We start from the raw sequence: 288,358 nt of genomic DNA, 5'->3' as shown, positions 1-288,358 counted from the left end.
ACCTCTCTTCGTAATCCAACCCCTTCAGCTCTGGGATTAACCTAGTGAATCTCCTCTGCACACCCTCCAGTGCCAGTACGTCCTTTCTCAAGTAAGGAGACCAAAACGGAACACAATACTCCAGGTGTGGCCTCACTAACACCTTATACAATTGCAGCATAAGCTCCCTAGTCTTAAAACTCCATCCCTCTAGCAATGAAGGACAAAATTCCATTTGCCTTCTTAATCACCTGTTGCACCTGTAAACCAACTTTTTGACTCATGCACTAGCACACCCAGGTCTCTCTGCACAGCAGCATGTTTTAATATTTTATCATTTAAATAATAATCTCTTTTCCTGTTATTCCTACCAAAATGGATAATCTCACATTTGTCAACATTGTATTCCATCTGCCAAACCCTAGCCCATTCACTAGCCTATCCAAATCCCTCTGCAGACTTCCAGTATACTCTGCACTTTTTGCTTTACCACTTATCTTAGTGTCGTCTGCAAACTTGGACACATTGCCCTTGGTCCCCAACTCCAAATCATCTATGTAAATTGTGAACAGTTGTGGGCCCAACACTGATCCCTGAGGGACACCACTAGCTACTGATTGCCAACCAGAGAAACACCCATTAATCCCCACTCTTTGCTTTCTATTAATTAACCAATCCTCTATCCATGCTACTACTTTCCCCTTAATGCCATGCATCTTTATCTTATGCAGTAACCTTTTGTGTGGCACCTTGTCAAAGGCTTTCTGGAAATCCAGATATACCACATCCATTGGCTCCCCGTTATCTACCGCACTGTTAATGTCCTCAAAAAATTCCACTAAATTAGTGAGGCACGACCTGCCCTTTATGAACCCATGCTGCGTCTGCCCAATGGGACAATTTCCATCCAGATGCCTCGCTATTTCTTCCTTGATGATAGGGTCCAGCATCTTCCCTACTACCGAAGATAAGCTCACTGGCCTATAATTACGCGCTTTCTGCCTATCTCCTTTTTTAAACAGTGGTGTCACGTTTGCTAATTTCCAATCCGCCGGGACCACCCCAGAGTCTAGTGAATTTTGGTAAATTATCACTAGTGCATTTGCAATTTCCCTAGCCATCTCTTTTAGCACTCTGGGATGCATTCCATCAGGTCCAAGAGACTTGTCTACCTTTAGCCCCATTAGCTTGCCCATCACTACCTCCTTGGTGATAACAATCCTCTCAAGGTCTTCACCTGTCATAGCCTCATTTCCATCAGTCACTGGCATGTTATTTGTGTCTTCCACTGTGAAGACCGACCCAAAAAACCTGTTCAGTTCCTCAGCCATTTCCTCATCTCCCATTATTAAATCTCCCTTCTCATCCTCTAAAGGACCAATATTTACCTTAGCCACTCTTTTTAGTTTTATATATTTGTAGAAACTTTTACTATCTGTTTTTATATTCTGAGCAAGTTTACTCTCATAATCTATCTTACTCTTCTTTATAGCTTTTTTAGTAGCTTTCTGTTGCCCCCTAAAGATTTCCCAGTCCTCTAGTCTCTCACTGATCTTTGCTACTTTGTATGTTTTTTCCTTCAATTTGATACTCTCCCTTATTTCCTTAGGTATCCACGGTCGATTTTCCCTCTTTTTATCATCCTTCCTTTTTGTTGGTATAAACCTTTGCTGAGCACTGTGAAAAATCACTTGGAAGGTTCTCCACTGGTCCTCAACTGTTTCACCATCAAGTCTTTGCTCCCAGTCTACCTTAGGTAGTTCTTCTCTCATCCCATTGTAATCTCCTTTGTTTAAGCACAAAACACTAGTGCTTGATTTTACCTTCTCACCCTCCATCTGTATTTTAAATTCCACCATATTGTGATCGCTCCTTCCGAGCGGATCCCTAACTATGAGATCCTGAATCAATCCTGTCTCATTACACAGGACCAGATCTAGGACCGCTTGTTCCCTCGTAGGTTCAATTACGTACTGTTCTAGGAAACTATCGCGGATACATTCTATAAACTCCTCCTCAAGGCTGCCTTGACCGACCTGGTTAAACCAATCGACATGTAGATTAAAATCCCCCATGATAACTGCTGTACCATTTCTACATGCATCAGTTATTTCTTTGTTTACTGCCTGCCCCACCATAATGTTACTATTTGGTGGCCTATAGACTACTCCTATCAGTGACTTTTTCGCCTTACTATTCCTGATTTCCACCCAAATGGATTCAACCTTATCCTCCATAGCACCGATGTCATCCCTTACTGTTGCCCGGATGTCATCCTTAAATAACAGAGCTACACCACCTCCCTTACCATCCACTCTGTCCTTCCGAATAATTTGATACCCTCGGATATTTAACTCCCAGTCGTGACATCCTTTAACCATGTTTCAGTTATGGCCACTAAATCATAGTCATTCACGATGATTTACGGCATCAACTCATTTACTTTATTCTGAATACTACGAGCATTCAGGTAAAGTACACTTATGTTGGCTTTTTTTACCTCTGTTCTGAATCTTAACACCTCGATCAGTAACCGCTCCTAAGTTATATTTCCTCTTAACCTTTCTCCTAATTTTCCTTGTCGTTGAACCCATGTCTTCATGTAACAACCTGCTGCGTCGCTTACCATTAATGTTTTCACTTCCCGTTTTATTCCTTTTAGTATTCCTGGTCCTATTCACTGAGCTCCCCTCAGTCACTGTACCTTGTACTGTTGCCCTTTTTGATTTTTGACTATGGCTTCTCTGCCTTACACTTTCCCCCTTACTGCCTTTTGTTTCTGTCCCTGTTTTACTACCTTCCATCTTCCTGCATCGGTTCCCATCACCCTGCCACATTAGTTTAAACTCTCCCCAACAGCTCTAGCAACCCCCCCCCCCCCCTAGGACATCGGTTCCAGTCCTGCCCAGGTGCAGACCGTCCGGTTTGTACTGGTCCCACCTCCCCCAGAACCGGTTCCAATGTCCCAGGAATTTGAATCCCTCCCTCTTGCACCATCTCTCGAGCCGCGCATTCATCCTATCTATCCTGACATTCCTACTCTGACTAGCCCATGGCACTGGTAGCAATCCTGAGATTACTACCTTTGAGGTCCTACTTTTTAGTTTAACTCCTAACTCCCTAAATTCAGCTTGTGGGACCTCGTCCCGTTTTTTTACCTATATCGTTGGTGCCTATGTGCACCACGACAGCTGGCTGTTCACTCTCCACCCCCAGAATGTCCTGCAACCGCTCCGAGACATCCTTGACCCTTGCACCATGGAGGCAACATACCATCCTGGAGTCTCGATTGTATCCGCAGAACCACCTGTCTATTCCCCTTACGAATGAGTCCCCTATCACTATAACCCTGCCATTCTTCTTCCTGCCCAGCTGCGCAGCAGAACCAGCCACGGTGCCATGAACCTGGCTGCTGCTGCCTTCCCCTGGTGAGCCATCTCCCTCAACAGTATCCAAAGCGGTATATCTGTTTTGCAGGGAGATGACCGCAGAGGACACCTGCACTGCCTTCAAGATATCGCAGAAGAGAACCATTTAAAAAGGAACAGAGCTCAGGGAAAGGTGAGGGGGAAACCATACAAAACACATGCATACACATATGAAAAGTAATAGAATATGGGAATAGCTGAGGAGGTGGGAGATGAAGCAGTTAAAATTGGAAACACAAAGAATTGGCAAAGTAAAATTGCTGATCCCAGGAATCTGAGGGAAGTGTAAAGCAGATCAGCACCAAGGTGTACCGGAGGTGTCAGGCTCTTTGCTGCCATGGAGAGCCTGTGAAATAACTATATTACATTGTTCAGGGAGGGCCCGCCAAAATACAATTCAATCAGGCATTAAGCAGGCCATCAGCAGGCCTTCCACGTAACCAAAGACCCCGAGGCCAGTAAGTCCCACCGGTGAGCGCTGCTGGTCAATCAGAAGCTTTTTGCTTAGCAGTGGGCAGGCGGTGGCTGCTTCTGGAATGACTTCAACTGGGGGCCTAAGATCACAGAGCAACCCAGACCAGAGTTAGGTGATGGCGGGAAGGGTTTTGTCGAATGGGAGTCATGGAAGAGAAGGGTGTAGAGGTTAGCAGTAAAACCAAGGGGTGACTCTCAGTGGGCTCCCCTTTTTGTTGCTTCGCAGCGCCAGGGACCCGGGTTCAATTCCTGGCTTGGTCACTGTCTGTGCGGAGTCTGCACGTTCTCCCCATGTCTTCGTGGGTTACCTCCGGCTGCTCCGGTTTCCTCCCACAGTCCAAAGATGTGCATGTTAGGTGGATTGGCTATGCTAAATTGCCCTTCATGTCCCAAAACGTTAGGTGGTGTTACTGGGTTACGGGGATAGGGTGGAAGTGTGGGCTTAAGTAGAGTGGTCTGTCCAAGGGCCGGTGCAGACTCGATGGGCCGAATGGCCTCCTTCTGCACTGTAAATTCTATGATCCTTGTGACACTAATAAAGATTATTATTATTATTTCCTGCTGCTGGGTCCCCTGATAAGGCATTGAGGGAATTTGAATGAGGGTCCTGCCCCCCAAAGACCATAAGCAACCCTGACAGATTTGTTTGTCATGCTCCCCGTGAGGTGAGACCCACCCGCTGCTGGGTTAATACCACTGGAGGTGGGACGTGACCCTTAAATGGGCAATAATTGTAAAGTCATCCACAGGCCTTCCCATAGTGGCCTTAATCGAGTGGAGGCAGGAAGTTGGCGGGGTCGCACCGCCATCCTTCCGCCTCATTGAATGTCCCCATGAACCTCCAAATACGTCAAGAGGAAGGGAATAAAATACGAGCTCAAGTGTGAAAAACATGCTATTGCCAGAGTGTTATGATGGAGGTATCTCACTCCAAGCATCAGCCTCTAAGCCCGTGAACATAAATACACCAATCCCACATTGCCAGCACTTCCTGGAAAAAGCAAGTGGGTGGAATAGTTAAGGCCTAATGCTATTATAGCAGAGGCTTACAAAATACTTTTAAAATTCATTCATGTGATCACTGACGAGGCCAATATTCATTGAATGCCCCTAATTGCCTTTGAGAAACTGATGGTGAGATGACTTCTTTAATCGCTGCAGTTCATGTGGTGAGGGAACTCCCACAATGTTGTAGGCAGTTCCAGCATTTTGACCCAGTGATGATGAAAGAATAATACATTTCCAAGTAAGGGTGGTTTATGACTTGGAGAGGAACTTGTGGTTGTGTTCCCATATGTCTGTTTCCCTTGCCCTTCGAGAGCCCTCCTTTACAACTTTCAAATCTGTGTTTGGCCTTCTGTACAGGTCCAATGAAGGTCAACACGCAAGCTCAGAAAACATTGCTTTATCTTTTTATCAGGCAGTCTGCACTTCTTTGGTCTCAAAATTGAATTTAATAACCTCAAACTTGAACAATATCTTCCACTTTCTCTTCAGCAACTTGTACTGAAGCAGAGGAGCTCAATGCCATCCTGGAATATGCCTCCACAGCCAGATTGACTCACAAGAAAATGAATTGTGAATCATCGGCAGCAGCCCTCTGTTAAGTTCCAGGAAAGAGGCTGCATCGGGTGGAGGGGGTTATTATCAGGTCACTGGCAGTAGGAGGAGCAAGTAGTTTCTGGTCATGGGGCAAGTAAGATGCCTGCTGTAGCACAACAATTACTCACGAGTTGAGAAGTGATGAAGTCAATCGAGGCTTTATTAAGCAAGACTAGTTCCCCAGCAGCTCAGTTACAGAATGCGGCTGCTGGGAGAACCCGGGCTCTTATACACCGCCTTGCTGGGTGGAGCCAGCAGGCGGCAGATCCAACCAGGACCCAGTGTCTGTCTACCAATAGCCTCTCGGCGTCACAGGTACCGTACTACCCCTAATACCTACCACCACACCTGCCCAATTCACTGGGAGTAAATTTTGTCGACAGGTCCTTCAACAGCAGCTGGACCTCTCATTAATGTTTAAATGCCCGAAAGGCTGTTTCAGGCAACGGAAAAATGGTCCATATGAATTTACTACTGGAACTTTACACCAATTTTAAACCCAAAAATGAATGCAGCACATTTTAATTTCTTCCCCATTAAATTTAAATTGACCACGGTGCAAGAAATATTTTTTTGAGAACTTTGAAGAAGCGTGCATGAGCACATTGTTCTTTAACCTCTCAGCCCTGGGTTCAAAGAGATTGAATGAAAAGACTGGTATTTGTGGTACCGGTAGGGTTCCCACCTCAGAGGCTGAAAGTCAGGCGCCGACTAGCTGGGGCAAAGCGGGTGGATGAAATGGCTTCAAAGGTCACCAGGACTCGGGACTGCATCTTGTCAGTTGCAGCTAGCCAATTAACGATGGCCACCCATACCAACGAGCTGCCGACCAATCAGAGGGAGGGGCATTCAGCAGCTCCACCCGGAGCAATGATCGCCATTAGTGCTGCACCCGTAAGATGAGGGCACATCAACGACTGGTACTCAGGTAAGTGGGTCGGGGGGGTGCCAGGACCAGTCAGCCCTGCTGAGAATTGGGAGGAGGTTGTTGTTGAGGCCAGTCAGCGTCATTGCCACAGGGTTAGCCATTGCCATCAGGAGGGCCAATCCTTGTGGCTGAAAGGGAGGAATTTTCTACCGATGGTAAAATGTCAGTGGAGGCAGGAAAGGCCCTTAATTGGTTGCCCAAGTGCCTGAGTTGGACTCCAGGTGGGTGGGCTCTCTGCCACTTTTCTTACTGGTGGATGAAAGACACCGCCCGCCACCTGCCTGTGCCATTTTGCCATCCTTCCTGCCTCTCACCCTGCCCCAAAAGGGTAAAGACGCCAGTCTTTGATAGCGGTGGGCTTCCTAAATTAAATGGATTTTTGAAAATTCATTGTAGCGTGCTTAAAACTACGTATAATTTGGACACATTTTGGTAATTGTTCTCTGAAAGACTGCACTGTTGGCCCATGTGGATAATGGAAAACATCACACTACACCAGTGTGGGGTACTTGAATAGAATCATAGAATCACTACAGAGCAGAAGGGGGCCATTTGGCTCATCGAGTCTGCACCAACCCTCCGAGAGAGCACCTTACCTAGGCCCACGCCCCCACGCTATCCTTACAACCCAGTAGCCCCACCTAAGGGGGGGAAACGAAGGGGTAATTTAGCATGGCCAATCCACCTAACCTGTACATCTTTGGACTGTGGGAGGAAACCGGAGCACCCGGAGGAAACCCACGCACACACGGAGAGAAAGTGCAAACTTCACAGTCACCCAAGGCAGGAATTGAACCCGGGCCTCTGGAACTGTGAGGCAGCAGTGCTAACTACTGTGACACTGTGTCTCCCACCTGAGATTAGGGTTAAGTTACATTGTCGGAGCACCATCGGGATGCTTTTCACTGTCCTGTGCTCTGCTACTGGGAACAAAAAGGAGAGATGGTGATCTATTCCCTGATGAAGATAATTAAATAAAACAAATGTGCAAGTTTAATTTGTGGAAGTTTTGTTTTCTGTTTACTTGAAATACTTTGATTTTAATAATATGATAACCTGAGAATTTACATTTGATTGCTTACTCTGTACTTCATTTAAACGTATTGCACAATTGTCTGCAGCCACTGTTTCCCCTACAAGGGTTTGCAAGATCTTAGTTTTTCTCAGTTTTCAGGACAGTGTTAGAGTAATAGGAAGTCCAATACCTCTTACTTGTCTCTTGCTCATTTGACACTGAACAGGGAGTGAGAGTCAAATGACATAAACCACAGGAAATTCGGTCATTACTGACTGAATCTCGAGTGGGGAAACAGGACGGTGATGTGAGAAAGTTTGGAAAGTACCCATGAAAAAACACCAAAAGAACAATAAGAAACTGAATCACAATTATGACAATGAAGAATTTAAGAAGATAAGAACTTCAGAGATCACTCAGAGAAATAAACAAACATAAATTTAAAGTATTGTTCAATTCTCTCTCAGTTTAATTAAAATGAAACTAAGAGTGAAGATAAGCATGTTTCGATTGGAGCAGCAGTTGGATACACTTAGGAGCATGCAGGTGGCAGAAAGCGTCATAGATAGCAGTTATATGAATGTGGTCGCACCCAAGGTGCAGGCAGAGAAATGGGTGACCACCAGAAGGGGCAGGCAGTCAGTGCAGGAATCAGCAGGAACAACAGTGGTTGTCCCCCTCTCGAACAGGTATACCCCTTTGGATACTGTTGGGGAGAATAGCCTATCAGGAGAAAACAGCAGCAGCCAGAGCAGTGGCACCACGGCTGGCTCTGATGTTCAGCAGGGAGGGTCAAAGCGCAGAAGAGAAATAGTCATAAGGGACTCTATAGTCAGGGGCACAAATAGGTGCTTCTGTGGATGTGAAAGAGACTCCAGGATGGTATGTTGCCTCTCTGGTGCCAGGGTCCAGGATGTCTCAGGACGGGTGGTGGGCATCCTGAAGAACCTAGATTGGGGGTGGATGTTTGAGGGTAAATCAACATCTGACATGTGGGAGGGCAAACAGGCAGAGGTCGTTGTACATATTGGTACTAACGACATAGGCAGGAAGGGGCATGAGGTCCTGCAGCAGGAGTTCAGGGAGCTAGGCAGAAAGTTAAAAGACAGGACCTCTAGAGTTGTAATCTCGGGATTACTCCCTGTGCCATGTGCCAGTGAGGCTAGAAATAGTAAGATAGAGCAGACAAACACGTGGCTAAACAGCTGGTGTAGGAGGGAGGGTTTCCGTTATCTGGACCACTGAGAGCTCTTCCGGGGCAGGAGTGACCTGTATAAGAAGGACGGGTTGCATCTAAACTGGAGGCATAAATATCCTGGCCGCGGGGTTTGCTAGTGTCACACGGGAGGGTTTAAACTAGTGTGGCAGGGGGGTGGGTACCGGAGCAATAGGTCAGAAGGTGAAAGCATTGAGGGAGAACTAGGGAATAGGGCCAGTATGGCTCTGAGGAAGAGCAGACAGGGAGACGTTGCAGAAAACAGCGGGTTTGATGGCCTGAAGTGCATATGTTTTAATGCAAGAAGTATTACGGGTAAGGCAGATGAACTTAGAGCTTGGATTAGTACTTGGAACTATGATGTCGTTGCCATTACAGAGACCTGGTTGAGGGAAGGACAGGATTGGCAGCTAAACATTCTAGGATTAGATGTTTCAGGCGGGATAGAGGGGAATGTAAAAGGGGTGGCGGAGTTGCGCTATTGGTTAGGGAGAATATCACAGCTGTACTATGGGAGGACACCTCAGAGGGCAGCGAGGCTATATGGGTAGAGATCAGGAATAAGAAGGGTGCAGTCACAATGTTGGGGGTTTACTACAGGCCTCCCAACAGCCAGTGGGAGATAGAGGAGCAGATAGGTAGACAGATTTTGGAAACAAGTAAAAACAACAGGGTTGTTGTGATGGGAGACTTCAACTTCCCCAATATTGACTGGGACTCAGTTAGTGCTAGGGGCTTAGACAGGGCAGAGTTTGTAAGGAGCATCCAGGAGGGCTTCTTAAAACAATATGTAGATAGTCCAACTAGGGAAGGGGCTGTACTGGACCTGGTATTGGGGAATGAGCCCGGCCAGGTGGTAGAAGTTTCAGTAGGGGAGCATTTCGGGAACAGTGACCACAATTCAGTAAGTTTTAAAGTGCTGGTGGACAAGGATAAGAGTGGTCCTAGGGTGAATGTGATAAATTGGGGGAAGGCTAATTGTAACAACATTAGGCGGGAACTAAAGAACCTAGATTGGGGGTGGATGTTTGAGGGTAAATCAACATCTGACATGTGGGATACTTTCAAATGTCAGTTGAAAGGAATTCAGGACCGGCATGTACGGAAGAAGGATAAATATGGCTAATTTCGGGAACCTTGGATAACGAGAGATATTGTAGGCCTCATCAAAAAGAAAAAGGAGGCATTTGTCAGGGCTAGAAGGCTGGGAACAGACAAAGCCTGTGTGGAATATCAGGAAAGTAGAAAGGAACTTAAGCAAGGAGTCAGGAGGGCTAGAAGGGGTCACAAAAAGTCATTGGCAAATAGGGTTAAGGAAAATCCCAAGGCTTTCTACACGTACATAAAAAGGAAGAGGGTAGCCAGGGAAAGGATTGGCCCACTGAAGGACAGGGGAGGGAATCTATGTGTGGAGCCAGAGGAAATGGGCGAGGTACTAAATGAATACTTTGGTATTCACCAAAGAGAAGGAATTGGTGGATGTTGAGTCTGGAGAAGGGTATGTAGATAGCCTGGGTCACATTGAGATCCAAAAAGACGAGGTGTTGGGCGTCTTGAAAAATATTAAGGTAGATAAGTCCCCAGAGCCTGATGGGATCTACCCAGTATACTGAAGGAGGCTAGAGAGGAAATTGCTGAGGCCTTGACACAAATCTTTGGATCCTCACTGTCCTCGGGTGATGTCCCGGAGGACTGGAGAATAGCAATGTTGTTCCTTTGTTTAAGGGTAGCAAGCATGATCCAGGGAACTACAGGCCGGTTAGCCTTACGTCAGTGGTAGGGAAATTACTGGAGAGAATTCTTCGAGACAGGATCTACTCCCATTTGGAAGCAAATGGACGTTTTAGCGAGAGGCAGCATGGTTTTGTGAAGGGGAGGTCGTGTCTCACTAACTTGATAGAGTTTTTCGAAGAGGTCACAAAGATGATTGATGCATGCAAGTAGGGCTGTGGATGTTGTCTATATGGACTTCAGTAAGGCCTTTGACAAGGTCCCTCATGGTAGACTGGCACAAAAGGTGAAGTCACACGGGATCAGGGGTAAGCTGGCAAGATGGATACAGAACTGGCTAGGTCATAGATGGCAGAGAGTAGCAATGGAAGCTTTTCTAATTGGAGGACTGTGACTAGTGGTGTTCCGCAGGGATCAGTGCTGGGACCTTTGCTGTTTGCAGTATAAAATGATTTGGAGGAAAATGTAACTGGTCTGATTAGTAAGTTTGCAGACGACACAAGGGTTGGTGGAATTGCGGATAGCGATGAGGACTGTCAGAGGATTTAGATTATTTGGAGACTTGGGCGGAGAGATGGCAGATGGAGTTTAATCCGGACAAATGTGAGGTCATGCATTTTGGAAGGTCTAATGCAGGTAGGGAATATACAGTGAATGGTAGAACCCTCATAAGTATTGAAAGTCAGAGAGATCTAGGTGTACAGGTCCACAGGTCACTGAAAGGGGCAACACAGGTGGAGAAGGTAGTCAAGAAGGCATACAGCATGCTTGCCTTCATTGGCCGGGGCATTGAGTATAAGAATTGGCAAGTCATGTTGCAGCTGTGTAGAACCTTAGTTAGGCCACACTTGGAGTATAGTGTTCAATTCTGGTTGCCACACTACCAGAAGGATGTGGAGGCTTTAGAGAGGGTGCAGAAGAGATTTACCAGGATGCTGCCTGGTATGGAGGGCAATAGCTAGGAGGAGCGGTTGAATAAACTCGGTTTGTTCTCACTGGAACGACGGAGGTTGAGGGGCGACCTGATAGAGGTCTACAGAATTATGAGGGGCATAGACAGAGTGGATAGTCAGAGGCTTTTTCCCAGTGTAGAGGGGTCAATTACTAGGGGGCATAGGTTCAAGGTGCGAGGGGCAAGATTTAGAGGAGATGTACGAGGCAAGTTTTTTACACAGAGGGTAGTGGGTGCCTGGAACTCGCTACCGGAGGAGGTGGTGGAAGCAGGGACAATAGTGACATGTAAGGGGCATCTTGACAAATACATGAATAGGATGGGAATAGATGGATACGGACCCAGGAAGTGTAGAAGATTGTAGTTTAGACTGGCAGCATGGGCGACACAGGCTTGGCGGGCCGAAGGGCCTGTTCCTGTGCTGTACTTTTCTTTGTTCTTTGTTCTTTGTTCTAACCTAGAAATTCTGCTGGGCAGGGAGTCCTGATGAAAGTGAAGCTGGAATGGAATAATAATGGACTGGGTTTTACGCTCCTCAATTGGCAGGTGTGGAGGACGGGGATATGTAAAGTACAGGGAGTGGCCTTCCTGCTATCTACCCCTGCCTTCCCACTCCTGCCTGTCTGAAATTTTACTGGGAGGTTGGGGCCTGCCAGCCTTGGGTCACTTAAGGGCCTCATCTGTCCACTGCCTGTATTTTACCCAGCCCATGCCATGCGGGAAATGCATAAGCTTTAGCTGCATGTCCTGGTAATAGGCAAGAGAGGTGGGGTAAGGCAAATCTCCTTTGTGGGGTCCCTGGGTCATTTGAAAACACCCAACCCTTTTAATTGTTCCCCCGTCCTCTTGAACCCGGCCCCCCACATCACTCGCCAATGTGGCGATATGCCTGTAGATAATATTACATGTATTCAGCATTGAAATGACTTTTGTTTTGGCCAAATCCAAGGGCAGGCTGAGTTTCTTGTTTGCAGAATTGAAGAGATTGACTGGCTTGCAAATTTGGGGCAGAGTGGGCAACAACACTGTCGATCGTATATATCTATGGTGGTCTGTTTAATTTTGGCAAGGAAGCAACTGAGTTTTATATCTAGGTGCGATTTAATATTCACACCAGAGGACAGTTTGAGGTGAGTAGCCACTGTCAGATAGATTGTAAATAGTATGGGGACTATCACGCAACCTTGCTTGACTCCAGTCTGGATCTTGAAGGCAATTGTTTCAGATCTTCCACTCAAGATATTTGCAGTCATATCATCATGGAACAATTGTAGCATTGCACTGCATTTACTTGGACATGTAAATCAGGGAGGGCAGCACCTCAGTAAATGCCCCATTCCTTCTGGAGCTTTTTGAAACTATCCACAATGTTTTCATAGAAGGCAAGAAGGTTGATGCAGCAAAGTCCTTGTGCAAAACTCCCACTCCTGACAGCATGCAGAATGTTGTGAGTTCCTTAAATCACCAACATCAAGGACCTCCAACAAAGGTAGTTTATTCCAAAGTGCAACAGCTATAAATAGCACTTGTGCTCTGTCCTCACTCCCGAAGATCACTCCTCTGCTCCCGCAAGTGAACTCCTTTCTCGCCATGTCATTACGTTCTCACATGGCCACTCAGTCTACCTCTTCCCCGTTTAATTGGGACAGTTGGTGGCATGAGATGTAACAGTGGGCGCAATAGGAAATTATGTACAGAGCATTCTGCCACAGAATAATAAGGCCAAGAAAAAGACTTTCAAAGACTCAGAAGGTAAGTAATGTGTTGTCAGATACTGTTGTCAGCATATTCAACAGCAGTGATTTCTAACCAAAAGATTCTGGTGAGATGTCTCAAGACTTCACCATGGCTTCAACTTCACCTACACACTGATGGCTCACAAGTGTGGTGTTGTAGAACATGATCATCTTTTGAGGGGAAGGTGTTATGAATGTGAAGTTTTAGAAGAGGTTTGTGTTTTGAGACTGTCTATGTAATTCAAGGTAAAATGAAGAAAGTCATGTGAGTTCTGCTCAACAACAGGACTGAGTGGTTTGGTTACTGTGGAACAGAGAGGCCCAGGTTGAGGTTTACAGGAAGCAAAGTGTAAAATGGTCACACCTGAAAACAAAGGCAAGCGTAGTCACGTTGACTGTAGATAGATGTTCAGTATTTTGGACAAAAATGGAGAGGGAGATCTCGGAGAGACAGGAGACAACAGTTGCAGCAGGCGTTGTCAGCAGACAGGATAGGTCTTTGAGTTCTCTGTGAGCTACCAAACGGAAATGCATGAAGGAAGACGGTCTCTGATTAAAGGGATGTATCCCGTGGCTACTATTGCCTTCTTTACTGCCTGCTGTATCTGCGCACTTATTTTCAGCGACTGATGCACAAGGACACCAAGATCTCGCTGAGTATCCACCTCCCTCGATTTACACCCATTCAAATAATAATCTGCTTTCCTATTTTTGCTACCGAAGCGGATATCCTCACATTTATCCACATTATATTGCATCTGTCCACTTACTCAGCCTGTCCAAATCCCGCTGAAGCATCTCTGCATCCTCCTCACAGCTCACCCTTCCACCCAACTTTGTATCATCTGCAAATTTGGAGATAATACATTTAATTCCCTTGTCCAAATCATTAATATTTTATGTGAACAGTTGGGTCTTAGCACAGATCCCTGTGGTACCCCATAGTCACTGCCTGCCAGTCGAAAAAGACCCATTTATTCCAACTTTTTGCTTCCTGTCTGCTATCCAGCTTTCTATCTATCTCAAGACACTACGCGTAATTCCATTCACTTTAACTTTACATATTAATCTGCTATGTGAGATCTTGTCGAAAGCCTTTGAAAAGTCTAAATAAACCACACCCACCCATTCTCCCTGGTCAACTCTGGTAATTACATATTCAAAGAATTCTAGTAGATTAGTCAAGCATGATTTTCCTTTCATAAATTCATGCCGACTTTGTCTGATTATACCACTGCTTTCCAAATGCTGTGCTATGAAATCCTTGACAATGGACTCTAGCAACTTCCCTATTATTGACGTCAGGCTCACTGGTCTATAGTTCCCTATTTTCTCTCTACCTCCCTTTTTGAATATCAGGGTTACATTCGCTATCTTCCAATCTGTAGGACCATTCCAGAATCCAAAGAAGTTTGGAAAATGACCACCAATGGATCTACTATTTCTCGGGCCACTTCCTTAAGTACTCTGTGATGACGATTATCCAGGCCCGGGAGGTTTGTCCCCCTTCAATCCCATTAATTGCCCCAAAACCATTTCTTTACTAATACTAATTTCCTTCAGCTCCTCACTAAAACGTGTGTTTCTCAGAACTTCTGGTACATTATTCAGAAGACAGAAGCAAAGTACGAATTGAGTTCCTGTATAGTACAAGTATAGTGTTGCGTTTTTGGTTGTGTTGAAAAGTTTTTTGGGGTTTTTTGAAACATATTTTATGGAGGCATTTATATTATAAATTTTAACAATAAACAACCACACACCAAGAAAAACAAAACACAGCCAACAGGGCCAACAACAATTCCCCACCAACCTACCACCACCTTACCCAATTCCACCTGCCTCCCCTTTTTAACACCCCCCTCCCTACCACCGCTGACAGCTTAGTTCTTTCCAAAGAAGTCGATAAATGGCTGCCTTCTCCGGGAAAACCCTAGCATCGAGCCCCTCAGAGTGAACTTGATCTTCTCAAGCCTGAGAAACCCAACCATGTCACTGATCCACACACCCAACTTCAGGGATTCCAAGTCCCTCCATGCTAACAAGATCCTTCTCGGGGCTACCAGGGAGGCAAAGGCCAAGACATCTGCCTCTCTCGCCCCCCTGGACTACTGGGTCTTCTGACACACCAAAAATCACGACCTCTGGACTCGGGACCACCCTCACTTTCAGAATCTCCGACATATGACGTCGGAAAACCCCTGCCAGAATCCCCCAAGCTTCGGACAAGCCCAAAACATATGGACATGATTCGCAGGCCCACCCACACACCGCCCACACCTATCCTCCACCCCTTCAAAAAACCTGCTCATCTGGGCCACCGTCATATGTGCCCTGTGGACCACCTTAAATTGTATCAGGCTGAGCCTGGCGCACAACGAGGTTGCATTGACTCTCCTCAGGGCATCCTCCCATAACTCAACCTCCAGCTCCCAACCCAACTCTTCCTCCCACTTCTGCTTCACCTCCCCTATTGGGGCTCCCTCCCAGTCCATCAGCTCCTTATAGATTTCCGATACCTTCCACTCCCCCACTCCCGTTTTCGACACTACCTTATCCTGTAGCGGCAGGTGCGAGAAGGTCGATGCTTGCCTCCGCACAAAGTCCCTCACCTGCAAGTAATGTAACCCATTCCCATCGGGCAGCTCAAACTCCTCCTTCAACCCTTCCAAGCACGGAAAGCCCCCGTCTATAAAAAAAATCCCCAAACCGCTCATTCCCCGCCGGCTGCCACCCCCGAAACCCCTCATCCAGCCCCCCTTGAGCAAACCGGTGGTTGCCACACCGATGCCCCCTCCACCCCCATGTGCTGTCGCCACTGTCCCCACACCCTCAGGGCCGCCACCACTACTGGGCTTGTAGAGTACCTGGCCTGCGAGAACAGCAGAGGCCCCATTAAAAGTGCCCCCAAACTCGTGTCCTTACATGAGGCTGCCTCCAACCGCTCCCATACTGACCCCTCCCCCACTACTCATTTCCTGACCATCGCTTTATGTGTTGAAAAGTTAAAGAAGGGATATCTTTTCTATAGTTCAGAGTACTAGTTGCTGACTAAATAGTATATTGTCACAGTTTCTTTTAGTTTGTTTGTTATAGTAAAAGTCTTAAAACTTGAAATGTGCTGTGTAATTATTTTATGTTGGTCACTAGGAATTCTGTATATCTTAGTCTCTACAGGGCTTGCGATACTAGATATGACTCCAACCTGTGCAGAATATTCTCCCTGATTCCATTAACTACATTTTTTCTAGGATTCCTTGATGCTATACTTGGCACAATGTTGCTTTGTTATCAAGGGCAGTGACTATCATCTCACCTCCGGAATTCAGCTCCCTTGTCCGTGTTTGAAACAGGTCTGTAATAAAGTTTGGAGCTGAATGGACCTGACGGAACCCAAACTGAAGATAGGTGAGCAGGTTGTGGTTGACTAAATGCTGCTTGATTGCGCTATTAATGGCACCAGCCATGACTTTGCTGATGACTTGGGGTAGACTGATGGAACAATAATTGGCTGGAGTGGATTTGTCCTGCTTTTCATGGACAGATATATCTGGGCAATTTTCCATATTGTTGGATAGATGCCATTGTTGTAGCTGTACAGGAACAGCTTAGCTAAGGGCATGGCTAATTCTCAAACACAAGCCCAGAGCTGGGATACTGTCAGAACCAATAGACTTTGTTGCATCCAGTAGCTACTTCTTGACATCATGTGGAATGAACTGTTTTGTCTGAAAACAAGTCCCTTTAATGATAGGGACCTCTGGAGAACATTGAGTTGGGCCATTCATTCAGCATTTCTGGCTGAAGGTGGTTGCAAATGCTTCAGCCTTGTTATTTGCATTGACCATAGTGGGCATTTTCATAGGTATACAGCATGACTTGGAGAATTAAAAGGGGTCATGCAGAGCAGGACCAGCTTCTGGAAGAGGGATGAAAAGGAAAGGGAAAAATAACTCTCTGAAACATGCCATATACACCCAGGGTGTTAAGGGAGTGGGAAACAATGTATGGAATGTGGGACCTTTAGTAAAGAAGTCCTTACTGAAAACTGCCACCTGCTTCAGCCATAACTGCAACCTCAGAGTGGAGCAATGACCGCATTGCCAGTGGCTATGAAGGGAACTGTGGAGGTGCACTTTTATGTGTCTGGTTCTCTCTATTCTTGCACTCAGCACTTTGTAATTTGTAGTCCACTGGTGCATAAGGGAGGCCAAACAAAAGGCTGATGATTCTGGTGTGCAGCACATTCACACATGCATAGTACTCATAAAACAAAATCTTCTGACTGGGCACATTACAGCCTTCCGGCTTAACATTGAGTTCAACAACTTCAAACTGTGAACTCCTCCATTTTTATTTCTGTCAATTAATTTTCATTTCTTCCATTGATCTTCCCTCACCATTGTCAATGTCACATCTTTGTCAATGTCCACCTGGCCGCCTATCCAGCCCCACCATTGTTGCCAAGTGGATGCTGTAATGGTGTCAGTGACAAAGGAAAAGTAAGGTGTGGAACTGGTAATGAAGAAGGACAGCCGGGCTTTACATGAAAAACCAATTTGAGTGCGATGGCATTAACCACTGGCCCCATTTCCAGTTCTCTCTAGCTTTGACAAAGAGTCATCGAGACTCAAAACCTTAGCTCCCTTCTCTCACCTTCTACAAGTTGTCACCTGCGCTGCCGCTGTCCCCTGGCCTGGCTGTAGTTTTGCATTGTGTGGTGTTTCACCAGGTGTAGATCCTGCCTCTAAGATACGCACAATGTCGGTATCTCAGTTGGTGGCTGTGAGTAGAAAAGCAAGTAACAGTCTTCATTATCACTCTCTGCTTTTTGTCCCCCTATTGCCTGACCAGGTTGGACCACTTGTGTATCTGAAAGATAAAAGGCAAAAGGTGAGTTTGTAGTGAAGGGAAAGGAGGATAGGAAGAGCCTACACCAGCTTGTAAATCAGATGAGTGTAGGATGAAGGCGGTGTGGGACGTGGGAAAGGAGGATCTGGTATGAGGACACATCATCTTAAAGGGTTTCTGCCCCATCACTGTCGATAGCCTCAGGCAAGGATATCCAAATGATGACAAGCATCGTCTGCTTCATGGGGTTAGGTTAAATGAATCTGTTGACCTCCAGTTAATTCCGGTTCCCTCTGATATTGTGCTACCTTGTCCACAAGAGAGAGGGAATTATGTCAATGTTATGCAATATGTTTAGGTGATGTAGTATGGTTGAATAGCTAACAGTGTGTTCAAACTGTAAAATGTGGGTAGGAGGTTTGCAGTAGCAAGTAATTGAAGGTGAGGAGAAGGACGAGAATATTAGGGCCTCGATCTAGCGGCTGAATTAGCCGTGGCGCAAACCCCGTAATGACCGCCAAATCCCATGAGCGGCCAAAAACAGGATTTGCACCGGCAAGATCTCAATTTGAGATCATACCCTGTCCCTGCCAGTGAGAAAATCAAGGTCACACCCAACAAGAGTGTGACCCTGATTTCCATAAATTTAACTACATTTTAATCTAATTATTGGGCCTGACACATTAACATCCGCCCACACTGTTTCTACCCACCGCCTGGTGACATGGCGTCATACTAGCACGAATCACTACTAGTATTCAAAAAAGAAACTCGGTCATGATGACCATACTGGGGATGTGAAGGTGCCTGTAGGCCTCTGGGGATGAGAGACATGCCTGGGCATTGCCCCCTGACATCCCAGCAATGTCACCTGGCAATACTCCCAGGGGTACAGACAGGGGGCACTGGCATAGAGCACTGCCAAGGGAATACATGCAGGGGGCATGTGCAGGGGGCACCAGCAGGGAGAACTGGCAGGGGCACATGCAGGGGTATTACCCTCCGCTATTGGGGGGGGGCGGGGGGGGGGAGGGGGTTTTCATGTGTGGGGGATTCCCCTTGTCCACGTGCGGGCGGGTTGCATGGAGATGGGGGGAACATGGGAGTGAGGGGAGAGTCATGGAGGAGGAACAACATGGAGATAGGTACCCTCTCCCGTGTGTGTGGGTTGAGGGCTGTTCCGCTTGTCCCCCGGGGGTCCCAGTGTCTGTGGGGTGGGGGGTGGGGGGGGGGGAGTATGTCTGTGGGAGGGGTACCAAAGTCTGTGGCAGTGTGGATTGGGGGGGGGGGGGGGAGGTCTGTGGGAGGTGGGATCAATTTAACTTTGAGATAGGGGAGCCCTTAATCTTCCCGATGTTGCCTCCTGAATATGTGTCTGGAAGGCCTCCTGCAGATACACAATATCTTTCCCGCCTTCCACCTTCACCCTCAAAGTGCAGTGACAGCACGTCTTGGAGCTGGCCCTCTCCCAGGTTGTGCTATTATTCAATGTTCCCAGATCAAATTCACTTCCCACAATACTGCCAGTACTTGCTCCAGCTACAATGCATTTTCCCTGTATAGCTGCAGGCTAGCTTAATACAGTGCTCGGAAATTACAACTTTTCGACACACGCAGCTGATAAACAGTTCATACATACAAAAATCATTCAAATAAGTGGTCAGTACAAACTTAGAATGGCACCTGCATTACAGTGAATGGATGTGAGTTAATCTTATATTGTGATCCCATCAGCTCTTTTTGGGGATATCCAATTTATCCCCCAAAATGTAATTTGCATGCTTTTTGCCTGCAAAGTCTTCTAAACCAGACCCAACTGTCTTTGTTTTCCTGGTGCTTATCAGCTTAGATTGCAACAGAAAACACGCTAAACAAAATAATGCAAATATGTGCATCTCTAAACGTTTAATGCCAATAAATACTGTTCAGGACAACTATTTGGCAAATCACTGGAAACGTCAGTCACACTCACCCTTTTTAACTGTTCTAATATGCTGTCCCAATGCTACAACTGTAATCGGAAAACATATTCGTGACCTTACTGCTCAGTGGTTGAAACAAGTATTTGCATAATCCTTGGAGAATTCAGTAGAATTATTAACATATGAACCAACATTTTTGTTTCAGGCCAGATGCAATCTTTATGAAAGGCTCTGCATGTGTTATGATCTTAGAACCATGGCATGATAGAAAAGTTACGGTGCCGTGTTAGGAAAACATATGCAATTTAAAGGAATTTATGTTCGTACTGATGAACATTAGAAATAAGGTACGATTTAAGGTGTATTTAATTTAATGTTTCTGATGCACAATCAATAACCTCAGAAACGAGATTGGAGACAATTGAAGGCTTTAATACACTAGATGTTTCCCCCAGCAGCGCAGGTACAGAAGAAAGCTGCTGGGGCGCCATGGGCTCTTATACCCTGCCTTGCAGGGCGGAGCTAACATGCAAGCTTAGCCAATGGGAACATGTACATTTTCCACCAATGGTATTCCGGCATTACTAGGTACCGTAATCCTCCTAACACAGCCTATCACATTCACCCCCTGCTAAAAAATAGTCCGGCGGGGGTGGTGGCTTCGTATTACAATGTGGTAAAAGTCGTAGAAGTTATAGTTATGAAGGTACCGTAATGCCTCCGTACAGCGTTTTGCCTCATTACAACTTTTAACTATTTACAACAGTAATGGACATTTAAAAAGGAAGCAATTAGTCGATCGGGGGCCCTGGTCATCCTCTGCGATCGCCGTAGCTTTGGTGGTGATGTCGGTGGAGGTTTGGGCATCTATGACTCCGGGACCGTGATTTCGGCTTCTGTGGCAGCTTCATCACCCCTAGACGTGGCTGGTGGAAGGGCCGACTGACCTGGGAAGGGGGCGGCTGTGGGGTGTGCCGGTGGGAGGGAGGGTGGGACTGGTGGCGGGGGGGTGGGGGGGGGATCCAGCGGGCGCCAGGTCCCGTAGGGAGACCGTATCCTGTCGGCCGTCGGGGTACGCCATGTAGGCGTACTGAGGGTTAACGTGGAGGAGATGGACCCTCTCGACCAATGGGTCCGATTTGTGCGCCCGCACGTGTTTTCATAGAACAGAATTTTATAGAATTTACAGTGCAGAAGGAGGCCATTCGGCCCATCGAGTCTGCACCGGCTCTTGGAACGAGCACCCTACCCAAGGTCCCACCCAACACTAAGGGCAAATTTGGAAACTATGGGCAATTTAGCATGGCCAATCCACCTTACCCGCACATCTTTGGACTGTGGGAGGAAACCGGAGGCACCTGGAGGAAACCCACGCACACACGGGGAGAATGTGCAGACTCCACACAGACAGTGATCCAAGCCAGGAATCGAACCTGGGACCCTGGAGCTGTGAAGCAATTGTGCTATCCACAATGCTACCGTGCTGCCCCAAAGCAGGAGCAGGACGGGTCCGGGAGCTGCCAGCCAGGTCAGGAGCGAGGTCCCAGAGGAGGACTTCCTGGGGAAGACAAGGAGACGTTCGTGAGGTGTCTGGTTGGTGGTCGTACAAAGCAGTGACCGGATGGAGTGGAGATCATCCGGGAGGACTTCCTGCCAGCGGGAGACTGGGAGGTGCCTGGACCGCAGGGCCAGTAGGATGGTCTTCCAGACCGTTCCATTCTCCCTCTCTGCCTGTCCGTTTCCCTGGGGGTTGTAACTGATCGTCCTGCTCGAGGCAATGCCCTTGCAGAGCAGGAAATGACGCAGTTCGTCGCTCATAAAGGAGGACCCCCTATCACTATGTATGTAGGTGGGGACACCGAACAGTGTAAAGATACTATGGAGTGCTTTTATGATGGTGGTTGCAGTCATGTCAGGCAGGGGATGGCGAATGGGAACCGGGAGTACTCGTCAATCACGTTCAGGAAGTACGTGTTGCGGTCGGTGGAGGGGAGGGGGCCTTTGAAATCCATACTGAGGCGTTCAAAGGGACGGGAAGCCTTTATCAGGTGCGCCCTCTCTGGTCGGTAGAAGTGCGGCTTGCACTCCGCGCAGATTTGGCAGGCCCTGGTGGCTGTCCTGGCCTCCTCGATGGAGTAGGGCAGGTTGCGCGTCTTGATGAAGTGGAAAAATCGAGTGTCCCCCAGGTGGCAGAGGTCCTCGTGGAGGGCTCGAAGGCGGTCCACTTGTGTGTTGGCACATGTGCCATGGGAAAGGGCATCAGGAGGCTCGTTTAGCTTCCCGGGACGATACAAGATCTCATCGTTGTAGGTGGAGAGTTTGATCCTCCACCGTAAGATCTTGTCATTTTTTATCTTGCCCCGCTGTGCATTATCGAACATGAAGGCAACCGACCGTTGGTCAGTGAGGAGAGTGAATCTCCTGCCGGCCAGGTAATGCCTCCAATGTCGCACAGCTTCTACTATGGCCTGGACCTCCTTTTCGACTGAGGAATGGCGGATTTCGGAGGCGTGGAGGGTGCGTGAGAAAAAGGCCACGGGTCTGCCCGCTTGGTTGAGGGTGGCCACCAGATCTACGTCGGACGCGTCGTTCTCGACCTGGAAGGAGAGGGACTCGTCGATGGTGTGTATCGTGGCCTTTGCAATGTCTGCTTTGATGTGGCTGAAGGCCTGGCGGGCCTCTATCGACAGGCACCTTCACATCCCCAGTATGGTCATCATTTCCGGTTTTCATTTCCAGGCAGAGAAACTGTGGTAGTCGGTGTTAGGAGGATTACGGTACCTAGTAATGCCGGATTACCATTGGTGGAGAATGTACTTGTTCCCATTGGATAAGCTTGCATGTTAGCTCCGCCCTGCAAGGCGGGGTATAAGAGCCCGTGCCGCCCCAGCAGCTTTCTTCTGTACCTGCGCTGCTGGGGGAAACATCCAGCGTATTAAAGCCTTCAATTGTCTCCAATCTCGTTTCTGAGGTGATTGATTGTGCATCAATTTAATACGCTAGATTTAAAAGAATGGAACTCCGAATCAAGCCGAGTGATTGCACAATGTTCAGAACCATTCTTCAGATACTAAAGCCACCCGTGACCATATGCAGCAAGACTTAGACAACTTTCAAACTTGGACTGATAAATGGCATGTAACAATGTTCTATGTTCTATAGGAACACCCCAAGGCACCAGCCAGGAGTGTGATGAAATACTCCCTGCTCTTACTCCAAGAACACTCAAAAGTGACACTATTCAGGATAGAACAGTCCACCTGATTGGCACCCCATTCACCACCTTAAACATTTACTCCATCCACCAATGGCACACCATGGCTACATTGCTATCATCTACAAGATGCAGAGCAATAATTCCAAAGCTAAGACCTCGACCACATGGAAGGATAAGGGAAGCAGGCACTGGGAACCATCACCTGCATGTTCCCATCCAGGTCACACACCATTCCGACTTGGAAATGCATCACCATAACTTCACTGTCATTGGCTCAAAATCCTGGAAGTCCCTCCTGAACAGCATTGAGAGTCACCCTTTATCACATGGACTGCGGCAGCACAAGAATGTGGCTAACCATTGCATTCTTGACAGCAATTAGGGATTGGACAATAAATGTTGGCCTTGTCAGAGACACCCATGTCCTTTGAATGGATAAATTAAAACTTACCTTCTCAAAACATTGCTCGATCCTTTCTCTTTAGAATCATACTTTTTAACAAATAAATTTAGAGTACCCAATTATTTTTTCCTAATTAATGGGCAATTTAGCATGGCCAATCCACCTAACCTGCACATCTTTAGGTTGTGGGGGTGAGAACCACGCAGACACGGGGAGAATGTGCAAACTCTACGCAGACATTGACCCAGAGCTGGAATGGAACCCGGGTCCTTGGCCCGTGGGGCAGAAGTGCTAACCACTGCGCCACGGTGCTGCCGTTAGAAACATACCTGGTTGTCTTTTGAACCTGATTATTTGGCTATTTCAGTGCCTTTCGATATAATTATGCCATATAATGTGAAAACTGTTTCTATCCTGTTTAACCTTTGTGGCTATTTTTCAAACTATGTCAGCAACACTGAATGGAAATAACTGTCACAATACAAAAGATAAGTCCTCACTCTTTGTAGATGTAGTTAGAAAATAAATAATAATCTAAGTAATCTTTTTTAAAACTACAATACTAATTCACAACATTTTCGAATAAATTGCAACCTTTGATATCATAGGCACATTCTTCATTGCGCCTTCAAGAATGAAATAGCTGTGAAATATTTCTGCCACTATCACACACCTCTGTGCAACTAACATTTGTACATACTCTACCCCAGCATCACTCAAAAAGCAGTGCTCAGTAGCTAATCTGTAAAATTTTACAGTAGATGCACAACAATATTGCGGTGTGCCGTTCATTTGTTTTGCTTTTCTTATCAGATTTTTCTGTTCTGTTAGACACAAGATGCATTTGGTGTCCTGCGAACAGTAGTTCATAAAGTAAATTTCGTAAGACTTTTCAATCTATAAAAGTAAAATGACTCAGTATCTTGGGGAAGCTATGTGCGAGAAATATCAACCACAAAGGAAAGAACCTAAATAAACGTTTGTCTAGTCTCACATCAATTTATAGGATGCAACGCACAGACTTTTCAATAGGTAGTCTCTCCTGCATGGTATTTTCTTAAATTAAAATCCCGCCACTAATCTAATCCATGATATTTGATATGATCTCCACGTGGGGTTTGTGGAATATGAGTTCCCCTATTGAGCAGGTGGAGGCTCACCCAATAGGAACTATTCAGTAGGAGTTTAAAACCTGCAACCCAGACCAGCATTCCCCGATGGACCCGGGCTGGGATGCAAGTATTATACACCACAGCTGCGGTTACTTTCGTTGTCCAAATAAACTAGAGTTTGTATAACTTGGCGGAGTTATTACACTGGCGATGAGGAGTAAAACCAAGTTTCCTGAGCAAGCTTCAGAGTGAAACAAACAACTCTCTAGGAAGCAATGCAAAATGCCTTGTTTCAGTAAACTCGAGCCTTATGATATTAACGGAGAAGATTGGGCCCAGGATGCAGAGCGCTTGTGTTATTTCTTTTGGGTAAATAACATTATGGGAGAGGAGAAGCAGAAGGTAGTCCTCCTGAAAGCGTGCAGGGCCCCAACATTCAGCAAAATAAAAAGCCTAACCTACCCAGAGGCCCCAACTGAAAAACATTTGACGAGCTTGTAGACTTAATGCGGATTCACTATGACTCAAAGCCATCAATCATTTTAAAAGATATTGGGCAGGATTCTCCGTCCAGCGACGCCGGAATCGCGAAGCACGATCAAGCAGAGAATCGCGTATCAGCGGAAAATTAAGGCCTGGCGCCGGGCGCCGCACGGAATGCCATGCTCCATTGCCTCGACAGCGGCGGGTATGCATTCTATGCCATATGTCAGTGTGGGCATGCAAATCATACAGTAAGCACTGTTGGCATTTCATTAACAGGCCCACCCAGGCATTCTCTGGGTCTCCAGCGAGGCTCCGCCTCCACCAGGAGGAATTAAGAACAGCGAGGTTCACTTGTGATATTTAAAATTGGGAAACAGGTGCCATGGCTGCACAGGGAGAAAGGGGAGGTAAGACATGTTCCCAAAGTGCAACCGTGGGCTGCCAGCCTGCTGCTGGCCGGGGCAGTGGTGCGACTGCCAAGGCTGGGGCAAAGGCTGCAGTGCAGGACAGGGCCACCGTGTAGCCCATTGAACCTTGTTGGGCATGCTAACATGTCTGCCATTCACCCCCTACAGAAAATGGATTTTGGTATCCAACCGGGAGTGGTTGGCATCTGCCTGGCCGCCGTAGCCCTGGTGGTCGCCATAAGGCTGTACGACCAAGAGCTGCTCAGGGAGGATCCAGCAGAACAGGAGCCTGTCCCAGAGGAACAGGGGCCAGCCAGTGAGGATGGAGACCCGGCCATCGAACAGGCCGAGGAAGTGGGATGGCGGTACCGCATCAGGTACTCGTGTGTACTGGCAGCGGGTGTCATTCGAGGATCTGCCGGACTGAGCATTTGTCAAAGACTCCGCTGAGCAGGGGGACTGTGCGACCCCTCTGCCGCAAGATGGCGCAGCTGGAACTGCGGGGGTATGTGCACCGGCTCCCAGTAGCTGTCAAATTGACGGTCATCCTGAACTTTCACGTGACAGGGTTCTTCCAGGGGCTGAGTGGGGACTTGTTTCAGATCTCACAGACCTTCATGCACACGTGCGTCCACGCCATTACGGGATTGCCTGGACTGCGCAATATATCAACCTGAATATGGACCGAGCCCACCAGGGTGGCCCCAGGTCCAAGGGGTGACTAATAGGGACGTATATTCCCCTACGAGCGCCACTAAATGAGTGGTTAGCCTTCCCAAACTGGAAGGGGTTCCACTCGATGAACGTGCCATTGGTATGTGACCACCAACTGCTCATCATGCACATCTGTGCCCGATATCCAGGCAGCGTACAAGACACCTTAATCCTGGCACACTGGATGGTACCTGACACCTTCAAGGCGCAGAGGTTATCGGCTGCTTTCGTGGCTGATGACGCCCATCCAGAAGCCTCAGACTGACGCGGAGAACCGCTACAACGGTGCCCATGCTCTGACGAGGAGGATGAGGAAGAAGGGCAGGATGGGCAGGGTATGGGGCCCAGGCAATCACTGGCGGCCGCACAAAATATGCGCCTGGGCCATCACGCATGGGGCGCTCGCATCAACCCCAGGTTCACCAACTGCAGGCCTGGTCATCGGCAGCTCGATCGTCCCGTCCCACCCTCGCACATCCACTGCTCCCCCCCAGCTATTCGCCCCCGCCCCTATGCACCCTCCCTGCACTCACCCACCCAACCCCACCCCAGCTCCTGCGCGACAGGATGCGGGCCCTGGATTCACAGTATCAGTGGATCTTGTCCATTGGACGGAGGATGATGACGACCCACTCCAAGATAGCTCTGGTGCTCAACATCGTTGGATGCAGTCTGACACTTGCCCTCGGTAGCACTCTCCACCGTCCGCCCGCGTGATCCCTGCATGCATGCTGGCCATTCTACCGCACAGTACATCGAACCCCTGGGGTGGCGGGGGTGGGGACGGGGTCGGTGTGGGAAGGATGGGGCTGGGTAACGGGGCGGTGTGCTGTGGCCTCCATGGGGGCCCTGACTGTCTCTGGAGCGACTGGGCCTCAATAGGCCTGGCTGTCTTCCGGGTGTCACAGGTGGTGAGGTGCCAACCCTATTCTGCCCACTACCCATTGGATGCACCAGGGACAGGTTGGGGGGGGGTGGGTTCCGAGAGATGGTGAGGTTTCCCAGCACCTCCCTTGCCACTGGCATGAGCCCCATTACCTTCTCTTCCCTCCGGGTGCCTAATGGACCCTGGGCTACTCTTTGAGACTGCGGTGCTGCTGGAGCGAGCTCCGGGGGTTCCGCCATCACCTGGCGCTGCCAGTCCTGGAGGCCCTCTCTCATATCTACTAGGGTCTCCATGCTCATGACCTTGGAGCACAGGGTCTGTGCCACGAGGTGGTGGAAGCAGGGACGATAGTGACATTTAAGGGGCATCTTGACAAATACATGAATAGGATGGGAATAGAGGGATACGGACCCAGGAAGTGTAGAAGATTGTAGTTTAGTCGGGCAGCATGGTTGGCACGGGCTTGGAGGGCTGAAGGGCCTGTTCCTGTGCTGTACATTTCTTTGTTCTTTGTTCTTTGTCCTCAGAGACCACGCCACGTCACTCATGCCAGGCCCTTCCGTATCTGGCTCAGTTCAGTCAGCGCAAGGCCAATGCCTTCGACGCCCACAGCCATGGCCCATTGTGATTGGGCCAAGCTCTGGAGCATCGCTAAAATGTCCATGTGGTCCTGGTCCATGGCTGCCTGTGACATGGCCACTCTGTCCTGACCAATGGCCGATACCGTCACACCCAAGGCCTCCACTCAGGCACCATCCGTACAGTATTGGTCTAGGTGGCACGCATGGCTGGCACAGTCCCCTGCTGCACAAGCGGTTGGATTCATCCACTGCACCTGCAGGCAGTGGATGGCTGCTGACACCCCCTTCAATATTCCCCGGCTCTGCGACTGCTTCTCCAACATTAATGGGACCGCTTTTTCCAGACCCGTTTGGATGGCAGCTAGTCCCTGGGGTCGGGCCGCCCTCCGACTGTCCGCCCCCTCAGGGATTCCTATCTCCGCCTGATATACTGCAGCACATGTGTGGTGCACACCAGATAGTTCCCCAGGAGCCTCTTCACTAAAGTGCCCAATCGAGGTGAGCATCTCTGGGGTGGTGGAGGGTGCCAGTGACAGCAGTGCCGAGAAGTTGGTGTCATCCCCAGACGTGTGGTGATATGCCTGTAAATAATATTGTAGATAGTTGGTGGTGCGACCTCCAACCAGCAGGTGGCGGTACAGACCCACCATGCAGTCTCAAGGCAGTGGTCATGTTTGTCTTCTATGTGATAGTCAGTTAGTTATCCAATTGGCCAAATTTCCCTCTATCCCACACCTCCTTACTTTCTTCATGAGCCGACCATGGGGAACCTTATCAAACGCCTTACTAAAATTCAGGTATACAACATCAACTGGTCTACCTTCATCTACACACTTAGTTACCTCCTCAAAGAAGTCAATCAAATTTGTGAGGCAAGACCTACCCTTCACAAATCCGTGTTGACTATCCCGGATTAAGCTGCAGATTAAGTTCCAGTGAGAACAAACCGAGTTTATTCAGCATCGTAGAAGTAAGATCATAATTCATTCTCGCCATGGATATTGTTTGGTTAAGTTTGGGCTATTAGACTTTTGTTTATATAAATAGGATTCCTGGGGAGTTAGAGACATTGGGTGGGATTCTCCATCGGCTGACGTCGGAATCACGAAACGTGGTTGGGCAGAGAATCGGTTTTGATGCTGAAATCGTTGCCAGTGCAGGGTTCACAACAAATCGCAATTCTCCAATGCCTCAATAGTGGCGTCAATGAGTTCCACTCCGCACATACAGTAAACGCCATTTGCATATCATTAGTGGGCTTGACCCAATACTTTCCGGGGCCTCCGCGATGCTCCACCTCGACTGGGGGGGGATTTCTGGTGGCGAAGTTCACTTGTGCTTTCACAAACCATGAAACAAGTGCTGTGGCTGATGAGGGGGAGAGGGAGGGCCGGAAAGTGTCGAACATCACCATAGTGTGTTGACAGTTGTTCTCCCCCCATAGTCAATACCGAAGAAGAACCAATGTCGGTGACCGTTAGGCGCTCCCTGCAAAAGCGAAGATCACTGATCCGCTTTACACCTCCCGATCTGGCTCTGCCTGCCACAGCCTCAAGGCCGCGTGGGAGGAGGCAGAGGAAACCTCCTCGCCGTGGAAGCACCAAGGGTGAAGCAGTCTAGAGGAGGGAGGGAAGTTATGACGACCACAAATGCCACGGGGGATTATTGATAGATCTCCATGTGGGGTTTGTGGATTTTGAGTTCCCCTATTGAGCGGGAAGAGGCTAGCCCAATAGGAAGTATTCGGCGGGAGTTTAAAACCTGCAGCCCAGACCCTGACCGGCCTTCCCGATGGTCCCCGGGCTGAGATGCAAGCATTGTAACACCATGGCTACGACTATTTTTGTTGTCCAAATAAACCAGAGTTTGTATGCAGCCTTGCCTTGGCGGCGTTAGTACAATATTCACGGCATTTAATGAGAAAAGATGCAAAAGATAAGTTAGCTTGCAGACATTCAAATTATGGAGTGCTCACAAACCCCTCATAATGTTTAAGCCAATAAGGAAGAAATGTATCACATGGCCATCTGATTTGTGCCTGAGAAATGAATGGCCAGAAGTTGAAAATGAGTGGAGGACATGGGGATGCGGGAGGTGGGGGTGGGCGGTGGGGAGTGATGGTGTTTGGAACACCTCAATCACTGGCGCCCAAGTCCAGTTTGATGCCAAATTTGAGTTGTAAGTAGGTGAAATGCCTGCCCATCTGAAACATCACAGTAAAGAACACGTTTAATTAGTTCTGAAACCGTCACTATTGACTGACACTTGCTTTTATGAGAATGGAACAATTCTGTTTTGGGAATACCAATTAAACCTACAATTTGAATAGTTGGGACAAAAACCTGGTTAACATAATTGAGCTATGTGTGAGAACATGTAACTGTAGGCTTCCAGAGGACCACCTAATCTGAGACAGAACAGATATTGTCACGCAGCACTGTGGTGTTTAGGTTGCACTTTGACAGAAGTAAAACTGACACTGAACGCCTGCATTGACAAACTAATGGCAATGCAGATAAAATAAATAAATACCAAGTAAGGTGTGCAGTATTTAACAAAGAGGAAACAACTGCACATACAAAGCCAAACAAGGTTTCAAAAGTCACTGAAATAGACTGTAAATTCAGTGGATAATTCCACATCAGAGAGAAAGCAGCATTTAGCCTGGGGTTCGAAATGTAACCAATATGGAGAACAGAATTTCTCAACAAGTGTCTGAAGTCATAAGATGAGGACACAAATAAACAGCAGCCCCACACTACAACGGAAGCTACTGGTGACTGAGCGGTTAGTTTTTGGCAGAACAATATACCAACGACCAATATAGCAACTTGCTCATAAAGATCAAACAGAACAGTTTTCAGCAGTGCTGCTTCAGTGTTTGTTGTGACCCGTTGAACTGAACATGAACAACTAGAGACCTGAAACTTTCTGCAATTTGGCAATCCAATTAGCTGAAAGATTGAGGGTTATAATTGCTTGTGTTGAGCAAAATAAAAGATAAACCATTAGGGAAACAAACCGTGTTATGGTTTTGGCCTGATTACCTAAGGAAGGATATACTTGCCACAGGGGAAGCGCAATGGGAGCTCACTGGGCTGATTCAGGGGCTAGTGGGATTGCCAAGCATTAAGAGATTTTGGAGACTGCACCTGTATTCTCTAGAATTTAGAATTTAGAAGAATGAGAGCAATGTCATTGAAGACTACAAAATTCTTACATGGCTCGACAGGATAGATGCAGGAAGGATGTTTCCCCTTATCGTGTTAGGTACACTGGTCAAACACTGGCTGCAACTGGATGCAGCTTAGATCAGAAAGATACTCCAGACCTTGAAGTTACTTCAATCAGGTTTATTGAACTAATAGCACAGTTACGCAGTTCTCTCTGAGTTCGACTCTCTGCTAACTTAAGTGTGGTTACTCGGTTTGACTGAACCAGACTAGCTCTTAGCCACATGGTGGAGGTGTGAGATTGTAACAACACCCTTGACTGACTCTCTAGATGTTCACCAGTGGAAAGAGGCGGAGTGTGAGAGCCTCGTGTCTTTTATAGTCAGATCCCACCCCTGAGTGTCCTGCCTGCTTATTGGTCATGTCCTGTTCTCTGTGTCCATTAGCTGCTTTTCTGTATATCATTATGTGTGTGTCTGCATATCATGACACCCCTGTCTGGGAACCAGGAGAAAGAGTCTCAGAAAGATAGACAATTTAGGACCTTTGGAATTCCGTACCCCAAAGGGCTATGAAAGCTCAGTTATGGAGTAGATTCAAGACGGAAATCGCACAATTTCTGGAGAGTGAAGACATCCTGGGAAATGGGGATAGTGCAGGAAATTGGTATTGGGGTAGATCGGCCTTCACGTAGTTGATTGGCAGAGCACCATCTGCTCCTATTTTCTATATTTCTACAGTATCAGGTTTGGATAATTGGATGTATATCTATTTGAAGTGTGAGGTCAACAATGAATCACAGGAACATTATGACAGAAGACGTTTTATTCAACTTCATAAAACAAATCTCAGTAGTCACATGGCATCAAACTTAAAAGAATAGGGGGATTTCAAAGGCACTCTGCAACTTCTAGTTGACCCCAATGAAATATTTACAAAGTAGATGCCCAAGAAACTGCCACTAGCCATAAAGAAAAACCCAAACCAATAAGTAAGAATTGATATTAAAGTAAAATAGAAAGTGTCTCAGTCAAGCCGGATAGGATGCTCGCTATCGCACATCTGTAGAAGTTTGTGAGAGTCGATGCATTCAGGCCAAATTTCTTTAGCTTTCTCTCCCCTTGTGGAAGCCTCATTTCTGGGAAGGTAGATCACCTGGCAACAGTCAACCTCCTCTCTGAAGAAACATTCCCTCAGACCTTTGATTATGGAGTCTGGACACACATAAAACCCTAACTTTTATTTTATTGTGGTTGGGCCCTGAATTTCCTTCCTTTTCCTTATCCCCCATTATATTGTGCGAGTGCAAAAGGGGCCAACATTGCGAAACCTTTCTCTGCGCTTTGTGCGTGTGAAATATGCCAACCCCTTTTATTTTATCCAACCTCAAGTTTGCTGTACAAGTTATTCTTAAAAGATTGGAACACTCCAAATTTAAGGGGTGGGGACAACATGCCTCCATTTATAAAGGGGGAAATCAAAATCAAAACATCTTTCTCTTTAAGGATGGGTAGTGAGAAGAGAAATCAGGGCTGTTTATATGATTCCCCCTCCTGTCCGCAACAAATGTTGTGGAAATGCCCAGCAAGTTAGGCAGCATCTGTGGAGTGAAAAACAGAGTTTGTATTCTGTTCGATGACGTTTCATCAGAACTGGAGGAAATCGAAGATTTAACAGTTTGTCATCGTGTTCAAAAGCAGGAACATTACCAGAACTCCTGTCAGGAAAATAGGTGCAGTGTTTATGATATGAAGTTGTTGAAATCAATATTGAATCTGGAAAGTTGCAAAGTGCCGAATTGAAAGATGACAATCTGTTCCTCATGCTTATATTGAACTTCACTGGAACAGTGTAGGGAGCAATGGACTGATTTGTCAGAGTGAGAATGAGAATGAGAATTAAAATAGCAAGTGAGCGGAAGCTCAAGGCCACACTTGTGGACTGAATGGCAGTGTTCTGCAAAATGGTCACCTGTCTGAATTGAGTTTCTCCAATGTAGGGGAGACCACATTGTGACCAGCAAATACAGGATGACAAACTGAAAGAGAAGTACAAGCAAATTGATATTTCACCTGTGTAGCGCACAAAGACTCCGAGAGACGAATAGAGTGAAGTCGATGAGGCTTTATTAAGGGTGACTGTTCCCCCGCAGTTCAGTAGTAGACTGCCTGCGGGGGAGGACTCCAGGTACTTATACTCCGCCTTCAGGGCGGAGCTAGAGGTCAACGTCCAACCAGGACCCGGGATCTGTCAGCCAATGACATCACGGCTTCACAGTCCCACATGACCCCTAATGCATACTACCACATTCACCCCTTGTTAAAATGAACCCGGCGGGGTGATGCTTCGCATGGTGGTAAGGGTTTACAAGGCTGGTCCTGGGAGGAAAACTTTCGCATGTTATTACAGTATGTACAAGGTTTTTTTTTTTGTTTCAAACTATTTACAGTAATCGTCAGGAAAAGACAAAATGTTCTCGTTAAAAGTCCACATATTGTACTGTTAGATTGACGCCACGAGTCGGTCGGGCGGTCTGGTCGTCCGTGTCGATCGCCTCGGCCCCGGTGGTGGTGGTGGTGCTTGTTCCGGTGTTGTCGTCTCCGGGAGCCTTACGGTTTCAGCTTGGGCTTCATTCCTGGTCGGGCCTGGGAGGAGGACCGATCCTCCTGGAAAGGGGGCGGTCGCGGGGTGCGGCGGTGGCAGGAAGGGGGGGGGGGGTTGGGTGATTGGTGTCGGAGGGGTGTGTGTGTTGCCGGCGGGCGCCAGATCTCGCAGGGAGACCGTGTCCTGTCGGCCGTCGGGGTACGTAAGCGTACTGCGGGTTCGCGTGAAGGAGGTGAACCCTTTCGACCAACGGGTCCGACTTGTGCGCCCGCACATGTTTTCGGAGCAAGATGGGTCCTGGGGCCGCCACCCAGGTCGGCAGCGACGTTCCAGAGGAGGACTTCCTGGGGAAGACAAGGAGGCGCTCATGAGGCGTTTGGTTAGTGCTAGTACCCAGTAGTGACCGGATGGAGTGGAGGGCGTCCGGGAGGACCTCCTGCCACCGTGAAACTGGGAGGTCCCTGGACCGTAGGGCCAGTAGGACGGTCTTCCAGACTGTGCCGTTCTCCCTCTCTACTTGCCCGTTCCCCCTGTGGTTGTAGCTGGTCGTCCTACTCGAGGCTATACCGTTGCTGAGCAGGAACTGGCGCAGCTCGTCACTCATGAAGGAGGACCCCCTGTCGCTGTGGACGTATGCGGGGCAACCGAACAGTGTGAATATGGTGTTCAGGGCTTTAATGACTGTGGCCGCGGTCATGTCAGAGCAGGGGATGGCGAATGGGAAGCGGGAGTACTCGTCCACCACATTAAGGAAGTATATGTTGCGGTCGGTGGAGGGGAGGGGTCCTTTGAAATCCAGACTAAGGCGTTCAAAGGGGCGGGAAGCCTTAATCAGGTGCGCACCATCCGGCCTGAAAAATTGCGGTTTGCACTCTGCGCAGATGTGGCAGTTCCTTGTGACTGTACGGACCTCCTCTAAAGAGTATGGGAGGTTGCGGGACTTAATAAAGTGGTAAAACCGAGTGACCCCCGGGTGGCAGAGGTCCTCATGGAGGGTTTGGAGGCGGTTAATTTGTGCGTTGGCACATGTGCCGCGGGATAGGGCATCGGACGGCTCGTTCAGCTTTCCAGGACGATACAAGATCTCGTAGTTGAAGGTGGAGAGCTCGATTCTCCACCTTAAGATCTTGTCGTTTTTGATTTTGCCCCGCTGTGCATTATCGAACATGAAGGCTACCGACTGTTGGTCCGTGAGGAGAGTGAATCTCCTGCCGGCCAGGTAATGCCTCCAATGTCGCACAGCTTCCACTATGGCTTGGGCTTCCTTTTCCACTGAGGAGTGGCGGATTTCTGAAGCGTGGAGGGTTTGGGAGAAAAAGGCCATGGGTCTGCCCGCTTGGTTAAGGGTGGCCGCTAGAGCTACATCGGAGGCGTCACTCTCGACCTGGAAGGGGAGGGACTCGTCGATGGCGCGCATCGTGGCCTTTGCGATATCCGCTTTGATGCGGCTGAAGGCCTGGCAAGCCTCTGTCGACAGAGGGAAGGTCGTGGTCTGTATTAGGGGGCGGGCCTTGTCTGCGTACTGGGGGACCCACTGGGCGTCGTATGAAAAGTACCCCAGGCAGCGTTTTAGGGCTTTTGAGCAGTGCGGGAGGGGAAATTCCATGAGGGCGCGCATACGTTCGGGGTCGGGGCCTATTATCCCATTGCGCACTACGTAGCCCAGGATGGCTAGCCGGTTTGTGCTAAAGACGCACTTGTCCTCGTTGTACGTGAGGTTCAAGGCTTTAGCGGTCTGGAGGAATTTTTGGAGGTTGGCGTCGTGGTCCTGCTGATCGTGGCCGCAGATGGTTACATTGTCGAGATACGGGAACGTGGCCCGTAACCCGTGTTGATCAACCATTCGGTCCATCTCTCGTTGGAAGACCGAGACCCCGTTTGTGACGCCAAATGGGACACTTAGGAAATGGTATAATCGCCCGTCTGCCTCGAAGGCTGTGTACTTGCGGTCACTTGGGCGGATGGGGAGCTGATGGTAGGCGGACTTGAGGTCCACGGTGGAGAAGACCTTATATTGGGCAATCCGATTGACCATGTCGGATATGCGGGGGAGAGGGTACGCGTCTAGTTGTGTGTACCTGTTGATGGTCTGGCTATAGTCTATGACCATCCTTTGCTTCTCCCCTGTCTTTACTACTACCACCTGTGCTCTCCAGGGACTATTGCTGGCCTGGATTATGCCTTCCTTTAGTAGCCGCTGGACTTCGGACCGAATGAAGGTCCGGTCCTGGGCGCTGTACCGTCTGCTCCTAGTGGCGACGGGTTTGCAATCCGGGGTGAGGTTTGCAAACAAGGATGGGGGTTGCACCTTGAGGGTTGTGAGGCCGCAGATAGTGAGTGGGGGTATTGGGCCGCCGAATTTGAAGGTTAGGCTCTGTAGATTGCACTGGAAGTCTAATCCCAGTAATGTGGGGGCGCAGAGTTGGGGAAGGACGTAGAGCCTGTAGTTTTTGAACTCCCTCCCTTGCACCGTTAGGGTAACTATGCAGAAGCCTTTGATCTGTACGGAGTGGGATCCTGCAGCTAGGGAAATCTTTTGTGCGCTGGATTGGATGGTCAAAGAACAGCGTCTTACCGTGTCGGGGTGGATAAAGCTCTCCGTGCTCCCGGAGTCGACTAGGCATGGTGTCTCGTGCCCGTTTATCAGCACCGTTGTCGTCGTCGTCTGGAGCGTCTGGGGCCGCGCTTGGTCCAGCGTCATTGAAGCCAGACGTGGTTGTAGTGGTTGAGCGTCTTCTTCGAACCCCGTCGACACTGGGGTCCGTTGTTGCCGTCCAAGATGGCGTCGGGGGTGAACAAGATGGCTGCCCCCATGCATCGCACATGGCTGGGGGGGTCACAAGATGGCGGCGGGGGTGGACAAAATGGCTGCCCCATGCGTCGCACAGGTCTGGGGTGGTCCAAGATGGCGGCGCCCTTCCTCCCCTCGTGGTGGCCGGGACCCAAAATGGCGGCATCTGCGGGTCGCACATGGGGCGCTGGGGGGGGGTTGGGGAGCGTTGGGAACACGCAGGACTCCCTCTTCTCTGGGGACAGTGGTGGCCGGGACCCAAAGTGGTAGCGCCGGCGGGTCATACATGGGGCGCGGGGGGGGGGGTGGTTGGGAGCGTAAACGGCGTGCAGGGCTCCCTGTTTTCCGGGGAGAGCGGTGGTCGGGACCCAGAGTGGCTGCGCCTGCGGGTCGTACATGGGGCACTGGGGGGGTTGGGGAGCGTAAACGGCGTGCAGGGCTCCCTGTTCTCCCGGGACAGCGGCGACCTCGCGGGACCGGCACACAGCCGCGAAATGGCCCTTTTTCCCGCAGCTCTTACAGATCGCTGCGCGGGCCGGGCAGCGTGCCGGGGGTGTTTCGCCTGGCCGCAGAAATAGCAGCGGGCACCACCGGTGCGACTTGGCGTTTGGACCGCGCAAGCCTGTGGGGTGTCCGGGGTGGGGGTGGGTTTGTCGCGACGGGTATGTACGGAGCCCAATGGGCTGCTCTGCGGTCGGGGCCGTAGGCGCAGGTATTTCACGCGGCCACGTCTAGGGAGGCTGCTAGGGCCCGTGCCTCTGAGAGTCCTAGCGACTCTTTTTCTAGAAGTCTTTGGCGGATTTGGGAGGAGTTCATACCTGCCACAAAAGCATCGCGCATTAACATGTCCGTGTGTTCATTTGCGTTCACCGGCGGGCAGCTGCAGGCTCGTCCCAAAATTAGTAGCGCGGCGTAGAATTCATCTATCGATTCTCCGGGACTTTGCCGTCTCGTTGCGAGTTGATAGCGAGCGTAGATCTGGTTTACTGGGCGGACATAGAGACTTTTTAGTGCTGCGAACGCCGTCTGGAAATCCTCTGCGTCTTCGATGAGAGAGAAAATCTCCGTGCTTAACCTTGAGTGCAGGACCTGTAGTTTTTGGTCTTCTGTGACCCGGCCGGTGGCCGTTCTGAGGTAGGCCTCGAAACAAGTCTGCCAGTGCTTGAAAGCTGCTGCCGCGTTCACTGCGTGGGGGCTGATCCTCAGGCATTCCGGGATGATCCTGAGCTCCATAGTCCTTTAGTCACGCTTAATAAATTGTAGCGCACAAAGACTCCGAGAGACGAATAGAGTGAAGTCGATGAGGCTTTATTAAACGTGACTGTTCCCCCGCAGTTCAGTAGTAGACTGCCTGCGGGGGAGGACTCCAGGTACTTATACTCCGCCTTCAGGGTGGAGCTAGAGGTCAACGTCCAACCGGGACCTGTCAGCCAATGACATCACGGCTTCACAGTCCCACATGACCCCTAATGCATACTACCACAACCTGGAAGTAGGATATTTTGGACTAGGACAGTGAGAAAGAAGGAGGTAAAAGGGCATTTTGTAATACGCAGTAAACTGTAGCAACTTACTATTAAGCTATTTTGCTGGTAGGGACAACTGGTTTTCAAACAGTTGTGCCAGATTGGCTTCAGCAGTCACAGGATGTGGAATTTTACACTCGTTGAAGAGACCGGGGAGGTCACTCTCAATCTTGCTATCGTGATATCTTTAAACTAATGAGGAAAAATATCACAGACTGGCTACAACAAGAAGGAGGTCACTTGGCTGAAAATGACTACGTTGGCTTTCTGCAAGAGCAATTCACTTAGTGCCACTCCCCTGCCCTTACCCTGTAGCTCTGCAATGTTTTTTCTCTTCAGGTAATTATCCAATTGCCTTTTGAAAGCCATGATTGTACCTGCCTCCACCACACTATCAGGCAGTTCATTCCAGATCCTAACCACCTGCTGTGTGAAAAAGAATTTCCTCATGCTGCCAATAAACTTTTGTCAATAAACTTAAATCAGTGTTCTCTGGTTCTCAATAATTTCATCAATGGTAATCATTTCTCCCTATCTCCTCCTGAATACCTCTACCAAATCTCCCCTCAACCTTCTTTCTGCCAAGGAGAACAGCCCAACTTTTACAATCTATCTATGTAACTGAAGTTACAAATCCCTCCTGAATTCTCCTGAATCTTTTCTGCACCGTCTCTAATGTCTTCACATGCTTCATAAAGTGTGGTCCTGGACTGGAGATAATACTGCAACTGAGGCCAAATTGTTTTGTATAGTTTATAAAGTCCAGGATCCCATATGTTTTATTAATCACTCTCTCAATCTGCCCTGCCATCTTCAATGATTTGTGCGCATATACCTCCAGCTGCCTCTGTTCCTGAACCTCCTTTAGAATTTACCCTTTATTTTATATTGCCTCTCCACATTCTTCCAACCAAAATGAATCACATCACACTTCTCTGCATTAAAAATCATCTGCCACTTGTCTGACCATTCCACCAACCTGCCTAAGACATTTTGAAGTTGAACACTACCCTCATAATAATTCCGAATTTTGTCATTCATTTGACGAAGAAATCTATGATGGATAGACCACAAGAATCATTGTGCCTGACTAATCATTTGGAAGCTTCTATTAACTCAGGTAGCAATGAACAACAGTCTTTACTGTAATAGAGAAACAGGGATAAGAATTGACCTCAGTTGTGAATTGATTTCAATGTTTGGGCCTCATTTATATTAATTAAGCCAGGACTTCAGGGGAAACCCCTTATGCCCCAAGAGCTAACCCGTCATTCTGGGGTGGTCCTCGAAGACGCCGGGGATCTCCGAATGTCCCAGGATGTAGCTGTCATGCACACTCCCGGGATGCGTGCCCACACATGATCCGGAGATGGTGGTCGCACACGAGTTGAACATTCAGGGAGTGTTATGACGGGCACTCCCCGATGCCTCGGTTCGGGCAAGGCAACATACGTGCAGTCATAGAATCATAGAATTTACAGTACAGAAGGAGGCCATTCAAAGAGCAACCCACTCAAGCACACGTATCTACCCTATCCCCGTAACCCCCACTTAACCTTTTTGGACACGAAGGGCAATTTAGCATGGCCAATCCACCTAACCCACACATCTTTGGACTGTGGGAGGAAACCGGAGCACCCGGAGGAAACCCACGCACACACGGGGAGAACGTGCAGACTCCGCACAGACAGTCACCCAATCCGGGAATCGAACCTGGGACCCTGGAGCTGTGAAGCAATTGCGCTAACCACTGTACTACTGTGCAGCCCCAATCAATTACCCCCTGGACCTGGGGTATCCCAGTGATTTTTTATTTAATGTAATTTATTCCAAACATATTCAAAAGTACAAAAACATAAAATAATCTGGGGAACATTCTCCCCAACTCACAATTTTACAGTTTGTACACGTTTTCCCCCCTTTTCACCCTTCCCCCTCCCCTCTCTCTCCCTCTCCCCCCCGCAATGAACAATTCCTCAACATGGTCGTGAACAATCTCCACCATGTCTCAAAGCCCTCCGCTGATCCCTTCAATTCAAACTTGATCTTCCCAGCTGGAGGAAGGTGTACAGGTCCCCCAGCCAGGCCGCCACCCCGGCGGCATTGTTGACCACCATTCCAGCAAAATTCTTCGGCGGGCAACCAGAGAGGCGAAGGCCACCACACTGGCCTTCCTTCCCTCCATGAGCTCTGCATTTCCGATAGCTTAAAGTTGCCACCATAGGGTCTGGCCCGGTCTCTATCCCCACAATCTTTGCTAGTGTCCCGAACACCCCCTCCCAGTATCTCTCCAACTTCTCACAGCCCCAGAACATATCCGTGCGGTTTGCTGATCCCCACCCACATTCATCTGCCATCCCTGGAAGAACCCACTCATCCTCACCTGAGTCATGTGCACCCTGTGTACCACCTTGAACTGTATCAAACTCATCCTCACACACGAGGAGGTCAAATTCATCCTGCGTATCGCCTCACTCCACACTCCCCATCCTCTTACTCCACAGTCCGCATCCTAACTCCCCCCCCCAACTCCTCCTCCCATTTCTCCTTAATCCACACCACCTATACTCTCCCCTGCTTCCCCAGCCACCTGTATATATCCCCAATCCTACCCTTCACTTCCACACCCGGATGGGAATAGAGGTACCGCCACTCCATCCAGTCGAAAGCCTTCTCCGTGTCCATAGAGACCACCACCTCCAGTACCCGTCCCTTCGATGGGGTCATTGCCACATTGAATAACTGCCTAATATTACTGGAAACTTGCCTACCCTTCATGAAGCCCGTTTGGTTTTCTGCAACCAACCCTGGAATGCATCCTTCCATCCTTCCACGCCACTAACTTAGCCAACACTTTCACATCTGTATTCAATAGTGAGATGGGCCTATGTGACCCACACTCCAGTGGGTCCTTCCCTTTCTTCGGAATTAGCATGATCGTCGCCTGTGTCATTGTCTCCGGCAGTTTCCCTTTCTCCAGCGCCTCGCTAAACGCCCCAGTAGATGTGGTGCCAGCTCCGTCGCAAACTCCTTATAGAACTCTGCCGGTTAACTGTCTGGCCCCAGGGCCTTCCCCGACTTCATCCCCTTTAGGTTTACCACCACCTTCCTCAACCCTAATGGCTCCTCCAGTGCCTGCTTCCTTTCCTCATCCAGCCCCGGGAATTTCAGCCCGCCCAAAAATCGCCCCATATCCCCTTCCTCACCCACGGATCGACCCTATACAATTCTTCATAGCACTCCCTGAAAACGGATTTATCCTCTCCGGCTCTGACACTCCCTCCCGTTTCCCCGTCTGCGCTCTCAAGATTTCTCGAGACGCGGCCTGCCTCCATAGCTGATGGGCTAGCATGCGGCTCACCTTCTCTCCATATTCGTACTGCACCCCCTCGCCCTCCAGATCTGCCCCACAGCCTTTCCCATCGCCAGCCTGTCGAACTGCCTCTGTAACTTCTTTCTCTTCACAAATCCCTCCTCGGTGGGGGTCCCTCGAATATTCCCTGTCCAACTCCTTTCTTCTCCTTCTATCTCTGCATGCCTTGAACGAGATAATCTTCCCCTGAACCATTGCCTTCAATGCCTCCCTGATTGTGGCCGCCAATACCTCCCCATTTTGGTTCAGCTCCACATAGTCCTTAATCACCGGCCACAGCTTGTCACAGAAAAATATAATTAAATAGTATACGAGGATTGGATTTAATCTGACACAAAAACATCTTTCTAAAGTTTAATTTCAAAGGTATAGTTTAAAGGAATAAATCATGGCAGGACAGCTCCAAGGCAGGGTTTGCTCCTCTTGCTCCATGTGGCAGGCTGGGGTCAGTTCCAGTCCCCAGGATCAGCATGTGTGCAGGAAGTGTCTCCAGTTACAGCTCCTGGAAGCTCGAGTTTCAGAGCTGGAGCGGTGGCTGGAGACACTGTGGAGCATCCGCGAGTCGGAGAGCATCGTGGATAGCACGTATAGAGAGGTGGTCACACCGCAGGCTCAGACTCCACAGGCAGGAAGGGAATGGGTGACCACCAGACAGAGCAAGAGAGCGAGGCAGGTAGTGCAGGAGTCTCCTGTGTCCATTCCCCTGCAGGACAGATATACCGTTTTGGATACTGTTGAGGGGGATGGCCCCTCAGGGGAAAACAGCAACAGCCAAACCCGTGGCACCATGCTTGGTTCTGCTGCAGAGGGGAGGAGCAATAAGTGTGACAGTGCAATAGTTATAGGGGATTCAATTGTAAGGGGAATAGACAGGCGTTTCTGTGGCCGCAAACGAGACTCCAGGATGGTATGTTGCCTCCCTGGTGCCAGGGTCAAGGATGTCTCGGAGCAGGTACAGGACATTCTGGAGGGGGAGGGTGAACAGTCAGTGGTCGTGGAACACATCGGTACAAACGACATAGGTAAAAAAAGGGATGAGGTCCTAAAGGCAGAATACAGGGAGCTAGGAAGGAAGTTAAGAAATCGAACTTCAAAAGGAGTGATCTCAGGATTACTACCGGTGCCACGTGCTAGTCAGAGTAGAAATGACAGAATATATAGGATGAATACGTGGCTGAAGGGATGGTGTCAGGGGGAGGGTTTCAGATTCCTGGGGCATTGGGACCAGTTCTGGGGGAAGTAGGACCTGAACAAACTGGATGGGTTACACCTGGGCAGGACTGGAACTGATGTCCTAGTGGGGCTATTTGCTAGAGCGGTTGGGGAGGGTTTAAACTAAAATGCCAGGGGGATGGGAACCTATGCAAGGAGTCAGAGAAAGAGGGAGCAAAGACAAAAGCAGAAGGTAGAAAAGTGAATAAGAAAAGTGATAGGTGCAGAAACCAAGGACAAAATTCAAACAGGGCAGGGGAGAAATATTGGGAGCAAGACAAGCATTGTGAAAAAGACAAACTTAAAGGCTCATAGGACATAGAACATAGAAAAATACAGCACAGAACAGGCCCTTCGGCCCACGATGTTGTGCTGAACCTTTGTCCCAGATTAATCATAGATTGTCATAGAATTTACAGTGCAGAAGGAGGCCATTCGGCCCATCGAGTCTGCACCGGCTCTTGGAAAGAGCACCCTACCCAAGGTCAACACCTCCACCATATCACCATAACCCAGTAACCCCACCCAACACAAAGGGCAATTTTGGAAACTAAGGGCAATTTATCATGACCAATCCACCTAACCTGCACATCTTTGGACTGTGGGAGGAAACCGGAGCACCCGGAGGAAACCCACGTACACATGGGGAGGATGTGCAGACTCCGCACAGACAGTGACCCAAGCCGGAATCGAACCTGGGACCCTGGAGCTGTGAAGCAATTGTGCTATCCACAATACTACCGTGCTGCCCTTAAGAACAAACTAATCTACACTATAGCATTCTACCGTAATCCATGTACCTATCCAATAGCTGCTTGAAGGTCCCTAATGTTTCCGACTCAACTACTTCCACAGGCAGTGTATTCCATGCCCCCACTACACTCTGGGTAAAGAACCTACCTCTGACATCCCCCCTATATCTTCCACCATTCACCTTAAATTTATGTCCCCTTGTAATGGTTTGTTCCACCCGGGGAAAAAATCTCTGACTGTCTACTCTATCTATTCCCCTGATCATCTTATAAACCTCTATCAAGTCGCCACTCATCCTTCTCCGTTCTAATGATAAAAGGCCTAGCACCCTCAACCTTTCCTCGCAAGACCTACTCTCCATTCCAGGCAACATCCTGGTAAATCTCCTTTGCTCCTTTTCCAAAGCTTCCACATCCTTCCTAAAATGAGGCGACTAGAACTGTACACAATACTCCAAATGTGGCCTTACCGAAGTTTTGTACAGCTGCATCATCACCTCGCGGCTCTTAAATTCAATCCCTCTGTTAATGAACGCTAGCACACCATAGGCCTTCTTCACAGCTCTATCCACTTGAGTGGCAACTTTCAAAGATGAATGAACATAGACCCCAAGATCTCTCTGCTCCTCCATATTGCCCAGAACTCTACCGTTAACCCTGTATTCCGCATTCATATTTGTCCTTCCAAAATGGACAACCTCACACTTTTCAGGGTTAAACTCCATCTGCCACTTCTCAGCCGAGCTCTGCATCCTATCTATGTCTCTTTGCAGCCGACAACAGCCTTCCTCACTATCCATAACTCCACCAATCTTCGTATCGTCTGCAAATTTACTGACCAACCCTTCAACTCCCTCATCCAAGTCATTAATGAAAATTACAAACAGCAGACGACCCAGAACTGATCCCTGCGGTACGCCACTGGTAACTGGGATCCAGGCTGAATATTTGCCATCCACCACCACTCTCTGACTTCTATCGGTTAGCCAGTTCGTTATCCAACTGGCCAAATTTCCCACTATCCCATGCCTCCTTACTTTCTGCAGAAGCCTACCATGGGGAACCTTATCAAATGCCTTACTAAAATCCATGTACACTTCACCCACTGCTTTACCTTCATCCACATGCTTGGTCACCTCCTCAAAGAATTTAATAAGATTTGTAAGGCAAGACCTACATATCCGTGCTGACTATTCCTAATCAAGCAGTGTCTTTCCAGATGCTCAGAAATCCTCTCCTTCAGTATCCTTTCCATTACTTTGCCTATCACCGAAGTAAGACTAACTGGTCTGTAATTCCCAGGGTTATCCCCAGTCCCTTTTTTGAACAGGGGCACGACATTCGCCACTCTCCAATCCCCTGGTACCACCCCTGTTGACAGTGAGGACGAAAAGATCATTGCCAACGGCTCTGCAATTTCATCTCGTGCTTCCCATAGAATCCTTGGATATATCCCGTCAGGCCCGGGGGACTTGTCTATCCTCAAGTTTTTCAAAATGCCCAACACATCTTCCTTCCTAACAAGTATTTCCTCAAGCTTACCAGTCTGTTTCACACTGTCCTCTCCAACAATATGGCCCCTTTCATTTGTAAATACAGAAGAAAAGTACTTGTTCAAGACCTCTCCTATCTCTTCAGACTCAATACTCAATCTCCCGCTACTGGCCTTGATCGTATCTACCCTTGCTCTAGTCATTCTCATATTTTTCACATATGTGTAAAAGGCCTTGGGGTTTTCCTTGATCCTTCCCGCCAAAGATTGTTCATGCCCTCTCTTAGCTCTCCTAATCCCTTTCTTCAGTTCCCTCCTGGCTAGCTTGTATCCCTCCAGCGCCCTGTCTAAACCTTGTTTCCTCAGCCTTACATAAGTCTCCTTCTTCATATTAACAAGACATTCAACCTCTCTTGTCAACCATGGTTCTGTTGTAGGGAAAAATCCCTTGTACCAGTACAGTCAAGAGGCCGAGTCTCAAGGCAAGGTTCAAAGCGTTGTTCTTTATTGTACAATTACTGAAGCCTTCAGGGAGACCCACGCAGCCAGCTCAAACAGTGGCTTGGTCCACGCTGATCTCAACAATTACACATTCGCTCTGGATTTTTATAGGAATCCAAATTCGAGTGGGAACATTTGCTCATACATAATAGTTAAGGGGTAGTTTTGATTTAGATCTCTCAGACAGGTTTAAACAGAGAATATGCATCTTTGTCAATTTGCATCTGTATGGTGTGTGTCCGTGTGGATGAGATTATCTGTGCTCGCTCCGGTGTCCCTCCCTTGTCAATTTGCATCTGTATGGTGTGTGTCCATGTTGATGAGATTATCTGTGCTCGCTCCAGTGTCCCTCCCTTGTCAATTTGCATCTGTATGGAGTGTGTTCGTGTTGATGAGATTATCTGTGCTTGCTCCGAGTGTCCTTCCCTTCTTTAATGTGTTTCCCATTATCTCCCTGATGTGTCTCCTTAACTAAATCGACCTCCGATGTCTGTGGCTGTGCTATGCTTTTGTTTCTGTGTTTGCTAGATGAGGTGTTAATGTCATCTTTGTCCTGCTGTGTGTGTGGGGGACGCTAATCTAATCTATACATTTCTTTTATTCCTTCTATTCTGGTTTCTTTGCTTGCCTTGGCCATTTTATTAATATATTATTTCATTCTTTCATAAGTCTTTGCAATACAGTTGTGCCATATATCCCACTGCCAGGGTCTTGACTCGCAGATATCCCGATATCCTGGCCATGGGGCCATTTTAAAATGCAGCTTCGTCTATTGCTGGGCAGAACAAGTGTCTTCCATCAGTGCAGAAGGGGATTTAAACGAATGTCCATCCGGGTGTCCCCTCCTGCATTGTGGGCACATTATATTATAAACGGTGCCAATCAGTCCAATAAAACAGTCCAATAAATGTTAAACGGTGCCAATCAGTCCAATAAAACAGCTTCATAAATGAAGAATGTTTGATGAGATGAGATAAAAATATGGTCTTGGAAAATGGCCTACTTCAGTTCCCTCACTCGACCATCTCTTCCCTGCCTGACAGGGACATACATATCAAGGACACGTAGTACCTGTTCCTTGAACAAGTTCCACATTTCACTGTCCTTCCCTGACAGCCTTTGTTCCCAACTTATGCACTTCAATTCTTGTCTGACAACATCGTATTTATCCTTCCCCAAATTGTAAACCTTGCCCTGTTGCACGCACCTATCCCTCTCCATTATTAAAGTGAAAGTCACAGAATTGTGGTCACTATCTCCAAAATGCTCCCCCACTAACAAATCTATCACTTGCCCTGGTTCATTACCAAGTACCAAATCCAATATGGCCTCCCCTCTGGTCGGACAATCTACATACTGTGTTAGAAAAGCTTCCTGGACACACTGCATAAACACCACCCCATCCAAATTATTTGATCTAAAGAGTTTCCACTCAATGTTTGGGAAGTTGAAGTCACCCATGACGACTACCCTGTGACTTCTGCGCCTTTCCAAAATCTGTTTCCCAATCTGTTCCTCCACATCTCTGCTACTATTGGGGGGCCTATAGAAAACTCCTAACAAGGTGACTGCTCCTTTCCTATTTCTGATTTCAACCCATACTACCTCAGTAGGCAGATACTTCTCGAACTGCCTTTCTGCAGCTGTTATACTATCTCTAATTAACAATGCCACCCCCCCTCCCCCACCTCTTTTACCACCCTCACTAATCTTATTGAAAAATTTATAACCAGGGACCTCCAACAACCATTTCTGCCCCTCTTCTATCCAAGTTTCCGTGATGGCCACCACTTCGTAGTCCCAAGTACCGATCCATACCTTAAGTTCACCCACCTTATTCCTGATGCTTCTCGCATTGAAGTATACACACTTCAACCCATCTCCATGCCTGCAAGTACTCTCCTTTGTCAGTGTTCCCTTCCCCACTGCCTCACTACACACTTTGGCGTCCTGAATATCGACTACCTTAGTTGCTGGACTACAAATCCGGTTCCCATTCCCCTGCCAAATTAGTTTAAACCCTCCAGAAGAGTACTAGAAAACCTCCCTCCCAGGATATTGGTGCCCCTCTGGTTCAGATGCAACCCGTCCTGCTTGTACAGGTCCCACCTTCCCCAGAATGCGCTCCAATTATCCAAATACCTGAAGCCCTCCCTCCTACACCATTCCTGCAGCCACGTGTTCAACTGCACTCTCTCCCTATTCCTAGCCTCGCTAACATGTGGCACCGGCAACAAACCAGAGATGACAACTCTGTCTGTCCTGGCTTTTAACTTCCAGCCTAACTCCCTAAACTCGTTATTACCTCCACACCCCTTTTCCTACCTACGTCGTTGGTACCAATGTGCACCACGACTTCTGGCTGCTCCCCCTTAAGGATCCTGAAGACACGATCCGAGACATCCCTGGCCCTGGCACCTGGGAGGCAACATACCTTTCGGGAGTCTCGCTCGCGACCACAGAATCTCCTATCTATTCCCCTAACCATTGAATCTCCTACGAATTTTGCTTTTCTATTCTCCCCCTTCCCTTCTGAGCCCCAGAGCCAGACTCAGTGCCAGAGACCTGGCCGCTAGGGCCTTCCCCCGGTAGGTCATCCCCCCCCAACAGCATCCAAAACAGTATACTTGTTTTGAAGGGGGACGGCCACGAGGGATCCCTGCACTGTCTGCCTGTTTGTTTTATTTCCCCTGACTGTAACCCAGTCACTCTTGTCCTGTACCTTGGGTGTGGTTACCTCCCTGTAACTCTTCTCTATCACCCCCTCTGCCTCCCGGATGATCCGAAGTTCATCCAGCTCCAGCTCCAGTTCCCTAACACAGTCTTTGAGGAGCTGGAGTTGGATGCACTTCCCGCAGGTATAGTCAACAGGGACACCGGTGGTATCCCTCACCACACACATCCTACAGGAGGAGCATGCAACTGGCCTAGCCCCCATCCTCTCTTACCTTACAGAATATAGCTGCCCTGTGGACCAACTGGACCTCCGCTCTCCAACTCTGCTCCCAGTCAGCTGCACTCTCTGTAAACCCCTGGCTCCCTTCTTGCTCTTTGCGGAAATGTCGGAAACAAAATGAAAGGAGCACCTTACTCCCTCCTCACCTAACTCCCTCAGTCACCAATCTCTCACTATAGCACTCAAATGCACCAAATTCAGCACTCCTTCAGTCACCAAACTCTCACTATAGCACTCAAATGCACCAAATTCAGCACTCCCTCAGTCATCAAACTCTCACTATAGCACTCAAATGCACCAAATTCAGCACTCAGTGCAAACAAAGTCTGCACTGTAGGGGGATCACTTTTATACTATGAATCTAGCCTCTGAAAACTGACCTAATCCAATTAACTAATTAACAAGCTCCAGCTGCAAATACCTACAAGTAGAACCTGTCTAAAGCTGATTGAAAATTCACCTTCTTCTAAACCAAACAGCAACTTTTAAGTTAATTAACTAAATAAAAGAAAGACTAGACTTTAGATAAAAATGAAGCCTTTATATCCCTCAGTCACCAATCTCTCACGATAGCACTCAAATGCACCAAATTCAGCACTCAATGCAAACAAAGTCTGCACTGTAGGGGGATCACCCCTAAGGCTCTGTGCGCACGGAGCATTTGCAATAATGTGGATGAACTAAACGCACAGACAGTTATAAATAGGTATGATATAATTGGGATTACGGAGACATGGCTGCAGGGTGAACAGGGATGGGAACTGAATGTCCCAGGGTTCTCAGTATTTAGGAAGGACAGGCATAAATGAAAAGGTGGTGGCGTGGCACTGCTGGTTAAAGAGGAAATTAACACAATAGTGAGAAGGGATATTAGCTCTGACAATGTGGAATCTGTATGGGTAGAGTTGAGAAATATCAAGGGGCAAAAAACATTAGTGGGTGTCATATATCGATCCCCAAACTGTACTGGTGAGGTTGGGAGTGGCATTAAACAAGAAATTAGTAATGCATGTAATAAGGGAATATCGGTGATCATGGGTGATTTTAATCTTCACACAGATTGGGCAAATCAAATTAGCCACAATGCCGTAGAAGAGGAATTCTTGAAGTGTATATGGGATGGTTTTCTTGACCAATATGTGGAGGAACCAACTAGAGAGCAGGCCATCTTAGACTGGGTACTGTGTAATGAGAAGGGAATTATTGCCAATCTGGCTGTACGAGACCCCTTGGGGATGAGCGACCATAACATGATAGAATTTTTTATCAAGATGGAAAGTGAAGTAGTTGATTCAGAGACTAGGGTGCTGAATCTTAATAAAGGGAACTATGAGGATATGAGGCGTGAGTTGGCTTGATAGATTGGGGAGAGTTACTTAAAGGGATGACAGTGGATAGACAATGGCAAATATTCAAGGAACGCATGGAGGAATTACAGCAACTGTTCATTCCTGTCTGGCACAAAAGCAAAGGGGGTAAGAGGGCCAACCCATGGCTTACAAAGGAAATTAGAAATAGTATCCGATCCAAGGAAGAAACATACAGATTGGCCAAGAAAAATAATAGGTCTGAGGATTGGGAGCAGTTTAGAATTCAGCAAGGAAGGATGAAGGGATTGATTAAGAAGGGGAAAGTGCAGCATGAAAGGAAGTTTGCAGGGAACATAAAGACTGACACTAAGAGTTTCTACAGACATGTGAAGAGAAAGAGATTGGTGAAGAGAAATATAGGCCCACTGCAGACAGAAACAGGGGAATGCATAATAAGGGACAAAGAAATGGCTGAGCAATTAAATACATACTTTGGTTCTGTCTTCACAAATGAGGACACAAATCAGATCCCAGAAATGTTGGAGGATGAAAGGTTTAGTGACAGGGAAGAACTGAGGGAGATCAACATTAGTAGAGAAATGGTGCTGGGAAAACTGATGGGATTGAAGGCGGATAAATCCCCAGGGCCTGAGAATCAGCGTCCCAATGTGCTTAAGGAGGTGGCTCTGGAAATAGTGGATGCATTGATGGTCATCTTCCGGGATTCTATAGACTCTGGAACTGTCCCTGCAGATTGAGGCTCACGTCACTCCGATATTTAAAAAGGGTGGTAGAGAGAAAGCAGGGAATTATAGACAAGTAAACCTAACATCGGTAGTGGGGAAAATGCTTGAATCCATTATCAAGGATTTTATAGCGGAACAGTTAGAAAGCAGTGGCAGGATTAGTCAGAGTCAGCATGGATTTATGAAGGGAAAATCTTGCTTGACAAATCTGTTGGAATTCTTTGAAGAGGTAACCAATACAGTCGACAAGGGGGAGCCAGTCGATGTGGTATATTTGGACTTTCAGAAGGCGTTTGACAAAGTCCCGCATAAGAGATTATTGTGCAAAATTGAAGCGCATGGGATTGGGGGAAATGTATTGAGGTGGATAGAAAACTGGTTGGCAGAGAGGAGACAAAGAGTAGGGATTAATGGGTCCTTTTCAAATTGGCAGGCAGTAACCAGTGGGGTACTAGAGGGATTGGTGCTGGGACCCCAGCTATTCACAATATATATTAATGATTTGGATGAGGGAACAAAATGTAACATCTCAAAGTTTGCAGATGATATCAAATTAGGTGGGAGGGTGAATTGTGATGAGGATGCAGGGATCCTACAGCAAGATCTGGACAGGTTGGGCGAGTGGGAAAACCAATGGCAGATGCAGTATAATTTGGATAAGTGTGACGTTATTCATTTTGGAAGCAAAAACAGGAAGGCAGATTACTAGCTGAATGGTTGTAAATTGGGAGAGGGGAGTGTGCAGCGGGACCTGGGTGGCCTTGTGCACCAGTCGCTGAAGGTAAGCATGCAGGTGCAGCAGGCGGTAAAGAAGGCTGATGGTATGTTGGCCTTCACTGCAAGAGGTTTTGAGTATAGAAGCAGGGATGTGTTGCTGCAAGTGTACAGTGCCTTGGTGAGGCCACACTTGGAGTACTGTGTGCAGTATTGGTCTCCTTCTCTGAGAAAGGATGTTCTTGCTCTCGAGAGAGTGCAGCGAAGGTTTACCAGATTGATTCCAGGGATGGCGGGACTGTTATATGAGGAGAGATTGACTTGGTTGGGATTGTCTAACCTCCAGCCAGTGTAGTGCATGGTCAGAGATCACGATTCCTGCGATCTCCGCCCCCATCGCCCCCACCTACACCTCTCGGTTCACCTATAAAAAAAATCAATTCTGGAGTATACTTTGTACACGTGCGAGAAGAAGGAGTACTCCCTCTTTCCGGGTTTCTAAACCTCCACGGATCCACCATACCCATTGTTTCCATGAACCATTCCAGCTCTTTCATCATCCACAGCCTTCCCAGTGACTTGGGGCTCGACCTGTCCACCCTCGGCTCCAGCACTCAATTAAAGTCCCCTCCCATAATCAACTGGTGCGTGGTCAAGTCTGCAATCTCTCCCAGCAACTCCCTCACAAACTCCACGTCATCCCAATTCGGCGCTTATACATTCACTCGCATCACCGGCGTCCCCTCCAGCACCCTCATCCTCCAAACTCCGTTGTTACAACTCCTCTGTCTCCCATCAAAGTTCAGTTCTCCCCAGTTTATGATCTCTAATAAAGTCATTGGCCTCCTCTGGGATTTCAAAATAATAGTCCCGGCCTTCAAAAGTCACCCACAGTTTCGCCGGGTACAGCAGCCCGAACCTGGGGTGAAATTCTCCTACCCGCCCCGCAACATTTCTGCCCCGACCGGACGGCGGGAGTCTCCGTAACACCAGCCGGTCAATGGGGTTTCCCATTGTGGGGCAGCCCCACGCCGTCGGGAAACCCCCGGGCGCCGGCAAAACGGAGACTCCCGCCGGCGGAGAATGACTCCCCAGATCTGCCATCGATAGAGAGCCGCCTTTCCCTGTTAAACCCAGCACGCCTTTTCGCCAGGTCTGCTCCAAAGTCCTGGTATATTCGGACCTTGTTCCCCTCCCATACGCAATTCTGCTTCTCCCTGGCACACTGCAGGATCTTGGGCAGGATTCTCTGATCCTGAGGCTAAGTGTTGACGCCGTCATCAACGCCTTCGCGTTTCTCGACGGCGTCAACGTGGCCTCCGGAGCAGCGATTCTGACCCCTACAGGGTCAGCACGGCACTGGAGCGACCCACACTGCTCCAGCGTCAGATGGGCGCATCCGCAGTGGGACCGGTGCGATTGGCACGCGTGCGCAGTGGCTCCCTTCTCCACGCCGGCCCCGACGCAATATGGCGTAGGGCTACAGGGGCCGGCGCGGAACAAAAGAGCCCCCCAGCCAGAGAGTCTGACCTACCTATCAGTAGGTCCCGATTGCGGACCAGGCCACAGCGGAGACTCCCCCGGGTCGGACCCCCCCCCCCATCAGGCCGCCCCCGGATGGATCCACGCCGAGGTCCCGCCGGGTAAGAACAAATGTGAATGGCGCCGGCGGGACTCAGCTTTTTTTGGGTGGCCGCTCAGCCCATACCGGGCGGTAAATCGTAGAGTGGCCCCCGACTGGCGGCGCGCCAACTGCACCGGTGCCAATGGCGGCGATTCTCCGCTCTCTGGAGAATCAGCGGACCGGCGTGGGACGGCATGGCGCAATTTGCGCCCGTCCCGGCGATTCTCCAGCCCGGCCCCAGGTGAAAGAATTCCACCCACTGTCTTTTTTCACAAACCTGTGGAGCCTCACAGTCACTGCCCATGGCAGTTCCCACACTCTTGGCTTCTGCCTTAGAGACGTGTGCATTCTATCCACCTCTGGGGCCTTGTCCAATATCCCCTCTGCCACCAGCATCCTCGAGACATATCTCGTAGCACTCGTGCCTTCCACACCTTCAGGCAGGCCCCAGAAAAGCAGGTCTGCCTACATGATCTGTTCTCCTGCTCCTCTACCTTTGCTCTTAGTGACTTACAAAGGTCCCCCAGGGGCCCCACCTCCGCCTCCAATGCTACCATCCTATCACTGTGTTGGACAGCAGCCTGTCCATCTCCAGGATCTGTGACCCCTGTGTTTCCAAGCACTTCTCAATTCTCTGCATCAGCCTTTCAAGGGCGTACCGCTCCCTCAACTGCTCCATCTGGGGTTTTCTAGCCTGCGACAACCCTTCCCCCTCCGCCATCTTCCCAATTGTTGCTGCACCACAGGTCTCTTCCAGTTCCTTGACTAAGTCTTTCACCTTCTTCTGCCGGGTCTGATAACCAGCAGACATGCCACTCTGGAGAGAACTTCTCCTCCACACATTCAACTATACTTTCCGTTGGGTAGCACGGTGGTGCAGTGGTTAGCACTGCTGCCTCACGGCACCCAGGTTCGATCCCGGCTCTGGGTCACTGTCCATGTGGAGTTTGCACATTCTCCCCATGTTGCCGTGGGTTTTGCCCCCACAATCCAAAGATGTGCAGGGTAGGTGGATTGGCCACACTAAATTGTCCCTTAATTGGAAAAAAATGAATTGGGTACTCTAGATTTATAAAAGAAACTATACTTTCCTGTCAAAATTCCCCCGTTTTGGGGTAAAAAGAACTCAAATTCACGCCTTCGAACCGGAGCTGCCCTGTATGGGACCACTCATTCCATGGCTGCCACCGGAGGTCAGGGTATCCCAGTGATGACAGAGAATCCTGCAGCCTGGGCATCTTGGTAGGCTTGGTCCAGATCAACGTTGATATAGTCAGCTACCCGGGCATAAAAGGCATCCATGACCTCACAAATGAACTTGTGGAAGGTAGCTTGGGAAATGCCGCACATGTCCCTCCCTCGTGCCCTGGAATGAACCCGTTGCATTGAGGTTCAGGGCCGCGGTGGCCTTCATGCCACCGGGAGCAGGTGTCCCCCTCCTCCACGGGGTGCCAAATCCGCGAGGACGTGGCACAGATGTGGCACTGTCTCCTTACTGAGACGGAGTCTCTTGCAGCACATGCTGTCCATCATCTCCTCAAAAGACCAACGACGTCTGTACACCTTGGGCTGTTGCCGGTGTGTTAAGACCATAAGACCATAAGACATAGGAGCGGAAGTAAGGCCATTCGGCCCATCGAGTCCACTCCACCATTCAATCATGGCTGATTTCAACTCCATTTACCCGCTCTCTCTCCATAGCCCTTAATTCCTCGAGAAATCAAGAATTTATCAACTTCTGTCTTAAAGACACTCAACGTCCCGGCCTCCACCGCCCTCTGTGGCAATGAATTCCACAGACCCACCACTCTCTGGCTGAAGAAATTTCTCCTCATCTCTGTTCTAAAGTGACTCTCTTTTATTCTAAGGCTGTGCCCCCGGGTCCTAGTCTCCCTTGCTAATGGAAACAACTTCCCTACATCCACCCTAACTAAGCCATTCATTATCTTGTAAGTTTCTATTAGATCTCCCCTCAACCTCCTAAACTCTAATGAATATAATCCCAGGATCCTCAGACGTTCATCGTATGTTAGGCCGACCATTCCTGGGATCATCCGTGTGAATCTCCGCTGCACCCGCTCCAGCGCCAGTATGTCCTTCCTGAGGTGTGGGGCCCAAAATTGCTCACAGTATTCTAAATGGGGCCTAACTAATGCTTTATATAACTTCAGAAGTACATCCCTGCTTTTATATTCCAAGCCTCTTGAGATAAATGACAACATTGCATTTGCTTTCTTAATTACGGACTCAACCTGCAAGTTTACCTTTAGAGAATCCTGGACTAGGACTCCCAATTCCCTTTGCACTTCAGCATTATGAATTTTGTCACCGTTTAGAAAATAGTCCATGCCTCCATTCTTTTTTCCAAAGTGCAAGACCTCGCACTTGCCCACGTTGAATTTCATCAGCCATTTCTTGGACCACTCTCCTAAACTGTCTAAATCTTTCTGCAGCCTCCCCACCTCCTCCATACTACCTGCCCCTCCACCTATCTTTGTATCATCGGCAAACTTAGCCAGAATGCCCCCAGTCCCGTCATCTAGACCGTTAATATATAAAGAGCACAGCTGTGGCCCCAACACTGAACCCTGCGGGACACCACTCGTCACCAGTTGCCATTCCGAAAAAGAACCTTTTATCCCAACTCTCTGCCTTCTGCCTGACAGCCAGTCGTCAATCCATGTTAGTACCTTGCCTCGAATACCATGGGCCCTTATTTTACTCAGCAGTCTCTCGTGAGGCACCTTATCAAAGGCCTTTTGGAAGTCAAGATAGATAACATCCATTGGCTCTCCTTGGTCTAACCTATTTGTTATCCCTTCAAAGAACTCTAACAGGTTTGTCAGGCACGACCTCCCCTTACTAAATCTATGCTGAATTGTCCTAATCCGGCCCTGCACTTCCAAGAATTTAGAAATCTCATCCTTAACAATGGATTCTAGAATCTTGCCAACAACCGAGGTTAGGCTAATTGGCCTATAATTTCCCATCTTTTTCCTTGTTCCCTTCTTGAACAGGGGGGTTACAACAGCAATTTTCCAATCCTCTGGGACTTTCCCTGACTCCAGTGACTTTTGAAAGATCATAACTAACGCCTCCACTATTTCTTCAGCTATCTCCTTTAGAACGCTAGGATGTAGCCCATCTGGGCCCGGAGATTTATCAATTTTTAGACCTCTTAGTTTCTCTAGCACTTTCTCCTCTGTGATGGCTACCATATTCAACTCTGCCCCCTGACTCTTCTGAATTGTTGGGATATTACTCATGTCTTCTACTGTGAAGACTGACGCAAAGTACTTATTTAGTTTGACGTAGGCTGGAGGTGGCACCTTATGTGCAGGGAGCTGCCGCACCCCCAGAAGACCCGGCCTCCCATCAAGTCAAGTGTTGCCGGTGTCCCTCTCTGGGTTCCTCTTGACTTGATGGGAGGCCGGGTCTCCAGGGGGGGGCGGCAGCTCCCTGCACATGAGGTGCCACCTCCAGCCTACGTCGACTCTGCTGCCTTCTCTGGTGCCTGCCACCAGCATCGCGAGGGCATGCTCTGTGGGATCGATACCATCATCAATTTTGGTAACTGTAAGGAATTGGAGAAGGATAGAGACTGACAATCAGTTAGGGCTTCCACCCCGGACCCTCAAATCCCCCATGCCTCCTCCACCCTTACGCATCCCGCCTTCTCTGAGAGTGCCATCCACCAAATCAGTTGTGCTGGGAAACCTCGCTCTGCATACTCACCCCCAGCCACAGTGGGAGCCCCCAAACCCCAGACTGCTGCCGGGAACATTAGAGAGACAGTGCTCAGGTGCTCTCCCCTGATCCACACACACACCCTTTGGTCATGAGGTTATCCCCAGTGCTGAAGCCCAGCTCGAGTGTTTGATTGTTGGCTGCTGCCTTGATGGTGCTGATGCTTCTAGAGGTCAGGCAAAATGTTCAGGCTTGATTGAATTGTGGTGCAATAGTGATTGTTTGCCAAATGGCACATGTAGCCATGAGAGTGTAATTGAGTAATATTTTATTGGCAAAAATGGTCAACAGTTATAAGGATTTGAAAATCAACTACGTAACATTCCACATAGCACACTAACCATTAACCAACAAGGAAACGTCACTATTCCATATTAGTACCAATACAGAGGTAGATCAGCTCATATGCACAATAAACAAACAAACACACATTTCGTAGGTTCCTCAACAGAGATGGTGGATAAACTGAGAATGTGTTATCATGTCCAGATCTTTGTCGTACAAATGAACAGTTAATTAATTCATCTCCAGTTTCACACATCAGTGCCATTCTCCATCCATAAGCCATAGCTGTGCAGGCCCTCCGACACAGTCCAGTCTCATCGGAAGCAAATCCTAGCATCCACATATTTCACTGGTGCTCAACATCCTTGACTTCCAGCGTGTTTCATCTGCGGTGATGTGTCAGTTACACTCACCGCACCAGCAACAAAAGCATCAGCAATTTGTGAAAGCATTTCTTCAATATCAGGTGGCTCATTTGGATCAATGTCGAACACCAGCTACTCCTTGGCATCTTCTTGCTTCAAACCTGATTCCATTCTGGGCTCATAGGTCATCCTGAGCCCAGTGATCCAGGTATCTTAGAAAAAAATGTCCTTCTTTCAGGTTGCAGAAAACGAAGAAAACAGCAACCGTAGCCTCCTGGCATTTTGTAGCTAAAAGCAGCAGCAAGCAGCAAACACGACCTGCACCACCACTTGAGAATATTTTGTTTATTAAACGGTCAACAGTACCGTCATACAAAAAGATGAAAACAAACAACTTATCAGTCCTTACATCACACTAACCATTAACCAACAGAGAAAAGGCACCAGGTCATACTCACACAAGTACCTTTTCGCTACAGAACATCCGTACAAACACAAAAATACAGCAGTTTGTATAAACATTAAGTAATCAACAGTAGAATAAAGTCACCAGCATTTCGGAAAGCATTTCTTCAACACCTTCATCAAGTTGCTCATTCAGAGCTGGCTGTTTGAGGGATAGAGGATACTTGTGAATAGTGTGGGAATGGTCCGACGAATAATGTGCACATGTTCTGGGCCTGCCCGAAGTTGGAGAAATTTTGGGGTCACTTTTCAGCACCATGGCGGCGATCCTGCATGTGGTTCTGAAGGAAGGCCCTCTGGGGGTCATATTCGGGGTGTCAGGCCTGCCGGAGTTGCAGACGGTAGCGGGGGCAGATGTTTTAGCCTTGCCTTGTTGATCACTCGCAGGCAGGTTCTGTTGGAGTGGCGGTCAGCTTCTCCACCCTCTGCTTCGGTGTAGCTGGGGGATCTAATGGAGTTCTTACATCTTGAGAATGTGAAATTTGCTCTAAGGGGGAGGAAACGAGGGGTTCCACAAGAGATGGGGTTTGTTTTTTTTGCCTTTCAGAGAGCTAGATACCATCAACTGTTGAGGGGGAAGGGGTTGTGGTGGTTGGTGCAGGTTTTATTTGGGAGTGTGAAGCTAGAGGCTGCTTACAGTCAAAGGAAGTTAACTGACGTTCAGCAGAGAACCAAGAACAGGGCTCTGTCCTGGAAGTGTTTGGTAGGACAAACAGACAGCAATAGTAGTTGCTCCTGTCATGATGAGTATCCACAATATTTAGAGATAGCTTGAAGGCCTCACAGGCGAGAAGACCACTGAATCCCGTCAACCCTGGATGACCCCTGACCTGGAATGCTTCAGCACCCCGACCCAGCCCAACCCCCCTGAGCAACCCCCCCCCCACAACAGCACTGGATACTCACCTCCTCCTCAGATCCCCTCAGCAGCCATTGTGCCAGCTTTACGATTTTAAAAACGACGCCTGCGTGATTTCTCATTGGGAGTTGGTTAATTCCCAGGAGGCAGTTATATTCGACTTCACTCTCGCTAATGAGATGGAAATTAGTGCTAATTGGAGTCAATAATATGCACGCCATATTTGGGCATGATCCGGCCCTCGCCATCAGGAGCGGGCCGGTTAGATGGCAAGCTGATTCGCGCCTGGAGCAAATCTCGATTTTGGCCTTTCCAGCTATTTAATCGGTGTGCCCAGGTCCCGCCGGGTGCAATGCATTGGTTATATCGTGTGCATTGGGTCAGCTATGCAGTGCATTCCCCCACCGTGCATTCTTGCTAGAGGCAGGCTCCAAGTGGCAGCAGCTATTCCATCACACGCAGGCAAACCTGGGGAGCCAATTAAGGACACACAGAGGGCCAAGGCACAGATGTTGTCGGTATTTTTCTGGCATCAGACCAGCCTCTGTTGAGTTGGCAGTCTGCAGTGATTGGGGGGAGGACCATCAGTCCTTCATTTCAGTGGCTACATTATTGAGCCGCCATTATCCAAAGACCCCAGTCTGGGCCATGACCATCCACGTGGGGGGTTTGAAAAGTACAGGTAATGAAAAGTTTAATGTGTAGGCTGTGTCATGATATTCAAACACACACATCATGATAGACACACCAACAGACAAATCAGAACACACAACACCACAACCAATGACAGAAAGATATAAAAGCACAGACACGACCCCTGGTGGTCAGTAAGAGCTGCAGAGGAGAACCAGGACACAGCTATTGCCGGGGACACTAAGGGAGACAGCACGTGCAGAGTATCCAGAACGAACTGTATTATAAGAGTTATAATAAAATAGAGTTGTACCACATACAACTGTGTTGGCTCATCTGTGCACCAGAGCACCCAACACCACATGGTACAGGAGTGGATCGATACCTGCCGGCATACCTCAGTGTACACAGACAACCAGCAGTGCCCAGGCATGATGTACGAGCTCCCGGTTCCGCAGGCGCTCCAGTGCGACGGCGACCTCCACGAAAACTGGCGGCGATTCCGGCAAATGTTCGAGTTGTTCCTGGCGGCAGCTGAACTCAAGGACCTGGATGATAAGAAAAAAATTGAATTTCTCCTCATCGTCGCCGGTGCAAGGGCAAGAGCAATGTTCAGAAGGTTCAGGTTATTCAGGAGGCAGCAAAGGCACGATTACCAGGCAGTCATGGGCAAATTCGCCAAGTACTGTGAAGAATACGCAATCCAATGGGGAATTAAAGGTAAGAAAAGCTGCAGTACTCACCTCGTGGCTGGGATCCCGGAGCCCGAAATCCCGGGCCTGAGAAAAGGCTGGGTCGAGGTCGGCGGCCATCTTGCTAAAGGTATAACGCTAGCACAGTTGCGCGAGAAGTGCGCAGAACCGGAAGTTTCGTTTGCGCATGCGCAATATGGTGCGCATGCGCAGTTAAGAAAACGGCCATCGGTAAAGGAACAGCGATCTGAGCATGCGCAGTCGCTTCCTACGTGCTACATACCGAGCGTCAGGATGTCAGAGGCCCAAGACTGGATCAATTTAAAAAGGAAATGTCCCAAATCCAATTTAAAAGGGAAACGTCCCAAATCAAAAAAACAAAAATCTGTTAAAGCTGTAAAACAACCTTCCTTCACCTGGAATGACAGCACAGTGCCGCAAATTGACCCAGGAGATGAATTTAACCTCCGAAGAACCCTCCGACAAGCAGTTACCTACGCACAAGCCGATGATTCCGACCTTGAATACTTCGATGACGATTTTTACAGTGTTTCCGGACCTCGCGAGCCCAATGATAGCTCCGTGGTCCTATATGACTATGACTCGGACGAACCTTTCGTGTTGCACATTGGCGGCCCCCATATTGAATCCGACGCAGATGCGGATTCATTTTTCGGATTTGAGGATCTTCAACCCAGCAGATATGACGTTCCAACTTATTAGTACCGGATGATGCTGCAGCCTGACATTACCAGACAGGGAGCGGTGCAAGCACACGGAGAGTGCCCTGCTGCCACACAGAGCGTGGTCCACGTCCCGCTCAACGTTCCCGACTCTATGAAAGAAGACATGCAAGACTCCAGAGTGCAGTCCTCGCATGAACCAGAAGTGACTCCAGTGTCACAAGCTTCCACAGCAAGCTCGTGGACAGCCTCCACGATAGAAGCAACGCAAGACTCCAGAGCGCAGTCCTTGCACGAACAAGAAGTGACTCCAGTGTCACAAGCCTCCACAGAGAGCTCGTGGACGGACTCCACGATGGAAGGAACGCAAGACTCCAGAGCGCAGTCCTTGCAGGAACAAGACCATGAGGGTCTAGCAACCTCTCCTGACCAACCAGCGGCAGACGATGCAAGTCTGCCATGCTCCCGTGAACAGCAAGAAGGCTATAACAGCCTACCATGCTCCACTACACAGCAGCATGACCATGACGGTCTCTCATGCTACAATAAAGGGCGCAGCGCTGAAGACTGTTCAAGCCCAACTGAAGACAAGCCAAAGGAATCGCCTCGTCCAAGCCCGAAGAAAAAAGGTTTATGCGCTGACCTTCAGGATCATTGTAGCCGAACAGAGATTAATAATGCAGCACGGCCACAGAAGGATGCTGACGATTTGCTAACAAAATTAATTGAATGTTTAACTTGCAAGGAGCAGACTGAGAATTGCCAGTGTTTTAGTACGGATCGAAAAAATGGACAAGACATTGATCCTCAGGTAATGGAAATAACACAACCTGAATCATATCTACAGCAGGGACAAATGTCTCCCTTCAACACAATGCCGCAAAATCCCAACTTCAGAGACCAGCAGTTAGTCAGTAATGACTCTTCAAACCTGGAGGGGAACATTAATTGCATTGAACCTATACACACTCCACTGATTATTGAGCAGAACATTGGAGCAAGAATCCTGAGGACACCGACATCGAGTAGCCAGATAACGAATTTAAAACCCACAGCAGTTTCAAGTGAACCAAGTGTGCTTTCCACTAATGATGAAGATGCAGATAAGGTCGACCCGATTATCCATTGTACCACACTAACCCCAGTGATTAAGCAGTTATGTATGGGGAGTATAATGTGGGCAATTGAGAACAGTAAAAGAGAGACTGTGACCATGCCAGTCCCAGCAAAATCAGACCCAGAGACCATGAAGGCATGTACATCAAACAAAGTTACATATGAGGTACCTGAGAAGAAAAGTGAAACGGAATGTTCTTTGGAAAATGGTACAATGTCGATAGAAACAGTGGATCCTATATTCGAGACCATACATATGGGAGAATTTGGGGGTAATAAACAAGGTTCTGCAATGTCTGGGGGAAGATTTAAAGTTCCAAAGAAGAAAAGCCCAAATGAAGGACAATGGCAAGACAATGACAGTCCACCGACATGGTGTGCACCACCAGATGAAAACTCTGACAATTTACCCAACCCTAGTGAACAGCAAGCTGCTAATGACGATCTATCCACGGGATGTGAGACGAGTGACGACAGCATCCCACTTCCCATGCAAAAGGTGCAAGGTGACAGACCTCGCCTAGTGCGTACCGAGGCACTCAACGATCACGGTGGGACCACTGACGACTGCGGTGGCGGCGCACCGCTTCCACCCTCGATGGCTCGAGCCTCTCCACTGGTTGGTGCATTCCTGCATGTTCCGACTCCAGAAGTGCAGCTTCAGGGAATCTCGGCTGCCTCCAGTGAACCTGTTGGGACTCCGGACGGGGGGCATCGACGGAAGGCAGACCGGACTCCAGATGGGGAGCAGCCAAGCGGCGACTCTGATCTGCGCACGCCAGACCTTGCTCCGGACGGGCGGTGTCGCGGCCTCGGTGATGGCACGCTCAGGGTGACGGCAGATGCCACGGCCACAGGGAATGGATCGCGTGGCAGTCCCACTGGGTCAGCAGTGGCAACCAGCACCGGCGGTCCAAGATGGACACACCAATTCGCGCCATCGCCAGACGTTGATGCGAGCAACAATTCTCTCTCCCAGGCGACATGCTTCGACGTTTCTCTGCGGAGTCGCCCTTCCGGCATAGCAGAAGGCCGGAACCAGCGTACACGGTCTTGGCCAACTTCCACATCTGGCACAGTCATCGCCTTGCATGATATTAGTGATGGTGCTACTTCGATGGCAACGACCCATCGGCTACAAGATGCCGTCCACCACAAACATAAAAAGAAAACAGACTCCACCTTGTTCCTGGCATGCAGGGCGGATGGATTGGTGCGTAGGCGCAATCAGCGGGCTTTGTGCCGCCTTCCACGCTCGCAACTGCACCGTACGCACACGCCGGATCCTCCACTGGTTCCCAAGGATGACTTCGTGGAGATGCCACGGATCATGCCCCTTCCATCGCCACCAGAACCAAACCACAGCCAGGGCACCACTAACAAAGATGTTGAATGTTATATTTGCAAGAATGAAAAAAACCAAGCACTGCATGAAGTACAACAAATGGTAAAGTAGAGACTTCGGCAACAGCATCACCTCCAACAGTCCAAGGTGAACCAGTGTGACCCCAAATCTCCACAGCTGAACCGGCTTGAGGACCAGCCCATTCTTGAGGCGGTCACCCATTAGACTGGACTTATAACGCTGTTAATACGTTCAAAAAGTCAAACACTTCTGTATTATAACCTGTTGTTGTTTATTGTTCCAGACATCGTCTGACCGGACCAATGTTCAAGTTTTTTTTTTCTCTCGCATCCAAGTTTTGTTATGGTACAACCTTGTTAGTGTGACGCACCCGACATCGCCCCATGTAAATAGTTACGTCATAAACACACGCTGTACACAACACAAACGCACACTCTTAGATGCACTCACGACACAATTATATTTATAACCACGTAGGCACTTGTCTTTGTAAAAAGGGGGGATGTCATGATATTCAAACACACACATCATGATAGACACACCAACAGACAAATCAGAACACACAACACCACAACCAATGACAGAAAGATATAAAAGCACAGACACGACCCCTGGTGGTCAGTAAGAGCTGCAGAGGAGAACCAGGACACAGCTATTGCCGGGGACACTCAGGGAGACAGCACGTGCAGAGTATCCAGAACGAACTGTATTATAAGAGTTATAATAAAATAGAGTTGTACCACATACAACTGTGTTGGCTCATCTGTGCACCAGAGCACCCAACACCACAGGCTGGTTCTCTGGTTTAAAACAAAATCCTGCTAAAATTAAAACAGGCAGCACGGTGGAGCAGTGGTTAGCACTGCTGCCTCACGGTGCCCAGATCCCAGGTTTAATCCCGGTTCTGGGTCACTGTCCGTGTGAAGTTTGCACATTCTTTCCGTGTTTGCGTGGGTTTCGCCCCCACAACTCAAAGATGTGCAGGCTAGGTGGATTGGCCATGCTAAATTGCCCCTTAATTGGAAAAAATTAATTGGACACTCTAAATTTAAAAAAAAGAAAAAAAAAAGACAGTGCTAAAATGCCTCTTCCCAGTAACTAAGGTAATATACTGTCATGAACCCCCTTGGGCTAGTGTGCGGTTAATTCCAGCCCCATTTGGCCCAGGGTTGCAACACAATTGAAATTAATCAATAATTCTTAGAGAACTACCCAAAGTCTTTGGCCCTTGGCTGCCCAATAAGTGTAGTCACCAGGTTTGGAAATTTAAACACATTAATTTTATTAATAACAATAACAATGACTAATATGCAGCAAATACAGCTGGTTAACTATTACCTAATTCCTAACACATCCTCTCTAACTCACCCCCCACCCTCCACACACCTTCCACTTGAATGGCTCCCTGTACTATGGTCAGTTTGCTCGCCCTCCCTGTAGTCCTTGCTCTCATCCACGCAGGGAGCAAGAATCTCGAGCCTGTTGGACAAGAACGAGGCCTGAGATTCCTGAAACCCTACCTCCTAGAACCCTCTAACTGCCTCACTCATAGTCACACCCTCCTGTCCCTGACCACTGGCCGAATTCAAGATAGTTAATAGAAATAGTCTGATTGCCTCCTGAAAAACAGCGTTCAGGTAACTCTCCCCTTCCCTGATGTGTCACAGTGTCTGCAACTCAGACTCCAGGTCTAAGCCAAAGTTCCTCAAGCAACCAACATTTGCTACAGGATGTATTCACTAGGAACCACAATGGGGTCCATCAGCTCCCACAGCATGCAGGTACAACACATCACCTGGCCCTGCAACTCTATTTAAAAAAAAATTCTGACTGGTCTTTTGGTTTTTAATCTGTAAAATATTTATCTTATTTACCTTTAATCTGAAAGCAACTTAGAATAGGTAATACTTATTTGCAGTTACTTAGCGGCCAATGAATTTATCGTTTTTCTGTGATGTCACTTTGTGTGTTATTCTACTCTGTTCATGGCTTAACTCGCCTGGTCCGCCTCTCTCTGCGCTCTTTCTCGATCTGAAGCTGTTCTCCCTCCCCTACTGTTTTAACTCACCTGTACCGCCTCTCTCTCAAAGAACAAAGAAAGGTACAGCACAGGAACAGGCCCTTCGGCCCTCCAAGCCTGCGCCGACCATGCTGCCCGTCTAAACCAAAATCTTCTACACTTCCTGGGACCGGATCCCTCTATTCCCATCCTATTCATGTATTTGTCAAGATGCCCCTTAAACGTCAATAGCGTCCCTGCTTCCACCATCTCCTCTGGCAGCGAGTTCCAGGCACCCACTACCCTCTGTGTAAAAAACTTGCCTTGTACATCTCCTCTAACCCTTGCCCCTCGCACCTTAAACCTATGCCCCCTAGTAATTGACCCCTTTACCCTGGGAAAAAACCTCTGACTATCCACTCTGTCAATGCCCCTCATAATTTTGTAGACCTCTATCAGGTCGCCCCTCAACCTCCGTCATTCCAGTGAGAACAAACCAAGATTATTCAACCTCCCCACATAGCTAATGCCCTCCATACCAGGCAACATCCTGGTAAACCTCTTTTGCACCCTCTCTAAAGCCTCCACATCCTCTGGTAGTGTGGCGACCAGAATTGAACACTATACTCCAAGTGTGGCCTAACTAAGGTTCTATACAGCTGCAACATGACTTGCCAATTCTTATACTCAATGCCCCGGCCAATGAAGGCAAGCATGCCGTATGCCTTCTTGACTACCTTCTCCACCTGTGTTGCCCCTTTCAGTGACCTGTGGACATGTACACCTAGATCTCTCTGACTGTCAATACTCTTGAGGGTTCTACCATTCACTGAATATTCCCTACCTGCATTAGACCTTCCAAAATGCATTACCTCACATTTGTCTGGATTAAACTCCATCTGCCATCTCTCTGCCCAAGTCTCCAAATGATCTAAATCCTGCTGTATCCTCTGACAGTCCTCGTCGCTATCCGCAATTCCACCAACCTTTGTGTCGTCTGCAAACTTACTAATCAGACCAGTTACATTTTCCTCCAAATCATTTATATATACTACGAACAGCAAAGATCCCAGCACTGATCCCTGTGGAACACCACTAATCACAGCCCTCCCATCAGAAAAGCACCCTTCCATTGCTACTCTCTACCTCTATGACCTAGCCTGTTCTATATCCGTTTTGCCAGCTCACCCCTGATCCCATGTGACTTCACTTTTTGTACCAGTCTGCCATGAGGGACTTTGTCAAAGGCCTTACTGAAGTCCATTCAAAGGCCTTACTGAAGTCCATTCAAAGGCATTACTGAAGTCCATGTAAATGGACTCTGCGCTCTTTCTCGATCTGAAGCTGCTCTCCCTCCCTCATTGTTTTAACTCGCTGGGTCCGCCTCTCTCTGCTCTCTTTCTCGATTTGAAACTGCTCTCCCTTCTGCATTGTCTTAACTCGCCAGGTCCACCTCGCTCTGTGTTGTTTCTCCCTCTATGTTTTGACACATTAGATTGCCTTGTTCCTCAAGTTATGTTAACCCTGGGGCTCTAGCACACACAGAGATGAGCAGCATTCCATTCCACAGATGTGACATCTGGAGCCCTGTGGGCAGTGAGGACTTGTGAGTTTCATCATGGAACCAATGTGTCTCTGAACTCCACTCACTGACTTGAGTTTTTGGTTACTCAGGGTGAATGAATAGAATCTGTTTGGCCATTGATGAATGGTATCAATTGTTAACCCATGACTCCCCTTCAAAGATGGGATTGCAGGGTTGATGCAGCTGTGCCCAATTCAATAGAACCTCGCCAAGACTGCATTCCTGTCTTCCACTATGTAGTTTTTCAAATTTGACTTGAGACTATTGAGTTGTGCCGATCCCTTTAAAAGCACAAAATATAAACCTGGCTTGCTCTTGCATCCTGGGCAACAGGTTCTGAGTCTTGTATAATTGACCTGCACCGTGCCCACTGCAGCTGCACAAACAAGTCAGTATGTGTTCCAAGAAGGAACCGCAGAGTCCCGCTTAGCGTTCCCCTACATGTAATAACCATCCCAGACAGAACCAATCTGTGGGGCAGCATGGTAGCATTGTGGATAGCGCAATTGCTTCACAGCTCCAGGGTCCCAGGTTCGATTCCGTCTTGGGTCACTGTCTGTGCGGAGTCTGCACATCCTCCCCGTGTGTGCGTGGATTTCCTCCGGGTGCTCTGGTTTCCTCCCACAGTCCAAAGATGTGCAAGTTAGGTGGATTGACCATGATAAATTGCCCTTAGTGTCCAAAATTGCCCTTAGTGTTGGGTGGGGTTACTAGTTTATGGGGATAGGGTGGAGGTGTTGACCTTGGGTAGGGTGCTCTTTCCAAGAGCCAGTGCAGACTCGATGGGCTGAATGGCCTCCTCCTGCACTGTAAATTCTATGATAATCTATGATAATCTACTATCGATTTTGGAAGACACCATTTTACCTGAGAGTCGAGATGGTGCTTCACCAGTATTACAGGATGGAGTTTGGTGCTCCTTTGCTCACTGTCTGTGTGCATCCAATTTACCTGGAGCTTCACGATGTCCTGGGATAGGTCCCACCTGTTATTCCCCAGCCTCCCCGACTAACACTGGGTCATTGTGGTGGTGGAAATTGACACACTCTCAACTGAGCCCATCACCCGCGAGGTGTCCCTGCTTCACGTGGACCTGTACCCACTCCATCTAGAAGTTAGCATGTGTTCTCCATGTGCACCGTCACTTTCAGGGGTTCCCCGCCCATACCATGAGAGCTTCACATAGCCCCCCTCTGTGTTATGTATTCCTATCTACAGACTGCAGATGCTCCCTGTGACCACCACCATACCCTCTCCAGTAATGAGCCTGCCACACCCAGGGACTGTAGGCGACAGCCCTGCACACCAAACTGTGCATTTTTCCTGTGGAGCACAAACCCCTTATTCCTCCCTGCAGCTGAGGTACACCATGATTCCAATGATCTCTCCTGCTGGATGCCCACTGCTCTTCTGTAATATCTCTGATCTCTGTCTTTAGATTGTGACGTCCACATAGCGCCTGGACTGCCTGTCATCTGTGACTCCTTTCCATTTCACAGCAAGAATGTCTGCACTCCCTGACTCCTGACTGCCATCCCCTGAACTTAAATGGGACCATTAACATAGTTACTGTTTCCAAAGAGGACTATGGTCAACAGTGATCTTCACAAAGCATTGTATCCTCAACCTGTTTAATGTTTGTGCAAACCCCTAATGTGCCACACGGACAGGCACCCACCCCTAATCTGTAGTCTGTGTGCACCCACTTTCAGTATTGCATGTGCTATCTTTTAGACCACCTGGTTTGTCTGCATTTCATGCAGCCTTGTTGGGTTCCAGTTTCCTTCCCCTTGGTATACCCACTGCTTTACATTGATTGTGCTCTTCATCCACCTCCTTGCCCCTCTGCCTGCCACCACGAGTGCCTGCCCATTCCCACCCCCCCCCTCATTCCTTGTACAGCCCTCCTTTCATATTGTCCCCCTAGTGTTTGCCCTTCTCCATTGCCCCTCCTTGAACAGCCCTCCTTCCAGATTGCCCCCTTGTCTTCGGCAAATAATCTCCTTATCTTCTCATTTGTCTTCGTGATAGCCCCAAGTGGCCCCATGTCCTAGTTTTATTCTGATGATATGATTAGTGGAATTGAGAACTGTCACATATGATAATGTTAATCATGTGCCTGGAAAACATTCCATTATCTTGTATTGATCTGAATCATTAATAAGAAATAATAGCCTTTCCTTTACATAAAAACACTTTCTTTGCCAGATGAGTATCTTGCAACAATTCTTCACCAATGTCTCTATTTCCTTCTCCTTTGAATTCTAAGCCACTTTCACTTCCCATTTTTAATTGCATCACAGATGACTCAGGCGTTTCCACTTTACGCTCTCTTCCTCATTGTTACCTTTAGCATTAGTTTTACAGAATAATTGTCAAAATGGGAGGTCTTGTGGCACAGTGGTACTGCCCCTACCTCTGGACTAGAAGCTCTGGGATCAAGTCCAACACCAGGATTTGTTGGTCAGAGAAGGAGCGTCCATAACGCAGTTCAACGGGCTGATAGTCAGCTTGGGAATCCTTCCACACTTCCTCACTATTCCCCAAAGGGAAAACAGTGTGTGTGTTTGAAGAAAATAGCCAAACTGGAGAACTATATTTTAGTGGGAAACTTCAATAATTTAAAGGAGAGGAAAAATCCAAGAGTAGGTACCTTAAAAGAATAAAATAATCAAATTAACAGTTTTTTTGCAGTCCTTGTAAAAAGTAAGTAATTCGCCCTCCCTTGAACTTTATGGCCTTGGGAGGCCATGGACAGGATTTTACACTTTAGGGCTGGAGTTGTGATCAAGTGATGGTCACACACCGGTTTTCCCCAAATCGGTCAATTAGTGACCAGAGAGCAGAATCACCATCCAATTGAGGATGGAGGGTGGGCTCTCACGGTTTTGGAGGCAATAGAAGCTCCTCCAGCACTGAAAGAGTAGCAGTTTGCAGTTCAGGTAGGAGACAGAAAGGCAACTTTCATTTTGAGGCACCATTTCTCCAACATTTTGCACTTTTAAAGTAAAACATGTCTCCAGCAGTCGGCCCACTGTTATGAAGGGGAAACCCCTCACAGGAGAGCCTATGGCCACAGCTGAGCACCCGGCAAGCGTGGAGGGCAATAAATCCTGCCAGGAGACCTCGCCCACCAACTCCCCCCCCCCCCGCCCACCCCACCGCTTTACGAGCTGTGCCGAGTAGGCAGCAAGTCGAGTCCCCGATGTCTCTAGAGGCCTCGAGATTGACTGGAAAATTTTAGACTGCATCTGACAACAGTCCTTAATATGCCTCTAACTAGCTCAACTGCCGACCCGCTATATTTGCTGTATGCCTTTTAATTCTTGATATTTAGGGCAAACAATGGGGACAATTTTGAGCCCGCCCTAGTCATGCGTGGACGCAGGCGGAATATCCCACAGGAATCAAGAAACATTATTCTCTCTGGAGAGATCACGTTTCCCAATTTTCCCCACCCTTCGTTGGCGATGTCATGAGGTGCATATTTATTTAAATATCATCAACGAACACTCACCACACAATCCCCTCTGCACTAATTGGTTGATTGACCCTATAATACATCCTCTCCGCGCTAAATAGTTTTTGTGAGGGCCATGAAGAATCCAGCACGAGTTTTAAGGATACAAAGTAATAACATTTATTTACAATAACATATATATATAACAGCAGCAGCAACTTCCCTTGCTGCACACACCTTCCTGCTGGTTCCAAACTGGCCAGCTTTATTTATACTTGGAGTTTACTAATGGTTTCTCCGCCCCCCTCATTGGGGAAGCTCATACTCCCACAGGATTGTGGGATTGTCATTAGTCCCCAGCCAATGGTAAGCGGGCAGGTTATAACAATAGTCATACCTGGCCAATGTGACATCACGTTCGGCAAGGTTTCCAACAGGTTTGGCCAAATGAGAGTTAGTCAAGGGGATCCCTTCCGGGGCGCAGAGGTAAGCACAGTCTTGCGGGGGGGGGGGGGGGGGAGGAGAGGGGGGGTGACATGACATGCCTGGGCAATGCCTACCTGGTATTGCCAACTTGTGCCATGGGGCAGTGCCGGGGCAGGCCTTAGTGGAATGCCCATTGGGAGGGGGTACATATATTTGTGGTAGAGGGGGCGATGGTGAGCAGACACGGGGGAGAGGGGCAATGCTGGCGAGGATTTTCTGGGGTGGGGGAATGCCGGCCAGGATTGTAAGGGGATTGTTGGTGAGGCTGGAGAGCCCCGATACCAGCCTCCCCGAACAGGCGCCGGAATGTGGCGACTAGGGGCTTTTCACAGTAACTTCATTTGAAGCCTACTTGTGACAATAAGCGATTTTAATTTTTCATTTCACCTCCATGATGAGGGATGGGGGCCATTACGTTTCAAGGCAGTTGGCTTCTTTTTTTTTTCAAATGTATTTTATTCCAAATGTGTGAAACAAAGAGCAGCTGAACTCAACTCAAATTTAATCTTTTCCAAAAGGAGGCAATCGTACAGGTCCCCCAGCTTGGCCGTCACCCCTGGCAGCGTATCCGACCTCCAAATTAGCAAGATCCTTCACCGGGCAATTAGAGAGGCAAAGGCCCCCTTCCCCTCCAGCAGTTCCGGCACTTCCGATACCCCAAAGATCCACCACCATTGGTTCTGGGCTGACCTCCACTCCCACAATTTTAGATAATATGCCAAACACTGCTGACCAGTAACTCTCCAGCTCTTCGCGACCCCAGAACATATGCGCCAGCCCTCCCCCTCCACACTTCTCACACCATCGACCTGGAAGAACTCACTCATCCTTGCCCGAGTAATATGTACCCTGTACACCACCTTGAACTGAACCAAGCTCATTCTCGGGCAGGAGGGGGTTGAATTCACTCTAGGCATCACGTCGTACCACAGTCCCCAGCGTATTTCGCCCCCAACTCATCATCCCATTTGTTCTTGACCCTCACCACCGGCACATCACCCTCCCGCTCCCCCAACCACTCGTATCTATCCCCTATCTTACCCTCTCCCAACTCATCTGGGAGCAGCAGTTGCTCCAATAAGGTGTACTCCAGCAACCTGGGAAACATTTCATGCAAAGTCCCTCACCTGCATTTATGTAAATTCACTCCCTGGCAGCAACTCAAACCAGACCTGCAAACTGCCCTTCCAGAAACAAGCCCCTCACCCTCACCAGCCCCGCCTCCCTCCACTTCCCGTACAGCCCATCCAGCTCCACGGACTTAAACCTCTAGTTCCCGTTTAGTGAAATGAAATGAAATGAAAATCGCTTATTGTCACAAGTAGGCTTCAAATGAAGTTACTATGAAAAGCCAACCACCGACATCCCCTCCAATTTAAAATGTCTCCGCAGCTGATTCCACACCCTGACTGTCGACTGTACCACCAGGCTCCCCTTATACTTCCCGGGAGCAAGTGGAAGCGGAGCTTTCACCATAGCCCTCAGACTGGATCCCCTACAGATCGTTCCTCCACCTTGAGCCACTCTGCCTCCCCCGCGCCCCCCACCCCATCATCCCCTCGACTTCCCCACATTCGCCGCTCAATAATAGTGCAGCATGTTTCTGTAAAAGAGCCATCTTCAACCTCGCCACCTTCCCTGCCCATATAAACTCCGGAATCACTGTCTCCAATTTCCGGAGAAGGCTTTGGGGAGAGAGATCGGGAGGGTCTGGAAAACAAACAGAAACCTTGGCAGCACATTCATCTTTACCACTGTGGTAGTATGTATTAGGGGTCATGTGGGACTGGAAGCCCTAATGTCATTGGCTGACAGATCCCGGGTCCTGGTTGGCCGTTGACCTCTAGCTCCGCCCTGAAGGCGGAGTATAAGAAGCCGGAGTCCTCCCCCGCAGGCCATTCTACTATCGAGCTGCGGGGGAACAGACACGCTTAATAAAGCCTCATCGACTTCACTCTATTCGTCTCACGGAGTCTTTGCGCGCTACAATTTATTAAGCGTGCCTAAAAAGGACTATGGAGCTCAGGATCATCCCGGAATGCCTGAGGATCAGCCCCCACGCAGTGAACGCGGCAGCAGCCTTCAAGCACTGGCAGACTTGTTTCGAGGCCTACCTCAGAACGGCCACCGGCCGGGTCACAGAAGACCAAAAACTACAGGTCCTGCACTCGAGGGTAAGCACGGAGATTTTCTCCCTCATCGAAGACGCGGAGGATTTCCAGACGGCGTTCGCAGCACTGAAAAGTCTCTATGTCCGCCCAGTTAACCAAATCTATGCTCGCTACCAGCTCGCGACGAGACGGCAAGGTCCCGGAGAATCGATGGACGAATTCTACGCCGCGCTGCTGATTTTGGGACGAGCCTGCCCTTCGGTGAACGCAAATGAACACATGGACATGTTAATGCGCGATGCTTTTGTGGCTGGTATGAATTCCTCCCAAATCCGCCAAAGACTTCTAGAAAGAGAGTCGCTAGGACTCTCAGAGGCCCGGGCCCTAGCAGCCTCCCTAGACGTGGCCGCACGTAATACCCGCGCCTACGGCCCCGACCGCGCGGCAGCCCATTGGGCTCCGTACGTACCCGTCGCGACAAACCCACCCCCCCCCCCCCCGGACACCCCACAGGCTTGCGCGGTCCAAACGCCAAGTCGCACCGGGGGCGCCCGCTGCTATTTCTGCGGCCAGGCGAAACACCCCCGGCAGCGCTGCCCGGCCCGCGCAGCAATCTGCAAGAGCTGCGGGAAAAAAGGGCCATTTCGCGGTCGTGTGCCGGTCCCGCGAGGTCGCCGCTGTCCCGGGAGAACAGGGAGCCCTGCAAGCCGTTTACACTCCCCAACCCCCCCAGCGCCCCACGTACGACCTGCAGGCGCAGCCGCTCCGGGTCCCGACCACCGCGGTCCCGGGAGAACAGGGAGCCCTGCACGCCGCTTAGCTCCCCAACCCCCCCCCCGCGCCCCATGTATGACCCGCCGACGCTACCACTTTGGGTCCCGACCACCACTCTCCACGGAGAAGAGGGAGTTCTGCGCGTCTCTAACGCCCCCCAAACCCCCCCCCCCCACGCCCCACGTCTGACCCGCTGGCGCTACCAACTTGGGTCCCGACCACCGCTGCCCCCAGAGATGAGGGAGCCCCGCGCGGTCCTAACGCTCCCCAACCCCCCCCAGCGTCCCATGTGCGACCCGCAGACGCCGCCATTTTGGGTCCCGGCCACCACGAGGGGAGGAAGGGCGCCGCCATCTTGGACCACCCCAGACCTGTACGACGCGTGGGGGCGGCCATTTTGTCCACCCCCGCCGCCATCTTGTGACCCCCCAGCCATGTGCGATGTATGGGGGCAGCCATTTTGTTCATCCCCGATGCCATCTTGGACGGCAACAACGGACCCCACTCCACTACTACAACCACGTCTCGCTTCAATTACGCTTGATCAAGCTCGGCCCCGGACACTCCAGATGACGACGACAACGGTGCTAATAAACGGCCACGAGACGCCATGCCTAGTCGACTCCGGGAGCACGGAGAGCTTTATCCACCCCGACACGGTAAGACGCTGTTCCTTGACCACCTATCCCAGCGCACAAAAGATTTCCCTAGCTGCAGGATCCCACTCCGTACAGATCCAAGGTTTCTGCATAGTTACCCTAACGGTGCAGGGGGGAGAGTTCAAAAACTACAAACTACACGTCCTTCCCCAACTCTGCGCCCCCACTTTACTGGGATTAGATTTCCAGTGCAATCTACAGAGCCTTACGTTCAAATTCGGCGGCCCAATACCCCCACTCACTATCTGCGGCCTCGCAACCCTCAAGGTGCAACCCCCGTCCTTGTTTGCGAACCTCACCCCGGATTGCAAACCCGTCGCCACTAGGAGCAGACGGTACAGCGCCCAGGACCGGACCTTCATTCGGTCCGAAGTCCAGCGGCTACTAAAGGAAGGCATAATCCAGGCCAGCAATAGTCCCTGGAGAGCACAGGTGGTAGTAGTGAAGACAGGGGAGAAACAAAGGATGGTCATAGACTATAGCCAGACCATCAACAGGTACACACAACTAGACGCGTACCCTCTCCCCCGCATATCCGACATGGTCAATCGGATTGCCCAATATAAGGTCTTCTCCACCGTGGACCTCAAGTCCGCCTACCATCAGTTCCCCATCCGCCCAAGTGACCGCAAGTACACAGCCTTCGAGGCAGACGGGCGATTATACCATTTCCTAAGGGTCCCATTTGGCGTCACAAACGGGGTCTCGGTCTTCCAACGGGAGATGGACCGAATGGTTGATCAACATGGGTTGCGGGCCACGTTCCCGTATCTCGACAATGTAACCATCTGCGGCCACGACCAGCAGGACCATGACGCCAACCTCCAAAAATTCCTCCAGACCGCCAAAGCCTTGAACCTCACGTACAACGAGGACAAGTGCGTTTTTAGCACCAACCGGCTAGCCATTCTGGGCTACGTAGTGCGCAATGGGATAATAGGCCCCGACCCCGAACGTATGCGCGCCCTCATGGAATTTCCCCTCCCGCACTGCTCAAAAGCCCTGAAACGCTGCCTGGGGTTTTTTTCATACTACGCCCAGTGGGTCCCCCAGTACGCAGACAAGGCCCGCCCCCTAATACAGACCACGACCTTCCCTCTGTCGACAGAGGCTTGCCAGGCCTTCAGCCGCATCAAAGCGGATATCGCAAAGGCCACGATGCGCGCCATCGACGAGTCCCTCCCCTTCCAGGTCGAGAGCGACGCCTCCGACGTACTTCTAGCGGCCACCCTTAAGCAAGCGGGCAGACCCGTGGCCTTTTTCTCCCGAACCCTCCACGCTTCAGAAATCCGCCACTCCTCAGTGGAAAAGGAAGCCCAAGCCATAGTGGAAGCTGTGCGACATTGGAGGCATTACCTGGCCGGCAGGAGATTCACTCTCCTCACCGACCAACGGTCGGTAGCCTTCATGTTCGATAATGCACTGCGGGGCAAAATCAAAAACGACAAGATCTTAAGGTGGAGAATCGAGCTCTCCACCTTCAACTACGAGATTTTGTATCGTCCCGGAAAGCTGAACGAGCCGTCCGATGCCCTATCCCGCGGCACATGTGCCAACGCACAAATTAACCGCCTCCAAACCCTCCACGAGGACCTCTGCCACCCGGGGGTCACTCGGTTTTTCCACTTTATCAAGTCCCGCAATCTCCCATACTCTTTAGAGGAGGTCCGTACAGTCACAAGGGACTGCCACATCTGCGCGGAATGCAAACCGCATTTTTTCAGGCCGGATGGTGCGCACCTGATTAAGGCTTCCCGCCCCTTTGAACGCCTTAGTCTCGATTTCAAAGGGCCCCTCCCCTCCACCGACCGCAACACATACTTTCTTAATGTGGTGGACGAATACTCCCGCTTCCCATTCGCCATTCCCTGCTCTGACATGACCGCGGCCACAGTCATTAAAGCCCTGAACACCATCTTCACACTGTTCGGTTGCCCCGCATATGTCCACAGCGACAGGGGGTCCTCTTTCATGAGTGACGAGCTGCGCCAGTTCCTGCTCAGCAAGGGCATAGCCTCAAGCAGGACGACCAGCTACAACCCCCGGGGGAACGGGCAAGTAGAGAGGGAGAACGGCACGGTCTGGAAGACCGTCCTACTGGCCCTACGGTCCAGGGACCTCCCAGTTTCACGGTGGCAGGAGGTCCTCCCGGACGCTCTCCACTCCATCCGGTCGCTATTATGTACGAGCACTAATCAAACGCCTCATGAGCGTCACCTTGTCTTCCCTTGGAGGTCCTCCTCTGGAACGTCGCTGCCGACCTGGCTGGCGGCCCCAGGACCCATCTTGCTCCGAAAGCATGTGCGGGCACACAAGGCGGACCCGTTGTACGCTTCACCTCCTCCACGCGAACCCGCAGTACGCTTACGTGGAGTACCCCGACGGCCGACAGGACACGGTCTCCCTGCGGGATCTGGCGCCCGCCGGCAACGCACACACACCCCCGACACCATTCACCCAACCCCCCCTTCCTGCCACCGCCGCACCCCGCGACCGCCCCCTTCCCAGGAGGATCGGTTCCCCTCCCCTCAGGCCCGACCAAGAATAAAGCCCAAGCTGAAACCGTAAGTCTCCCAGAGACGACAACACCGGTACAAGCACCACCACCACCACCGGGGCCGAGGCGATCGACACGGACGACCAGACCGCCCGACCGACTCGTGGCGTCGATCTAAATCAATATATCGACTTTTCACAAGAACATTTTGCTTTTCTCCCGATACCTTCTGTAAATAGTTGAAACAGGACAAAATTGTACATACTGTATTGCCATGTGAATGTTTTCCTCCCAGGACCAGCCCTGTAAACCCTTACCACCATGCGAAGCATCACCCCGCCGGGTTCATTTTTGACAAGGGGTGAATGTAGTTGTATGTATTAGGGGTCATGTGGGACTGGAAGCCCTAATGTCATTGGCTGACAGATCCCGGGTCCTGGTTGGCCGTTGACCTCTAGCTCCGCCCTGAAGGCGGAGTATAAGAAGCCGGAGTCCTCCCCCGCAGGCCATTCTACTATCGAGCTGCGGGGGAACAGACACGCTTAATAAAGCCTCATCGACTTCACTCTATTCGTCTCACGGAGTCTTTGTGCGCTACAACCACCTGCACCCTCCCTGCCCGTATCAGGTAGGTGTAACGTAACCCATCTCTTAAATTCACCCCAAATCTCCTCCACCAACGTAGTCAAATTCCACCTGTGCATCATAGCCCACTCCCTCGTCACCTGAATCCCCAAATAACTGAACTTTCCTGAGCTACCTTAAAGGGCAACACCCCGAAGTTGGCTCCCTGCCCCGCCATATTCACTGGAAGTACCTCACCCTTCCCAATATTTAACTTGTACCCAGAGAAGGCCGCAAACCTCTCCAATATTTCCATAATCCTGCCCATTCTCTCCAGCAGGTCTCACACAAACAACAAAAGGTCTTCCAGGTACAATGACACCCGCTTCCTGAGGGGGAGCTTCCTGCTCCCCCTCACAATCCCCTGCCACTCCACTGACCCCTAAGGGCCTTCACCAAGGGCTCTGTCGCCAGCGTGAATAACAACGGCGACAGTGGACACCCCTGTCTCATTCCGCTGGGCAGTCCAAAATTCCATGAACTCATCTCGTTTGTATGTACACTTGCTACTGGGGCTACATACAACAGATGTACCCAGGCCACAAACTTCGGGCCAAACTCAAACCTACCCAAGATCGCGAACAAATACTCCACTCCACCCGATCGAAAGCCTTCTCTGCATTCAGAGACACAATAACCTCCGGCACCCACCCGCACTGACGGAGTCATAATCACATTTAACAGCCTCCTGATGTTACTGGAGAGCTGCCTGCCGTTTATAAAATCCTCAGCGACCACCCCTGGCACACATCCCTCAACCTCCTGCCACTAACTTAGCCAGCACTTTCACGTCTGTGATCAACAATGAAATGGGCTTATATGACCCACACTCCTAACGGATCCTTCCCCTTCCTTGGGTTAGCGTGATCGACACTGTCGTGTTATTCACCCTGGGGTAACACGGACTGCAACTGGATGCAGTTGTACTGGAAAGTAGACACCAAACTTAGACGTTAGTTCAATACGTTTTATTGAACTTCTGTAGCAGTGCACACAGCTTGCTGTGGGTTGACACTCTACTAATCTAAGTGTGCTAACTATAACTAACTAGACCAGACTAGCTCTGAGCCACGTGTAGAAGGTGCTAACTGATATGTACACCCTGACTGTCACTACAGTTGTCACCAGTGGAAAGAGGCAGAGTGCTGATGCCTCGTATGTTTTATAGTTGGAAGCCCCCTTCTGGTGTTCTATCTGGTGATTGGTTGTGTTCTGTCCTGTGTGTTGATTGGCTGTACTGGGTGTCTGTCACTGCCTGTCTGTATCTCATTATGTGCATGAGTGCATATCATGACATACCCCTTTTTAAAAAAAAAATTGTCGGTTGCTTAGAGCATATGCGACTGTATGTACAGATATAACTATTTACATTAAATGGTGAGTGAATGAATATGTACATGAAAGGTGTCTAGCGTGCAGATACAGAACAGTATGTACAAGATAAATGTCTATAAGTCCAATCTTTGGGGCTGGCGTCAGATCCTTGTCGACCGCCTGAGAGGTAGAGGTGGGGACGACGGCGCCGTGATAGGCGGGATTGCAGCCAGACTGGTGGTGCAGACCTGCACAAGGCTGCATAATGTCCAGGCTTCCCACAATTTAAACATCGCCTGCCTTTTGCAGGGCATTGCCGCTTTAAGTGGGCGGTGCCGCAGTTTGGGCACGTCATGACATTGACGTCGTTACGCTCCGTGCGTCGTCGCACATGCGCAGTGTGGTCAGCCGGCGCTCGCACCTGCGCAGTGTGGTCTTCGGCCACTTCGTTCTCCCGTTCATGGTGCGCATGCGTGGGACACTGGGAAAAGCGCGCAAAATGGCCGCCTTCATTGATACTGAGGTGCTGCATCTGGGCGATGGCCTGTACAATCTCTGCCTCGTGGGAGGCAAATTGGTCATGTTCTGCCGATTTGAAACGGGAGTGCCGATTTCTCGCCTGTTCATGCACTTCACACGTCTCGATAGCGACTGGCAGGGTCATGTTTTTTATTTTTAGGAACTGCTCCCGCAGGACATCGGAGTGGACCCCAAACACGATCTGATCCCTGATGATGGAATCAGCGGTGTCACCATAGTTGCAGGACTGCGCTAATATACGGAGATGAGTTATAAAGGATTGGAAAGATTCATCCTTACCCTGAAGGCATTGCTGGAAGATATAGCGCTCAAAGCTCTCGTTCGTTTCAACTTCACAGTGACTGTCGAATTTAGCTAAAACGGTCTTGAATTTGGCCTTGTCCTCGCTGTCGGCAAAAGTGAGCGAGTTGAAAATTTGGATGGCTTGGTCCCCCACAGTTGATAGGAGCAGCGCGACTTTTCTGGCATCAGACGCATCCTTGAGGCCCGAGGCCTCAATGTAGAGATGGAACCTCTGCTTGAAGACCCGCCAGTTGGCGTCGAGATTGCTGGCGATCCGTAGCTGTGGAGGGGCCTGGGTCTTCTCCATGCTGCTGGAAGGCACTTGCTGGTCATCACTTAATCACTCGAGGTAAGTCACTTAGATAAAGTAGACTACTGGTACCATGTTGTGTTATTCACCCTGAGGTAACACTGACTGCAACTGGATGCAGTTGTACTGGAAAGTAGACACCAAACTTAGACGCTAGTTCAATACGTTTTATTGAACTTCTGGAGCAGTGCACACAGCTTGCTGTGGGTTGACACTCTACTAATCTAAGTGTGCTAACTATAACTAACTAGACCAGACTAGCTCTGAGCCACGTGTAGAAGGTGCTGACTGATATATACACCCTGACTGTCACTACAGTTGTCACCAGTGGAAAGAGGCAGAGTGCTGATGCCTCGTGTGTTTTATAGTGGGAAACCCCCCTCTAATGTTCTGTCTGGTGATTGGTTGTGTTCTGTCCTTTGTGGTTATTGGCTGCACTGGGTGTCTGTCACTGCCTGTCTGTATCTCATTATATGTGCATGAGTGCATATCATGACAGACAACTGTGTCAATGTCTTTGGCAGCTCCCCCTTTTCCAACACCTCACTCAACATCCCCAACAGATGCGGTACCAACTCTGCCGCAAATACCTTATAAAACTCCACTGGAAAGCCATCCGGCCCTGGCGCTTTCCCTGACTACATCCCTCTAATGCTGTCGATCATCTCCTTCAGCCTAAGCGGCTCCTCCAAAGCCTGCCTCCTCTTTTCCTCCAACTTTGGAAACTCCAACCCATCTAAGAACTGTCCCATGTCCTCTTCCTCTCCACCCGGCCCGGCCCTGTACAGTGTCTCATAGTACCCCCTGGCCACCTCATTTATCCTCCCCGGCTCTGACACGAGCTCCCCCTTCTCTGTTCGCACCTTTAAAATTTCCCTGGACGCAGCCTGCCTCCACAGCTGGTGGGCCAGCATACGGCTCGCCTTCTCTCCATATTCATATTGCACCCCCCTCGCCCTCTGTAGCTGCCCCACTGCCTTTCCCATCTTCAACCTATCAAACTGCCCCTGCAACCTCTTCGGCTTTGCCAACAGCTCTTTAATGGGGACCCCCAAGTATCTCCTGTCCACCTCGACTGTCTCGTCCAACAACCATCCATGCTCGTCCCTCCTATCCCTGTGAGCCATGAATGAGATAATCTCTCTTTGGACCATCGCCTGTGATGCCTCCCAGAGCGTGGCCGCCCACACCTCCCCATTGTGATTAAACTGGACATAATCCCCAATCACCGACCTCACCTTTTCACCAAACCTCTTATCTGCCAAAAGACTCGAATCTAGCCTCTATTCCGGCCTCTGCACCTGCCCCGAACTGAGCCTCACCTCCAGCCAATGCAGCGCGTGATCCGAAATCAGGATTCTGACATACTCCATCTCTATTAACACCGCTCAACTCACCACAAAGAAATCAATTCTCGAATACACCTTATGCATGTGTGAGATGAAGGAGTACACCCTTCCTGCCCCGGGTTCTCAAATGTCAACAGATCAATCATTCACATACGTTCCATAAACCCACCACCCCCTCCCAAACTCTTTCGCCACCCTCAAACTTTCCATTGACTTGGGGCTCAACCTGTCCTCCCTCGGCTCCATCACACAATTACATTCTTCACCCATAATCAACTGGTGCGTATCTAAGTCCAGGGTTGCTCCCAGTAAACCTTTCACAAACCCCACATCATCCCAATTCAGTGCGCATATATTGACTAGCAGAACCGGCATCCCCTCCAGCACCCCACTCACTATCACATACCTTCTCCCCGGGTTTCGCACTTCCTTGGCCCCCACAAACCCCTTCTTTTTGTTCAACAAAATGGCCACTCTCCGTGACTTTGGGTCAAACCCTGCGTGAAATACTTGTCCCACCCGTCCCTTCCTCAACCTAACCTGATCCTTCATCCAGAGGTGCGTCTCCGTAAAAAGATCACCTTGCCTTCAAACTTTTCAGGTGTACAAAAACCTGAGACCTCTTAATCGGCCCGTTTAACCCACGGACGTTTCACTTTACAATTCATACCGGTGGCTTATGCCTCCCCTCCCCCCTACTGTCCATCATCATCCCCTTCTTGTTCTTCTTCCTCTAATACCACTCTAAACCGGGCTCATCCAAGGTGGCCCCTCCCTCTCTGCCCATGATCACGCTCTGTGCCCAACTCTGCCACGTCGCAATCCCCCCACCCCTCTCCCAAACCTGGGCCAGTTACCTTCTTTAAACCTTCTTAAATTAATATTGATTTTCCTCGAGCTTTTTTCATATTCCTTTTTTAAGCTCTATTTTTTTTCCTTCTTCCTTGATTGATCATTATCAATTGCCCGATTTAAACCATTCTTTATTTTCAATTCTCTTTCCTGTAGTTTTACGTTAGCTGTAACTCATTTGAATAGGATGGCTAATTTTTAACTCAAACTCTTGCCTATAAGAGTATATATTGTTCCTGTACTAAGCAAAATCCTTTTTTGGATACTTGTCACTGTTCATCTGCAGTTTTACCCACGAAGAATTTTGACCAGTTTGCCGTGGTCAGTCTCTGCTTTCTCTCTTTAATATTTAGCCCTGCCCTGCTCTAGAAATTTAGCAACTGTGTTCAGTTTCTCCTTTATAAACTGAACATTGTATGTAATTATATCATGATCATTGTTAGATAAATATTTCCTGATTGTTAGATTATTAAATAAACCCATTAGATTATTAACTATATCTGATATGGTGTGTCCTGCTGTTCAACTTAGATTTTTGATCAAATCCAGATCACGGTGAAAATTCATTTGATTCTTCAGATTCCAGTGGCTATCAGAATCCAGAATGAATCCTTATTGTGCTGATCAGTTAGCACAGGGTATGACAGGATCATTACAGCTACGATATCTCCTCATGTGCCAATTCCAAACCTTCACACAAGTTAGCAGAAACAATGGGCGAAATTCTCCGTTATCGGCGGAAAGTCCGCCGATCGGCGCAAAAAACGGCGCAAATCCCACTTGCGTCATGTCATAAAAATGGGACGATAGTCTCCGGCCCGAAATGGGCTAGCAGCGACGTAACGGGATCCACGCTTGCGCAGTGGTTCACGCCGTGCAGCGTCATACGCGCTGCACGGCGTGACAGCTCATAAGGCCGCGCTGCTCCCCCCCAACCGACCGGAACACCCGACCGCAACACCCGACTGGATGGCTGGCCGTCGCTCAGCCCCGAGGTTCGAGTCACGCGATGTGGAGGCGCTCCTGGACGCGGTGGAGCAGAGGAGGGACGCCCTGTATCCTGGGCACGGCCGCAGAGTTGCCCCACGCCACAGCCGGCGTCTGTGGAGGGAAGTAGCAGAGGCCGTCACCGCTGTGGCCCTGACACCACGGACAGGCACCCAGTGCCACAAGAAGGTGAACGACCTCGTCAGAGCAGGCAGGGTGAGCCTCCCCCATATCCCCCCCTCCCCCATATCCCCCTCCCCATATCCCCCCTCCCCCATATCCCCCATATCCCCCTCCCCCATATCCCCCATATCCCCCCTCCCCCATATCCCCCTCCCCCATATCCCCCCTCCCCCATATCCCCCCTCCCCCATATCCCCCATATCCCCCCTCCCCCATATCCCCCATATCCCCAAGTGAATCCAGCCCTAACCTTAACCTCTGCAATGCACGCGCAACCGATGGCGTGCATTCATATACCTGCCTAACACTGTTGCCTTTTACCCCTGCCACCAGCACCCCCCCCCCCCCCCCCACAGGAGAAGCGCGCACACAACAATAGGGAGCATGTGAGGACTGGAGGAGGGCCCGCTGATGAGAGGCCACTGACCGTACACGAGGAAAGGGCCCTGGAACTGGCTGGCGGACCTTAGGACCGGGAGGTTGCTGATGCAGAGGTCGGGGGCCCACCAGCAAGTGAGCCACCGACAGCCCGTCCCCATATCCCCCCTCCCCTATATCCCCCTCCCCCGTATCACCTGATCACTGCCTGATGTCTAACCATGCATGCTTCATTGTGTATCGCAGGACCAAACGTCCAGGCACCCATCCCCGCAGATGCACACTGCCCGCAGGATGCCCCTCGGAGACCACGGGAGACGGAGAGACCCGCACCCTCCAGCATGCGACGCCCGCAGGATGCCCCACGGAGACCACGGGAGACGGAGAGACCCGGACCCTCCAGCATGCGACGCCCGCAGGATGCCCCTCGGAGACCACGGGAGACGGAGAGACCCGGACCCTCCAGCATGCGACGCCCGCAGGATGCCCCTCGCACACCATGGGAGACGGAGAGACCCGGACCCTCCAGCCTGCGACGCCCGCAGGATGCCCCTCGGAGACCACGGGAGACGGAGAGACCCGGACCCTCCAGCATGCGACGCCCGCAGGATGCCCCTCGCACACCACGGGAGACGGAGAGACCTGGAGCAACAGGGAGACGACACCCCCGTCACGTGCGGGAGCGACCACCCAGCGATGAGGGGGGCAGCCACAGGCCCCCGTCACATCCGAGCCAGGACACCACTACCCAGGACACCACTATCCAGGACACCCCTACCCGGGACAGCACTACCCAGGACACCCCTACCCGGGACAGCACTACCCAGGACACCCCTACCCGGGACAGCACTACCCGGGACAGCACTACCCAGGACACCCCTACCCGGGAAGACGAAATACCGGACAGTGACTCAGAGTGGATGGGTGGAGACGAACCCCCACCCCAAAGTGCCATGGAGTCAGAGTGGGACGAAGAGCACGACACAACGCCACTGCTGTCACCAACACCCTCCACCATCGCAGAAACACTCACCACGGTTGGGCACTTTAGTGATGAGGCGTCTGGTACACTCACTGGTGCGCACAACACAGACGTCCCGGTACAGCAGGTGGAGGTAGGAGCAGCAGAGGAGCCGGGCGGTCGGAGGGCAGCCCAGCCCAAGCGAACATCTGCCGCCCAGATGGATCCCGGGTTCCTGCAGTTACCACACCCACACATAGATCCGATGCAACCACCGACCCGGAGACGAGCGAAGAGGGTGACGGGCGGCTTGCGGCGGCTGCGGTCGCAGGTGGAAGAGTCCACCCGCGTCCAGGAGCTGGGAGTGGTCCCGGTCATGCGTGCCACCCAGGCTGACACCGCACGGTGGCGTCCGAGGTGGAGGCAATGGTTGCGACGGTGTCAGACATGGGGAACGGTTTGCGAGGCCCGGGGCCTTCCGTGCAGGCGGCGTCTGTGGGCCAGGAAATGGCTGCCCTCTCACAGGAGACCATGAGCCAGTGCCAGCGCCAGATGGCAGAGGCGCTCAACGCCATAGCCCAGTCTCAGCAGGCCATGGCCCAGTCTCTGCAGGCCATGGCCCAGTCTCTGCAGGCCATGGCTCAGTCTCAGCAGGCCATCGCTGAGGGCATCGGCGCCTGTGGCCATGTGCGAGCCGGCGTCGCACTGTCACAGACAGGGTTTGCCAACACCCTGGGCTCCATGGCTGCAAACCTGCAGACCCCTGTCGATACCAGCACGGGCCTCCAGGACTGGCAGCGCCAGATGTCGGGGGGGCGTCGGATGGCCAGTCCGTTCGCATCCCCCACCCATGTAGAGGCATGGGGGCCATCGGGCACCCCGAGGGAGGAGGAGGTGGTGTGGTCCGTCCCGGCTCCCTCTGTAGGGGAGGTCCCGGTACACCGCGACACCTCGGACTCCCCCCCCCTTCCGTCCCAGGTGCATCGGGTGGGCAACGGGCAGGACAGGCTGGCAGCTCGCCATCCCAGTCGCCCGGGCCGCAGCCTGGCCCATCTAGGCCAGGACGCCCCAGGAAACGGCCGCCAAAGGGATCCAGTGTCAGAGGGCAGGAATCACAGGAGTCCACCTCCAGTTCTGCTGTACCGTCTGGGGAACCACGTAGACGTAGTCAAAGGGGCCGTAAGGCCAAACAATTAGACACTGAGTAAGTTGGCACGGGTGCAGGGCACAGATGAGTTTTAGGGGCTAGGGCACGTGCATGAACTCCTTTGGTTATTCAAGTCAATGTTACACCTACCGAAGCTGCCTTTGTGCTCTGTCCAAAGTGTGCGGGCGTGTCATGTACGTTGGGCGCAAGTGTGTGTGTGAGGGGTGGTCTTACCTCAGCCCCAGGTGAGTCTGCCCCCTTCCCACTGGGCCGCCATCAACATCCCCCGGGCAGAGGACGGGACCGTGCGCTGCAGTGTCACAGCCACATGCAGGGATGGTCCGGGTGGATGGTGGTATTGTGGCCATGGGTCAGACATAGTCCAACGATGTAGAGCCAGGAGCTCATCGCAGGGCGGGTTGTCATCATCCTCCATGGCCTGCGATAGACACGTGTCCACCCGCAACTGTGTGAGCCCGGCCCGTTGTGCCGCCGGTGGATCGGCAATGGGGGGGGGGCGGGTGGGCTGGTGTGCATGCGGGTGGGGTGGGTGGGTTGGGCAGGGGGGTGAGGGTGCTGGGTGGGTGGATGGGTGGGGGGTGTGGGTGGTCGGCTGTTGCCATGGTGTGCGGTCTGTGGCCATACTACCCGATTCCCACGCCCATCTAGTCAGTGAAGCGGGCGGCTATCAGCCTGTCCCGTGCCCGCTGGGCCAGCTGGTAACGGTGGACAGCTACCCGCCTGTGTCTACCCCGTCTGCCCGGACCATTGCCCCCATCCCCCTCATCTGGGGAGGACTGGGCCTCTTCCTGCTGCTCCTCCACTCCGCCCTCCTCTGCCTGCGGCACATCGCCCCTCTGCTGGGCTATGTTGTGCAGGATGCAGCACACCACAATGATGCGGCCGACCCTATCTGACCGATACTGGAGGGCGCCCCCAGAGAGGTCCAGGCACCTGAAACGCATCTTCAGCACGCCAAAGCACCTCTCGATCACTCCCCTTGTCGCTACATGGGCATCATTGTAGCGGTTCTCCGCCTCATTGCGTGGCCTCCGTATAGGCGTCATCAGCCACGATCGCAATGGGTAGCCCCTGTCGCCCAGCAACCAGCCCCTCAGCCGGGGATGGCGTCCCTCGTACATGCCGGGGATGGATGACCGCGACAACACGAATGAGTCGTGTACACTACCTGGGTGACGGGCGCAGACGTGCAGGATCATCATGCGGTGGTCGCAGACCCCCTGTACGTTCATCGAGTAGGTCCTCTTCCTATTAGTGAACACGGCCCTGTTATCTGCAGGTGGCCGCACGGCGACGTGCATCCCATCGATCGCGCCCTGGACCATGGGGAACCCGGCCACGGCAGAGAAGCCCACGGCCCGGGCATCTTGGCTGGCCCGGTCCATGGGGAAGCGGATGTAGCGGTGCGCCATGGCATAAAGGGCATCTGTCACTGCCCGGATGCACCGGTGCACCGATGTCTGCGATATGCCGGACAGGTCCCCGCTCAGTGCCTGGAATGACCCCGTTGCATAAAAGTTCAGGGCCACCGTAACCTTGATGGACACGGGGAGAGTGTGTCCCCCGCCAGTGCCACGCGGTGACAGGTGTGCCAGCAGGTGGCAGATGTGTGCCACGGTTTCCCGGCTCATCCGGAGTCTCCTCCTGCATTCCCGGTCCGTGAGGTCCTGGTATGAGTGCCGGAGCCGGTACACACGGGGCGCCCTCGGGTGCCTCCGTTGCCGTGGGGCCGAGACGTCCGCCTACCCCTCCTCGTCCTGTCAGTCAGGCGTCCCTCCAGCCTGGGCGGCTGCCGCCTGCCCCTCTGCGGCAGCCTGCGCCGCCTCTCTGGCACGCTCCTCCTCCTCCTCCTCCTCATCCAGGGCAACATAGACATGAGCGGCTGCCACCACGGCGGCCAACATCGCTGGATGACGGCCTGGTGGGGGGGAGGGGAACGACGACATGTCATCATTGCCCATATCCCCTCCTCCCCCCAGCCAGGTGGCATGGACCGCATGGGTCCAACTGTTGGAGGCTGGCACCTGGCCATGTGGACCAACTCATTTGCCCTCCCATCACCCTCCTCGGCACGGACCCCCTCCCCAACCTCCACCCCAGCACGGACCCCCTCCCCAACCTCCACCCCAGCACGGACCCCCCCCCCCCAACCTCCACCCCGGCACGGACCCCCTCCCCAACCTCCACCCCAGCACGGACCCCCCCCCAACCTCCACCCCGGCACGGACCCCCTCCCCAACCTCCACCCCAGCACGGACCCCCCCCAACCTCCACCCCAGCACGGACCCCCCCAACCTCCACCCCGGCACGGACCCCCTCCAACCCCCAACCTCCACCCCGGCACGGACCCCCTCCCCAACGTCCACCCCAGCACGGACCCCCTCCAACCCCCAACCTCCACCCCGGCACGGACCCCTTCCAACCCCCAACCTCCACCCCAGCACGGACCCCCTCCCCAACCTCCACCACAGCACGGACCCCCTCCAACCCCCAACCTCCACCCCGGCACGGACCCCCCCTCCAACCCCCAACCTCCACCCCAGCACGGACCCCCTCCCCAACCTCCACCCCAGCACGGACCCCTCCCCAACCTCCACCCCGGCACGGACCCCCTCCCCAACCTCCACCCCAGCACGGACCCCCCCCAACCTCCACCCCAGCACGGACCCCCCCCCCCAACCTCCACCCCGACACGGACCCCCCCCCAACCTCCACCCCGGCACGGACCCCCTCCAACCCCCAACCTCCACCCCAGCATGGACCCCCTCCCCAACCTCCACCCCAGCATGGACCCCCCCCCCCAACCTCCACCCCGGCACGGACACCCTCCAACCCCCAACCTCCACCCCGGCATGGACCCCCTCCAACCCTCAACCTCCACCCCAGCACGGACCCCCTCCAACCCCCAACCTCCACCCCAGCACGGACCCCCTCCCCAACCTCCACCCCAGCACGGACCCCCTCCCCAACCTCCACCCCAGCACGGACCCCCCCCCAACCTCCACCCCGGCACAGACCCCTCCCTAACCTCCACCCCAGCACGGACCCCCCCCAACCTCCACCCCAGCACGGGCCCCCCCCCAAACCTCCACCCCGGCACGGACCCCCTCCAACCCCCAACCTCCACCCCGGCACGGACCCCTCCCCAACCTCCACCCCAGCACGGACCCCCTCCAACCCCCAACCTCCACCCCGGCACGGACCCCCTCCAACCCCCAACCTCCACCCCAGCACGGACCCCCTCCCCAACCTCCACCCCAGCACGGACCCCCCCCCCAACCTCCACCCCGGCACGGACCCCCTCCAACCCCCAACCTCCACCCCAGCACGGACCCCCTCCCGGCACTCCCGCGGAGCCCAGCCTACTCTAACCACCCCCCCCCCCCCCCGCCCCCGCCGCACACACACACACACAAGCCTAGACACACCTCTCCTCACGCAATCAGTATGCGGCCACGCCATTTCCTACCCAGAGCCAACCCCCCAGGCCGTCACACACCTCCTCGCTGGTCGGCGTGAGCCTGGAGCACCGGGTCACGCCGATGAAAAGGAGGTTTAATTCACGTCGACGTGAACGGTCATCACGTCGACGGGACTTCGGCCCATCCGGAAGGGAGAATATCGGCAGGCCGAAAATCGGCTGCCTTGCGCAGACCCGTGACATTCTCCGCGGCAGCGGCGCCATTAACGCCCCGCCGACTTTTCTCCCTTCGGAGACTTCGGCGGGGGCGGGGGCGGGATTCACGGCGGCCAACGGCCATTCTCCGACCCGGCGGGGGGTCGGAGAATGACGCCCAATGTTTCACACATCCTACCTCCCAGCAATGGAACTCTTCCAGGAACCGTTCAGCGAATAATAGAAACACGGAAGAAAGATATTTGGCCTGTGGCACTCCCACTGAAAATGATTTATGTAATCAGCTTCACCACCTTTTCAGGTTGAGCATTCCAGATGCTGACACGTTTCTAAGTGAAGATATTTCTGCTCATCCGCCCTCTAAAGGATGAGAGGGTGGTGAAGGCGGGGTTGCCTCACATCTTATGCCACTGTGCTGCGGGCGGGAATCCTGTGGTGGGAATCCCGCCGTCGCCCGAAAAACGGTGCCGGAGCATAGGGCAGCCGGCGGCGGAGCGGGATTCGTGCCTCCTGCTGGGGATTCTCCGACCCAGCGCAGGGTTGGAGACTCCCGGCCATGATGTCTAGTTTATTGACCAACTCACCAAGTGTATAATTTTTCTCCCTTTAGCCTATTAAAGCCTTTCATCATCTTGAACTCCATTATTAGGTCACCTCTTAACTTTCTTTGTTCCAAGTAGAACTGTGCTGCGGGTGGCACGGTAGCATAGTGGTTAGCACTGTTGCTTCATAGCTCCAGGGTCCCAGGTTCGATTGCCGGCTTGGGTCACTGTCTGAGCAGAATCTGCACGTTCTCCCCGTGTCTGTGTGGGTTTCCTCTTTGTGCTTTGGTTTCCTCCCACAGTCCAAAGATGTGCAGGGTTAGGTGGATTGGCCATGCTAAATTGCCCTTTGGTTAGGTGGGGTTTCTGGGTTACGGGGATAGGATGGAGGTGTGAGCTTAAGTTGAGGAATTGAACTAAAGAGAAGGGTACTAGACTGGGATGACCAGTTAGGATAGTGTAGAGGTAGACCCTAATATAGGAGAGCAGAAGATTAGGATAGTGCATTTTAGACATTAATCCAGTGATGCACGATCAATTGCACAAAGACTAAAGTTGGGTACAACTGTGGCTTTATTACAGTCAGATGTGAGGCCTCCTGCTGCAGCTGGCGAAATGGCAGGGCATTGGGGGTCATGCATATTTATACAGTTCTCCCTGGGCGGAGCCAGCGGGCAGGAGCTACCGGCGAACCTATAGTGCAGGTCCTACCTTACATCTCCTATTACAGTGGTTCACCACATTCACCCCCTGTTAAAAATGAGTCTGGCGGGGTGACATGAAACGATATACAATTAGTGGAATTATATACAGTGGTAGGGAAAGAAAAGTCCATGTTGACGGTCCGGAGTCCGTCAAAGGTTCAGCCGGTCCGGTGCTTTGGTGCTTCGTTGGGATCGGCGTAACGGTGGCGGCAAAGTCAGTTCTGGCGGTGGTGGAGGTGGCCCCGATGGCGGTTCTGATGCTGGCCAGTCATCGGGGAACTCCGGGAGCGTGCAGAAGTCTTCTTCGTCCTCTTGTGCGGAAAAGGGGAGGGGGGGGGGGGGGGAGTCTGGTGGGGTCAATATTGGCGGCGCAGTGGGAGGTGGGTGGGGGGGGCGCATTGGTGGGGGGTGGGGGGGGGGGTGTTGGGGTGGAACCTGACGGTGCCAGGTCCCTGAGTGAGACAGTATCTTGGCGGCCTTCAGGGAACTCAACCTAGGCATATTGAGGATTGGCGTGGAGCAGGTGAACCCTGTACACCAAGGGGTTCGCCTTGTGGAGTCAGACGTGCCTACGGAGAAGGACCGGTCCTGGAGCAGCGAGCCAAGTCGGGAGCGACTCACCGGATGTGGACTTCCTGGGGAAGGTAAAAACACGTTCATGGGGTGTGTTATTAGTGGCGGTGCACAATAGTGACCGGATGGAGTGGAGGGATTACCTCCTGCCAGCGAGAGGCTGGGAGGTTCCTGGACTGTAGGGCCAGCTGGACGGCCCTCCAAACCGTCCCATTCTCCCGTTCTACTTGCCCGTTTCCCCGGGGGTTGTAGCTGGTCATCCTGCTGGAGGCTATACCCCTGCTCAGCAGGAACTGACACAGCTCATCGCTCATGAATGAGGATCCCCTGTCACTGTGGATGTAGGCGGGGAAACTGAACAGAGCGAAGATGGTGCTGAGGGCCTTGATGACGGTGGCAGATGTCATATCGGGGCATGGGATGGCGAAGGGGAATCTGGAGTACTCATCGACGACACTGAGAATGTACGTGTAATGGTCGGTGGAGGGGAGGGGCCCTATGAAATCCACGCTGAGGCGTTCAAAGGGGCGGGAAGCCTTCACCAGGCGCGCACGGTCTGGCCGGTAGAAGTGCGGCTTGCACTCCGCACAGACCTGGTAGTCCCTGGTGACTGTCCTTACTGGAGTAGGGCAGATTGCGAGCTTTGACCAGATGGTACAATCGAGTGACCCCCGGGTGACAAAGGCTGTCGTGTAGGGCCCGGAGTTGGTCCACTTGTGCGCTGGCACATGTACCTCAGGAGAGGGCGCCTGGGGGCTCGTTGAGTTTGCCAGGGCGATACTTAATCTCGTAGTTATAGGTGGAGAGCTCGATTCTCCACCGCAAGATTTTATCATTTTTGATCTTGCTGTGTGTTATTGAACATGAAGGCTACCGACCGTTGGTCCGTAAGGAGAGTGAATCTCTTACCGGCCAGGTAATGCCTCCAATGCCGCACAGCTTCAACGATAGCTTGAGCCTCCTTCTCGGCGGATGAGTGTCGAATCTCAGAGGCATGAAGGGTGTGGGAAAAGAATGCCACGGGTCTGCCTGCCTGGTTTAGAGTGGCGGCAAGGGCGACGTCTGAAGCGTCGCTTTCTACTTGGAAAGGCAGTGACTCATCCACTGCGCGCATCCCGGCCTTGGCGATGTCTGCTCTGATGCGGGCGAAAGCATGTTGTGCCTCGGCTGCGAGGGGGAATTGGGTGGAATGAATGAGTGGGCGGGTCTTGTCCGCAGAGTTTGGGACCCACTGAGCGTAGTATGAAAAGAACCCCAGGCAGCGTTTGAGGGCCTTGGGGCAGTGGGGGAGGGGAAGTTCCATGAGGGGGCGCATGCGGTCGGGGTCAGGCCCGAGAAGTCAGTTTTGGACTATATAGCCGAGAATGGCTAACCGGGTCGTGCTGAACACACACTTCTCTTTGTTGTAGGTCAGGTTGAGAAGGGTGGCAGTGCGGAGGAATTTATCGAGGTTGGCATCGTGGTCCTGCTGGTCATGGCCGCAGATGGTGACATTATCTAAGTATGGAAAGGTGGCCCGCAAACCGTACTGGTCGACCATTCGGTCCATCTCTCTTTGGAAGACCGAGACCCCATTTGTGACACCGAAAGGGACCCTAAGGAAGTGGTAGAGGCGACCATCCACCTCGAAGGCAGTGTATGGACGGTCCGACTTCCGGATGGCGAGATGGTGGTAGGCGGATTTCAGGTCAATTGTTGAGAAGACCCGGTACTGCGCAATCTGACTGACCATATCAGATATGCGTGGGAGGGGGCGATAGCATCGAGCTGCGTGTATCGATTGATGGTCTGGCTGTAGTCCACGACCATCCTGTGTTTCTCCCCAGTTTTAACCACTACCACTTGGGCTCTCCAGGGGCTGTTGCTGGCCTCGATAATACCCTCCTTAAGCAGCCGCTGGACTTTGGACCTGATGAAGGTCTTGTCCTCCTGGGTGCTGTACCGTCTGCTCCTAGTGGCAACGGGCTTGCAATCCACAGTTAGGTTTGCAAAAAGGGAGGGGAGATCGACCTTGAGGGTCGCGAGGCCGCAAATGGTAAGGGGGGGGAGGGGGGTAAGGGCCCGCTGAATTTGAGGGTGAGGCTCTGGAGGTTGCACTGGAAGTCCAGGCCCAACAGGAGTGCAACGCAGAGATTAGGAAGGACATAGAGGTGGAAGTTACTAAATTCTACGCCCTGGACCGTGAGGGTGACTGTACAAAAGCCTCGGATCGGGACGGAGTGGGATCCGGAGGCTAGGGAGATCCTTTGATTGGCAGGGTGGACCGCGAGGGAGCAGCGCCTTACCGTATCTGGGTGAACGAAGCTTTCGGTGCTCCCGGAGTTCAGCAGGCACGAGGTCGCTTGGCCGTTGATTTTAACCGTCGTCGACGCGGTGGCCAGGTTGTGCGGGCGAGACTGGTCCAGCGTCATCGAAGCGAGCTGCGGGTAGCCATCGGATGCTTCAGGTGGCGAGCGGGTGCGGTTCCGATGTCGAGATGTCCGGGGACCCTGTGGGGAACAAGATGGCGGCGCCCATGGTGCATACATTGTGGGGTCGGGACAAGATGGCGGCGCCCATGGTGCGCACATTGTGGGGTCGGGACAAGATGGCGGCGCCCATTGGTCGCACATGGACCCGGGAGGAGAAGATGGCGGCTCCCATTGTGCGTCTGGCGTGAGGAGGGGGCGATAGCGGGCGCAATCGCAGCGACTGGGCGGGCCTGGCACACAGCCGCGAAGTGGCCCTTTTTACTGCAGGCATTACAAACTGCAATGCGGGTCAGGCAGTGTTGGCGGGGGTGCTTCTGCTGACCGCAGAAGTAGCAGCGGGGACCCCCGGGGTGCGCGGATCGGCGTGCGGCGCAGGCGTGTTGCGAAGGCAGGGCCCCGGCTGAGGAGGTTGTCGGCGGGGTCCAGGAGGGGTAGGAAGGGGTAGAAGGGTGGGCAGCACGGCGGGAGAGGTACGATTGTACGTTACGGGATGCAACCATCATGGAGAGCGCCAAGGTTTTCATCTCCGCCAGTTCGAGCGTGGCCCCTTCCAGAAATCATTCTCGGATGCGGTCCGACGCAATCCTCGTCATGAAGGCATCGCGCATGAGGCAATTTGTGTGTTCGCCGGCCGTGACGGCCTGACAGTCACAGTCCCGGACAAGTGGAATTAGGGCCCGCCAGAAGTCTTCGATGGACTCACCAGGTAGTTGCGAGCGGGTGGCAAGTACATGCCTGGCGAAGAGCGTGTTCGCCTTCTGTGTGTAGTGTTCTTTGAGGAGTTCCATTGCTTTTGTGTAAGTTGTGGTGTCTTGGATCAACGGGAACACGCTGGAGCTCAGTCTGGAGTACAGAACGTTTATCTTTTGAGCCTCCGTTGGCGCGAGGTCCGCCGCGTTGATGTAAGCCTCGAAACATGCTAGCCAGTGAGCAAAGTCTTTCCTGGCATCGGGGGAATGAGGATCCAGCTGCAGGCGACCGGGCTTAATTCGGATATCCATTCTGTGGAAAATCTGACTGTAATAAATTGATGCACGATCAATTGCACAAAGACTAAAGTTGGGTACAACTGTGGCTTTATTGCAGTCAGATGTGAGGCCTCCTGCTGCAGCTGGCGAAATGGCAGGGCACTGGAGGTCATGCATATTTATACAGTTCTCCGTGGGCGGAGCCAGCCGGCAGGAGCTTCCGGCGAACCTGTAGTGCAGATCCTACCTTACATCTCCAATTACAGTGGATCACCACATCCAGGTAGCAGAGAATGAACAAAGGGGCTGGGCAAAGCATGGCCAGGAGGGGAGATGGGCAGCCATTAGGGCCGGTTCTTTGTGCAGAGGATGTTGTAGAGGATGCTGAGTGAAAGGGGATTCAGGGCTGAGGAATGTAGAGTGGGCTTATCAGGATCAGTAATTGTAAAGATCAGTTTATATGGCCAGGTCAAGGAATATGTGAGAAAGACCTATGAGAATCTTGCATTTGTTATCATTACCTTATTTGGTCGTGTGTTTGTGAAACTTGATGCTACATGAATGTATATGAAAACACATGCTTTGTCTCTCTTTGTTCACTCACTCTGGAGACGTCGGGAGGCTGTGGTCTCCGGTCTTTGTCAGGGTGAGTGTAGCTTGCAAGCTGGTTGAAATAAAATACATTGATACTTCCGAATCCGACTCAGCGTTTGACTGAGACCAGACTGAGGGCAGAAAGAACTCAATTTCAACAAAGTGGGGTGCTCTTTCCAAGAACTGGTGCAGACTCGATGGGCTGAATGGCCTCCTTCTGCACTGTAAATTCTATGATCTAAATCTTTTGGCAATGATTTTAAGTCTGGGGGGCGGGATTCTCTGAAAATGGGGCTATGTCCCCACGCCAGTGGGCAAACCGGCGCCAATGGCTCCGGCGTCAATGGCCCCCCCCAAGGGAGGAATTCTCAACTTTCTAGAGGGCTAGGTGGACGCTGGAGGGGTTGGCGAGTTCGTGCATGCGCGGAATGGCCGGCGTGATCTCGTGCATGCGTGGACCGGTGGTGTATTTTCACACATGGGCGGGGGTTCTCTTCTCCGCGCCGGCCACCGGGCAATATGGCGGAGCCCTACAGGGACCCGGCGTGGAGGAAAGAAGTCCCCCCACGGAACAAGCCCGCCCGCAGATCGGTAGGTCTCCATCGCGGACCAGGCCACCGTGGGGGCCTCCCACGGGGTCGGATCCCCCTTCACCCCCTTGAGGACCAGTTCCAAGTATTTTTAAACCCTTAGCCTCTATTGAAGGAAAATCCAAGAGCAGTTTTGCCCTTGTAACAGTCAGTTTCACCTTTTACCCTATCTAATAAAATTGCTTCTTGTTTCAACTGCCCTGTTAAAGAACTAAATGACATAGCTGAAAACAAGAGTAATAACACTTTTTCCACTGTCCCTGTGAGCAAATTTTTATTTTCACAATTGGAATACTGTAGATGCTGGCAGATAAGCCAAACTGTGAAACCTGGAAAAATCCATCCAAGAAATGGGGTTGATTTAGATACCGAATATAAAACTGAACCCCTGGCATGGGTTCAGAGGTCACCATCTTTGCCCTTCTCCATGTGGGATCTGCTCTATGTGGGTGTGTTTTATACTCCCATGTATTGTAACAACATGGCCCACATTGCCTTCTTGATACCTTGCAGCCAGTTATAAGGTACCCGTAAGTAAAACATCGATTTGTGTGTTGAAAAAGTTGAAGCTGACTACTCATGCGAGTTATGCGTAGCATTGCATGGCCGAATATATGCAAAATCATGTTTTTTGGGCCCAATAGAATGTGGTCTCATATGGCACATCAATTTAACCATGACAATGAATGTGACCATAATCTTTTATGGATAAATATCATATGTAGGGCAAGTATCATTGTCAATCTGATCACAGAATTTTCTTTGCTGAGTTTTTAATGCAAGGTTAAAATGCGTAGGTTATGTTACACGCAATGCATATAGAAATGTGTTCTCTTGCCATGGGATGTCAGGCCACACAAATCTCTTGCATGAAATAATGTGAACAGTTGCAACTATTTTTTCAATGATTGAAACAATCACATCTAACATTTATTTAGTGTCACTAAAATAAGGAAGAAATCTGTACCAAAATTCTAAACTTCATGTAAAGGTGTATTTGTTCTTGCTAGTAGTCTATGAGCAACAAGAATTTACAGAAATAGGGAAAGTCCATTAAACACTACAAAAGATTTAACAGCATAAGGAAACCAAGCATTGTTGACTAATACAAGAGAAACCACCGATGATCATCTGAAACTTGAATTATTTCAGTTTAGTCACAATGTATCATTTTTTTCTCCAGACACCCCAAACTGTCAAAAAGATTCTACACAAAACTAATTCAGAAAGTTAAAAGGTACGCATATCTCGTACATTCCAACATTTTATATATGACTGGGAGAAATAAAGCCTTCAGCAAAATCTACGTCTGAACTTTCATGACACAACTGGGACACTATTTTAAATAGAGATGATTACACTACTTTGGTTACGTGCCTCAAAAACGACCTGAAATTTAAACTTAGCCAGTAGAGCTAGATCTGGTATTTAAAGTTCACATTCATACTGATCGAAAGTACTTTGAATTTGCACATTATGTTGAAGTTCATTTCTAAAGGAGATATGGAACAAATAATATTTATGAAATAGTTTATATGCAGATAGTACTTACTGGAGGAAGCCATTTATTAGATCTTAAATTAACCATTTCCCTTAAAAAATACATATTTGTTAATTGAGAGGAGCACATAATCTAAAACAAAAGATTATGTATTTTAGAAGAGATGTTCAACTGAGGCCCCACCTGCTTTCCGAGGGCAACTTAAAGGATGTAATCTGCCAAGGGTGAAGTGGGCTCAGGTATGTGCAGGGGTTTAAAGCCCCCCAAAAATAATAATGATCTTTATTGTTGCCAGTAGGCTTACATTAACACTGCAATGAAGTTACTGTGAAAAGCCCCTATTCGCCACACTCCGGCGCCTGTTCTGTTCACTGAGGGAGAATTCAGAATGTCAAAATTACCTAACAGCACATCTTTCAGGACTTGTGGGAGGAAACCGGAACACCCGGAGGGAACCCACGCAGACACAGGGAGAACGTGCAGACTCCGCACAGACAGTGACTCAAGCCGGGAATCAAACCTGGGACCCTGGCGCTGTGAAGCAACATAATTAACCACTGTGCTATTGTTTATGGGGATCCTGACATGTTCCCATTCTCTTCCTCATTTGGTAGCGAACAGGAAAATATATTCCAGCAAGGCTCTCCAATATGATGGTGGTGGTGCCCTGCCTTACCTTGGGCACCACAGAGAAGAATATAATTGCTGGCTGAAGAAGCTTCGGACCACTTGTCATCATCCTAGGAGAAGAAAGAGGAGCTGGATGAAGAGGATGAGGTGCCCAGGTGGTTGCAGCTGTAGCAGCTGCACACCTGGCTGCCAGAGAATTCTGCATCGGCCTCATAGAGAAACAGTTTAGATAGTGAACAAACCTAAAGCTACATGGAGCTATAATCCTAAACACTGTAAGACCATCATACCCCTATACAAATCATTCCCATTGATATAAATTGTTCTGTCACAAGTAGACAGTTGGCAAGTACTCCACTCTGGCTGTGCCATTCTGAATAAGCCTTTTGTTCATTGGGGAATTGGAATGCAGCAAAGGAAAGGGTAAGATACATTAAAAACTTCCCTCCTTTATTATTTCACAAGTGAAACAACATTTACAGAGTTACGAAGACACAATTGAATCCCTTGCGCAACTATGAAGACTTTCTTTTCCACTTCGTGTCACTTCTACGTAGTGTTACTCTTGTGGCCTCAGCAGAGCTACGGACAGGGTGTTTGCTCCTTTTCTCAGACAAATAAGGTATCCGTGGTATGTTTCTTCTTGGTTTTTGAGCCGATGAGGGCCGTGCCAAATACTGCCCACCTGCACTTATGGAGGGGCAGGCAGTCATCAGGCCAGGAAGCAGCATGTGCAACTCCAGCTTAGGTTGGGATGGTGGGTGGGTGGATGCAAGGAATGAAAAATGGGAGTGCATTGAGAAGAGTCCTCACTTCCATTTATCCTTTTTCCCGCCCTCTCATGGCCTACCCTCAGATCGCTGCTAGCAGAGAGCTGAAGAGCATTTTACTGCTAGTGTGGCACTGAGTGCCACAGTAAGGTTTCCCTTGATCCTGTGTAAAGTCAGAAATAGAGTGCATTGTTCTGCATGCTCTCACGGGTCGACATATGTCTTATTCTCCATGTAGCTGGTCATTCTTTCCATGGAGGCGTATATTAGTGCAAATGCCCGAAACAACTTGTCACTGACTGATTCTCAACGTTTGGTATCTGGTTCCAGCTGAGCAAAATTTGGAATATCCCGCCCCTCTGACAGAAACTCTCTATTACTGTTCCTGCTGCTGCTCCCATGTGGTATGCCCCTCACCGTGTGACAATCTAGCTATCTCCTCTCCAGGACCCACCAATATGTGTGCCTGTGCTGGTGGAGGCATGTGACAATGTACTCTCGGGGAGCTCACTCACCTCAAGGTCTCCTCAGACTCGTCTTTCAGCTGCTCCTATGTCACCAGTGAAGGAACTGTGTGAGGTCAAAGACTTGAATCAGTGCTGATGTTGCAAAAGGGTACAAACTCAGCAGAGTGTAGATTATGACAGTTCAGTTACTGATGAGATAAATTCAGCAGGAGGATTGGTTAACTTAACCATATTAAAGGAAAAAGAATAACTAGGGAGAGAATAGAACCCCTCAAGAACTAAAGTGGACACATATGCGTGGAACCGCAGGAGATGGTGAGGTTCTCAATGAATAGTTCTCTCTGTTTACCGTGGAGAAAGACATGGAGACTTGGGAACCTGGGAAGGTTAGTGGCAATACATTGGGGACAGTTTACATTACAGTAGAGGTGGTGATGGACGTATTAAAATGTATGAAGGTGGATAAATCTCCTGGCCCTGACCAGGTATATCCAAGAACACCGCGTGAGGCTAGAGAAGAAATTGAGGGAGCCCTGGCGCAGATACTTGCATCATTGTTAGTCACGGGTGAGGTACCAGAAAACTGGAGGGCAGCAAATGTTGAAGAAGTGCTGCAAATATTTAAGAAGTGCTGCAAAGAAAAACCTGGGAATTATAGACCAGTAAGCCTAACATCTGTGGTGGGTAAGTTACTAGAGAGGATTCTGAGCGATATGATGTATGCGGCATTTGAAAAGACAGGGTTTGATTAGGAGTCATCAGCACAGCTTTGTGCATGGGAGATCGTGCCTTACAAATTTGTTAGAGTTCTTTATCAAAGTGACCAGGAAGGTTGATGAGGGCAGAATGGTAGACACAGTCGATATGAACTTCAGTAAGACCTCTGATAAAGTTCCACATGGTAGGCTCGTCTGAAAGGTTAGATCACATGGAATCCAGGGAGAGCTGGCAAATTGGATATAAAATTGGCTTGATGGTCGGAAGCAGAGGGTAATGGTGGAAGGATGCTTGTCGGACTGGAGGCCTGTGACTAGTGGTGTCCCTCAGGGGTCAGTGCTGGACCCATTGCTGTTTGTTATCAATGATTTGGATGAGAATGTACATGGTAGCATAGTGGTTGGTACTGTTTCTTCACAGCTCCAGGGTCCCAGGTTCGATTCCTGGCTTGGGTCACTCTGTGAGAAGTCTGCACGTTTTCCCCATGTCTGTGTGGGTTTCCTCGCACAAGTCCTGAAAGAAGTGCTGTTAGGTGATTTGGGCAGTCTGAATTATCCATCAGTGTACCCGAACAGGCGCCGGAGTGTGGCAACTAGGGGATTTTCACAGTAACTTTATTGCAGTGTTAATGTAAACCTACTTGTGTCACTAATAAAGATTATTATTATAATCTTTATATACTGATCAAGACATGATCAGTAAGTTTGCAGATGACACTAAAATAGGTGGTATTGTAGACAACGAGGAAGGTTATCAAAATTTGCAGCAGGATCTTGATGAGCTGGGGAAGTAGGACGAGAAATGGCACATGGAGTTCAATACAGATAAGTGTGAGGTGTTGCATTTTGGAAAGTCAAATCTGGTAAGACTTTCACAGTGAATGGTAGGACCTTAGGGAGTATCGTGGAACAGAGGGACCTTGGGGTTCAGGTGCACGGTCTCTAAAGGTGGAGTCACAGGTAGATAGGGCAGTGAAGAAGGCTTTTATTTTTTAGAACATACAGTGCAGAAGGAGGCCATTAGGCCCATCAAGTCTGCACTGACCCACTTAAGCCCTCACTTCCACCCTATCCCCGTAACCCAATAACCCCTCCTAACCTTTTTGGACACTAAGGGTAATTTAGCATGGCCAATCCACCTAACCTGTATGTCTTTGGACTGTGGGAGGAAACCATAGCATCCGGAGAAAACCCACGCAGACACGGGGAGAACGTGCAGACTCCGCACAGACAGTGACCCAGCAGGGAATCGAACCTGGGACCCTGGAGCTGTGAAGCAACTGGGCTAACCACGATGCTACCATGCTGCCCACAGCTTGCTGCCCTTCATCAGTCAGGGCAATGAGTATAGAAGTTGGGAAGTTATATTGCAATTGTACAGGAGGTGAGGCCGCACCTAGAGTACTGTGTTCAGTTTTGTTTGCCTTGCTATAGGAAAGATGTTATTAAACTGGAGCGAGTGCAGAAGAGATTTACAAGGATATTGCCAGGACCCAAGGGACTGAGTTACAGGGAGAGATTAGACAGGCTAGGACTTTTTTCTTTGGAGTGTAGGAGACTGAGGGGTGATCTTCTAGAAGTGTATAAAATCACAAGCGGTATGGATAGGGTGAATGCACTCAGTCTTTTTCCCAGGGTTGGGAAATCGAGAACTAGAGGCCATAGGTTTAAGTTAAGAGGGAAAGAATTAAAGGGAACCTGAGGAGCAACTTTCTTTTACACAGAGGGTGGTGTGTATGTGGAATGAGCTGTCAGAGGAAGTGGTTGAGGCAGGGACATTGACATTTAAAAGGCATTTGGACAGATACATGGATAGGAAAGGTTTAGAGAGATGTGGGCCAAATGCAGGAAAGTGGGGTTAGCTTAGATGGGCTTTTTGGTTGGCATGGACGGTTTGGGCCGAAGAGCCTGTCTCCGTGCCATTGATTCTATGAAGTGACAGGGTATTGTCGACCACTAAGCAGTCCTCCTCTTGGTGGTTTATTTCAGGGCATCATTTGTTAAATACCCAAATGTTTTAAATGGCACTTTACACTGAAAATCAATTTATCCAATTAACTGTAATGCAGCAATACTATTTGCAGATAGACCGTTTCAACATTCTTGCACTTAGTCAGGTTCAAAGTTCCCCATGCCAAATGCTAAAACTCCAGCAACCTAACTTTATCATACGAGTATCGGTGGATCCAGATCAAATTCAGTACCCCTCTTTCCTCCTTCGAGATGCTCCTTAAAACTTACCTTGGTAACCAAGCGTTTGGGTACCTGTCCCAATGTCTCCTGGTGTGTCTTGGTAGAAACTTTTGCTTGAGAACTCTCCTGTGAAGTAGCTATGGATATTTTTGAAGGCACTTCAGGAGTACGAGTTGTTGTTTACTCATTATAATCCATAATTTTTGCAATAAAATGTCACATCCAAAACAACCCTGGAAACCACTAGTTCTCCCTGGATTTGTGGACCTGAAGTGTGATTTTGACACTCACTGCAGACTAAGTACAACAGTGATTTGTGTAACTAAGTAGTGCAGCAAATTCACTGAAGCCATATCGACATAACTAGAATTCAACAACTATACATTTTACTGAGATTTTGTAGATAGATTTATAATATTGATAACCAAATTCATTGTAAATACAAGTAGCTTGTTTCTCTCTTTGAAAGCCTAATTTTTCCTCCCCCTTTTATGGTAGTATTCATTTTACAAGTAAATACTTATCCACCCCCCACCTCCCAAAAAATATATATTCATCCATTCCCCTCCCAAAAATATATACGTTGGGTTTCCCCTTTGTGTCTATGATGAATGTCAAGTTCTTGTTGCAACTGTTAGTGGAGTGTTACTGGATGAGGAACCATTTGTCTAGTCTCCAACCACCAGTCATAAATTCAAGCATTTACCACTGTTTGGGCCTGGATGATTTATTCAGTGTCTGAACTCAGCAGTAAAAACATCAATCCCCCCCTCAAAATATTCATCCTAGTTATGTCAGCTGTGGTTTAGTTGGTCACAGAGTCAAAATATTGAGGATTCAAGTCCAACTTCAGTTCAAAAATCAAGGTCGACACTCCACTGCAATTTTGAATGAGTGCTACACTGTCAGAGGTCTTACTTTTTGAATGTGACTTTAACCTGAGACCCAATTGCCCATTTAAAAGATCCTACTGCACTGTTTGAAGAGCATGCTATCCCCGGTGTCCTGGTCTACATTTATTCCTCAATATCATAAAAACAAATTATTTGGTCATAAGAACATAAGAACTAGGAGCAGGAGTAGGCCACCTGGCCCCTCAAGCCTGCTCCGCCATTCAATGGGATCATGGCTGATCTTTTGCGGACTCAGCTCCACTTTCCAGCCCAAACACCATAACCCTTAATCCCTTTATTCTACAAAAAACTATCTGTATTTATCTTAAAAACATTTAATGAAGGAGCCTCTACTGCTTCACTGGGCAAGGAATTCCATAGATTCACAACCCTTTGGGTGAAGAAGTTCCTTCTAAACTCAGTCCTAAATCTACTTCCCCTTATTTTGAGCCTATGCCCCCTAGTTCTGCTTTCACCCGCCAGTGGAAACAACCTGCCTGCACCTATCCTATCTATTCCCTTCATAATTTTATATGTTTCTATAAGATCCCCTCCTCATCCTTCTAAATTCCAACGAGTACAGTCCCAGTCTACTCAACCTCTCCTCGTAATCCAACCCCCTCAGCTCTGGGATTAACCTAGTGAATCTCCTCTGCACACCCTCCAGTGCCAGTACGTCCTTTCTCAAGTAAGAAGACCAAAACTGAACACAATACTCCAGGTGTGGCCTCACTAACACCTTATACAATTGTAGCATAACCTCCCTAGTCTTAAACTCCATCCCTCTAGCAATGAAGGACAAAATTCCATTTGCCTTCTTAATCACCTGTTGCACCTGTGAACCAACTTTTTGCGACTCATGCACGAGCACACCCAGGTCTCTCTGCACAGCAGCATGTTTTAATATTTTATCATTTAAATAATAATCCCTTTTGCTGTTATTCCTACCAAAATGGATAACCTCACATTTGTCAACATTGTATTCCATCTGCCAGACCCTAGCCCATTCACTTAGCCTATCCAAATCCCTCTGCAGACTTCCAGTATCCTCTGTACTTTTTGCTTTACCACTCATTTTAGTGTCGTCTGCAAACCTGGGCACATTGCCCTTGGTCCCCAACTCCAAATCATCTCTGTTAAATTGTGAACAATTGTGGGGCCAACACTGATCCCTGAGGGACACCACTAGCTACTGATTGCCAACCAGAGAAACACCCATTAATCCCCACTCTTTGCTTTCTATTAATTAACCAATCCTCTATCCATGCTACTACTTTCCCCTTAATGCCATGCATCTTTATCTTATGCAGCAACCTTTTGTGTGGCACCTTGTCAAAGGCCTTCTGGAAATCCAGATATACCACATCCATTGGCTCCCGTTATCTACCGCACTGGTAATGTCCTCAAAAAATTCCACTAAATTAGTTAGGCTCGACCTGCCCTTTATGAACCCATGCTGCGTCTGCCCAATGGGACAATTTCCATCCAGATGCCTCGCTATTTCTTTCTTGATGATAGATTCCAGCATCTTCCCTACTACCGAGGATAAGCTCACTGGCATATAATTACCCGCTTTCTGCCTACCTCTGTTTTTAAACAGCGGTGTCACGTTTGCTAATTTCCAATCCGCCGGGACCACCCCAGAGTCTTGTGAATTTTGGTAAATTATCACCAGTGCATTTGCAATTTCTCTAGCCATCTCTTTTAGCACTCTGGGATGCATTCCATCAGGGCCAGGAGACTTGTCTACCTTTAGCCCCATTAGGTTGCCCATCACTACCTCCTTAGTGATAACAATCCTCTCAAGGTCCTCACCTGTCATAGCCTCATTTCCATCTGTCACTGGCATGTTATTTGTGTCTTCCACTGTGAAGACCGACCCAAAAAACCTGTTTAGTTCCTCAGCCATTTCCTCATCTCCCATTATTAAATCTCCCTTCTCATCCTCTAAAGGACCAATATTTGCCTTAGCCACTCTTTTTTGTTTTATATATTTGTAGAAACTTTTACTATCTGTTTTTATATTCTGAGCAAGTTTACTCTCATAATCTATCTTACTCTTCTTTATAGCTTTTTTAGTAGCTTTCTGTTGCCCCCTAAAGATTTCCCAGTCCTCTAGTCGCCCACTAATCTTTGCTACTTTGTATGCTTTTTCCTTCAATTTGATACTCTCCCTTATTTCCTTAGATATCCACGGTCGATTTTCCCTCTTTCTACCGTCCTTCCTTTTTGTTGGTATAAACCTTTGCTGAGCACTGTGAAAAATTGCTTGTAAGGTTCTCCACTGTTCCTCAACTGTTTCACCATAAAGTCTTTGCTCCCAGTCTACCTTAACTGGTTCTTCTCTCATCCCATTGTAATTTCCTTTGTTTAAGCACAAAACACTCGTGTTTGATTTTACCTTCTCACCCTCCATCTGTATTTTAAATTCCACCATATTGTGATCGTTCCTTCCGAGAGGATCCCTAACTATGAGATCCTGAATCAATCCTGTCTCATTACACAGGACCAGATCTAGGACTGCTTGTACCCTTGTAGGTTCCATTACATACTGTTCTAGGAAACTATCGCGGATACATTCTATAAACTCCTCCTCAAGGCTGCCTTGACCGACCTGGTTAAACCAATCGACATGTAGATTAAAATCCCCCATGATAACTGCTGTACCATTTCTACATGCATCAGTTATTTCTTTGTTTATTGCTTGCCCCACCATAATGTTACTATTTGGTGGCCTGTAGACTACTCCTATCAGTGACTTTTTCACCTTACTAATCCTGATTTCCACCCAAATGGATTCAACCTTATCCTCCATAACAACGATGTCATCCCTTATTATTGACCGGATGTCATCCTTAAATAACAGAGCTACACCACCTCCCTTACCATCCACTCTGTCCTTCCGAATAGTTTGATACCCTCGGATATTTAACTCCCAGTCGTGACCATCGTTTAACCATGTTTCAGTAATAGCCACTAAATCATAGTCATTCATGATGATTTGCGCCATCAACTCTTTTACCTTATTCCGAATACTACGAGCATTCAGGTAAAGTACACTTATGTTGGCTTTCTTACCTCTGTTCTGAATCTTAACACTTCGATCAGTAACCTCTCCTAAGTTATTTTTCCTCTCAACTTTTCTCCAATTTTCCTTGTTGTTGAACCCATATCTTCATGTAACAACCTGCCGCGTCGCTTACCATTAATGTTTTTACTTCCCGTTTTATTCCTTTTAGTATTCCTGGTCCTATTCACTGAGCTCCCCTCAGTCACTGTACCTTGTACTGTCGCCCTTTTTGATTTTTGACTATGGCTTCTCTGCCTTACACTTTCCCCCTTACTGCCTTTTGTTTCTGTCCCTGTTTTACTACCTTCCAACTTGCTGCATCGGTTCCCATCACCCTGCCACATTAGTTTAAACTCTCCCCAACAGCTCTAGCAACCCCCCCCCCCCCCACCCCCCAGGACATCGGTTCCAGTCCTGCCCAGGTGCAGACCGTCCGGTTTGTACTGGTCCCACCTCCCCTAGAACCGGTTCCAATGCCCCAGGAATTTGAATCCCTCCCTCTTGCACCATCTCTCGAGCCACGCATTCATCCTATCTATCCTGACGTTCCTACTCTGACTAGCTCGTGGCACTGGTAGCAATCCTGAGATTACTACCTTTGAGGTCCTACTTTTTAGTTTAACTCCTAACTCCCTGAATTCAGCTTGTCGGACATTGTCCCGTTTTTTTACCTATAATCGCTGGTGCGTATGTGCACCACGATAGCTGGCTGTTCACCCTCCCCCCACCAGAATTTCCTGCAGCCGCTCAGAGACATCCTTGACCCTTGCACCAGGAAGGCATCATACCATCCTGGAGTCTCGATTGTATCCGCAGAACCGCCTGTCTATTCCCCTTACGATTGAGTCCCCTATCACTATAGCCCTGCCATTCTTCTTCCTGCCCAGCTGCGCAGCAGAGCCAGCCACGGTGCCATGAACCTGGCTGCTGCTGCCTTCCCCTGGTGAGCCATCTCTCTCAACAGTATCCAAAGCGGTATATCTGTTTTGCAGGAAGATGACTGCAGGGGACACCTGCACTGCCTTCCTACTCTTGCTCTGTCTTTTGGTCACCCATTTTCTATCTCCCTCAGTACCTTTCACCTGCGGTGTGACCAACTCGCTAAATGTGCTATCCACGATGTCCTCAGCATCGCGGATGCTCGAAAGTGAGTCCATCCGCAGCTCCAGAGCCGTCAAGCGGTCTAACAGGAGCTGCAATTGGACACACTTCTTGCACGTGAAGGAGCCAGGGACAGTGGACGTGTCCCTGAGCTCCCACATCGCACACGAGGAGCATGACATGGGTCTGAGATATCTTGCCATGTCTTAAACCTTCGGTTAACTTCAACAACTACAATTTCCAAAAAAAAAACAACGAAGAAAAAATAAATACATATACCAATGAAAAGAAAAAGAAAACAGAAAAACTAGTTACCAGGGATAAAAAGCACCTCCTCCCCACCCAGCTTCGAATTCCCACCTAGATTCAAATTCCCAAACTCACTCTTTGCTGTCTCACCCTGGCTGTCTTCTCTGGCTCACTGGGAGAACTCACTGGGAGTGAGTTACAAGTTGCTCTTTTTAAATTGGCCTGAGTTGACTCCCCTCTCCCGTCTGCTTTCAGATCAAGGTAGATTTAAAGTGACTGACACTTAACTGCCAACCAGTTATGTGAGTGGGTGGGGCAGCCCTTGTTGACCTACACTGCACACTTCTAGATTAATTTAAATTAATTTAAACTCCTGAAATTTAAAAGGAGCTGACTTACTGATTTGATTTGATTCAATTCCCACTTAGATTCAAATTCCCAAACTCACTCTTTGCTGTCTCACTCTGGCTGTGTCTTCTCTGGCTCACTGGGAGAACTCATTATCACATTGCTATGGATGCTGTGCACAAATTGGCTATCATGATTCCTATATTACAACAGTGACAACACTTCCAAAGTACTTACCTTGGTTGTGAATGCCTTTGGGACCACTAGTCATGAAATTCACTATATAAATGAAAATCTTCCTTTTCTTTAATAAACCATAGAAGAGCAATTTTCAGCTTTGCTTTCTTTTCCCGAACACATGCACTGCATGTCATTTGCAAATTATTTTGTTTTCATGATAGCCTCTGGGAACTGCAGCACTACAGAAAGGCAGGAACAGAGACATTACTGCAGCATTACAGAAAGGCAGGTTCAGAGGCATTACTGCAGCACTACAGAAAGGCAGGAAGAGACATTACTGCAGCAAGGCAGGTTCAGAGGCATTTCACCGTTCAAGTCTATTTCACCATTCAATTAGATCACGCTGATCTGCACCTTATCTCCATTGGTTTCATATCTTGCGATAGCCTTACTTAACAAGAATCTATCAATCTCAGTTGAGAAATTTTCAATTGACCTCGCTTAACAGCTTTTCGGAGAGTCCACATTTCCATTACCCTTTATGTGAAGAAATGCTTCCCGACTTCACTCTTGAATGACCCACTTTGAATTTTAAGTTTATATCCACTTGTCAGCTTTCTCACAAGGGGAAATAATTTGTCTCTAAACTCCTATCAAATCTTTTGATCATATTAAACACTCCATGTTTTTAAAAAATAAATTAGAGTACCCAATTATTTATTTCCAATTAAGGGGCAATTTAGCGTGGCCAATCGACCTACCCAACACATCTTTGGGTTGTGGGGCTGAGACCCACGCAGACACGAGGACAACGTGCAAACTCCACACGGAGTGACTCGGGGCCAGGATCGAACCCGGGTCCTCGGCGCTATAGGCAGCAGTGCTAACCACTGCTCCATCGTACCGCCCAATCCAAATGTATTACTTCCTAATCGTCCAAACTCCAAAGAATACAACCCTTAACTGTGTAACACGGGTTCATAAGTTAACCCGTTCAGCTCCAGTATTATTCTGGTAATACTGTGCTGGCCAATACAATCTTCCTGAGGTAAGGTGTCCAGAACTGAAATCAGTAGTCCAGATAAGGTCTAACCACAGCTTTGAAGAACTGTAGCCTAAATTTATAACACCCTTGAAATAAAAGCTAACATAACACGAGCCTTTTAAAATATATTTTGTATCTAACCATTAGTTTTGTGATATCTGTATACTGACCCCCAAATTTCTCTGCTCACCTAGTTTCTAGCTTCTCACCATTTTGAAAATACTCTGATCGCTCTTTCCCAACATTGAACTGCATCTACCAGTTTTGCCCACTCACTTAGGCCAAGATTTTCCAGTCCAACCTCAGCTAATATGTTGAGCCAGCTAAATGCTCATGGTCTTTGGCAGCACTGGTAAATCTTTCTGGCGGGCAGGATCACAAGATCCCTCCGTTAATCTAGCAGTGTCCTTTGCAATTTTCTGCTCCCATCCATATAACTTATTTACCCGGTGAAAACTACAACTTTGATGATGTAGCCTTTTCTTTCTTGCACAGCTCATTTTTTCCCCAGCTGGTTGATTGGTGTCCTGCTGCATTCTAGATATCGTAGGTCCAATGACTCATAATTACAATTCCCATGATGTATCATTTTCTGATACAGAATTTATCTTTTTTTAAAAATAAATGTTTTTATTAAAACTTTTCCAACCAACGTTTTTACATAACAATTATTAAACAAAACAAGGTGGGTGTTGTCTTCATACAAAAAACTTACATTATATCAACAATTTCCCCACTCCAAGCCCCCTCCCGCTCCCCCCCACCCCCCCCACGGCGCCGTCGAGAATGGCAGCGGCGCCATGACTAGTGCCCCTAGGCTGGTGCCTTTGCATGACGCCGCCCCCTCCTCCATCATCCACTTCCTAATCATGGCCACATTGGCCGCCCAATAATAGCTGCAGAAGTTCGGCAGAGCCAGTCCTCTCCCTCCCCGGCTACACTCCACAAATGCCCTTTTAACTCGCGGGGTTTTATTCGCCCACACAAATCCCGTTAACAATCCTATTCACCCACTTAAAAAAGGACTTGGGGATAAAAATGGCGAGGCACTGAAAGACGAACAGGAACCTGGGGTGAACCGTCATCTTCACAGTCTGCACCCGTCCCGCCAGGGAAAGCCGGAGCATGTCCTATCTTTTTAAAATCTCCCTCCATCTGCTCCACAAGCTAGGTTAAGTTGAGCCTGTGTAGGGCATCCCAGTTCCTGGCCACTTGTATCCCCAAGTACCGAAAGCTCCTCTACACTATCTTGAAAGGGAGCTCCCTCAAGTCTCTCCTCCTGGCCCCCTAGCGCGGACCACGAACAGCTCACTCTTCCCCACGTTCAATTTATACCCCAAAAAGCTCCCAAAGTCCCTCAGGATCCGCATGACCTCCCCCATCCCCTCTAGCGGGTCCGAAATGTACAACAGGGGGACCCGGTGTTCCTCCCCCCCCGCGCACCAGCCCCCTCCAATCCCTTGAAGTCCTGAGCGCTATGGCCAACAGCTCAATTGCCAGGGCAAACAGCAATGGGGACAGGGGCCTGATACAGCAGCTTGACCTACCCTATGAATCCCTCACCAAATCCAAACCTGCTTAACACTTACCACAGGTCCTCCCACTCCACCCTGTCAAAGGCCTTCTCTGCATCCATTGCAGCCACCACTTCTGCATCTCCCCCCTCTGAGGGCATCATGATAATGTTCAGGAGCCTCCTCACATTCGTGTTCAGCTGCCTGCACTTGACGAAACCCGTCTGGTCCTCCTCAATCACTCCCGGGACACAGTCCTCTACTCTGGTGGTCAGAATTTATGCCAGCAGTTTGGTGTCTACATTCAGGACCGATATCGGCCTGTAGGACTCACACTGAAGTGGATCATTCTCCCTCAAAATAAGCGAAATCAATGCCTGCGACATCGTTGGGGGGAGGGTCCCTCTCTCCTTTGCCTCATTAAAGGTTCTTAGCAGGAGTGGGCTCAGTAGCTCCGAGAACTTCTTATACAATTCTACAGGGAAGCCGTCCGGACCCAGGGCCTTGCCCGACTGCATGCTCATCAGCCCCCTAACTACCTCCTCCTACTCAATCGGAGCCCCCAGTCCCTCCACCCACTCCACTTCCACCCTCGGGAACCTCAACCGTTCCATAAACTGCCTCATCCCTTCCTCTCCCCTCGGGGGTTCCGACTCGTATAACTTCCCGTAGAACTCCCTGAAGACTTCATTGACCCTCTCTGGGCTCAACACCATGTTGCCTTCCTTAATCCGCACAGAATTTATTTAGCAACGATAAATCCCCAGGACCACGTCAAATTGCCAGAGTTCCAGCATCAAGCAGTTTAAAATCATATATGTCATAACAACCCTTCCTCAACAATTTACTACCAGCCTCCTCCTCGTGTTCCAACATGGTATAGTTTCCATTTCCTACACCTACCATCTGATGTGCGTGGGGTGATATAATCATGCAATATGATGGTGATTATTTCAGCCACGTAACACGCTCTATTACAAACACAACATTCAGATGTTATGGATTTGAGTGGCACTTTATTATAGATGAATGGTAGATACAAGACTCTATGAATAAATATATAGAGAAAGATAGGTGTGTGATCATTGATTACAAAGCTAGGCCACTGGATTTGGATCTGAAGTAGAAGCTCTCTTGCTGAACATTCCTTTTGGTTAAGTAAATCTAAATCATTTTTAAATATCTAATTCATCCTTTACTACACTAAATGACTGACAGCTGGCAGCTCCTGGAACCTCCCATTCTAGTGTTGTAAATTGCAATTTTTTTTCTTGTACACAATACATTTTTATCCAAATTATCTCTTGAAACCCAACTGTGCACATTTATAAATGAAAATGTAATTACATAAACCATGTTGTGTATCACTCTCTAGCAAAGCTAGTCAGGAAGTGTAACCAGAATATATTTTTCATCAAGTATAAGTAGATCAATTTGAAAAACACAGCACAAATCTTTGCTAATTAAGCAGCTTTTCCTCCAATTTGACTGCTCCCCCCGTGAAACAGGGAAAGCCGCAGTTAGGGAGGCTTTGTAATTTTACAGAACGGTGTTCTGCTGTATTGCATAAACTTTACCCAACACGTTCTCTTATCTAATTGCAATATTCACATGATTCATTTCAGGGGAATCTTGTTTTAATTACTTGCAAGGTTTTAAAACAAATCTGCATAAATATGAAACTTCGAGGATTGTCTCTTCTATGAAATTGACAGCTAATTTGCAAGCTTTTTGTGACTGTCATTGGAATATCTATTTGAACCTATTATTAATCCATAAAGCCTCATCACATTAAAGTTCTGTTGTTCATCAGGATAAGGGCTGACTTTTTAAAAAAGATTTATTATGTACAATGACCTTTAATTTGTAATAAATTTGTGAACTTGGGTGAAATCACAATGCAGCATACAAACATAAAGACAACATGATCAATGATAGAAACAAATCAAACAACACCGTTACATAGTTGAAGTTACGCTTAGCGCCGACTACGTCAAGTCGGAGAAAGTCATAACACTTCAACACTGAAAACGTGGGGAACTTAATAGCAAAACACATTTCAAACTGTAAATCTTATCTTTAACAGATAAACGAAGTAATGAAATGCAGCCTATAGGAATTTCTTTTCCACATCACGCAAATAAAATTGGCATCAAATAATAGCTAGTCTCTGAAGGGGTTCTTCGTAATAACTGATCAATGGTGAGATTACTTCCTATTGAAGGGGTCGGACCAGACTTTCATTCCTTAAACAAAAGAGACAAAAAGTTGTCAAGTGGGGATAATGACAAATTAGGTTATACTCTCAATGTATTCACATTCAGGAGGATAGGCACAATTAAAATACAAACTATATTTCATGAAAATAATTAAATAACAAGAACAAATCACAGATACAGTAGTACTGTGGTAATGTTAATGGATTAGTAACCCAGAGATGCGAACTAATGATTCAAAGACATGAGTTCAAGTCCCACCACAGCAGCTGGAGAATGAGTTAATTAAATAAATTTGGAATTTAAAAAAAACCTGAACATGAAACTTTTGGATTGTTGTAAAATTCTACTTGATTCACTAATGCCCTTAATGGAAGGAAATATGTCTTCCTTATCTGGTTTGATCTATATGTGACTACAGAACCACAGCAACATGCTTGATTCCTAACTGCCCTGTGAAATGGCTGAGCAAACCACTCAGTTGTATCATGCCACTATCAATAACTAAAAAAACTGGATGGATCACCTATGCGTCAAACAGAATAAAGACACATTCATCTCCTCACCAATGGACTTGTGTCAAATTTCAGCCAGACTTGTCCTTCAAATCCCTGGGTACTGTTCAAGAAACCTGCCAAAAAGATATGTTGGAATGTATGTAGTGAAGACGACATACAGAGTTTGCAGATGGAAGGTTGAATGATGAGTGGGCAAAAATCTGGCAGATGGAAGTATAATGTGAGAAAATGTGAAATTGTTCACTTTGGCAGGAAAAATAAAAAAATCTTATTTAAATGGAGAATGACTGCAGAATACAGAGAGATCTAGGGTGTTCTCAGCACGAGTCACAAAATGTTAGCATGCAGGTGCAGCTAAGAAGGTGAATGGAAGCTATCCTCCATTAGGAGAGGAACTGAACATAAAAGGATGTTATGCTTCAAATAAACAGGGAATTGGACAGACTGTGGCTTGAATAGTGCGCGCAGATTTGGTCCAAAAGACCCATAAGACCATAAGATATAGGAGCAGAATTAGGACGTTTGGCCCATCGAATCTGCTCCACCATTCGATCATGGCTGATATGTTTCTCATCCCCATTTTCCTGCTTTCTCCCTGTAACCCCTGATCCCCTTATTAATCAAAAACCTATTTGTCTGTCTTAAAGACAGTGACTTAGCCTCCACTGCTGCGGCAAAGAGTTTCACAGATTCACCACCCTCAATCTGAAGAAATTCCTCCTCCTCATCTCAGTTTTAAAGGATCGCCCCTTCAGTCTTCGGCTGTGCCCTTGGATTCTAGTTTCTCCTACTAGTGGAAACATCTTCTCCACGTCCACTCTATCTAGGCCTCTCAGCATTCTGTAAGTTTCAATGAGATCCCCCCTCATCCTTCTAAACTCCATTGAGTACAGACCCAGATTTCTCAACCGCTCCTCATATGACAAGCCGCTAATTCCCAGGATCATTCTTGTGAACCTCCTCTGGACCCCCTCCAAGGCCAGCATATCCTTCCTTAGGTACAGGGCCCAAAATTGCTCACAATATTCCAAATGAGGTCTGACCAGAGCTTGAGACAGCCTCAGCAGTACATCCCTTGTATTCTAGCCATCTCAAAGTGAATGCTGACATTGCATTTGCTTTCCTGACTGCCAACTATACCTGCATGTTAACAAGAATCCTGAACTAGGACTCCCAAGTCCCTTTGTGCTTCACATTTCCAAATCCTTTCCCCATTTAGAAAATTGTCTATACCTCTATTCTGCCCACTAAAGTAATTAACCTCACACTTTTCCACATTGTATTTCTTATGCCACTTCTTTGCTCACTCTCCCAGCCTGTCCAAGTCCTTCGACAGCCTCCCGCTTCCTCAATACTACCTGTCTCTCTACATATCTTTGGATCATCTGCAAACTTAGCAACAGTGCCCTCGGGTTCTTCTTCCAGATCGTTAATGTATACAGTGAATCGTTGTGGTCCCAACACTGATCCTGCAGGGCACCACTAGTCACCGGCTGCCATTCTGAAAAAGGCCTCTTTGTCCGCACTCTGTCTCCTAGGAGTCAGCCAATCCTCTATCCATGCCAGTACCTTGCCCCTAACATTATGGGTTATTTCATTTAACAACCTCCTGTGCAGCACCTTGTCAAAGGCGAAATGTACAGCACAGGAACAGGCCCTTCGGCCCTCCAAGCCCGTGCCGACCATGCTGCCCAACTAAACTACAATCTTCTACACTTCCTGGGTCCGTATCCCTCTATTCCCATCCTATTCATGTATTTGTCAAGATGCCCCTTAAATGTCACTATCATCCCTGCTTCCACCACCTCCTCCGGTAGCGAGTTCCAGGCACCCACTACCCTCTGCGTAAAAAACTTGCCTCGTACATCTACTCTAAACCTTGCCCCTCTCACCTTAAACCTATGCCCCCTAGTAATTGACCCCTCTACCCTGGGGAAAAGCCTCTGACTATCCACTCTGTCTATGCCCCTCATAATTTTGTATACCTCTATCAGGTCTCCCCTCAACCTCCTTCGTTCCAGTGAGAACAAACCGAGTTTATTCAACCGCTCCTCATAGCTAATGCCCTCCATACCAGGCAACATTCTGGTAAATCTCTTCTGCACCCTCTCTAAAGCCTCCACATCCTTCTGGTAGTGTGGCGACCAGAATTGAACACTATACTCCAAGTGTGGCCTAACTAAGGTTCTATACAGCTGCAACATGACTTGCCAATTCTTATACTCAATGCCCCGGCCAATGAAGGCAAGCATGCCGTATGCCTTCTTGACGACCTTCTCCACCTGTGTTGCCCCTTTCAATGACCTGTGGACCTGTACTCCTAGATCTCTTTGACTTTCAATACTCTCTTTTGTCTAACTTTTCTGTTACCTCCTCAAAGAATTTTAACAGATTTGCGAAGCATGACATCCCATTGACAATGCCGTGCTGACTCAGCCCTATTCTACCATGCACTTCTAAGTACTCTGCAATCTTATCCTTAATAATGGACTCGAAAATCTTACCAATGAGCGAAGTCAAGCAGCCTAGAATTTCCCATCTTCTGCCTCCCTCCCTTCTTAAACAGGGTGATTAGCCATTTTCCAATCCTCTTGAGTCCATCCCAGACTCCAGTGATTCTTGAAAGATCATCACCAATGCCTCCACAATCTCCTCAACCAGCTCCTTCAGAATCCTGGAGCGTAGTTCATCCGGTCCGGGTGATTTCAATTCCTAGGTTGCTTTCAGCTTCCCCGGCACCTTTGCCTTAGTGATGGCCACTACACTCATCTCTGCCCCCCGACTCACTTGAAGTTCTAGTATGCCACTGGTGTCTTCCAACATGAAGACTGGTGCAAAGTACCTATTCAGTTCCCCTGCCATTTCTTTATTCCCCATTACTATTTCTCCAACCTTATTTTCCAGTGGTCCAATGTCCATTCTTGCCTCTTACCTTTTATATAATCCAAAAAAACTCTTGAAATCTTCTTTTATATTACTTGCTAGCTTACTCATATTTCTTCTCTTCTCCCCTTGTTTTATTGTCGTCTGCTTGCTTTTAAAGGCTTCCCACTAATCTTCATCACATTGTATGCTTGTTCTTTTGCTTTTATGCTGTCCCTGACTTCCCTCGTCAGCCATGGGTTGCCTCCCTAAACATGTTTCCTCCTCTTTGGGATGAATTTCTGTTATGCCTCCCGAATAACCCGGAAAAATGCCCGCCATTGCTGTTCCACTGTCTTCCCTGCTCGGCTCCCCTTCCAACCAACTTTGGTCAGCTCCTCCCTCATGGTTTTGTAGTTACCGTTATTCAATTGTAATACCGTTACATCTGATTCAAGCTTCTCCCTCTCAAACTGTAGGGTAAATTGGATTGGATTTCTTTATTGTCACATGTATCGAGGTACAGTGAAAAGTATTGTTCTGCTTACAGTTCAGATCATTCCACACATTAAAAAAATAGGGCAAACATAAATACACAATATAAATACATAGACACAGGCATTTGGTGAAGCATACAGGAGTGTAGTACTACTCAGTAGAGAAGATGTATGAAGAGATCAGATCAGTCCATAAGAGTGTCGTTTAGGAGTCTGGTAACAGCGGGGAAGAAGCTGTTTTTGAATCTGTTAATCCGTGTTCTCAGACTTTTGTATTTCCTGCCCGATAGTGTAGACAGAGTCAATGGATGGGAGGCAGGTTTGTGCGATGGACTGGGCTGTGTTCACGACTCTCTGTAGTTTCTTACGGTCTTAGGCCAAGCAGTTGCTATACCAGGCTGTGATGCAGCCAGATAGGATGTTTTCTATGGTGCATCTGTAAAAGTTGGTAAGAGTCAAAGAGGACATGCCGAATTTCCTAAGTTTCCTGAGAAAGTATAGGCTCTGTTGTGCTTTCTTGGTTGTAGCATCGACGTGGGTGGACCAGGACAGACTGTTGGTGGCGCCACAGTGGCACTGCTGCCCGACAGCCCCAGGGACCGGAGTTCAATTCTGACATTGGGTGACTGTGTGGAGTTTGCACGTTCTCCCCGTGTCTGCGTGGGTTTCCTCCGGGTGCTTCGGTTTCTCCCACAGTCCAAAGATGTGCAGGTTAGGTGGCTTGTCCTGGGTAAATTGCTCCTTAAGTGTCCAAAAATATGTAGTTAGATTAAGGGGTCATTGGGATGGGGCAGGGAAGTGGTCTTGGGTGGACTGCTCTTTCAGAGGGTTGGTGCAGACCCGATGGGATGAATGGCCTCCTTCTGCACTGTGGGGATTCTCTGGTGATGTGCACACCTAGAAATTTAAAGCTGTCAACCACCTCCACTTCGGCATCATTGATGCAGACAGGGGTGTCTTTGCATGCTGAAGTCAATGACCAGCTCTTTCGTTTTTCTGGCATCGAGGGAGAGATTGTTGTTGTTACACCACTCCACTAGGTTCTCTATCTCCCTCCTGTATTCTGACTCATCATTGCTCGAGATCTGACCCACAACGGTCATGTCATCAGCAAACTTGTAGATGGAGTTGGAACCAAACTTTGCCGCACAGTCGTTTGTGTATAGGGAGCATAGTAGGGGGCTAAGTACGCAGCTTTGCGAGTCGCTGACATTGAGGACTATAGGGGAGGAAGTATTGTTGTTTATCCTTACTGATTGTGGTCTATGGGTCTGAAAGTCGAGGATCCAGTTGCAGAGTGAGGAGCCAAGTTCGAGGTTTTGGAGCTTTGATAGGAGCTTGGCTGGGATTATGGTGTTGAAGGCAGAGCTGTAGTCAATGAATAGGAGTCTGACGTTCTATCATATTGTAGTCACTGCCTCCCATGGGTTCCTTCACCTTAAATTCTCTATCAAGTCTGACTCATTACACATCACCAAATCCAGAATTGCCTGTCCCCTAGTGGGTTCTACCACAAGCTGCTCAAAAAAAACATCTGGTGGACATTGCATGAATTCCTTTTCTTGGGATCTGCTACAACCCGATTTTCCCAGTCCACCTGCATATTGAAGTCCCCGATAATTATTGTAATATTGCCGTTGTTGTTTATTTTCTGCCCCACATCCTGACTGCTGCTCGGGGACCTGTATATAACTCCCATCAGGGTCCTTTTATTTGGCCATTCCTCAACTCTAACCAAATTGATTCTATGCCTTCCAACCCTATAATTGCCTCTTACCATCGATTTAATTTAATTTCTTACTGACAAGGCAAACCCCGCCCCATTTGCCTGTCCTTTCAATGGGACATATATCCTTGGATATTTAGATCCCAGGCCTGATCCCCTTGAAGCCACGTCTGTGATGCCCACACCCACAGCATCGTACCTGCCAATCAAATATGCACTACAAGCCCAATTACCTTGTTTTGTATACTGTGTGCATTTAGGTACAACACCCTCAGTTCTGGGTTGACCACCCCTCTTCTCATACTTGTCCCCTTATCCGAAGTTACATTCCTGCCACTTTTCATTCTCTGTTCTATTACGTGTTCTGGAAACTTTACTAACCTCTCCGGAGCCCTCTCCCCCTTTAACTAGTTTAAAGTCCTCATCATTAACCTGCACACTTACACCCCCCCAGGACTCTGGTCCCGGCATGATTTAGCTCTACCCCAGCACTGGTGACACCCCCCTCCCCCCCCACCCCCACCCCAGGATTCTGGTCCCGGCATGATTTAGCTCTTCCCCAGGACTGGTGCCCATGTTCCATGAATTCAAAGCCATTTCTCTCAACAATCTTTGAGCCACATAGTTACCTCTTTATTTTTATCGACCCTGTATTGATTAGCTTGTGGCTCAGGTAATAATCTCTGGATTACTTTTTGGTTCTGCTTTTTAATTCAACCCCTAGCTGCTCATATTCCTTTAGCAGAACCTCTATCCTTGTTCTGCCTATGTTGTTGGTACCTACATGAACCACAACAACTGGATCTTTACCCTCCCACTCCAAGATCCCCTGCAGCCCAGATGAGATAATAATCTTTATTATTGTCACAAGTAGGCTTACATTAACAATGCAGTGAGGTTACTGTGAAAATCCCCTAGTCGCCACACACTCCGGTGCCCGTTCCAGTACCTCGAGGGAGAATTCAGAATGCCCAATTCACATAACAAGGAGAACGTGCAGACTCCACACAAGACAATGACCCAAGCTGGGAATTGAACCCGGGTCTCTGGGGCTGTGAAGCAACAGTGATAACCACTGGGCTATCGTGCCACCCTATCAGAACCAGAGCACCAGATAGGCAACACAACTTTCGGGAGTCTCGATCCTGGTCACAGTATATGCCTCTACTATTTCCAATTACGACTACATTCCTTTTCTCTCCCCCACTTTAATGGCTCCCTGTAGCACAGTGCTGTGATCAGTTGGCCATCCACCCTACTTCCCCGCTTTAATCCACAGCGGGGGGGCAAGAATCTGGTACCTGTTAGATAAGCACAAGGACTGAGAGTCCTGCAGCCCTGCCTCCTGGATCCCTCAACCTACCTCGCTCAGCGTCACATCGTCCTGTCCCTTACTACGAGCCAAATACAAGGTAGCTAATCTAAGAGGTGTGACCGTCTCCTGAAACACAGTATCCAGGTACCTCGCCCCCTCCCTGATGTGTTGCAGCATCTGAAGCGCAGAATCCAGCTCATCAACTCTGAGCCAAAGTTCGTCAAGCAAACAGCACTTTCTATGGGGTCCACCAGCTCCCACATCATGCAGGATCAACACATCACCTGGCCCTGCATCTCTATTTTATTTACTTTGGGTTTTTTTAAATTTAAAATTTCCAGCTGGTTTTCAAATCTTTCTAATCTACAAAATATTTCTCCTTTTGCCTTCAATCTGAAAGCAATTTAGAATAGGTAATGCAAATTAGCAGTTACTGAGCAGCCAATGAACCTATGATATCATTCCTGGATTGTTTTTCAAACTCAGCCCGCTGCCCAGATGTGCCCCTCTCAGCTTCCGTTTTGACGCTCAGCTCCCACTCTTTTTAAATCTCCGCTCGGCCCCTCAGTTCCCACTCTTTTTAGATCACCGCTCTGACTCTCAGCTCCCGCTCTTTTTGAATCTCCACTCTGACTTTCAGCTCATAGAATTTACATTGCAGAAGGAGGCTACCTGGCCCATCGAGTCTGCACCAGCCCCCGGAAATAGCATCCCACTTAAGCCCACACCTGCAACCCAGTAACCCCACCTAACCTTTTTGGACACGAAGGGCAATTTAGCATGGCCAATCCACCAAACCTGCACATCTTTGGACTGTGGGAGGAAACCGGAGCACCCGGAGGAAACCCACGCAGGCACGGGGAGAACGTGCAGACTCTGCACAGGCAGTGACCCAAGCAGAAATCAAACTTGGGACCCTGGAGCTGTGAAGCAACTGTGCTAACCACTGTGCTACCCTAAGTGTTCCCGCTCTTTTTAAATCTCCGCTCAGACTCTCAGCTCCCGCTCTTTTTCAATGTCCACTCTGACTCTCAGCTCCCACTCATTTTAAATCTCCGCTCTGATTCTTAGCTCCTGCTGTTTTCAAATCTCCGCTCTCTCAGCTCCCACTCATTTTGAATCTCCGCTCCCCCACATCCTTAAACTCCCACTCTTACCTCAACTCCCAGCACTCAGAACAAAATGGCACTCCATGGAAGGCACTAAACAAACTTGTTTTTATAGCCTCAGCTTCCCCTGCTTAAAGGAACTGGTCTGAACCGGTTTACTAACTGCCCTAATTTACTCCCCTGGCTAGTCCAACTATGCAACACTGTTTTTACCTTCTTTAAGTTGGAAAGATTTTCAAATTTCCCCCAGCAATTTGCAATCTTGTAAATTTACCAGCCATTTATGTTGATTTAAAAAGAATTAATTCTCTAAAACTCTCACTCTTGCCTTAACTCCCAGCACTGAGAACTAAACGGCACACCAAATGATCTCCTTATTTAAGGATGTAAATGCATTGGAGGTGGTTCAGAGGTTTGCTAATCGATACCTGAAATGAGTGGCTTGTCTTATGGGGATAGGGTTGAAAGGCTGGGCTTGTTTACACTAGACTTTAGAAAAATATGAGGGGACTTAATTGAAGTAGAAGATCCAGAACGGTATTGACTAGGTGATCGTTGAAAGGATGTTTCCTCTTGTGGGGGAGTCCAGACCTATTGGGCATGGTTTTAAAATTAAGGGTCAACCTCTCAGAGTTGTGTGACATTGGAACTCTCTCTGCTTGAGAAGGCAGTGGAAACTGGGTCACTGAATATTTTTAAGGCAGAGGTAGATTGATTTGTTTGCCTATAATGAATCAAAGGTTATCATGCGTAAATGGGAATGTACCCAACACAAACTATCAGCCATGATCTTATTCAAAGGCAGAGCAGGCTTGAGGGGCCAAATAACCTACCTCTGCTCCTATTTTGTATGTTTTTATATCAAACATGCAAAAAGAAACCTCTTGCTGATTACACCTTATTGTCCTCCCTCAGCTAATAAATAAGTGTTCCTCTATGTTAAACAGCAGGTGGTAAAAATATTGAGGGAAAAAGGGTACAGAATGTACTCTGGGTGGGGCACTTTAATTCTATCACCAAGGCAGGCTCAATAACACCAGTACTGACTTCACTGGCCAAGTCCCAAAAAACACAGCTGTCAGACTGGGCCTGCAGTAGCGAGGGAACAAGGAAAGCATAAGGGAAAACTTCCTCAACCTCACCAATCTAACTGATGTAGATACATTCGTCCATCAAAGCATTGGTAGAAGATGGAGAAGCATCTTCAAATTGATGCCCATTGTGTGGCACTATCACTGTACTAAATGGGATAGTATTTAGAACTAGCAGCTCAAAACCAGGCATCCACGACATAATGTGGACCATCAGCAGTAGAACTGTATTCTTCCAATCTCAAGCTTCAGACCTGCACATGCTATCATTACCATTACCATCAAGGCAGGGAGCCAAGCCTGGTTCAATGAGGAGTGGACAAGAGCATCCAGGAGTAGCAATAGGTGTGGCTTGAAATGAGATAGCAACCTGGCGAAGCTACAACACAAGACTACATCCCCTTGTTAAATAACAAAAAAACAAAATGCTATAAATAAAGCTAAGCGATTTCACAACCAATGAATCAGATCAAAGCTCAGTGGCCCTGCCACACCCACCCTGGAACTCTCTCCCTAGCAGCACTGTAGGTGTACCTACACCACCATGATGATCTGAAGAATACTCTGGTCCAACATTAGGACTGCATAACCTACTAAATGATTTGTTTTAAACTGAAGTAAATAAATCCTTTTTTCTCATACGATGCATTCAATTAGGGGCTGGTTTAGCTCAATGGGCTAGATAGCTGGTTTGTAATGCAGAACAAGGCCAGCAGCGCGGGTTCAATTCCCATGCCAGCTTACTCAAACTGGCGCCAGAATGTGATGACTAGGGGCTTTTCACAGTAATTTCATACTTGTGATAATAAAAGATTATTATTAATTATAAAGATGTCAGTGTATGCTATAACAGAGCACTTTAACTAAATCTATTATAAATAAAATTCACTGAAGTGTACCATTCATTGAATACTTCCATGTGAAAGTTACGCCTGTAGGCAATGCCATGGTAGGAATATCAATACTATGGGTATGTACCCCATCACCTGGACTGTAGGGACTTGTGTTCCACAAACTATTCGGAAATATAAACGTTTGCAACCCAGAAACAGAAGACCAAATGGATTTCAGTTTACAGCAGGTATTGATGCCCCTGTACTAAAACCTGGTGTATCTACTGCTTGACGAGTCAAAAGCGCCACCAAATGTTTGAGAATAATTAACTAATTGGATATGCTTTACAGCATTCTGTCAAAATAACAGAGTTAAGTATACTTTTATCTGGCATTTGTTCCTTCTTTAGAAGAATGGACCAACACAAAATGCAAATTTAAGAAAGCAACACCACGCACAACAGCAAAAAGATTGGATGTATGCAAATGAAACAAAAATAATTTACTCAAATTTGCAGACTTCTGAAATTTTACTCAGTAAACACAATCATCTATTTTGACAAAGTAATTTTAAAAGCAAACAAAAATTCCAAATTAGGTTTTATTCCTGGATTAATATGATAACTGACCGAGCATCAACATCTGAACACTCACCTCCTGGTTGAATTTCCTCCTGATTCATTCCAGTTCTGTTCACCTTTTGCCCCTGTCCTGTTGAAAAGCAGTTACACAAAGTAATTATGATGTATTCATTCCAAAATAATAGTAGTCCACTCCTGTTTCGGTGTAACTGTAGGGCTTACTGTGAAGTAGAAATATTCAGGAACAAGTAGTCTTAAAGGCTCCAAACAAATATCATCTGAACTGACTAAGATCATGTGGTTGATAGGATTAGCACAAAAGTCAGGACAATGACATCACCCACATTGTACAGCCACCAAAATTGTGTTCACTTTAGTAACCGGGGGAAATATATCTGCAGATTTGCTTTCATGTGAGATTTGTTGCAAGTGTTGGCCATAATCTTCCAATTCTCCTTAGATACAGGGCCAGAGGACTGGAGGATGGCAAAAAAATTGGGGGGGGGGGGGGGGGGGGGGCGATGAGAGAGAAGCAAGGTTAAATCTGACAACTGCAGGCCAGTCAGTTTAATATCAGTGGTGGGGAAGCATTTTGAAATAACTTAGGATAAAAATTAACAGCTATCTGGACAACCAAGTACTAATAAAGAAAAGCTAGCATGGGTTTGCGAAGGGAAAATCATATTTGACTAACTTGATGTTCCAGTTGGCATTGTGCTTATTCAACTTTGTTCTTGAGGTGTGAACATCACTGGAAAGACTAGCAATTATTCCCTATCCCTAACGGAACGTGGCGATGAGCCACTTTCTTGAATTGCTGCAATCCATGTGGTATATGTGCATACACCCACAGTGCTGTTAGGAAGGGAATTCCAGGATTTTGACCCAATGAAAGAACAAACAGTTATGGTATCAGATTTGGTACTCCCACACGTCGGTTGCTCTTATCCTTCTAGGTAGTACAGGTCGCAGGTTTGGAAGGTGCTGTTGAAGGAAGCTTGGCAAGTCACTGCAGCACATCTTGTAGCTGGTACACACTATTGCCATCGTGCACATGTGGTGCAGTGGAGGGTGAATGTTCATGTTGGTGAATGGGGTACCGACCAAGCAGGCCGTTTTGTCCTAGATGGTGTTGAGTTTCATGAGCGTTGTTGGAGCTTCAATCATCCAAGCAGGTGTGAGCATTTCATCACAATCCAGACTTGTGCCTGATGGATGAAGGGAACATTTGGGGGGAAATCAGGTGGGCTACTCACCACAGAACTCCCAGCATCTGACCTAGTCTTGTAGCCACAGTATTTATACACCTTGTTTCCTGCCAATCCAAGGTAGCCACTAACATCTTTCCACACATGCGCACTGGTCTTCGCAGGCACAGAAATTGAATGATGTCACTACTAATGAACGAAAATCGCTTATTGTCACAAGTAGGCTTCAATGAAGTTACTGTGAAAAGCCCCTAGTCACCACATTCCGGCACCTGTTCGGGGAGGCTGTTACGGGAATTGAACTGTGCTGCTGGCCTGCCTTCAAAGCCAGCGATTTAGCCCTGTGCTAAACAGCCCCTACTCCTGCTACTAGAGTGTAAAGCCTGGAACTTGAGTGGAAGAATGAGAGGCAATGTAGTCTAACACTCACAGCAACCTACAACGCACTTACAGTACTGAAATAGTGAGACATATTTCAGAAACAATGACTAATATGACAGTCGTAAAATATCCCATAAGGAAAATATATTACTTTTGGCATCTGCAAACCCTTCCCTTCCAATCATCTGTAAAAGGAGTTTCCAAAAAACCTTTGGTGTCAGTCTAGGATATAAATTCACAATATCTGTACAGCTGGTAAATAAAATCTTTAAAATACATTTTAAAATGTCCTATGATATTCTTCACAGTTGCACAATCCCTGGAGCAAGTTCGGTGATCCTCCACTCCACGGAGATGGGTATGGGGTCTGAAGCTGAGCTCAGTATCACACAGAGCACTGCTGTTTCCCACTGCCTGGGCCGCTGAGAGGCTGCACACATTGGACGTGTTGTCCCGCTATCAAGTTACAGGAACCAGTGGTAAATCCAGGTACAATGACATAAAAAAATACTGCGGATGCTGGAAAACAAAACTCACGAACTGCTGGGAAAAACACGGAAGGGGAAACAACGTCAACATTTCATGAGAACAAGTGTGCCAGGTTGTGGCTCGGGTTGGTTTGCGGGAGACAATGTGAGGTGGTGTGGAGTTTGGATCAGTTACGGCCGGCCCAGACCCGGAATGTTTTGAATTAAACGGTCGGTTGACCCGGGAGATTGTCACGTGCCCACAGACACCGCGTTGACCCTTCACCCCGAAACATCGAGGCCTCGCCCACCAGGCGGCGAGCCCAATGCGGTGACCGCTGCGGCCTGGCGGGCTCCGCGCCGCACACAGGTTCACTGCCCCTCTCACTCACTATATTCCTCGGTGTTGAGCAGCGGTCGGAAATAGATGGGGTAAAAGGCAGCTCCCAGAACAGCGGCGAAACCCCCGAACAACACCACCGCCCGCGCGTTCCCGGACATGGCGCGTCCAGTGAGACAGGACCAGCAGACAGACGCTCCATCAACCACTTCCGCTGTCCGGGGGGGGGGGGGGGGGGCAACGCGTGCGCGCGCAATGGATTGTGATTGTTATGAAGCCGTGACGCCATCTTTGAGACAGGCAACTGCTGGTCACAATGGAATTCCGGGGAATCATTCGGTTCATAGCGCATGCGCTGAAGCTCACCTGCTAACCTTTCACCTATTGGCTTTTGTTTACATGTTTCTGTTTCAAATACTTGCCCAGCCCCATTTTGCCGAAGTAGCAGTTTATAAAAAGGCATTTGGTAAGGTGAAATATCAAGAACTCAGGAGCATGTTAGAGTCTCTTGACCTTGATGGCAAAGTGATGCGACCATCAATTCACACAAGACGGAGAGTTGACGTGAACAGTGGTTTTAATCAGCTAGAACTGTACCTGCCTGTGACTGCTCTGCACTGAGAGCCGCCTGCAGGGCAGCAGGTCGATAAACCTCCCCCAAGGGAGGTCCCCACAAGGGCACCAACATGATACAGTGCGATGTAATGTGATACAATGGTCCATAGGTGGAGCCCACAAGAGCAACAACATAGCACAATGCAATACAGTGGTGAATGGTTGCCGTAATACATTCACCACATTCGCCCCCTGTTAAAAAAATTGAAGTCCAGCGGGGGTGAAGTGGCTCACAGGTTGAGTCTGTCCGGCGCCTTGATCGTGCGCTGCGATCGCCTGAGCTCTGGTTTCGCTGCGGGCACGGGTGTTGAACTCGTCGATGCGGGCAAGGCTGTTGACTCCGGGAGTGTATTCTGGAGCTTCATCCCTGTAGGTCGGCGATGGGGGGAGGGGGTGTAGGAGGGGGGTGTAGGCCATGCAGGGGCAGGGGCGCTGTTCGGTATAGGTTGGGGTGGGTAGGTGATGGTTGCAGTGGATCCTGCGGGTGCCAGGTCCCGGAGGGAGGCCGTATCTTGTCGGCCATCGGGGTGCGCCACGTAGGCATACTGGGGGTTGGAGTGAAGGAGCTGGACCTTCTCGACCAGGGGGTCGGACTTATGGCTCCTCACGTGTTTTCGGAGGAGTACGGGCCCCGGTGTCATCAGCCAGGCCGGAAGTGAGACCCCGGAGGTGGATTTCCTAGGGAAAACAAATAGGCGGTCATGAGGGGTCTCGTTCGTGGCTGTGCATAGGAGTGACCTAATGGAGTGGAGCACGTCGGGGAGGACCTCCTGCCAGCGGGAAACTGGGAGATTCCTAGACCGTGGGGCCAGTAGGACGGCCTTCCATACCATCACGTTCCCCCTCTCCACCCGCCTGTTTCCCTGGGGGTTGTAACTGGTAGTCCTGCTTGAGGCGATGCCCTTACCGAGCAGGTACTGACGCAGTTCATCGCTCATAAACAAGGAGCCCTGGTCACTGTGGACGTAAGTGGGGAAACGGAACAAGGTGAAGATACTGTGCAGGGCCTTAATGACAGTGACCGCGGTCATGTCGGGGCAAGGGATTGCAAAGGGGAAGCGGGAGTACTCGTCAACAATGTTGAGGAAATACGCGTTGCGGTTGGTAGAGGGGAGGGGCTCTTTAAAGTCGATGCTGAGGCGCTCAAAGGGCCGGGGTGTCTTCACCAGGTGGGCCTTATCTGGTCGATAGAAGTGCGGCTTACACTCCGCGCAGATTCGGCAGTCCCTGGTCATGGCCCTGACCTCCTCGGTGGAGTAGGGCAGATTGCGGGCCTTGATGTAGGGAAGAAGCCGGGTGACCCCCGGGTGACAGAGGTCATTGTGATGGTCCGGAGTTGGTCATCTTGCGCGCTGGCGCATATGCCGCGGGACAGGGCATCTGGGGGCTTGTTGAGCTTCCCAGGACAATACACGATATCGTAATTATAGGTGGAGAGTTTGATCCTCCACCTCAAGATTTTATCGTTCTTGATCTTGCCCTGCTGTGTTATTAAACATGAAGGCAACCGACCGTTGGTCAGTGAGGAGAGTAAATCTCCTGCCGGCCAGGTAATACCTCCAATGCCGCACAGCTTCAACGATGGCTTGGGCCTCTTTTCGACGGAGGAGTGCAGAATTTCGGAGGCATTGAGGGTACAGGAGAAAAAGGCTACGGGCCTGCCTGCCTGATGAAGGGTAGCGGCGAGGGCGACCTCTGACGCGTCGCTGTCCACCTGGAAGTGGATAGACTCGTCCGCCGCACGCATCACGGCTTTGGCAATATCCGCCTTGATGCAGCTAAAGGCCTGGCGAGCCTCAGCCGTCAGTGGGAAGATGGTGGCTTTGATCAGTGGGCGGGCTTTGTCCGCATAGTTGGGGACCCACTGGGCATAATAGGAAAAGAACCAGAGGCATCTTTTCAGGGCCTTGGGGCAGTGGGGAAGGGGTAGCTGCAGGAGGGGGCGCATGCGGTCAGGACCCCGTTTTCTACGACAGAGCCGAGGATGGCCAGTCGGGTTGTGCGAAAAATGCATTTCTCCTTGTTATAAGTGAGGTTGAGGGCTTGGGCGGTTTGGAGAAACTTCTGAAGGTTGGCGTCGTGGTCCTGCTGGTCGTGGTTGCAGATGGCGACGTTGTCCAAGTACGGAAATGTGGCCCGCAGCCCGTACTGGTCCACCATTCGGTCCATCGTTCTTTGGAAGACCGAGTCCCCGTTGGTGACGCCGAAGGGGACCCGGAGGAAGTGGAAGAGGTGGCCGTCTGCCTCAAAGGCCGTGTAGAGGCGATCCTCCGGGCGGATTGGGAGCTGATGGTATGCGGACTTCAGATCTACCGTGGAGAACACCCGGTAGTGTGCAATCTGATTCACCATATCCGCTATCCGGGGAAGGTGGTACGCATCGAGTTGCGTGTACCAGTTTATGGTTTGGCTGTAGTCTACAACCGTCCGGTTCTTCTCCCCAGTCCTGACGATCACCACCTGGGCTCTCCAGGGGCTATTACTGGCCTTGATGATCCCCTCCCTCAAGAGCTGCTGGACCTCGGACTTGATAAAAGTCCTGTCCTGGATACTGTACCACCTGCTCCTGGTGGCAAAGGGCCTACAGTCGGCGGTGAGGTTCGCGAAGAGCGGGGAGGGTCGACCTTTAGGGTCGCGAGGCTACATACGGTGAGAGGGAATAGGGGTTCGCCGAACTTCAGGACCAGGCTCACTGGAAGTCCAGTCCCAACAGGAGAGGAGTGCAAAGATCGGGGAGTACATATAGTTTAAAATTGCGAGGTTCACGACACAGTACCCCCGGATCTGCACTGAATGCGATCAGGAAGCGAGGGAGATTGTTTGGGATGCGGGGGAAATTGGGAGAGAACAGCGTCTTACCGTGTCTGGGTGTACGTGCTCCCGGAGTCAAACAAGCAGGGCATTTCGTGCCATTGACCCGGACGGTCATCATCGACTTCCTGAGGTGCTTCGGGCGTGACTGGTCGAGGGTGACCGCGCCGAGTTGCGGGTAGCCGGCGTGGTCGGAGATAGTGGGGTGGTCCCAAGATGGCTGCCCCCGTCGGTCGCACATGTCGGGCGGCGATGAAGATGGCGGCCCCCATGAGTCGCACATGGCGGCCCCCGTGAGTCGCATGTGTTGAGTAGTGTCGGAGATGGCTGCCCCTACGGATAATACGAGGCAGATGACGCATCCGGAGGGGGCAGAGTCGGCAGGAACGCAGCTACGCTGCGGGGTCTGCGGGCCTGTGAGTCCGAAAGGCGGGCCTGCGATTTGGAGGTTTTGGACCTGGCCAGGCAAACTTTGGCAAAGTGTCCTTTCTTGCTACAGGTCGCATTCCGAGCCGGCCAACGCTGCCTGGGGTGTTGGTGCTGGCCGCAGAAATAGCAGGGCAGCCCCCCGGGTTAGGCGGGCAGCCGCGCGGCACAGGCCTGGGGCACCCTCTGGTCGGGTGTCCACGAGGGGGTCGCGTGGTCGGAGGGGAAAGCGTTGAGGCTCTGAAACGCTACTTCTAGGGAGGTGGCTAGTTTTACCGTCTCTTCTAGGTCGAGTGCGCCCTTCTCGAGCAGGCGCTGTCTGACGTAGTTGGACCGGACCCCAGCCACGTAGGAATCCCGGATGGCAAGTTCCATGTGTTGTGAGGCCGTGACGGCCTTGTAGTTGCAGCTTCGCGCGAGTACTTTCCGGTTGCGTAGGTACTCCTCCAGCGATTCCCCGGGGCGTTGGCGGCGAGGAGATGCCTCGCGAACACTTCGTTCACTGGCCTCACGTATTGCCTTTTTAGGATTGCGACCGCATCTGCGAACGTGGTCGCTTCCTCGATTTGCACGGAGATCCTGTGGCTCACCCGGGCGTGGAGGAGGCTCAGTTCCTGTTCGTCGGTGACGGAGGGCGAGGAGGAGGCACTGAGGTAGGCCTCAAAACAGCGGAGCCAGTGTGAAAAAATCCCTTTGGCTTCAGTGGCCTGGGGGTCGAGTTCCAGTCGATCAGGTTTGAGGGCTGCTTCCAATGCGATGTCAAAGAACAAAGAAATGTACAGCACAGGAACAGGCCCTTCGGCCCTCCAAGCCCGTGCCGACCATACTGCCCGACTAAACTACAATCTTCTACACTTCCTGGGTCCGTATCCCTCTATTCCCATCCTATTCATGTATTTGTCAAGATGCCCCTTAAATGTCACTATCGTCCCTGCTTCCACCACCTCCTCCGGTAGCGAGTTCCAGGCACCCACTACCCTCTGCGTAAAAAACTTGCCTCGTACATCTACTCTAAACCTTGCCCCTCTCACCTTAAACCTATGCCCCCTAGTAATTGACCCCTCTACCCTGGGGAAAAGCCTCTGACTATCCACTCTGTCTATGCCCCTCATAATTTTGTAGACCTCTATCAGGTCTCCCCTCAACCTCCTTCGGTCCAGTGAGAACAAACCGAGTTTATTCAACCGCTCCTCATAGCTAATGCCCTCCATACCAGGCAACATTCTGGTAAATCTCTTCTGCACCCTCTCTAAAGCCTCCACATCCTTCTGGTAGTGTGGCGACCAGAATTGAACACTATACTCCAAGTGTGGCCTAACTAAGGTTCTATACAGCTGCAACATGACTTGTCAATTCTTATACTCAATGCCCCGGCCAATGAAGGCCGTATGCCTTCTTGACTACCTTCTCCACCTGTGTTGCCCCTTTCAATGACCTGTGGACCTGTACTCCTAGATCTCTTTGACTTTCAATACTCTTGAGGGTTCTACCATTCACTGTATATTCCCTACCTGCATTAGACCTTCCAAAATGCATTACCTCACATTTGTCCGGATTAAACTCCATCTGCCATCTCTCCGCCCAAATCTCCATACAATCTAAATCCTGCTGTATCCTCTGACAGTCCTCATCGCTATCCGCAATTCCACGAACCTTTGTGTCGTCTGCAAACTTACTAATCAGACCAGTTACATTTTCCTCCAAATCATTTATATATGCTACAAAGAGCAAAGGTCCCAGCACTGATCCCTGTGGAACGCCACTGGTCACAGCCCTCCAATTAGAAAAGCATCCTTCCATTGCTACTCTCTGCCTTCTATGACCTAGCCAGTTCTGTATCCACCTTGCCAGCTCACCCCTGATCCCGTGTGACTTCACCTTTTGTACTAGTCTACCACGAGGGACCTTGTCAAAGGCCTTACTGAAGTCCATATAGACAACATCCACTGCCCTACCTGCATCCATCATCTTAGTGACCTCCTCGAAAAACTCTATCAAGTTAGTGAGACACGACCTCCCCTTCACAAAACCATGCTGCCTCTCACTAATACGTCCATTTGCTTCCAAATGGGAGTAGATCCTGTCTCGAAGAATTCTCTCCAGTAATTTCCCTACCACTGAAGTAAGGCTCACCGGCCTGTAGTTCCCTGGATTATCCTTGCTACCCTTCTTAAACAGAGGAACAACATTGGCTATTCTCCAGTCCTCCGGGACATCCCCTGAAGACAGTGAGGATCCAAAGATTTCTGTCAAGGCCTCAGCAATTTCCTCTTCAGCCTCCTTCAGTATTCTGGGGTAGATCCCATCAGACCCTGGGGACTTATCTACCTTAATATTTTTTAAGACACCCAACACCTCGTCTTTTTGGATCTCAATGTGACCCAGGCTATCTACACACCCTTCTCCAGACTCAACATCTACCAATTTCTTCTCTTTGGTGAATACTGATGCAAAGTATTCATTTAGGACCTCGCCCATTTCCTCTGGCTCCACACATAGATTCCCTTGCCTATCCTTCAGTGGGCCAACCCTTTCCCTGGCTACCCTCTTGCCTTTTATGTACTTGTAAAAAGCCTTGGGATTTTCCTTAACCCTATTTGCCAATGACTTTTCGTGACCCCTTCTAGCCCTCCTGACTCCTTGCTTAAGTTCCTTCCTACTTTCCTTATATTCCACGCAGGCTTCGTCTGTTCCCAGCCTTTTAGCCCTGACAAATGCCTCCTTTTTCTTTTTGACGAGGCCTACAATATCTCTCGTTATCCAAGGTTCCCGAAAATTGCCGTATTTATCCTTCTTCCTCACAGGAACATGCCGGTCCTGAATTCCTTTCAACTGACACTTGAAAGCCTCCCACATGTCAGATGTTGATTTGCCCTCAAACATCCGCCCCCAATCTATGTTCTTCAGTTCCCGCCTAATATTGTTATAACTAGCCTTCCCCCAATTTAGCACATTCATCCTAGGACCACTCTTATCCTTGTCCACCAGTACTTTAAAACTTACTGAATTGTGGTCACTGTTACCGAAATGCTCCCCTACTGAAACATCTACCACCTGGACCGGGCTCATTCCCCAATACCAGGTCCAGTACCGCCCCTTCCCTAGTTGGACTGTCTACATATTGTTTTAAGAAGCCCTCCTGGATGCTCCTTACAAACTCCGCCCCGTCTAAGCCCCTGGCACTAAGTAAGTCCCAGTCAATATTGGGGAAGTTGAAGTCTCCCATCACCACAACCCTGTTGTTTTTACTCTTTTCCAAAGTCTGTCTACCTATCTGCTCCTCTATCTCCCGCTGGCTGTTGGGAGGCCTGTAGTAAACCCCCAACATTGTGACTGCACCCTTCTTATTCCTGATCTCTACCCATATAGCCTCACTGCCCTCTGAGGTGTCCTCCTGCAGTACAGCTGTGATATTCTCCTGAACCAGTAGCGCAACTCCGCCTCCCCTTTTACATCCCCCTCTATCCCTCCTGAAACATCTAAATCCTGGAACGTTTAGCTGCCAATCCTGCCCTTCCCTCAACCAGGTCTCTGTAATGGCAACAACATCATAGTTCCAAGTACTAATCCAAGCTCTAAGTTCATCTGCCTTACCCGTAATACTTCTTGCATTAAAACATATGCACTTCAGGCCACCAGACCCGCTGTGTTCAGCAACTTCTCCCTGACTGCTCTGCCTCAGAGCCCCACTGTCCCTATTCCCTAGTTCTCCCTCAATGCTCTCACCTTCTGACCTATTGCTCCCGTGCCCACCCCCCTGCCATACTAGTTTAAACCCTCCCGTGTGTCGTAGCTGATTAAATTGATGCGACCATCAATTCACACGAGACGGAGAGTTGAAGTGAACAGTGGTTTTAATCAACTAGAACTGTGCCTGCCTGCGACTGCTCTGCACTGAGAGCCGCCTGCAGGGCAGCAGATCTATATACCTACCCCAACATGACACAGTGCGATGTAATGTGATACAATGGTCCATAGGTGGAGCCCACAAGGGCAGCAACATAGTACAATGCAATACAGTGGTGAATGGTTGCCGTAATACATTCACCACACAAAGATCGTTGTGTGTTCAGAAATCTTTATTGAGAACAAACTGCACCGTAAAACTTGAGAATAATCTAAGCGAGTTTAAGAAGGTTAAAAGAGCGGTCAGACTAGGGTGACTAACTCATGGAGGAAATGGGGGTCTTGTGGGCAGGCGATGGGGAAGCTTCAGTGAGTGCTGTCAGGCTGAAACCAGAGAGGGGGCTTCTAGAGCTGTGTGAGTGAGCACATAAACAGAAGATTGGATACTGTGCATACACAAAATGTAAAGGTCCGAATTTAGTGTCCTGGCAGCATGCAGCCCAGGACATGGGTCAGTGGGTTCAGATAAGGGGCAATGTCATAAAATAAGGGATGTTAGGTCATCATTGGCCTGGCAGAGATATGTTTTCTCCCTAGATTTATTCCATTTGTATAGCGAAAACATCCTTCAAGAGTTTGGATAATTCCCTGTGTTAGTAGTTGGAGGTTACATATGCTGAGAATACTTCTAATTGTACTGAAGGGAATTGTGGTGACATCATGGTTGTGTTGTAATTCACTGACTGACCACTAGGAGCCTCATTAGTATACAAGTGACTGTATAGGTGACCTCACTGACTACGGAGCTTGTTTGAAATGAAAATGAAAATCACTTATTGTGACAAGTAGGCTTCAAATGAAGTTACTGTGAAAAGCCCCTAGTCGCCAAATTCCGGTGCCTGTTCGGGGAGGCTGGTACGGGAATTGAACCGTGCTGCTGGCCAGCCTTGGTCTGCTTTAAAAGCCAGCTCTTTAGCACTGTGCTAAACCAGCCCCTTTGTGCATGTTAATACTGTTATTCATCTGTTGTTTTGTATATAGTTGACCCACAGTATAATTTATAGCTTTATCTGCAAGTGTTATTGTAATATAAATCAGGTCATCCGACAAGAACATTACAAGAATCTGTAAAATATTTTGAATAGAATAATGAATAAAAGTGAGAAGGAAGGGCTGAACATAAATTGTAAGAAAACAAAATGTCTAAAAGTGCCCCCAAAGAAAATCATACCAGAATATAAGACCAATGTGAAGAAAGAGAAGGGGTTGGGTTCCCCGGTCCCCCAGCCGTGTGTTTCTCGGTGGCATGCCGTTTGCTGGTGGCGGGATTCCGCTGCTTTTCTATGGGATTTCCCATTGAAGCCATCCCACACCGCCAGGACACCCGCGGGCGGGTTTGCGCTGCCAGCGGGAACAGAAAATCCCAGTGGCCAGAGAATTCTGGCCAAGGTCTCACGGGTAGGCAAACTACCGAGGAAGTATGTTAACATCATACAAAATGCAATCAAGAAATAAGGTGGAAGATTGGAAAGGCCAAAAATGCCTTTCAAAAAATGAAAAAGATTATGATCAACTCAAAATTAGCTATATAAGCAAAGCTGAGAATCCTGGAATGCTACATCATGCCAATTTTGACATATAGAAGCAAGTGTTAGATAATCAGTGAAGCAATGCAGAGAAGAATTCAGGCTTCGGAGTGGTTTTGAGATGAACAATAAAGATATCTTGGTCAAGTCACACTATCAACGAAGAAGTGTTACTAAAATCTGAGACCAAAAGAACTCTGCTGACCAAGAACAAAAAGAGACAGTTGGGATTTATTAGGTAGGTAATAAGAAATCATAGTTTTCAAAGTCTGATGCTGAAGGAATAGCTTGATGAGTCTTTTAAAAACTGGATGAATGTAACACTAATGAAGATGATCCACGCCTCCTGAGCAAGGTTAACATGGAGATCCATGGTACCTGAAGAGAGAAAGCTATGTGTAATAAAGCATTCCGCGCCAGATATATTCCATATATACTCCTCAGTCACGGAGTACAACAATATAATATGTACTTCTTGCATCTGGCCCCTCCTAATTTTTTAAAAATAAAATAATTTTTATTAAAGGTTTTCATAAAATATCAATAACAAAATGAGAAAAAAGAACCCAACAGCGTTAAGTACAAAACACAATCTAAAAAAAGCAACCCCCCTGTACATAAATACTAAATTAACATTAACACCCTGACTTAACACAACAGGTGTATACACCCCCTCAGACCCTCCAGTGTAACTAACATAAACAAAAATAAAGTAAACCCCCCCCCCCCACCAGAGCTGCTGCTGCTATTGACCAATGTCTATCGTTCTGCCAGAAAGTCTAAGAACGGTTGCCACCGCCTAAAGAACCCTTGTACCGACCCTCTCAAGGTGAATTTTACCCTCTCCAATTTAATGAACCCTGCCATATCGCTGATCCAGGATTCCACACTTGGGGGCCTCGCATCCTTCCACTGAAGGAGAATCCTTCGCCGGGCTGCCAGGGACGCAAAGGCCAGAATTCCGGCCTCTTTCGCTTCCTGCACTCCCGGCTCCTCTGCCACCCCAAATATTGTGAGCCCCCAGCCGGTCTGACCCTGGATCCTACCACCCTTGACACCGTCCTCGCTACGCCCTTCTAAAATTCCTCCAGCGCTGGGCATGCCCAGAACATATGGGTGTGATTTGCTGGGCTCCCTGAGCACCTAACACACCTGTCCTCACCCCCAAAGAACCGGCTCATCCTTGTCCCGGTCATGTGTGCCCTGTGCAGCACCTTAAACTGTATGAGGCTGAGCCTCACGGACAAAGAGGAAGAATTCACCCTCCCTAGGGCATCTGCCCACGTCCCCTCTTCGATCTCCTCTCCCAACTCCTCCTCCCACTTACCTTTCACCTCCACCACCGAGGCCTCCTCCTCCTCCTGGATTGGATTGGATTGGATTTGTTTATTGTCACGTGTACCGAGGTACAGTGAAAAGTATTTTTCTGCGAGCAGCTCAACAGATCATTAAGTACATGAGAAGAAAAGGGAATAAAAGAAAATACATAATAGGGCAACACAACATATACAATGTAACTACATAAGCACTGGCATCGGATGAAGCGTACAGGGGGGCAGTGTTAATGAGGTCAGTCCATAAGAGGGTCATTTAGGAGTCTGGTGACAGTGGGGAAGAAGCTGTTTTTGAGTCTATTCGTGCGTGTTCTCAAACTTCTGTATCTCCTGCCCGATGGAAGAAGTTGGAAGAGTGAGTAAGCCGAGTGGGAGGGATCTTTGATTATGCTGCCCGCTTTCCCCAGGCAGTGGGAGGTGTAGATGGGGTCAATGGATGGGAGGCATCACCTGGTAAGTTTCCGAGATCTTCCCCACTCCCACCCACCCCCCTGAGAGCACCCTGTCCTGTACTGTGTGTGGCAGTAGCCGCGGGAATTCCACCACCTGCCGTCTGGCAAACGCCCTTACCTGTAAGTACCTGAAGGTGTTCCCCGGGGGGAGCCCGTACTTCTCCTCCAGCTCACCCAAGCTCGCGAACCTCCCGTCCACAAACAGGTCCCCCACCCTCTCTCCTAATTGATCGGCACTTCAACATGATAGGCGGAGGCCCAGCAAGAAGAGAATTACTATCAACAGCAAACAAAGGCAGAGATCTTAAATCCTGTAGTACCAACTCTCAGGGAATGCTGCACTATCCACTTGCAGCAAAGTAACTAGTCAGTCACTGGATGGTCCCAGTGTCATAATCTGCAGACCAAACAAAAGTGTCCCTTTTTTTTAAAAAAGAGAAGCACAAGTAATAAGGAACTTAACAATAAAGAACATAGGAAACTTGCATAATTTTATTATGAGCATCTGTTAAATATCTCTACCCTGTTTCCTGCACTGCCCACAGATTGTGAAAGACTTCCAACATATCTTCATACACCTAATGCTTCTTCAGGGGTCATCTGGGCTGGATAAGACCACAGAAGAAAGGTAGACAGCCAGAATAATCATCTACAGACATTCCTACCTGCAGTTGGCCACTTCTCCCCAAAGGTGCAGGGGAACCTTTCCCAGATAGGACCCTTATTGAGTCCTTTGCCTCCATGGGATGGCAAGAATGTGTCCAGATGGAAGACAGGGGAAAAGAGATGGAGAGTATACAAATAAATCCCCCACGTGAAATCCTACTCTGCAGCATGAAATAGTGCTAAAAAGGATGGCAGCACTCCAGGTGGAGAAGCCATCAGGCACAGATGGGATGCATCTTAGATTGCTGGGAGAGGTAAGGGAGCACATTGCTGAGCTGTTGACAGGTTTTCCAGGCCTCTCTGAACACAGGATTAGTCCCGGCAGACCGGAGGATTGCAAATGTGTTTCAGAAAGGGACAAAGGATAATCCAGGAAACTACAGACCTGTCAACTTGACATCAATAGTGAAAAAACTGATGGAGGCCATAATGTGAGATGAGATAAATATATATACATTGAGGGAAAAATAAGTTATGACTAGACAGTCAACATGGCTTTGTCAAGGGCAAGTCATGTCTGACAAATTTAATTGAGTTCTTTGACGAGGTGACACAGATAGTGGATGAGGGTAATGCCGTGGATGTTATATATTTGGGCTTTCAGAAAGCATTTGAAATGGTGCCACATGGCAGATTGGTTAGCAAATTAAAAATGTTTGAGATTGATGTCTTGGCAGCATGGATTAGAAGTTGGCTAATAGGAAACAAAAGGTAGGTATAGATGGGCATTTCTCAAACTGGAGACAAGTTGAAAGTAGTGTTCCCCAGGGCTCAGTGTTGGGACCCTTGCTTTTTCTGATTCATATAAACGATTTAGAGGTGGGTGTTGAGGGCAAAATCTCTAAATTTTCAGATGAATACTAAGCTAAAGAGAATAATTAGTGAATTGTGAGGATGATGCTGAGCGACTTCTGAGGGACATTGACAAGTTGGCTAAATGGCAGTCACCTGGCAGATGAACTTCAATGCAGCGAAATGTGAGGTAATGCATTTTGGTAGAAGAAACATGGGGAGACAACATAGGCTCAATTGTACAACTTTGAGGGGAGTACAGGAGCAGAGGGACCTCGGGGATCAAGTGTATAGTTCTCTGAAAGTGGTCAGGCAAGTTGAAACAGTTGTTAAGAAGGCTTAAAGGATCCTTGGGTTTATAAATAGAGGCATATAGTATAAAAGCAAGGAAGTGATGCTACACCTCTACAAATCATTGGTTAGACCACATTTGGAGTATTGTGTTCAGTCTGGGCACCTTATTTAAGGAAGGATGTTAAAACCCTAGAGAGAGTGCAGAGGAGATTTACTAGAATTATACCAGGAATGAAGAATTTTAGATACAGGAAAGATTAGAGAAATTGGGCTTGTTCTCTTTGAAGCAGAGAAGATTAAGAGGTGACCAAAATTCAGAACAATTTTGACAGGGTAAAGAAGGATATTCTGTTTCCACAAGTTGGTATGACAGTGACTAGGGGCCACAATTTCAAGATGGTCAGCAAGAGAGCTAAGAGTGAGATGAGGAGAAACGTCTTTACTCAGAGTTGTTGGGGGTTGGAATGCGCTCCTGGGAGAGTGGTGGAGGTGGATTCCATTGGTTTCAAAATGTAGCTGGATACACATTTGAAAATGATTAATTTAGAGGGATGCAGAGATAGGGCTGGAGAATGGGATTAGCTGGGTTAATGGGCTGAATAGTCTTCTTCTGTACTGTAAATAACAAAGAATATAATAAGAGGGAATTTCTGAAAGAGACCTCAAGCTGTGGGGCACAAGTGCCTGAGAGAGATTTTAGGATCTCCCACTGATGAGAAATTCTGTACAAAAAGGAATATGTTCAGATAGGATTGCCCATATGGTTGAATTTCCTTGACACACTTCATGGAGACAGGACAAAGTGTGACTTTAACATCTTTGGCCGTCTTGGATGTCCTATCCAGACTGGCAATATCTTTAAACAAGGAGATATTAAGACTGATTAAAAACTTGGTCAAAGAAGTGGATTGTAAATGAAGAAAAAGAGCTGAAGAGGTTTAAGGTGAGCATTCCAAGCCTAGATTACTGAAGGCTTGACTGCCAATGGCAGGGCAAATGGTTGGGGACACACACAAGAGATCAGAGTTGGAGGAACATATAGTAATCAGCAAGTTGTGGGACAGGAGTAGGTTACAGAGATAGGAAAGGGTGAACATGAAGATGAGAATTTCACCTTTGAGCAATGGTGCTCAGGAACCAAAACGTCAGTGAGCATAGGGATCGTGGGTGTGGACATGGTGCATGATAAGATCCAGGCAGCTGATATTCGATGAGCTCAAGTGTATAGAAGTTGGAGGCTATGAGGCTAGAAGGGGAGTATTGGAATAGTTAAATTTGGAGGTGACAAATCATGGATGAGGTTTTCCATAGCACATGATGTGAGGCAGAATTGGAATCGAGTGATCTTAGGGAGGCGGAAGCAGGCAGTTATTTGTGATGGATGGGGGTTGGTTGCTTGACCTTTACCACCCGACTGCTCAGGGCCCCAACCTTTCCTGGTAAAACAATTTACTTGTTCTTCTTTCAATTGAATATATTGTCTTCACTGATCACGATGCAGTCTCGATACAGAGGAGAGCAAACAAACGTAGGTGAGGGGGATCACTTGCACCACTGAAGTCGCAAGCATGACTTTGAGCTGGTTGCCTATCATTATAATTCTCCATCCCACTCTGACCCCTCTGCTTCAGCTATCTATATTGTTCCAGCGAAACTCAGTAAGCTCAAGGAACAGCACTTCATCTTTTCAGAGGCACATTTTATTTTTGGTTAAGGATTCAGATGAACAGAAATGTTCACTTCCTGGATGCTAAACTCTTCAGGATCTGTAATTGCCTGGCACTAATTTTGACCTTTTGGTGAGCAGCAGATTTTGCTTATACTGTATTCTGTTGAAGTTTGCACTGAATTATTAAGTTTTAATAATTTGCTATAAAGAAGTCATGTGTAACCAAAATTTTAGCTTTACTTCTCACCCGAGATGCCAGACCTGCTGAGTTTTTCCAGCATTTTCTGTTTTTATTTCAGATTTCCAGCATCTGCGGTATTTAGCTTTTATTTTTAATAGCAATTTTTAAAAGTAGCAACCTTAAGCTAAGACTTGTTGACCAATATTGGATCACAACGTTCTGTTTTTTTTTCCAATGCTTGCTCCAATACATTTGAAGAATGAACTTAAATAAAAGTATTTTGAGAACTGCAATGCCTGTGTTGGTTTATTGAAAAAGAGAAACAAAATAAAGTTTGCTTTGATAAATACAATAGTGGAGCAAAAAAAATGTTCTTGGCAATTTGATACTTTGAATCGATGATAATTCACTCGAGAAAGCTTGGCTTGAGGAAGTGAGCTGCGGTGAGTTCCACGTGATTTGTTCCAAGTGGTGGGTGATGACAGAGTTAAAATAAACATCCTTGAATCAATCCTGTTTGGGTATTGGGTTTACAGCTACGTGGCAGAACTTGAATGAAAAACTATCTGGTGCAGAACTAAATATCTGGAGCAAGTGGCAAGCACAATGAAACCGACTCCTTAATCTTGGATATACCCATCCGCATTTTGCACTTGGGCATGAGAGATTTTGTTCTTGAAAGAGGGGGAAGTAGCTCATCAATGCTCAAAGGAGGAGCACGCTATGAAACCACACACGTGCACACAATGTAAAAGCACAAGGCTGTAATAAATCTCACCCATTTCAATGGCACTTGTCCAATTCATCCACGGGGCGCTTTTTGCTCGCTCGATCTTCCTGGGTTGCGCCGTGACTGCCGCTCCCATTGGCGCCGCGGTTCCCGGAAGTATCTGCACGTCCGTCAGACTTTCCCCAACCCGGGCAGGATCGGATCAGCGGCGAAGCTGCTGATACTACTCCACCGTTTAGCTCCCAATTTGGGACCGCAAGTAAGGAGAGTGGGCGTCTGGTTCGCAAAACCCGGATTAGGATTTGTTTCGCGATTGGATCTGTTGTTTTAAACCTGTCAATGGATTTTGTGTTCATTTTAAAGTCTTAAACTGCTGGTTCACTAACTCGCCCTCGCTCGGCATGATCAAGCCAGCGATTAGTTAGAGGACATTAAAAAACCCAAATGGGAAATGCAAAGTGATGGAAGTGGAGTTGGTGACCAGACTGTTTCTGAAGTCCACCTGCAGGAGGATGAGGAATTCCCATTGGTTGCCATGCCTAGGGTGGTTAGTCTTGCTGGTAAGTGATTCTGAACAGGGATGGAGGGGCATGCTGGCGGCAAAACCACGTTACCGTTTGACAAATTGCAACAGTTGGCCTGGACTTTTAGGTAATCATGACAGCAAAATTGCGGTTCATCGTTATTACCGTAAGTTTACAGCAACTTCGGATTTCTGCACATGCACAGAAATCCAGAAGTTCCTGTCGATGATGTTGCTTCTCCATTGTGTTCTCTGCTGGAATCCCGCAGACAGCTGACGAAAACTTGCTATTTTACATCTTAGCCTGGCTGTAAAAACGTTATGCCTTTTGAGCAATGCCAGAAGCCCATGTTGGAACCCCCACCACGAGCCTCTGGCCCACAGCTGTGACTGCTGGCCGTGCCCAGGAGACTCCAGGAATCTTTGTACTCTTTCATTGGATGTGGTCATCCCTGACAAGGCTAGCATTCGTTGCCTTGAGAAGGTGGTGGTGAGCTGCCATCTTGAACCACGATGTGGAGATGCCGGCGTTGGACTGGGGTGAGCACAGCACGAAGTCTTACAACACCAGGTTAAAGTTCAACAGGTTTGTTTCAAACACTAGCTTTCGGAGCACTGTTCCTTCCTCAGGTGAATTCAGGTGAGGAAGGAGCAGTGCTCCGAAAGCTAGTGTTTGAAACAAACCTGTTGGACTTTAACCTGTTCTTCTTACTGTTCTTGAACCACCGCAGTCCATTAAGTGTGGGTACCCCCACAGTACTGTTAGGAAGGGAGTTCAAGGATTTTGGTTCAGCGACAGTGAAGGAATGGCAGTGTAGTTCCAAGGCAGGATGGTGAATGGCTTGGAGGGAATTCTGTACCTGGTGGTGTTGCAATATGTCTGCTGCCCTCGTCTTTCTAGGTGGTGGATGTCGAGGGTATGGAAGGTAGGAGCCTTGGTACGTTGCTTTAGTGCATTTTGTATATAGTAGACACTGGTACCACTGTCTCGGCAATGGATGGAGTGAATGGTTAAAGTGGTGAATGGGGTGCTGCTCAAATGGGCTGCTTTGTCCTGGATGGTGTCAAGTTTAATGTTGGAGCTGCATTCCTGCAAGCAAGTGGATAGCATTCCATTGCAGTGCTGACATCTATCATGCAGTGTAGATAGTGGACAGGCTGTGGGGACTGAGGAGGTGAGTTAGTTCTGAGTGTCCCAGTGTCTGAGCTGCTCTCAAGGATTTGGCCTCTTCAGCCACCAGAAAAGGTGTGTCATGGTCACCCAGTGGTTAGCACTGTTGCTTCACAGCGCCAGGGTCCCAGGTTCGATTCCCGGCTTGGGTCACTGTCTGTGTGGAGTCTGCACGTTCTCCCTGTGTGTGTGTGTGTGGGTTTCCTCCGGGTGCTCCGGTTTCCTCCTCCAAGTCCCGAAAGACGTGCTTGTTAGGTGAATTGGACATTCTGAATTCTCCCTCCGTGTACCTGAGCCGGTGCCGGAATGTGGCGACTAAGGGATTTTCACAGTAACTTCATTGCAGTGTTAATGTAAGCCTACTTGTGACAATAATATAGAGTATTATTATTAATTTTTCTTTTCCTTGCTTTATTCTTTGTTTCTGTTTTTGTATCTAATTTGACTTTAATTTGCTCTTTTTCTCCTCATTCATTTCCTCTGTTTTGTTCTCTATCTGGAAATTTAAGTGGTGAAGTAGACAATTGAACCCAATGTTCAGGATGTTCTGCAGACAGTGAAGATAATCTTAATAATAATAATTTAAGAATAATAATGGATAATTCACAATAAATAATAGTTATTGTCACAAGTAGGCTTATATTAACACTGCAATGATGTTATTGTGAAAATCCCCTCGTCGCCACATTCTGGCGCCTGTACGGGTACACGGAGCGAGAATTCAGAATGTTCAAATTACCTAACAGTACATTTTAGTTTTGCTATTTAGCATGTTTGACTTGGCATTCTTTTCTGAAATGTATCAACTCACATTAAATTCATCTGACATCTATTTGCGAAATCCATTATTAGATCTATTATTCTTAAAGTTATGAATATACATACATACAAACAGACAAATTAGGAGCAGGGATAGGCCATTCGGCTCCTCGAGCCTGTTCTGCAATCCAGTAAGATCACAATTGATATGATTGTGTCCTTAACCTCACATTCTGCCTACCCCTGATAACCTTAGGTTCTTGATAAACAAGGGAATCAATTTACCTCTGCCTTAAAAATATTGAATGATCCTCCCTTCATTGTTCTCTGGGGAAGAGAGTTCCAAGATTCACGACCCTCTGAGAGGAAAACAATTCTTCTCTCCACCTTTAAATGGGAGACCCCTTATTTTCAAACTATGTCCCTTAGTTCCTAACTTCTCGCTGCAAGGGGAGCATCCGTTCAGCGTCCACCTTGTCAAGTCCCCTCAGGATCTTGTATGTTTCAATAAAATCACCTCTCAATCTTCTGAATTCTAGTAGATACAGGCCCAGCCTGTTCAACCTGTCCTCTTAAGATCACCAACCCTGTCCCCAGTATCAGTTGAGTGAACTTTCTTTGAACTGCTTTATATCCTTTCTTAAACATGGATATCACAACTAGTGACGGTACTCTGGTTGTGGTCTCACCAACACTCTGTACAACTGTAGCAAACATTCCTACTTTTATATTCCATTGCTCTTGCCATAAACAACAACATTCCATTTGCCTTCCACTGGCTGTACCTGCATACTAACTTTTTGTGATTCATGTACCAGGACACCAGATCCCTCTGTACCGTTAGAATTTGGCTTTTCTCTGCATTTAAATAACATACTGTCTTCCTGGCAGAGTGAACAAGTTCACATTTTCTCCCATTATACTCCCATCTGCTAAATCTTTGGCCACTCACTTAACCTATCTATGTCCCTTTGCAGACTCCTTATATCCTCCTGAGCAACCATGCATTCAGTCACTTTGTCCAAATCATTGATATAAATTGCAAATAGTTGAGGCCCCAGCACCGATCTTTGTAACACTCCTGTTGTCACATCGTGCCAGCCCAAAAAAGATCCATTTATCCCTACTTTCTGCTTCTCTAACCAATCCTCTATCCATGCTAATATCTTACTCTTACACCATGAGCTCTTAGTTTGCATAATAACCTTTAATGTGGCACCTTGTCGATGCCTTCTGGAAATCTAAGTACAGTACATCCTCATGTTCCCCTGTATTCACATTTCTTGTTACTTAAAGAACTCCAATAAATTAGTCAAACATGACTTTCCTCTCACAAAACCATGTTGATTCCACTTGATTGATTTGAGAGTGCCAGCTATAACCTCCTCAATAATCGATTCCAGCAATTTTCCTATGACCGATGTTAACCTAACTGGCCTGTAATTTCCAACTTTCTGTTTTCTTCCTTTCATAATCTTTATTATTGTCACAAGTAGGCTTACATTAACATTGCAATGAGGTTACTGTGAAAAGCCCCTAGTTGCCACACTCCGGCGCCTGTTTGGGTTCACTGAGGGAGAATTGAGAAGGTCCAATTCACCTAATAAGCACGTCTTTCGGGACTTGTGGGAGGAAACCGGAACACCTGGAGGAAACCCACGTAGGCACTGGGAGAACGTGCAAACTCTGCACAGACTAGATTATATAATTATTTACAGTGCAGAAGGAGGCCATTCAGCCCATCAAGTCTACAACGGCCAATGATAGAGCACCCTACCTAAGACCACACCTCCACCCTATCCCCGTAACCCAATAACCCCCACCTAACTTTTGGACACTAAGGGGCAATTTAGAGTGACCAATCCACCTAACTTGCACATCTTTGGACTGTGGGAGGAAACCGGAGCACCCGGAGGAAACCCACACAGACACTGGGAGAACGTGCAGACTCCACACAGACAGTGATCCAAGCCGGGAATTGAACCTAGGGTCTACAGTCTCACCAGCCATTTCCTTTAGGAGTCGAGAACAAAGTCCATCAGGACCTGGGGACTTCTCAGCTTTTAGTTCCAATAATTTTCTCATTACTCTTCCCCCTGGTGATTGCAGTTCTTTTAGAGTCCTCCCTGCCTTTCACCTCCTCATTCACAATTATTCCTGTAATTTACTTATAACCTTTACAGTGAAGATACATCCAAAATATCTGTTCAATTAATCCGTCATTTTCTTATTTTCCCTTATTAATTCCCATTTCCAACTTCAGAGGACCAACACTTGCCTTACTCCTTTCCGTTTTAAATACCTGCAGAATCTCTTGCTGTCTGTTTTTGTATTTCTGCTAGCTTTCTCTTGTACTGTAGTTTCTCCCTCCTTTTAGTCATATGTTGCCATTCTTTAGATTCTGTCCAATCTCCTGATGTGCCACTCATCTTTGCGGAATTACATGCTCTTTCTTTTAGTTTGATACTATCTTGAACTTCTTTATGGATGGCCTGTCCTTCCCTTCAAGTATTTCTTTCTCACTGAAATATATCTTTTCTGAGTATTCTGTTGAATCTTTAGACTAATAGTACAAAAGAAATAGATTGCCAATGCACATGGGTCTAATACAAGACCATCAGCGGTTTATTGAATAGGTCTTCACTGGACAAGGTTTGGCACTAGTCTCCCCCAAGGCTGGGAAAGTAGTCTATGGTGTTACGTGACCCTGTTCTTAATGACACATTGCATGCAACTACTGTAAAGTTCCAGGTGAACGACCTCTCGGAACCGAATGACTGTAAGAAAAAGCTCAAGTTTATTTTACCCACTATAATACACTCCTACCCCCATGCCCGGCCACACTTTGGGCTGGAGTATGTCTGTCCCATGAGGCCCTTGGCGTAAGGGTATCGCTCGGCCCCCTCATCTAGGGAGATCATTCTTGGGTGAGGGCACAGGGACTCTGAGGTTGCAGATGCCATGGCCTCTGGTCAGGTTATAACACCCCCCCCCCCCCCCCCCCCCCGCCCTGCCCCCCAAGGCCAACCATCTTCCACCTCAACGGCAGGAGGGGGGAGTTCCTTCGCCCGCTTTGCTTGGGGCTGTCTCTTGAATGTTGGCTGTTCTGGGCCCGAAGGGGTGTATCTAACCAGGGAGCGACGTTTGCGGGCCAAACGCCTGGGAGGTTCCACTGTGCTTGACCCAGTGGTTGCTACTGGATCCGTTTCAACCACAGTCGGTAAAAGTCTCCATGTCTGATTCTAGGTCGGATGAGTCGATCGCCGAGTTCATCCGCCTCACTGGGTATCACAGGTGGCTGCTCTGGAGGAAGGGACGCCACCTGTCATGGGGGCTTTAATCTGACCTCGAGGACCTGTAAGGCTCTGCTGTGGAGGCGGTCCATGTGCCTGTTTGATTCTTTTCCTTGTGCATTCCTTGTGGGCGGCACGGTAGCACAGTGGTTTGGACAGTTGCTTCACAGCTCCAGGGTCCCAGGTTCGATTCCTGGTTTGGGTCACTGTCTGTGTGGAGTCTGCATGTTCTCCCCGTATCTGCGTGGGTTTCCTTTGGTTGCTCCGGTTTCCTCCCACAAGACGCGAAAGATGTGCTGTCAGGTAATTTGGACATTCTGAATTTTCCCTCCGTGTACCCGTACAGGTGCCAGAATGTGGTGACCAGGGGCTTTTCACAATAACTTCATTGCAGTGTTAATGTAAACCTACTTGTGACACTAAAGATTATTATTATTGTTATTATACTCATACGAGAACAGTCCCGATCACCTTACTACTGTCCCTGGGATCCACAATGGTCCTTTGGCGAAATTTGAAACGTGGACCGCGTTGCCGCTTAAAAACTCCCTGATGGGTGTGGATCATTGAGTTCTGGTGTGTTCCTGCCGGTCGTGGACTTTTCCCCCAATGTCTGGCAGGACGAGGCTCACTGCGTGCACAGCCAATGACTCATTAACAATTCCAAGGGCAATACTGCGGTGGTGGCGTTTGCGTGGTCCGGTAATAGAAAAAGAAATGGGCTTGAATGGCCTCCGGGGAACCGGAGGTCTGTTTTCGCATGCCGAGCTTAAATGTCTGCACTGCCCGTTCGGCCAATCTGTTGGATGCTGGATGGTAAGGTGCAGTCTGAAGTTGTAAACCCCGTGGCCTCCGAATAACCCACATATGTAAAACATCCCTCCCCCCACTTTATTTCTAAGATCCAACGCAACTAACAACTAGTATTTCAGTTATTTACATTGATATACAAGTGTAGGGTTCATATTATTAGTGTAATAAAACAGTCAGTAAATTGGAGAATAAGGTGGGTGTCTATTTCTTAGTGCTTGTCTCCACACTTTTCAACTGAAGGTAATTGAAGAGATTGAGGCGAAGAAGAGATTTGATAGAGGTGTTCAAAATCATGAGGAGGCTGACCGAGCAGACGGGGAGAAACTGTACCTACTCATAAAATGTTCGAGAACGAGAGGACACTGTGTTAAAGTGATTTGGGGGAAAAAAAGCAAATGCAATGTGAGAAAAAGACTTTTTCATCCAGTGAGTGGTTCGGGTCTGGAATGCACTGCCTGAGGTGTGGTGGAGGCAGGTTCAATCGAGGCATTCAGGAGGGCATTTGATATTTATATTCAAATCAATGTGCAGGGAAAAAGCAGGAGAATGGCACTACGTCATAATGCTCCTTCAGAGATGCGGTGCAGACGTGATTAGCTGAATGGTCGTCTTCTGAACAGTAACAATTATATTATATAATTCTGAAATAACTTCTTGAATGTCTGCTACTGCATCTCCTACTGACCTATTCCTTAACCTCCCCGAGGGATTGGTCAGCCGACCCCCCCACGCAGTCTGAAGGGGCCTTCGATTGAGGCATCCCCAACTTTCCTGCTCGAGATCAAGAGTGAGACTTTTTTGGTTTACCGTCCTGTTATTTGGTGTCTAATAATTGAGAGCAAAGGCATGTATGTGGCCACTTGAGGGCCTTAATAGAGGCAGAGGTCCTGTCTACCCCAGTGTAAAATTGTGGGTGGGTGTCAGTGGGTGGGTGTCAGTGGGTGGGTGTCAGTGGGTGGGTGTCAGTGGGTGGGTGTCAGTGGGTGGGTGTCAGTGGGTGGGTGTCAGTGGGTGGGTGTCAGTGGGTGGGTGTCAGTGGGTGGGTGTCAGTGGGTGGGTGTCAGTGGGTGGGTGTCAGTGGGTGGGTGTCAGTGGGTGGGTGTCAGTGGGTGGGTGTCAGTGGGTGGGTGTCAGTGGGTGGGTGTCAGTGGGTGGGTGTCAGTGGGTGGGTGTCAGTGGGTGGGTGTCAGTGGGTGGGTGTCAGTGGGTGGGTGTCAGTGGGTGGGTGTCAGTGGGTGGGTGTGTCAGTGTGTGTGTGTGTCACAGTCTGGCCACGAAGTCTCAGTCGCACTAGCAACATGCACGTTTACATGTGTCTGTGGTCTGAAACTATGGATAGCGATGGTGGAAGCTCCAATGTTCTTTCTATCACTTAGCTGACCAGGATATACTTCCGCTCTTATCACCTGCCATTGGCGTATGTTGGAATGATTTGCCAGTTGGTACTCCGCCTATTTGAAAATATCCCTTTCACTTCTTCCATTATTTACACTTATTTCCTGAAAGAGCACTTTAGAATTTGTCACATATGACTTGTTTTTTACTTTTCTCTGCTGGCTGATCTTTAAAAACTAGTGTCCTTTTAATAATTTCACCGCATAATGCAGCTTCTGAACTCTTACTGATGCCCGGTTTATCCCTTTCTCCAATTTTGCATCGAGCAGTTACATTAACCGCCTGGCATGGGTAACATATCTAAGGTCTTGAACACAATGATTCACAGTGACACGTCAGTAAGGAAGTAATGAATTTTCAGAGGTGTTGCCCATCAGATAAAATGTTGAACATCCTGTTCAGGTATACACTAAAAAGATCCTCTGGCGTTAATCAATTAATATGAGTTCAGTTTATTTCTCTGTTAATTTCTAGTTGCCATGACTCATAAGTGACATTCAGGGCAGGGAGGCAGTGCAGCGAAGAGCTGCAACGCTGATTTCTAGCAGCAAAGTATTTAATGATGAGGGTGTTTCAGTCTTGATGGACATGTGAGAGGTGAATTTTCAGAGCTTTGTAAAATAATAAATGATTGTTAAAAGGTAGATTCAGTAGAAACTGTCCCCCTGGCGAACTAAGCAATTGAACACATGTCCCCAAAAGGCTGACTCCTCCCTTTTACGCTGCTGGCTATGGGATGTCTGAGAACAGGCTGAATGGTTTCTTTCTGCTTATTCCGCGAGGAAACTACCTACATTTCTGCAGCCAGAGTGGCCAAAGCATGACCGACTGCTCCGGGGGTAGAGGTTAGAATTTTGAACAGAAGCAACTTTCCTTTTTCATCCTGCTGGGAATTTCTATTTATTTTGATGTGAAAATTGACCATTTGACCCAGCCAGCCAATGTTGGCAGTCATCCATCACACAAGTATGGGCCTGTGGCGCAATGGATAACGCGTCTGACTACGAATCAGGAGATTCCAGGTTCGACACCTGGCTGGCTCGGAGTCCATAATTTAATGGGGCTGGTTTAGCACACTGGGCTAAATCGCTGGCTTTTCAAGCAGGCCAGCAGCACAGTTCAATTCCCATACCAGCCTCCCCAAACAAGCGCCGGAATGTGGCGACTAGGGGCTTTCCACAGTAACTTCATTGAAGCCTAGAACATAGAACATAGAACAATACAGCGCAGTACAGGCCCTTCGGCCCACGATGTTGCACCGAAACAAAAGCCATCTAACCTACACTATGCCATTATCATCCATATGTTTATCCAATAAACTTTTAAATGCCCTCAATGTTGGCGAGTTCACTACTGTAGCAGGTAGGGCATTCCACGGCCTCACTACTCTTTGCGTAAAGAACCTACCTCTGACCTCTGTCCTATATCTATTACCCCTCAGTTTAAAGTTATGTCCCCTCGTGCCAGCCATATCCATCCGCGGGAGAAGGCTCTCACTGTCCACCCTATCCAACCCCCTGATCATTTTGTATGCCTCTATTAAGTCTCCTCTTAACCTTCTTCTCTCCAACGAAAACAACCTCCAGTCCATCAGCCTTTCCTCATAAGATTTTCCCTCCATACCAGGCAACATCCTGGTAAATCTCCTCTGCACCCGCTCCAAAGCCTCCACGTCCTTCCTATAATGCGGTGACCAGAACTGTACGCAATACTCCAAATGCGGCCGTACCAGAGTTCTGTACAGCTGCAACATGACCTCCCGACTCCGGAACTCAATCCCTCTACCAATAAAGGCCAACACTCCATAGGCCTTCTTCACAACCCTATCAACCTGGGTGGCAACTTTCAGGGATCTATGTACATGGACACCTAGATCCCTCTGCTCATCCACACTTTCAAGAACTTTACCATTAGCCAAATATTCCGCATTCCTGTTATTCCTTCCAAAGTGAATCACCTCACACTTCTCTACATTAAACTCCATTTGCCACCTCTCAGCCCAGCTCTGCAGCTTATCTATATCCCTCTGTAACCTGCTACATCCTTCCACACTATCGACAACACCACCGACTTTAGTATCGTCTGCAAATTTACTCACCCACCCTTCTGCGCCTTCCTCTAGGTCATTGATAAAAATGACAAACAGCAACGGCCCCAGAACAGATCCTTGTGGTACTCCACTTGTGACTGTACTCCATTCTGAACATTTCCCATCAACCACCACCCTCTGTCTTCTTTCAGCTAGCCAATTTCTGATCCACATCTCCAAATCGCCCTCAATCCCCAGCCTCTGTATTTTTTGCAATAGCCTACCGTGGGGAACCTTATCAAACGCTTTTCTGGAATCCATATACACCACATCAACTGCTCTACCCTCGTCTACCTGTTCAGTCACCTTCTCAAAGAACTCTATAAGGTTTGTGAGGCATGACCTACCCTTCACAAAGCCATGCTGACTATCCCTGATCATATTATTCCTATCTAGATGATTTTAAATCTTGTCTCTTATAATCCCCTCCAAGACTTTACCCACTACAGATGTGAGGCTCACCGGTCTATAGTTGCCGGGGTTGTCTCTGCTCCCCTTTTTGAACAAAGGGACCACATTTGCTGTCCTCCAGTCCTCTGGCACTATTCCTGTAGCCAATGATGACATAAAAATCAAAGCCAAAGGTCCAGCAACCTCTTCCCTGGCCTCCCAGAGAATCCTAGGATAAATCCCATCAGGTCCCGGGGACTTATCTATTTTCAGCCTGTCCAGAATTGCCAACACCTCTTCCCTACGTACCTCAATGCCATCTATTCTATTAGCCTGGGGCTCAGCATTCTCCTCCACAACATTATCTTTTTCCTGAGTGAATACTGACGAAAAATATTCATTTAGTATCTCGCCTATCTCTTCAGACTCCACACACAACTTCCCATCCCTGTCCTTGACTGGTCCTACTCTTTCCCTAGTCATTCGCTTATTCCTGACATACCTATAGAAAGCTTTTGGGTTTTCCTTGATCCTTCCTGCCAAATACTTCTCATGTCCCCTCCTTGCTCGTCTTAGCTCTCTCTTTAGATCCTTCCTCGCTGCCTTGTAACTATCCATCGCCCCAACCGAAACTTCACACCTCATCTTCACATAGGCCTCCTTCTTCCTCTTAACAAGAGATTCCACTTCCTTGGTAAACCACGGTTCCCTCGCTCGACGCCTTCCTCCCTGTCTGACCTGTACATACTTATCAAGAACACGCAGTAGCTGATCCTTGAACAAGCCCCACTTATCCAGTGTGCCCAACACTTGCAGCCTACTTCTCCACCTTATCCCCCCCAAGTCACGTCTAATGGCATCATAATTGCCCGTCCCCCAGCTATAACTCTTGCCCTGCGGTGTATACTTATCCCTTTCCATCATTAACGTAAACGTCACCGAATTGTGGTCACTGTCCCCAAAGTGCTCTCCTACCTCCAAATCCAACACCTGGCCTGGTTCATTACCCAAAACCAAATCCAACGTGGCCTCGCCTCTTGTTGGCCTGTCAACATATTGTTTCAGGAAACCCTCCTGCACACACTGTACAAAAAACGACCCATTTATTGTACTCGAACTATATCTTTTCCAGTCAATATTTGGAAAGTTAAAGTCTCCCATAATAACTACCCTGTTACTTTCGCTCATATCCTGAATCATCTTCACCATCCTTTCCTCTACATCCCTAGAACTATTAGGAGGCCTATAAAAAAACTCCCAACAGGGTGACCTCTCCTTTCCTGTTTCTAACTTCAGCCCATACTACCTCGGAAGAAGAGTCGCCATCTAGCATCCTCTCCGCCACCGTAATACTGCTCTTGACTAGCAGCGCCACACCTCCCCCTCTTTTGCCTCCTTCTCTGAGCTTACTAAAACACCTAAACCCCGGAACCTGCAACATCCATTCCTGTCCCTGCTCTATCCATGTCTCCGAAATGGCCACAACATCGAAGTCCCAGGTACCAACCCATGCTGCCAGTTCCCCTACCTTGTTTCGTATACTCCTGGCATTGAAGTAGACACACTTCAAACTACCTACCTGAACACTGGCCCCCTCCTGCGACGTCAAATCTGTGCTCCTGACCTCTATACTCTCATTCTCCCTTACCCTAAAACTACAATCCAGGTTCCCATGCCCCTGCTGCATTAGTTTAAACCCCCCCAAAGAGCACTAACAAATCTCCCCCCCAGGATATTTGTGCCCCTCAGGTTCAGATGTAGACCATCCTGTCTGTAGAGGTCCCACCTTCCCCAGAAAGAGCCCCAGTTATCCAAAAATCTGAATCCCTCCCGCCTGCACCATCCCTGTAGCCACGTGTTTAAATGCTCTCTCTCCCTATTCCTCATCTCACTATCACGTGGCACGGGCAACAACCCAGAGATAACAACTCTGTTTGTTCTAGTTCTGAGCTTCCATCCTAGCTCCCTGAAAGCCTGCCTGACATCCTTGTCCCCTTTCCTACCTATGTCGTTAGTGCCAATGTGGACCACGACTTGGGGCTGCTCCCCCTCCCCCCTAAGGACCCGGAAAACACGATCCGAGACATCACGTACCCTTGCACCTGGGAGGCAACATACCAAACGTGAGTCTCTCACGCTCCCATAAAATCTCCTATCTGTGCCCCTGACTATAGAGTCCCCAATTACTAATGCTCTGCTCCTCTTCCCCCCTTCCCTTCTGAGCAACAGGGACAGACTCCGTGCCAGAGGCCCGTACCCCATGGCTTACCCCTGGTAAGTCCCCCCCCCCCCCCCCCCCCCCCCCCCCCCACAAGTATCCAAAGCGGTATACTTGTTTCTCAGGGGAACGACCGCAGGGGATCCCTGCACTGACTACTTCTTCCCAGTCCCTCTTACAGTTACCCACCTATCTCCAATCTTTGGTGTAACTAATTCCCTGAAGCTGCTATCTATGACCCCTTCTGCCTCCCGAATGATCCGAAGTTCTTCCAACTCCAGCTCCAGTTCCCTAACTCGGTCTTGGAGGAGCTGGAGATGGCAGCACTTCCTGCAGGTAAAATCAGCAGGGACACTAACTGCATCCCTCACCTCAAACATCCTGCAGGAGGAACATTGCACTCCCTTCCCTGCCATTCCTCTAACTTTCTACCAAGATCTGGCTAACAACTAAATTAAATTTTTATAAAAAAGAATAATAATATAATAAAATATGGTACTTACCTCAGACCAATGGGTTTTATTATTAGGTTAGAGGAGGAGGGTGGGTGGGAGACACTACACGTGTAGTGTCTCGGGTTTCCTCTCCACCAGAATTTATTGGTGAGGGTCTTCCCAGACGTCCGCGGGTCGACTTCCTGTTCCCGCCTAAAAAACTAATTTTAAAAAAAAAAGAAAAATTCTCAGCTCCTGCTGAAATTGACTGACCAGCCAGCTCCACTCCCGCCAAAATCGACTGGCCTGCCCCTGCAAAGACAAGTGCTTTTAAAGGTTGACTTACCTCCCAGCAACCTCCTTCCGCAATGCTCCCGCTGAAACTGACTCACCAGCTGTTCTCACGCCAAAATCGACTACTCGTGACAATAAGTACATTTTCAATAAATGATCCTAATCATTACCCACCCTGTTGCCATATCCTTTCAGTCCTGTTTTCTTCATCTACCGAACCAATGTGCTTTTGAATGTTGACATGTTTCTGCCTCGACCAGCAAACCTGGAAGTGAATTCCACAGCCTCCTAATTCTGAGTTGGATTTTCGTGGAGCTCTGGATTCGTTGTAGTGGGTGAATGGGCATGGAAGTCCCATAGGTTGACATGGTATCATGAAGGGTCCATGGGGTTGGTTGGGAGTATACTTTGGTGTGGGGCTTCGTAAGGGTTGGTTGGGGCGTGGGGTGGCACAGATGTAGCAAAGGCTGGCGGGTTTTTCTGGTATAACTGGGGCAAAGTCCCCCAGCACTGAGGTGGACCTCCTAAACAGCCCATCTCTGCAGCCGGCAGCTCCTGTGGCAACCTTGGAAACTCTTCCTAGGTGAGGTGGCCCAACTGTAACTTGCATCCTTCCCCACAGAATGAAAATCCTGTCCTTCCTTGCACTTTCTCCTGAAACGGGCGGGACGAACTGGGAATTTTACTGACTTGCGCAACCCACCTCGAGATCAACCCTTCTGTGCGCAAATAGGTTTGTATTACTTTCTGTATTAAATCTCTTACATTTAATACAGAAAGTTTTGGGAATTGACCCAAAATCCCATGGCAAATGGGAACATATATTACAGTGACATTTAAAGAGAAAAATAATATTATGTATTTTCATGTTATTCTGTGCCCTGAGCAACACAGGATGCATATTATTCCCTGGTCTTGGGGGTGGAGGTGAACCTGAAGCATAAAAGTCTGTTTCTATAATCCAATTGTTTGTAGAACTAGATTGTGTGAACTGGTGCAAGAAGGAAACAATGGACAGAATTCTGCCAAAAAATGACTCTGGACGTGATTTTCCGGCTTTGCTCTCACTGAGCGAAACGTGGCTGGTGAGTAGTGGGAGAGGCTGAAAATGCGAACCATGCCAGCTGCCAAACAGCTTGCGATGCAACATTGCTGCCCCAGTGCTTGGCAGGGTGTGGGGTACCCTTGGCTGGTGAGGGTAAGGGTGGGGGGGGGCGCAACCACGTGCGGCTCCACGATGCCAACCCCTGGATCGTATGTACCCATTCCGGGGGCAGCCCTTGTCCCTGCCCGTCTGCTCCACCGACCACCCATAACCCCGACCGACTGCTGAGGCCTCTGGCAGTGCGGCTGAAGGCTATTGCTAATAGGGAATTGGCAATTGTAGTCAAGTAAGCGTTTCACACAACCCAAGTCAATTCCCCTGAATGGACGGGCCATGTAGCATATGGGAGTCTTTGCTAAGCACCCCAATCAGACCGTGATGCCACACTGTGCCTGAACACTGCGAGAGGCAACACCACGGATGCGTCAGCCAACATCCGAACAACCAGGACATGTGCGGGAGAGGAGGGATCAATGGGGGAATGGAGGGTCCCGGGATGGGAGCCACCGCTTTTGTCAGTCCAGCACCCTCTCCCAATTCCTTAGAGATATTGAACGCTATGGACTGTATTTTGAACCCACAGCACAGTTGTGCTGCTGGTAGGCTGGGCAGCCAGATGTCGGAGACGGCGGCATCAGCAGTGTCTCCAGAGGCCCAAGGCGGCGGCGGCCCATGTGCAGGGACCCCCCCCAACACCCTGAGGGCCCGGCCGACCATCAGGCTTGGGAGGGATCCAGGGGGGGAGGCCCGCGATGGCCCAGCGTGCACAGGTGTCACAGGTTTTTTGAACAGATGACTGACGGTGCGTGTCGCAGGAGCCTCCGCCTCAACATGGAGACGATGCAGCATCTGTGTCATGTCCTCACGGACTTGGCACCACATGGAGGAGGAGGACATCTGCTCTCTGTGGTCTTCAAGGTTACCGCAGCCCTGACCGTTTAAGTCTTGGGATCATTCCAGGGCTTGAGCGGGGACCTGTGTGGCATCTCGCAGGCCACAACCCACTGGTGCATCCGACAGGTCACGAATGCCCTGTATGACCAGGTGGAAGACTATGTCAACTATGACATGGATCAAGCTCAAAATGCCTGGGCAGCAGGACTCTTGCCATCGTCGGGATGGCACAGGTCCAGGGGCTGAGAAACTGCACACATGTCACCTTGCGTTCACTGAGTCTTCTGGGTCTGCTCTACGTTAACACAAAGGTGTTCCACTCCCTTAACATAAAGCTCGTGTGACCGCCACATGAAGATCATGCACTTGTGTGTACGCTTCCCAGGGAGTGTGCACGACAGCTACATCCTGGGGCAGTCAGACATCCCTGGCCTCTTCGAGGAGCAACCAAGAATGGGCTCTTGGGGATACCCGCTGAGGACCTGGCAGTACGGAGGCCGGTGACCGAAGGGGAGACCCGGTACAACGAGGCCCAAGTGGCCACCACGGAGGCCCTCCTACTCGCTCGCTTTACTTAGGACGTGGCCTGGTCCGTAATTGCTACCCTCCCCCTTGCCCACCCCCCAGTTCTTGCTCACACCCCTGACTTGCATGTGGTGTGCCGGGGTTGGGAGGTGGGGAAATGCCTGGGGAGATGGGCCAAGGGTTTGGATGTCGGCCCACATTGCAGAAGAAATTGACAGACATACTGGTTGTGGTGAAGGGTTTTTAATGTTTCACAAGTGTCTTAACAGCACCCCACTCTTCCGATGCTGTTGTCCCACTCTCTCTCTTCCCCCCCCCCCCCTCAGGTGCCCTCAGTGATCCTCAACATGTTTAGCCTTCCGTGTTCTACTGCTACGTCTAGGTGTGTCCCTAGTATGCATATCAGAGGTGGAGGCAGCCAGCTGCTTATCATGTCCCGTGGCCTTCGATGCCCCTGGCGGATGTCCTCTGGGACTGAAGGCCCCCACGCACTTGTCAGCGGCACATGCACAGCCGTGCCGCCCTGTCCCTTGTCCTGACTGCGGGACGTGGCCTCCTCAGAGGGTGGAATTCGGAGCTGGTGGCCTCTATCCCCATTCCCCCAGGGTCTGGGTTGGCACCCAGCACCCTCTCTTCCCGCTCGCTGCCCATAGGGCACTAGGGCTGACCTCTGGATGGAGGGGAGCTGGTTCAAGCCCCGGCTGCCCCTGCGATTTGGCTCTGCCAGTCCTGGCGATTCCCCGATATCTGCACTATGGTGTCAACTCCCTCGGCAATGGTCCTCCGTGATTAGGCCATGCTCTCCAGTGCCTCGGCAATCCCCACCTGCGACTGGGTCAGCTTCACAGTGCCTCGGTCATGTCCATCTGAGAGTGGAACATGTCCTCCATCAAGGTCAGCCTGGTACTGAGTCACGTCCCCCAGTGCGTTGGACATTCTGCCGAGACCCTCAGCCATGGCTGTCACCAGCTGCGCGATGCCTTGGGCACCTTCACTAATGGTGCCGTGTCATGCATCAGGCTCTCCACTGCGGTCACCACCCCAGCAGTGTTGGCCTCGGTGCCACGCATTGCCAACAACATCTCATGCGTGCATAGCCTCCGGGACTCCTTCAGTCGGCTATGGAACTGCTGGAGTGTTGCTAACATCTCCCACTGAATGTCCAGCCGCTCCCTCATGTCTCCATCAGCTCCAGTATAGCATGTTCCATAGGCTTAGCATCTGCTGGAACCCAGCTGGATCCTGGCATCCAGTAGCCCTCTGACAGCTGTCTCGCCTGGGGGTTACTGCCTCCACCTGATCTGCATCAGCAACTGTGTGGTACTCACCAGATTGTGCCCCAGAAGCCTGATCATTAACATTGCCCACCAAGATGCGTGTCTCTACACTGGGTGGAGGGTGGGGATGACGGCTGTGATGCATCAATTGTGGAATCCTCCAAACTCGCCTCTGAGGCGGTCTCATGGGAGGCAGGGGAGGGGGCCACCCCGGATGGGCCGGCACCGTCGGCTGCGGGAGAATGGACATGTGGTCAGCAGGAGGGATGGGTCAGCGGTGTGTATGGAATTAACAACTCACGTGTGACAGGTCCTCCGAGTGGAACCCGTTGGATCCTCGCTTCGGTGGCACCTTGCAGCCTCTGCGTTGGTGACCAAGGTGTGAGCACCTTGCAGCCTCTGCGTTCTCGGCCATCCCAGTCTCCTCCGGGGCCCATTCCTCGAAGGTCGTGAGGATTCTTATGTCCAGCGTCCCTCCACCAGTCTGGGCCCTCTCCCGGCGGTTGTGGGAGAGCTTCTCCTGTGGAGACACCGAGAGGGCAGTGTTAGCCACACGTGTGGTTCACAATGGTTGGGGGTGCTGATGAAGGAAGGGGCGAGGTTTGATGGGAGAGAAGGCTGAAGGGAGTGTTTGGGGGCGCATGCAAGGCTGGAAGGGGTGGATGCTCGCATAGGAGCGGGAAGGTCTTGGGGGTGGGTCATTGGTATCAACTCACCTCTGCTGCCCGTGTAGGCCGTTGACCTTCTTGCGGCACTGGAGGCCAGTCCTCCTGGTCACGCTTCCTGAGATGATGACCACTGCCACTTCGTCCAAGGCGGCACTGGCTGCCCTGTGGCTCATTCACCGGGACCCTCACGGTCCCTTGGAGTATTGTAAGCAGTTCTGGGGCACAAAACTAAGGAACAATGTGCTGGCCTTGGAAAGGGTCCAGAGGAGGTTCACAAGAATGATCCCTGGAATGAAGAGCTTGTCGTATGAGGAACGGTTGAAGACTCTGGGTCTGTACTCGTGTTGGAGTTTAGAAGGATGAGGGTGGATCTTATTGAAACATACAGGAATATGCAAGGCCTGGATAGAGTGGACGTGGAGAGGATGTTCCCAGTAGTAGGAAAAATTTGAACCAAAGGACACAATCTCAGACTAAAGGGACGATCCTTTAAAACATAGATGGGGAGGCATTTCTTCAGCTAGAGGGTGGGGAATCTGTGCAACTTTTTACCGCAGAAGGTTGTGGGGGCCAATTTATCACTGAGTGTCTTTAAGACCGAGATAGATAGATTCTTGAGTAATCAGGTTATGGGGAAAAGGCAGGAAAATGGGGATGAGAAAAATATCAGCCATGATTAAATGGCGGGGCAGACTCGATGGGCCGAGTGGCCTAATCCCTATGTCTTATCGGAACAGGACATCCCTCCTGGACTCGACCGTATCTAGGAGCCTTCCCAGTTCCATGGGGCCTCGTTAAGTGGACCAGGTAACGTTGAATAGCATTCCCGTTGGTGCCCTTGTGGGCTCCACCCTGGCTCTGCCCCCTTGAGGGGAGGTATAAAGAGCAGCTGCCCTGTAGGCGGCTCTCATAGCAGAGCAGTCGCAGGCAGGCACTGTCCTAGTTGACTAAAGCTTCTTTCACTTCTATTCTCTGTCTCGAGTGAATTGATGGTCGCATCAGCGCCCAAGGTCTCATTTCAGGGAGCAAAGCCGGAGCGAGGGCATGATTGTAATCACAAAGAAACCCACACCCGTCCTCCTGGGGTGTGGTGGTGGTGGGGAAACAGGAAGAATCCAGCTTGCAACTGGCCAAGCATATTTAAATGCTTATTTAAATAGATTAATCTGGTTCACTCCCAATGAGGGCGTGAACCAGATTAAATCAGTTGCAGCAGACTGGGGTATCGCGCTCTGTTCAGCGCCCGGACTGAACCACATTTAGGTGCTCACCCGCTATTCTCCCTGCACAGCTGGGCCACTCAGTGACTTGGCCCCCACAAGGCGGCCAGAGAATCGCCCCAACATTTATTTAAAGATGTTGGGCGGGATTCTGTGATCCTGAGGCTAAGTGTTGACGCCGTCGGAAACGCTGTCACGTTTCTCGATGGCGTCAACACGACCTCAGGATCAGCAATTCTGGCCCCTACAGGGGCCAGCACGACACTGGAGCGGTTCACGCCGCTCCAGCTGCTGATCCTGTCGTGAACTGGGCATCACGGGATCCGCGCATGTGCAGTGTCACCGGCATGCGCAGTGGCTCCCTTCAATGCGCCGGCCCCGACGCAACATGGCGCAGGACTACATGGGACGGCACAGAAGAAAGGAGGCCCCCAGCCAGAGAGGCCGGTCCGCCGATCGGTGGGCCCCGATCGCGGGCCAGGCCACATCGGAGGCCCCCCACCCCCGGGATCAGAACCCCCCCCCCCCCTCCCACCCACAGGCTGCCACCCGACCCTTCCACGCCGAATTCCCACCGGCTGAGAGCAGGTGTGGACGGCGCTGGCGGCACTCGGATTTTTTACAACGGCCGCTCGGTCCATCCCGGGCCGAGAATCGGCGTGGGAGGGGGCCCACGTAGAGTGGCCCCCGACCGGTGCCGCGCCAACCACACTGGCGCCAATGCCGCCGATTCTCCGCTCTGTGGAGAATTGCGTGCCAGCGTTGGGGCGGCGTGGTGGATTTGTGCTGGTCGCGGGGATTGCCCGGCCTCGAGCTGAGAGAATCCCGCCCGTTATGACCAGGTGAGAAGGAGTGAACTGGCACCCCTCTATTCAACCTCCTCCATTGTTTGCAACAAAGATTGAAGTTTCTTTTCCAGAGGTTATGCCTTTTTCTAAATTAGAATGTATTGAACTATTTCAGCTGCGAGAAATATGACCCAATCAAACAAGGTTTGATTGAGCAAAATTATTAACCTCTAAACCTTAAAAAAAAAAAAGAAGAAAATGTAATGTCAAACTCTTTTGCATTCATTTGGACCCACGCTCTCTTTCTCACACACACGCACACATCAGGAATAAGAGGAGTTGGAGTCCAAATAAAAAAAAATCTAAAACATACAGTTATGTGTCCTTTGATTGACCTGAAATTGTAGATCTTAAAACATTGCAGTCAATTTGGGTTAGTTGGTTTCTTGGATGCGGTCAGATGTAGAAGATGTTGCAATTTTGTGAGATCTTCATTTGCTGGTAGATGTCTAGCATAGTTGGCTTATCGAACCTAGCCACACACTTGTCCCATGGGAGAGAGCGCAACATTCAGTCTGTTTCCTCTTGATACTATTAGTGTCACTGCAATCTCACTCGCGGCTCGGCAGTCTTGCCGTGAAATACTTCATCCATTGTGTATTCCCAAGAGATTTTGGGTATGTCTGTCTGTGGCAGCTGTTATTTCAACATCAGTTGCTTTGCATTTTGCATGTCTCTTCCTTAGTCAGCTATGGGTTTTGATAGGTACCCTTAATATAAGAGATGTTTCTCTTCATGCTCCCTTGACAGTGATTTATTTGTTTCTCACCTTCACATTGGAATGTGGCCTTGCATTTTTAAGAAGTTTGCTCTATCTCCGTTCAAATGACTATATTTCCAGTTAGTTAAAAGTTGAAAAATATATATTTTCAAAAAAAGTAAAGGGGCAAAGGCTTGTAACAAATGCCATTTGCAGTAGTTTTGCCATTTGCAGTAGTTTTGCCATTTGCAGTAGTTTTGCCATTTGTAGTAGTTTTGCCATTTGCAGTAGTTTTGCAACAGTATAACGGGGCAGATGCTGCTAAATGCAACAAGTGAATTTTCTCCCCCTGCTGGAATCAAGTGTTTCAGGGAAGTGCTGGAAATAGCTAGCTTCAGCAACTTCAGTTGAAGCTGTGCCGATATCTGGGTTATCAGAAACCAGAGCACCATAACTGGTGGCTCTGAAGCTCACAAAGAATCTGTAAATTTATATCAAGTAAAATGTGTAATTAAGTTACAGCTTTCCCAAAAACGTGACTCACCTGTTGAAGGAGCAAACGCTCCGAAAGCTAGTGATTGCAAACCAACCTGTTGGACTTTAACCTGGTGTTGTAAGACTTCTTGCTGTGCTCACCCCAGTCCAACGCCGGCAACTCCTCACCAAAAAAGTCTGATTGCTAAACTTCAGAATTTGTTAGTTACAGAAAAGCAACAATGCCAGGATTAGCACTCATCTGATTTAAGTTTTTCTTGGTATTTTTCTCAGTGTTATTTTCTTGATGTATCTAGTTAGCTGATCAGAAAATACTAAAAGGCCATTTCAGATGATATACGCATGAGATAATTAAATAGTCTAAAATTACTAATGTTTTTAATTTAAAAAATAAACGATATTCATGCTGTTCAGTTGCTGAATTTAATAGAAATTTGTATTTTATGAATTATTTTCCAGATGCCAATACCTTTACTCAGTATAAATACAACACGAACTACCTCTGTTTTGCAATCTTCAACAGACAGACAGCACAATGATTTCATCCGGTTTATTAATGCAACTGACTTGGTAGTGGCTGACTACAAACTTTCCATTGAATATTTATGTTCTGAGCCCAGTACTGTTCGTGTGGAGGTGATAGTTTCAACCGATGTTAAAACTGGAATCACAATTTACAAGAAAAGATGGAAATGTGAGAAACATCTTCATATCTTGAGAATTCGGACTCTGTGGGTGAGATTTCCCAGCATCATGTTGTACAGAGCCGATTATTTGATTCAACGTTCTATTGTCATAAATAATGTAATTTTAAGAGCTTGGATTGTAAATACTGATTTTGAAGCTCACAAGAATCGCAATACGGCTGTTTATGAACAAGCTACAACTAGAACCTACAAATTACTGAAGACATTAAGCCCTTTTGAACGGCCTTACAAAGATCATCAAGAATGCCTTCAGTGGGACAAAGAGAAGATACAGGCAATAAAAGATAAGCAAATACACCGATGTTTGCTTGAAAACGGTACGTCTTTTATTTCCCTTAACTGAAGTAGAAATGTCAATATTTCCCATTTGTCCCACTGTGCTTGTGCTGCAGTGGGCTCTGCATAAACATTGGCTGTTCTAGCTTAATTTCTTTGGGTTATTTCCCCAAGTGCTTTATTAAATTCTCTCAGATTTAGAGATGCGCTCAGCCTCAATAACTTCTTGTGGTAATACAGTTAAATGAACAAATATAGAAATTAAATTATTCCCAATACTAGCAAAAATGGGATGAGCCCTTTAAGTAGGCAGTAATTGCCCACTGAATGGCCTTAATTTATGTCGAGGTAAGCAGCTGTCCATAAGCCTTCCTGCCTGCTCTTGGGTGGAGACAGGAAGGTAGCAGGGTCCCCACTGCAATATAAGGGTCAGGCACTATGGGGTTAATGATGGACTGAGTACAGTACCGCCCATACAGTGATGTAAGAGAACACATAACCTGCACCTAGGGTTCAGTCTAGCATTGAACAGAGCCATGTGCACAAGCCACATGGAGACAGCTCCTAGCTTGAACTCTTTATTTTTATGTATGTACATAATTCTTAGAGTTAATTAATCCATACAATTAACCTATTTAAGACTATAAAAACTTCATTAAGACTTAGCAAGCAATATCCAATACCCTCCAGCTGGTGGCGCACTTTGGAAAACCCCAGAACCTCAGATAAGCTGGTGCAGAAATTCAAAAGCTGGAAAACTGAGGGAGAACCAGCCTGAGCTGGCTGAGTGAAATCACCTAAAGTGAAGACTCGGGGAGATCACTTGAGAGAATCTCCAAATCAGAATTAGAAACACAGAGCAGAAGCAAAAAGCTCCACTGTGCAGTTGATTTGAGGATCAGAAATCCACTTTTCCAGATCAAGTTGAACTTATCCAAGGCCCACATCAATTAGATAATTGGGGACTTTAGATACATGATTGCTTCAGGTCTGGATAAAAAGACAAAGATCAACAAGTTAACACACTGTTTTACTTGGTAAGCCCAATAATGGATAATATTATTGTTGGACATGGAATCAACAAATCATCCACTAAATTTGAAAAAGTCTGAAATGATTGATTCAATGTTTATTTTAACCTAAGAAGTCACAAAATCCTCAAAAGGGCTAAATTTACTCGGTGTGTCCAGCAGCCCAGAGAACCTGTCGAGTAACTCATTGATGATCTGTACAGGATGGCGGAAGGCTGAAAATACAGAGACCTAAAATCAGAACTTGTCAGTTAGGGGTAGAATAATTGTCGGAGTAGCACATCATAGAATCATAGAATTTACAGTGCAGAAGGAGGCCATTCAGCACCGGCCCTTGGAAAGAGCACCCCACCCAAGCCCACGTCTCCACCATATTCCCGTAACCCCACCTAACATTTTTGGACACTAAGGGCAATTTATCATGGCCAATCCACCTAACCTGCACAGCTTTGGGCTGTGGGAGGAAACCGGACCGTGCGGAGGAAACCCACACAGACACAGGGAGAACGTGCAGACTCCGCACAGACAGTGACCAAACCGGGAATCGAACCTGGGACCCTGGGGCTGTGAAGCAACAGTGCTAACTACCGTGCTGCCCTTGATGTGCTCTCAGACATGCTACAAGCAAAAGAAGATCTAACCTTTGACCAAGTTATCCACAGGTCCATTTTAAGGGAAGAAAGTAAACCGTGGTATAAAGGAAACCCCACACTTCAGTTAGTTAAACAGCACAGGAATAGGGACACTCCAGATCAAGGGAATCAATACCCTAACTGACCACTAAAGCGATCATTTTTATTTTATTCACTCATGGGATGTGGGTATCGCTGGCTGGACTAGCATTTATTGCCCATCCCTAATTGCCATTGAGCTGAGTGACTTGCATGGCCATTTCAGGGGGCAGTTCAGAGTCAGCCACATTGCTGTTGGGGGGAGATTTGTTAGTGCTCTTTGGGGGGGTTCAAACTAATGCAGCAGGGGCATGGGAACCTGGATTGTAGTTTTAGGGTAAGGGAGAATGAGAGTATAGAGGTCAGGAGCACAGATTTGGCGTCGCAGGAGGGGGCCAGTGTTCAGGTAGGTGGTTTGAAGTGTGTCTACTTCAATGCCAGGAGTATACGAAACAAGGTAGGGGAACTGGCAGCATGGGTTGGTACCTGGGACTTCGATGTTGTGGCCATTTCGGAGACATGGATAGAGCAGGGACAGGAATGGATGTTGCAGGTTCCGGGGTTTAGGTGTTTTAGTAAGCTCAGAGAAGGAGGCAAAAGAGGGGGAGGTGTGGCGCTGCTAGTCAAGAGCAGTATTACGGTGGCGGAGAGGATGCTAGATGGTGACTCTTCTTCCGAGGTAGTATGGGCTGAAGTTAGAAACAGGAAAGGAGAGGTCACCCTGTTGGGAGTTTTTTTATAGGCCTCCTAATAGTTCTAGGGATGTAGAGGAAAGGATGGTGAAGATGATTCAGGATATGAGCGAAAGTAACAGGGTAGTTATTATGGGAGACTTTAACTTTCCAAATATTGACTGGAAAAGATATAGTTCGAGTACAATAAATGGGTCGTTTTTTGTACAGTGTGTGCAGGAGGGTTTCCTGAAACAATATGTTGACAGGCCAACAAGAGGCGAGGCCACGTTGGATTTGGTTTTGGGTAATGAACCAGGCCAGGTGTTGGATTTGGAGGTAGGAGAGCACTTTGGGGACAGTGACCACAATTCGGTGACGTTTACGTTAATGATGGAAAGGGATAAGTATACACCGCAGGGCAAGAGTTATAGCTGGGGGACGGGCAATTATGATGCCATTAGACGTGACTTGGGGGGGATAAGGTGGAGAAGTAGGCTGCAAGTGTTGGGCACACTGGATAAGTGGGGCTTGTTCAAGGATCAGCTACTGCGTGTTCTTGATAAGTATGTACAGGTCAGACAGGGAGGAAGGCGTCGAGCGAGGGAACCGTGGTTTACCAAGGAAGTGGAATCTCTTGTTAAGAGGAAGAAGGAGGCCTATGTGAAGATGAGGTGTGAAGTTTTGGTTGGGGCGATGGATAGTTACAAGGCAGCGAGGAAGGATCTAAAGAGAGAGCTAAGACGAGCAAGGAGGGGACATGAGAAGTATTTGGCAGGAAGGATCAAGGAAAACCCAAAAGCTTTCTATAGGTATGTCAGGAATAAGCGAATGACTAGGGAAAGAGTAGGACCAGTCAAGGACAGGGATGGGAAGTTGTGTGTGGAGTCTGAAGAGATAGGCGAGATACTAAATGAATATTTTTCGTCAGTATTCACTCAGGAAAAAGATAATGTTGTGGAGGAGAATGCTGAGCCCCAGGCTAATAGAATAGATGGCATTGAGGTACGTAGGGAAGAGGTGTTGGCAATTCTGGACAGGCTGAAAATAGATAAGTCCCCGGGACCTGATGGGATTTATCCTAGGATTCTCTGGGAGGCCAGGGAAGAGGTTGCTGGACCTTTGGCTTTGATTTTTATGTCATCATTGGCTACAGGAATAGTGCCAGAGGACTGGAGGACAGCAAATGTGGTCCCTTTGTTCAAAAAGGGGAGCAGAGACAACCCCGGCAACTATAGACCGGTGAGCCTCACATCTGTAGTGGGTAAAGTCTTGGAGGGGATTATAAGAGACAAGATTTATAATCATCTAGATAGGAATAATATGATCAGGGATAGTCAGCATGGCTTTGTGAAGGGTAGGTCATGCCTCACAAACCTTATTGAGTTCTTTGAGAAGGTGACTGAACAGGTAGACGAGGGTAGAGCAGTTGATGTGGTGTATATGGATTCCAGAAAAGCGTTTGATAAGGTTCCCCACGGTAGGCTATTGCAAAAAATACAGAGGCTGGGGATTGAGGGCGATTTGGAGATGTGGATCAGAAATTGGCTAGCTGAAAGAAGACAGAGGGTGGTGGTTGATGGGAAATGTTCAGAATGGAGTACAGTCACAAGTGGAGTACCACAAGGATCTGTTCTGGGGCCGTTGCGGTTTGTCATTTTTATCAATGACCTAGAGGAAGGCGCAGAAGGGTGGGTGAGTAAATTTGCAGACGATACTAAAGTCGGTGGTGTTGTCGATAGTGTGGAAGGATGTAGCAGGTTACAGAGGGATATAGATAAGCTGCAGAGCTGGGCTGAGAGGTGGCAAATGGAGTTTAATGTAGAGAAGTGTGAGGTGATTCACTTTGGAAGGAATAACAGGAATGCGGAATATTTGGCTAATGGTAAAGTTCTTGAAAGTGTGGATGAGCAGAGGGATCTAGGTGTCCATGTACATAGATCCCTGAAAGTTGCCACCCAGGTTGATAGGGTTGTGAAGAAGGCCTATGGAGTGTTGGCCTTTATTGGTAGAGGGATTGAGTTCCGGAGTCGGGAGGTCATGTTGCAGCTGTACAGAACTCTGGTACGGCCGCATTTGGAGTATTGCGTACAGTTCTGGTCACCGCATTATAGGAAGGACGTGGAGGCTTTGGAGCGGGTGCAGAGGAGATTTACCAGGATGTTGCCTGGTATGGAGGGAAAATCTTATGAGGAAAGGCTGATGGACTGGAGGTTGTTTTCGTTGGAGAGAAGAAGGTTAAGAGGAGACTTAATAGAGGCATACAAAATGATCAGGGGGTTGGATAGGGTGGACAGTGAGAGCCTTCTCCCGCGGATGGATATGGCTGGCACGAGGGGACATAACTTTAAACTGAGGGGTAATAGATATAGGACAGAGGTCAGAGGTAGGTTCTTTACGCAAAGAGTAGTGAGGCCGTGGAATGCCCTACCTGCTACAGTAGTGAACTCGCCAACATTGAGGGCATTTAAAAGTTTATTGGATAAACATATGGATGATAATGGCATAGTGTAGGTTAGATGGCTTTTGTTTCGGTGCAACATCGTGGGCCGAAGGGCCTGTACTGCGCTGTATTGTTCTATGTTCTATGTTCTACTTGAATCACATGTAGGCCAGAGCAGGTAAGGATGGCAGATTCCTTCCCTAAATAGTGAATGAGATGGGTTTTTACAACAATTGACAATGGTCTTATGGTCATCTTTAGCTTTTAATTATAGATTTTTATATTGAATTCAAATTCCACTAACTACCATGGTGGGATTCGAGCAATACCCTGAGTCTCTGGATTACTGGTCCAGTGACAATACCACACCATTGCATAGTGGTGTTGATTATGCCAGCGCTGTGGAGCAAAACATAGTTGATATCAATATTCTGTACTTTGAAAGTAACCGAATTGGACACTTCGGCAAATTGCACAAGACCAAAACATCTAAACACACAGACCCAAAATGATTCGTGAAGTCGAGTCTGCACACCAAGAGGAGACAAAGCCATGCTTCTTGGGTCTGGTCAAAGATCCTGGATTTTCATTTTGGAATGTGGATATTTTAGGAAATGGTCATCTCAGAATTGGACATGGGGAACCAGGAGTTATGATCCTGGCAGAGGACCATGGCTACTGACACACCTATTTGGAACAAGAGGCAGATAGCTCCCAGTGAAAGGCACTCTACAGGTGACCATGAGTTTCAAGGATAAAGAAACCAAGAGACCCTGTTCGGGTTTCACAATCAGGACTGTTCACTGCCAAGCTACAAAGCCTGTGCCAAACGTAACCTTCTTCAAAAAATAAGGTCAAGTAGCAAGCGCCTGGCTCCAAGTATAAAAGTGAGCTTGTGAAACTCTTTATAGGATTGGGGTGACAGAAAAAGGCATACCAGACCATGCCGAGGGTGGATGTTAAACCTGTGTGCCCATTCATGCCACAAAAAGATTCCCCAGCCACTCATGAAACAAGTGCAGCAGCACTGGGTAAGATGACAAATATGGGGCCATCGCCTCAGTCACACAACCAGCTGCGTGGTGTTCCAAGACGGTGTCAGTCTCAAAATCAAAAGGGTCCATATTCACATTGACCTGACAATTAAGACCATAGCCAGAAAAGTACACTCTCATGTCCTCCGTGGATGAAAGTCTAACTAAATTGTGGAAGAGCTTGGTATTTTTGAAGCTGGACACTAGCAGGGGATTTGGCAACTTTCCCTTGACAAAGAATCTGACCTGATGCATTCATTACCTCCTTTGTTAGATTCTGCTTTACCTGCTTGGCTTTTAGAATCACTTTGGCACCAGAAATATTTTAACGTATAATGCTGGCCATTTTTCAGGGCCTACAGGGGTTCATTTGCCACATGGATGGTGTTTTATAACTTTGGAGGAAGATGACAAGGGACTCACAGCAGTCATAGAGTGCCTCGAGGAAGTAAGGCTGTTGCTGAATGAGCAATGTGAGTTCTCCAAAGCATCATTTTGTTCCTGGGCCCCATTGTCAACAGTAAAGACATTGTGGCAGAACCATAGATAACTAAAGCAATTTGCGAGTTCCCAACCCCATCCTCAGCCCTTGACCTCGAGCAATTCTGGGGGATGGTGAAACTGTTGGCAACATTTTTACCAAATTTCGCACAGGTCACCAAACCTTTCGGGCATCTGCTTAAGAAAGACCAGGCATGGTGCTGGGACTCGCGTAAAGAGCAGGGGCTCATTCGCACCAAGATGCTGCTGCTCTCCATTGTCATTCTGGACCAACAAGACCCATCCTTCCCATTACCATTGCAGCAGTTGCTTTGTCCACAGACCTGGGAGAGATCGTATTCCAGGAACAACTGGATGGAAGGCACTGACTGATTTACCAAGCTTCCAGAAGGCTGTCCGACACCAAGACAAGATACACCATGTTATGGGTCCGGGTTTACTGAACCCCAAAGTGTTTCATGGAGTTCAACCGACCCACAACTTTTAATAGATTGTGGTGTGGGAAGCACACGGCGTACTCTCCAGGTGTGATACAGCAGAAATGGACAAAATGGTTTTTAAAACAAAACAATATTTATTCTATGAACTCAAGTTAACCTTTTAAAAACAAACATTGAATATCTTAACACCCATTACTTCAAAGATAACCCCAAAAGATTACAACACAAATAACCCTTCAAACTGTTCCTTTTAAACATCCAAACGACTTCACCTTCACAAACAGACCTGAGGTTACATTCAATATATTTATAGTGCTTGGATTGCAGACAGCAACAGACCAGCTCTGTGTTTCTTCCTGCAGCTCTCAGCAAAACACACACACACTCCCAGCTTTCTCCTCCAACTGAAACTCAAAAAGCAGAAGTGAGCTCAGCTCCCCCACCCTCTGACATCACTTCAGTAATATGATCAGCTCCATTTCTTAAAGGTACATTGCTTAAACATCCATTTCTTAAAGGTACTCTCACATGACACCTCCCCGCAAGAAAAAAAAAACATCAACTACAAGATGGTTTCATTTTTCACCTTTGCACCATCAATTAAGAAATGCACACAGTAAAAACACTTTTCCGGTTCAAAAAAACAACACCGGTATAATAATATAGTCCATTCTTTTTTTTTTTTTGTTCTTCTTCCTCCAACCGAAATCCTAGCGTTCATCACATTCGTGACAAAGTATCGGCTATCACGTTTTCCCGTCCTGCCACATGTACTATTTTAAAATAAAATGGCTGTAACAATAAACTCCAGCGAAACAGCCTCGCATTGTTATTCCGGAATCGCTCCAAAAATATCAACGGATTATGATCAGTATATATAATGGTGTCAGACGGATTGCTGGTCACATACCTTTTCTGGTGAGAACTCAGTTTCTTTGAGAAATTACCAACAGGCCGCTCTAGCCCTTCGTCGTTGTCTTGTAGAAGCACCGCACCTACACCCGCATCACTCGCATCAACCGCCACTTTGAATGGTTTGGTATAATTTGGGATGGCTAACACAGGAGCAGTGGTTAACACAACCTTCAGGCCGTCAAATGCATGTTGACACTCCGCTGTCCACTGGAATTTGTTACGCTTCTTGAGCAAGTCTGTCAGTGGAGCGACCACACTGCTAAAATTTGGTACAAATTTCCGGTAAAATCCACTCATACCAAGAAATCGAATTATTTCCGTTCGTCTTGAGGTTATCGGAAACTCCTCAATAACTGTTGGTTTCACATCCCGTGTGACCATTCGACCCTGTCTGATTGTATGGCCAAGGAAAGTGACTTGGGCTTTTCCAAATTCAGTTTTGGCTAGGTTTATCACCAAACCCGCCTCCTGAAGTCGATCGAATAACTCCATCAGATGTTTCAAATGTTCTGTCCATGTCTGGCTGAAAATTACCAGATCGTCGATGTATACCGCACAATTGGGTAATCCTGAAACGACTGTATTAGTTAACCATTGAAATGTGGCTGGTGCGTTCTTCATGCCAAATGGCATAACTTTGAATTGGTATATACCAACTGGAGTCACAAAAGTTGAAATCATCTTCGCCCTTTCGGATAAAGGTACCTGCCAGTAACCTTTAAGTAAATCCAATTTGGAAATAAAAGCTGATTGTCCCAGTTTCTCAATGAAATCCTCCAAATGTGGGATAGGATAAGAGTCCATTCTTGTAACTGCATTAACCTTTCTATAGTCCACACACAACCATTGGGTACCGTCTGGTTTAGGTACCATCACTATGGGTGAGCTCCACTGGCTGCAACCCACTTCAATTATGCCATTTTTAAGCATACTCTCAATCTCTTTGTTAACCTGTGCCAATTTAAAAGGGTTAAGTCTATACGGATGTTGTTTGATTGGAACAGCATTTCCCACGTCTACATCATGTATAGCCATTTTAGTACTTCCCAATTTTTCTTCACAAACTTGCCCATGTGATATCAATAATTCTTTCAGGTCAGTTCGTTCTTCCTCTGGAAGATAACTCAACAATTTATCCCAATTTTTAAGAACATCCTCATTTTCCAATTTAATTTGAGGTATGTCAAATTCACAGTCATCTGGATTTGGTTCGTCACTTGAGTCAGCATCATTAAAACCTCTGATGCGCAATCAATTGCACAAAGACGCAGATTGGGTACAACTGTGGCTTTATTGCAGTCAGATGCGTGGCCTCCTGCTGCAGCTGGCGAAATGGCAGAGCAATGGAGGTCACGCATATTTATACAGATCTTCGTGGGCGGAGCCAGCCGGCCGGGGCTACCGGTGAACCTGTAGTACAGGTCCTACCTTACATCCCATAATACAGTGGTTCACCACATTCACCCCCTGTTAAAAATGAGTCCGGCGGGGGTGATGTGAAACTATATACAAATAGTGCAATTATGTACAGTGTTAAGAATGGGGAAAACAAGGAAGAAAAAAAAAGAAAAGTCCGTGTTGACGGTCCGGAGTCCGTCAAAGGTTCAGCCGATCTGGTGTTTTGGTGCTTCGTTGGGAGCAGCGTAACAGTGGCGGCGAAGTCGGTGGTGGAAGTGGCACCGATGGCGGTGCTGATGCTGGCCAGTCATCGGAGAACTCCGGGAGCTTGCCAAAATCCTCTTTGTCCTCTTGTGCGGGAAAGGGGGGGGGGGGTTGGTCTAGTGTGGTCAATATTGGCGGCGCGGTGGGAGGGGGGGGGGGGGCGGTGCATGGGTGGGGGTGTGTGTTGGGGTGGAACCTGACGGTGCCTGAGTGAGACAGTATCTTGGCGGCCGTTGAAGTACTCCACCTAGGCATATTGAGGGTTGGCATGGAGCAGGTGAACCCTGTCCACCGAGGGGTCCGCCTTGTGGAGTCGGACATGCCAACGGAGAAGGACCGGTCCTGGAGCTGTGAGCCAAGTCGGGAGCGACACCCCGGATGTGGACTTCCTGGGGAAGGTAAAACACGTTCATGGGGTGTGTTATTAGTGGCGGTGCACAATAGTGACCGGATGGAGTGTAGAGCATCAGGGAGGACCTCCTGCCAGCGAGAGGCTGGAAGGTTCCTGGACCGTAGGGCCAGCTGGATGGCCCTCCAAACCGTCCCATTCTCCCGTTCTACTTGCCCGTTTTCCCGGGGGTTGTAGCTGGTCGTCCTGCTGGAGGCGATACCCCTGCTGAGTAGGAACGGGCGCAGCTCATCGCTCATGAATGAGGATCCCCTGTCACTGTGGATGTAGGCGGGGAAACCGAACAGAGCGAAGATGGTGTTGAAGGCCTTGATGATGGGGCAGACGTCATATCGGGGCATGGGATGGCGAAGGGGAATCTGGTACTCATCGACGACACTGAGAATGTACGTGTTACGATCGGTGGAGGGGAGGGGCCCTTTGAAATCCACACTGACTAAATGCAATCCATTGCCTCAAGACTCAATGCTGGGCAACATTGAATTCTGTCCCAAGAAATCTTGGCAACCACTGTTGAGCTGGATTGTTGATCTGCAGCTGCTTGGGTAAATTACAAACACATTGTACACAATTTATTCATCTTGATTTTTAAAAATGCAACAAATTATGACATTTTTATTTTTAAGCTGCCCTTCATATTATTTCCAAATGCATGTTCCACAACATGGAAAATGAATAGCATGATGCGATGTAATTTGCTCTGATCGCTCCATAAATGTGGCCTGAATTGAGCTCTTACTGCTATTATATATTTTTTAAATAATTAAGTGCTGTGAATTATCACACGTTTTTTCACCCAGAGGATTGTGGGGTTCTGGAACCCACTGACTGAAAGAGTAATGGAGGCAGAAACTCTCGACTCATTTAAAAGATGTCCGGAGATTAACCCCGACGCCCTATGCTGCTCTCGCTCATGTATTTGCTTTGTTTGACCCCTTGTTCCGCAGTGTAACCAATCACTGTTTGTCGATGTACCATTTGTCAATGTTCTCTGTTGATTATTCTTTTCTCTACTATGTACGTACTGTGTACGTTTCCTCGGCCGCAGAAAAATACTTTTCACTGTACTTCGGTTCATGTGACAATAAATCAAATCAAAATCAAAAATCAAATTGTGCCGTAACCTGCAGGGCTACGGACCAAATGCTGGAAAGTGCAGTTCGGCCGAGTGGCTTCTTTCTCTGCTGTAAACATTCTATGATTGGACCACTCTTTTTGCTTGTTTTGACTTATTTGTTCAGGCCAGATTTTTCCCTGGCAGATAGGTTTAGATTTAATGGAGCTCTTCTAAAACAACCAATTCTGATGTGGTTGATTTATGTATGATTATTAACTTTCTTTTCTTCTAGATGTTGTGGAGCTGCTTAGTTTTCCATTTGCATCATCTGGTTTGAATTTCGGAATAACGAGGAAACTAAAAAAATTTAATAACCCGGAAATGGAAGTGGCAAGCAAACAACTTGTCAATAATCCAAGGTTTGCCCAGAATATTCCATATGGTATCCTTGTTGACATTCATATTTGTTAATTATTGTTCTAATATCCTGCTTACTAACATCAGAATGCAATACAATGGGTGGAATTCAACCAAAACATTTCTAAATGTCATTTTGCGCAATTTGGCAGGGTGTTTCCTGCTGGCGTTTTAGGTGAGATCCACACCCACACTCAGGGCGCAATTTAAGTGAAAAATAACAGAACCCGTTTGAAACTATTGAAGGGCACGGCGCCCCTCCGAAGCCACACTTAGCCACATATCCTGCATTGAGGAGCTCTGACAAGAGGAGCTCCTGAGTGCAAGAACAGATTAAGACACCATTTGATAATGCTGCCCCGATCTTGTGACCCCCAGACTCCCCCAATGCTCCAACCTACCTGCTGGGAGAGAACTTGAGCAGCCCCCCTGCACCTCACCACATAGCGACAGGGAACCCCATAGCCTGATACTTGGCATGGGCAAAATGGCAACTTGGCATCTGGCACTGCCAGCATGGCACCCTGGAAGTGCCACCTGGGAATCCTAGCAGTCCCACCTGAGCACCCTGGAAGTGCCAGGGTTGCACCTGGGTGGCACAGCCAGGGTTCCCAGGTGGCACTCACAGGCTGTCAATGCCAAGGTGTCCAGGTTGCACCAGCAGTGCCAAGGTTCCAGCCTGGACAGAGGCTGACCACCATGGACTTCCGACCACCTGGGCGCCCCCCCAAACCCCCACCCCACCCCCAAATGCTGGTACGGGGACCAGTTCTAATCCGCGCTAGGTTTGGGTCTCCTCGGCAAGGCCGCTAAATGCCAGGTGGCCGTTTGATTCGACTCAGCATGGCTAATTGGGTTTTAAATTCGCTTAATCATGGCAAGCTGGGTCCCGCCCATTGTGGGCATTGTCCAGATCACAATGTCTCATGATATCTGGCTAGATCTCGCGAGGCATAATAGCCATTGGGAATCCCGGTGGAGGCCTCTTCTGTGATCTACCGGCCGCTTCCCATCCCAATTCCGGTGGGATGCAGCCAGTAAATCGTGCCCCTCGTCATGTTTTACTTGGAAATGTTTCAGCAATGGGGATTTAAACTCGCCAGCGAGGCCAGCTTCTCGGACATCGTGCCATCATTTTGAAAGGATGCCCCTATCAGTGAACTTGAGGGCAATACCGAACCCTCCCCACCCCCCAAGCAGACATGGGCATTAAGCCCCCTACCTTCCCAACTGAGGACACCCCACAATGCGGTCGCTGAGACTCCCACTTTCTCAGGCCTCCCCAACCCTCCCTTTCGGGCCCCCCACCCCCCTTTTCAGGACCCCCACCCTTCACACTTCCTAACCTTTATAAGGCCCTTCATACCTGCCCTTCAACCCCCACCCTTCATGCCCCCCCCCCCCCCCCCTTCATGGGCCTTGCCACTCAGGCACCCTGGCAGTGCCCCTGCAGCCTTGGCAGTGCCATACTGGTGTTTCCCAACTGTGATATTTTGGACTGGCATCGCCGTTTACTCTGACGGCTAACGTGGATTCAAATTGCCCCCGAGATATGAAGAAAAGAAACAACTTGATGAGCGAAAAGAAATGAATAGTTAAAAAGAAAGAACACCATGAAACTGAGAGGGAAACGGTCTGTTTACCTGGCTTACTCCCAATCTCTAGATGCTCACTCACTCACACCCTCACCCACTGAGATTGTGTATTGGTATGTGTAGGAGGGTAAGGCTTAGTGGGAATCCTGAGTCTGCGAGTGAACCTGACACACACTCCCACATTACCTCATTCTGTCCCACATCACTTTATCTCTCACTCTCTCACCCACTCACTGTCTCTCCTCCACTCTCTCACTCTCTCTCTCCCATACTCTATCTCCCACTACTAAACTCTCTCTCTTTCTGTCTCGCTCACTCTTTCTCACTCTCTCTTTTTCACTCTCTCTCCTACATTCATTTTCTCTCTCTCTCTCTCCCTCCCACACTTAACCCTCTATCTCCCACATTTGCTCATTCTCTCTCTTCGCACCCACTCTATCTCTTGCAAACGTTTTCTCTCCCTCTCCCAGAATCATTCTCTCCCTCTTTCAAACACACACTCTCTCTCTCCCACACTCACTCACTCTTTTTTTCCGTACTCTGTCTCATGGTTTCTCTCTCTCCCAAGCTCGTCCTTGCTGTTACTTTCTTTCTCTCTCTTCCACACACTCTTTCTCTTCCAAACCCCCTCCGGAGCAGCATGTTTCTTCACCCTGACCAGGCACTGCGCTCTCTCTCTCTCTCTCTCTCTCTCTCTCTCTCTCTCTCTCTCTCTCTCTCTCTCTCTCTCTCTCTCTCTCTCTCTCTCTCTCTCTCTCTCTCTCTCTCTCTCTCTCTCTCTCTCTCTTCCTCTCTCTCTCCCCCCCCCCCAATCCCTCACTGCCCGTATGCACCATCACATTCAATCTCTCTAAGCCTGGTGTGGAAACCTTCTTCGCCACCTGGGCCAGCCTGGTAGCCTCCTCCCTTCCATACCTGCCCTGGCAGCCAGCCTCTCTCTCACCCTGCTTATACCTTTTCCTGAAGCATATTCACTGCCACCAGAGTTACCCTTTCTCCAGTCACAGATTGCTTCTTTCCCACATCAGCAACAAAAGTGGAAGAGGAATGACCTACAATTGGACGAGCAGTTTCTCTCAGAATCTTCCATTCCATTGCCGGCATTTTGAAAATCACCTCCGGGAGCCATATTGGGGGTCTTTGCGGGCCACATCTGGCCCACGGACTGCAGGTTGGACAAAGCATTGCATGTACATGTTAAGTCGTTGCTTCTAATATCTTTTTTCATAGATTAGGCAATGCATTGCTCAAAATTATTTGTGGAATTTTCTTGGCCTGTAATATAATTAGAATATTTCTTCAAAATTGTCTGATAGGTTTACTGTGTCAATCTGGATTTATCTGCTCCATCGATGTAAATGGCCCTTCTGTGGGATTTTCCATCACATCAATGAAAAACAGATGTATGCCACTCCCTTGCTGTTTCTGACTCAAGATGGTAAGCCTTGCTTCTATAAGATTCTGAAATTGGCAGATACGCATAATCTCAGCATTCATAGTGCTGTGTTGGAACTGAATTGGTGCTTTCAGTTTTCCTTTGGAAGGAGGTGACTGTGTGCACGTGGGAGAAGTTGTTGGGAGGGATGACTGCCTTTTTGGGGACAGGTAGGAATAGAACAAGCAGAAGATGAGTAGAGAGGTGGTAAAGGAGGTGGAGAAAGGAATACAGTAGCTAACTGTCATAAACTGGAGAAGTTGAGAAGTTGTGGTCCATTCCCCGATCTCAGGAATTTTGGAAAATCATAGCTGGTGCATCTACTATCTCTACAACCATCCCATTTAGAGCCTTAGGGTGTAGGTCAGATCCCAGGGATTTTAGTACCATAGACTCCTCTGCACCCCACCACATCAGGACAGGGCACGCCTGGGCCTGATCCCTGGCACGGGCAAATTGCAACCTGGGTGCAGGCAGCGACAGGAAAGATGCAGTCAGGTAAGGCACCAGGGCTGGATGGGTGCCTGGGGGAGTTCTATAACAAGTTTAAGGACAAGATTGCCGCTGATGATGGAAATGTTTGAGGATGCGATGGTAAAGGGAGGGTTGCCAGCGACAATGAGGCAAGCATCCATTTCATTAGTACTCAAGAAGGAGAAGGATCCGGTAGAGTGTGGATCATTAAGGCTCAATTCTCTACTGAATGTGGATGCCAAGATTCTGGCAAAGTTGTGTTGGCGGTGAGGCTACAGGAGTGTCATCTAAAGGTGATGGGGAGGATCAGACTGGGTTCTTCAAGAGCAGGCAGTTGTTGTCCAATGTGTGGCAGTTGCTGAATGTGATGCTTTTTCTGGCAGAGGGGAGGACGTTAGAGGTGGCGATGGCATTCGGTGCGGAGAAGGCGTTTGACAGGGGGGAGTGGAGGTATCTGTTTGCAGTACTGAAGTTTGGGAGGCCTAAGTTTTGTGGCTTGGGTAAAATGTTATTTTGCAAGGATCCAACAGCATGTCTGTGGACACACAGTCGGAGTACTTCCCACTATTCTGGGGACCGAGGGGTACCCCATGTCCCCCCTTATGTTTGCATTGGTGATTGAGCACTTGGCTATTGCACCAAAGGATTCGGGCTTATGGAGGGGGAAGTGGAGCATAGGATAACTCTGTGCGCAGATAATTTGCTACTGTACATTTTGGACCTGGGCCCATTGGTGAGGGACATAATGGGGTTGCTGGAGAAATTTGGGGGGTTTTCGGGGTAAAAATTGAATTTAGGGAAGAGTGAGTCTTTTGTCATGTCTTCTCCGGGTGCAGGGACAGGAGTGGAAGGGTTGCCATTTAAGGTGGCTACAACTCACTTCAGGTACTTGGGGGTGCAGGTAACCCAGGACTGGGCATGACTCCGCTAAATTTTACGAGCTTGGTGGGGAAGGTGAGGGAGGATCTGGGATAGTGTTCCGTTGCCGTTGGCTGGCCAGGTGCAGGCAGTCAAAATTAATATTTTGCTACTGTTCCTGTTTTTGTCCAAGTGTGTTTGTTCCAGTGCCTTTTGTCAAAAGGCATTTTTTCGAGGGGTGGTCTCGTCGTTGTGTCGACAGGGAAGGTAGCGAGGATAAGAAGGTGGGGTTCCAAAGGGGGCAACAGTCGGGGGGCTTGGCCTTTCCGAACGTGTTGCATTATTACTGGGTAGCGAATGCAGAGAAGTTGTGGGGCTGGAGTAAGGAGACGGAAGCTCTGTGGGTGCTGATGGAGACGGGTTTCTGTAAAGGTTGGGGTTGTGCCGGTATGCCTGGTCCACATTGGTGGAGATCAGTGCTAGAAGGCACTTGCTCAGGGTCTCCGAGGTGCGGGGGTTAAATCCCGCACCTTGGATTACTCCGGCACGAACAAATTCAAGTGAGCTTGACTGCACACTTGAATATGCAAATTTAGGTCCAACCCATTGTGGGCGTGCTCCAGGTTGCGACACTTCATGAGATCTCGTTAGACCTTGTGAGACCTCGTTGGATCTCGCGAGGCGTAACAAACCAGCTAAATCTCGTGAGAGATTTTTCGGGAGATTTACCGACCGCGTCGCATCCCAAGTTGGGCACGGCGCAGCCATTAGATCAGACTCTTAGTCTATATTATTATGTAGGCAAATAGAACACCAAATTCATATACTGCAGAATTCCATACCAAGTAATAAGACAAATGATCAGTTAATCTATTTTTGGTGATGCTTGTTAAGGAAGTAATGTTGCTGTGCTTCCTTTTTGAGTACTCGAGGGTAGAGGCGCAGGGAGCTGGATTTTTTGTTTGAGGGCCTCAATTGAGATGAATTCCTGAATCCGGAGGTGCGAGTGGCTGGACCCTGGAAGTGATGACGTTGTGGCCTCTGGAAGCCCTTAAAGACAACATTTACATTTTTAAAAACAAAAGAAGCCAGAGCTACCAGACAACCCTCCACTGGATGATCAGCAGTTGTGGCTCTATGGCTGTGATAGATCCGGGTTTGGGGGCTCCTCGCAGGATGGTGATGGGCCCATCCCACCTGGTCTACTGCCGGGAGGCGGCCTCCATCCCTTGGCTGTGTTTTGGTTGAAGCAGGAGGCCTGTATGCCAAATGGAAAATTCCAGTCAGCATGTGCAGAGTGCTCTTCATAGTTTCTTCAATTGACTTGATTGGAAACCCGCAAATGGTGGGCAGGTAGCTGTCAGCTGACCCCCCAGTCCTTTCTGATCCAAAATGGTCCACGGGTGGGAATATGCTGGCAAGCTGGCTGGCAGTGGGAAGTTGCTGGCCTACCCGCATCCTGTCCCGCCTCTGAAATCTAATGAAAATTTGAACAAAACACCTGAACAGTCAACAGTAGCCACAGTTTGATGTTCCACCAGAGGTGCAGTCTTTCAGATAAGACAGCAATCCCTCAGTACTGTGTTTATAAAACATACAACCTGATGGTTCAGGGATGAGACCAGGGGAGATCTTGCAGTTATATAACACCTTTCATATCAGGATGCCCCATATCACTTCAGAACCACTGAATTACTGTTTACCCTATTGCTAGCTTGCCAAACACTGTGGCTGTTTTGCACACTGCAAGGGCTTACAAACAATTCAAATAATTTTGGACAGGGCACGAGTGCATTGAATGTGCCATAGGGAATGTGGATTACGAGAGAATGGGAAAGTGGGCAGAAATGGCACTGTTATAACCTTACAGCAGCGAAACCCCATGTGCAAAGAGAATAAACGGAGTGTACATGGGTGTAAATAGAAAATACTAAAAACCTTGGGTTTTCTTCTTGTTCAATAGATTCCTAAGTCGACAAGGGTTGACACACGTGGGCCGGGATTCTCTGAAATCCCAGGCGGGATTCTCCCAGCCCTTGGTCGGGCCGGAGAATGCCTGCGAACGTGCCACGCCGGCATGCGATTCTCCTCAGAGTCGAGAATTGGCAGTGGCGTGGATGGCGCCACGCCGGTTGTGGGACGCTCTCTGCGGCCGGCCCACCGATTCTCTGGCCCGGATGTGCCGAGCGGCCGTAAGAAAAGAGCCGAGTTCCGCCGACGGCGTTCTAACCTGCTCTGAGCCGGCGGGAACTCGGCGTTGAAGGGTCGGGTGGCGGCCTGTGGGGGGAGGGGCGTCCGACCCCGGGGTGGGGGGGGGGGGGCCTCCGATGTGGCCTGCCCTGCGATCGGGGCCCACCGATCGGCAGGCCAGCCTCGGTGGCTGGGGGCCTCCTTTCCTACGCGCCGGTCGCTGTAGTCCTGCACCATGTTGCGCAGAGGCCGGCGCGTTGCCACTGCGCATGTCCTCATTGGCCCCGGCGCAACTGCGCATGCTCGGATCCCGCGGCGCACAGTTCGCGCCGGGATTGGCAGCTGGAGCCGCACGAACTGCTCCAGTGCCGTGCTGGCCCCCTGGAGGGGCCAGAATTAGTCCTGGGAGCGGCCCGTTCACGCCGTCGTAGAACATGACCGTGTTTATGATGGTGTGGACACTCTGCCGCGGGATTGGAGGATCCCGCCCCTTGACCAAGTGTTGGCGCCGGCGTCAACAGGCCTCCAGGCCCAGTCATTCTCCCCTTCCCCAGGGGCTAGCGTGGCGCCGGAGTGCTGTGCTCTGCACAGGCGGCAAAAGCCCGCTCTACACCGCCGGCGTGGGTCCGCGTATGCGCGCCACGGTCAGCGCGGGTCAGCGGATGGCCCCCGCAGCCAGAACGCTGGGGAGGACCATACGCGAACGACACCGGTGGGACTCGGTGGGCACTCGGCCCGTCGAGCGCGGAGAATCGCCACGGGGGCCGCTTTCAACGGAGCGCTGTGGCGGGATTCTTGCGCCCTCCCCGGCATTTATCCAACCTGGCGTGGGCTCGGAGAATCCCGCCCATGATATTTAAGTTCCAGGATGGTGGTAACTCTGTGATTTTCTTTTAGGTAACATTCACTTTCAGATGATGATGGCCTCTGGAAAACACGTTGCTGGAAGGTCACATTTCAAACTCTCTTTGAGGCAATGGTGTCGAGTGGATTTAACCTTGCAAGATAGAAGGGTATCAATGTACCATTTTTAATATAAAACTCATTCACTCTCATAAGATCACTTCTGTCAATATTTATCTTGTTTCCAAATCTCTTGTAAGAGTAAATAACATTTCTGCTCAGCAAAGCAACTGACCAAGCTATTCTATTCAATTACCTAATTAACAATTCATTCTGCCTGAAAATGTTTGTGAATTGTAATTTTCCAAGACATTATTTTGATTATTCACCTTTTTATTAGATGACTTTGTCAGTCAGCTATGGAGAAAAACTGCAAGCCAGAGAAGATGCATTTTATTCGTAAGTTAAAAAATATTGTTAGAGAATATTGTAAGACTGAATTTGCCGATCGCCTTTAGTTCCTAACACAATTCAATATAGTGAAAATTTCTATTGTTACGGATAGGAGGGGGCACTGATTTCTCCTCTCACTTTCTGTCCGAAAGCAGAAAGGTGATTTGGGTTTTTTGATTTCCCCTTTTATAAGTGGTGGTGTATTTTCCCAACCCCTCAGTTTTGGTGTGATCCAATTTCGATTAGCTCTATAGGAAATGTGAGATAAGTTGAAATTGGAGGGATCGCTTATTTTACATATATTCAAAAACGCATGAAGAGAGTTCGCAACATTTCCCCTCACCCCTTTTTGCATTCATCCTGTAAAAGAGGGGTAATGAAAAGAAAGGTACAGGGAAAAAGGCAACGAAAAAAATAAGTGTTGTTTCATGTGAGCCCAGAATCAAAAGTCCAATGGTGTATTCTTTCACCGGATCAGCAGGTTGAAGACTGATGCTGGATAATTCACTTTTCCAGTAGCGATGACTTGCATGATGAGATGGGCACAGCGAGGTGAATTAGTCTTGTAGACACTGGTATGAAAGTTCAAGTAGAAACAGTATATATGGGGGCCAGGCATTCACCTCGACCGAGTCCTTTTTCTGAGATGCTGCTTGTCAGATGGAAGACAGCATTCTGCTTTGCAGGTTCACAAGGCAGGGTAATTGGTTCTCTTAGCCCAAAAGGGAGGAGGGGGGAAGAGACGTGTGATATGACTCCCACTTTTCCACTTTGATTTGGACAAAGGATGTATATTCCTTTGTCTGGATTCTTGAGATGGTTAATGTTGAAATCATTAATAATTTCAAAAGAGCTTTTGGGATCCTTTGAGTGTGTTCTGCAGTGGCGGAGGGCAGTGTGCCAGTGTTGCGATCTTCTGGTCCCACAGTTGTCAATAGGGTTTCCCATTGAACGCACCCCTTGCGACCATGAAACTTGCAGTGAGAGTGCGCCATCGGGGGGACCGTCAGGGTGAACGACCGGAAAATCCTGCTCATCATCTGTTGGCCAAGTCTTTTCCTTAGAAATGTAAATGCCGTTTGTACTATTTCCTTGGACTTGATCTCTGTGGTCACAGGAGTCAATAGATTCTATTCGGAGATAACTAAGTAGCAGCTGTTCTGAATGCCAGGAGGTTCCTTTAGTTTGAGTCATAGCCAGCAATGGGTTCAGAAATTTTAACGCTTTTGTCCAGTTAAAAAAAATATAAATTAGCCAGATATATATATTTTTTATATATAATATATATATGCAACGCTGCTGATTCCTTTGACAGATATTTAAAGGCTGGGATTTACCGCCAAGCTGTCATGTTTTTTGGCGGCGGAGGCGGCCTGCCAGCAGGATTTTCTGCTCCTGCAGTTGTCCATGGAATTTCCTGTTGACTGCATTCTTTGTCGCTGGGAAACCTGTGCGCCATCGGTGGGACCAAAATATCACACCGGCATGACCAGCCAGTACATTTTGCCCATAGTCTCAACTGTGACTCAATGGTAGCTATCTTGCCTTTGAGTCTGGGGGTATGGCTTTAAGATCCCCAACGTACACTTGAGCCTGTCATCTTGAGAAACCCCCTTCCTGAGCTCCTCCATCTTGTGCTGACAGTTCACCCGGAAAGATGTGATGTACAGAATTCCATCCTTTAGACCCAGTGATACTGATAGAATGGAAAATATGTTCTGTATGATGTGTGATTTGGAGGGAGACCTGGAGGTGATGGAACCCTCGTGACATTTCTACTGTTCAAAGCCACATAGAAGATGGAGAAATTGGATGGGCACGGGGAGTGCAATTGTTGCCAAAGTAATTTTGCAAAGTTGCTGCATTGCATCCTATATATTGCTCAAAATATCTAACTTTAAAAAAAGAACTTGTGCTTGGAAATGTTTTGTAATCACCAAATGTTGTAAACAGTGCAAATAATGTACTATGTATTTATATATAATAATTTTAACAATTATGCCATGAACCTTGTAAACATTGAAGTTACTGTGAAGACAGTCACATTGTGTGGGGGACATATTGTGTTCCAGAAGCATTGATGAGTCCAAAGATCTAAAAGAAAAGACAGTTCTTTGCTGGATTCCTAGAGATGTAGATCAGATTCTAAGGCTGATTGTCCAACTATAAACCAGTAAGAGTCGAATAAAATGGGGTAAAAGGAAGGGAAAGCTAGCCTGTGGTGAAAGAAAAACAGGGAAATCCCCGAAGTCTGGTCCACATCCAGATGAAGCAAAGCATAGAACTCACACAGCCTGAACCCATCATTCCACCCAGAAAAATCCTTAATTGATTTGTGGTCCTATGTATGAGTAACTTTAAACACACAGTGGTGAGTGTAACATGCTTGGGATGAAAAAGGTAACTTTAAACCAGTGATTTCCAAAGTTCTCCATCCAACTGGGGTTGTTCATATGTCAGGTCTGGGTCTATTGCAGACTAATTGATCGAAATTGATCTCTGTTATTAATTAACAGTTCCATTATCATTGCATCAGGTAACCACCAGGATGATAGAAGGTTTAGTGGATCTTAGTTTCTTTTGTTGTCCATAGATTTCTCTGAGGGGTCTTGTGGCACAGTGGCTGCCATCCGTAGCCTCTGAGCCAGAAGCTTTTGTTTCAAGTCCCATTCTGGGACTTGCTGGCCGAGGAATGTGTATTGATAACATGGCCAAACCGGTTTATCATCGACTAGTAAATACTTCAAGACATGTCAATGGCAGGTGATTAGAGCGGGCAAGATTCCTAGTCGGACAAGGAAAACCACTGCAGTACCTTGCCGAGCATAACCGTGACCCAATCACAAAAGTCCATGGTCATAGGGGAGGAGGGAAGAGTAGGCAGTTGTTGGACGAGATAGTCGAAGTGGACAGGAAATATTGGAGTGGCCTCACCAAGGAGGGGTTGGCAAAGAGAAAGAGATTACAGAGACAGTTTGAAAGGCCGATGACTGGGAAGGCAGTGGGGCAGCTCCGGAGGGCGAGGGGGTGCAATGTAAATATGGAGAGAAGGTGAGCCGTATGCTAGCCCATCAGCCTTGGAGGGAGGCCACGTCTAAGGAAACCCTCTGGGTACGGACAGGGAAGTGGGAGGTAGTGTCGAAGTTGGGGAAGATGAACAATGCTTTCGGGGAGTATTATGAGAAGTTATACAAGGCCGATCCGGGGGTAGAGGAAGGGGATATGGGGCAGTTTTTGGATGATCCAGGCGTTGATTATGCTGATCCCAAAGACGGCGAAGGACCCATTAGAGTGTGAGTCATACATGCCCATATGCTGTTGAACACAGATGTGAAAGTGTTGGCTGGTTTAATGGGGGAAGATGGAAGGATGCATTCCGGGGGTGCTTGCAGAGGACCAAACGGGTTTAGTAAAGGGAAGGCAGCTTTTCAGTAACATTAGGCGGTTATTAAACGTGATCTTGACCCCATCGAAGGAACGGGTACCGGAGATAGTGGTCTCCATGGATGTGGAGAAATCTTTCGACTGGGTGGAGAGCCGGCACCTGTTCGACATTCTAGGAAGGTTTGGGTTTGGGCCGAAGTTTGTGGCGTGCGTGCATCTGTTGTACATGCCCTGGTGGCGAGTGTACGGAAAACGAGATGAGTTCACGGAGTTTCAGGTTGCACAGGGGAATGAGACAGCGGTGTCCGCTGTCACTGCTGCTATTCGCGCTGGTGATAGAGCCCTTGGCGAAGGCCCTTAGGTGGTCAGTAGAATAGCAGGGTTTTACGAGGGGGAGTAGGGAAAACCGGGTGTCGCTATACACAGACAACCTTCTGCTGTTCGTGTCGGACCCTTTGGAGAGTATGGGGCGAATAATGGGCATACTAGAGAGGTTCGGGGCCTTCTCCGGCTATAAGCTGAATGTTGGAAAGAGTGAGGTGTTTCCGGTGAATGCTGTAGGTTGGGGAGCCAATCTTGCGCTGTTGCCATTTAGGGTAGCCAGGGGCAGGTTTAGGTATTTGGGGGTTCAGGTGACGGGGGAGTGGGCGACGATGCACAAATGGAACCTGACAGAGTTGGTGGAGGAAGTTAGGGAGGACTTTAGGAGATGGGATACGTTATACCTGTCAATGGGGGGTGAGTCCAAGTGGTAAAAATGAATGTTCTGCCAAGCTTCCTGATTGTATTCCAAACCCTTCCGACCTTCATTCCGAAGGCCTTTTTCCAGAAACTGGATGCAGCAATTTTGGAGTTCATATGGGTAGGGAAGGTACCTAGGGTGAAGAGGGCCTTGCTAAAGAGGCAGAAAGGGGATTAGTGTTACCAAATCCATTGCATTACTATTAGGCAGCGAATGCAGAGAAGGTGAGGCGGTGGTGGGAAGGAGAGTGGTGAGAGTGGGTTAGGATGGAGGAGGTGGCCTGTCGGGGCTCTAGCCTGATGGCCATGGTAACAGCGCCACTTCCTTGGCCATGGTAACAGCGCCACTTCCACTGGCGTCGAGGAGGTACATGGTGAACCCGGTGGTACAGTCCATGATTAGGGTGCGGAACCAGTTGAGGAGACACTTTACGATGGAGGGGATGTCGGTGCTAACACCGCTGTGTGAATATCATGGGTTTAAGCCAGGGGAGACGGATGGCATGTATAGGAGGTGGAGGGAGGTGGGGCTGGTGAGGGCGAGGCATTTATATCTGGAGGAAAGGTGTGCAAGTCTGGAAGAGCTTGCAGGAGAGTGTGGAGCTGCTAAAAGGAAGCAAGTTCAGCTGTGTGCAAGTGAGGGACTTCGCGTAGAAGGAATAGAGAGGGTTCCCCAAGCTGCCAGTGTATCCTAATGGAGCGGTTGCTACTCCCGGATGTGGAAGGGAAGGGTAAGGTTGGGATATGTACGGGTTGCTGGGGGAGCAGAAGGGGAGCGCAAGTAGTGAGGATTAAGGAGAAATGGGAGGAGGAGCTGGGGCGGAAATAGGATGTGGAGTGAGGCGTGAGGCGATGTGCAGGGTGAATTCGACCTCCTCATGTGCGAGGATGAGTTTGATTCAATTTAAGGTGATGCATAGGGTACATATGACTCGGGCGACGATGAGTGGGTTCTTCCAGGGGGTGGCAGACGGGTGTGAGAAGTATGGGCGAGGACCAGCAAATCACACGCATATATTCTGGGGCTGTGAGAGATTGGAGGGATACTGAGAGGGGGTGTTTGGCATGTTATCAAAGATTGTGGGGGTAGAGGCCGGGCCGGACTTTATGGTGGCAATTTTGGGGTGTCGGAAATGCCGGAGCTGATGAAGGGAAGGAAGGCCGACGTTGTGGCCTCCGCCTCTCTTGTTGTCCGGCGAAGGATTCTGTTGGAATGGCGATCGACAACGCCACCGGGGGTGGCGGTCTGGCTGGGGCACCTATATGACTTTTCCGGCTGGAAAAGACCAAATTCAAATTGAGGGGATCAGTAGAAGGCTTTGAGACAAGGTGGGGGGATTGTTCATGACCATGTTTGGGGAATTATTGGTCGTGGGAGGGGGGGGGGGCGGGGAGGAGGAGGAGGAGGAGGGGGGGAAACATACACAAACTATGAGGTGTAGAGATTTTGATTTATTTGTGTTTTTGTACTTTTGTAAATGTTTGCAATAAAATACGTTTAAAAACAAAAGTCTGTGGTCGCCAATTCCACTTAGGGGCATTGTACCAGAAGAGAGAAAGAGAATAATTTCTGTGTTCTAGAATGATAACTCAGGGAGACCGCCAGGGAGTCGATCATTTCAGATAACCTTAAACAGTAATTTGCTGGAGATTTTGTATTCTATTAATTCTGAGTCAGGGGCATCTTTATCATATATCTAGCCAACACGATATGAATTGCGATAAGATTAGTCCCTGTTTGTGTAGAATGATGCAAAGATCACTAGTTTCTAAATGGTGTTACTTTCCAGCTATCGTGAAGATGTTCATCTCAATAATTCAGCTGGGTACTTTGTACTTGGAGGCAGCAATCATGTGCGTGCTTTTGAGGGATTCATTGGTCCTGTGAAGTTATATCGGCTCCTCGCCCTAACGGGCCAAGAGGTAACCTTTGGATTCAAATCATGTGAATGTACGCACAAAAATGTTCATTGTTTACTGCCTCCACCAGAATGTTTGGACCTGTTTGTTTATTGTCAATCACCTTAGTTTTGAATGTTCTGATGTTTGACAAATGACTAACCTCTCTGTGCTACAAAACTGCTTCAAGAGTATGATGAAAGTGAAACACATAAAGCCAAAGCATTCAAAGCAAAATATTTCAGACATTGGAAATCTGAAATAAAACAGGAAATGTTAGAAATACTCAGCAGGTCAGGCAGCATTTTTTGGAGAAAAAAAAGAATTAATGGCCTGAATTTTCATCCTCTGGGGGTGTAGCGAGAGCCTGGTAAATTCCTGCTTAGCCCACCTTCCTCAGGAGAATGTGCCCACAAAGAGGGAATCTTCATTGACTGATGGTGGGTGGAGTCGAGCCAACCAACCCGAGGAGAAAGTCAGAGGCAGGTTGTTTAAAAGGCTCACCTCGATTACTCCCTCCACGCCCCCACACACCACAGACCCCATGCACTATCCATGCCACCTCAAGCCCCCATGTCCAACCATTTCCCCATCCACCATGACCCCTCATGACTTCTATGTCAAGCTATGGGACTCCATGAACTGGTAATGGCCTTTAAGATGCTCCTGAAAAACCTATCTCTTTGAGCAAACTTTTGGCCATCTACCTTAATATTCACTGGCTCAATGTCTAATTTTGCTTTACAACACTTCTGTGAAGCGCCTTGGCACATTTTATTCATTGAATGCACTTTGTAAATATAAGTTGCTAATATTTCAGGAAACTTACAGATATTCATTATTGTGTTCCACCCAAAGATACCGGGCGGGATTCTCTGACCCCGCACCGGGTCGGAGAATCGCTGGCGGGCTGCGCGAGTCGCGCCACACCGCCCCGACGCGATTCTCCACAGAGCGGAGAATCGGCGGCATTGGGGTCGGCGTGGCGCCAGTCAGGGGCCGCTCTACAAAGAACAAAGAAATGTACAGCACAGGAACAGGCCCTTCGGCCCTCCAAGCCCGTGCCGACCATACTGCCCGACTAAACTACAATCTTCTACACTTCCTGGGTCCGTATCCTTCCATTCCCATCCTATTCATATATTTGTCAAGATGCCCCTTAAATGTCCCTATCGTCCCTGCTTCCACTACCTCCTCCGGTAGTGAGTTCCAGGCACCCACTACCCTCTGCGTAAAAAACTTGCCTCGTACATCTACTCTAAACCTTGCCCCTCTCACCTTAAACCTATGCCCCCTAGTAATTGACCCCTCTACCCTGGGGAAAAGCCTCTGACTATCCACTCTGTCTATGCCCCTCATAATTTTGTATACCTCTATCAGGTCGCCCCTCAACCTCCTTCGTTCCAGTGAGAACAAACCGAGTTTATTCAATCGCTCCTCATAGCTTATGCCCTCCATACCAGGCAACATTCTGGTAAATCTCTTCTGCACCCTCTCTAAAGCCTCCACATCCTTCTGGTAGTGTGGCGACCAGAATTGAACACTATACTCCAAGTGTGGCCTAACTAAGGTTCTATACAGCTGCAACATGACTTGCCAATTCTTATACTCAATGCCCCGGCCAATGAAGGCAAGCATGCCATATGCCTTCTTGACTACCTTCTCCACCTGTGTTGCCCCTTTCAATGACCTGTGGACCTGTACTCCTAGATCTCTTTGACTTTCAATACTCTTGAGGGTTCTACCATTCACTGTATATTCCCTACCTGCATTAGCCCTTCCAAAATGCATTACCTCACATTTGTCCGGATTAAACTCCATCTGCCATCTCTCCGCCCAAGTCTCCAGACAATCTAAATCCTGCTGTATCCTCAGACAGTCCTCATCGCTATCCGCAATTCCACCAACCTTTGTGTCGTCTGCAAACTTACTAATCAGACCAGTTACATTTTCCTCCAAATCATTTATATATACTACAAAGAGCAAAGGTCCCAGCACTGATCCCTGTGGAACACCACTGGTCACAGCCCTCCAATTAGAAAAGCATCCCTCCATTGCTACCCTCTGCCTTCTATGGCCTAGCCAGTTCTGTATCCACCTTGCCAGTTCACCCCTGATCCCGTGTGACTTCACCTTTTGTACTAGTCTACCATGAGGGACCTTGTCAAAGGCCTTACTGAAGTCCATATAGACAACATCTACTGCCCTACCTGCATCAATCATCTTAGTGACCTCCTCGAAAAACTCTATCAAGTTAGTGAGACACGACCTCCCCTTCACAAAACCGTGCTGCCTCTCACTAATACGTCCATTTGCTTCCAAATGGGAGTAGATCCTGTCTCGAAGAATTCTCTCCAGTAATTTCCCTACCACTGAAGTAAGGCTCACCGGCCTGTAGTTCCCGGGATTATCCTTGCTACCCTTCTTAAACAGAGGAACAACATTGGCTATTCTCCAGTCCTCCGGGACATCCCCTGAAGACAGCGAGGATCCAAAGATTTCTGTCAAGGCCTCAGCAATTTCCTCTCCAGCCTCCTTCAGTATTCTGGGGTAGATCCCATCAGGCCCTGGGGACTTATCTATCTTAATATTTTTTAAGACACCCAACACCTCGTCTTTTTGGATGACAATGTGACCCAGGCTATCTACACCCCCTTCTCCAGACTCAACATCTACCAATTCCTTCTCTTTGGTGAATACTGATGCAAAGTATTCATTTAGTACCTCGCCCATTTCCTCTGGCTCCACACATAGATTCCCTTGCCTATCCTTCAGTGGGCCAACCCTTTCCCTGGCTACCCTCTTGCTTTTTATGTACGTGTAAAAAGCCTTGGGATTTTCCTTAACCCTATTTGCCAATGACTTTTCATGACCCCTTCTAGCCCTCCTGACTCCTTGCTTAAGTTCCTTCCTACTTTCCTTATATGCCACACAGGCTTCGTCTGTTCCCAGCCTTTTAGCCCTGACAAATGCCTCCTTTTTCTTTTTGATGAGGCCTACAATATCACTCGTCATCCAAGGTTCCCGAAAATTGCCGTATTTATCTTTCTTCCTCACAGGAACATGCCTGTCCTGTATTCCTTTCAACTGACACTTGAAAGCCTCCCACATGTCAGATGTTGATTTGCCCTCAAACATCCGCCCCCAATCTATGTTCTTCAGTTCCCGCCTAATATTGTTATAATTAGCCTTCCCCCAATTTAGCACATTCATCCTCGGACCACTCTTATCCTTGTCCACCAGTACTTTAAAACTTACTGAATTGTGGTCACTGTTACCGAAATGCTCCCCTACTGAAACATCTACCACCTGGCCGGGCTCATTCCCCAATACCAGGTCCAGTACTGCCCCTTCCCTAGTTGGACTGTCTACATATTGTTTTAAGAAGCCCTCCTGGATGCTCCTTACAAACTCCGCCCCGTCTAAGCCCCTGGCACTAAGTGAGTCCCAGTCAATATTGGGGAAGTTGAAGTCTCCCATCACCACAACCCTGTTGTTTTTACTCTTTTCCAAAATCTGTCTACCTATCTGCTCCTCTATCTCCCGCTGGCTGTTGGGAGGCCTGTAGTATACCCCCAACATTGTGACTGCACCCTTCTTATTCCTGATCTCTACCCATATAGCCTCACTGCCCTCTGAGGTGTCCTCTCGCAGTATAGCTGTGATATTCTCCCGAACAAGTAGCGCAACTCCGCCTCCCCTTTTACATCCCCCTCTATCCCGCCTGAAACATCTAAATCCTGGAACGTTTAGCTGCCAATCCTGCCCTTCCCTCAACCAGGTCTCTGTAATGGCAATAACATCATAGTTCCAAGTAGTAATCCAAGCTCTAAGTTCATCTGCCTTACCCGTAATGCTCCTTGCATTAAAACATATGCACTTCAGGCCACCAGACCCGCTGTGTTCAGCAACTTTTCCCCGTCTGCTCTGCCTCAGAGCCACACTGTCCCTATTCCCTAGTTCTCCCTCAATGCTCTCACCTTCTGACCTATTGCTCCCGTACCCACCCCCCTGCCATACTAGTTTAAACCCTCCCGTGTGACACTAGCGGCCCCCCGTGATTCTGTGGCCCAGATGGGCCGAATGGCCGTAAAAAAAAAAAAGAAAAACGAGTCCCACCGGCGCCGTTCTAACGTGCTCTGAGCTGGCGAGACCTCGGCGTTGAAGGGTCCAGGGGCAGCCTATGGGGGGGGGGGGGGGGGAAGAGGGTGTCCGACCCCGGGGGGGGGCCTCCGATGTGGCCTGGCCCGCGATCGGGACCCACTGATCGGCGGGCCGGCCTCGCTGTCTCCCAGCCTCTTTTCTTCTGCGCCAACGCCTGTACTCCTGTGCCATGGTGGGTCAGGGCCGGCGCGGAAATTGCGCCGGTGGGATTGCGTACGCGCAGGTTCGCGCCGGACCCACTGCGCATGCACGCATCCCCCAGCGGCCATTCCACGGCCGGATCAGCAGCTGGAGCGGTGTGAACTGCTCCAGCGCCCTGCTGGCCCCATGTAGGGGCCAGAATTGCTGATCCTGTGGCCGTGTTGACACCGTCAGGAAACACAACGGCATTTCCAACGGCGTCAACACATAGCCTCAGGGTCAACAAATCCCGCCTACCACCTTCATTACTGTCAGAAAGTGGTGCTACATTTGCCGTGTTAAATGTACATTTTGATGGCAAAATAGTTTCTTGGTCAAAACGTAATGAGGTTAGTTGAAGGAGCTTGGTGGGATGGGAAGTGAGAGTGGGGTGGTGGGACGGGGTTAGTTGGGCACAGAAATAAAGAGGCGTCTTAGACTGCTAGAGAAATCAGTGTCTCAGATGTATTACACTCCTCCCTACCATGAAACCAGAAAATCTAGAGTGATGGAACAAATAGCCCAAGAGCTGTACATTTATTCAGTCAAAAAGATGCACTTTGATTAGTTGAGAAATGTTTCTATTTCCTTCCCAGCCCCATCACCTTCATTACTAAATGAAATAATACAAAATTAGCTTTCAATAAACATGCACAGCAGTAACGAATATGTAAGGGATCTCTCCACCATCAAGAACCATTATGTTGTGTTTAACACTAGTTCAATTGCATTTAACATAATTTCCTCCTTATGTTTGCAGATTTCAAACCCTCTTGTCACTGATCATAATTTCCATAAACATGTTGAACAGTACAATAGAAAGTGCAAATATCTCACAACACATACCATGGAGTATTTTCAGTCCTTCGGATTACTCAAGAAGATGCAACAGATGTGTAAGTAAAGGCCTTGGAACTGATGAGATAATTAAATGATGCTGCCTTATATGGGTTTGTGAAAGAAATATTAATTGTTATATAGAATTTGAATGTAGAGGAAATCATGAGCTAATTAAAGGTTGTGATGAGAAGCTCTTGCATTTACTCAGTTGCACAACATAAATTTTAATAAAGTGCTAATCATCACAAGGAACCCAATACAGAACAGACTGGTGTAAAAGTAAATGATTAGTGAACTTGTTTTGGAGGCTACAGTACCTCAGGATTGCCTATATTAACAGAACTATACAAACCTAAGGCAGTTCAAGCTTTCTGGGCTGGATAAAGCTAGCAGATGATTCACATTGATTCACTCACATGGGTTTTACTAAAGGTGTTGCAACTGTAATGTTCCTAATGTATGTACTTGACATTCGGTTTCAGATTGTGGTCTGGTTTTGAGAGTACCATCACTGGTCCTGATATATGCGCAAGCTTTTGAAAGCTATTCAGAGTTCTTGGCAAGTGATGACGGGACATCAAACTAAAAGTCTTTGTTACTTTAGCTATTGGATGGATTCAGTGCCATCCCGGGGATTACTTTCCATTGTGAGAAAGTAGCAGTGTATCACAACATCTGATCTGGTTTTAGATTTTTAACTATCAGGTTAAATTATGAAGCAAAAAGGTGAGCAAGCAATTTTACAACAGATCAGAAATTTTGTGTTAAGTTTTCTTTGTAATTCGGGCCTAATGTAGATAGCTTCTTGGTTCATTGCCATCCAATGTTTTTCATGCACTTCTGTCATAGGGATTTGCCAGTCTTTGTGTGGCATTCAAGTATATATAAATATATAAGCTTGAGTTTATTTTCTGGAGTTCTGCAACCTAGAAAGTTAGAAGGATGAGTCTCCATAACTCCATTATTCTGTGAATTGGCAGTCCAGACATCAGTGGCAGACTTATTTGAAATATTGTATGTTGACATGATACATAAGATGAAGACATGTCTGTCAGTTTTTTGTAGGGATTCCTTTTGTATTGTATAAATTTTGATTCTTGCGGTACATCTCTAATTTATAGGTAGCAAAATGCTTGAGGTTGATGCAAAATGTGGAACTTGTCACCATCCTGAACGGTTACAATCCAGTCTTGGTGGCAGAACTGACATCTTGGTTGAAGTCCTTCTCGTGATAGATTCCCAACCTATTCCTGTTGAGTGTTTATAGCACTTCTTTACCCTACAGCATAGAGCAGTGTCTACTAATGTACTCATATCAATGTTATGAAGATTTCTTATACTAGAGATATTAAATTTGTTTTTGAATGAATCACATGCAACTCATATAGTCCCCTTTCATTTCTCTGGTGTTACTCTTGAAATTGCTATTGTGATTCAAATTTCCTGTTGCTTTCCCTTGGGATGATTCATATAAAGAAGGAATTAACTTGCAAATCAAAAGACAGCTTAGTGATAGAGTAAGTGATAGAGATCCACTTTGCATTTCTCATCAGAAGACATCCATTCTTCACAGTTTAGCAATGATTATAATCTGATTTATTTACAGATAGAAGCAACAGTTATTATTTAGAGTTGGTCACGAAATATGGACCAGTAGATTACGACAAAGAAAAATGTGCAGCACATCCCTGGGGGAAAAGAACTGAGAAGAAATATAAGGCTTTCTTTGATCTAGTTCACACAATGGCTTTGCAGCCAATTTCAGGTAATTGCAAAGTGTTTTGTTATGATCCCTGTAAAAACAGTTGATTTTTAAAAAGAGATTTGTATTCTTAGCGACCAACCTAAAGGAATTGGATGACAAAAATTAAAAATGTTAAGACTTTTACAGTAACAAATTAAAATCAACATTGGTTTAAGATTGCTTAGTAGGCGACTCATACACTTAGCACTTTAGTGTTTTAACAGATTTGAAACACCATTTATGTGTTACCACACACCCTCTACAGAATTGCAGTCTTTAAAGAAACCTGTCCAACGTTATTCCCAGCTACCAACAAGCTCACTTCTCCCTGTTTCACTGAGTCGTAATGCCTAGTGCTAGCGGAAATGCCAAACCAACCTCTAGCAGCAAACCTCTGATGATTCCTTCCCTGGCCATGGCAGGACGAAGCTTCCATCACCCCTGAAGTTCCGTCAGTGCCCCCTCTTTGGCCAGAGACTATCTTCCACCCACATTCTGTCTGGTAGCTAACGGAGAAATCCTTTTCCCCTCTGCTGACAGCAGCAGCTGCTGTCCCTGTCTCTCTCTGTTCGGGACTTGCTCTCTCCCTTTCCAAAGTCCGAGCCACTAAGCCTGCCCAAAGCCAGGGCAGCTTCTTCTATCTTTGTGTTCAGGTGTGAAATTGATATTTAAATTTCAGCAGAACTGGCCAGGTAACTGGTCACCTTGGTTTATTGCCAACAAAACTAGCAGAAGAACACATGCTTCCTTTTTACTTTGAATTAAAAGAGACAGTTTAAAACATAACCAACTTATAAAACTTAAATTCTTAACAGTTTACAGAAACATAAAAATTGTCCATAACTTTGACTCCCATTATATCTGTTCTATTACTTTTTTGCCTTTATGCTCAGTACTCCCTCTTTTTTAAAATCTCACTTTCATCTGTTTTACGGACATAGGAATTAGGAGCAGGATTGGGCCACTTGGCCCCTCGATCCTACTCTGCCATTCAATAAAATGATGGCTGATCTGATTGTAACTTCAACCCCACGTTCCTGCCTACCCCTGATCAACTTTCATCCCCTTGTTAATCAAGAATCTATCCAGCTCTGCCTTAAAAATACTCAAAGACTCTTCTTCCACTGCCTTTTGAGGAAGAGCGTTCAAGGGAATCTCAACCCCCTGAAAGAGAAAAATGATCCTCATCTCTGTCTTAAATAAGCGACCACTTTTTTAAAAGTGTGACGAGTCCGGCTTGTATCTCACCTCGTTTCTGTCCTTGTTGCTCTATAGCTGATCACTATGGTATAAAACTCGTGAATTAATATGATAATAATGCTTTTAGCTTCTGCCTTCCCTGTGTGGAAATATATAGCTTTCTAGCAGTGTCTCACCTTGATGAAACAGATCCGGAACTCATCATGTGGGAATCATGGCAGCTGGTCTGCACCCTTCCATACCATGGAGTATGACTCTGCCTCCCATACCTTTTCTGAAAATACAGAGGTAAATTTCCCCTCGATGAAAATGAAGAATGCTTGTTTTTCACTGGCCAGGATTTTATGATCCCACTCTTCTCAGGTGGGTTTAGTGACTGGAGCGGAAAATCCCGTGAGAAGCCCAAATCGTGTTTTATGTCGGTGGAAGGGCCCACGGGATTGTCCAGAGCCACTGCCAGTGACGTAACAAGAATACCATTTTAATACACTTGAATGTCATTATTAGGCCTCTACACCTGATCATCAGATCCTCCCCCTGCCGTTCAGTAACCCATGCTGACCTGGTTTCCCAGGAGCTCGGGTGAGTGCATCGCTCAGGAAGGAGAGGGTCATGACTAGGCACTGGCCCCTGACATTACAGTGCCAGCGGCACCATGGGATAGCACCAAGGGGGGAGGTGTAGTTCCATCTTACCCATTGTGCCTTTAGAAATGGCGCCAGATCTTTAAAAAACAAATTTGCTGGTGGAGCGACGCAATCTTTTATGTTAAAACAAACTTTAATTTAAACACCGAATTAACTACCTTTAGAACAGAGAAATAGCTTTACAGTTAACTGTTACAGCAGTTATGAAGTAAAATGAGAAACTTTAACTTATTTCCCAAACCTGCCTCCATTTCTAATTAAGCAAACCAATACAGTCCAAATACCACTCATGAATAAAGTTAATAACCAGGTTTCCACTTTTCTCTGTGCAGAATCTTTGGAGAGAGAACCTTTCAGGAGCAAAACTGAAACACCTCTGTTCAGATTAAAATCCTAGGAAGAACTAACTTTTCAGACAGACCTGTCTCCTCTCCTTAATTACATCATCTGTACACCAAGCATAAGGTATTCTTCTGTCTCCTCCCTCAAGATGTCCCATGACCTGTTTAGCCATGACCAAACACAATACCCCTCATAAATTATCTACACCCCAATTGTCCTTTAAACGTTAATAGTATTCCATTAGCACAACACTTCACCTGCAAAATCAATGGTTACCAGACTTTTACAACCCCTTAATCACAGCTTTAGTAGACTTTAGTGTCTGGATGCATCTTAACCCAGGTTTAATAGCATTACTGCAAGAATAAAATAAAATATGACAATTTCTTGCATTCATCACAGTTCCTGACAATACGGTGAAGAAAGCACCGTTGGTACCAACGGCTTCAGCGCCACGTTTCCCACCCACTGCCACATTCGGCGAAAAATGGTAAAATTCAGCCCACTGTATTTAATTTGCAAATTAAAATATATGATACAAGGTTACACAATTTCATTCTGTGACATGCAAATTATCGAGAAAGCCTGCAATTTTCCAATCTTTTATTCTGAGAAATATACCTACCTCATAATTTACTTCGAAACATTGAAAAAAATAGGACCATTTGGCCCTCAAGCCCGCTCCGACATTCATTATGATCATGGCTAATCATCCAACTCAATAGCCTAATCCCGCTTTTCCCCATATTCTTTGATCCCCTTTGCCCTAAGTGCTATATCTAACTGCTTCTTGAAACCATACGATGTTTTGGATTCAACTACTTCCTGTGGTAATGAATTCCACAGGCTCACCACTGTCTAGGTGAAGAAATTTCTCCTCATCTCTGTCCTAAATGGTCTCCCCATATCCTCAGACAGTGACCCCTAGTTCTGGACACACCCATCATTGGGAACATCCTTCCTGCATCTACCCTGTCTAGTCCTGTTAGAATTTTATACGTTTCTAGGAGATCCTCCTCATTCTCCTGAACTCCAGCGACTACAATCCTAACCAATTCAATCTCTTCTCGTACATCAGTCCTGCCATCCCAGTAAGTCTGGTAAAACGTCACTGCACTCCCTCTTTGCGAGAGCATCCTTCCTCCGATAAGGAGACCAGAACTGCACCCAATTTTCCAGGTGTGGCCTCACCAAGGGCATGGTAGCACAGTTGCTTCACAGCGCCAGGGACCCGGGTTCAATTCCCTGCTTGTGTAACTGTCTGTGCGGAGTCTGCACATTCTCCCCTTGTCTTAGTGGGTTTCCTCCGGGTGCCCTGATTTCCTTCCACAAGTCCCGAAAGACGTGTTTGTTAGGTGAATTGGACAGTCAGAATTCTCCCCCCGTGTACCCGAACAGGTGCCGTAGTGTGGTGACTAGGGGATTTTCACAGTAACTTCATTGCAGTATTAATGTAAGCCCACTTGTGACACTAATAAAGATTATCATTATTATTAATTGCAAGAAGACATCCCTGCTCCTGTACTCGAATCCTCTCGCAATGAAGGCCAGCATAGCATTTGCCTTCTTTACCACCTGTGCACCTTCATGCTTACCTTCAGTGACTGGTGTATGGGGTCATCTAGGTCTCTTTGCACGTTCCACTCTCCTAATTTATGGCCATTCAGATAATAGTCTGCCTTTTTCTTTTTGCTACCAAAGTGGATAACCTCTCATTTCTCCAAATTATATTACATCTGCCATTCATTTGCCCACTCACTCAACTTGTGCAAATCACACTGAAGGATCTCACAGCTCACCCTCCCACCCAACTTGGTGTCATCTGTAAATTTAGCGATATGACATTTTGTTCCCTCATCTAAATCATGAATATATATTGTGAATAGCTGGGGTCCGAGCACCGATCCCTGCGGTACCCCACTAGTCACTGTCTGCAAATTTGAAAAAGACCTGTTAATTCCTACTTTTTGGTTCCTGTCTGCCAACCAGTTTTCTATCCATCTCAATACACTACCCCCAATCCCATGCACTTTAATTTTACACGCTAATCTTTTATGTGGGACTTTGTCAAAAGCCTTTGAAAGTCCAAATATGCCACATCCACTGGCTCCCCTTCATCAATTCTGCTAGTTACATCCTCGAAGAATTTCAGTCGATTTGTCAAGCATGATTTCCCCTTCATAAGTCCATGCTGACTCTGTCCGATCCTTATAATCTATATTCATTAACCAAGTGACATCAATAAGAGAATGCATTTAAAATAATCTATTCACTAAGTTAAATAAATTGTTGGCATCATTCAGTAAGGATCCTCTTCCAAATTAAAATGGAAAATTATAATTCAGAGATTGCTTATGCTAAATGTAACTACATTCATACTAAACTACGGAAAAGACATCCCTTATTAGTGTTTTAACATGCTTGAAACTCCAACGCCGCATTTATATGTTATAATATTCTAATTTATGTCAGGAAAAATTTTAAATAGTTCTAAGATACTGTACATTTTCCACATTACCCTTGAAATTCTTGTATGGGATGATCACTCATTTTTTTTTGAGTTAATGCCTCTTCTAAATTCATGAAGAAATTGATTTCAGATGATCACGTTGAGTATTTTGCTTTTGTATCCCACTGTCCATTGATCTATAAGAAAATCTGTCAAAAATATTGGAGTTGTTCAGGAGCTTTTTGGGGAAGCAGAACAGGGGTAGATGTCATTATATAATAAAATCGCAAAATGTGCATTTCCTATTTTTATATAGCTTTCAGCATTTTTACAAATCTTTTGTTGTGATCTTGTGCCTAGACTTCGCCCATTCACCAAACCTCCGATCTGCGCTTATTAAAGTTGGCGAAAAGCTTTTCCAGAAGACAGTCGAGATACTTGTTCGTCCAAACAGTACCCAGCAGATTGACCGCCTGACCATTCCATTAATGGAAGCTAGCTGCTGTGGTTACTACAGAGCAGCCTATTTCCTGGCAGTTATTTTTGAGACTGGTCTCGGTGTGGAAATACAACCTTTACAGGTAATGCAATCAATGAAATTCAACATTTATTTAAACTTTGCTGCCTTGTTAAACTGAAAAGTCCTTTTGTGCGTTTCATTTTTAAAATTTTGCCAGAGATGTGCATCACAGGTAGGGGGTCAACAGATCATAATGGAGGTGTCGGCTAATTGTGGAAGGTTCAATGGGAATAATTAACTTGTTGAACCTTGAATATGCACTCCTGCTGCTTCCATCCCACCAGCAGGGTAATAAAGACACAGACCTCAAGGATCCTTAGCTTTTCACCTCCTTTACCTGCTGGGATTCCCGAGGCCAGGGATTCCCAGCCTGCATGAGTTAAAAATGAAAATAATCCTTTTCAAAATGGGAGGCATGTAGCTTTTTGTAATAAATATTTTAATTTGAATTTTCATTTGAAAAACATGTAAATTATTCAACCAGATTCATACTATATACAAAATATATCCCCAGCCTCCCAACCCGTCTCTCGAATTTAAAAAAAATATTTTGTTAATCATTTTCCAGAATAACAGCAATACAGCCATCTATGTACAACAGGTATCAGCATTCCATCCTTTTCACCCCCACAAACCCCAAAGTAACAACAACCAATCCCCAATGCACCCCGCCCCCCAACACCTGATGGTGACCAACTCTCTGAAAAAATAAATTAACCAGCTGCCAAATCCTACAGCTGACCCTCTCATTAGGTACCTGGGGCGCGATTCTCCAATGCCGCGCCGTTTGGGAGAATCGCCTGGGGCGCCATTTTTTCACGCGACTACGGTCCGACGCCCTCCCGCGATGCACCCAAGCGGTAAGATCGGCACTATCTAGTTCTGCGCGGCACAGTATGGTGAATCGCCCGAGACACCTAAAATGGCGATTCTCCCCCACCCCCGCTATTCTCAGGCCCGGATGGGCCGAGCAGCCTGCCCAAAACGACGGCTTCCCGCCGGCGCCATCCGCACCTTGTCGCTGCCGGCGGGAACGGCGCGGTAAGCCTGGGGGGGAGGGGGGGTTCTTTCACTGGGGTAGGACTCAAAAGGGGTCTGGCCCGCGATCGGTGCCCACCGATCGGTGGGCCAGCCCCTCTGAACAAAGAACAAAGAAATGTACAGCACAGGAACAGGCCCTTCGGCCCTCCAAGCCCGTGCCGACCATACTGCCCGACTAAACTACAATCTTCTACACTTCCTGGGTCCGTATACTTCTATTCCCATCCTATTCATATATTTGTCAAGATGCCCCTTAAATGTCCCTATCGTCCCTGCTTCCACTACCTCCTCCGGTAGTGAGTTCCAGGCACCCATTACCCTCTGCGTAAAAAACTTGCCTCGTACATCTACTCTAAACCTTGCCCCTCTCACCTTAAACCTATGCCCCCTAGTAATTGACCCCTCTACCCTGAGGAAAAGCCTCTGACTATCCACTCTGTCTATGCCCCTCATAATTTTGTATACCTCTATCAGGTCGCCCCTCAACCTCCTTCGTTCCAGTGAGAACAAACCGAGTTTATTCAATCGCTCCTCATAGCTTATGCCCTCCATACCAGGCAACATTCTGGTAAATCTCTTCTGCACCCTCTCTAAAGCCTCCACGTCCTTCTGGTAGTGTGGCGACCAGAATTGAACACTATACTCCAAGTGTGGCCTAACTAAGGTTCTATACAGCTGCAACATGACTTGCCAATTCTTATACTCAATGCCCCGGCCAATGAAGGCAAGCATGCCGTATGCCTTCTTGACTACCTTCTCCACCTGTGTTGCCCCTTTCAATGACCTGTGGACCTGTACTCCTAGATCTCTGACTTTCAATACTCTTGAGGGTTCTACCATTCACTGTATATTCCCTACCTGCATTAGCCCTTCCAAAATGCATTACCTCACATTTGTCCGGATTAAACTCCATCTGCCATCTCTCCGCCCAAGTCTCCAGACAATCTAAATCCTGCTGTATCCTCAGACAGTCCTCATCGCTATCCGCAATTCCACCAACCTTGGAATTGAAGGAGGACCTCCTTTCCTCCGCGCCCCGCAAGATCCATCCGACATCTTCATGCGGGGCGACCTCGGAAGGACGGCAACCACGCATGCGCGGGTGGCGCCAGTTAGGCGTCGGATGACACGGCGCCGCTTTTATGCTGCGCCAATGCCCGACGCACGCTGATGACGCTGCTTTAGCGACACGCCCCCCCGAGTTTCCCGTGGCCCCGACCCTAGCCCATTGTCGGGGCCTGAATCGGTCGAGACCGGGGCCATTTCGCGCCATCGTGAACCTCGACGCCGTTCACGGCGGCGTGGGCACTTAGTCGCGGAAGCTGAGAATCGCGTCCCTGATTTTATCCAAGTGTAAAAATTCCATCAGGTCGCCAAGCGACCTGGGCGGGGACGAGGAACTCCAGCGAAACAAGGTTTACCAATGGGCTATCGAGGAAACAAAGGCAAGAGCATAAGCTTTCATCCCTGTCTGTAACTCCGGCAAGTTTGAGATCCCCAAAACAGCTCCATGTCGACACCCAAGAATGCCCAACATGGTGCTGAAGAAGGAGACCCAAATGTTCACAAGCCCAGGGCAAGACCAGAACATGTGTGCGTGATGGGCAGGGACCCCAGAGCACCGCTCGCACCTATCCCCTTTGTCTGCAAAGACTCACCTATTCAATCTTCTTGCGCGTAATGTTTCATACCTGTTAATATCGAAAGTGGTTAGCTCTTGAGGGCTTACCCCTCTCCAGCCATTCCTCAAAGCTCAGGATCTTGTCATCAACAAAAAGATCCCCGAACCTTTCCACCCCCTCCTCATTCCAAACCCCGAAGGATGAATCCAAAACTGATGGTACAAAACAATAGTTCCCACAGATTGGGGCCAACATTGACATAGCACCCAGTTTGAAGTGTCATCTAAATTGTCCCCATATTTTCAAGATGGCCACCACCACCGGATTGGCAGTCCATTCCATTGGGGAAAATGGAAGGGGAGCCGTAACCAATGCCCGCAAGCTAGGAGTACCTTTACTGTCATTCCTCTCCATTGCCCCCACATGGGCTCCGTCCCTCTATGCCACCACCACACCTTTTCAATATTTGCTGCCCAATAATAACATGACAGGTTGGGTAACATAAGACCCCCTGATTGACTCTTCTTTTGTAAAACCCCCCTACTGATCCGCAGGGTCCTACCGGCAAAATAAAAGACAAGGTAATCTGATAAACTCCTGTAGAAAAAGACTTTGAAAGGAAAACTGGAAGGCACTGAAACAAAAACCGAAACCTTGGGAAGATATTCATTTTAATCGATTGGATCCTTCCAGCCAAGGTCAGCAGGAGTCTATCCCGTCTTTTCAGGTCCTCCTCCACCGCTCTAACCAGGATCCCAAAATTTAGCTTCTGTAGTGAGGCCCAGTCTATGCCACTCAACCTCTCAAATAATGAAAGTTGGACCTGGCCAGGCGAAAAGGCAACTTTCTCAGGATGCTCCCTTTCCTGGGAGATTCACCAGAAAACATTCGCTTTTACCCAGATTCACTCTGTATTCCAAAAAGGAACCAAAACTGTTGAGCAATTTCATTATCTCCTCTGCACTGGAGAGAGGGTACGCCACATACAGCAACAGGACACCTGCATAGAAGGTCACCCTATACTCCCTGTCCCTTCTGTCTATTCCCCTCCACTCTGTGGATGACCTCAGTGCGATAGCCAGGGCAAACAGTAGAGGAGACAATGGGCATCCCTGTCTCATGCCTCTTCCCAGTCGGATGTATTTTAAGTTTAAATCATTTGTATGGACACTGGCAGTGGGGTTCTATACAAAAGTTCTATACAAATGATATAAAACTGAACCAAACCTGCCGAAGACCTCAAATAAAATAGTTCCATTCCACCCTATTGAACATCTTCTCCGCATCCAGAGAAATAATCATCTTTGTTTCAGGGGATGGATAGGGGGACAGAACCACGTTGAACAGTCTCCGAACAGTGGCCGACTGTTGTCTCCCCTTGTTAAATCCTGTCTGTTCTTCTGAAATCATCCCTGCGAGGCAGGACTCCATGCACCTCGCCAATACCTTTGCTAGCAACTTTGCATCTGCATTCAACAAAGAGATGGGGCGGTACGACCCACATTCCACCGGGTCTTTATCCTTCTACTATGTCGAGATCGTCGCCTGCACCAAAGAGGTTGGCAACATCCTACGAGTCTGAAACTCCTCGAACATCTCTAGCAGCACTGGGGTCAGCAACCTGGCAAACATTTTGTAAAATTCAATCGGGAACCCATCTGGTCGCGACGCCTTCCCTGACTGCATCAATCCCATACCATCCTTAATCTTCTCTAGAGTCAGAGAAGCTTCCAATTCCTCCCTTTCCTCCTTCACTACTGGGAAGTCCAGACCATCTAAAAACTTGTACATTACGGACTCATCCTCCGTGGGTTCCGATTCGTACAGATTCCGAAATGAAGCTTTGAATGCCCCGTTAACCTTGTTCGGGTGGAGATCAGTCTATCACCCCCATCCCTGTCTTGCACAATTTCCTGAGAGGCCGCCTGCCATCTCAGCTGATGTGCCAGCTGGTGAGTAGTCTTTTCCCTGTGTTCTTAGAGAGCCCCCCCCCCCCCAAACATTGCAGCAAGTGCACTGCCCTGTGGAGAGAAACCCAAACTCCACCTGTAGCATCTTCCTGCTGGCCAGCAATTCTGCTGTCTCATTGATCGAGTATTGACGGTCCACCTGTAAGATGGCATCCGCCACCCTCTGCCTCTCTGATCTTTCATCTTTGGTTGTGTGCTTTAACTGAGATAATCTCCCCTCTAACGACCTCCTTCAGCGCCTCCCATAGCGTTGAAGGAGAAATATCTTCAAAGCTCAAATATTCCTCTGATAGAGGAGATCCTCGCGCAAAAACTTTTATCCGCCAACAGAAAAGTATCAAACCTCCAAAGGGGTAACTGAGCAGGACCTGAATCAACCTTCATGTCTACATCGTATGGGGCGTGATCAGAGATCATCATTGCTGAGTATCCCGACTCCACCAGCCTGGTAGCAAGCACTTACCGAGCCTATCAGACAATACAGGCTCTGATTGGTGAACTCGCCTTTAGAGCAGGACAACAGTTTGTCAGATGTTGGGAGGTTGTGCAGACTTACAGCGGTTCAGACATGGATCTCCTGAATTGGTGTGAAATTTCTGAACTTTCATTGAGTAAAGGTGCAAAGCAGCAGCGAGGTTTCAGGCATTGGGACAGGTGGACAGCCTGAGGCAAAAGTGAGGTCGCTGACCAACATCAGGGTGTGAGAGCCTGCGATGCCTTCAGCAAGGCGAGGAGGTAGGTGTTCGTCAACGGCCATCAGGGGGAACTTTCAACCTCCAGGCCAAGGCTTAAGAGAGCGGGCAGCCAACCAAATTAAGAACAGGCCACCAGGCCAGATAGGCAGCAGCAGCAGCCAGGCAGCCAACCTGGTCGTCAAGGCCCAGCCACACCTGAGTGAGAGCCGAGAGGTGAGCAGTGCAGCAGTCGAGAGATGCGAAGAAAGCCAGGTAAGCGTTGGCGTTGATGTTTTCGGGTAATTGGGGGGCAGTGGCCAGCGAGAGCTGGGCGACTCAACCAGAGCCAGAGGTCAGCCAGGGCTGAGAGTGAGAGGACTGGGCTGGGCAGCAACCAGATTGGGTGGCAAGGGCAAGAGAGCAGAGGCCAGGTCAGATAACGAGCTCACAGCAGCCAGGCAGCCAGCCAGGGGCACACGGGGCTGTCGAGTCTCGAGGCCCGGCCACCTGAACGAGAATCGAGAGGTGAGCAGAGCAGCAGTCGAGAGGTGCGAAGGTACCAGGCAAGCGCCAGCGTTGTGGTTTTCAGGGAATCTGGGAGGAGTGGGGCGACTTGACTAAAGCCAGAGGCTGGGCCGAAAGCAACATCTTCCTTCTTGGATTTACACGTTGAATTTACTGCCTTTTTTGGGGTCATTCTTCTCTCTCTAATCGATGCCGGTGTCTGTTATGATACCCTTGGCCATTGGCATCACAGCTTCCCCCAAAATTCTTGGGAGTAGCCAGTTACTCTGGCAGTGAACTCCTGCTCATCCTCACATGAAAATTTTAGAAGCCTCTCCACCCCCACCTCCCACCACCACCACCGGTCTCTCATGAGCTTTGTTTAATTTGTCACTGCTTTTGAGCAGCTTAGACAAGTGGGTGTTTTTTTTTTAAGGAGGTTTCACTCAACAGAAGACTTTGAAAATTCATATTTGTGAATCCTTAAAATCAAGACTGATCATCCCCAGTCAATATGAAGAGACACTAGGAATCTGGATGTCAAAAATGCAGGAAGTTGAAAGCAAGGCAAGAGGATGAAGCTAGGCTAAAAGACAGTTTGGCACGCTACGTCAAAAGATTCAAAATATTGAACAGTGCCCAACCTGCACATTCATCCTCAACAACAACACCCACAGAATGTTTTGGTGACCCGTCTGATGACTTCGCCCTGTCAATTTCCGGAGACAACACATCTGCTGAAAACCTTGAACAAGGTGTGGACTATGAAATGGGGATGGAACTATAAGGTACTGTTCAAACTCTTTGTTCTTCTGCTGCTGAAGTGAGGGAAGAAACCTACCCTGAAGATATTGCCTTATAACCAAAATCTGGTCCACTGGGTATGATTGAATATTTCCTAAAAATAGACCAGAGAACATGGGTAATATGGAAAATTTGAGAAAAGAATGAGGTCAAGGCCGAAAGTAGTTTAGAAGTCTTCATGAGTCCCATTTTGTGAGGGTGAAGAGTAATGGCAGGACGGAAAAGAGAAATTAGGTGATTTTTTTTCAGAAGCCTTTAAGGCAGTTGATTGTTATGCGTTGATGTTATTCCCTGATTGTCGTAAAGGGAAACAATCATTTGTTGATGGGTAATCTAACTGGAGAAATGTTGGAAAATATATTGCTGATCATGAAACTTCTAAAAGTCACATTAAGGCTATCTGCATATTTGTCCAAAGCTGTAAATTATCTGGGAGAATTGTTTCTGCATTATCGGCTCAGTTTGAAAAGGTGTGTTCTTACTGGAGGAAAGTGCTGAGATGTGTTATTGCCACAGTCAAACTGCCGACTGCATTGGGACTCCCTCTAGGAGGACATGATGAGTCATCAGTGTCAACTCGAAAGAGGTAATCCTTTAGCCTGCCTTGAATATCTCAGTGAATTTGAAGAGCTTCTCGAAGAGGATTTGAAAAGTCATCAATATTGTGTCTTGGGATAGACCAACTTTTTAATGCACAGAACCTACGATGACATCACTATGCTGGCAGAGCGGCTCAGACACCAATTCACTAATGGAGCCAAAGATGCCAAATACTATTCCAGCTACAATCCCACACTTGAGTGCCTGGGGACAACAGTTTTGGAAATCCTTTCAAATTTAGGTTTGGACATCAGATATTGTTGTGGGCACAGCTTTGATAATGCCGCAAATATGGCAGGAAAATATTCAGGTCTACAAACCAGACTGAACAATGCAAACACCTGTGCATTATTAATCTCATGTTCTTTGAATTTAATCTGCAACACAGCATCTGAATCGTGTTGAGCAGCCGTACATTTTTTTGACTTTGTTCAAGATTTCTGTGCCTTATTTTAGTTTCCATGCATTACTGGTATATGCTGCAATCACACTTGGAACAGGCACATGGAAAACATTCAACGGTCAAAAGAATTTGTGATATCAGGTGGTCCGCTAGTTCTGGCTTTCAGACTGAACTTTGTTGATATAAAGGAATGCTTCTCAGACAAAGCCACTTCAAAATCTGAGAAACCACCTGTGGCAGCTGAAGTAAAATCCTTAGCAGCGAAGTTTTAAAAAGTACAAAATTGCTGTTTTTACTGTCTTGTGGAAATGTTTAATTCAACAAATTAATGCTATCAGCAAATCGCTGCAAAATGTAGACATTGAATACTTCACAATTGTTAGCCTCAGTTAAACGTTTTGTCATGGAAGCTCAAAATGACTGTACCTTGGTGGAAGCAGAGGCACTAACATGAACAAAGAATACAGGTCCCTCTAATGATGAGAAGTGTACAAAACACAGGAAATTATTAGAGACAATGAAATCACTTTAAAATGGAAAAAGCAGATCATATTGAGACTGTCAGGGCGCGATTCTCTGCTCCCGCGCCGGTTGGGAGAATCGCCTGGATCGCCAAATTTTCCCGCGACGCCGGTCCGACGCCCTCCCGTGATTCACGGAAGCGGCCAGATCGGCACAATCGCGTTTTGCGCAGCGCGGTCCAGTGAATCGCCCGAGACAGCCAAAATGGTGATTCACCGGTACCCCCGCGATTCTCGGTGCCGGATGGGCCGAGCGGCCTGCCCAAAACGGCAGGTTCCCCCCCGCCGCCGTCCACACCTGGTCGCTGCCGGCGAGAACAGCGCGGGACGCTGGGTGTGTGGCCTCCGGGGGGGGGATCCTGCACAGAGGGGGAGGGGGGGGGGAAGGGGGAGGGGGGGATCCTGCACTTGGGGGGGGGGGGGGGGGGGGGGGTGGCGGGGGGGGGGTGGCCTCAAATGCGGTCTGGCCCGCGATCGGTGCCCACTGATCGGCCGGCCGGCCTCTCTGAAGGCAGACCTCCTTCCGCAGCCCCGCAAGATCCGTCTGACATCTTCTTGTGGGGCGGACTCTGGGAGGACGGCAACCACGCATGCGCGGGTGACGCCAGTTATGCGGCGCCGCCAAGGCCTGGCGCGCATAAATGACGCGGCGCCGCTCCTAGCCCATTTTCGGGTCCTGAATCGGTCGGGATAGGGGCCGTTTCGCGCCGTCGTGAACCTCGACGGCGTTCACGATGGCGCAAATACTCTGCCTCCATTTCGGAGAATCCCGCCCTCAGTGTTAGTTGTGACACAATAATGGTGCAATTGCAGAGTAGATGGGAATCTCTGAAGAAGACTGGTGAATTATTTTGCAGGCTTTTGACAAACGTTTGGATGTGGTAAGAGATGAATTGGATTCTACCGGGAGGACATAGATACAGATCTTTTTGAAAATTAAGTGAAACAATTCAGACATTTCATCGATAATGATAATCTCAGCTTCGAGATCACCAGCTGATTTGCACAGACTTGTACGTGATGGTTTCCTGACAACCTTTCCAAATGTGCAAATCATTTTGAAGATCTTTTTAACAATACCTGTCACAAATGCTTCCGATGAACGTTCTTTCTCTGTATTGAAGAGAATGAAAAATTATTTGGGAAGAACATTTGACAAGTTCAGCAATACTGACAATTGAAAGTGCATCCTTACAAGATTTTACCTATGATGCTGTGATTGATGATTTTGTGAAGAGAAAGTGCAGAGGAAAAGCCACCTACGTTGCCATGGATTGCAAACCACTGATGAAGCAAGAAAATCTAAAAAAAAATCTGTCCCTCTACCATGTTCTCCAGTCTAAACTCTGTTCTTCAAGAGAGAACATATGCTGGTCTGATATAATGGCTGGTGGTCACATGTGGACACCTATAACCGGTGAGTAACTGTCATCCCCCATCGCTCTTACTGGCCTTCAGAAAGACTCTCCTTACTCTTCTGGACAATTAAAGAACTGAGTCCTGCCAGACAGTTGCCAGCAAAGCCATTGATATTAGACTTGGACTGGACTTTCCACTTCATTGGAGTAATTGCTCCTGCGATGGACTTTTTCTGGCTCATTCTGTCCTGCGCTGTGCTGCAGTCACATCACCGGCTGATTTCTCCATCCCATTGCCCATCAGCCAGTTCATGTTTGCTCACCTCTTAAGACACACAGATCACAACATTGACCACCTCTGTGGTCGTGCTGACAATGGGCAGGCCTGGATTACAATTTATTAATTACAGTACAGGACTGTTTAAGTTAAAGAGCACTCAAGCAGCCAGTGTGTGAGCAGTGAATTTGGGTTACTGTGCCTTGCATTGTGTGAGAGCTAAGGGTGGGCGGGGTCAGGAGGACAATGATGCATTGGGGGCGGGGCACTTTGGGGGCAGACTGCCAAGTCACCACGGGGGTGGGGCATAATGTGGGGCCCCATAAAGCCGGAGAGCACAGAGCCTTCAAAATTGTAGGTTCACCTCTGCCAAGAAGGCAGGATTTCCGTGCAGGCTTCAGACTCCTGCCATCATAGTCAAATGCAGGTCAGAAGCTTGCACTGTGTGAGGAACAGTCACCCAGCTGTGACTTTCCCCAAATTCTCAGTTGATGGCACACCCTCCAATTGATGTGGGCTTTTGAAACTGGAGGACTATTCATGAGCCTCAGCACGTTGAAACAACAGGCTGCTTTTTCATTTACAAAATTGCCTCAGCAACTGGCTACCATTGGGGTGGGGGAACCCATCCACAGGGTGACTGGAAGGGCAGCAGAAGCCAAGCTCATGTAGAGGGCCCGTAACTCTCCCAGGAGATATTGAACCTTGGAGTCCCACTTGAAGGCTGCCTCTGGGCAGATATTCTGTTCACTGATGCCTCTGGGGACCCGGAAGTCCAATAGAAACTTCTGATGAGAGGCCTTAATTGGTCTTTAACAAACTGAATTGGAAGGTAGCCCCGTGCCCCACTCCCCCTCCTGCTATTTGGGAAATAGGCATGGAGTTGGAGTGGTGAAATTCTGTGCCTGCCCAACTCCATACCCACCTCTATTTGGTTAAAGATTAAGCCCAGAAGGACGAGCAGAGACTTTGCCACCGAATACTGAGAACGAGTCAGGCAGCAAAAGGTCATGAGAAAGTTAGAGTGCAGGAGTGAAGTCAGAAATCATTTCCCTAATTTAAGCAAGTCCGTCACTCAAAAGGAAAATGTTGTGCATTCTTTGCTTTCTTTTATTGAGTAAGATAGATTGTATTATAGAATTCCCTGCCCAGTGAAGCAGTTGAGGCTACCTCATTAAATGTTTTTAAGGCAAAGGTAGATTGGGTTTTGAACAATAAAGGAATAAAAGGTTAAGATGAACGGGCAGGTAAGTGGAGCTGAGTCCACAAAAAGACCAGCTATGACCTTATTGAATGGTGGAGCAGGCTCGAGGGGCCAGATGGCCTACTCCTGCTCCTAGTTCTTATGTTCTTATTATAGAATCCCTACAATGCAGAAGGAAGCCATTCAGCCCATTAAGTCTGTACCGACACTCCGAAAGAGCAGCCTACCTAGACCCACTCCCCTATCCACCCCGCCCTATCTCTGTAACCCAACCTGTATAGCCCTGGTCACTAATTGGTAATTTAGCATGGCCAATCCACCTAACCTGCACATCTTTGGACTGTGGGAGGAAACCGGAGCGCCCGGAGGAAACCCACACAGACATGTGGAGAACATGCAAACTCCACACAGACAAACACCTGAGGTTGGAATTGAACCAGAGTCCCTGGTGCTGTGAAGCAGCAGTGCGAACCACTGTCCACCATGCTGCCCATTGAGTGACTTAAGTGTGTCTGATCATGGCTGTTGTTCTGTATGTTCACATTCCTCTAAAAGAAAGAAGTTCACCGATTTCAATTTACATTCTTTGCCTCGCCCTACACATGAAATGAAATGAATCCGATCTATCACATTGTTATTTGGCAAGAGTTCAGTTTATGTACATAGACTTTTTAAAGTTACATGCACAATTTTGTGTTTATCCAATGGAGTTAGTTGCTTTGTCAGTCATTTACATCTCAGCAACAAAGCCTAGTGATCAATTATGTAGTTTGTTGCTTTCTTTGTTTAAACTTACAACTAAAAAGGCAACTACAAAATGTAACTTTTTGGAGTAAATCTTTGTATTCAGTCTTCTTTTCTAAAAAATAGAATCTCATTGATATTTCATCAGGGTTTGTTGTACAGTCTGGTTGCTGCGCAAGGAAATGACAGACTTGCCCTAATGCATCTTGGATATAAGCATGATCAAGGTATTGATGGGTACCGCCTGGACTACGATATGTCATACAGTTACTACTTAAACATTGCACAACAGACTATTAATGATCGGCATGTATTTGATGGAGAACAGGTAAGTGTTATGGACTCGAAAAAGACCAGGGGTGTGTGGTTATGTTGCCTGTCTGGTGGGGGAGGTTGAGCCTGATAGAGTCGAGGGGCCATCTTTAAAGGGCGTACATAGTTGAAAATAGTTTAATGACTGTCGTCTGCTATTTAATTTGAGGGGAAAGTCTTTTGTCAGAATCAAAAAATCAGTTATGAATAATTATGAATTGTTATAAGATTTCTGTAAGCTGCAAGAATATTTTTACGGGTACTGATGTATCAACCCTGTCTTTTAAGATCTGGTAAAGTCATGGCCTGCCTGCTATCAGTTGTACTTCTGTTATTGATATAGTTCATGATTAATGACCTCTCTTAACTGGATTCCCCAGTAACACCAAAGATCATTGTATAACACATTTTTCAAAAACAAAATCAATAGTAATCGTTCTACTCTAGAATTTTTTTTAGAAGGTGACTAATGCTCAATTTTTGATTTAGAATTCAAATAATTGGGTGCAAGGCATGATAAACAGTAAAGTTCTGATGCTATGAATCTGTGTTCTACGAAAGGATTTGTATAACTATTGAAGGTGGGCCCTGTCCGTGCGATGTTTGCACATTCTCCCTGTGTCTGCGTGGGTCTCACCCCCACAACCTAAAGATGTGCCTAGTAGGTGAATTAGCCAGGCTAAATTGCCCCTTAATTGGGGAAAAAAATTGGATACTTTAAATTTATTTAAAAAAAATTATTGGAAGGTAGACCACGTTTGTGGATTATTTTTGAAAACTTAAATTTGAAAGGTCAGTGGTAGGAAATTGTCGAGAATCAATGTCCACCTGAATTTGAGACAATGGACAGATTTTCCCATAAATTGTCAGAGTGTCAGACCATGACTGAAAACTGGCTTGTACCTTTCCCGTTGCACTGCCAAGTTTTCAGACCAGATCTTGAGCCACTCTGATAAAACAAAAATCAGGGGGTGTGGTTTATGTTGCCTGTCTGGTGGGGCTGAGCGTGATAGAGCAGCGACCTCCCACCCACCACATCTGTAATCGGGGCTCTCCGACACCTCCTCCCATGGATCAAGCATTAGGGTGCTTCTTCTCACTCCCCAGTGGCCAACAACCAAACAATTGTCACAAAATCGTCAGGTTGTCGTCCCCCCCCCCCCCCCCCCCCCCGAATATGCTTGGTACTCCCTTGATGCTCTACTCCTCCCTGTAACTGCAAGTTCCCCCCCCCCCCCCCACAATGGCCACTCCCCCATTTGTGGTTTGAAAAGAGGAAGTGAAAGGAAGCTTAGCCATTTTGAAATAGCCAGCAGTTGTCAATCACAACAAGGTTGTTTATCACACATTACGTTTAGGATCAATGGAGGGTTCTTCAGATGCATTCAAGTATGAAGAGAAAGATAAATAAACAATTACCTACATCTCATGCCAGCTGTGTTTAAACCATTAAGCTGTCAATCTAAAGCTAGTTAAAGGTACTGCACTGTGAAATTGAATGAATCATAGAATTTACAGTGCAGAAGGAGGCCATTCAGCCCATCGAGTCTACACCGGCTTCTGAAAGAGCACCCAACCTAAGCCCAGACCTCCACCCTGTCCCTGTAACCCAGCAACCGCACCTAACGTTTGGACACTACAGGGCAATTTAGCGTGACCAATCCACTTAACCTGCACATCTTTGGACTTTGGGAGGAAACCGGAGCACCTGGAGGAGACCCACACAGACAAGGGGAGAATGTGCAGACTCCGCACAGACAGTGACCCAAGCTGGGAATCCTGGTGCTGTGAAGCAGCAGTGCTCAGTGCCGCCCCGAATGCTAAATATTTCAAAGGATCTTCTCTGATTTCAAGGCTTTTCCAATGTTGTGGGCTTTCTAGGAAGGCTCAAGCACTTCAAAAAGCAGAAGGTCTAAAGGATAGGGCCGAGGAAACAGATACAAGGAAAAGGAAAGTCTTCCTGGCGTGAATCTTCAATGAATGTCTGAACTGCTCATAAGCTGTCAAGCAGAGCAGTTCAGAGTAAGAAAGCCACTTCGAAGTTTAAACAGGTCAGACAGCAATGATGATTTTGAACAGAGGGCTGCCTGAGATCACCATGCCAAGAGTGATGTTCAGGTTGCCCAGGCCGCTTAGGGGATCTTCCCTCTGCAACCTGGCAGAAGCAGAGGGGTACATGAGCAATGAGCTAGCCCCTTGACCCTTATCGGGGTCCAGCCTTCCAGGCTAGGGTGTCAGTGCCATGGTGCCAGGGTGCAGTGCACCATTGGCAATGCCAGGGGCAGGTTCTGAATGGGGGGGCCTGGGGAAGGGGAGGGGGTTGGGTGGCTGAAGGGGGGACTGAGGGGCTGTGAGTGGGGTAGAGCTGGGTGACCCTCATGCCCGTGTGGTGTGGGGGGGGGGGGGGGGGTGTGTGACCCATTATTCCCAAGTTGGAGGAGAGGAAGCCCCTCCTTGATAAGGGGTTGGAGATGCTTCCTTTGTCAACATTTGTGTTGTGGGGAGAGGGGGGCTGGTATCTGGGTGCCCATTCAAAATAGCGGCCTGACACAAGTAAGCGTGTTCAATGCTATGCAAAGGCCTGTGAATACCACTCCGGCGACGCTCCGAGCACCAGCATGACACAGTCCTGATTCTCCACTGGTGAATTCACATAGTCTTTGAAGCAGAGAATCCTGCCCCAGGGGTTGAATCTGGGATCAGTCTGGTCTATATAGTACAGCTACTCACCGGACAAACAAACTCAATCTTTAGCAGAGTGCAAATGTTCCTCCAATTGCATGAATTTTGTTTTGCGACTTTACACAATACTCCTCTTCTCTCATTTTACTTTTGCTGAAATTTGAGCTTTTGGTCACATTTTACAAATTCTTCCAACATGTTCTTTTGCCATAACTGCCTTTAGCAATCGTGTAACAATAATTTCCTATTTTTTCAGGCCTTTGTTGAATCAGTGAGGCTAATGGATGATTCTGCTTTGCAGAGTCAAACTCAAGAAAACGATGACATCTTTTTGTGGCTCAGGTATCAGGCAAATCATGGGGATGCATTTGCTCAGGTATAAATTGCATGCACTGTAATAATTTGCTTTATTCTATTCATTCACACACCCCAGTAAATCACTCGTTGCCAATATATCTGTTGCTGCTATTTTCATAAAAACATTGGATTCTTCGATCAGAATTTTCCAGCCCCTTCTCCCCACTTCCCCCATGGCAGGGACGGTAAGCCATTGAAATCTCCATTCACGTCTCTAGAACCAGAAGATCCTGCCGGCATCAAGGGCTGGAAAATTCCGTGCTGGAAAATGAGTCTATGGATTACCCATTCCGACCAGCATATGGTCCAAAGGAAGTTTACAATTTTCCACCATGGGGATTGGATGGGGAGAGGCAGGGAGAGGAATGATACATCTTCTCTGGTGGGTGCATGTCTACAATGTCACCTACCTCTCCCGTTACCATATCTCATCCAATGCTGAAATTTTCATCTTGTTTTTGGGACTATTTCGGACATTTTAATGCCCTCTTGCTGTCTTTCCATCTTCCACGCTTTGTAAACATCAGCCCATCCAAAACCCTGTGTGAATATCCTGTCCTCCACCAAACCCCATTCATCCATGAAATGTGTCCTCACTGCCAGTATCTCACATTCAAAATTCCATTCTTCATGTTTAGATTTCTGCATGGCCTTGCTTTTCTTCTCTGTAACCGTCTCTTATCATGCAACGTCCCCTGAGCTCTCTATTCCTCAGATTTTAGAGCAGGTTTGTCCAACCTTTTCAGGTAGGTGGATGGGTGGGGGGGTGCACGTTTCATTTTTTTTTTCTCTTGCAGACCTACCTAACCTCGAGTTGTTCCCTGACCTACCTGACCTCCAGCCATTCCTGGGCCATCCTGATCTCCAGTTGTTCCCGGGCTTTCCGAACCTCCAGCCATTCCAGGGCCTTCATGACCTCCAGTTATTCCCCGGTCTTCATGACCTCCAGTTGTTCCCCGGTCTTCATGACCTCCAGTTGTTCCCCGGTCTTCATGACCTCCAGTTGTTCCCCGGTCTTCATGATCTCCAGTTGTTCCCCGGTCTTCATGATCTCCAGTTGTTCCCCGGTCTTCATGATCTCCAGTTGTTCCCTGGTCTTCATGACCTCCAGTTGTTCCCGGGACCTACTGATCACCAGCCATTCCCGGGACCTACTGATCTCCAGCCGTTCCCGGGCGTTCATGACCTCCAGTTGTTCCCTGGCCTTCATGATCTCCAGTTGTTCCCTGGCCTTCGTGACCTCCAGTTGTTCCCTGGCCTTCGTGATCTCCAGTTGTTCCCCGGCCTTCGTGATCTCCAGTTGTTCCCCGGCCTTCGTGATCTCCAGTTGTTCCCCGGCCTTCGTGATCTCCAGTTGTTCCCCGGTCTTCATGATCTCCAGTTGTTCCCCGGTCTTCATGATCTCCAGTTGTTCCCCGGTCTTCCTGACCTCCAATTGTTCCCAGGCCTACCCAACCTTCAGTTGTTCCCGAACGAATAAGTATTCTTATTTGCCCATTTTATTGGTGTTCCATTTTAAAATATGCAAAGCCAGTTCAGACCAATATTCCTATCCCTGCTTTACTGTTTTTTTCCTTCTGGGGGGCCTACCTGACCTCCAGCCACTTGGCAGACCTTTCTGTCCTCCTCCCAATTTCTAGACACTTGTTGCTTTCTGTTTGCTACCCTGCTTGCCGCTCATTTCCTGAGCCCTTGCTTGCTTTCCTTCACCCCACTTTTCCTTGTGGCCTCCCCACGTGCTCTGCCATGTAAGCTGTGTGCTCCTTCAGTAACCAGTGTCTGCTTAGTCGGGTGAGAGCGAGTGCTCTGAAAACAAGCGAGCAGCCAGTCACCTTCACAATACTTGCTATTTGGCCAATCAGAAACTGATTCTCTCCCGAATGTGCTTTCGATAGTTTCTTCAACCCGGAAATTTGAGAGAATCGGGATGCGATTTACTGGTCATGTCATGCGAAGCCTTTTCCAGGACCTACCCGGCTTGTCACGCCTCATGAGATCTAAAGGGATCTCACGAAACATCATGATCGGGGTCCTGCCCATTGTGGACAGGATCAGTATTTGGCAAATCTGCATATTAGAGTGAGTAGCTAGTCTCACTCTAGCGCCCCTAATCTGCCCGAGGCATTGGGATCTAACCCCTTCACCTCTGAGATCTTAGGCCAGCGCTGTTCAGTACTGGTCCCCATAAACGGGGTCCAGGCAGAATGGCACTTGGTGGTGGTGGTGGGGGGGGGGGGGGGGGGGGGGGGTCTCACAGAGGATTGGAGGCCCTTGGGTGGTTGTCCTCCAGGCAGGGGGGCCACCTTGGCAGTGCCACCTGGGTGGCAGTGGCACTGTCATGGTGCCAGGCTGGCAGTGTCAAGGTGCCAGGCTGGCATTGTGCCCACGCCAGGGATCAGGACTGGGAGTACCCTGCCCTTGTGACGTGGGGTGTGGGCGGGTGGTCCAACGACCCGCTTGTAAGTGAGTTGGGGCGTTAGGGCATCTTGAGGATTGCATTGTGGGGTTGAGAAATCAGGGGCACCATTTAAAAATGGCATCCTGACCTCTTCCTACACTGAGGAGTTTTGGCGAGCGGAGCACCTTAGTGCAGGATTAAGCACAGCCTCGGTGGGGCGTTCAATAGCGTGGACGTCCTTGGCACTGTGAATCTGGGAAACACCCGACTAAACGTGCTTGACACAGGACTCTGTTGCAATTCGGCTAGGTCTCTAATTTCACACGCAGATCATACTCTTCAAATTAAGTGTAATTAAATGAATGTCATGATATGGAGGTTTTGGGGGCCAGGTTGTGCATGCAGGAAACTAGTGGACAAGCGGACAAGCATGTTCTCGAGCATCGTCCCTCATTTTCCCTATTATTGGCAATGATGGTTTCAGTCACCTAGACCCCACACTGTAAAATTCCCTCCATAAACCACACCTTCCTCTCCTCTATTTAAGTCCTTACTCAAAATTTACCTCTTTAATTAGGCTCCTGATTATCTCTTCGACTATTCCACCCCTTCCCCATTATTTTTTGTCCATGTATTTTGGATTATACCTCTTTTTTTTCATCAAATTTACAGTGCAGAAGGAGGTCATTCGGCCCATCAAGTCTACACTGGCTCCTGGAAAGAGCACCCCACCCAAGCCCACACCTCCACCCTATCTCCATAACCCAGCAACCCCACCCAACACTAAGGGCAATTTTGGACACTAAGGGCAATTTTACATGGCAAATCCACCTAACCTGCACATCTTTGGACTGTGGGAGGAAACCTGAGCACCCAGAGGAAATCCACGCACACACTGGGAGAACGTGCAGACTCCGTACAGACAGTGACCCAAACCGGGAATCGAACCTGGGACCCTGGAGCTGTGAAGCAATTGTGCTAACCACTGTGCTACCATGCTGCCCTAAAGTGGCCTGGTTATTTTTCTATGTTAACCGTGCTTTATGAATGTGAGTTATTGACGATGAATAAAGAGAAAGTGATATTAATTCAAATAATGAAATACTTTCCAAAATGAAATATATTGTGAATAAATTCAGTACAGGAAGCAAGTCTGAATTTCAGTGATGCTCAAATACAGCAAAAATATTGGCCCAGGCCTTCTGGCCTCTGGAACATTGGAATACCTGACGTACGACTCAAGACCCAAGTCGAGCCTCACAGGTGCCGACGTGCTCATTTTGTGGAAATTTCTCAGAAAATTTCTGTTTTAACTATACAGCTGACCCCCCTGTTTCCCCCCCCCCCCCCCCCAGTCACTCAGACTAACCCTGCCTTTCTCCCCCCTCAATCCCCCTCCCTGACTACTCCACCACCTGTTGGTCGCCTGGCTGCTTTTCTCTGACCCCATCGTTCCCAAGATGCATTCTGTGCTGCTTCTCTCTGCTGCTTTCTGTGAGGATTCCTGTGCTGAGCGGGTTCTTATGCATCGTGGATTCGAAGGCTGGCTTTTTAAAACCATATCCAGGTAGCTTTCACTCTGATCAGTGTCAGTCCAATGGTTCTGACTCTGATTTGGGCCACTGTCGTTTAATTCATTAAATACTAGTGGGAGAAAATGTAACCATATTTTCATAACATTTAAAGTAATTGAATGTTTACTCTGATTTAGTAATACTATTCTAGCCAAACCTAAAAAGTTTATTAACGCTTGCAGCAAAAACTTGCAAGAATGCTTTACTGGGGACAACATGGTATCACACGAGATGTGAAAGCTGCTATGGAATGGTATTCTAGAAGTGCAGAAGAAACAGGAGACCCACTATCGCTGTATGAGTATGGACTTTTTCTTTTCAAGGTAGGTGTTATAAATTTTGACGACTGTACATATCTTCTCGGCACTTTGGATTTCATTGCTACGATAAATTATCTCAACTTCTTTCAAAGTTGAGGCAGACTGCAACCTGGTGAAAGGTCACATATCTGAAACTCTGTTTTTCCCTCCACAAACTCTGTTTTTCCCTCCACAGGCGCTGCCTGACCTTCTGAGTATTTCAAGCATTTTTTGATTTCAGAACACTGAGTTCATCCTTAAATGATATATTAACTCTGTTATATTGAAATTACTTTTAGGGCCGTGGAGTGGAAAAAAATACTAAATTAGGTTTAAAACTAATCCATGAAGCAGCTTCCAAGGTAAGATCTTTGCACAATGCAAACATGCGTTGTTTAACTGTTTTGTTTATCTTTTGAATTTTACATTGGAAGACTTGAATCCTGCAGTATTTAGCAATCCTAGCATTCATCGTACAGCCCCAGTCCTCCGCTGGAAAAATGCAATATAATCCGAAAAAGTCGATCAGGAGTACAGAACTTGAGTATTGCTGAACAAAGAGAGGAAGCTTAGCTGAGTTCAAAATTAGTGCTGAGCTACGTTTTAAAATCAGTATGAGAGCATCGCTGGTTAGGCTAGCATTTATTATCCATCCTAATGGCGCCTGTTTCAGCTAAACAGGCCAAGTGATAGCCATTTGCTGATATATTCCCCAGGGCAATTACTTGACGAATTAGGGCCAAGTTGCTTTGTTTAAATTTCAAACAATGCTTGGCAGTTATCTGTTAGCCACCATCAACTGGTGCATTCTCCATGGCAACTCCTCTACCAATCAGAGTCCACTTGCCAACCAACCAGCATTCTCTTTTCATAGAGTATAAATTGTTGTTTTCCCCTTAGGTTGGTTATCTTGAGAATTGTCCTGATGAATTCAAGATGAAAAGCTTCTACACGTGTCTTTTTTCAGCAATAATCTACAATGTTGAAAAACGATCTGTATTGCATTGAATTGCATAAAATCAATAACATAGAATCAGGCGATTCATTCCAACTAGTTTTCCTAGTATTGAGACATCACAGAAGTATCTCCCAACTCCAATAATCCTGCCCCCATATTCTTCTTTTCCCTCCTCCCTCGTTTATGCTCGAGCTGTTTGCTTCAACCACTCCATACAAGTTCCAGATTCTCCCTAGAGCTGTGTCATTGTTCATATTTTATCCAGTCTCCCCTTATATGTCTGAGTGAGGGTTCCAAATTATTGCTGAACTATTTGTTTTACAGGATGAGAGCATTGCAGGCTAGTCTAACATTTATTGTCCATGTTTGATTGCCCTTAGGAAGGTGGTGGTGGTCCACCTTCTTGAACAACTGTAATCCTAAGTGGTGTAGGTACACCCATGGTGCTGTTAGGGAGGGAATTCCAGGAGTTTGACCCAGCGACAATGAAGGATTGGCAATATATTTCCAAGTCAGGATGGTGTGTCACTTGGAGGGGAACTTGCAGGTGGTGGTGTTCCATTGTGAGGTGGTTAATGCAGAACTGAGGGTATTGTACCTTAATGTGCACAGTATACAAAACAAGGTAAATGAGCTTGTTGCGCACATTGAAATCGGCCGGTACGATGTTATGGGCATCAGAGATGAGGCTGCAAGGGAATCAGGGCTGAGATCTAAATATACTAGGATATGGGTCCTATTAAAAGGACAGGCAGATGGGCAAAGAGGGCGGGGTTGCATTGTTAATAAGGAATGAAGTTAAATTGATAGCAAGGAGCGATTAAAGAATCAGAAGGCATAGAATCTCTGTGGGGAGAGTTGAGGAATCGCAAAGGTAAAAAGACCCCGATGGGAGTTATGTACAGGCCTCCTGCAGTAGTCAGGACATGGGGTAGAAAATAAATCAGGAGTTAGAGAAAGTATGTAAAAAAAGGCAATATCACAATAATCATGGGCGACTTCAGTATGCACATGGACTGGGAAATTCAGGTTGGTAGTGGATCCCAAGAAGAGGAATTTGTGGACTGTTTCAGAGATGGTTTTTTGGAGCAGCTTGTGGTAGAGCCCACTAGGGAACAGGTAATTCTGGATTTGGTGATGTGCAATCAGGCAGACTTGATTCGGGATCTTAAGGTGAAGGAACCCTTAGGGAGCAGTGACCACAATAGGATAGAATTTACCCAGCAGTTTGAGAGGGAGAAGCTGGAGTCAGATGTAACGATATTACTGTGGTGAATATATAGCACTAGTAATTCACCAGTGTATTAGTATCATGTTCTGCCATTGTGTTACAGCTATGTTATGTTGTTGACCTTGTGGGCTCCACCTATGGGCCATTGTGTGGCTTCACCCACAGGGGGATATGTTGGGGCATGTACGGGCTCCGCCCATGGCTCCTCCCCTTGAAAGGAAGTATAAAGAGCAGTTGACCTGTAGGCGGTTCACAGTATTGTACCAGTCGCAGGCAGGCACTAAGCTGATTAAAACCACGGTTTACTTCTACTCGTGTCTTTGAGTGAATTGATGGTCGCATCAATTTAATCAGCTTAAACATATCTATGGAATCAGCCCTCAAACCTGATCGAATGGAACTCGATCCGCCGGCTGCGGAGGCGAAATAAATTTTTTCGCACTGCGTCGATGCTTCAAGGCCTATCTTGCTGCCTCTTCCACACCTTCCGTCACCAATGAACAGAAGCTGAGCCTCTTCCACGCACGGATGAGCCATCACATTTCTGTTCAGCTCGACGAGGCCTCCTCCTATGAGGATGCCCTCGCAATGCTCGAACGCCTATACGTACGGCCTGTGAACGAGGTCTACGCGCGACACATCTTCACCACTCGCCGCCAGCGCCCCGGGGAGTCGGTAGATGATTACCTACGCGACCTCTAAGCCCTCGCACGCAAGTGCAATTACCAGGCCGTTATGGCCACTCAGCACATGGAACTCGCCGTCCGAGACATCTACGTGGCGGGTGTCGGTCGAATTATGTGAGACAGCGCCTGCTCGAAAAGGGGGCCCAGGATCTGGACGACACGGTAAAGTTACCTACCTCTCTGGAGGTTGCGTTTCAGAGCCTTGCTGCGTTCCCGGCTGACCACGCGACCCTCCTCGTGGGCCCCCGACCAAAGACTACCCAAGGCCTGTGCCGCGCAGCCGCCCGCCCATCATGGGGGGCTGCCCTGCTAATTTTGCGGCCAGTCTCAACACCCCCGACAGCACTGCCCGGCCCGCAACGCGAACTGCAGCAGCTGCGGGAAAAAAGGACATTTCGCCAAAGTCTGCCTGGCCTGGTCTAAGAACTCTAACTCACAGACCCGATCCTCAGACTCACAGGCCCGCAGACCCCGCAGGGTGGCAGCGTGTCTGCCGACTCTGCCCCCTGCAGATACCTCAGCCTCGTGCTATCAGTGGGGGCAGCCATCTTCCAGCCCTCACAGCACGTGCGACTCACGGGGGCCGCCATCTTGGACGCCATCTTCCTCACCGCCCGCCACGGTCGACCAACGGGGGCCGCCATCTTGGCCGCCATCTGCTACGCTGCTCGACGCGTATGATCAATTTGGACAGTCAGCGCCGGGCCGCCCCAGCACCTCCGACCACACTGCTGGCTACCCGCAGCTCAGCGCGGTCACCTTGGACCAGTCGCGACCCAAGCACCTCCGGAGCTCCATGATGGCCGTCCGGGTTAACGGGTACGAGACACCTTGCCTCTTCGACTCCGGGAGCACAGAGAGCTTCATTCACCCAGACATGGTAAGACGCTGCTCGTTCCCAATTTTCCCGGCGCAACAAACCATCTCCCTCACCTCAGGGTCGCACGGTGCAAATCCAAGGGTGCACTACTGCAACCCTAGCAATACAGGGCGCTGAGTACGCTAACTTTAAATTATATGTGCTCCCAGACCTCTGCGCTCCTCTCCTATTGGGACTCGACTTCCAATGTAACCTCAGGAGCCTAACCCTGAAGTTCGGGGGGCCCCTGCCCCCACTCACAATATGCAGCCTCGTGACCCTAAAAGTCGACCCCCCCCCCTCTCTTTGCAAACCTCACCGCCGATTGCAAGCCAGTAGCCACCAGAAGCAGGCGGTATAGCATGCAGGCCAGGATGTTCATTAGGTCCGAGGTCCAGCGTCTCTTGCGGGAGGGTGTCATCGCGGCCAGCAATAGCCCCTGGAGAGCTCAGGTGGTGGTCGTCAAGACCGGGGAAAAGTTCCGGGTGGTGGTTGATGACAGCCAAGCCATTAACCGGTACACGCAACTCGATGCGTACCCCCTTCCCTGGATTGCAGACATGGTAAATCAGATCGCACACTACCGGGTGTTCTCCACGGTGGATCTGAAGTCTGCATACCACCAGCTCCCAATCCGCCCGAAGGACCGCCACTACACGGCTTTTGAGGCAGACAGCCGCCTTTTCCATTTCCTCCGGGTCCCCTTTGGCGTCACGAATGGGGTTTCGGTGTTCCAAGGAGCAATGGACCGAATGGTGGACCAGTACGGGCTGCGGGCCACATTTCCGTACTTGGACAATGTCACCATCTGTGGCCATGATCAGCAGGACCACGACGCCAACCTCCACAGATTTCTCCAAACCGCCCAAACTCTCAATCTCACCTACAACAAGGAGAAATGCGTTTTCCGCACAACCAGACTAGCCATCCTTGGCTACGTCGTGGAGAACGGGGTCCTAGGGCCCGATCCTGACCGTATGCGCCCCCTTCTGAAACTCCCTCTCCCTCACTGTCCCAAGGCCCTAAAGAGGTGCCTCGGGTTCTGTTCATAAGTGGGTCCCCAATTATGTGGACAAAGCCCGCCCACTAATCAAGGCCACCATCTTTCCACTGGCAACTGAGGCCCGCCAAGCCTTCAGCAGCATCAAGGCAGACATCACCAAAGCCGCGATGCGTGCGGTGGACGAGTTTGTCCCCTTCCAGGTGGAGAGCGACGCATCAGAGGTCGCTCTCGCCGCCACCCTCAACCTAGCACGCAAACCGCTACCGTTCTTTTCGCACACCCTCACATCCTCTGAAATTCGACACTCCTCGGTCGAAAAAGAAGCCCAAGCCATCGTGGAAGCCGTGTGGCACTGGAGGCACTACCTCGCTCTGGGAGGTTTACCCTCGTCACCGACCAACGATCGGTAGCCTTCATGTTCGACAATACGCAGCAGGGCAAAATCAAGAACGATAAGGTACAGGTACTGTTCTAAGCTGATTAAAACCACTGTTTACTTCCACTCGTGTCCTTGCGTGAATTGATGGTCGCATCAATTACAATTAAATAAGGGTAACTACAAAGACATGAGGGAAGAGCTGGCCAGAATTGATTGGAAAAGGAGACTAGCAGGGAAGACAGTGGAACAGCAATGGCAGGGGTTTTGGGGGTTATTCGGGAGTCACAACAGAAATTCATCTCAAGGAGGAGGAAACATGTTAAGGGCAGGACAAGGCATCCATGGCTGACGAGGGAAGTCAAGGACAGCATAAAAGCAAAAGAAAAGGCATATAAATTGGCAAGGATTAGTGAGAAGCCAGAGGATTGGGAATCATTTAAAAATGAGCAGAGGACAACTAAAAAAGCAATAAGGGGGGAGAAGATGAAATATGAGTGCAAGCGTCCTAGTAATATAAAAGAATAAAGGAAGAGTTTCTTTCAATATATAAAAGGTAAGAGAGAGGCAAAAATATACTTTGGACCACTGGAAAACATAGCTGGAGAAGTAATAATAAGAAACAAAGAAATGGCAGACAAAATGAATAGTTACTGTGCATCAGTCTTCACGGTGGAAGACACCAGTGGGATGCCAGAGCTCCAGAAGAATCAGGAATCAGGCCATCACTAAGGAGAAGGTTCGGGGGGAAAATGAAAGGCCTGAAGATGGATACGTCACCAGGACCGGATGGACTACACCCCAGGGTCCTAAGAGATAGCTGAAGAGGTTGTGGAGGCATTGGTGGTGATCTTTCAGGAATCACCGGAGGCAGGAAGGGTCCCAGAGGACTGGAAAGTGGCTAATGTAACACCACTGTTTAAGAAGGGAGGGAGGCAGAAGACGAGAAATTATAGGCTGATTAGCCTGACTTCGGTCATTGGTAAGATTTTAGAGTCTGTTATTAAAGATGAGATTGCAAAGTACTTGGAAGTGCATGATAAAATTGGACTGAGTCAGCACTGCTTTGTCAAAGGGAGGTCATGTCTGACAAATCTGTTAGAGTTCTTTGAGCAGGTAACAAGGAAGTTAGACAAAGGAGAACCAGTGGACGTGATTTACTTAGATTTCTAGAAAGCCTTTGACAAGGTGCCACATGGGCTCTAACTTATTTAAGTCTCCTAAGGTATTACGGGTAAGATCCTGGCATGGATAGAGGATTGACTGACTGGCAGAAGGCAGAAAGTGGGGATAAAAGGGTCTTTTCCAGGATGGCAGACGGTGACTAGTGGTGTGCCTCAGGGATCTGTGCTGGGGCCACAACTTTTTACAATATACATTAATGATCTGGAAGAAGGTACTGAAGGCACTGTTGCTAAGTTTGCCGATGATACAAAGATCTGCAGAGGGACAGGTAGTATAGAGGAAGCAAGGGGGCTGCAGAAGGATTTGGACAAGCTAGGAGAGTTGGCAAGGCAGTGGCAGATGAAATGCAATGTGGAAAAGTGTGAGGTTATTCACTTTGGAAGGAGGAATTTAGGCACAGACTATTTTCTAAATGGGGAAATGCTTCGGAAATCAGAAGCACAAAGGGACTTGGGAGTCCTTGTTCATAATTCTCTTCAGGTTAATGTGCAGGTTCAGTCGGCTGTTAAGAAGGCAAATGCAATGTTAGCATTCATGTCAAGAGGGCTAGAATAGAGGAACAGGGATGTTCTTCTGAGGCTGTATAAGGCTCTGGTCAGACCCCATTTGGAGTATTGTGAGCAGTTTTGGGTCTTGTATCTGAGGAAGAATGTGCTGGCCTTGGAAAGGATCCAGAGGAGGTTCACATGAATGATCCCTGGAATGAAGAACTTGTATGAGGAACAGTTGAGGACTCTGGGTCTGTACTTGTTGGAGTTTAGAAGGATGAGGGGGATCTCATTGAATCTTGCAGGATCCTGCGAGGCCTGGATAGAGTGGACGTGGAGAGGATGTTTCCACTTGTAGGAAAAACTAGAACCAGAGGACACCATCTCAGACTAAAGGGACGATCCTTTAAAACGGACATGAGGAGGAATTTCTTCAGTCAGAGGGTGGTGAATCTGTGGAACTCTTTGCCATAGAAGATTGTGGGGCCAAATCACTGACTCTTTAAGACAGAGATAGATAGGTTCTTGATTAATAAGGGGATCAGGGGTTATAATAATAATAAGAATATGGGGAGAAGGCAGGAGAATAGGGATGAGAAAATATCAGCCATGATTGAATGGCGGAGCAAACTCAATGGGCCGAGTGGCCTAATTCTGCCCCTTGGTCCTACAGTCTGCTGCCTTTCTCCTTCTAGGTGGTAGAGGTCAAAGGAACCTTAGTAAATTGTTCTAGTGCACTTTGTAGATGGTACACACTGCTGCAACTGTGCATTGGTGATATGCAGGGAGTAATTTTGTATGGTGGTGGGGTGCTAATCAAGTGGCTGCTTTGTCCTGGATGATGCCTAGTTTCTTGAGTGTTGTTGGAGCTGCACTCATCCAGGCAAGTGGAGTGTGTGTCATTATGTTCCTGACTTGTGCCTTGTAGATCGTGGGCAGGCATTGGGAGTCAGGAGGTGAGTTGCTCTCTGTAGAATTCCCCGCCTCTCACCTGCTCTTGTAGTGACAGGATTTATTTGTCTGGGCCAGTTCAGTTTCTGGTCAATGGGAACCTCCAGGATGTTGATAGTTCATGGCGATGGTTAGATTCTCACTTGTCGGAAATGGTCCTTGCCTGGCACTTGCGTTGCGCTAATGTTACTTGCCACTTAGCAGCCCTGGCCTGTGTGTTGTCCAGATCTTGCTGCATATGGCACGGACTGCTTCAGTATCTGAACGGTCGCAAATGGTGCTGAACATTGTGCAGTCATCAGTGAACATCCCCACTACAATGGAGGAAAGATCAATGATGACGTATCTGAAGATCTTTTGGACCATTAATACTATTGATATACTCCAGGATTAGCTGGATTAATTCAATTTTAGGTCTATCCTGGACATAGAAAAGAAGTGTTTTATCTCATTTATTTTATTTGAAGTTCTGAAGAGTAAAGGGCTGTATTTCAAGCTGACTGTGTCTCTATCCAGAAAACCTTTAAACAGGTATAATTAGATAATTATAAGGCTTACATTAATTTATTATTGATACAGGGATCACATGAAGCACTAAATGGTTTGGGATGGTATTATGAAATCTTTGAGAAGGACTTTGTGAAAGCTGTGGAGTACTGGGAAAAAGCAATGCAAATGGGAAATCTGGATGCGTCCCATAATCTTGGAGTGATGTATGCAGCTGGACTATACCCAGGCAAACCCGTAAAAAATGAGGTAATTTCTGCAGATTCTGTACACTAATATTTTGTTCATCAGGAAAAACAAATGTAGTTTTGAAGTTTTATTAAATCTTGCATTCATTCCTACTCGTTTCTTTGTGTAAAGGGCACAATGTATTCACCCTGATTTTGCATATTCCACAGAACCTTCTGTATGAAATCACAGAACTATCTGTCCCATTATGCCTAGGTAGTCTCTTTGAAGGAGCTATTCTGTTGTCCCACTCACTCTCTTGCTCGTTCTCCATAGCCCTGCAAGTTATTCCTTTGCCAATATATATCCAATTTCTTTTTAAATGTTGTTATTCGGTTTTTTCCCCCCATCACCTTTTCAGGCAATGGTTTCCACATCATAACTTGCTGCAGTTTTTATAAGATCCACATTTGTCTCCTGAATTTCTAGACAATTATCTTAAATCTTTGCCCCGTTATCAACTCTCCATATCTATTCTAGTTGGAAGTTCCAGTTTAAAACTCATTTAGAGCAAGGCAGACTCTAAATAACACTCTAACCAAGTAAAATGCTAGTGTCTACATGCCTGTATGTCAGTTATAATGCAATTGTTTCAAAATCAAAGCTGCTTTGAGGTGTTTGGTCACATTTTCTTTAAAGTGACATGGAGAGGTTTATGACAGCTTCAGCAATGTAAGTGGTATAACTGGCATAAGAGTGCAAGAAAATGGGACCAGGAATGGGTCCTAGGGCCCCACACCACTGCTGCACCATTTAGTAAAGTTATGCCTGAAATTTTACCAATGGTAAAGTCATATATATCATTACTGGGCACGATTTCCCCACCACTTTGCGTCCGGCGCCAGTCCTGCTATTCCCAGCGAATAGCAGGAGAGGCCAAAACCGGGTTTCCGCACCGGGCACAGAGCCGAGCACAAAGCCCGCTACACCTTACACAATCTGGATCACGCCCTTTCTGGGTGTGATTCAGATTAGCATATTTAAATGTGTTATTTAACTCGTGTGCAGTCTGTTCGAGGCTGGAATCTCCCGGCTCCGAGTATTCACCGGCCCCGCCGGCGAAGCCGGAGGCTGGCGCAAATTAATACTGGTCTCCAAAAACAGAAACTAGCCGGGATGACCCTGCTGTGGTGGCTCGGAGCCCCTGGGTAGTCGGTGACTTGGCAGGGTGCTGCCAACCTGGGACCTCAGCTGTCCCAGGTTGGCAATGCCAGGGTGTCAGGTTGGCACTGTCAGGGGCAGTGCCCGAGTGCCAAGTTGGCACTGCCCAAGTCCAAATGGCAGTGCCAGGGTGCCAAGAGGCACTGCCAAGGGTTGGGGCTCGAGGGGGCCATACCCAAGAAAGGGGGGGCCTAGGGGAGGGCTGGGCAGGAATGAGGTGTGGAGGATGAACGGGGAGTGGACTGGAAAGGGGTGTGGCCTCAGGTGGGGATGTGGCTTTAAAGATGTTGACACTCAGTGACCCCATAATGGGTTATGCTCATTTGGGCGGGGTGATGATCCAATGCCAATGAAGATGAATGGGGTGGGGCTGGGTCGCCGTCCTGCCTGGATGATGTGTCGTGGTAGGGGGCAGGTGACATTTAGTGGTGGGGGGGAGGTTGCCCCTCCGGGGTCGAGGGTGTTGGCCATGTTTCCGGGGTGTTGCGAAGTCTTTGCGTTGGGATGTGGGGGATCCTCAACCTCACTTTGAGATCTGGCTCCCCTTCAAAATGGCATCCGATCTCTTAGGAGCTGAGCTTGCCGCCGACTTTAGTTCCCCGCTGCAGAAAAAATTCCAAGTGGGTATAAGAACATAAGAACTAGGAGCAGGAGTAAGCTATCTGACCCCTCGAGCCTGCTCCACCATTCAATAAGATCATGGCTGGTCTTTTTGTGGACTCCGCTCCACTTACCCGCCCGCTCACCATAACCCTTAATTCCTTTACTGTTCAAAAATCTATCTTTTCCTTAAAGAAATTTAACGAGGTAGCCTCAACTGCTTCACTAGACGGGGAATTCCACAGATTCACAACCCTTTGTGTGAAGATGTTCCTCCTCAACTCAGTCCTAAATCTGCTCCCCGTTATTTTGAGGCTATGCCCCCTCGTTCTAGTTTCACCCGCCAGTGGAAACAACCTCCCTGCTCCTATCTTATTTATTCTCATCATAATTATATATGTTTCTATAAGATTCCCCTTCATTCTTCTAAATTCCAATGAATATAGTCCCAGTCTACTCCATCTCTCCTTAAAAGCTAATCCTCTCAACTCTGGAATCTACCTAGTGAATCTCCTCTGCACTCCCTCCAATGCCAGTACATCCTTCTCAAGTAAGGAGACCAAAACAGTACACAGTACTCCAGGTGTGGCCTCACCAGCACTCTATACAGCTGCAACATAACCTCCCTGTTTGTAAACTCCATCCCTCGAGCAATGAAGGACAAAATTCCATTTGCCTTAATTACCTGCAAACCAACATTTTGTGATTCATGCACAAGGACACCCAGGTCCCTCTGCGTGGCAGCATGCTGCAATTTTTTACCATTTAAATAATAGTCCATTTTGCTGTTATTCCTACCAAAGTGGATGACCTCACATTTACCAATATTGTACTCCATCTGCCAGACCCTTGCCCACTCACTTAAACTAATCTGTATCCCTTTGCAGACTTTCAGGCCGGGATTCTCCGATCCCGCGTCGGGTCGGAGAATCGGCGAGGGGGCACGCGGATCGCGCCATGCCAGGCTGCCGATTCTCCAGCGACCGGAGAATCGGTGCGAATCATGCCGGCGCTGTTGTCGAGGCACCGGTCGGGGACCATTGAAAGCAGCCCCTCCCCCGGCGATTCTCTGCGTTCGTCGGGCTGAGTGTCCGCCGGCGTCGCTTACGTATGGTCCTAACCGGCGTGGCCTCAGCATTCTGGCTGCAGGGGACCGTCCTGGTGGGGGGGCCTATGTAGGGCTGCACCATTTTGCCCGCGGGCCGGCGCGGAGACGGCCGTGGCGAGCATGCACGGACCCACGCCGGCCATGGCACGCGCATGTGCGGAAAAGCGCCGTTCGTGGCTCGCATGCGCGGACCCACACCGGCCGTGGTGGGCCGGCTTTCGGCGCTGGAGCAGCGCACAGCACTCCGGCGCCGTTCTAGCCCCCGAGGAAGGGGTGAATGCCTGGGCCTGGAGGCCTGTTGACACCGGCGTCGGTCGCACCGGTTTTGGCGCCGGTGTCAACACTCCTGGCCTCCGAGTTCTCTGTACACTTTGCTCTACCACTCCTTTTAGTGTCATCTGCGAACTTTGACACATTACACTTGGTCCCCAACTCCAAATCATTCATGTAAATTGTAAACAATTGCGGTCCCAACACTGATCCCTGAGGCACACCACTAACCACTGATCGCCAACCAGATAAACACCCATTTAACTCCACTCTTTGCTTTCTGTTAGTTAACGAATCCTCTATCCATGCTAGTACATTACCCATAACGCTGTGCACCTTGCAGCAGCCTTTTTGTGGCACCTTGTCGAATGCCTTCTGGAAATCCAGATACACCACATCCACCGGTTCCATGTTGTCCACCGCGCTCATAATGTTCTCAAAGAATTCCAGTAAATTAGTTAAACATGACCTCCATGAACCCATGCTGCGGCTGCCCGAAGGGACAATTTATATCCAGGTGCCTCGCTATTTTTTCCTGGATAATAGATTCAAGCATTTTCCCCACTAGAGCAGTTATGCTAACCGGTCTATAGTTACCCACATTTTGTCTACCTCCTTTTTTGAACAGTGGCATCACATTTGCTGTTTTCCAATCTGCCGGAACCGCCCCAGAGTCCAGCGAATTTTGGTACGTTGATCCAGTGAGAATCTCCCAAGTTCAAAAAAAAGACTCAAGTCTGGGTGAATACCGTCCTGGATCGCGACCAAACACCCAGCGAGAATCACCCTGTGAAACCTGCCCAAAATGACACTTAAGCCCCAAGTGTCATTTCAGGCGAGTTCGGCTGGGTGTTTCTCCCTGGCTCGTGTCGGCAAGTTCACCACTGCTATCTAACCACACTTAGGGTGGGATTTACTGGCTATTCACGCCGGCATACAGGTTTCCCGTTACAAGGGTGGAGCTGGTAGATCTCGGTGGCGGGCCGCCTCCACTGCCCCAAAACATGAGGTGGGGTGGTCGATAAATCTGGTTCTGAGTCATTTTTGGGGGGCTTTGGTAAGTCTCTCTCCAATTTATTTCATCACTGGGGAGCTGGTCCCGCTGGCCAGAATGGCTCCTCCGAGATTGGGCACCATTTTGAAAGGGCCCCCCGACCTCTAAGTGAGCTTGAGGATCTCTCATATCCCCCACCCACAGGCAATGTCACTCCCCACACACATGGGCATTACCCCACATCTTCCCCCAAGTGAGCACACACTACTGTGGGGTCACTGAGGACCCCCCCCCCTCCACTTTTCAGGCCTCCCCATGCCCCTTTACAGTGTCCCCCCCCCCCTTTCAGGATCGCCACCGTTCACCCTCCCCCCAACCTTCCAGGGTCCCCTTCATACCCGACCTTCACCTCCCCCCCCCCCCCCCCCCCCCCCCTCCTCATCCCTCCTTTCATGGGCATGGCCCCACTCAGGTGCTGACCATTGGCAGTGGCCCCTAGGCACCCTGCCACTATCATCTGGCACCCTGGCAGTACTCCTGAAAAGTTGTAACCTGGCAGTGCTAAGGTGCCTAATTGCCAGGGAGTGCCAGGATGCAACTCTGCACTATCCCTGACCACCCATGGGCCTCCAATGGCTTGGGAGACCGCCCCAGGTGCCATACTGCCTGTTCCACATTTGTATGGACCAATATTAGGCTGGGGCTGGCTGGGGACTCCTTGAGGCCAGGCCGGTTAGATCCAGCGTCAGTACGGCTGAGTAGGTTTCAATTAACCGTGCGAGGCAGAGCCCCCACATTGTCCAACCAGATCTCGCGAGGCGTTACAGCATTCGGGGATCCAGGGGAGGCCTCTCCCGGGTTTACTGGCCGCATCCCGCTCTGATTCTGGTGAGACCCCTCGCTCTGATTCTGGTGAGACTCCCTCGCTCTGATTCTGGTGAGACTCCCACGCTCTGATTCTGGTGAGACTCCCTCGCGGTGATTCTGGTGAGACTCCCTCGCTCTGATTCTGGTGAGACTCCCTCGCTCTGATTCTGGTGAGACTCCCTCGCTCTGATTCTGGTGAGACTCCCTCGCTCTGATTCTGGTGAGACTCCCTCGCTCTGATTCTGGTGAGACGCCCTCGCTCTGATTCTGGTGAGACGCCCTCGCTCTGATTCTGGTGAGACGCCCTCGCTCTGATTCTGGTGAGACGCCCTCGCTCTGATTCTAGTGAGACTCCCTCGCTCTGATTCTGGTGAGACTCCCTCGCTCTGATTCTGGTGAGACTCCCTCACTCTGATTCTGGTGAGACGCCCTCGCTCTGATTCTGGTGAGACGCCCTCGCTCTGATTCTGGTGAGACTCCCTCGCTCTGATTCTGGTGAGACTCCCTCGCTCTGATTCTGGTGAGACTCCCTCGCACTGATTCTGATGAGACTCCCTCGCTCTGATTCTGATGAGACTCCCTCGCTCTGATTCTGGTGAGACTCCCTCGCTCTGATTCTGGTGAGACTCCCTCGCTCTGATTCTGGTGAGACTCCCTCGCACTGATTCTGATGAGACTCCCTCGCTCTGATTCTGGTGAGACTCCCTCGCTCTGATTCTGGTGAGACTCCCTCGCTCTGATTCTGGTGAGACTCCCTCGCTCTGATTCTGGTGAGACTCCCTCGCTCTGATTCTGGTGAGACTCCCTCGCTCTGATTCTGGTGAGACTCCCTCGCTCTGATTCTGGTGAGACTCCCTCGCTCTGATACTAGTGAGACTCCCTCGCTCTGATTCTGGTGAGACACCCTCGCGGTGATTCTGGTGAGACGCCCGCGCTCTGATTCTGGTGAGACTCCCTCGCTCTGATTCTGGTGAGACTCCCTCCCTCTGATTCTGGTGAGACTCCCTTGCACTGATTCTGATGAGACTCCCTCGCTCTGATTCTGGTGAGACTCCCTCGCTCTGATTCTGGTGAGACTCCCTCGCTCTGATTCTGGTGAGACTCCCTCGCTCTGATTCTGGTGAGACTCCCTCCCTTTGATTCTGGTGGGACTCCCTCGCTCTGATTCTGGTGAGACTCCCTCGCTCTGATTCTGGTGAGACTCCCTCGCTCTGATTCTGGTGGGACTCCCTCGCTCTGATTCTGGTGAGACTCCCTCGCGGTGATTCTGGTGAGACTCCCTCGCGATGATTCTGGTGAGACTCCCTCGCGGTGATTCTGGTGAGACTCCCTCGCTCTGATTCTGGTGGGACTCCCTCGCTCTGATTCTGGTGAGACTCCCTCGCTCTGATTCTGGTGGGACTCCCTCGCTCTGATTCTGATGAGACTCCCTCGCTCTGATTCTGCTGAGACTCCGTCTCTCTGATTCTGGTGAGACGCCCTCGCTCTGATTCTGGTGGGACTCCTTCGCTCTGATTCTGGTGAGACTCCCTCGCTCTGATTCTGGTGAGACTCCCTCGCTCTGATTCTGCTGAGACTCCCTCGCTCTGATTCTGGTGAGACTCCCTCGCTCTGATTCTGGTGAGACTCCCTCGCTCTGATTCTGGTGAGACTCCCTCGCTCTGATTCTGATGTGACTCCCTCGCTCTGATTCTGGTGAGACTCCCTCGCTCTGATTCTGGTGAGACTCCCTCGCTCTGATTCTGGTGAGACTCCCTCGCTCTGATTCTGGTGAGACTCCCTCGCTCTGATTCTGCTGAGACTCCCTCGCTCTGATTCTGGTGAGACTCCCTCGCACTGATTCTGGTGAGACTCCCTCGCTCTGATTCTGGTGAGACTCCCTCGCTCTGATTCTGGTGAGACTCCCTCGCTCTGATTCTGGTGAGACTCCCTCGCTCTGATTCTGGTGAGACTCCCTCGCTCTGATTCTGGTGAGACTCCCTCGCTCTGATTCTGGTGAGACTCCCTCGCTCTGATTCTGGTGAGACTCCCTCGCACTGATTCTGGTGAGACTCCCTCGCTCTGATTCTGGTGAGACTCCCTCGCTCTGATTCTGGTGAGACTCCCTCGCTCTGATTCTGGTGAGACTCCCTCGCGGTGATTCTGGTAAGACTCCCTCGCTCTGATTCTGGTGGGACGCCCTCGCTCTGATTCTGGTGAGACTCCCTCGCTCTGATTCTGGTGAGACTCCCTCGCTCTGATTCTGGTGAGACTCCCTCGCACTGATTCTGGTGAGACTCCCTCGCTCTGATTCTGATGAGACTCCCTCGCTCTGATTCTGTTGAGACTCCCTCGCTCTGATTCTGGTGAGACTCCCTCGCTCTGATTCTGATGTAACTCCCTCGCTCTGATTCTGGTGAGACTCCCTCGCTCTGATTCTGGTGAGACTCCCTCGCTCTGATTCTGGTGAGACTCCCTCGCTCTGATTCTGGTGAGACTCCCTCGGTCTGATTCTGGTGAGACTCCCTCGCTCTGATTCTGGTGAGACTCCCTCGCTCTGATTCTGGTGAGACTCCCTCGCTCTGATTCTGGTGAGACTCCCTCGCTCTGATTCTGGTGGGACTCCCTCGCGGTGATTCTGGTGAGACTCCCTCGCTCTGATTCTGGTGAGACTCCCTCGCTCTGATTCTGGTGAGACTCCCTCGCTCTGATTCTGGTGCGACTCCCTCGCTCTGATTCTGGTGCGACTCCCTCGCTCTGATTCTGGTGAGACTCCCTCGCTCTGATTCTGGTGAGACTCCCTCGCTCTGATTCTGGTGCGACTCCCTCGCTCTGATTCCGGTGAGACTCCCTCCCTCTGATTCTGGTGAGACTCCCTTGCGGTGATTCTGGTGAGACTCCCTCGCTCTGATTCTGGTGAGACTCCCTCGCACTGATTCTGGTGAGACTCCCTCGCTCTGATTCTGGTGAGACTCCCTCGCTCTGATTCTGGTGAGACTCCCTCGCGGTGATTCTGGTGAGACTCCCTCGCTCTGATTCTGGTGCGACTCCCTTGCTCTGATTCTGGTGAGACTCCCTCCCTCTGATTCTGGTGAGACTCCCTTGCGGTGATTCTGGTGAGACTCCCTCGCTCTGATTCTGGTGAGACTCCCTCGCACTGATTCTGGTGAGACTCCCTCGCTCTGATTCTGGTGAGACTCCCTCGCTCTGATTCTGGTGAGACTCCCTCGCGGTGATTCTGGTGGGACGCCCTCGCTCTGATTCTGGTGAGACTCCCTCGCTCTGATTCTGGTGAGACTCCCTCGCTCTGATTCTGGTGAGACTCCCTCGCTCTGATTCTGGTGAGACTCCCTCGCTCTGATTCTGGTGAGACTCCCTCGCTCTGATTCTGTTGAGACTCCCTCGCTCTGATTCTGTTGAGACTCCCTCGCTCTGATTCTGGTGAGACTCCCTCGCTCTGATTCTGGTGAGACACCCTCGCGGTGATTCTGGTGAGACGCCCGCGCTCTGATTCTGGTGAGACTCCCTCGCTCTGATTCTGGTGGGACTCCCTCGCTCTGATTCTGGTGAGACTCCCTCGCGGTGATTCTGGTGAGACTCCCTCGCGGTGATTCTGGTGAGACTCCCTCGCTCTGATTCTGCTGAGACTCCGTCTCTCTGATTCTGGTGAGACGCCCTCGCTCTGATTCTGGTGGGACTCCCTCGCTCTGATTCTGGTGAGACTCCCTCGCTCTGATTCTGGTGAGACTACCTCGCACTGATTCTGGTGAGACTCCCTCGCTCTGATTCTGGTGAGACTCCCTCGCGGTGATTCTGGTGAGACTCCCTCGCTCTGATTCTGGTGGGACTCCCTCGCTCTGATCCTGGTGAGACTCCCTCGCTCTGATCCTGGTGAGACTCCCTCGCTCTGATTCTGGTGAGACTCCCTCGCTCTGATTCTGATGTAACTCCCTCGCTCTGATTCTGGTGAGACTCCCTCGCTCTGATTCTGGTGAGACTCCCTCGCTCTGATTCTGGTGAGACTCCCTCGCTCTGATTCTGGTGGGACTCCCTCGCTCTGATTCTGGTGGGACTCCCTCGCGGTGATTCTGGTGAAACTCCCTCGCTCTGATTCTGGTGAGACTCCCTCGCTCTGATTCTGGTGAGACTCCCTCGCTCTGATTCTGGTGCGACTCCCTCGCTCTGATTCTGGTGCGACTCCCTCGCTCTGATTCTGGTGAGACTCCCTCGCTCTGATTCTGGTGAGACTCCCTCGCTCTGATTCTGGTGCGACTCCCTCGCTCTGATTCTGGTGAGACTCCCTCCCTCTGATTCTGGTGAGACTCCCTCCCTCTGATTCTGGTGAGACTCCCTTGCGGTGATTCTGGTGAGACTCCCTCGCTCTGATTCTGGTGAGACTCCCTCGCTCTGATTCTGGTGAGACTCCCTCGCTCTGATTCTGGTGAGACTCCCTCGCGGTGATTCTGGTGAGACTCCCTCGCTCTGATTCTGGTGCGACTCCCTCGCTCTGATTCTGGTGAGACTCCCTCGCTCTGATTCTGGTGCGACTCCCTCGCTCTGATTCTGGTGCGACTCCCTCGCTCTGATTCTGGTGAGACTCCCTCGCTCTGATTCTGGTGAGACTCCCTCGCTCTGATTCTGGTGCGACTCCCTCGCTCTGATTCTGGTGAGACTCCCTCCCTCTGATTCTGGTGAGACTCCCTTGCGGTGATTCTGGTGAGACTCCCTCGCTCTGATTCTGGTGAGACTCCCTCGCTCTGATTCTGGTGAGACTCCCTCGCTCTGATTCTGGTGAGACTCCCTCGCGGTGATTCTGGTGAGACTCCCTCGCTCTGATTCTGGTGCGACTCCCTCGCTCTGATTCTGGTGAGACTCCCTCCCTCTGATTCTGGTGAGACTCCCTCGCGGTGATTCTGGTGAGACTCCCTCGCTCTGATTCTGGTGAGACTCCCTCGCACTGATTCTGGTGAGACTCCCTCGCTCTGATTCTGGTGAGACTCCCTCGCTCTGATTCTGGTGAGACTCCCTCGCTCTGATTCTGGTGAGACTCCCTCGCTCTGATTCTGGTGAGACTCCCTCGCTCTGATTCTGGTGAGACTCCCTCGCTCTGATTCTGATGTGACTCCCTCGCTCTGATTCTGGTGAGACTCCCTCGCTCTGATTCTGGTGAGACTCCCTCGCTCTGATTCTGGTGAGACTCCCTCGCTCTGATTCTGATGTAACTCCCTCGCTCTGATTCTGGTGAGACTCCCTCGCTCTGATTCTGGTGAGACTCCCTCGCTCTGATTCTGGTGAGACTCCCTCGCTCTGATTCTGGTGGGACTCCCTCGCGGTGATTCTGGTGAGACTCCCTCGCTCTGATTCTGGTGAGACTCCCTCGCTCTGATTCTGGTGCGACTCCCTCGCTCTGATTCTGGTGAGACTCCCTCGCTCTGATTCTGGTGAGACTCCCTTCCTCTGATTCTGGTGAGACTCCCTCGCTCTGATTCTGGTGCGACTCCCTCGCTCTGATTCTGGTGAGACTCCCTCGCTCTGATTCTGGTGAGACTCCCTCGCTCTGATTCTGGTGAGACTCCCTCGCTCTGATTCTGGTGAGACTCCCTCGCTCTGATTCTGGTGAGACTCCCTCGCTCTGATTCTGGTGAGACTCCCTCGCTCTGATTCTGGTGAGACTCCCTCGCTCTGATTCTGGTGAGACTCCCTCGCTCTGATTCTGGTGAGACTCCCTCGCTCTGATTCTGGTGAGACTCCCTCGCTCTGATTCTGGTGAGACTCCCTCGCACTGATTCTGGTGAGACTCCCTCGCTCTGATTCTGATGAGACTCCCTCGCTCTGATTCTGTTGAGACTCCCTCGCTCTGATTCTGGTGAGACTCCCTCGCTCTGATTCTGATGTAACTCCCTCGCTCTGATTCTGGTGAGACTCCCTCGCTCTGATTCTGGTGAGACTCCCTCGCTCTGATTCTGGTGAGACTCCCTCGCTCTGATTCTGGTGAGACTCCCTCGGTCTGATTCTGGTGAGACTCCCTCGCTCTGATTCTGGTGAGACTCCCTCGCTCTGATTCTGGTGAGACTCCCTCGCTCTGATTCTGGTGAGACTCCCTCGCTCTGATTCTGGTGGGACTCCCTCGCGGTGATTCTGGTGAGACTCCCTCGCTCTGATTCTGGTGAGACTCCCTCGCTCTGATTCTGGTGAGACTCCCTCGCTCTGATTCTGGTGCGACTCCCTCGCTCTGATTCTGGTGCGACTCCCTCGCTCTGATTCTGGTGAGACTCCCTCGCTCTGATTCTGGTGAGACTCCCTCGCTCTGATTCTGGTGCGACTCCCTCGCTCTGATTCCGGTGAGACTCCCTCCCTCTGATTCTGGTGAGACTCCCTTGCGGTGATTCTGGTGAGACTCCCTCGCTCTGATTCTGGTGAGACTCCCTCGCACTGATTCTGGTGAGACTCCCTCGCTCTGATTCTGGTGAGACTCCCTCGCTCTGATTCTGGTGAGACTCCCTCGCGGTGATTCTGGTGAGACTCCCTCGCTCTGATTCTGGTGCGACTCCCTTGCTCTGATTCTGGTGAGACTCCCTCCCTCTGATTCTGGTGAGACTCCCTTGCGGTGATTCTGGTGAGACTCCCTCGCTCTGATTCTGGTGAGACTCCCTCGCACTGATTCTGGTGAGACTCCCTCGCTCTGATTCTGGTGAGACTCCCTCGCTCTGATTCTGGTGAGACTCCCTCGCGGTGATTCTGGTGGGACGCCCTCGCTCTGATTCTGGTGAGACTCCCTCGCTCTGATTCTGGTGAGACTCCCTCGCTCTGATTCTGGTGAGACTCCCTCGCTCTGATTCTGGTGAGACTCCCTCGCTCTGATTCTGGTGAGACTCCCTCGCTCTGATTCTGTTGAGACTCCCTCGCTCTGATTCTGTTGAGACTCCCTCGCTCTGATTCTGGTGAGACTCCCTCGCTCTGATTCTGGTGAGACACCCTCGCGGTGATTCTGGTGAGACGCCCGCGCTCTGATTCTGGTGAGACTCCCTCGCTCTGATTCTGGTGGGACTCCCTCGCTCTGATTCTGGTGAGACTCCCTCGCGGTGATTCTGGTGAGACTCCCTCGCGGTGATTCTGGTGAGACTCCCTCGCTCTGATTCTGCTGAGACTCCGTCTCTCTGATTCTGGTGAGACGCCCTCGCTCTGATTCTGGTGGGACTCCCTCGCTCTGATTCTGGTGAGACTCCCTCGCTCTGATTCTGGTGAGACTACCTCGCACTGATTCTGGTGAGACTCCCTCGCTCTGATTCTGGTGAGACTCCCTCGCGGTGATTCTGGTGAGACTCCCTCGCTCTGATTCTGGTGGGACTCCCTCGCTCTGATCCTGGTGAGACTCCCTCGCTCTGATCCTGGTGAGACTCCCTCGCTCTGATTCTGGTGAGACTCCCTCGCTCTGATTCTGATGTAACTCCCTCGCTCTGATTCTGGTGAGACTCCCTCGCTCTGATTCTGGTGAGACTCCCTCGCTCTGATTCTGGTGAGACTCCCTCGCTCTGATTCTGGTGGGACTCCCTCGCTCTGATTCTGGTGGGACTCCCTCGCGGTGATTCTGGTGAAACTCCCTCGCTCTGATTCTGGTGAGACTCCCTCGCTCTGATTCTGGTGAGACTCCCTCGCTCTGATTCTGGTGCGACTCCCTCGCTCTGATTCTGGTGCGACTCCCTCGCTCTGATTCTGGTGAGACTCCCTCGCTCTGATTCTGGTGAGACTCCCTCGCTCTGATTCTGGTGCGACTCCCTCGCTCTGATTCTGGTGAGACTCCCTCCCTCTGATTCTGGTGAGACTCCCTCCCTCTGATTCTGGTGAGACTCCCTTGCGGTGATTCTGGTGAGACTCCCTCGCTCTGATTCTGGTGAGACTCCCTCGCTCTGATTCTGGTGAGACTCCCTCGCTCTGATTCTGGTGAGACTCCCTCGCGGTGATTCTGGTGAGACTCCCTCGCTCTGATTCTGGTGCGACTCCCTCGCTCTGATTCTGGTGAGACTCCCTCGCTCTGATTCTGGTGCGACTCCCTCGCTCTGATTCTGGTGAGACTCCCTCGCTCTGATTCTGGTGAGACTCCCTCGCTCTGATTCTGGTGCGACTCCCTCGCTCTGATTCTGGTGAGACTCCCTCCCTCTGATTCTGGTGAGACTCCCTTGCGGTGATTCTGGTGAGACTCCCTCGCTCTGATTCTGGTGAGACTCCCTCGCTCTGATTCTGGTGAGACTCCCTCGCTCTGATTCTGGTGAGACTCCCTCGCGGTGATTCTGGTGAGACTCCCTCGCTCTGATTCTGGTGCGACTCCCTCGCTCTGATTCTGGTGAGACTCCCTCCCTCTGATTCTGGTGAGACTCCCTCGCGGTGATTCTGGTGAGACTCCCTCGCTCTGATTCTGGTGAGACTCCCTCGCACTGATTCTGGTGAGACTCCCTCGCTCTGATTCTGGTGAGACTCCCTCGCTCTGATTCTGGTGAGACTCCCTCGCTCTGATTCTGGTGAGACTCCCTCGCTCTGATTCTGGTGAGACTCCCTCGCTCTGATTCTGGTGAGACTCCCTCGCTCTGATTCTGATGTGACTCCCTCGCTCTGATTCTGGTGAGACTCCCTCGCTCTGATTCTGGTGAGACTCCCTCGCTCTGATTCTGGTGAGACTCCCTCGCTCTGATTCTGATGTAACTCCCTCGCTCTGATTCTGGTGAGACTCCCTCGCTCTGATTCTGGTGAGACTCCCTCGCTCTGATTCTGGTGAGACTCCCTCGCTCTGATTCTGGTGGGACTCCCTCGCGGTGATTCTGGTGAGACTCCCTCGCTCTGATTCTGGTGAGACTCCCTCGCTCTGATTCTGGTGCGACTCCCTCGCTCTGATTCTGGTGAGACTCCCTCGCTCTGATTCTGGTGAGACTCCCTCCCTCTGATTCTGGTGAGACTCCCTCGCTCTGATTCTGGTGCGACTCCCTCGCTCTGATTCTGGTGAGACTCCCTCGCTCTGATTCTGGTGAGACTCCCTCGCTCTGATTCTGGTGAGACTCCCTCGCTCTGATTCTGGTGAGACTCCCTCGCTCTGATTCTGGTGAGACTCCCTCGCTCTGATTCTGGTGAGACTCCCTCGCTCTGATTCTGGTGAGACTCCCTCGCTCTGATTCTGGTGAGACTCCCTCGCTCTGATTCTGGTGAGACTCCCTCGCTCTGATTCTGGTGAGACTCCCTCGCTCTGATTCTGGTGAGACTCCCTCGCTCTGATTCTGGTGAGACTCCCTCGCTCTGATTCTGGTGAGACTCCCTCGCTCTGATTCTGGTGAGACACCCTCGCTCTGATTCTGGTGAGACTCCCTCGCTCTGATTCTGGTGAGACTCCCTCGCTCTGATTCTGATGAGACTCCCTCGCTCTGATTCTGGTGCGACTCCCTCGCTCTGATTCTGGTGAGACTCCCGCGCTCTGATTCTGGTGAGACTCCCCTGCGGTGATCCTGGTGAGACTCCCTCGCTCTGATTCTGGTGAGACTCCCTCGCTCTGATTCTGGTGAGACTCCCTCGCTCTGATTCTGGTGGGACTCCCTCGCTCTGATTCTGGTGGGACTCCCTCGCTCTGATTCTGGTGAGACTCCCTCCCTCTGATTCTGGTGAGACCCCCTCGCTCTGATTCTGGTGAGACTCCCTCGCTCTGATTCTGGTGAGACTCCCTCGCTCTGATTCTGGTGAGACTCCCTCGCTCTGATTCTGGTGAGACGCCCTCGCACTGATTCTGGTGAGACGCCCTCGCTCTGATTCTGGTGAGACTCCCTCGCTCTGATTCTGGTGAGACTCCCTCGCTCTGATTCTGGTGAGACTCCCTCGCTCTGATTCTGGTGAGACTCCCTCGCTCTGATTCTGGTGAGACGCCCTCGCACTGATTCTGGTGAGACGCCCTCGCTCTGATTCTGGAGAGACTCCCTCGCTCTGATTCTGGTGAGACTCCCTCGCTCTGATTCTGGTGGGACTCCCTCGCTCTGATTCTGGTGGGACTCCCTCGCTCTGATTCTGGTGGGACTCCCTCGCTCTGATTCTGGTGCGACTCCCTCGCTCTGATTCTGGTGGGACTCCCTCGCTCTGATTCTGGTGAGACTCCCTCGCTCTGATTCTGGTGGGACTCCCTCGCACTGATTCTGGTGGGACATGGCCGGTAGATCGCGCCCTTAGTCATTTTTGTGAATCGTTCCCTGTGTTTCTCTACCTTCTTGATAGTAACAAAGGAGATATTACACTGGTTAATACCTGGTGCAATTCCGATATTAGGTAGTGTAACTGAACTGAGCATTACAACCCTCATCACACCCCTGAGCCCTGCCACCATTAACCCCTGACCTGACCCTCTTTCTTACCACCACCGCCTCAACCACGACCCAACCCGGCTCTCTTTCTCCCAGCCCCAACCTTACTAACTGCCCTTGACCTGATCAGAACCCTTCTCCCAACATCATACACCCCCATCCGATCCAACTACCTGCATGTCCACTCTCTCCCCCACTACCACACCCGCAACCCGACCGCTCGCTCGCCCAACCCGACTGCTCGCCCACCCAACCCGACTGCTCGCCCACCCAACCCGACTGCTCGCCCACCCAACCCGACTGCTCGCCCACCCAACCCGACTGCTCGCCCACCCAACCCGACTGCTCGCCCACCCAACCCGACTGCTCGCCCACCCAACCCGACTGCTCGCCCACCCAACCCGACTGCTCGCCCACCCAACCCGACTGCTCGCCCACCCAACCCGACTGCTCGCCCACCCAACCCGACTGCTCGCCCACCCAACCCGACTGCTCGCCCACCCAACCCGACTGCTCGCCCACCCAACCCGACTGCTCGCCCACCCAACCCGACTGCTCGCCCACCCAACCCGACTGCTCGCCCACCCAACCCGACTGCTCGCCCACCCAACCCGACTGCTCGCCCACCCAACCCGACTGCTCGCCCACCCAACCCGACTGCTCGCCCACCCAACCCGACTGCTCGCCCACCCAACCCGACTGCTCGCCCACCCAACCCGACTGCTCGCCCACCCAACCCGACTGCTCGCCCACCCAACCCGACTGCTCGCCCACCCAACCCGACTGCTCGCCCACCCAACCCGACTGCTCGCCCACCCAACCCGACTGCTCGCCCACCCAACCCGACTGCTCGCCCACCCAACCCGACTGCTCGCCCACCCAACCCGACTGCTCGCCCACCCAACCCGACTGCTCGCCCACCCAACCCGACTGCTCGCCCACCCAACCCGACTGCTCGCCCACCCAACCCGACTGCTCGCCCACCCAACCCGACTGCTCGCCCACCCAACCCGACTGCTCGCCCACCCAACCCGACTGCTCGCCCACCCAACCCGACTGCTCGCCCACCCAACCCGACTGCTCGCCCACCCAACCCGACTGCTCGCCCACCCAACCCGACTGCTCGCCCACCCAACCCGACTGCTCGCCCACCCAACCCGACTGCTCGCCCACCCAACCCGACTGCTCGCCCACCCAACCCGACTGCTCGCCCACCCAACCCGACTGCTCGCCCACCCAACCCGACTGCTCGCCCACCCAACCCGACTGCTCGCCCACCCAACCCGACTGCTCGCCCACCCAACCCGACTGCTCGCCCACCCAACCCGACTGCTCGCCCACCCAACCCGACTGCTCGCCCACCCAACCCGACTGCTCGCCCACCCAACCCGACTGCTCGCCCACCCAACCCGACTGCTCGCCCACCCAACCCGACTGCTCGCCCACCCAACCCGACTGCTCGCCCACCCAACCCGACTGCTCGCCCACCCAACCCGACTGCTCGCCCACCCAACCCGACTGCTCGCCCACCCAACCCGACTGCTCGCCCACCCAGCCCGACTGCTCGCCCACCCAGCCCGACTGCTCGCCCACCCAGCCCGACTGCTCGCCCACCCAGCCCGACTGCTCGCCCACCCAGCCCGACTGCTCGCCCACCCAGCCCGACTGCTCGCCCACCCAGCCCGACTGCTCGCCCACCCAGCCCGACTGCTCGCCCACCCAGCCCGACTGCTCGCCCACCCAGCCCGACTGCTCGCCCACCCAGCCCGACTGCTCGCCCACCCAACCCGACTGCTCGCCCACCCATCCCGACTGCTCGCCCACCCAACCCGACTGCTCGCCCACCCAACCCGACTGCTCGCCCACCCAACCCGACTGCTCGCCCACCCAACCCGACTGCTCGCCCACCCAACCCGACTGCTCGCCCACCCAACCCGACTGCTCGCCCACCCAACCCGACTGCTCGCCCACCCAACCCGACTGCTCGCCCACCCAACCCGACTGCTCGCCCACCCAACCCGACTGCTCGCCCACCCAACCCGACTGCTCGCCCACCCAACCCGACTGCTCGCCCACCCAACCCGACTGCTCGCCCACCCAACCCGACTGCTCGCCCACCCAACCCGACTGCTCGCCCACCCAACCCGACTGCTCGCCCACCCAACCCGACTGCTCGCCCACCCAACCCGACTGCTCGCCCACCCAACCCGACTGCTCGCCCACCCAACCCGACTGCTCGCCCACCCAACCCGACTGCTCGCCCACCCAACCCGACTGCTCGCCCACCCAACCCGACTGCTCGCCCACCCAACCCGACTGCTCGCCCACCCAACCCGACTGCTCGCCCACCCAACCCGACTGCTCGCCCACCCAACCCGACTGCTCGCCCACCCAACCCGACTGCTCGCCCACCCAACCCGACTGCTCGCCCACCCAACCCGACTGCTCGCCCACCCAGCCCGACTGCTCGCCCACCCAGCCCGACTGCTCGCCCACCCAGCCCGACTGCTCGCCCACCCAGCCCGACTGCTCGCCCACCCAGCCCGACTGCTCGCCCACCCAGCCCGACTGCTCGCCCACCCAGCCCGACTGCTCGCCCACCCAGCCCGACTGCTCGCCCACCCAACCCGACTGCTCGCCCACCCATCCCGACTGCTCGCCCACCCAACCCGACTGCTCGCCCACCCAACCCGACTGCTCGCCCACCCAACCCGACTGCTCGCCCACCCAACCCGACTGCTCGCCCACCCAACCCGACTGCTCGCCCACCCAACCCGACTGCTCGCCCACCCAACCCGACTGCTCGCCCACCCAACCCGACTGCTCGCCCACCCAACCCGACTGCTCGCCCACCCAACCCGACTGCTCGCCCACCCAACCCGACTGCTCGCCCACCCAACCCGACTGCTCGCCCACCCAACCCGACTGCTCGCCCACCCAACCCGACCGCTCGCCCACCCAACCCGACCGCTCGCCCACCCAACCCGACCGCTCGCCCACCCAACCCGACCGCTCGCCCACCCAACCCGACTGCTCGCCCACCCAACCCGACTGCCCACTCACTTGCCCACTTACTCACACCCCATTCAAGGACTCACCCATCCAGTCACTCACCAATTCCCACACTCTCCCACCTACCCACACACTCGGCCACACACTCACGCACTCACCCACTCACTGACACACCTACTCACCCACATAGTCACTCACACACTCACCCATCCAGTTAGTCACCAACTCACACTCCCCATCCAGTTACCCACCTACCCACGTACTCGCCCACCCACACACGTACTCAGCCGCCCACGCATGTACTCAGCCGCCCACTGACACACCTACTCACCCACCTAATTACTCACCCATCCACCCACATACTCAACCATTGAGCCATCCACCAATTCACACACTCTTCCACGAAAAGACTTGGGACATTCTCAAACCACCTGAATATGGCAACTATTAAAAACGTAAGAATGTCCTCTCGTCATCAGTCTTCCCATGCGCTTGTTGGTCGTGCTGACCCATTGAAAGTGTGCAATAGTCAGGTTGCAGAAACCTTCACAGGCAGCAGCAATCCATGCAGCATCGACACTAACCGGGAGACCTGGGCCGTGCTGTGCATGTGCGTCATGATTGTTTTTGCAACTTGCATAACTTTAATTATCCCATTGTTATTTGATGTGTTCTTTTCAAAATCGTGGGCCCCTAAATGATATGGAATGATTAAACGCCTGTGAACAAAATTGCACATTTGCCACATTAAAACCCTGCACCGCTTTTTGAGCCGCTTCCTTAATTCACCAAAACATTTTGATGATTATCAATGTCTTTGAAGGTCTTGCATTGCAGAAAGTACCTTGTTCCCTTTTGTCAAATAATTCGGAGCACAACAGGAAACTCTCAGCATGCACCAGTAGATCCATGTTTACAGCTGGATTACAACTCTCCAGTTAGAAACATTTTTATTTCAACATGTTTTGCATCAAACTTGTGCAGGAGCAGTTTAGTTCACAAACCCCCTGGAAAGTCTCCCCAGGAGTACGTGGACCCCAGTTTGAGAACTACAGCTGTAAGATATGAATCTTGATTGTAAATAAGAAAAAATTGTGAATATTTATCTGACATCCAGTACTGGATGAGCAGAAGTATCTTCCAACAAAATATTGGGAAGACAGAAACCATGGCCATCAGTCCCCTTCTCAAAATCTGTTCCAAGCTGTTGACTCCTTTCCTCTCCCTGGCAACTGTCTCAGGATGACTCCGACCATTCATATATTTGAAGCCAAGTTGAGCTTTTGACTATATATCTGCTTGATCACCAGTACTGCCGACTGCAGTGCACTCCTGACTGCCTCCCATCTTATGCCCTACATCAATTTGAGCTTATCCGAACTCACACCAAGTCCCATTTACCCACCAGCCCTGTCCTCACTGACTTAAACTGGCTCCTGGTCCAATCACACCTTTGTTTTTAAAGTCCCCCTCTTTGTTTTCAAATCACTCTGTGACTTTTCCCCTCCCGATCTTGGCAACCTTCCCCAGCCCTGCTACATTCTGAGATTTCTGTGTTCTTCTAATTCTGACCTCGTACGCACCCTGACTTTTAATGGCTCCATTGTGGTGCTTGTGTTTTCAGATACTAGTCCTTTAAATCTCTCCACCACTCTACGCTGCTCTCTCCCTCCCCCTCCCCCCACCACCCGCCTGTTAAAATGTTCTTTAAGACCTACCCCTGTAACTAAACCTCTGGTCACCTGTCCTAATATCTCTTCAGGTGGCTGAGTCAAGTTTTGTTTGCAGAAACTCCGAAGTTGTTTTGAAAGGCATTATATAGATGCAAGTGTTGTGTGTATTCTACAACAGCATTGTCTAGTATTTTAGTGCACTACAATATAATCATTTGGAATCTGATTACTTTTTTTATGCCTTTGTTTTACTCGTGCAGAGAATTATGTGAGAACATCTTTTCACAGTACGGACCTTGTACAGGAATTTCCTCAGAGCTTCTCTCTTTCCACTGCCCTAACTTATCCAGAATTGTACAAAGTCTTACAACACCAGGTTAAAGTCCAACAGGTTTGTTTCGATGTCACTAGCTTTCGGAGCGCTGCTCCTTCCTCAGGTGAATGAAACCTGAGGAAGGAGCAGCGCTCCGAAAGCTAGTGACATCGAAACAAACCTGTTGGACTTTAACCTGGTGTTGTAGGACTTCGTACTGTGCTCACCCCAGTCCAACGGCGGCGTCTCCACATCATGGTTATCCAGAATTGTCATTCAAGCCCTGTTCTTGCACATCCAATGGGTTTCTGTTGGAATCCTTGCAATATTACAGGGCTCCAAGGAAAATCCCTGCCACTATCTAATCAAATTGTTCAATGTGGATTATGTTTATTAAAATTACATTTGTTTTATGTTCTTATGTTCTAGACTGAAGCATTTCAATATTACTATAAAGCTGGATCTGGTGGACACTTTGAAAGTGTAATTCGGTGCTCCTTTTATTGGAGTACAGGAAACTTTGAATCTATTCCACACAACCCCAGAATGGCTGTCCAGTAAGACGTTTATTTCGTATTCCCTCTTCGCAATCTGCAATTGTCAACGTTAACACATCCAAAAGTCACCTTTTTTTTGTGCTTTTCCCTTGACAGTTGGGCCAAGTTTGTTGCTGAACACAATGGTTTTTTGGGTTACATTATGCGAAAAGCTATGCATGCCTATCTTCAGAAGTCCTGGTAAGATTAAGACTTGTGCCCTTCGATCCCAGTGATCACAAACATTGCACTGTTCCAGAATTGCAATTCAATGTTGTTCCCTTGTTTCACGTCTAATTTAGGAAGTACGTGTAATTCAATAATTCAGAGAATATGCTGTTTTGTGACAATAAGGCAGTTGTCAACAGTGTGACATAAAGAAAGTGACACATACAGGGCATGTGCAAGACTATTTAGATACACTGTTTACATATATTTATATATTGGAGAAAGAGATTGCCAAAATAAACTTCAAAATTGAAACAGTATTGCATTACATTCATAATTGCTGACACAGAAACTGAGAACTAAAGCATATACCAAGAATTACAGATTTCATTTGTTTCTTTGGATGTCCCATGTTATCTACACGTTTGTAATGACTGTATTGCCACCCACTATAAAATTCTAAAATTTGGAAAATTTGCCTAATCTACTTTTAATAGATTGTATTAAGATAAAAATGAACGACTAATCACACTATATCTAATGGATTTTCAATCTTTTTTGTGTCACATTTTCACACCCACACTTTATTTTGTCATTGAATTTTTAAACTGAACGGGAAACAGGCAGATTTGTGTCAATATTTTCTCAAAACTAGATGACGTACTTCTCACGTCTCATTTTGCGCGGTGCATTGTTGCAAATGAAGAACGTCAGTTGATGAATTTGCATACTTGTTTACATTGAAAGTATTTTGAATTTCTACGTTTAGTGTCTAATTTCAAGTTGATCAGATAGTTGCTATCGATGCAATGTTTTGTTTTTCTAAACAATAATCTCATCTGCCCAGGAATGAAGCCCTGCTGTATTACCTTGTTACCGCAGAAACAGGAATTGAAACATCGCAGACGAACGTTGCCTATCTCTGTGAAGAACACCCAGTGAGTAACTTAACTGGTACCTGATGAAAATATGAGCAATCTCTGAGGGCTGGCCTGGAGGGAGCACGTGACGTGGGCCAGGAGCTGGCTTAAAAAGGGATATGTCTGATCACTAGGGGAGGGGGGTGGGGAGCCCCCCCCCCCCCCTGCCAGACTGGTCACGTGGAATGTGCAAGGGTTGATTGGGCTGGTTAAACGCTCACGTTTCTTGCACCTCTGAGGAGCCTGAAGGCGGATGTTGCGTTCTTGCAGGAGATGCACCTGAAGTTGGGGCATCAGACGTGGCTGAGGAAGGGATGGGTGGGGCAGGTGTTCCACTCGGGTTTAGACATGAAGACGAAGGGGATGGCGATGGTTGGTTAATAAGAGAGCGGCTTTTGAGGTGCCGTGTATTGTGGCCGATCCGGGGGGGTAGGTATGTGATGGTCAGTGGTAGTTGGAGGAGATGCCAGTAGTCCTGGTGATTGCTTATGCCCTGAATTGGGGACAACGTGGACTTTATGAAGTGGGTGTTAGGAAGGATTCCAGACCTAGACACGCATCAGCTGATTATAGGACGATTTCACTCTAGTCCTATATCTGTGTTTGGACTGGTCAAATCTCCTAAGTCGTCGAGGGTGTCGGCGGTGACGAGCGAGTTGAGGGGGTTCATGGTGCCCATGGAAGGGTGGACCCGTGGAGGTTTGGGAGGCCGAGGGTGAAGGAGTTTTCGTACGTATCTCGTGTACACCGGGAGTATTTCAGGATCTAGTTTTTTATTATGGACAAGACATTGGTGGCCAGCTCTATGTACTCAGCGATTGTGGTTCCCGACCACGCGCCGCACTGGGTGGATTTGCGGGTGGGGCAGCGGGAGGCTAAACGGCCGCAGTGGAGGTCGGACGTGGGGCTGCTGGCGGATGAGGGGGTTGTGAGCGAGTGAAAGCTGCCATTCGGGGGGTATGTGGAGTTGAACGGTACGGGGGAGGTCACAGCTGCCACGCTGTGGGAGGCACCTAAGGCAGTTGTTGGGGAGAGGGGGGGGGGGGGGTTAACTTTGATCCGGGATCATAGGGAGAGGGTGGAGCGGGAGAGGCTGTTGGAGGAGATTCTAGGGGTGGATCAGAGGTACTCGGTGGCACCGGAGGAGGGGGTGTTAAGGGAGAGGCAGAGGCTCCAGATAGATTTTGGGTTAGTGTCCACAGGGAAGGCGGTGGGGCAGTTGCAAAGGACGAGAGGGGCAGTGTACGAGTACGGGGAAAAGGCGAGCAGGATGCCGGGCCAACAGTTGAAGCAGGCAGCAGTGAGGGAGATTGGCAGGGTGAGGGACGAGAGGGGTAAGGTGGTGACAGATCCGGAGGGGGTGAATGGACCATTTGAGGCCTTCTATTGAAGGTTGTACGAGTTGGAGCCCCCGACCGGGGAGGAGGGGATGCGGCGGTTCCTGATGGGTTGGAGTCCCCCAAGATGGAGGGGGAGAGGGGGTAGGGGTGGGGGCCCTGATTGAGTCAAGGGAGGTGATGGACGACATGGGTGCGATGTAAGCGGGGAAGGCCCAGGGCCGGACGGGTTCTCTGTAGAGTTTTATAAGAAGTTTGGTGCGGAGCTGGGGCTGTTGTTGGTGAGGGCGTACAATGAGGCGAGGAATAGGGAGGAGCTCCCCCTCACATTGTAGCAGGCATCCATCTCCCTGACCTTAAAGAACGATAAGGACCGGAAGCAGTGTGGGTTGTACCGCTTGACATTGCTGCTGAATGTTGATGCAAAGTTGTTGGCGAAGGTGCTAGCATAGCGAATTGAGGACAGTGTGCTGGGGGTGATAGTGGAAGACCAGACTGGAATTGTGAAGGGAAGGCAGTTGCCAGTGAATGTGCGTAGGCTGCTTAATAAAAATTATGATGCCCTCGGAGGGGCAGCAGATAGCAGTAGTGGTGGCAATGGGCGTGGAGAAGGCCTTTGATTGTGTGGAGTGGGCTTATTTGTTGGGAGGTGCTGGGGCAGTTCTGGTTTGGGCAGTGGTTCCTGAATTGGGTTCCGCTGTTGTACAGGGCGACGGTATGGGGTGTATCGACGGTGGCGAGTGTCAGGATGAACCGGATGACTTTGAGGTACCTTGGATTACATTGCTCTCCCTGTTGCTTTTCGCCTTGGCGATAGAACCGTTGGCAATGGCATTTTGGGTGTTGAGGGGTTGGAAAGGGATTGAGTGGGGGCTGCCAAGCAGAGAGTTTGCTATATGCGGATGATCAGTTATTATATATCTGGGACCAGTGGGCAGCAGTGGCGGGATTATGAAGATTTTGAGGGAATTTGGCGTTTTTTGCGGTACAAATTGAACATGGGAAAAAGCGATGTATTCCGGATCGGTTAGGGGCATTGCCATTCCGGGTGGTGGGTTCAAGTTTTAGGTATTTAGGAATCCAGGTCGCGCGGAGCTGGACCCAGCGACAATAAGTGAACTTGGCACGATTGGTAGAGGGAATGAAGGCAGATTTCAAGAGCTGGGATGTGTTGCTACTGTCATTGGCTGGGCGGGTGCAGGCAGTGAAAATGATGCTGTCTAGGTTCCTGTCCGTGGTCCAGAACCTCCCTTCCTTTGTCCCCAAATCCTTTCTCAGGAAGGTTAACAGGATAATTTCAAAGTTTGGTATGGGGGTGGGGAGAGCCCGTGGATGAGGCGGGTGTTCCTAGAGAGTGGTGAGGGGGGTGCCGGTGTTGCCGAATCTGATAAATTATGATTGGGTGGCGAACATTGCGATGGTGAGGAAATGGGCGGTGGAGGGGAATTTGGTTTGGTGGCGGATGGAGGTGCCATCGTGTAGGGGGACGGGTTTGAGGGCTCTGTTGTTGGCACTTCTTCCGTTTACACTGGTCAAGTACTCCTTGGGCCCAGCGGTGGTTTTGGTGTTGTGGTGTGGAGCCAGTGCAGGCAACATTTTGTGCTGGAGGGCATGTCGTTGTGGGCGCCGATATGCGGCAACCATAGGTTTGTGCCAGCAAGGCTGGTTGCGAGGTTCCGGGAGTGGTGGGAGGTGGGTATAGAGTACTTTAGGGACTTGTTTCTAGGGGACAAGCCGGCGGACCTGAGGAGTTGGAGGAATTGTATGAGTTGCCCAAAGGGAGCGGTTTCAGGTACCTGCAGGTGAGGGATTTTGTGAGGAGAGAGGTGCCGTCCTTCCCAGGGCTTCAGTCTCTGGTGTTGCAGGATAAACTGTTGTCAGAGGACAATATAGGGGAGGGGAAGGTGTTGGATATTTGCAAGGAATTGATGGCGAGGGAGGGCACTCTGTTGGAGGTGTTTAAGTGCGAGCGGAAGGAGGAGCTGGGAGGGGAGGTGCCGGCTAGGACATGGGTAGAGGCCTTGAATAAAAATCTTTTTTTATAAAAAAAAAAGAAAATCTTTCCCGTTTCCCCAAAGGGAGAGGAAAAAGAAAAATAAAGACTGGGGGGAACCATCTGAACGCACAACCTGGGGGGGAGGCAGGGGGGAAAGAAGAGAAAAGGCTGGGAGAGACAGGAAAGGGGACAAAGTGGGAGCAAGGGGGCAATCCCCCCCCCCCAATCACAGGGGAAACACAGCCGAAGTTGACGGGGGAAGAAAAGAAAGGGGGGGGAAAGGGGAAAGAAAGGAGGGGGGACCCCCCCAAAAAAAAACTTACCGGGGGGGACACAAGGTGGGGGTGAGGGGGGGCAGGGAGGGGCGGGCTGGGGAGGAGGGTGTGGGAGGGACCCCACGCCGAGCCAGAGGGCGGCAGAATGTAAATAGGGGAAGTTAAGGGAAGGACAAGAGAAACCTTTCTGTATAATACAGTAAATAAACATGGCCAACAACCTACATAACTGTTTATAAATTTTGAAAATGCCAACAAAAAGATTTTAAAAAGGGAAGAAAATATGAGCAGCCATTAAAAAAATTACCCTCATGCTTCTTTTGATCAGGAGCTCGCCAGCAACAGTGTTGACTATGCCTGGAGATATTATAATTTATCAGCTTTTCAGCTGACTACGCATCCTTTTGGTATGTATACTGTGCAGATCTGACCAGAAATCACACTTCCGGTAAGTAGCCATGCACTAACCCATTTTTTAATTCTGTGTAATTTTCAGTTTTAATAAAAATGGGAGATTACTACTATTATGGTCACAAGAACCATAAAAGAGATATCACACAATCAATTGAGATGTACACCTCTGCTGCTTTATTGAATTATTCTCAAGTGAGTATTGGTGTTGTTCAAGTTGTTGGACCAGTTTATCACAATCCAGCAATCTCTCTGGCTTACTGCGTTATTTGTGCATTATGATTCTCATTTGCCTTTCAACAGGCATTTTATAACTTGGCCTCACTGATAGAAGAGGGTGTCCACATACCAGAAAGATTTTTAGACCTCCTAAACCTGACCACAGGAAATAATTTCAACAATTTCCCAGTCCTGCTGGAGCTATACGAGAGGTAAAGCAAAAATGCAATCCATCCTGATTTCTAATTTGATTATTAATCAAACTGTTTAGTGTTATGTTACCTTCAGTAGTGTAAATAGTAATCTGAAAATTGTGTAGCGATTTCATTTTCATCTTCGCCTTCATGTTGATCCATAACTTTGGGTAATTGCTTCATTATCAATCCAATCCAGGAAAATGTTGTGATATTTACTTAAATAAATACCATGAGCTCAAGAAATCTCAACTGAAAATATGTTGCATCTGATTTTTAGTAATTCATGGGATATTAACATGGCGAGCCAGCATTTATTGTATTACGGTCCTCGTGAGCCAAGTCAGATCCCAGTGTGAAACGAGGCTCGAAAGCTCCGAACGTTTTAATTTTGCTACTATGGAGAGAAGTTACTGAACAAATTCACAGCAGTCTGCTGATGAACTTTTAACAGAAAGAATAAAACATTTATTAAACAAGAAAAGAAATTAACAAATATTACACTAGATGGAAAGGTTCAAAAGATCACCCCGTACAAACACAAGAATATGATTCAAATGTTTACTGTTCCCTTTCCCCAACTTCATATTCTCAGAAATTTACAAATTAGGAAAGATAAAACAATTTACCATATCTATCTTGTACTGTAATATTCAGGGTACGTTTCCTGTTCTTGTGAACCAACGGGTGAACATCACACTCCAAAGTAAATTCTATGGATTTCACAACAACCCACCCAGATGCTTGTCACACCATGAGCCAATCAGCCTCACTGAAACTCTGTCTTTCTCACGAGGGTTTCCAATCTCCATATTCTAAAAACTCGACCTGGAATTCTAGCCAAACGTCACACCCATCAGTTGCCTTCAACAAGGATCCACCTCCAGAGTTTCAATTTTGCCTCCCAGTTTCCTTTCCCCTCGATCCCCGCGCACACACAAGCTTCATCTTCCAAGCAGAACACCACTGCTCCAAAAGTGTACCATTGCCCCTATGGTCGGTAGCACTGAGTCAACAACTTTTGGCTGCCTTCTGGAATCTTCATGGCGTCTCTCAACTGCTTTGCTTCAAGCCTCCTTGCAGCTCGGTCTTTAATTCGGAGCCTCTCTGTTCAACTGTATTCAACAGGACCTGTTTCTAATCGTCTGATCTCCAATGATGGGGCTACCAAAAACGAGCAAGAAATAGTGTCACAGGAAACTGCGACTCTCCAGGGAGATGGTCAAAAATGTTTGTGCCTTTGCCGCAGAAGCATTGGTCAACATGTAGCTATCAAAATCAATGTAGCTTTAAACCTTTTTGGTTTTTCGTCTTCTCAGCTGGTGGCATCTCACAAATGGCTGCACATCACAGCTCCTCGGATCACTGCCCCCTTTGCCATAGTTGGGCAATATATTCAATTCCAGACAGACACTGTCTTGGAGGCACAAAGGGCAGGGGGTTTTGTCACCCTCACTGGATTCCCCCAGGACACCATCCGTTGCACCCATGTGGCCATAACATGGCCCTGCAGAGGAAGAAGAGGAGCAGGAAATGTAAGAGGAGATAGAGGGTGAAAATGCTGAACACGGGTGCCTCTGCTGCACCAGTTTGTGGTTAGGCCTAGTACAGGGTTTGAGCATCTTATCAGGATGCCATCAATGACAGGAATTATTCAATCCATCAACATTTCGACTGAGCTTGCCTGTACCAGGATGAACGGTATTGTGTGGAGGCCACTCTGAACTGGCTAGGCTAACACTGCCATTGAAAACGCAGCTTATAACATGTAACCGCTTCCCATGGTCGCTCGGTCCATGATGGTTGGCCTTCAGATCCGGGGTGTTGCCAGGTCTGAGTGTTCAGTCATCGGTTTCAGGCTGGTTGGTCGTTGGGTCTGGGTTGGCCGGTCATGTGATCCAGGGAGGTCAGTCATCCTGAAAGAAGGGTGCACATCTTCCCAGAGGTTTTAACGTCACCGTTGATGAATCCTTGCTCTCCTTCACCAGGATGTGGCGATGCTGCCGCTGGACTGGGGTGGGCACAGTAAGAAGTCTCACAACACCAGGTTAAAGTCCAACAGGTTTATTTGAAATCACTAGCTTTCGGTGAAGTGGACTTCTGCTGATGAAGGAGCCTCACTCTGAAAGCTTGTGATTGCAAATAAATCTGTTGGACTTTATCGTGGTGCCGTGAGACTTCTCGCTGTACTCCTTCACCAGCTCATACCTCTTGTCCTGGCCCATCATTAATAAAATGAGGCTCACACAGCATTTTCTGCACTTATTGAATAAAGTTGTTATGTGTACTTTGTTGAAGCAAATTAGACTTCTGCTTTAGATTTCTTTTTTTTAATACACGTTGTCATGAGCTGCATTTGGAACAAATATGTGCAGCGGTAACCCAACAGATATTATTAGTTTTCTATAAAACCCTCTGGAATGAATGACTGGGATCTGGGCTTGTTCGATATTTCAATAATGTGAATAGTTGCACAGGAACAATGCAGTAATTCAAATCCAGTTGTGCAGTTTTGGTAGTGTATTAACACGTTTTTTTATTTTTACCATTTTTCTAGGTGTATACTTGTTGATATGCAAGAGGGTTTAGTCCCATGTTCTATAGCTTTGCTTCATGTTCACCTGAAAACAATATGGATTAATATCTGCTCTGCTGCTTTGGTACGTATTCCATCAAACACTATTTTATTGCTTGAGATTACACTTCATGTTGCTGTCATTACACATTTTAAGAGCAGATTTTTCAACACTTAAAATATCACTTTAAAATGTTCTCCCAACCGTGTTTCAAAGAATCCACACAGTGCAGAAGGAGGACATTCAGCCCATCAGGTCTGCACCAACTCTCTGAAAGAGCATCCTACCTAGGCCCATTCCCCCGCCCAATCCCTGCAGACCCGTAATCCCACCTAACCTGCTCATCTTTGGACACCAAGGGGCAATTTAGCACAGCCAATACACCTAAGCTGCACATCTTTGGACTGTGGCAGGAAACTGGAGCACCCAGTGGAAACCCACACAGACACGTGGCGAAAGTGCAAACTCCACACAGTCGCCCAAGGTCAGTATTTAACCCAGGTCCCTGGCACCGTGAGGCAGAAATGCTAACCACTATGTCACCGTGCCGCCCTTTTCTCCAATTATTTAGAATTTTAATGGCCACTATATTCATGGAAGTATTTGGGAAACTTTTTTGCTTCTGGATGTAAAAAGCCATATGACATTGAATGAAAATTAAATGAAAGTCGCCATGATCCCCGAGGACCTTAGGCTGCTCTCCCTGTTTGAGAGAGAGCTGACAGGTGGCGATTTAACCTGAGGATCACCACCCCTCAGGTGAGGGACAAGATTGAGAAGGCAGGGCCTTCATGGATTTTATACCCCTTCATGAAGGGGTCCATACCGAGTAGTTCAAAGAAACTTTGTTTATTTACATGAACTATTGTATACATCACATGGTAGATCTCAACTGAGTCTGCCTTGATGGTGCCTAACTTGCCTGCTTTATATACCATACAACTATACATTGTTTAGAGGTCCCCACCCCTTAACGGGATAGCTCTTATCAGCAAGGTTCACAGGGAAGTTAATTATTCCCACTCCGTGAGATACTTGCGGGTTACAACATCTCTCTCGTACAAAGTCCGAAGAATCCTCCGATGTCTGTGGGGAAGGAGGGCATCGGATTCTCTTTGTGCCTAGTTGGATGTCATAGGCCCGAGGTGCTGGATTGGGCGGCATGAAGCGAGAAGGTGAGTGCTGCATCCAGTGTGAACGTCGCAGTGGTTGCTCCGCCGGTGGCTGCTGAACTGTTGACTCCCCATCGGAGATTTCTGATGCTTGAGTTTCCATTTCTGAATGGTGTTCACGACCTCCGTTATCTTGGGGTCCCATTAGGGGCTTTGGCATCGGAAGCAGCTGGCTGAAGATGTTGCGTTCGCGAGGAAGCTGATGAAGAATTGGTCACCTGGACCAAATATGATCAAGGTACTTTCGCATAATCTGACCTTGTACTCGATAGGAAACCGGCCCAGTCTGGCGGCAGATAGTTCCAGAAATCCATTGGGCGCCGTCTGCAAAGTTTTGAATATACACCGAATCACTTCGTACAAAATGTCGAGGTGGTTGATGCCTAACAGGGCAACGCCCTTGCAACTCCTGGTCATGGCGCACATTCTCACCAATGTCCAGGAAAATCATATTCGGGTGGGTTCAAAGTCTATGCCCATCAACATTTCAGCCAGGACTACCTCAATCACGGCTTGCCGAGTGGTCCTGTAACAAAATAATAAACAAGCCAGCCTAGTGTCCATTAAACCTGAAGACTGCCTCCTGAGGCCTCTTTTGCATGTCTGTATCATCTGCTCAGCTAAACCATTAGGAGCCGGGTGGCATAGGGCGGTTTGGATGTGCTGTACTCCATTCATCTTCAAAGACCCCAAGAATTTCTCCCTCATGAAAGATTGTCTGTAATGAGCACTTCAGGGATGCCATGCGTGCCAAACGACAGTCACATCTCCAGCCATTTTGAATGGGGGGTCAATTAAGAGGAGGAACATTGAACCCTGAAATGGGCCGGCAAAGTCAGCATGTAATCGTGCCCACTGCCATCCTGGCGAACACCCAAGGGTGAAAGGGCACAGCCCGTGGGAGCTTCTGGTGCTCCTGACGGACGGAGAATTGCTGTGTCATCTTAATGTCCGCATCCAGGCCCGGCCACCAGACATAGCTCCGTGCCAACATCTTTGTTTCAGATATCACTGGATGTCCATTGTGGAGGTTCTTCATGTCAGCTCTTGACCTTTGTCAGGAGTACCCCATAGCAGTACACCATCCTTCGTAAACTTGGACAGTTTGAACGAAAACGTCTTGAACTCACCTGGTAGCTGTCGATGCTAACCTCCATATAACACAATGTGTTGCGCGTTTGTGAGAACCGGATCTGTCTGAGTCCATTCATTGATCCGAGACGCCATGACAGACAAAGAATCCATGAAGTTTAGAGTGGCGACCACTTTGTCCGCCCTCGAGGTGAGGGAGGGTGGGGGCGGGGGGGGGGGTGATGTGAGACTAGTTGGCAAAGGCAAACTGCTCAGTTCGTCGGCATTCGCTGTCTGGGTCCCTGGCTGATACTCTAAAGAATATTCATAAGCGGCCAACAGCAGGGCCCAGCGTTGGATCCTTGCGGAGGCAATGGACGGGAGCACCTTGTCCTCCTTAAAAAGACCGAGTAAAAACATATGGTCAATAATAATAGTAAAATGGTAGCTGTGGGTGAAGTTTTTCGCTGCGTCGACCATGGCCAGACCCTCCTTTTCGATCTGTGCATATTTTAGTTCTGCCACAGCCAGCGTCCGAGAGGCGAAAGCAATTGGCCATTTTCTGCCACTCTCCATCCGATGTAACTGAACAGCCCAATATCGTACGGCAATGTGTCCCATGATATGAGTGAGGATTTGGCAAAATCATAGTGGCTCAGTAATCCAGAAGATGATAACTGTCTCTCGACCAGAAAAAAAAGCCATTTTTCCTTCACGGCCACTCTTGATTCTTCTTCAAGCGCTGGTATAAGGGGGCCAACGTGGTCACATGGTTCAAAAGGAACTTGCCATAATAGTTACCAAATTCTAAAAATGAATGAAGCTCTGAAGCATCCGTCGGGTTAGGGGTCTGCTGGAAGGCATGCACCTTGTCTGTGAACCTTGTCTGTGACCGGGTGTAAGCCTTCACAGTCTACCTGGTAACCGAGGTAGACCATCTCCCTCGCATTGAAGACACATTTCACCCGCTGTAAGCGGACATCAGACTCCAAGAAATGCTGCAGTACTGCCTCAAAGTTCTCCAGGCACTGTTGTTCGGTCGCTCCCATGACCACCACATCATCTAAATAGACTGCCATCTCGGGAATAAGTAACTCACTCGGGACATTCTCCATTACTCATTGAAATATAGCACAGGCAGAGGAAACCCCGATAGGCAACCGGGTGTATTTGTAAAGTCCTCTGTGCATACTTACTGGAACATATTTTTGGGAGGCCACATCCAACTGTCAATACGCGTGGCTCATATTGAGTTTAGTGAATGAACGTACTTTGCGTAAAAGATCCTCAATGGGAGGCGGCATGGGATAGCGGCCCAACCTTGAAGTCGTATTCACGGTGAGCTTATAGTTTTACACCACCCTGGGCGAGTGTGCAGTCAAATTCCAGTCCCCAGGATCCCAGTATCCCAACACAAGTGAATTAACCAATAATGTGTGTATTTTCCTGAGATATTCAACCCTTGGCTGCTCCAATGAGGTACAGGCACCAGATTTATAAGTAAAACATTAAAAAACTGATAATAAATAACAAGAAAAAAGATGAATATATAATGGTAAGAATGAAACAATGGTCTGCGAATCTAACTATTCCCAAAACCCCCTCCACCCAGACACACAGGATAGACACATGGTGCAGCTGTTTATCTCTTTTCATGTTATAAATAAACAGTTATTAAGTTTTACTTACAAATCTGGTGCCCAAGTTATTGGAGTAGTCGAGGGTCAAAGATCTCAGAAAATATATACAAATTATTGTTTAATTCACTTATGTTGGGTCTCCAGGGCCTATGTGGCTGGAATTCAACAGCGTGTCATAACATTCCCACACCATGAGGTACTTGAGCGTCATACCAATGGATAACCTCAGCAGGTATGGGAATTGAACCCGCGCTGCTAGCATCGCTCTGCATCACATACCAGCCGTCCAGAATGAAACATGACTATCATGACGATACACATCAGTATCATGTGCAAAAAAGTAACAAGTGTTAGCAGACAAAAGTACTTGCCAAATAGGTTTTCACATGCATAGCGTCTGTCAATTCCCTAGAATCTAAATGTTCAGAAGATTAAACCTTCCGTGCTTCGTGTAAAATGATAAATATGCTTCATTAGCTCGGCTTCTGAGAGCTGGAGACCAAGAATGGTCACTGTGATCAAGACCTAATCAGGTCAACATCGGCCAATAATATGTTGAGCTACAGATTTAAAAGATGTACAGTTTCCACATAAAAATTACAGGTATTTGTCACTGAGCCTAGAATACGTACATACTCTTATCATCCAGAATGTACACCCGTCAGTTTGTGTCTTGTGAAACAGTTGTTACCCATTGAAGCAATTGGAAATTAGCCATTAAATCATTTTTGTGTTTGTTTTCAGTTATATACTGCAGGCTCAGTGCTCCTGTCAACGTTAATTGTTTTTGCTGTCAAGCACTACTGGGACTCCATGGGTAAGTTACAGAGATATCTTGGGAGAAATTCTACAATCTCTTAATTATTAGATATTTTCTAGAAAAGTGGGAACATACAATTTCTGGTGGAGCGCCACCGGTAGTATGGGTGCCCCCCCCCAAACCACCCCGCAGTGCAACCATTCGTGGTGCTGCCCCACTGCAGGGGCAGCAGGGTGCAGAGTGCACCCAAAGTGTGGACAGATGCAAACTGGCCTGCCACCCTCCCTGGCACACTGCCCCCTCTCCCCCAGCGTGGATGCCCCACTAGTGGCACCATCAGATAGCCCATCCCGCAGGAACACCGGCCGTCACCAAGCCCCGCCTGCCCTCTGCGCCCCTGCTCCCATTCATCCTGCCCCCGGACAGGTAGGTGCAACCCGTGCGTCGCACACAGGATCCATGGCACACTACAGCAAGGTTGCCAACAGGTGCTCACCCCCTTCGTGCAGCCCCCTTCGCGGTCCCTGCCCACACGCATGCTACCAAGCGTGGCTTCAGTTGGTGACATACGCCGCCCCCCCCCCCCCCCCCCCCCCCGCAACCAGGTGGCACCCTGCTGGCGGGGTAACATCCGGCCCATCCAAGGAGGGCACCCACGCTAGACTCCACAGGAGGGTGCGCAACAGAGCGTAATGCTGGCATGGGCGGATGGTGGGGCAGGAGGCACCCAGTGATGGGCATTGACGGGGCCAGGGGCATGGTACGGAGGCAAGAGTGTCGGGGGGCAGGGGCTGGGATCGGAAGGGGGAAGGGGACACCCCGGGGGCGGGGCTGCAGTGCATATCCCGTTGGACTAGGTTGGCACGGGTCCTCGCCATGCTAACATGTCTGCCCTTTAACCTCTGCACAAAATTGATTTCAGTGTACTGCCAGGTTTGGTTTGCATCTGCCTGGCTGCTACAGCTGTGGCAAATGCACTGAGGCTGCAAGAGCAGGGGCTGCTTGGGAAGGATTCTGCAAATCAGGGACCTGCCCCAGCGGAGCAGGAGCCAGCTGGTGAGGATGGAAAGCAGGCCGCCCAAAAGGCCGTGGTGGAGGTGAGAAGGAGGTGTTTGCATGAGGCTCATGTACACCGGCGGTGCCTGTCGTATGAGGACCTGCTGAACCGAGCGTGTTGCCGACTACTACGGCTGAGCAGAGAGACCGTGCGTCATCTGCTGGATCATGGTGCAGCTCGAACCGTGGGTGTATGAAGGAGGACACCTGCTCGTTGTGGCAGTCAAGATTACAGTCGCCTGAACATTTTACCACAGAATCCTTCCAGACGCCAAACAGTAACCTGTCTGGGATCGCCCAGACTTCCCTTCACAGCGGCATCCGCGCTGGAATGGACGCCCTGTATGCCCAGGCAGCACAATACATTACCTTCGGTGTCGACCGAGCCCACCAGGTTGCCCAGCAATGGGATTTGCCACCATCGCTGGCACGTCCCTGGTCCAGGGGTTGATTTACACGGCACATGACCCCCAGGGGCACCGGCACATGAGGGGATACCCTTCATCAATCAGAAGTGATTCCACTCCCTCAATGCGCAGCTGGTGCGCGACCACTGGCTGCACATTGTGCACGTCTGCGTCTGCTATCCAGCAGAATGTACGGTGCCTTTGTCCTGGCACATTCAACGGTGCCCGACACCTTTGAGACGCTCTCCTGGGTGAGGGGCTGGCTGCTGGGCGACAGGGATTTTCTGCTGCAGTCGTGGCTGATGACGCCTATCCAGCGGCCTCAATCCAACACCGAGGACCTCTATAACTACGCCCATGCAGCGGCCAGGGCCCTCATCGAGCGGTGCATCAGCGTGCTGAAGGCACGGTTCAGGTGCCTGTACTGCTCTGGAGGGGCCTCCAGTACAGCCCTGGGAGAGTCTCCCGCATCATGGTGGCCTGCTGTGTCCTCCACAACATCACGAAGCAGAGGGGCGACATGCTGGAGGAGGAGGTGGAGGCATGGCATGTGTTGCCCGACAAGGAGGATGTGGAGGAGGGCCACGATGCACAGGATATGGGACCCTGGCAGGCACAGGAGGCTGTACGACATGTGCGCCAGGGCCGTCGCGCATGGGACAATCAAATTGCCTCCAGGTTTGCCGACTAGGGGGCCTGGCCACCAACAGCCCTATCCCACCCCTACATACCCCACCCTCCCTCCCCTCCCTGCACCCTCACCCCCTCTCCGAACACCCCCTGGGTGTTCGCCCTGAGTCAGCAATATCAGCGGGTCTGGTTCATGGGGCAGAGGATGGTGATGACCAACTCCGTGATGAGCTCTTGTGCTCTGCAAAGTCTGACTCCCGCCCTGGTGTCACATTCAACTGTCCGCCCGGGTGATCCCTGCATGCGTGCTAGCCATTCCATCACATGGACCCATCGTCCTTCTAGAGGGGGCTGTGGTCCGGAGTGGTGGGGTGGGTATGTTGATGAGCGGTGGTGGGTCACACACCGTTAGGCCCTGCCACAGGGTGCCCCCACGTCGCTGGCCCAGGTTCCTGCTGCCTCAAAGGTGGGTCACTGGGGGTACCACTGACTGCCCTGAGAATGCTGGCCAGTGCCATCATCTAAAACCTGCACCCCACATCACCAGCCTGCCACACAGCACCCCCCCCCCCCCCCCAAAACCATCCAATCCTACGATAGGACATTGAGAGAGCCAAAGTGCTATCCATCAGAGTCAGCATAGTTTTATGAAGGGCAAATCATGTTTGATTAATTTGCGAGAGTTCTTCAAAGATCTAACAAACAAAGTGGATAATGGGGATCCTGTAGATGTAATATATCTGGACTTTCGGAAAGGGTTTGATAAGGCGTCGCACAGAACGATAATTACAAGGTTAAATCACATGGGGTTAGGGGTAATTTATGAGCTTGGATAGAAGGCTGGCTGATGGACAGAAGACAGAGAGTTGGGAGAAATGGGGCGGGATTCTCCCCTACCCGGCGGGGCGGGGGGTTCCGGCGTAATGGAGTGGCGTGAACCACTCCGGCGTTAGGCCGCCCCAAAGGTGCGGACGTCTCCGCACCTTTAGGGGCCAAGCCCTCACCTTGAGGGGCTAGGCCCGCGCCGGAGTGGTTTACGCTCTGCCGGCTGGCGGGAAAGGCCTTTGGCGCCAAGCCAGCCGGCGCCGAAAGGTCTTCGCCGGGCGACGCATGCTCGGGAGCGTCAGCAGCTGCTGACGTCATCCCCGCGCATGCGCAGGGGAGGGGGTCTCTTCCTCCGCCATAGTGAAGACCATGGCGAAGGCGGAAGAAAAAGAGTGCCCCCATGGCACAGGCCCGCCCGCGGATCGGTGGGCCCCGATCGCGGGCCAGGCCACCCTGGGGGCACTCCCCGGGGCCAGGACCGCCCACGCATACTCACCTGCCAGGTCCCGCCGGAGCGGTTTAATACATGCTGGCGGGCCAGGCATTCCAGCAGCGGGACTTTGGCCCATCGCGGGCCGGAGAATCAGCGGGGGTGGGCCCGCCGACCGGCGTGCCGCGATTCCCGCCCCCGCCGAATCTCTGGTGGCGGAGACTTCGGGACACGGCGGGGTGGGATTCACGCCAGCCCCCGGCGATTCTCCGACCCGGTGTGGGGTCGGAGAATCCCGCCCATGGTCTTTTTCTGGATGGCAAGATACAACTAGTAGGTTTGGTCCTTGTGCCCCAACTATTTACAATCTATATTAAAAACTTGAATATAGGGATAGAAGGTTCTATAGCCAAATTTGGAGACGACACAATAACTGGTGGAACAGTAAGTTGCAATGTGGAAACCAAGAGCCTTGCATATGGATAGGTTAGGAAAGTGGGCCAAAATATGGCAGATGGAGTTTAACGTGGATAAGTGAGAGGTCATGCATTTTGGTCGGGAAAATGGCGGCAACTTATTATCTAAATGGGACAGACTTCGGGGTGCTCCGATGCAGAGGGATCTGGGTGTCCTCGTTCATGAGTCACAGAAAACTAGCACGCAGGTGCAGCAGATAATAAAGAAAGCGATGAAATGTTGGTATTTGTAGCAAAAAGAATTGAGTATAAAGGTAAGGAAGTGTTGTTGCAACTGTACGAGGCATTGATGAGACCACACCTGGAGTATTGTGCACAGTTTTGGTCCCCTTATTTGAGGAAAGATGTAGTGACAATGGAGGCAGTTCAGGGGAGGTTCAATAGGTTGATTCCAGAAATATGGGCCGGGATCCTCCCTTCTGGGAACTAAGTCCCCACGCCGGCAGGAAAACCGGCGCCAACCACTCCTGCATCAACGGCCCCCCAAGGTGAGAAATACTCACCTTTCTAGGGGGCTAGGTGGACTCTGGAGGGGTTGGCGCCGCTCCAGCCGGTGCCGAAGGGACGGCGCGAGTTTGCGCATACGTGGAGCGGCCGGCGTATTTTCGCAAATGCACGAGGGGGGGGGGGTCTCTTCTCCACGCCGGCCCCGGGCAATATGGCGGAGCTCTACAGGGGCCCGGCGCGGAAGGAAGAGGTGCCCCCACGGATCAAGCCCGCCGGCAGATCAGTGGGCCCCGATCGCGGGCCAGGCCACCATGGCGGCCCTTCCCCGGGGTCGGATCCCTCTGCGCCCCCCTGAGGACCGCCCACGCATACTCACCTGCCAGGTCCCGCCGGTGCGCGAGTTGAGTGATTCACGGCGGCGGAACTGGCCAAAAATGGACGGCGCTCGGCCCATCGGGGCCCGGAGAATCGCCGGGGGGGCCGCTGACAGCGGCCCCCGATCGGCGTGGCGTGAATCCCACCGCCGCCCATGGGATTTGTTGTATGAAGCGAGATTGAACAGTTTAGGCCTATACTCTCTCCAGTGTAAAAAAATGAGGGGAGAGAAAATTGAGGTATACAAGATGATAAAAGGTATGGATAAAGTAGACGTGGAGCGGATGTTTCCTCTTGAGGGGCATTCTAGAACAAGACGTCATAGTCATAGGGTAAGAGGTAGCGAATTTGAAACAGATTTGAGGAGAAACTACTTCTCCCAAAGGGTTATGAATCTGTGGAATTCGCTACCCCAGAGTGCGGTGGATGCAGGGACAGTGAGCAAATTTGAGGAGTTAGACCGATTTTGAATTGGTAATGGGTTGCGGGGTTATGGAGAACGGGCAGGACGGTAGAGTTAAGGCCAGGATGAGATCAGCCATGATCGAATGGTGGAGCAGACTCAATGGGCCAGATGGCCTAATTCAGCTCCTATATCTTCTGAACCATCCCTCACACCCTGTGGACAGAGGGCCGAGGCAGTTTGGAATGTCGGTGAACATGCATTTATTGGTGACAGTGCTATGTACATCAACTGTGCTCCAGCCCCTAACACTATCCTATGTGCTGTATCTGTGCCAACTTAACAGGTGTCTAACTTGCTAACCTTGCGTGCCCTAATGTTCTTTCTTGGTGGTCCCGCAGGCAGTACATCAGAAGTGGAGGTAGCCTGCTGCGTACCCCTCCCCGTGACCTGGGTCCCCTTTGGCGGCCGCCCTTTGGGACAACCGGGGCTGGATAGGCCCGGCTGTCTTCTGGGTGTCACAGGTGGTGTGGTGTCACTCTCATCTGGCCGCTGCCCATCAGAATGGCTGGAGACAGGTGGAGGGGGATTCGGAGGTGCTGCGGTGTTCCGGCACCCTTCCCTGCAGGTGTCACGGGCCCCATCACCTTCTCGTCCCTGAAGGTGCCCGATGGCCCGCAGGATACTCCTTGGGATGGGGATGCGGCCAGGGCAAGCTCCGGCAGCTCTGCTTTACCTGGCACTCCTAGTCCAGGAGGCCCAATCTCGTCTCGACCAGGGTCTCCTTGCTCGTGTCCTTGGTGCACAGGGACTGTGCCACGTCCCTCTGAGACAGTGCCATGTCCCTCTGGGACTGTGCCACGTCACTCGGGGACTGTGCCACGTCACTCGGGGACCGTGCCAAGTCCCTGTGTGTCTGGCTTAGGTCAGCCAGCACCAGGCCAATGCTCTCTACGCCCGCAGCCATAACCCGTTGTGATTGGGAGATGCTCTGGAGCACCACAACAACGTTCATGTGACCCTGTGACATGGCTGCTCTGTCTTGTGCCTCAGCTACTGGCCCACAGAGCGCTCTGGCCATCCTACCCATGGCCGATACATTCTCACCCAAGGCCTCCACCACGAACGTTACCCATGCCGTGTTGGCCTGGGTAGCATGCATGTTCAGCACTGCCTCCTGCTCCTGCAGGCAGTAGGACCCCACCAATTGCACCTACAGGTGCTGGATGGTTGCTGACACCCCTCATATAGTCCTGGCTCTGCGCATGCATCTCCAACATTGATGCGACCGCCCTTTCCAAAGGTGCGAGACCCATCTGGACGGCAGCTAGTCCCTGGGACCAGGCCATGTTCCGACTGTCTACTCCCCAGGGGGTTCCTACCTCCACCTGATGGACTGCAACATAGGTGTGGAGTGCACCAGATAGTACCCCAGGAGCCACTTCACTGAAATGCCCAACCGAGGTGAGTGCCTCTGGGATAGTGGAGGGTGTTGGTGACAGCAGTGACGAGAAGCCACTGTCATCCATGACATGTGCTCTGGAGTGTTGCGGGTGTGAGGAACCCTGGACGGTCCCGCCTCGTCACCCCATGAGTGGATGGTTTGCGCCTGGGGATGAGGGACACCAACCCGTTCCTCATCGTCTGGTAGTGACCCTGCAAGATACAAGACAAGACATATGGTGAGATCGAGGGTAGGCATGGTGTGGAGACTCACGTGCCATGGGGATGTCACAATGCACTGGGGTCTCATTTGGTTGTCCAATCCGACTTCTGCCTCTGCATCTTCCTGCTCTCCCACCCCACTGACCAGGTCCAAAACCATGGCTCTATGATGGAGAGGGGCTGCAGATCCGGCGGTTGTGGGCCGCCTTCTCCTGGGGAGACAGATAATGCACAGTGTGAGACACTTGGATGCGGGCAGCGCCAGGGGTCCACAGCTACTGGCCTGGGTGTGCCAGGCACCCAGCCATGGCAGGCGGTATGGATGTTGGCATGTGGTGCAGGGTGGGGTGCGGTTGCCCTCTGGGGGTGCGGGCTGTGGGTGGGGCACAGAGGTGGGGGTTACTCACCTCGGCCGCCCTGAGGAGGCCATGCAGCTTTTTCTGGCACTGCTGTCTGGTCCTTGAGGTGGGACCCACAGTGCTCACGACCTCTGCCACCTGCATCCAGGCCCGGTTGACATCAGCGGGTGGCAGCCACCTTCGTACCCTGAGGAACAGGGGGCGGGAGTCTCCCCTACCCGGCAGGGCGGGGGGCCCCAGCGGGATGGAGTGGTTGGTGCCCCATCGGCTGGCGTGGAAGGCCTTTGGCGCCACGCCAGCCGGGGCCGAAGGGACTCCGCCGGCCGGCGCGAATCTGCGCATGTGCGGGAGCGTCAGCGGCTGCTGATGTCATCCCCGCGCATGCGCGGGGTGGGGGGGGTGGGTCACCTACGCTTCGACCATGGCGGAGGCTGACGGTTGACGCGTAGGAAAAGAGTGCCCTCACGGCACGGGCCCGCCCACGGATCGGTGGGCCCCGATCGTGGGCCAGGCCACAGTGGGGGCCAGATCGCCCCCTCCAGGACCCCGGAGCCCGCCCGCGCCGTCAGGTCCTGCCGGTAAGGGACCTAGCTCAATTTCCGCCGGCGGGACTGGCATAGTACCAGCAGGACTTCAGCCCATCGCGGGCCGGAGAATCGCCGGGGGGGGGGCCCGGCGCGGCGCGATTTCCCCCCCCCCCCCCCCCCGGCGATTCTCCGACCCGGCGGGGGATCGGAGAATCCTGCCAAGGCTGTCCCACCTCTTCTCCATGGCATCCAGCAATGTCTCCAGCTCTGCATCTGTGAATCGCGAGGCCGCTCACTCGGGTGGCACCTTCTCGGCTGCAGTGAGAGGGTGTGGTGTGCTTTTATGCAAATCCAGCTAGTCCGGCTCTCCAGTGCCAATCCTGACTGGAGCGAATCCGACACCAGCGTGGTTTGGAATTGCACTAGTTCCGCATGACGCGAGTGCTGGTCTATTAGCATCTCCTGAATTGTTCCGGGACCGGCGCCGCCTTCGGGACCGTGGAGCACCCCGCTTCAGTCCCGGTCAGCACTTAGTCTCTCAATCAGAGAATCCTGCCACCATCTTTTGTAGGCAGCATGCACTTGTGTCGGTGTAAAATTCTATTCACATATGGACTTTTAGCTTCGTGTTGTAACAGCCTCAACTGCGTTTCAGAAAAGCAATTCTTGTCCAACGCACTTTCCATAATTTGAATAAGCAAACACTAGAAGGCACTCTTGCTCTTTTGCAATCCCCTCCGTATTTAGCTGAAATTTAATAATCTGTGAAATTCTTCCCCATGCAGCTATTTTAAAGGCCATTAAGCACATTAGCCCAGTAGGATTGTGATTATCACAGCTATTGTACATATTAATGGTGACATTCCAATGACTTATGCTAAAATATTGTTGTGGTTGGCTGAATGCAGTGCCAACAATTTATCTCACCTTCTCCTGAAGCAGCTGGTTCACGCTATGATAAGGTTATTGGGTAACATGCCTCTCCCTTTACTTACCCCCCCCGCCCCAAGTCAATACCTCGCGCGCACAGCTGTTGGTTATTCATGAGTCCAAACAGTACTTGTTTGCATATGGGTGATATCAGAGTCTAACCAGATCCTGTCCCCCCCCCCCCCCACCTATATGCCAGCAATTTTCAGCAGTGCTGCCATAATTGTAAGCTCTGGCTGGCATTTTATTGTTTCCTTCTCAAACATATGGCTTGAATTCAACTTCCTATAGATATGAAGAAAGGTTTTGCCGTAGAAGGAGTTGCGGGACTGTCTGGAGTATGAAATGGGATACAATAAGTGAAACCGGGCTTGTCGTCATAGAGTTTTACAACATAGAACGAGGCCCTTCAGCCCATCTTGGCTGTGCTGGCCATCAAGCACCTATTTATTCTAATCTCATTTTCCAGCAGTTGGTCTGTAGCCCTGTATGCTGCAGTGTTTCAAGTGTTCATCTAACTGCTTCTCCATGTGAGGGCTCCCACCTCGACCACCCTTTCAGGCAGTGAGTTCCAAAATTCACACCACCCTCTGGGTGAAAACGTTTTTCCTCAAATCCCCTCTAAATCACCTGCCCCCTACCTTAAATCTATGCCCCCTTGGTTATTGACCCCTCTATTATGAGGAAATGTTTCTTCCTATCTACCCTTTCTGTATCTCTCATAAATTTTTACACTTCGTTGAGGCCCCTCCCCAGCCTTCTCTGCTCAAATGGAAACAACCCTTTTTTACATTGAATCCCGGATCCCAGGAAGCCTCATGGCATCAGATCCAAACAGAGGCAAGGAAACCTCCTGCTGATTACCACCTACCGTCCTCGCTCAGCTGATGAATCAGTTTTCCTCCATTTTGGACACCACTTGGGTGGCAAGCCACAGAATATACTCTGGAGTGGCTCATAGCACCAATACTGTCCAAGTTGGCTGAGTTTGTGAAGGACATATCTGTCAGACTGGGCCTCAGGTGGTGAGGCAACCAACAAAAGAGGGAAACCTATTTGATCTTATCCGCTCACGGTCAAATGTAAAGGGCCCTGCTGCTCCTCTCTCACTGTGAATTGCCCCATTGCTCCTCTCTCACTCTTAATGGCCCTGTTCCTCTCTCGCTGTCAATGACCCCACTGCTCCTCTCTCACTCTTCGAGGTGGTGGTTACTGCCTCTGAGTGGATTGATGATCAATGCGTGCGATGTGGGCTAGGTTGGGGGATTGAGCCTAGGTAGAGTGCTCTTTTGGAGGGTCAGTGCAGACTCGATGGGTTGAATAGCCTCATTCTGCACCGTCGGGATTCTATGGATTCCATGGAAGAGGACAGCACTAGTTGCCATTCTGGTATTTATTTAAAGGTCCAGTCTTTTCATGATTATAGGGCAAAATCTAACGACTCAGCAGATGTACCCAGCTCGCGAGACCTAACGGAATCTCACGAGATGTTACGATCTGGAAAGTGGGACCTAAATTTGCATATTAAAGTGTGCAGTTAGGCACACTTGAATATGCACTCGCTGGACCTAACCAGCGCCCGGGATCGAATCCTCTTGCCAAGGAGACCCCAGCTGGGAACTGTTTAACACTGGTCTCCACAAATGGGGACCGGCGGAATGGCAATTGTGGGGGGACGCTCGACACGGGACTCTGTTTCATTTCCATTAAATCACGCCCAAAGTGTGGGTTGCACAAACAAAGGAAGGAAAGTAAGTTGTGAAGAGGGTATAAGGAGGCAACAAAAAGAATCACAAAATGCAGCATGTAGATACAGCAAGTAATCAGGAAAGCTAATAGAAGATTATTGTTTATCGTGAGTTGAATTGAATTGAAGTAGGAGGTTATTCTTCAGTTGTACAGAACACTGATGAGACCACATGTGGAATACTGTGTACAATATTGTCGTCTTATTTAAGGAAATATGTAAATACGTTGGAAGCAGTTTAGAGAAGGTTTACTAGACTAATACCAAGATTAAGTGGGTTGTATCCAGTGGAGTTTAGAAGAGTAAGAGGCAACTTTATTGACACCTTTAAGATCCTGAGGAATCTTAACAGGGTAAATGTGGAGAGGGTGTTTCTTGAGTGATAATCTAGAACTAGGTGTCACTATTTAAACATAAGGGGATAGCACATTTAAGACTGACATGGGGAGAAATATTTTCTCTGAAGATGGTGAGTCTTTGGAACTCCCTTCCTCAAAAGACAGTGGGAGCAGAGTTTTTGAGTGAATTTAGGCAGTGGTCGATAGATTCTTGATAAACAAAGCAATGAAAGGTTATCGGTGGTAGCAGGAGGTTGCAATCAGATCAGCCATGATCCTATTGACTAGCAGAGCAGGCTTAAGGGGGCTGAACAGCCTACTCCTAATTCATATGATAGTGAATAGGTTAATGGATGAATGGGTGAGGTGAATAGATGGATTTTGATTTTATTTTATTTATTGTCAAGTGACCGAAGTACAGTGAAAAGTATTTTTCTGTGGGCGAGGGAATGTACACAGTACGTACATAGTAGACAAAAGAATAATCAACAGAGTACATTGACAAATGGTACATCGACAAACAGTGACTGGTTACAGTGTGGAACAAGGGGCCAAACAAGGCAAATACATGAGCAAGAGCAGCATAGGGCGTCGTGAATAGTGTTCTTACAGGGAACAGATCAGTCCAAGGGGGAGTCGATGAGGCGTCTTTTAGCTGTGGGGAAGAAGCTGTTCCTATGAGTGGGCGAGTGGATAGGTAAATAGGCGGGTGAGCTGGGTCGGGAGTAGGTGAATGGATGAAGTTGGTTGTTGGGTGACAAAATATAAAATAACTATGCTGTTTCCTGTATTTTTAGCAGTTTCCACCACAAGACAAAATGAACATAGCCCAACTATGAGTTCTTCTAGTCAAAACATTCAATCAGATGAGAGAATACCAGAAGAAACATCATTGCCTTCAACTGCATCAGAATATCCAGAACCGAATGAGGCGAGGTCTGTGGAGTAACAGCATTGTAGCCAGATTGATCTGTCCATGTGGAAAAGTGTAATCACTTACATCATGCCTGATTATAAATATTTCTATATATTTCATGGAATCACATAGGTCTACAGCCCAGAACCATGCTATTCAGTCCAACTGATCAATGCCAACGTTTATGCTTCACACACTATTCTCCTCCCTCTTCATCCAATTTATTAGCAAATCCTTCATTTTTCCCTCATTTACTTATACAGATTCCTCTTAAATGCATCTGTGCTATTTGCCTCAACTATCACATGCTCCTCATTCTTTTTTTTAAAAAATATGTTTATTAAGAATTTTTTAACAAAATTTTCAACCATACAAACAACCCCCCCCCCCCCCCACCACCGTAACAAAAAGAAAAGAAAACTCGCACAGCAAGACATAAACATGGCAAATCAATATGATACAGAACTTTGTACATTGGATTCCTCCCGTACATGTCAATTTTCCGGATCATTTATGTATTTTCTTGCTCAGATGCCCCCCAGAAAACCCCCCCTTCCCCCCCCCCCCTCCCTCTTCCCCCTCCCCCCCCCCCCCCCCCCCCCCCCCCCCCCTTTCCCCCCTCCTGTGTTGCTGCTGCTGTCGACCGAACTTCATCTAATGCTCCGCGAGATAGTCTAGGAACGGTTGCCACCGCCTGGAGAACCCCTGCACAGACTCCCTCAGGGCAAACTTTATCCTCTCCAACTTGATAAACCCTGCCATGTCATTTATCCAGGCCTCCACGCTGGGGGGCTTTGCCTCTTTCCACATTAACAAGATCCTTCGCCGGGCTACCAGGGCGCAAAGGCCAGAATGCCGGCCTCTTTTCGCCTCCTGCACTCCCGGCTCGTCCGCTACTCCAAATAATGCGAGCCCCCAACTTGGCTTGACCTGGACTTGCACCACCTTAGATATAGTTCTCGCAACTCCCCTCCAGAACCCATCCAGTGCCGGGCACGACCAAAACATATGGGCATGGTTCGCCGGGCTTCCTGAGCACCTCCCACATCTGTCCTCCACCCCAAAGAACCTACTCAGCCTTGCCCCCGTCATATGCGCTCTGTGAACAACCTTAAATTGTATCAGGCTAAGCCTGGCACACGAGGAAGAGGAATTAACTCTACTTAGGGCATCAGCCCACAGACCCTCCTCAATCTCCTCCCCCAGCTCCTCTTCCCATTTACCCTTCAGCTCCTCTACCAAAGCCTCCCCCTCTTTCATCTCCTGGCATATCGCCGACACCTTGCCCTCTCCGACCCATATGCCCGAAATCACCCTGTCTTGAATCCCCTGTGCCGGGAGCAGCGGGAATTCCCTCACCTGCCGTCTCACAAACGCCCTCACTTGCATGTACCTGAAAGCGTTTCCCGGGGGTAGTCCAAACTTCTCCTCCAGCGCCCCTAAGCTTGCAAACGTCCCATCGATGAACAGGTCCCCCATTCTTCTAATCCCTGCCCGATGCCAGCTCTGAAACCCCCCGTCCATCCTTCCTGGGACAAACCGATGGTTATCTCTGATCGGGGACCACACTGAGGCTCCCATCGCATCCCTGTGCCGTCTCCACTGCCCCCAGATCTTTAGCGTTGCCGCCACCACCAGACTCGTGGTGTACCTTGTCGGCAAGAGCGGCAGCAGTGCCGTCACCAGCGCCCCCAGGCTCGTTCCTTTGCAGGACGCCGTCTCCAACCTCTTCCATGCCGCCCCCTCTCCCTCCATCACCCACTTACGGATCATCGCCACGTTGGCTGCCCAGTAGTAGCCACCTAGATACGGCAACGCCAGCCCTCCTCTATCTCTACTACGCTCCAGGAACCCCCTCCTTACCCTCAGGGTCTTACTCGCCCACACAAAACCCATAATGCTCCTGCCTACCCTCTTAAAAAAGGCCTTGGTGATCACAATTGGAAGGCATTGGAATACAAAAAGAAACCTCGGGAGGACCACCATTTTAATAGACTGTACTCTGCCCGCTAGCGAGAGTGGCAACATGTCCCACCGTTTAAAGTCCTCCTCCATCTGCTCCACCAGCCGCGTCAAATTAAGTTTGTGCAGGGCCCCCCAGCTCCTAGCTACCTGGATCCCCAAGTATCGAAAGCTCCTTTTCGCCCTCCTCAACGGTAGGTCATCTATCCCTCTTCCCTGATCCCCCGGATGCCCCACAAAGAGCTCAATCTACCCTACATTGAGCTTGTAGCCCGAGAAGTCCCCAAACTCCCTTAGGATCTGCATGACCTCCACCATCCCCTCCACTGGGTCCGCCACATACAGCAACAGGTCATCTGCATACAGCGACACTCGATGCTCTTCTTCCCCTCGAACCACCCCCTCCATTTCCTGGACTCCCTTAATGCCATGGCCAAAGGTTCAATTGCTAATGCAAACAACAGGGGGCACCCCTGCCTCGTCCCTTGATACAGCCGGAAGTACTCCGACCTCCGCCGATTCGTAACCACACTCGCCACCGAGGCTCTATATGGGAGCTTAACCCAGCTAATAAACCCTCCCCCGAACCCAAACCTCCGCAACACTTCCCAGAGATACTCCCACTCTACTTGGTCAAAGGCCTTCTCCGCGTCCATAGCTGCCACTATCTCCGCCTCTCCCTCCACCGACGGCATCATTATCACATTTAGGAGCCTCCGCACATTGGTGTTTAGCTGCCTGCCCTGTACAAATCCTGTCTGGTCCTCGTGAATCACCCCCGGGACACAGTCCTCGATCCTCGTAGCCAACACTTTTGCTAGCAACTTAGCATCTACGTTGAGGAGCGAGATCGGCCTATACGACCCGCATTGCAGTGGGTCCTTATCCCGCTTCATGATCAAAGAGATCGTCGCTTCCGACATTGTCGGGGGCAGGGTCCCCCACTCCCTTGCCTCATTGAAAGTCCTTACCAGCAACGGGGCTAACAGGTCTACATACTTCATATAGAACTCCACCGGGATCCCATCTGGTCCCGGGGCCTTCCCTGCCTGCATGCTCCCCAGTCCTCTAACCAGCTCCTTCACCCCAATTGGCGCCCCCAAACCAGCCACCTTCTGCTCCTCCACCCTCGGGAACCTCAGTTGGTCCATGAATCGTCGCATCCCCTCTTTTCCCCCTGGGGACTGGGACCTATACAGCTCCTCGTAGAAGGCCTTGAATGCCTCATTCACTTTCACTGCACTCCGCTCCGTAGTTCCCCTTCCATCCTTGACTCCACCTATTTCCCTTGCTGCCATCCTCTTACGGAGCTGATGTGCCAGCATCCGGCTCGCCTTCTCCCCATACTCGTACATTGCCCCCTGTGCCTTCCTCCACTGTGCCTCTGCCTTCCCTGTGGTCAACAGGTCGAACTCCGTCTGGAGACTTCGCCTCTCCCTGAGTAGTCCCTCATCAGGGGCCTCTGCATAATCTCCTGTCCACTCTTAAAATCTCCCCCACTAACCTCTCCCTTTCCCTGCCCTCTCTCTTCGCCCTATGAGCCCTGATGGAGATTAACTCTCCCCTGACCACCGCCTTCAGCGCCTCCCATACTACTCCCACCTGCACCTCCCCGTTGTCGTTGGCCTCCAGATCCCTTTCGATGCACCCCCGCACCCTCCCGTACACTTCCTCGTCTGCCAGCAGTCCCACATCCAACCGCCACAGCGGGTGTTGGTCCCTCTCCTCCCCTAGCTCTAGCTCCACCCAATGCGGTGCATGGTCTGGAATGGCTATGGCCGAATACTCGTTCCCTCCACTTTCGGGATCAATGTCCTGCCCAGAACAAAAAAATCTATCCGGGAGTAGGACTTGTGTACATGGGAGAAAAAAGAAAATTCTCTGGCCAAAGGCCTGGCAAATCTCCATGGATCTACTCCCCCCATCTGATCCATAAACCCCCTGAGCACCTTGGCCGCAGCCGGCCTCTTTCCGGTCCTAGATCTGGAGTGATCAAGTGCTGGGTCCAACACCGTGTTGAAATACCCACCCATTATCAAGCTTCCTACCTCCAAGTGCGGAATATGCCCCAACATCCGTTTCATGAATCCAGCATCGTCCCAATTCGGGGCGTATACATTTGCCAATACCAGCCCCATCCCTTGCTACCTACCGCTCACCATCACGTATCGGCCTCCATTGTCCGCTACTATGTTCTTGGCCTCAAACGACACCCGCTTCCCCACCAGTATTGTCACCCCTCTATTCTTCGCATCCAGCCCCGAATGGAACACCTGTCCTACCCATCCCTTCCTTGACCTGACCTGATCTGCCACCTTCAGATGTGTCTCCTGAAGCATGACCACGTCTGCCTTCAGTCCCTTTAAGTGCGCGAACACTCGGGCCCTCTTAACCGGCCCATTTAGGCCTCTCACATTCCACGTGATCAGCCAGATTGGGGGGCTACTCACCCCCTCCGCCCTGCCGACAAGCCATCTCCTATTTTAGGCCAGTCCCGTGCCCGCGTCTCCCGCACCCTCCAGTCCCCTAGACGGGGAACCCCCACCCCGACCACCTCTTCCATTTTCAGTTCCCCCTCAGCCAATGCAGCAGCAAACCTATTGTCCCCCCCACTCTCCCACTCTTCTTCTCCCCCCCCCCCACCAGATCCAAATCTAGCTCTTTTGATCCCCCCATAATGCTTCCGTAAGCCAGCTGACCCCGGCTTCCCGTTGACCCGCCACCCCCGGTGTGGAAATCCCTCCTCCTCCTTGCACTCCTCTATCCCCCCCCTCCCTAACGCAGGAAAAAGCCGCGCTTTCCTGAGCTAGCCCCGCCCCCTCTGGCGCAGCTCCTGTTGCGGCCTTATCCCAATTCCCCCATCCCCGAGTCTCACCTCCCTCCAGCACCGACGCCCACATTCCTCACTATCCCCCCATCAAAAACTCTTCCCCCATCCCCATCCATCGTCCCACCCGTGAAACATTCTTTACCCATATTTACAACCCTGTATACAGTCAACATCTCCCCCACAACCACAGTCCCTCAGTTTGAGTCCAATTTTTCCGTTTGGATAAAGATCCAAGCCTCTTCTGGCGTTTCGAAATAGTGGTGTCGGTCCTGATACGTGACCCACAGTCGCGCTGGCTGCAGCATTCCGAATCTCACCCTTTTTTTTTATGCAGCACCGCCTTGGCCCGGTTGAAGCCAGCTCTCCTCTTTGCCACCTCCGCGCTCCAGTCCTGGTAGACTCGGATCTCTGCATTCTCCCATCTACTGCTCCGCTCCTTCTTGGCCCATCTCAGGACACTCTCTCTGTCCGCGAAACGATGGAACCTCGCCACTATTGCCCTTGGCGGCTCGCCAGCCTTGGGCCTCCTCGCCAGGACCCGGTGAGCCCCTTCTAGCTCCAGGGGGCTCGGAGAGGCCTCCGCACCCATCAGCGAATGGAGCATCGTGCTCACATACGCCCCGGCATCAGCCCCCTCCACTCCTTCGGGAAGACCCAGAATCCGGAGGTTCTTCCTCCTCGACCTGTTCTTCAGGACCTCTAATCTCTCGGCCCACCTCTTGTGCAGCGGCTCGTGCGCCTCCATCTTCAGCGCCAGGCCCAAGATCTCGTCCTCGTTCTCGTTAGTTTTGTCCTTCACCTCTCGGAGCTCTACCGCCTGGGCCTTCTGTGTCTACTTCAGCCCCTCGATCGCCAACAGCATTGACGCCAGCACCTCCTTTTTAAGCTCCTCCACGCAGCGCCTGAGAAACTCCTGCTGGTCCGGCCCCCATGCTGCTCAATCTCCGCCCTCCGCCATCTTGTTTTTTCCCCCTTGTTTCTGCCGCTGCTCCAAAGCCTCTTTTTCCGCCGCTCCACTTCTAGTCCCCTCCATACACGACGGGAGGGGGACCTTGCTTCACCTTCCCACATGGGATTTGGTCAAAACATTTCCGTTGGGGCTCCTCCGGAGAGCCCAAAAGTCCGTTCTAGCGGGAGCTGCCAAAATGTGCGGCTTAGCTCCGCATCGCTGCGACCGGAAGCCCATGCTCCTCATTCTAACCACTCTCTGGGGGAAATACGTTTCATTTGAATTCTTTTTGGATGCATTGGTGCCTATCTTCTCTTTATGATTTCAAGATTTGGACTGTCACACTGGTGGAAACATATTCTCTACATCGTTATTAGGTCACTCCTCAGCCTTAAGAGCCCCAGTCTGATCAGTCTTTCCTGATAATTACAATCTCCGTTCTGGTATCATCGGTCGCAAAAGATACAACAATGTAGCTCTATTATTTTTAGACTACGGAGACCAGAATTATGCACAGTATTCCAAGTGTGGCCCAACCAAGGTTCTGTACAGGTTCAACAGAACTTCTCTGTTTTTCAATTATATTCCTACAAAGGCTTATCCAAATACTTTTCTTGTTTTTTCAATAGATTTGTTTAACCTCCAATGTTATTTTAAATAATTTGTTAATCTGTACTCCTGGATTCTTTTTATTCCATTTAAATTCTAATATGAATATAGATTGTTTATGGAGATGACATTTTAAAAATTATCCATACTTATCGTGGAAACATCTGTTTCTGGAGCTCGCTAACCTAAAACCAGATGTTACAATAAGATATAGGAGCAGAATTAGGCCATTCGGCCCATCGAGACTGCTCCACCATTCAATCATGGCTGATATGTACTGCATCAGCCAGTGTGAACATTAATTTCTTTTACTGTTCCAATTGAAATAAATCATGTGGTCAGATTAGTAAATGCAAACGATTACGAAATAGTTTGAGCCTGAGTGAGGTACATGGTAGCTGTAATCTAAATCAAAGATCAGTTATAATTAACTCCTCTTAGAATTCCTTTGAGGCCGCCATTGTCAGAAATCCAATGTTGCCCATAAAAGAAAAAAATGATTCCATATTATTTTTTTCCATTCGAGTTGCACTCATTAAGGATAAAAATTGTGTTGATTATAGATGCTGTCATAAATTTCAGAAACAGTTCTCCACAACTAGCTGAGATGGCATTGAATTGTAATCATCCTCATTCTCTCGCATACAGGATTTGAACCAAAATCTATTTTCTGAGAATTTCCTGTTTCTGTGAGATTTTATCCAGTTATGGAGATGGCATGAGATTGGCTTGGTGGGACTAAGCATTTGGGGCGCTATAGAAATTATTTAACATTTTTCGATAAATGCATTCTGTTGTACACCAGCTATATACTGCACATTGTATTTTGGGGTGCGGTGATCTAGGCCACACAGTGACACAAATTATGTTGTGGAATATATTTCAAGTGAAGTCACTGATGTTAAATTCTGGGATTGTTTGAGATCCCATCTCAAGGCTCTCATCAGTATGGCGATAAGCAGTGCAAAGCACTCTTCTTGTACTTTTTAACTCTTTTACTAGGGCATAGAACCAACTGTTCTGTTACCCGTTGGCTTTATATTAAAAATTTAATATGTCTTTAGAGGTTGTCAAGGAAAGCTCTGCATATACGTACAGTCACTCAGGCATTTAATAAGGCTATCGTATTATTTAGGATGAGATGCTCATTTCCGGCATACTATTCTCTTGATTCTTTGACTCTGGTCTGAAACACCTGAAAATTATATTCGGGCTTTGAGGGCTAAATTTCCATCCCCCAAGGCAGGTAGTGGGAGTCGGGAAAATTTTCGACATGACCACCCACGTCAGGTGAAAGGAAGAGCAGATTTTTCATTGTTGGGGGGATGGTGTGACCTGCAGTCAGGCCAACTGACCCAGGAAAAGCTCAGACGCAGCCACAGGGACTGCTGGGTGCAGAGGCAGGTTGTTTAAAAGGATCGCCTCAGTGCTGTGGGACTTTTTGTCCCAGTTATAATAAAATCAGAAAGCCCCTCCAGCCCTCACATGCTCTCACACCCCATGCACAATCATGCCCCATTCATGCCACCTCATTCCCCTACCCATTTCTATGGTATTCTGGGCTCTCAGCTAGTAATACGTAATGGTCTTGGCTGAGAGTCCAGGAATCCATTGACCTTTTGAAATACCTGGGCCCAGGGAGACATTACTTGATTGACAGTTCTGGCTCTTTGATCCATCAATTTCACAATGTTAATTTTCACAAGATAAAGAGGCTTCAAGTGCTTACAGTTCCAACTATTGCTACTTTAAAGGGTCTGGATAATTGATGCTTTTGTTGGGCTGTAGAAAATGTTTGTTTAAGAAAGTGTAAACGAAACACCTTTTTTAAAGCTTTTGTACACACCCTACTCTCACTATAGGGTTCATTGCTTCTATTTAGCCTATAGCAGGTGAATTGTCATGGAAGTGTCATGTCTTGCCATGAAGAACATAAGGGCCAAAGGGGTTGTTTGGGGGCATACCTTGGCATAAGGGCATGAGAGGAATTTAGGGTAGGTGCGGGGCATATCTTGGTATGGGGAATATGAGGGGCAATAGGGATTATTTGGGACGACATACCTTGACATGGGGGAGAGCCAAAGGAGTGGGTGAAGTACATACCTCGGCATGGGGTGCATGAGGTGCGAGAGAGGTTTTTTGGGGGGTATACCTTGGCATGGAGAAAAGTGGGGCTATAGGGGGACATACTTTGGCATGGTGAGCATGGGCCACAGGGTGTTGGTAGGGGCATACTTTGGCATGGGGAGCACAGAAAGGATCTTTTGAACTTACTATTTTTTAATGTAGGGGGGAGGGGGTGGTACATGCTACCACCATGCCAGGTGATCCGTGAATGGTTCGGAGGCAGCCACAGGAGCTGCCAGGTGCGGAGGCGAGTTGTTTAAAAGGCCCACCTCAGTGCTGTGCAGACTATAGTTTATATTTATTTTGTGCAACAATAAATTAAAGATCAGTTCATCAATCAATCCAATCAACACCTATTTATGAAAATGTAATATTTATAATTCCATTTGTTGCTGATTAATCTGCAGGCAGAGGTACTTTGCTTTTTCTGCCATTGTTAATTTCAAGCATTCCTCAAGTTTAGTTTGATTGTAATTTCAAAAATAAAGTTTGTATCAAATGTTGTTTTAATAAGAAATTACAGTAATTACTTTTAATAATTTTTTCTTGTATGTGACTCAAATAGAAATCTGGTCAATGTAAAGTTTGTGCAATATTTTCTAGATGTAACACAAGATCATTGTCTTATCACTGTCATTCCAACAGTATAAATTTATGTCAAATTAATTCATTTGTGCTCAGTTTTCTCCCCTTCTCTTTTGAGGTGACTCAAACTGGGATACATTGCCAACTACAGATCAATCATGCAGCCATGTACCATGTAGACATTCGCATGTAGCTCCGTTTCCTACCAGGCACCCAGTCAAATGAGCTGTAGTATGAAGCTGCAGTCGGGGACTCTTGGGACGATCCCCGGCATTTGGGAGGAAGAAGAGTTCCCAAGACCAGGAAGGGAAAAGGAAGCTGTGATCAGGATAGGAGAGAATCTTCAATTGAGAAGAAGAAAATAGGACAGCAATCACAAAGGGGATGGAAAAGTTTGGCGATCGGGAAGGGAGGCGAAAGAGGCCACAGTCAGGAAGGGAAGGAGAGACTTTGATTGGTGGGATTGCAGCAATTTAAATTGAGCTCCCCAGTACACTCAGGAAGTCTGATTCAATTATCTTCATGAAGTGATGGGCCTCTCTACAGAGGGCCATAATGACACCCAATGTCCTCTAAGGTGACATTTTGGACGACATGTTCACTAGATTTAACAACTTAACCCTCCGACCCTGACCTCCTCTCAACCAGTCAGTGGTGGAGGTGGTGGGGTGGCGGCATTAGACTGGTGATTGAAAAGTGATCATGAGCGAGGATGTTATTTTAGTTTCTGTTCCTCGTAGTCCAAGACACTTCAGGCAAATTCCAGTACCCTGGCGGAGGTCAGATAACCTGGCACAGGTAAAGAGACAACCGTAGAATCTTTCTGCTCAGTAGAAGTCAGTGACATAACAATTGCTGCATTTACTTATAAACTATCAGAATTGTCTACTTGTACACAAAAAGGGAAGTGAACATCAGTTAAAGACCTTCCATTTGAAAAAGACTGTTTTTAAATACGGATAGTCGATTTTATATCAGAGAATTTAAGAACTGTATCCATGTAGTCACTGGCAGAAGGAGAATGTATAATTTGTCTACATTACACTGGAATGAAAGCATGTTTCTTGAAAAGATTGTATTTCAGAAGGTTATGCAAGATCTAAATTTTGTATAATGTTTTGATTTACCATTGCATTATATGTTATATAAATGCTTTATTAAAAATGTGTAAAACTTTAAAAAAACTAAAACCATCTTGCACCTAAATAAATTTTGAAATGCTGATACCAAAGAACCTAGTCATTGTGTTGATGCTAATTGTTTAATACTGAAACCAGTACATTAAACTAAGTAATTCTATCCACCTTGAAGCGTGTTTGTACGACAGCAATTATTATTCCTTTAAATCTGATTCTGTTGAATATCTGCGAATCCTACACCTCTTGTAATACAAAAGTATTCTTTCTGAACCCCATAATTTAACCCATTAGTGTTGGTATGACTGTAACCTGATGGATGGATACTTGAAGGACTTCAATGAGCAATTTCCGAATGGACTTTATCTTATGTTTAATTTATTGATTGCAAGCACTGAAATGCATTTGGGATTTAGTGCTGCTCTATGTTGGAAAACCCATGGGCACTGTGGCTGGTAAATCTTGCGAAAGGTCTCTTGTGAGATTTGCCCAGCTCGCCGTGCCTTGTGAGATCTCACAGGATCTCATGAGACATCACGCTCCAGATCCCACCCACAATGGGTGGGATCTGTAATTGGCAAATTTGCGTATTAAAGTGAGCAGTTTGTCTCACTTTAATGTGCACTCGCCAGATCTACGCAAAGCATTGGGATCTAATAACTTTACCTCAGAGACCCCAGGCGAGTGCCGTTTAGCAGTGATCTCCACAAACAGGGATAGGCAGAGCAACACTTGGCTGGGTGCCTCAGGGGCCCCTGGGTGGCTGGATTATGGGAAGGGTGGTATCCTGGGACCCTCCATGTCACCTGGGCACCTTGGCAATGCCAGATGGCACTGGCAAGGGCACTGTCAGGCTGGTGGTGCCTGAGTTTGTGCCCATGCTGGGGATCAAGCCCAGAGGTGCCCTGTCATCAGGTGTTGTGTGGTGGTGGGGTGGGGGGGGGTGTTGAGGGGTCCAGAGGCCATGTTGGGAGGGTCCTGAGATCTTTTCCTGCATTGGTGAGCAGACCTGCTCAGTGCAGGAAATGAGACTAAGTGTGGTGCCAGCGGGGTGTTCCCCGCTTAGGCCCTGAAACAAAGCAGAGTCCTGTTAGATAGCGGGGTCTCTCTCGGCACTGCGAGTACCGGGAAACACCCTGCTAAACACTCTTGACACCGGATACTGTTTCATTTTCCTTAGATCGCACCCTATATCTCCCCATTCAATCAACTTTCACATAGAATTATATTTTAAGTCCTTCTTTCAATGGTGACATAGTGGTAGTGTCAGTGGTCTAATAATCCAGAGATCCAGGCTAGTGCCCTTAAGGCATGGGTACAAATCTCACCAGTTGATGTGGTGGGATTTGAACCCATTCCCACCACATCAACTGGTGAAGTTTGATTTCACTTAATAAATCTGGAATGTAAAGCTAGTGGTGACCATGAAACTATCATCAATTGTAGTTTTAAAAAATCACTAATACAGTGTAGAGAGAAAGAGGTGCATTTTTGCTTTTTACTTTTTCATCCTTCAGAAAATGGTCTTGTCGTGCTGCAGGAGAAGAAGCTGGTTATTTGGTGAGTATTTCAGCTGCTGTGAGGTAGCAGTGGAAAAAAGATAACCGTGACGGAGAAACCTGGTAAGTTGATTGGCCAATGATTGCTCAGTGTAAGGAGCAGTGAGTGAAAAACTAGCATCTGGAATGAGGGCAAGTTTGGGCCTCTCTAGTAAGATTAGGGAACTAAATGTATTATCCCCAAATTTGCAGATGATACAAAATTGGGTGGGAGAGTGAGCTGGGAGGAGGATGCAGGGATGTTTCAGCGGGATTTGGACAAGCTGAATGAATGGGCATATGCAAGGCAGATGCAGTATAATGTGGATAAATGTGAGGTTATCCGCTTCAGTAGCAAAAATAGGAAGGCAGATTATTATTTGAGTGGTGTAAATCGAGAGAGGTGGATACTCGGCTAGACCTTGGTGTCTTTGTGCATCAGTCGCTGAAAGTAAGCGCGCAGGTACAGCAGGCAGTAAAGAAGACAATGGTATGTTGGCCCTCATAGGGAGAGGATTGGAGTGTAGGAATCGAGATGTTTTACTGCAATTGTATAGGGCATTGGTGAGGCCACAACTGGAGTATTGTGTGCAGTTCTGGTGTCCATATCGGAGGACGATGTTCTTGCTATGGAGGGAGTGCAGCGAAGGTTTACCAGGCTGATTCCTGGGATGGCACGACGATCATATTGGGGGAGGATAAATCGGTTAGGATTATATTCAGTGGAGTTTGGAAGAGTGAGAGGGGACCTCATAGAAACTTCTTCACCCAGAGAGTTGTGAATCTGTGGAATTCACTAGCACAGAAAGTAGTTGAGGCCAAAGCGTTGTGTAATTTCAAGAAAGAATTAGATAAAGCTCTTGGGGCTAAAGAGATCAAGGGATATGGGGGGGAAGGCGGGATCAGGGTCTTGAACTTGATGATCAGCTGTGATCATAATGAAAGGCAGAGCAGGCTTGAAAGGCCGAGTGGCCTCCTCCTGATTCTATTTTCTATGTATGCTTCCATGTAATACAATTAAGCTAACTAGAATAGAGTTAACACGAGAGAAGTAAAGTTAAGACATGGCAGGGCAGCTCGGTCGAACGCATGCAAAGTTATTGACTCTGCAGGTGTCTTGACGACCATATGTGCAGGAAGTGCTGCCAGATACAGAAATTTGAGCTAGCTCCTGGTTCCAGAGCTCAAGTGACAGCTGGATTTACTGTGGCGCATTCCGAAGGCTGAGAGTTAGTCACATGGTGGTCGCATGGCAACTTAAGGACCTGGAGGCAGCGAGGAAATGGGTGACCACCAGGCAGTCCAAGAGGACTAGGCGCATGTAGTGCAGGAGTCCCTTGGGGTCCCACTCAGAAATCGGTTTTCCACTTTGGATGCTGGTGAGGGCACTGGCTCTTCAAAGGAGTGAGTCAGAGCCAGGTTTGTGGCAGATTGGCTGTGCAGGAGGGGAGGAAGAAGAACGGAAGAGCAATGGTGATAGGGGATTCATTACCGAAACAGACAGACATTTCCGTGACCATAGATATGACTTCAGGATGGTATGGTATGTTGGTTCTCTGGTGTCAGGGTCAAGAATGTCAGCAGGACATTTTCTGGGGGAAGGTAAACAGCCAGAGATTGTGGTCTATATTGCTACCAATGACTTGGGTAGGAAGGGGGATGCAATCAGAATTTAGGGAGCTTGGCAGAAAATAAGTAAGCAGGACCTCAAATGTCATAATCTCTGGATTACTCCAAGTGCCATGTGGAAGTGAGTACGAAAATAGGAATGTAAGGTAGATAAATGTGTGGCTGGAAAGATGGTGCAGGAGTGGCGGCCTTTACATTCCTGGGACACTGGGAGTGGATGCGAGAGTGATGGCACCTGAACATCCAGATGTGTTGAACCTGAACAGAGCTGGGACTGAGTTTCTTGCAGGCCACTTTTCAGGCCAGTGCTCTCAGAAGGGCTTTAAACGAACTCGGCTGTGGTGTGGTGGTATGTATTAGGGGTAGTACGGTACCCAGTGATGCCGAGAGGCTATTGGTGGACAGACACTGGGTACTGATTGGATCTGCCGCCTGCTGGCTCCACCCAGTAAGGCGGAGTACAAGAACCCGGGTTCTCCCAGCAGCCGCATTCTGTAACCGAGCTGCTGGTGAACAAGTCTGCGTAATAAAGCCATCGATTGACTTCATCTCTTCTCGCCTCGTGAGTGATTGATTGTGCTACAATTTATTACGCACACTTTAAAGGACTATGGAGCTCCGGATCGCCCCGGAGTGTCTGCGAATCAGCCCCCATGCAGCAAACTCAGCGGCCACGTTTAAACACTGGCTAGCGTGCTTTGAGGGATACCTCCGAATGGCCCCCGTGCTCCCAGAAAATGCAGGTCCTGCATTCCAGGGTGAGCCCGGAGATCTACATGCTCATCGAAGACACGGAGGATTTTCCGACGGCGCTCACCATGCTGAGAGGGATCTACATTCGGCCCGTAAACCAGGTCTATGCACGCCACCAACTCGCGATGAGACGGCAAATCCCCGGAGAATCGCTGGACGAGTTCTACAGCGCGCTGCTAATATTGGGAAGGAGCTGCAACTGCCCACCGATGACGGCTAACGAACATACGGAACTCCTAATTAGGGATGCTTTCGTAGCAGGTATGACATCATCCCAAATTCGCCAGCAACTGCTGGAGAGAGACTCACTGGGGCTCACAGAGACACGGGCCCTTGCGGCCTCCCTCGATGTGGCATCGCAGAATGCCCGCTCTTGCGCCCCTGACCGCGCGGCAGCCCCTTGGGCTCTGTGGACCCCCGCCGTGACCGACTGCCCGGCACCCCCCAGCGCACCAGACCACCCGGGGGGGCCCCGCTGCTATTTTTGCGGCCAGTCGAAACACCCCCGGCAGCGCTGCCCGGCCCGCTCGGCCATCTGTAAAAGTTGCGGCAAGAAGGGACACTATTCAGCGGTGTGCCAGTCCCGGCGGGACTCCGCAATCTCCGGGGGAGAACTGGGACCACGGACTCAACCCCCCCCCCCCCCCAACGATCCATGTGCAGCCAACGGGCGCCGCCATTTTGGGTCCCGGACTCCATGCGGGGGGGATGGCCATTATGTGACCCTCCGGCCACGTGCAATTCATGAACGCGGCTATTTTGTCCGCCCCCGACCTCGTGCGATCCGTGGACGCCGCCATCTTGGCTGACAGCCAAGGACCCCAGCATGGACGGCTCCACGGGGACTGAAGAAAACGCCCCAATGCAGGAACCGCGGCTGGCTTTGGTGACCCTGGACCAGTCGCGGCCCGGACGCTCCAAACGGCAATGACGACGGTGCTGGTTAACGGGTACGAAACGCCATGTCGGATCGACTCTGGGAGCACGGAAAGTTTTATCCATCCGGATACTGTAAGACGCTGTTTTCTTTCAATCCACCCGAGTACCCAAAAGATTTTTCTGGCAGCAGGATCCCATTCCGTAGAAATCAAAGGGTTCTGCATCGCGAACCTAACGGTGCAGGGGAGGAAGTTTAAGAATTACCGATTTTATGTCCTTCCCCACCTCTGCGCTCCCACTCTCCTAGGGTTAGATTTTCAATGTAACCTTCAGAGTTTAACGTTCCAATTCGGCGGCCCGATAGCCCCACTTACTATTTGCAGCCTTGCGACCCTCAAGGTTGAACCGCCTTCCTTGTTTGCGAACTTCACCCCGGATTGCAAACCCGTCGCCACTAGGAGCAGACGGTACAGCACCCAGGACCGGACCTTCATTCGGTCCGAAGTCCAGCGGCTGCTGAAGGAAGGCATAATCCAGGCCAGCAATAGTCCCTGGAGAGCTCAGGTGGTAGTTGTAAAGACCGGGGAGAAGCTGAGGATGATCGTGGACTATAATCAAATCATCAATAGGTACACACAACTAGATGCGTACCCTCTCCCCCGCATATCCGACATGGTCAATCGGATTG

The 288,358-nt window shown here is 49.2% G+C and overlaps 2 protein-coding genes and 1 non-coding gene across 6 annotated transcripts; 2 read left to right on the top strand and 1 right to left on the bottom strand.

Moving 5' to 3' along the window:
* Positions 1–110,893: 110,893 nt before the first annotated feature.
* On the bottom strand, positions 110,894–125,263 carry smim20 (small integral membrane protein 20). Of its 2 annotated transcripts, XM_072496524.1 has the most exons (4): positions 125,094–125,263; positions 122,719–122,775; positions 112,680–112,744; positions 110,894–112,143 (listed from the first exon to the last, which is right to left on the bottom strand). In XM_072496524.1, exons 1-4 carry the CDS (start codon positions 125,200–125,202, stop codon positions 112,138–112,140), a joined length of 237 nt encoding a protein of 78 aa, XP_072352625.1. In that variant the 5' UTR covers positions 125,203–125,263; the 3' UTR covers positions 110,894–112,137. The 2 variants fall into 2 exon arrangements, with proteins under 2 accessions (XP_072352625.1, XP_072352626.1); XM_072496525.1 differs by lacking the exon at positions 112,680–112,744.
* A 15,568-nt stretch (positions 125,264–140,831) lies between these two features.
* LOC140408803 (protein sel-1 homolog 3-like) lies at positions 140,832–283,001 on the top strand. Of its 3 annotated transcripts, none has more exons than XM_072496521.1 (25): positions 140,832–141,003; positions 162,014–162,578; positions 173,664–173,790; positions 176,700–176,821; positions 181,238–181,353; positions 181,584–181,642; positions 187,552–187,684; positions 192,765–192,900; positions 194,451–194,609; positions 199,587–199,807; positions 211,617–211,796; positions 214,719–214,838; positions 218,974–219,114; positions 219,390–219,452; positions 227,407–227,583; positions 248,297–248,424; positions 248,521–248,604; positions 249,419–249,509; positions 253,428–253,506; positions 253,596–253,705; positions 253,814–253,941; positions 256,481–256,583; positions 261,127–261,199; positions 272,558–272,693; positions 281,887–283,001. In XM_072496521.1, the coding sequence occupies exons 1-25, from the start codon at positions 140,905–140,907 to the stop codon at positions 281,912–281,914; spliced, it is 3,378 nt and encodes a 1,125-aa protein (XP_072352622.1). In that variant the 5' UTR covers positions 140,832–140,904; the 3' UTR covers positions 281,915–283,001. The 3 variants fall into 3 exon arrangements, with proteins under 3 accessions (XP_072352622.1, XP_072352621.1, XP_072352623.1); XM_072496520.1 differs by having other exon boundaries at positions 272,555–272,693; XM_072496522.1 differs by having other exon boundaries at positions 272,555–272,693; positions 281,854–283,001.
* Positions 149,368–149,440, top strand: trnar-acg (transfer RNA arginine (anticodon ACG)). Its single transcript has one exon. It is a non-coding gene; the product is annotated as a tRNA-Arg (tRNA).
* Positions 283,002–288,358: the final 5,357 nt, after the last annotated feature.

Source organism: Scyliorhinus torazame, chromosome 3 (assembly GCF_047496885.1).
Source record: "Scyliorhinus torazame isolate Kashiwa2021f chromosome 3, sScyTor2.1, whole genome shotgun sequence".
In the NCBI taxonomy this organism is placed as follows: domain Eukaryota; kingdom Metazoa; phylum Chordata; class Chondrichthyes; order Carcharhiniformes; family Scyliorhinidae; genus Scyliorhinus; species Scyliorhinus torazame.
Note: the sequence above shows the minus strand (reverse complement) of the source record. Positions and strands in the feature narration are given on the sequence as shown.

Coding starts and splice junctions, on each gene's coding strand:
- LOC140408803 (XM_072496520.1), top strand. CDS start 140,905: ATGGAAGTGGAGTTGGTGACCAGACTGTTTCTGAAGTCCACCTGCAGG. Junction 227,584..248,296: donor GCAAACCCGTAAAAAATGAG/GTAATTTCTGCA, acceptor CTTATGTTCTAG/ACTGAAGCATTTCAATATTA. Junction 261,200..272,554: donor GCACTACTGGGACTCCATGG/GTAAGTTACAGA, acceptor CTGTATTTTTAG/CAGTTTCCACCACAAGACAA.
- smim20 (XM_072496524.1), bottom strand. CDS start 125,202: ATGTCCGGGAACGCGCGGGCGGTGGTGTTGTTCGGGGGTTTCGCCGCT. Junction 122,776..125,093: donor GCTCAACACCGAGGAATATA/GTGAGTGAGAGG, acceptor GCTTTTCAACAG/GACAGGGGCAAAAGGTGAAC. Junction 112,745..122,718: donor GGAGGAAATTCAACCAGGAG/GTGAGTGTTCAG, acceptor TCTTTTTGGCAG/GTTTCTTGAACAGTACCCAG.